At 44.3% G+C, this 280,243-nt stretch overlaps 2 protein-coding genes, 2 long non-coding RNA genes and 2 pseudogenes across 19 annotated transcripts; 1 reads left to right on the forward strand and 5 right to left on the reverse strand.

Annotated features, from left to right (window-relative positions):
* Positions 1–8,944: 8,944 nt before the first annotated feature.
* LOC309618722 (ubiquitin-conjugating enzyme E2 B pseudogene) lies at positions 8,945–12,395 on the reverse strand (annotated as a pseudogene). The gene has a single exon. The product of its transcript is annotated as a ubiquitin-conjugating enzyme E2 B pseudogene (transcript).
* A 4,005-nt stretch (positions 12,396–16,400) lies between these two features.
* On the reverse strand, positions 16,401–17,154 carry LOC309618721 (large ribosomal subunit protein uL23 pseudogene; annotated as a pseudogene). The gene has a single exon. The product of its transcript is annotated as a large ribosomal subunit protein uL23 pseudogene (transcript).
* A 6,802-nt stretch (positions 17,155–23,956) lies between these two features.
* LOC309618724 lies at positions 23,957–28,075 on the reverse strand. The gene is made up of 2 exons (XR_014238597.1): positions 27,710–28,075; positions 23,957–24,252 (listed from the first exon to the last, which is right to left on the reverse strand). It is a non-coding gene; the product is annotated as an uncharacterized lncRNA (long non-coding RNA).
* A 127-nt stretch (positions 28,076–28,202) lies between these two features.
* NDEL1 (nudE neurodevelopment protein 1 like 1) lies at positions 28,203–67,972 on the forward strand. 7 transcript variants are annotated; one of them, XM_082372908.1, is made up of 10 exons: positions 28,203–28,354; positions 36,684–36,781; positions 38,189–38,342; positions 39,255–39,403; positions 41,347–41,483; positions 44,361–44,534; positions 48,612–48,703; positions 53,448–53,599; positions 57,012–57,046; positions 60,469–61,712. In XM_082372908.1, the coding sequence occupies exons 2-10, from the start codon at positions 36,696–36,698 to the stop codon at positions 60,474–60,476; spliced, it is 987 nt and encodes a 328-aa protein (XP_082229034.1). In that variant the 5' UTR covers positions 28,203–28,354; positions 36,684–36,695; the 3' UTR covers positions 60,477–61,712. The 7 variants fall into 7 exon arrangements, with proteins under 7 accessions (XP_082229034.1, XP_082229031.1, XP_082229035.1 ...); XM_082372909.1 differs by having other exon boundaries at positions 28,204–28,354; positions 57,012–57,088; XM_082372910.1 differs by lacking the exon at positions 60,469–61,712 and adding an exon at positions 60,159–60,415 and having other exon boundaries at positions 28,204–28,354; positions 57,012–57,092.
* An 832-nt stretch (positions 67,973–68,804) lies between these two features.
* MYH10 (myosin heavy chain 10) lies at positions 68,805–206,798 on the reverse strand. 8 transcript variants are annotated; one of them, XR_014238589.1, is made up of 43 exons: positions 206,423–206,798; positions 199,403–199,778; positions 185,975–186,131; positions 172,621–172,648; positions 157,179–157,281; positions 156,543–156,572; positions 150,459–150,551; positions 134,110–134,173; positions 132,282–132,380; positions 130,343–130,486; positions 129,992–130,087; positions 125,668–125,786; positions 124,888–125,040; positions 120,049–120,222; positions 117,433–117,606; positions 116,819–116,933; positions 103,144–103,337; positions 102,928–103,049; positions 100,967–101,036; positions 100,718–100,878; positions 99,598–99,706; positions 99,386–99,517; positions 98,294–98,500; positions 93,762–93,899; positions 92,850–92,973; positions 91,377–91,548; positions 90,053–90,265; positions 87,480–87,624; positions 86,710–86,916; positions 85,493–85,597; positions 84,205–84,357; positions 83,614–83,862; positions 83,119–83,331; positions 81,327–81,539; positions 80,111–80,272; positions 75,931–76,059; positions 75,482–75,570; positions 74,459–74,582; positions 74,180–74,388; positions 72,810–72,918; positions 71,247–71,419; positions 69,589–70,443; positions 68,805–69,543 (listed from the first exon to the last, which is right to left on the reverse strand). XR_014238589.1 is itself a non-coding variant. In XM_082372885.1 (42 exons), exons 1-42 carry the CDS (start codon positions 206,479–206,481, stop codon positions 70,299–70,301), a joined length of 6,051 nt encoding a protein of 2,016 aa, XP_082229011.1. In that variant the 5' UTR covers positions 206,482–206,798; the 3' UTR covers positions 68,805–70,298. The 8 variants fall into 8 exon arrangements, 6 of the variants coding, with proteins under 6 accessions (XP_082229011.1, XP_082229014.1, XP_082229013.1 ...); XR_014238590.1 differs by lacking the exons at positions 156,543–156,572; positions 206,423–206,798 and adding an exon at positions 206,156–206,366; XM_082372885.1 differs by having other exon boundaries at positions 68,805–70,443.
* Positions 206,799–207,968: 1,170 nt separating this feature from the next.
* Positions 207,969–216,113, reverse strand: LOC309618726. The gene is made up of 3 exons (XR_014238599.1): positions 215,442–216,113; positions 209,183–209,222; positions 207,969–207,985 (listed from the first exon to the last, which is right to left on the reverse strand). It is a non-coding gene; the product is annotated as an uncharacterized lncRNA (long non-coding RNA).
* Between the last annotated feature and the right edge of the window lie 64,130 nt (positions 216,114–280,243).

Below are 280,243 nucleotides of genomic sequence, written 5' to 3' on the forward strand. Positions count from 1 at the left end.
GAAATAAAATGTTGTATGCATGAAACTTACATTATAAATCAAAATAAATTAATACTTAGGCTCTATTTATACTAATAAATTATCCATGGCTTATCTAAAACTCAAATTTCAGCAGGCATCCTATATTTCATTTTGCAACTCTAGTCCCAGAGGCCTGGCCAAATTTTTCTCCTTTTCTTAGCACCTCCAGGGGCACCTTCCACAGTGTGGCTTCTGACTCTGCCAGGGCTTCCTGGGGGTCCCTGAAAAGAAGCCCCAAATACCCAGCATCAAGGCTGTGTGTGTCCCCCAGGGAGGGGACTGAGCCAGGCCAGGCTGTCCTTCGACTCAGACTAATGCAGCGGTCCCCAACCTGTTTGGCACCAGGGACCGGTTTCGTGGAAGGCAGTTTTTCCATGGACCGGAGGGCGGGGGGGTGTTCAGGCGGTAATGCCAGCGATGGGGAGCTGCAGATGAAGCTTCCCTCGCTCACCGGCCGCTCACCTCCCGCTGTGCAGACCGGTTCCTAACAGGCTGGTACTGGTCCGCGGCCCGGGGGTTGGGGACCCCTGGTCTAATGTGATGTGGTTATAGTGGAAAATCTTTTCCACTGGTCCTGCCCTGCCATGAAGCTTGACTTTGAGGATTACTTGGAATATATAAGTATTTATTATCATAGTCTGTCATGGTTTTGTGTTCCAAAATAAGAATTCCACTTTAAAAATCGTATCTACATATGTATGTATATGTATGCGTACACACACACACACACACAAACCCCTTACCTGAGAGAGTAAGTATATCAGCTGGGGAAACCTTAGCTTGAATTTATTTATCAGGTTGCCTCTAGCCATCTAGCAAGGTCCTAACAGAGTAGGACATAGGACAGTTTTTAAAAATATTTATTTATTTATTTATTTATTATTTATTTTGTCTGTGCCAGGTCTTAGTTGTGGCATGCAGACTTCTTCGTTGTGGCATGCGGGCTTCTTAGTTGCGGCATGCATGCGGGATCTAGTTCCAGGACCAGGGATCAAACCTGGGGCCCCTGCATTGGGATCGTGGAGTCTTACCCACTGGACCACCAGGGAACTCCCGGCTGTTAAGTTTTGACAGGTAGAGGGGGATTAGTGATCAGGAAGGCTTGAGAGCAGAGGTATATTAGCCAAGAGGACCCACACTATAGGATTTGATAGTAGGGAGTGTGGGGGAATTGAGATCAGTGCATGAATGTTCACAAGGGTTCTTTGTGTGTTTATATAAAGAGAAAGTGCATGTACCTTGGGGTAAATTACTTAATCCCTTCGTCATTCAGTTACTTCATCTGAAAAATGGAGGTGGTATTACCTCCTCTATAGGATTGTGATGATTAAATGAATGGATACAAATAAGGTGCCTGAACCTACTGAATGGGAGAAAATATTTGCAAATGATATGACTGATAAGGGATTAACATATACAAACAGGTCATACAACTCAACATCAAATAAAACAAACAACCTGATTAAAAAATGGGCAGAAAAACTGAATAGACATTTTTCCAAAGAGGAAATGCAGCTAGCCAATAGGCACATGAAAAGATGCTCAACGCTGCTAATCATCATGATCTCAGAGAGGCAGCAGTGAGTGGTGGTGTGAAGCTAGATCTTAATTCCCTGCCCAGGAACTGAACCTGGGTAGCCTGGATGAAAACCAGAAATCCTAGCCACCACACCCCCTGGCCGTTGCCCCCAATGAAAAATGCATTTCTCACGGAGGTAAAACTGTAAAAACAGGTACAAAGTTTATTATTAGAGACATAGCACAACAACAAGTGGGAGAGCACACAGAGAAGCGATTTGTTAAGATAGAAGCAAGACAGAGATGCACACCGGGAGAGAAAGCGTGTGGGTGTCCTCCCTAATGAGTAAGAGTGCAGTAAATAGGCAGTGAAATCATTTATATAGGGCAGTTCTTCCAGATCTTTGTTTACCTTTGGCCAATTATCTGGTTTCTTTTTCCACACCTGACCTGCCTTAGGACCCTCCCCAACTTGCGTGGGCAACTTTTTTCTAAGATGGATTACAGCCCAGAGGCCTATGGGATAGCCTTAGCATCACATATTATGGGGTGGTGCCCCCTCATTTTTGACCCCCAAGGAGCCTTTCTGCACATGTGCAATGTTTCCCTTGCCCCAAGGATGGGAAGTGTATGACCTCTTGATCTTTTAACAGGGTTTAGTCCCGCTCTGTTCCTGCCATAAAAATGTCCAATGTCTGGTTATTTACCCTATTTCTGTTGCTGGTTTTTATATCGAGGTGCAGATCTCGAAATATAGAGAGGAGTCAGGTCATAAATATGTAGTCCTGGAGCTCGTTTGTCTCTTGCTTCAGGAAATGTAAACAGGGGGCTGGTAATGAATGTCCGGCCTGGAGCCCATCTTCTTCTCACCCCAGGAAGTGTAAACAGGAGGCTAGTTGTAAATGTCTAGCCTGGAGCCCATCTATCTCCTGCCTCAGTCAGGGAAATGCAAATCAAGTGTCCCCCCTCCCCAGCCTGCATCCAATTGCAGGGGGCCCTGCTTGGTTCCAGCCAGCTCAGAGGCTGTTTTGGGATTTCAGTTCATTCACATCCCTGAAAAATCTCACTCTGTCTTACCTGTTCCCTTTGTCCCCTGGTCTCTCCCTCCATTATTACATAGCCTGGGGCTGCTGGTAGCACAGGGGAAACCTGGGGTCTTTGAACAGAACACAGGCCCTGCCAGGGCACCTGGCTTGGTAGGCGGACAAGGGCTGCTCTCATTCCCAGCTCGCCCCCCTTGGCCCTCAGCCCCCTCAGTCCAACCTGCAGCCCAGCACACAGCAGCTAAAGAGCAGCTTCACAGATGTTACCCTGCACCCTCTCCTCCCTCTGAAGACTTCCATGGCTCCCCACTGCCCTCAGTACAAAGCCCACCCTCCTCAGCCGGCACATGAGGCCCTCACTGCCTTTCCCAGACTGTCTCTGGACATCCCCTTGCCCTTGGCCGTCTCATGCCACACAGCGTGGCCAAAGTGCTGGCTTTTAGTTTAGATACCTGAAGGCCTCGCGCTTCTGGGGCTCTGATTTTTTTTTTTAAATGCCTTTAAAAAAATTTTTTTTTTTCCTGGCTGGAATGCCTTTCTACCTCATCACCTCCCCTCTGGCATCTTTAACTTTTAAGACCTTGTAGGAGGGGATCCTAACTCATCTGTGTCCACTTTTGTGGGCCTGGTGTCTATCAATAGTGCTCAATAAATCAATGTGGTTTGTTTTGTTTTGTTTTGTTTTTTTCTTTTGGGCCGCATCAGGCAGCATGCGGGATCTTAGTTCCCCAACCAGGGATTGAACCCAGGCCCTCCTCAGTGAAAGCTCGGGGTCCTAACCACTGGACCGCCAGGGAAGTCCCTATCAATGTTTGTTAAATGAATAAAGGTAACTTCTGAAGCCTAGCTCACGTGTGTGGGGTGTGTGTGTGTGTGGAGGGGTGGCGCACAAGGGAAGTTTGGACAATGCAGTCATTCTCCTTTCTATTCTAGACGCCTTTGGAATCCATACCAACATTCCCCCCTCAAAGTCATAGTGGACTGAGAACCTCAGGTCAGGCTGGAGACAGCAGGATGAGCCCACCACCAGGGTAAAGCCTACTCAGTCACTGTACACCAATGTTGTCTTTGAAAAAGCATGATCTTGGACAGGTTCTCCAGGAGGTGAGTCTGGGGAGAGGAGGGAAGAGGGAGTGACTTGTGACGGAATCTGGGGCTTTTTAAAAAAATTTTTATTTATTTATTTATTATTTTTGGCTGTGTTGGGTCTTCGTTTCTGTGTGAGGGCTTTCTCTAGTTGCGGCAAGCGGGGGCCACTCTTCATCGCGGTGCGCGGGCCTCTCATTGTCGCGGCCTCTCTTGTTGCGGAGCACAGGCTCCAGACGCGCAGGCTCAGTAGTTGTGGCTCACGGGTCTAGTTGCTCCGTGGCATGTGGGATCTTCCCAAACCAGGGCTCAAACCCGTGTCCCTGCATTGGCAGGCAGATTCTCAATCACTGCGCCACCAGGGAAGCCCGAATCTGGGGCTTTTAAAGGAGGAATCCCCCCGGGGAAAACTTAATCTAGTGGTTTGTCTTGGTAATTTTTGCCACATCTAAGTACGATTGTTTACTTGATTTTTCTTTAAACAACAGCAAGAAAAACCTACTCTCTCTCGTTCTGAGCATCCATTCTGTGAAATCACAGGTCTGATGCTCTAATTATATTTTTAATAAACAGCAAAATGAATACATACTGTTAAGTAAAAAAAAAGAAAAAAAGTTTCTCTTGTGTACCACCGGAAGTCGTGGCGCGCACGGGCCTTGGCGCACGCTGATCTGAGACGTACGACTGGGGGATGACGACCCCCAAGGTCCGGAGCCACAGCGGCTCGGGATCTCAGAGCCGAAAGAGGCCACTTCAGGATTTTTCAAGGCTGGGCCCGAGGCTGGCTTTCAATGCTTGAGAGCCCATTGGACGGGAAGCCACAGAGTGGGATCAACCGAAGGAATCCTGAGAAAAGGAGAAAAATAGCTTGGACTTGAGAATGAAACTGGCAAGGACGGACGGTCACCCGAGGGTGCGGGCTGCGGGAGGAGACAGAGGACAGCAGGGGTGGGGCAGTGGGAGAGCAGGAAGGCTGAGTCACGTCGCAGCCGCGCACGAGCCGCCGTGGGCTGCGTCCTGCAACTCACCTGGTCTGCGTGCGCCCCCGCCCCACGCCCTCCCACCGCCGTAAAACACACAGGCCCCAAATCGCCAACTGCAGGAGCCAAGATGCTCTGAGACGGGTGGGGGAAGGGAAGCTAAAGAGCGGGGAAGCCCAGAGATTTGCTCGCTGGGCGGTATGTGGAAGGGAAACCTCTCCCCACTTCCTGGGGGTGGTGGCAGCTGCAGGAGAAAGACTGCTTGAAATCAGTCTTTGTTGGAGGATTTTCTGAGTCTTCACTCTTCATCCCAGAACTGAAATCCTCCCTGACAGCTGAGAGGCCTCAACGCTTGAGACAGGTAAGACCAGGGTCAGGGACAGAGTCAGGAGTGAAAAAAATTTTTTGTATTTTTTCTGATTATAAAAATAGCACTAGTGTTGAAAAAAAGTGGAAATTTCATACAAGCACACGCGAAAAGGAAAAATACAAGCTCTATACCACCTCTACACATAACTATTATAACTATTTTGGTGTTTATTCTTCCAGCCCCTATATATATTATTATATATGTATATATATGATTATGCTAAAGATAATTGTGTATTATATAATATATAATTATAATATGTGATGATTTAAAAATAAGTGGGATCACACTGAATAAATACTTTCAGGATCTGATTTTTTTCAATTGTTATCTTGTGATCCCCAATAAATTTTCTTTTACACCCTCATTTTGATTTTTATTTATTTTATTATTATTATTTCTTGGCCACGCCCTGAAGCTTGCGGATAGCAGCTCCCCCACCAGGGATTGAACCTGTGCCCCCTGCAGTGGAAGGGAAGCTCAGAGTCCTAACCACTGGACTACCAGGGTACTCCCATACACTCTCATGTTTTAAAAAAATTTATTCATTTTATTTATTTATTTTTGGCTGCGTTGGGCCTTCATTGCTGCGCACGGGCTTTCTCTAGCTGCGGCGAGTGGTGGCTGCTCTCCGTTGTGTTGTGGTGGCTTCTCTTGCTGTGGAGCATGAGCTCTAGGCGCGTGACTTCAGTAGTTGTGGTGCGTGGGCTCAGTAGTTGTGGCTTGTGGGTTCTAGAGCGCAAGCTCAGCAGTTGTGGCACATGGGCCTAGCTACTCCGCGGCACGTGGGATCTTCCTGGACCAGGGAGGATCAAACCTGTGTCCCCTGGGTTAGCAGGCAGATTCTTAATCACTGTGCCACCAGGGAAGTCCCCAGAATTATCTTTTTTAAAAATGTACATTAGTTGATTTTTGCTTCTGGTCGTGACAGAGTGGCTTGTATCAGGCTAGGATTCCTTTAGAGAACAATGTAAAAACTAGATTTCCCCCCACCCCACACACACACTCACAGCTGTTTTAAGGCTTTAGAGAGTAGCCAAAGTGGACAGAACTTAAGTAACCAGGATCCTGTACAGAAGGAAAACCCTTTGAAGTGAGGGGGATCATCTCCACTGCTTTCCTGAAGGAAATTCCTTACAGTAATTTGCTGATTTGCTTGGGAGGCATTGAGGCTGAGCAGAAAATGGTGGCCTAAAGTTTTGGCATTATCACAAGGCTCAGGAGTTCAGGATCTGACAAGAAAGAGGGACCTGAGAAACACTTTAGGGTTTCAGCTGAGACCCCTGAAGGGCTATGATCTAGGAGCAAGGGCAATCCAGAAACATACCAGCCCATACAAAGCCAGAAACATCGCAGTTCCTGATTGTATTAAGTGATTTAACCCTACTCTAACTGCCTGGAAAAAAAAACAGCAACAACAACAAAACCCACAAACAACAACAACAACAAAACCACCCCCCCCAAAACAAAAAAAAAAACACCCAGAAATTTCCATCTCTTCTGGAGAAATAACATAATCCAGAACCTCTACGGTTTTTCATTCTACACAGCATCCAACATTTAACAAAAGTTAACAGATATACTAAGAGACAAGACCAAGTGAACAAAAACCAAGAGAAAAAAATAAATAGCAGACCTGAAGGAGAAAAAGATATTGGTATTATTGTACATGGACTCTAATACTTTCAATACTTAAAAACAGAAAAGAAAAAAACCCAAACCAAAAACCCAACCAAAACAAAAAAACTCTATAGATGGGTTTAACAGCAGTTTTTTGTTTGTTTGTTTGTTTGTTTGTTTTTGGGCCACACTGGGAGGCTTGTGGGATCTTAGTTCCCTGACCAGGGACTGAACCCAGGCCACAGCAGTGAAAGTGCCAAGTCCTAACCACTGGACTGACTTCCAGGGAATTCCCAACAGCCGGTTAGATATAAAGAAGACAGGATTAGTAAACTGAAAGATAGGTGGGTAGAAAATATTCAGTCTGAAGCATAGGAGTGGGAAAAAAAAAAGATGGAAAATACAGAAAAGAGCATAAGAGAGTATGGAATGTGATGTAAAGGTCTAAATACATTTAATTGGACTCAAGGAGCGTGAGTGAGTTGTTCTGAAGCAATAGGTGAAGAGTTACTGATTACAAATTTTACAGTATTAGTGAAAGACATTAAAACACAGATTCAAGAAACTCTACAGATCTGAAGCAAAATAAATACAAAAAATCCCTACCTGGGCAAACTGTAGTAAAACTTCTGAAAACCAAAGTCAAAGATTATTTTAAAAAATTGACTGAGGGCTTCCCTGGTGGCACAGTGGTTAAGAATCCACCTGCCGATGCAGGGGACACGGGTTTGAGCCCTGGCCCGGGAAGATCCCACATGCTGCTGAGCAACTAAGACCATGCGCCACAACTACTGAGCCTGCACTCTAGAGCTGGTGAGCCACAACTCCTGAAGCCCGTGTGCCTAGAGCCTGTGCTCCACAACAGGAGAAGCCACGGCAATGAGAAGCCCATGAACCACATTCATGAGTGGCCCCTGCTCGCCGCAACTAGAGAAAGCCCGTGCGCAGCAACGAAGACCCAACGCAGCCAAAAAAAAAAAAAATTAAAAAAAGACCTTAATTAATTAAAAAAAAAATGAAGGTGGAGCAAAGAGGTTTACAAATGAAAACAGAGACTTCATTGCCAAGAGAGCTGAACTAAAAGTACTACTAAAGAACATTCTTTAGGCAGAATGAAAGTGACCCCAATGGAAGCAAAGACATGCAGGAATGAATGAATGACAAGAGGTAAATGTGTGGGAAAAATACACGAATATTGACTGTATAGAATAATAATATTGATAATATCTTGTTTAAAAATGCATGAAAAATTAAAATACTTGACAATAATAGCCAAAAAGCAGGAGGAGGATATATGGAGTTAAATCAATCCTAAGATTCTTGCATTAGCCGGGGAGTGGGATTGCTTGATAACCATTAGAATAATAGTCAAAGAGTGTATAATTTGAATAATGGGAGAGGCATTAATTTCAAAAATCTGATTCAAAAGAAGGTAAGAAAGGTTTAAAATAGGGACATTTCTTGAAAATGTCTTTGACTAATTATATTTCTTCTGCTTTGAGCTTACCTGTATCTTTTGCCCTGTATACTATTTGGATGCTTTCCTTCTGCTATTGATTTTAGATGGATTTAAATATAGGTAAGTAGAAATATGTCCATGTGAATGTTGCAAATAGTTTCTTATAGGGATCAGTTTTAAATCTTTATGCCTTGGTTTTAACACTAAGGGCTTGGTTTCACCACTTGCTTTGATGTTAGTGAAAAGAGAAATGGTCACGTCTTAGGCTTTACACCCCTAATCAATTGAACTGAACTGAGGTCAAGGGAGCAAGCAAACATGAGGTGCTGCATTCTTGTCATTTAGAGAGTATGGAGTTATCTGAACCAGTGATAGGAATAACGAATGGTGAATGTTGAAGTCTAAAGAAGGAAGAGAAATAAACCGGGCTGGGAAAAACTACAAAAATCCCCAAGAGAAGGCTCAGCCGCTGCACACAAGTAGCTGCCGCTCCGGGAGGGGATGCCTGGAGCAGAGACGTGTGATGCATAGCTAATCAAGACCAGCAGGTGGCGCTCTAAAGCCGTCCGATTGCTCTCCAGACTTCCAGAGTTGAGATTTTGCTTGAGCACCTAGGAAGTGGAAACTGAGGCCCCGGGAGCTTCGGACCCCTAATTTTTGGCTCTGTGATTCCTGTAGAGCAGCGGTCCCCAACCTTTTTGGCACCAGGGATGGGTTTCTGTGGAAGACAATTTTTCCACGGACGGGGGTGGGGGTGGGGGTGGGGGGGTGGTTCAGGCGGTGATGCGAGCCACGGGGAGCGATGAGGAGCCGCAGATGAAGCTTCGCGGGCTCGCCCGCCGCTCACTGCTCACTTCCTGCTGTGCGGCCCGGTTCCTAACAGGCTGCGGACCGGTACCGTCCGCGGCCTGGGGGTTTTGGAGCCCTGCACTAGAGGCAAAATCCCCAAGATCTAGAGCCCTGTGGGGTTCTTTTACTATGCTTGCTTTGCCTGTGCGCGCCTGTATTGCATCATCTCTTCAATTCAGTGGCTCAAACCTTGATGAGCAAACCGATCACCTGGTTCTCTTGTGAAAATGCAAATTCTAATTCAGTCGGACTGGGGTGGGGCCTGAGGTTCTGCGTTTCTAACTAGCTCCCTGGTGATGACTCACACTCAGTAGTTCCGAAACTTAGAACATGCTGACTCTAAGGTCCTTTCTCTGTGCGATGTGGGAGGTGGGAGAGTTTGCAGCTTCCTGGAGTAAAATCCCACTGAAATGTCTGCAAGTTAAAGTTGGGCCAGTTGCGTGACCTCTTGGGGGTCTCAGTTTCCTCATCTGTAAAATGGAAATGGTGACGGCCTTTACTTAGAGAGTTATTTGAAGGTTAAAGCAGGATATTGTATGTAAAACACCACAGTGCCTGGCGCCTAGGAAGCCTCAACAAGGCTTGGGGTTACACTATGAGAGGTATGGAGACAGGCAGCCCTGGTGGGGTGGTACCTTGGAGGGAGCAAGAGGTGAGGGGCAATCCTTAAGAAGATGCCGTCTTAGCTATCAAGATATCTGTCATCTGAAAAAAAGGGGACCTTTTTGTCATCTGGCTGAGGACAGAGAGCCAGGAGGAGAGCAGGTCTCCTGATCAGGTTGTAAACGTAAGGCTGCTTTTGAGGGCGATTTAAGTAGGCTGCAGGCTACGCAGGCTTCCTTCGGGAGATGGGGGCGGGATGGGAAGCAGTTTTTCCAGGCAGCTTGAGCTGCAGCTTTCATCACACTCCCCCATTTCACATCTTTAGGGGCTTTAGGGGTTGTGAGAAGAGCTTAGAGGAGCCAGGGATCGCCCTGGTCCTGCCCTCCTGCAAGGCTCTGCCACAGCCTGCAAAACCATTGCTATGGCGACCTCAGCCCAGATGCCTGAGTTTACCGAAACGCTTTAAATAGGGCGGTGTTTCCATAGCATCTTTTTTTTGGCCCTGAAGTTATGTATTTTAACAGCTTTACATGTAATATTCATATATAAAAAACTTTAAGTGCTTTCCTCCAATTAAAAAATCTAAAGAATACAAAAATAAGGCATTCAATATTTGAAAAAAGTACAGATTTACAAAATGTGCATATTCTGTCATGAAAACTCCACACTAGCATTATACACTTGGAAAAAGTACAAGCAGGATATATTACACATTTATGTAAGCAATAACTTAGTTATTGCTTACATAAATGCAAGCAGTGCAATAAAAAGTACATTAATCAAGATACATTAGCTTTTGTAGGTTCTAAACTGAAGGACTTCTTTTTCCTGCAGAATCCTTAAAACCTGTGGCACTTAAAATTTGTTAGCCTTTCTACTGCGAGGTAAATTATACACAACAGTGATGAAAAAGATTAACAGACCAGTTGTGTATTATGAATCATTCCAGCTTTGTTCAATAATGGCCGAAACTCTTTTCTCATATCCTCGTTTGTTTTCCTGATAAAGCTGTGCTGCCTGGCTATTGGCTGGACTATTTGGATTCGGTTCATCCAGCAGGAACTGAATTGATGTTAAGAGAGAAGCTACCTCATATATTGGACTCCACTGATCCTGAAGGATATCTAAACATATGCTACCATCAGCATACACATTCGGATGAAACATTTTGGATAAAAACCTAACAGCTGGCAGTATATTTGGATACTCCTCAGAAAATTCTATTACTGGTTTAAAAGTACCATCTTCAAAGGATGTCCCTTCTGGTCCAAATATAACTGCATTCCAGTGCATGATGTTGTTTTCAGATGGTGCGCCACTGACACGCACAGGTGGGTCCTCTTGCAATCACTTGAAATCCCGCATAAGCCTCCTCCAGGGCGGGTCGGCGTGCTCCCCAGCTGCCCCGCCGTCAGCCTGAAAGCTCCGTAGCATCTTAAAGGTCCATGAACATTTACGGACGAACTTCCAGTGCTCTGCTGGATGCTCCTGGGGATACAGAGACAAATCCACGCAGCCCTTTCCCTCTCTGGGTGACCTTGGGGAGATAAACGTCACCGTGGGAAGGAATTATCAGTGAAGGGCCTCAGTAGCAGTTCTTAGCAATGGTGCTTGTCCTACGTGGTGGGACTTAATGACACACGGGACCTGCAGCCGCTTTGGAGGTGAGAGGTGTTTGGGGTGACTCTTCAGACCAGGGTGGTCTGACCTGACAAAGACTAAAGGAGTGGGTCAGATTTGGAGAGGGAGAAAGGAGGGGGGACGCCACAACCCACTAAAGGGACTAATTGGATGTATATGAAGCCAATTACACACGTTATCTCATTTAAGCCCAAACAATACTGTGAGGTCAGTGCGGCATTTCATTTTGGGAAAATGCAGAGACGCACGGCAACCCGTTCAAGGTCTCGCCGCTAAAAGTGGTAGGTGGAGGCTATCTGACTTCAAGTTCTTTCTTTTAAGTACCACATGTGTGCTCTGCCGGGCTCTGTGCATCTCTTCTTCACCTCGCCTTTCCCCTCAAATACAGGGCTGGAGACATACATGCATATAGTGGACATGGGGAAGCTTGAGGTTCTGGCTAAAGAGTTAGGGCTTGAATTTCTTTTTTTCCCTTCCCCAGCCCTGAAGTCTTGTTCAACAACAGCTGAGCGATGAGGCTGGCAGGGTTGCCTCACTTCTAGAAGGCCGGCCCCAGCCTTCCTGGCCTGAACCCACTTCCTGTCCTTGTACCTCTTTTGTCAGAAGGTGATTCTCACGCTTCCTGTTGATTTCTACTTTGTTTCAGCGGCTTCAGCTCCGGCTGCTTTGTGCTGCTGTTGATCTGATCAGCGAGGCCTGGGATACGGGACCAGGTACGTTGGGATGGTGGGGAGTGGGGGGTCAGCTTGGACAAGGTCTGGGCCAGGTGAGGGCCAGCTGGCAACACGCCAGAGTTGGGGTGGGGGGCTCCTGGTGGACCCTCTCTGTCCATGTGGTCGGGGGACTGTCAGAGGCTGAGGTCAGTTTGTGAAGTTGGCGGTGTCCCTGTCGGGGTGATACCAGGGGTTGGCTTTGGTGGTTTGGTGGTTTCCTGAAATCCCATCACCTTGATTTGGTTGTGTATTACCTGAGCTGCCCAGGTAGCATTTTTCTGGGTTGCAGAGAGAGCCCCTTGGGTTCAGACAGGTTTATCTGAGGTTGACTGGGACACAGCTGGTGTGTTGCTTGCAATTTTGCCGAGCTGACCAAGTTGGGGCTTGTGATTAAGTCTTGGCTTCTTGCCTTACTTATGGGCAAGTCACTTTCCTCTGAACCTGTTTTCTGGTCTACACAGTTGTAAAATGTCTCTGCTTTGTGGGATGTTTGTGATGCTTGAGCAGGACAATGATTGTGAAAGTGTTTTGTAAACTATAAGATGGCATTCTCAGGGTTTGAGGTTACTTTTATTTCATTTTCTTTTTAAAAAAAAAATAAATTTATTTATGTGTTTATTTTTGGCTGCGTTGGGTCTTCGTTGCTGCACGGGCTTTCTCTAGTTGAGGGGAGCGGGAGCTACTCTTCGTTGCGGTGCGCGGGCTTCTCATTGCAGTGGCTTCTCGTTGCGGAGCACGGGCTCCAGGTGCGTGGGCTCAGTAGTTGTGGCACGCGGGCTCTAGAGCGCAGGCTCAGTAGTTGTGGCGCACGGGCTTAGTTGCTCTGTGGCATGTGGGATCTTCCCGGACCACGGGTTGAACCCATGTCCCCTGCGTTAGCAGGCAGATTCTTAACCACTGCGCCACCAGGGAAGTCCCAAGCCATCTGGTTCTGTTGAGAAAGACTCTCTGATCTCCTGCCTGGAGGGTAGAATCCAGGCTGCCAGCATTCTTGGAGGGTCAGTAGGGGAGGGAAGTTGGGGTCTCATCGTTTGATATGAAGCCTCTGAAGAATCCTCCCTCCCTTTATCCCACTTCCCTTTCCAGTGTAGTGACAGCCTTGCCCTCTGGTGTGCCCAGTGTCCCTAGGTCTGGAGCTTCTCTGGTTTAGCTTCTCCAGAGGAGAAGCCTCCTCCTGCTGGGCAGGGGGAGAGCTAAATGCCTTGGCTGGTCAGTTACCTGGGCTGTGAAGTCTGAGTGCTTTGTAAACACACTGTGCTTTCAACAGCCCTTCCTGTTTTTGGCTCCACCCCACCCCGCCTTCTGACATAGCTGGTACCTCCAATTCCTGGGCATTTCTGCGGTTCAGAGGCACACCCGGCTTGCTTCTGGTTGGCATTCAGTTTCCAGCCTTCTCTGATGCAATCCATCAGCTGCCATTCACCGTTCTGCTTTCTGTCTTCCAAGTCTGTTGACATCTTGTCTGCTCTCCTGTACTCTGTCCTGATGGGTTTCTACCTTTTAAAATTTGTCCTGTCTTTTTTGTGATGTTTCAGGAGGAAGTGGAGATACTTGTATTCAATCCATTGTGGTAACTGCTATAGTTGTAGCATTTTCACTTGGACCAGTGTTGTCTGAGAGTGTTGGCTTCCTCACGCTATTACCAGCACTGGGTATTATCATTTGTTTTATTTTTTAAAGATGTTTTTTGATGGACTATTTTTTTAAAGTCCTTATTGAATTTGTTACAACATTGCTTCTGCTCTATATTTTTTGTTTTTTGTTTTTTTTTCTTTTTTTTTTGGCCACAAGGCATGTGGGATCTTAGCTCCCGTCCAGGGATCGAACCTGCACCACCTGCATTGGAAGGCGAAGTCTTAACCACTGGACCGCCAGGGAAGTCCCTATCATTTGTTTTAAACTCTGCTAATTTGATAAGTAAAAAATGTCTCATTGTCATTTTAATTTACATTTTAAAAGTTATTAATGAAACGATTGAGGATCTTCTCACGTGTTTATTGGCCGTTCGTATTTCTTCAGTGAACCACTTATTTATGTTCATTGCTCATCTTTCTACTGGAGTAGAATAATTGTTAAATTGTTAACATATGGCCAGCTCAGGAAAGAGGTTTGTGGTCGATCCCTTATTTTCCTGGATATGCAATCTCAGAGCATAGGCTTCAGAAAACAGCAGTTCTTAATGACTATGTCAAGAATTTGATGACTTTTTTTCTCCCTTGGATTATAAAAGTAATCTGTGTTCACTGTAGGAAATTTGGAAAATACAGATAAACACAAAAAAGAAAATATAAATCACCTAGAGATAGCCACCAGTTATAAATATATCCTTCCAGTCTTTTTTTTTTCTGTGGGTATATACTTATAAAAATCGGAGTCATTTTATTTTGTATTCATGCTTTCGACTTACTAATCATAATTTGTTCTCATATTATTACACAGTGTTCTATGACATTATCATTCGTGGCTACCTGGTATTCCATTGTGTGGATATATGATCATTGATTCAGTCAGTTCCCTTTGATGGACATTTAGGGTCTTACTAGGTTAAAATTTGCATTAACAATTTCCTCTTTTGATCATATCCCCATCTAACCTTGTTTTCCACTGTGTATCTGCTTAGCAATTTCTTTTTGGGGGGGAAAGGATGAAGGTAAACGTTAATCCTTTTCTGGTTAAATTATTACTCATTCCAAATTAATGTATACAGACTCATGGAGATTTTCTAGCACTTTCTTTTTTTTTCTGTGGGTCAGAGGGAGAGATGGGGAAGGGTCGCTCTGGGATTCTCATTAGATTCCTCCACAGCTTTCAATTAGAGAGAAAATGATGAGGGGCAAAAGCACCAGGGAGGAGAGATGTATGCAATAATGAGAAAAGAGAAGCTGATCAGGTAGGCATCTGAAAAAATCATCTTAAGAGAGAGAAAACCTGAAAGAACAAAATGGTCTGAGAGTTGAAGACCTGAATTTTGTCCCTGAGTCTGCCACTAAACTGTGTGTCCTTGAGCAGGTTGCTCAACCTCTCTGGTTTCCTCATTGGCATTCCTCATCTCAGGTAGATTTCTAAGTTTTCTTTTATCTTCTGAGGTTCTATGAATATAGACTTTGTCACATTAGCTGTGTGATTCTGGACAAGTTGCTTAACCTCTCTGAGACATGGTGTTCTCAACTGTAAAGCGGGAACACTAACAGCTACTTCATAGGGTTGTTGTGAATGGATGTGTGTAAAGCACTTATCACAGGACCTGTCCCAGATGAAGTATCCAATAAATGAAAGCTTTTTTTTTAATTTTTAATTTTTTTAATAGATATTTATAGGAGTATAATTGCTTCACAATACTGTGTTAGTTTCTGTTGCACAAAGCGAATCAGCCATATGCATACACATGTCCCCATATCCCCTCCCTCTTGAGCCTCCCTCCCATCCTCCCTATCCCACCCCTCTAGGTCCTTGCAAATCACTGAGCCAATCTCCCCGTGCTATGCTGCTGCTTCCCACCAACCAACTATTTTACATTCGGTAATGTATATACGTCGATGCTACTCTCACTTCGCCCCAGCTTCCCCCTCCCACCCCATGTCCTCAAGTCCAGTCTCTATGTCTACCTCTTTATTCCTGCCCTGAAACTAGGTACTAGGTTTATCAGTACCTTTTTTTTTTTTTTTAGATTCCATATATATGCGTTAGCATACGGTATTTGTTTTTCTCTTTCTGACTTACTTCACTCTGTATGACAGACTCTAGGTCCATCCACCTCACTACAAATAACTGAGTTTCATTTCTGAAAGCTATTTTTATTGCATGCCAGTTGTTATGTAAAAGGAGGGCAATTATATCATCCCACACCCTGTGTATTGGAAAGGAACTCTGTCTTCTTAAAAGCTGTTTCCAGGTTCAGTCAGCAGCTGGGACACATGCCAAGGGGCACAGTACAAAGTCACCACTGGTTACGGACCTCCCTTTGCAGTGCATTCTTCCCTGGGACCTGGACGCTGTCCAGATGTGGGTCAAGTAAACACCCTCTGCTCAACACAGATAAGTAGGATGCATGGATGTTGGTCCATAGGGGAAGCACTAGGAAACCCCACTTTCCAAATATAAAATATCCGGGAGTGTAGCCGAAGGGGAACTGAGCCCTAAATGATATGAATCACCAACGTGAGATGCTATTAAGAAAAAGCTGACATCCTTTCAAGCTGTGATTAATGAGCACCGAGACGGGAGGAAGAAGTCGTGGGTGTAGCCGCAGTTTTGCTCTTTGCTGCTGTGCCTTCGTGGATAAATTACCCTATTCTGTAAAATCAGGAGGCTGGACTCTCTTTTTTTTCTCCAAAGGACAGTCTGTGTACTACTGGTGGCACGCACAGTGATGTTATGTGGTGCAGAGATGAACATTTGACATTTTTTTTAAACTTTTTATTTTGTATTGGAGTATAGTTGATTAACAATGTTGTGGTATTTTCAGGTGTACAGACATCTTTTTTAATGTATATATATATATATATATATATATATATATTTTAAAATTGGAGTATAGTTGATTTACAATGTTGTGTTAGTTTCAGGTGTACAGCAAAGTGAATCTGTCATACATATACACATATCCACTCGTTTTTAGATTCTTTTCCCATATAGGCCATTACAGAATATTGAGTAGAGTTCCCTGTGCTGTGCAGTAGTAGGTCCTTGAACATTTGACATCTTTTTTTTTTTTTTTAATAGTGAACACTTTTATATTTAGAATTAGTCAGCTGGACTCAGTTTAGATGATCCCAATTTTGTTGGCAACATCCAAAGTGTCATAGTCAGGAGCCGGTCGAACATATGCCTTCTTCTCTCCATCAGGCCTGATCAGGGTGTTGACCTTAGCCACATCAATGTCATAGAGCTTCTTCACAGCCTGTTTAATTTGGTGCTTGTTGGCCTTGACATCCACAATGAACACCAGTGTGTTGTTGTCTTCTATTTTCTTCATGGCTGACTCAGTGGTGAGGGGGAACTTGATGATGGCATAGTGGTCAAGCTTGTTTCTCCTAGGGGCGCTCTTCTGAGGATATTTGGGCTGCCTCCTGAGCTGCAGTGTTTTGGGCCGTCGGAAGGTGGGTGACATCCGGATCTTCTTTTTTTTGTGGCTGTGTACGCCTTTCAACACTGCTTTTTTGGCCTTCAAAGCCTTTGCTTTGGCTTCGGCTTTGGGAGGGGCAGGGACTTCCTTCTTCGCCTTCGGCGCCATCTTCGTGACATCTTAATAGTCATGTATTTAACTTATGAAATAGTAGGGAAAATACGACTAGCAATCAATTCTATAATTTCATAGATATGATTGTTTTTAAAAAATATTTATTTATTTATTTTGGCTGCACCAGGTCTTAGTTCTGGCATATGGGATCTTTTTTTAGTTGTGGCATGTGGGATCTTTTAGTTGTAGCACGTGGACTCTTAGTTCTGGCATGTGGAATCTTGTTCTCTGACCAGGGATCGAACCCGGGCCCCCTACATTGGGAGCTTGGAGTCTTACCCACTGGACCACCAGGGAAGTCCCTGATATGATTATTTTTTAAGTTCATTTTCTTAGAAAGTGATCTGATTCAAAGAAAAATTCAAAGATGAAAAGCAGAAATGGCAAATATTGTGAAGGTGGTAAAATTGGAGCATCAGATGTGGTAGGCAGAATAATAGCCCCCAAAGACGTCCAGGTCCTAATCCCCAGAACCTGTATGTTACCTTTTATGGCAAAAAAGGACTTTGCGGTTGTAAGTTAAGGATTTTGCGATGGGGAGATTATCCTGTCGAGAAGAGCTCTCCGATCTCCTGCTTGGAGGGTACAGGCTGTTGGCATTCTGGGAGACCATCGGGGAAGGCAGCTGGGGTCTTATCATTGATATTCAGCCTTTGAAGTATTCCCCCTTCCTCTCCGGCTTCCCCCCCTATTTTTGTTAAACATTTATTTATTTACTTATTTATAATATTTGGCTTTGCCAAGTCTTAGTTGAGCATGGCATGAGAGATCTTCGTGCGGGATCTTCGTTGCTGTGTGCGGGATCTTTAGTTCCCTGACCAGGGATCAAACCCAGGCCCCCTGCATTAGGAGCACGGAGTCTTAACCACTGGACCACCAGGGAAGTCCCCCGCTTCCCTTTATACTGTACTGATTCAGCCTTGCTCTCCAGTATGCCCAGTGTCCCAGGTCTGGAGCTTCTCTGGTTTAGTTTCCCCAGAGAATAAACTTCCTCCTCTTCCTCCTGCTGGGCTGGATTATCTGGGTGGGCCCAACGTAATCAGAAAGGTCCTTATAAGAGGGAGGCAGGAGGAGTCAGAGAAGGCAATGTGATAACAGAAACAGCCACTGGAGTGATGCGGTCATAAGCTCAGGAACGCTGTGGCCCCTAGAAGCTGCAAGTGGCAAGGAACTGGTTCTCCCTGGAAACTCCAGAAGGAACCAGGCCTGCCAATACCTTGATTTTAGTCCCATAAGTCTCATTTTGGACATCGGACCTCCAGAACCGTAAGAGAATCAATGTGGGTTGTTTTAAGCGCTAAGCTTGTGGTAATTTGTTACAGCAGCTTCAGGAAATGAATACACCAGATGTTAGATGCACTTGAAGGCAGTTTATTCTGCAGGTTCAGCGATCCCGGGGCATAGCAAAGGAACGCTGGCAGGAATGAGACTGTTCTCGGTCACCTACCCCCAACCATCTAGGACGGGGCTGACCCTGCCATCACACTGGGCAAACTGGCCAAAGAGAGGCAGGGTCTAAGCGCCCCCAGGAGGGTGCGGGAACTGTTATCATCTGGTCCAACCTGCACGTTTTACAGATAAAGAAACTGAGGTTCAGAGAAGGGAAGCAAAATCACCTATGATGGGGCTGATTCTCCAGAGAGGAGCAAACACCTGAATTCCTAAGGTGGAGGTTAGGGAAGAGGAGCAGGCGGGACTGGGTTCTCACACCAGGTGGGGAGCCCTGAGAAGGGCTGGTGCCTGCACCTTTGGCTCGGGGTGGAGGGTGGAGCTTGCCACCCTTTGATCACCTCCTCTGTGTGTCTGGGCCTCTTGCTTTATACCTTTTTTTTTTTTTTTTAATTTACTTTATTTTTGGCTGTGTTGGGTCTTCGTTGCTGTGCACGGGCTTTCTCTAGTTGCGGCGAGCAGGGGCTACTTTGTTGCCGTGCGCGGGCTTCTCATTGCGGTGGCTTCTTTTGTTGGGGGGCATGGGCTCTAGGCGCGTGGGCTTCAGTAGTTGTGGCACGTGGGCTCAGTAGTTGTGGCCCACGGACTCTAGAGCGCAGGCTCAGTAGTTGTGGCGCATGGGCTTAGTTGCTCCGAGGCACGTGGGATCTTCCCGGACCAGAGCTCAAACCTGTGTCCCCTGCATTGGCAGGCGGATTCCTAACCACTGCGCCACCAGGGAAGTCCTGTACTTCCTCTAATATCTTTTTATCAGGGTTTTAACAACCATCCTGTCAACAGAAGACTTTCGAAAATTGTTGAAACAGCAACGTGCTTGAAGAAAGGGCTCCTCTGCTCCCCGCTTATCCTGCCCCCAGCACTTTAATTAATGTCTTCTCTTCTGCCTGGGCTGCATCCCTCTAAAGGGATGCTTCTTTTCTTTTCATAGAAGGGACATTTCTACTGTGATTAACAGCAAACCTAGGATGTTTTATTTCTGCATTTCAGCATTTATGAATCAAAATTGGCTTCTGTGGCCAGGACTCTCCTGAGTAAAGCCCTTTCTCCTAATTTTGAGCAGAAGATATTTTCCATGTAGAGGCCCCCAAAACCCACTTGTTGTAATTTTCAAAGTGGACACCAAGGCCTGTGTTGTTATTGTACAGGAATAGATGAAAACTAGTGTGAAATTGCCTCTGAGGTCCCATGGACTGTCATTTTACCAATTAGGTTATAATTATAAATGGTCAGGGTATTGTTCCCCTTATTTAGATAATGGTCACCAGACAAGTGACCCCTGGAGAAACAATCCTTACATTCCAGATTACCTATAGTTGACATCCCAGATGGTTCTATCAAAGTCCCAAATATCATTATGTCATCAGTTAATGGATGTGTAGAAGATATGACATTTAAAAGATTGTGGGGTGGAAACTTTACACCTGTGGAACCAGCACATATATGTTTACAGGAGAGAATAACATCAGGTTGGGCTAACTAGGGAGTCACAGCAGGAGGAATTAATTCTTTGGTTTTTTTGGCCATGCCACATGGCTTGCCGGATCTTAGTTCCCTGACCAGGGATTGAACCTGCGCCCCTGGCAGTGGAAGTGCAGAGTCCTAACCACTGGACCGCCAGGGAAGGGAATTAATTCTTATGATCTGTGCTATAGAATTAGGAACCCTCCTACTGAAGCTTACCGACACCTGAGTGCCATGTCACTCTTATATCTGCTAGAGTGACTTGGCTGAAAGGCTGGATTTTAAAATGGTCCTAAAGCCACAAACTTAGGAAAATCATTTGGAAAGAATTTTGAGGAAATGATCTAGCTTTAAGTTTGGATGCATTCTTACTTTTTTAAAACTTAAAAAATTATACAGTTAATTATTTTTGGTTAAAAATACAGAAAAGAAACAAAAAAGGAAGGACAGATGAGAGAAAATTACCTGTGATCTCACCTCCCATAGATGACCACTGTTAACATCATTTTGGTGTCTATCTTTCCAGACATTTTCCATGTAGAACATATGTATGTATTTCTGTTTTACAAAAGTGGGACCCTATTATACATATTGAGTTAACTGCTTTATTCATCTGTTTCATTGTTAATATTCTTTCATACCATCATTGTTACCAACTATCTACTATTATATTGTGTGGCTATCACATAATTCCACTTAACTGATCTTTTCGTCTAGGTTATTTCTAATTTTTTTGCCAAACAGTGCTTTGATGAACATCTTCATGGATAAATCTTTACACACATCCTTGATAATTTCTCTTCAGGTAAATTCCTAGGAGAGGCTAGATCGCAAGGGCTGCATATTTGTAAGTTTCTGGCTCAAGCCACTAAACTGTCTGCCAGGAAAACTCACACATGGGGCACCCCCTTCGCACCGTACACAAGAGTGCTGGTTTCTCTGTGTTCTTGTCTCCACTTTGTAGTCTGATATTTTAAAAATCTCATATGTTTGTTGGATGAAATATAGGATCCCTTCTTTGCTGTGCTACTTTGAATGGTTTTGATTTGGAGCACGGTGGAATGTGATATGTTTGTTAGCCCCCTGTGTTTTTCAATTTTGTCAATTGCTCATTTTTTAATAGGGGAGTTTTTTAGTAGAGTTCTAAAGGATAAAAGTGCTTTGATGAAAGAAAGAAAAAGGAGAAAGAGGGAGCAGCAGAAGAGAGCGACAAAAATAACTCAGAACTTAACATTCTCTGCAAGTTTTTTATTCACTCAGCAAATGTTAAGGGCTTACCACACGCCAGGTGCTGCCTTAAATGCCACCCTAAGTATAAAATATTGAAAAGTCCTGGCTCCTTTTTTCCTCCTCAGTACTTATAACTGTCTGACATGCTAATGTTTCTTTATCTTTTTTCGGTTTCTATTCTTTCCCTTTTCTGTAAGCTTGTTTTGTTGCCTGCCCTATCTCTGGGGCCTAGAACAGTGCCAGGCACTCAATTATATTTGTTTAATGGTTGAATTCATGATCTTTCATTCCTGGTAACTTTGACTCATTGGTTTACTGGTAATGGGAATTTGGCTGAAATTGCCTGATGACAGTCAGCTCAGGTTGGTTAGAAACATCCCATTTCTACTAAGCCCTGTCATTTCATAAGAATGGTTTGGGAGTAGGCAAAACTGGTGCCACCTTGTCTGTGCAAAGGTGTATGAGCAGATATCGCTTTTGTCTGGGGACAGTCACACTGTTTATGTAGGTGTGATGTCAACAGCCCTTGGGGTTGCCAGGTGCTAACCAAATTAGCAATTAACAGTGTTGTGCCATCCTATTCTGTGGACGCGGCTGTCACTCTGGGGTGTGGGTAGTGACCATGAGGGGGCTGGGGTGGGGGCCAGGGCTGACAGTGAAGACCGAAGCTTGGGGGAGTGGAGGCTCTGAGGCCAGGAAGCCCACGAGGCTGCGGACAGCTCCAGAACAGGAGGAAGTCCACAGTTCCGGGAGGCTTCTGGGGAAGAAACGGGGCAGCTCCAAGAGATTCATGGGGGGCACGGCAGGATATCCGGGTCCATCGATAGGGGAAAGAGACTCTGGCAACCTCAGTTTGCCCCCCAGATGAGGACGAGGGCCCTTTCTGCAGGACCCTGCAGGGTTCCTGCAGGGTTTCTGCAGGGTTTCTGCAGGACCCTGGCAGGAAGGCCTGTTGTTGCAGGCTTTACCTAAATTGTCCTCATTTTTCTCACCTGCAAGAGCCACTGGTCAGCGAGCTACACCTGGAGGCCCTCAGAGGGCGAAGCACCCTGCGAGGGCCAGAAGCAGGCTGCATTTTTCAGACACCACAGAAAGGGAAGGAAGAGCAAGGTTTGGAACCTAAAACCCCGCATAACAAAGTCATCGTACCCACTTCCTGCCTTTCTGTTGACTTACAGCCAACTGGAGTTTGAAATTTAGGGGACAGATTCTATGGAAGAGCTGAGGTTTGGGAGGCTGAGTTGCTTTGGGTAGTTGGTGAGCACTGTTTGCTCCAGAAGCTACCGAAGATGCAATAAAGGCAACAAATGGAACTTCCTTTTCCCTTCTTCGGTACAGGGATACCCTAGGCTGAGCTCTTGATGGCTGGCTGGGTCAAGGGTTAGGGACCCACCAGAAGTGGGCATTTAAAAAAAAATTTATTTTATTGAAGTACAGTTGATTTACAGTGTTGTGTTAATTTCTGCTGTACAGAAAAGTGATTCAGTTGTGTGTATATACAAACACACATTCTTTTTCATATTCTTCATGAAACCATTACGGTTTATCACAGGATACTAAATACAGTTCCCTGTGCTATACAATAGGACCTTGTTGTTAATCCATTCTATGTGTAATAGTTTGCATCTGCTAATCACAAACACGCAATCCTCCCTCCCCCACCTCCCCTCCCCCTTGGCAACCACAAGTGTCTTCTCTATGTCTGTGAGTCTGTTTCTGTTTCGTAGATAAGTTCATTTGTGTCATATTTTAGATTCCCCATATAAGTGATATCATATGGTATTTGTCTTTCTGACTTACTTCACTTAGTATGACAACCTCTAGGTCCATCCATGTTGCTGCAAATGGAATTATTTCATTGTTTTTATGGCTGAGTAATATTCCATTGTATATGTATAGATATATATATACTTCACCTTCTTTATCCTTTCATCTGTTGATGGACATTTAAGTTTCCATGTCTTGGCTATTGTGAGTAGTGCTGCTATGAACATAGGGGTGCACAGAGGTGGGCATTTTTGAATCAGCCATGAACTGGTTATCATTCCTTATCTTGGAAGGGGAAATTTACCAGCTGGTTGAAGGCTCTGGCGTTCTGTAGACCACCTAGCAAGTCATTCATTCAACCAATATTTACTGAGTGGCCACTCTCTGCCAGGCACTATGATGGAAAGTAAGATAAACTTCTCTATTTAAGGCATCTGCACATATTTTTACGTTCTTAATTTCACATCTCTGTTGCATTGTATATAGCAGCCCTTTATTTTAAGGGCCTTGACAGTTTTACGGAGAAGAATCCCCTGAGCATTAAGCCCTATTTTCCCTCAGCAGCAGCCCCTGCCACACGTTATCCTCTTATCCTGGTGTGTTTCTTTATAGTACTTGTCATGACCTGACAGAAATAAATTTGTCTATTTGCTTACTGTCTTCTTCATTAGAATATGAGCTCCATGTGGGTGGGGTGTGCTTTTTATAGTTATATGGTTGAAGCCCCAGGGCCTAGAACAGAACAAGCACTATAAACCCATAGCTGATGAGTGAAAGACTTTATCAAATCACTTCTCACCTCAAGGTCCAAGTGTATAGTTTTTTTAAATTAAAAAAAAACAACTAGTAGTTATTGTAAATTACAAAAGCAAAAGATGTTGCTTTGGAGATTGTGGATGCTATAGACTGAGTTTTTTTAGTATTTATTTATTTATTTATTTTTGCCCGCATTGGGTCTTTGTTGCTGTGCACAGGCTTTCTCTAGTTGCGGCAAGTGGGGGCTACTCTTCGTTGCAGTGCGTGGGCTTCTCATTGCAGTGGCTTCTCTTGTTGCGGAGCATGGGCTCTAAGCGCACGGGCTTCAGTAGTTGTGGCATGCGAGCTCAGTAGTTGTGGCACATGGGCTTAGTAGTTGTGGCGCATGGGCTGAGTTGCTCCGCAGCCTGTGGGATCTTCCCGGACCCAGGCTCGAACCCATGTCCCCTGCAATGACAGGCAGATTCTTAACCACTTCGCCACCAGGGAAGTCCCTATAGACTGAGTTTTAAGTTTGGGGCTAGAGAAAAGTCATAATTGCTCATGGTCCAAATCCCAGTTCCTTTGTAACCTAGCATCACCTAAGTTCAGCCTTTCAGACCAGTGAAAATCTTCTCTCTCTATGGTAATTTTTCTCAGAATGTGGGGCATTTTCCAGAAAGTGCTGTCAGTCTTGCATTTGGAGTTATTGCCACCAAACCATTGATTCATTCTCTCAGCTGCTGCACCGCGTGGCTTGCAGGATCTTAGTTCCCCCATCAGGGATCGAGCCCAGGCTCTGGCAGTGAAAGTGCCGAGTCCTAACCATTGGACCGCCAGGGAATTCCCTCTCTCACTTTCATTGAAGCATGTTAAATGAGTGTTTGCTAAGTGCCTGTTGCTGGCAGATATTAGGACAATCAACATTATTCCTGTGCTCAGTGAGCTTTGGTTCCTTGGGGGAGGTCAGACACCTCCATGACCAAAAGGCCGTGTTCAGTAAGTCTCCTGTGAACTATGCAGGGCTCTACATAGTTCCTTCCTCCCAAGAGGAAGGAGCACTCACTTTGGGGCTTTAGGTATCAGGGAAGGCTTCCTGGAAGAGGTAGCAATGAGCGAGACTTCAAAAGGCAGAGAGGAATGCAGGCTGGCCCTAGGGAGCAGCTGTAGCGCATCGGGCAGTGGAAGTCAATAAAAGGCCCAGAGAGGAAGGGAATTGTCCATTTGGGGTACACAGTGGAGGGTCTGATTAGACCCAGCTAGGTAAACTGCGGGACGGAGACAGGAGAAGTGGGTTGGAGTTGCTTTGGGAGGACCTTGAATGCCAGACTTCGTAGTTCGTGTTTTATCACAAAGGCAGTAGGACGCCAAAACAAGTTTTGTTGCCTGTGATGCTCTGTACACAGTGGGATTTTAGAAAGGTTATTCTGATGGCGGTGTGCACTGCAGGGCTGGAACAAGCAATTCGAGGGAGAGAAGTTCGGGAAGGGATACTTTGGACTCGGGAGATTCAGGGGCAGAAGACTGGAAATGTATTTATTTGAGAGTTTATGAAGGGAAAGTCTTTCAGATTTCATTTCACGTGAGTGAAGTGAAAGCTGGGGAAGGGGATAATGAAGGGTGAGTTGACGAGGCTTTAGTGCCTTCGTGACTAGGGGAGTAATGACGCCATTGGCAGAAACGTGAAACCCTTTCTGGAAATTTCAGCTGTGGCAAATGGAGAACCTGTTTGAGGTTTAGACATGAAGAGCTGGAGGTGGTGATGGGAATCTCGTGGACGTATCTAGCAGGCCATTAGTAACTAGCCGGCCCTTGGGAGTCCCTTGCCCAGCCGGATTGATGCGCCTATAGCTTAGCAGAAAACAGCTGGCCAAAGAGATATGGAGATCAGACTGAATCAAACCTTTGAGTTGGAGGTGTCTGCTCCCCTGATTCACTAGTTTCACATGCCCCATCTCCTCAGAGTTTTCATGGCGGGCCTGTGTGCACCGCATCACCTTTTGTGAGTGTGTGAAGTGGCTGGAGTCCACATTCTCATTGGCTGGAGTCTGTGTTAGTCTCCAGACCTCTCCTAAGGCAGCTGGTCAACCCCTCCTCTTCCAGCGTTGGAAGCTGGCCTCTGTTTCCCGGGTCTCGGAGTTTGTGGTAGGGAAGGTGGGATGCTCTCGGGGGCTGTGACGTTGACCACCTTGGCTTGGTCCAAGAAACACCTTGGATTGGGACCCATGCCTCAGCAAACCCCTGCCTAATGGTTTATGAAGGCAGAGGGTGGGGCAACCCTCACTCACCTTTCTGCCTTCACAAAGCTGATTGTAACTTCTTTTCCCCTTTGAGGCTGCCTTCCGTCTTTACCTCCACTTTATTTTCCCGGGATGGACAAATTGGAAGCAGGGAGTGGGGCAAAGGTTGCTGTTACTTTGGAGAAAACTCAACCAACACAGAGGAGGGAGTTCAGTACAGGGCTTTGATACCTCTGAGAGCCCTGCCAAGCAAAGGCCATTCATTCAGATGGGGCCAACACACCAGTCCTGACAAATACCAGTTCTGGTCCAGGCTGGGTGGGAGGGGTGGTGGCCTGGAAGATGACGCCCACATTTTCTGCAGGCCCTGGCCTGCCATTAGGTGACTCAGTGTGTTTCCCAGGACTTGGCAGGGACCAGAGCTGCAGCCTTTATTTGCTCTTGGGGTGGGACTGTTCTTTCTTGGCATCAGATGCACAGGAAGTCCTCCCTGCTCATCACCTCTGGGGCTCTGCTTTCCTGGCTGAAGCTGTGCCCTGGTGGATGAGGTCACAGGCTTCCATGATGTCCCAGGTCACTGGGCTTGCACTAAGACCTGCTTGGGTTTAAACCTCAGCTCCCCGGGCCTCAGTTTTCCAATATATAAAATGCATATAATAATTTTAGCCTCACAAGCTGCTTATGAGGAAATGTACGTAAAGCTCTTAGCACAGGGCTCTAGCCCAATAAGTGGTCGTTATTAATAGTCCCCTTTCTTGAGTGGCAGTAGAGTAGTGGTTAATAGTGTGGTTTCTCGAGTTAGATAATCCAGACTAGGTGGGTTTGAACCTCGAGTCCTCTTTTTTCTAGTTAAGTGACCTTGGGCAACCTCATCTTACTGGGTCTTGGTCTCCTCTTTGGTAGGCTGGGAATAATAACAGCACCTATCTCATGGGGTCATTGTGAGAATTAAATTATGCAAACCAAGCATTTAGCACAATTGCCAGTACATACAAATGGCACAACAAAAGTGAACTACTCATTATTATTATTATTATCATGATCTTTTCAGAGTCTAGTTCGAGGTGCCATCCTTCCCACAATCCCATTAATAACATCTTTGATTTTCATTGATTTGGACACCTCTTAGAATCTATCTTGCACTGCTCCTGTTTATGTCCATGCCCTCAAAAATATAACTGGACCTCCCAGGCTCACCTTGTTCTCACCTTGAGACCTTACACATCACTGTGTCCAGAAACCTCACAAACCCAATCCCAAGAGCACTGACATCAGAGAGAATTGTTATACATTACACAGCAAAAGTTCCTAAAATTGTTTTAAAAACATCTCTGTTTCTTCAAGTTTTCACTCCCTAAGCAGTTGCCCATCCTCCTCTATCTGAGCCAGTTCACCCCGCCCCCCCTTATCCAAGTCTCCTGGGGGGGGAATATGTATGTATAAATAAAATGGATTCCATTAGTTGGGGGCCCAAGGGAGTGAAAACACATACACACGCATATTTACATGAATAAATATACGCTTAGATATATAAAATATACAAGTGGAAATATTTATATTCCCTCGGTGCCCCCAACGAGTCCAGTCATTCATTCAGCAAATATTTGAGCTCCCACTTTGTGCCTGGGACCAAGCTATCTGCTGGGATAAAAAAGGAATGAGGCTCCGGTTCTCGTGTAACTTACATTTTACTGGAGGAAGACAAGAAGTAGTATAAAATTTCAGCTAGTGGGACTGCCGTAGAAACAACAGAGGTCTTCGTGAGAGGGAGTGATGAGGGGGCTAGAATACGCCTGAATTGGGTGGTCGAGGTGGACTCGGAGGTGAAATCTGAGCCGAGGTTCTTCTTATAAACGGGAACACTGAAACAGATACTTGCAGGACTTGGTGGCTGAAAACCGGGAGGCAGGTTGTCATCCACGGTGATGCCACTTTCCCGAACGTAGAGCCCTTTTAGGGAACCACGAAGGTCGCAAACGACACGCAGTGGGGCCCAGAACACCGGCGCAGAAGGCCGCCGCTAGCTTGACGTCAGCGCGCCGGGCCCGGCGCGGCCCCGCCCCCCGTGACACCATTCGCGCCACAGCCCCGCCCAGGCCGCCCCGCGCTCGCGCGCATGCTCAGAGCCCCGCCCCCGTGCGTCACAGAATGGCCTCGGACACCCAGGCAGGCTCTGACGTGTCGGGGAGGAGCCGGGCGCGGAGGTGTGCGGAGTGGAGCTCAAGGCTGCGGAGGGGAGCGGAGCTGAGCGGCTGGGCGGGCCTGGCCAGGCCAGCGGAGAGGAGACGTCGGTCGAGCGGCGGCGAACATGCGCTTTTGACACATTGGAGGTGAGCCTGTGGTGCGGGGCTGCTCCCGAGGGCGCCGGGCCGAGCCGGCGGCGCCGAGGCCTGTCCCCGGGGAGCCTGCCAGCCCGGGGGCTGTGTCCGAGGCCCCGCCGGGCCGGGCCCGGGTTCCGGGGCGACCAGTCCGGCGGCAACTGTTCCAACCGCTCTAACTGCTCCCTCCCGCCCTGGTCCGAGGTGTGGCCCACCGGGGCGCCTGGAAGGGAGCGAGCCGGGCGGTCTCCCTAGGATGTGCCCGCGGGTGGGGTGAGGGATGGCGGGGACGAAGGCCGGGACGTGGCACCGTGGGCCCGGGCGCTGGTGGCGCAAGGAGCGGCTCCGTTGGAGGTGGCGGCGGCAGCTCAGCCCTCCTCCTCCGCCGCCCCTCCCCCATCCCGTCAGCTGGGAGGGTGGTTCGGAGCCGGGTTGGATTTTGAACTCCCCTCGCTTCTCTCCCGCGGGGGGCCAGAGCGGAAGCAGCCCACCTTGGGCTCCGGTGGCATTCCCGTGACTGCCTGTCCCGAGCTGCTCAGCACCCCTCTTGGAGTTCAGAAAAGTGTCCCCAAACGGGTTCGGGTTGCTTGTGCTCGCCTTTCTTTTTTGTTGTTGGTAAGCAACGAAGTAACTCTTTACGTTTTGCCAAGGAATTGAGGGTTCTTTCACTCCTGATAATTTCGTTACATTTCTGTAGCGCCTTCACTCGTTTCAGAACACTCTCGCTATCTCCTTTGAACCTCATCACCTGCTTAGTGGCTGCGCCTGAGTCTCTTCTCGCCATTTGACGGATGGGGAAATTGAGACCAGATGGGGTGGGGGCTTAAGTGATTTCTACTGTGGGTTCTACCAGCCGGTGAGTGGCTTCGCTTGGTCCAGGACTTACGTCTCCCGGCTTGGAGTTCTGGTTTCTTTTTGTGGGATTTTTATACCCTTCTCAGCTAGAAAGCAAAGTAGAAAATTTGACTTGCCAAAAATATACCAGAAGCTAGTAGGAGATGTGTTCAAATATTTTTGAGCAGACCTACCTAGGGTAAGAACTGCTACTCAGTTGTAAGAGAAATCCTACGCTGGTACTTGGTCATGGTTGCTGGCTAATTATTTTGTCTGATAAATTGTGTTGCTTTTAATCCATTTATGAAACAGGATAATGGCTTTGCTAAGTCATGAAGTTGGTGCGGGTAAAGTGCAGCATTAAGTCATGTGTTGAAGAGAATAAAGGGGAGCTAAGGTATCTTCTCTGAATCTTTATTAAAGTTATTATTTAAAATCAGAGATCAGAAGGAACAACAACAAAAAACCTTTGGCTAACCCTGGTTGCAAGTTGACTGGGTCTAGATAGAAATCTTATGAAACAGTTGTTTTTTGTTCTGTTTTGGCTTTTTAAATTAAATAAATTGAAATTGGATGAGGAACACTTAAGTAGAAACCTCAGTAAAAACTTAGATTGCTTTTGTGACATCTCCAAAACTTATTTTTATTCTCATTTTAAGTCATACTGGGATAAATTTGGTTACTAAAGTTTAAAATTACTTCTGACGTAAGTTTCTGAGCACTTCATAAAGTAGAAAAAGAAGTTTGATAGGACCAAAAGGGAGACCATATTTATGATTGACTTTGAAAAGTTTAAAATTCTGTACATGTCACCTTTGGGAGTAGAAGAATTTTGGTAAAAAGGTATCTATTATCTATTGTGAATTCCAGAAGAACTCTTCCAGTCTCACTAGTCCATTCTACAACTATTAACAAGGAGACAATATCATATAAAATGGATTTTCTTAGCATTGCACAAAGAATAGTTTCTTTGTAAATATAGCATTTGGGACAGGCAGTTTTATACCCAAATGAGTTGATTTGTCAGTTGCTAGATATCTGAAGGTCACACACAGTATGATAATGCCCCATGTAGAAGTTGTCATACTTCTGGGGTTCACACTCCATCTGTATGGGACACGGTATTGAGGGAAGATTTGGGTAGTGGGGAAGAGTATATAATTGTCTACTTTCATTTCAGCTTCAGAAGATTGTAGATGTGTCATTAAAGCTTTTTCTATTTTTTGGTAGCAGTATAGTTTTCTGTATTGACTAACTTTCTCTAGTCTAATATCTCCAGTTACATAGTTTCAAATAACACAGTGAACACATCCTCCTGCTGTAACTTGAAGCAAAATGAACAGATTGTCTTTATGACAATAAAGGTCTGCCCCTGAGAAGGGTCTTTTGAATATCTGCAGTGGTAGCAAATTTTTGTTATTTGTAAAAAATCCAATTTCTGGAAAGGCTAAGTCTTGTGAATAAAATTAGAGTGATAAAGCTGGATAATACCAATTAGGCAGTAGAAATGAGGTATGACCACAAAGAAAGAGCTTTTTGTTTATTTTTTAATCTGGTTCTTCAAGGCTATTCCAGAAGAGGTTTTAGAAATGTTTTCAGTAATGGTGGTATCACTGAAATATATGCACATAGCTTCCAGAAGTGATTGATTTTAAGGAATCATTTGTATGTTTTAAATTCTGAAGCACATTTATTTTGTGGTTATACTTCAGAGGTCTGCAACTGAATGACCAGTTTTTAAAAATAATTGAATGACGCAACTAAGACCCGGTGCAACCAAATAAAAAAATGAAATTTATGCTGCGTTTACTGTGCCAGACTCCGTACTAAGTACTTTCAAATGTTAACACACTTAATCTTCATAACAACCCTATTTTAATTATTATCCCCATTTTACAGGTGAGGAAGTGGGTCACTGAGTGGTTAAGTAACTTGCCCAAGGTCAACTAGTGAGTAGAGGACTCTGATTCCAACCTGGGCAGTTTGGCTCCAGGGTCTGGGCTCTTAACTGCTATGCTGTGCTGCTCCTACCACTTGTTACCCTCTTAAGTGTTTTTAATTGGTTTGTTTGGAAAAGCTGATGGTCATTTTAGTAAAAGGCTTCTGGCGTAGCTTACCGTTTGAGGGAACAATAAGTGACTTGTAAAAGCCTGTTAATTAGAAATATTGTAGTCTACGTTCAATTCACATAAGATTCAGCAAGAAAACAGAAGTGAGTGTGAAATAAAAACACATATTAAAATAATTTGGCTTGGGCTTCCCTGGTGGTGCAGTGGTTGAGAATCTGCCTGCCAATGCAGGGACACGGGTTCGAGCCCTGGTCTGGGAAGATCCCACATGCCGCGGAGCAACTGGGCCCGTGAGCCACAACTACTGAGCCTGCACGTCTGGAGCCTGTGCTCCGCAACAAGAGAGGCCACGATAGTGAGAGGCCCACGCACTGCAGTGAAGAGTGGCCCCCGCTTGCCACAACTGGAGAAAGCCCTCGCACAGAAACGGAGGCCCAACACAGCCCCCCCAAAAAAAAAAAAATAATAATAATAATAATTTGGCTAGAATTATTTGACACTGAGCTAAGTAGTTGGACAAGGAAAATACAAGAAATAGAACTAGATTCTGAAGAAGTTTCACACGAAAGGCTATTTAAAACCTGAGTCGCCAGGGGACACTGATGGAAAAATTGGTAGTTGTATTAAGAGTACGGCCCTATTCAAGAACCAAAAAACAGGGACAAATGGACTCTTTATAGTATACCCAGAGGTGTAAACAGTGAGATTCCTCAGGCAACACTACTTAGCTAAGCACGCTTCAAAGTAATAACAGCTGTAGGTCCTCTGATACTGTATAAATGGGTAAACAACAACAATGAAAAAGAGCCTCACACAGAAAAGTTTCAAACTGGGCATGTGAACGATAACATTTGTAGATAAAAACAACCCTAACCCTATTTGTAGAAGGGTTGGCTCCACATTCAAATACATTCAAGTAAATGTTAGGTGCCAAGGGAGGCATCTAGTAGTCATTATGAACTTCCATAAGGACATTGGCCCATGGACCAATCGCCAGAATCATCAAATACTGCATATTAACAGAAGGAGTACTGTAAAAGTATCCTACTTGTGAATAAAATGTTGACATGCTGAAGTAGCATCAGTCACTCAACTCCAGAAAGGCATGTATGTAATCTAGAGAAGTTCCAAAGCAAGACAACAAAAATATTTAAGGGATCCAGATGGCTGCCAAGTGAATATAAAGCTAAAAGGACAAGAAATATTCACTTTGAGAAGACCAAGGCTGAGAGATATTATCATCAAAGTCTACAGAATTAGGGCCTAAAAAAGAATACAGACTTGTTTACCAAATCCTAGAATCTTTAAAGGGAGCAACACACTAAATGTATGGTAAATTTAAGACCAAATATACTGTGTTTTTTTTGTTTTTTTTTAAATTTATTTATTTATTTTTGGCTGTGTTGGGTCTTTGTTTCTGTGCGAGGGCTTTCTCTAGTTGCGGCAAGCGGGGGCCACTCTTCATCTCGGTGCGCGGGCCTCTCACTATCGCGACCTCTCTTGTTGCGGAGCACAGGCTCCAGACGCGCAGGCTCAGTAGTTGTGGCTCACGGGCCCAGTTGCTCCGCGGCATGTGGGATCTTCCCAAACCAGGGCTCGAACCCGTGTCCCCTGCATTGGCAGGCAGATTCTCAACCACTGCGCCACCAGGGAAGCCCCTATACAGTGTTGTGATTTCTCTGGAGTTTCCAACTTGCTTTTTTTTTCTTGTTGACACAAGAGTGATGTCCTTTTATCATAACCTCAGATTTATCCAGCTTCCCAGTCATGGTGTCTGTTATGGGATTCCTCCTTTGTCCTGGAGCGTCCATCTGGACTGAGCGACTCTCGGGGCGTGGTGGACTAGGCTTCATCTTGGGATGTGCCTTCTTTGCAGTCCTGGGTTGGAGCCACTATTTCCTATAGCCTCTGCCATCCAGGTCTTGTTGTTCTCTTTTGTAGCTGTCTCAGGAGATGTGTGGGAGGTAACCCTCCTGAGTTCTTGTATGAGAAGGGTTCTCTCATTTCCTGAATTACCTGTTTCCTCTAGGTTCAGTAGGTCCTAGGATTTTCTTACTCATGCTGCTGGCTTTTCTCATTTCTCTGGTGGTTTTTGGTTGTCCATTTATATTTAAGAATAAAGGGCTGGACAGTGATTATTTTAGGTAGCTAGTGTGCAGCGGTTATCGCCAAGGCTCTCCCCGGTAAGTCCCAGCAGCTCCCTATTCTGTGATGTGGGGCCTCTGCTGAGCTTTATAAGTGACTGTGAATGTGGCTTGGCCTGCCTCAGACTGATAATTTTGTCTAGCTGAGAATGATAGGTTTTATAATCCTGATTTAATACATGGTGGTGTGTTGTGAGGTAGAAATAAACTGCCCACACATCTTTTGGCTTACACCATTTCTGAAACAGGAATTTCACTATTAATAAAGGAAAGCAGTACTTTGAAAGCAAAGAGGGAATAATAGGAAAAAAAAAGATTATAAGTCAGATTCAGATATCAGATTTCTACGGTGTTCCATGTTCCTGGTGAGGCAGAAGGCATTTATAAGTAAGACACAGGTGCTGCCCTTGGAAACTACCTGGAGAGCCACAACCTTTCATCGCTCTTCAAATATTTCTTGTTTAAAATAGAGTAAGTAGCAGCAGAACTTTGCTTCTTGTATCCCTTAGATCTTCATAACATTTCGCAAAACCATAATTTATTGATTGTGTATGAGAAGCTGAATATTTGCGCTGCACATTGATACATGGTTGCCAGTGTTCCAGTGGCAAATGTGTCTCTGCAGATTTGAGGACCAGCACCCAGGAGCTTCTTTAGGGCTGGATTCATAGATTTCAAATGTAATTAACTTTTTTTTTTTTTTTGCATTTTGGGAAAAGACCTATGTAGAGGATTCAAGGGACACAGTGATTGTTGCCTCACCCTGAGGCGCTTCTCTCGTGTGTCCTGTAATTATATCTTCATCTGGGTTGTCAAGGAGACTTAGGCAATGAGTCTGAGGGGTTTTTGATACCACGTGGTGATGCCCTTAACTGCTCTGGATACTCTTCTGAGATACAAATAAACCTCTTGCTACTGGATTAGCCTCATCTTCATTCACACCTTACTACTAATTAAATTACAGTTACAAATAAGATTATCCGTACATCTGGGGAAATTGAGTAGGAATTGGGAACTTTGATGAAGGGATAGGATTATAAAATTAATCAGTATTATTTACTAAACAGTATACATATTTGAAGAAACAAGTCAGCTAGTATAGTCCAAACCCTTATTAAATGAAAAAACTGAGACTTTAAGAGATTAAGCAGATTGCTTAATTGCCATTAAGGAATTTAATGGCAGAGTGGGAACCCTAGAACCCAGTCTCAGCAGGACTCCTAACTCTGTGGGTTTTACATTTTAGTATGCTGTCATGCTATAATGGTTTCTTCAAGAGTAGAAAAACAGGCAAAAGTGTGCCAGTGTAGGGGTAATAAGATTAGAGGAGGGTGCATTTGGTCCACTAAATGTTTATCCAGCACTTAACAGTGTCTGACACATTGTAGGTGCTCAGTAAACGTCTGTAAGCACTATGTATTTTCTCTGAGCAAAGTGCTGTGCTTACTGCCAGGAGGAGACGCCAAGTATGTCAAGGACCCATCTCTTTTCAGAGAACTCTTAGGCTGATCGGTAATTTAAGTTAATTAGAAGATTGACTAATATGCCAAAAGTAATAATAGACGATGTGGTCAGGAAAGACTTGACTAAAACCAGAAGTCACAGGCCGCAAAAGCATTACACTAAATGTGTATATTGATAGTTACATTTTAATTTTATTCAACTGGAAGCTATTCTCGTGTCTCTTTGGTATACCTACCCTCAAGCTGAAGTTCTGTATTTGTTCTTGTCCATGTCTTTTCTAAACATTCGTGAGTCCTGCTGGATGAATTCCGTATTCTCTGCAACTTCAAGTTTTAATTTAATTTTTAAATTTATTTTTGGCTGCTTTGGGTCTTCATTGCTGTGTGCGGGCTTTCTCTAGTTGCGGCGAAAGGGGGCTACTCTTCGATGCGGTGAGATGGCTTCTCTTGTTGCGGAGCACGGGCTCTAGGTGCACAGGCTTCAGTAGTTGCGGCGTGCGCGGGCTCAGTAGTTGTGGTTCACGGGCTTCGTTGCTCCGCAGCATGTGGGATCTTCCCGGACCAGGGCTCGAACCCGTGTCCCCTGCATTGGCAGGCGGATTCTTAACCACTGCGCCACCAGAGAAGTCCCTATTAATTTACTTTTAAAGCTGGCCTTGAATTCTTGCTACCCAGTATGGATTAGGTTGAATCAATTTTGGTTTAATTTAATAAATATTATTAAATATCTGCTATTGTGCAGGCAATGTGCTGGGGTTGAAATCAGTAAGAATGATACACAGCCTAATAGGGGGAGGTGTAAGCAAATGCATTATTATGTGGTAAATATATGCATGAAAGCATATTCATGGGGGCCAAGAGTTTGGGAGATTTTAGTGCTGTCTGGGTGAGGACAGGAAATGATTTCTGGAAAAGATGACAGCTAGGTTTTAAAGGATAAATAGGAGCTTTCTAAATGCACAAGGAAGGAGAGCCATTCCAGATAGGGAAAAGATCCAGACCTGAAGCAGAATGGTGCGTTAGGACAATTTTGAACAGTATTGCTGGAATATAAAGTCGGATGCTTGGGGAGAGGGTTGTAGAAGGTAAGACTGAAACACTTAGGTGTGAATCTAGGACAAGCCCAGCATCTTTGGTATTCCATTGGGCCTAACAGTCAACTGGAAATTTTAGGGAGTCAGTCTAAATGCAAGGTTAACTAAATAGATATTTTTTAACCCACTCTGAAAGCCTTGGGAGAAGAACCGAGGTGAAAGAACATTGAAGTTGGAGAATTAGTGGACTTATGGAGGAAGCTTGGGACTTAAAAGGTAGTTAACAGGAAATGTTTAGAAATGTAATGATAGTAAACTATTGGGAATGTGGTCCCTGATCTCCTCGAAAGGCTACCTAGCATAAAATGTTTCAAGCGGGTGTTTTGAAGCAATTGTACAACAGAGAAGGGCACGCAGCAGTAGCAACTCTGACAGTAAGCTTGTTTTCTGTCACCTGATTCCCAGAAGATCAGTTCGCTGTGAACCAGCTGCAGGATGATTCTGTGGGGTCAACTCCCCAGAACCTAGTGCCGCCACCAGAAGCACTTCACGTGGCTTCTGTGACTTTGTTCGTCTCCTCTGCTGACCCCGTCCACAGTGCTGGTGGTCCCTGTGAGTGGGGCAGTGAAATGATTTATGAGCCTGAGTTTATTGTAATAAAGAGTTAACTGCCCTTAGAATCTTTCATGTTTGACTCCCTCCAAAATGCTGCAGATTTAGTATTGTCCCAGGCTTTATACTTTTACTAAGATTCCTGTGTTCTCTATTAATTTATTTTCATCTTTAATATTTCACAGGCTTTCTTGATCATGGATGGTGAAGATATACCAGATTTTTCAAGTTTAAAGGAGGAAACTGCTTACTGGAAGGAACTTTCCTTGAAGTATAAACAAAGGTAATGTTGAAAAGCATCCTAAAAAGGAGAGGGCTTTGGAATACATGATCTCTAGTTTGTGCCTTTTTTTTAACAAAGCTAAATTTAGAGTTTCTGATATAGGATTGGGATTCTAGAAATAGTCATAGCATTGCTTGTATTTAAACAATATAAAAATGACATAAATCCTTATATTACTCGAATTATTAAAATAGTAAGAAAACTGTCATTTGTGATTTCTCCTGGTAGTTTACCTCCTTTTATAAAGCTTATTACTGCTCTTGGCCATCTTTGGCCTGCTCGGTGTACAGATTCTGCCTCCTCATTTTGGTCTTTTGGAGATTCTGATAAGCTTTCTAGGGCTTCATAGGGTAGACTTTCTTCAGGCAGGTGTTATGTGTTATCAGTGTCTGGAGCCAGCAAAGCTTTGAGGGAGGGACAAGAGCTTCAGGGGTATATGGAGCATTTTATAAAATCTCAGTCATTTCAATTAGTTGGGAAAACTTGTAGATAACCTTTTAAGTACCAAAACTTATCTTAAGTTTCTTTTTAAAATGAAACCTTTCTAAAATATGTATACATCTTCCAACTTTGGTTAACAGTTTAGTAAGACTTACCAAACCTTTTTTTTGGGGGGGCTGCATTGGGTCTTCATTGCTGTGCGCGGGCTTCTCATTGTGGTGGCTTGTCTTGTTGCGGAGCACAGGCTCTAGGCTCACGGTCTTCCATAGTTGTGGCTCGTGGGCTTCGGTAGTTGTGGCTCGTGGGCTCTAGAGTGCAGGCTCAGTAGTTGTGGCACATGGGCTTCGTTGCTCCGCGGCATGTGGGATCTTCCTGGACCAGGGCTTGAACCCTTGTTCCCTGCATTTGGCAGGCGGATTCTTAACCACTGAGCCACCAGGGAAGTCCTGTCAAACCTTTTATTGCTATTTCACTGTTATTGCTGAAGCCAGTTACTGTACTGTGCTAGTGGGTATGGAAAGTGTGCGTCTATGGCAGGGGTTCTTAGTCTTTTTGTGCCATAGGTGCCTTCATAGGCTGGGGAAAGCCTATGGACCCCTTCTCAGAATAATGTTTTTAAACGCATAAAATTAAATAATAGAATTACAGAGGAAACCAATTATATTGAAAAAACAAATCTAAATGTTAAACTAATTTGTGGATAGTAATATGTGCTTCTTTATCAATATGTTAAATAAGAAAGAGGGGTGAGTGTATAAAAAATGAATCCTTTTGAGGCTTATAACTTATTTTCATTGAACCCTGAATATAGAGTAAGAGATGCAAAATAGATGGCCTTTATTGTTTAGTATATTTTATGGTAGCATAACGTTGAGGCAAAAATTATTGAATTGATATATAATCATCTACAGGATGATCCTTATGCTTCCTACTATAACTGATCTTTCCCGCTTTGTTTCTGATTAGCTTCCAGGAAGCTCGGGATGAGCTAGTTGAATTCCAGGAAGGAAGCAGAGAATTAGAAGCAGAGTTGGAGGCACAGTTAGTACAGGCTGAACAAAGAAATAGAGACTTGCAAGCTGATAACCAAAGACTGAAGTATGAAGTGGAAGCATTAAAGGTAATTGTGGCACTAAAAGCTGGTGTCTCATTTGCTGGGTTTTATTAAAATGAGAAATACATTCTTTTAGGTGGAGCTTAAGAGCAGCAGGCAACATAAAAATGTAAAAAGGCCTAAAGTGAATTTTTGACAAAAACTCTTTGCTTTCGTGGAACCAAGGGAAAGGTGGTTTAGAGTTCAGGAGTTCACTTGGAAACTGTAGCTGTCAGTTTTTTAGCTATAATGTTCCTAGCTATAATATTATGTTGTAGTTCCTATAATTTTCAAAAGCTGCCTGATTATTTGTTTTGACAGAGTGCCTCATTCTGTGGCACTTTAAAATTATATTTGTATGAAATACACAATTATTTCATTATGGTTCGTAGTCCCTTTAGTTTTGGAGTTTAGTTTTTAAAAATTCCCTTCTAACAAGGAATATTCAGGAGTGAAAGATTAACCCCTTTTTGCTGCTCTTCCTCACATTCCTAAGCCAGATGCTTGGGGTGTTCCTGTGTCTGGGCAGTGGGGTAGATTTGGGGAAGGTGAGGTATAGGGAATTTGAACTCTTGTCAGTCAACTTCTTTGTGCTTACCCTGGGCTGCATTCAGCCTAAGAACCCGGAGTTTCCCCCACCAAGATTGAGGCTTTTAAGGCAACAGTTTCACTATTTTACCTCTTTTCAGAGAGATCATTATTAGATTTCTTTGAGAGGAGAATGATTGACTAATTTTATATGAGTTAAGGCACTTGGAATGAATGTGTCATTGTTTTTAAATAGTGTAAAAAGGAGAGAGGGGTACCATCAACTCAGATTGTGGGTGAATTTCTTGGATCCCACCCACCCTGTCCCACCCCTTACTTGGGTTACATCCTTTATTAAAGAAAACTATATGTTAATGACACATGCTTTCCTTCCTATACCTACACCTTCAGGAGAAACTGGAGCATCAATATGCACAGAGCTACAAGCAGGTCTCAGTATTAGAAGATGATTTAAGTCAGACTCGGGCCATTAAGGAGCAGTTACATAAGTATGTGAGAGAGCTGGAGCAGGCCAATGATGACCTGGAGCGAGCAAAAAGGTAAGTGAATGATGTGCATTTTGTTAGAATAACCAAAGTTGGCAATCAGTGATTAAAATTTGTTTTTAGGCTCAACCTGTCACCTAGATCTTAGTTCCAGAACATTTCCTTTTGGTATTTCATGTCACCTGTAACTTGTCACATTGAAACTTACCAAAAATCCTTATCTCCCCAGATAATGCCCTTCCAGGCTTTTCTTTCTGTTTTTCCTTTTTTCTTCTTCTTTCAGGTACCATTGTTGATCCTGTTGGTTTTTCTTTAAAACATTCATTCCTCCACTTTCCCTGTATGTTCTCAGTACTACCACACTTCTTGAAGGTCCTCACATCTTATACCTGAATCCTGCAGTTAATTCCTAGCTGATCTGTCTTTAAATTTTCACTGCTTTTTATTCTCTTCTGTTTTAATACTAATCATGAATTGTCTCAAAATAATGCTTTTATTATGATTTTGCTGAACAGCCTATAGTGGCTTGCCATTATTTTGCCAAGATTGCATATATCTATAATTAGTTGTTTCTTAACCATTCCAGACTTAATTCCTATTACTTTACAATTATTGTCTGATATTCCTTTCCTTAGTATCTGAGTGACACTTAAATGCTTGGCATGATGCTAGAGTTGAGGATACAAAGATAAGCTAGCCACTGCCCTTGGGCGTGACAGGGACAATCCACGTGACAAACACTGGTACAGGAATGTACAGACTGCTCCAGGGCATAGAGAAGGGCACAGCTAAAGTACTCTGGTAACTGGGGAAGCTGAGTCTGCAAGGAGGAGTAGATGTTAACCGGTGAAGAGAGAGGTGCGAAGGCAGAGAGGCAGGAAAGTGCATGAGGTATTAATATTTCACTTTGACTGAAGTGTGTAAAGACAGTATGGCTGAACAAGATGAGACTGGAAGATGTTTGGGGCCAGGTTGTGGAGAACCTTGTGCTCGACTATGTTTGAAAGTCATTCTGTAGGCAAAGAGGTGCTCCTTAAGAATTTTTAAACAAAGGAGTATTATCAGATTGTGATTTGGGAAGATAATACTGAGGAATTGAAAGTAGGGAGGAGGAGATGTGAAGGCCATTGAGGAGTAATCTGGGTGATGGATGAAGAATTAAGCCAAGGGCAGAAGATTGGAGGAGAGCAAATGGAATTGAGAGGCATTTTGACAGTTGACAGGAGGTGGTAAAATTGGACATGGCCTTGAGCAGCGGTCCCCAACCTTTTTGGCACCAGGGACCGGTTTCGTGGAAGATGGTTTTTCCATGGACAGAGACGGGGTCGGGGGTGGGGTGGGGTTGGAGTGGAGGGGGCGTCAGGTGGTAACGCGAGCGATGGGGAGCGGCAGATGGAGCTTCGCTCGCTCTCCTGCCGCTCACCTCCTGCTGGGGACCCTGGCATTGAGAGTTCTAACTTGAGGTTAGGAAATTTTATTTCTGTAGCACATAGTGGGTAGAGGGCACATAGCAGGTACCTGTCAATGTTTGCTGAATAAATAAGATGAGAAATGCAGGAAGAAGAAAAGCTTGGTAGGAAGAAAGTAAATAGAGTGGGACCTGGGACCGCGTTTTAAACTAATTCTTAGTTAATTCTTAACGTACTCTAAAACTATTGAAAAGTTTTCTTCCTGAAAATATGTAAACTTCATTGACTCATGTTTAAAATCCAATGGGGAGATATAAATTGTATGATAAGTAGGCTTCCTTTAAGAAACTTGAAGGAATTTAGATGGGAATTTAAGAGAAAAGAATACATCGAATGGCCCCAAATGATAGTAGAGACACTAAATGCACCAGAGGTCAGAAGGGGGCGAGATCATTCTCTTTTAACTGGGCCAGGCTTTCTAGGTCATGAAATGGCATGAGATAAACTGACAGTTTCCTTTTGTAGTAGCTATTTGCACGTTATTTAATTCATGGACTCTAATTTTTTTTTTTTTTTTTTTTTTTTTAGGGCAACAATAGTTTCGCTGGAAGACTTTGAACAAAGGCTAAATCAAGCCATTGAACGAAATGCATTTTTAGAAAGTGAACTTGATGAAAAGGAATCTTTGTTGGTCTCTGTACAGAGGTTAAAGGATGAAGCAAGAGGTAAAATTTATACTTAAAGAATATTTATTACCTTACTGTCCCTGAGCCAGAGTGCTAAGCTAGCTTCAGGATCAACTTTTTAAAGCTACACATTTATATGCTTTTGTCAAACACTATGCTAAGTACTCTTAATCTGTTTATTCAATATCTACATAATCAACTCTAGGAGGTAGGTATTATTATCCCCATTTTATAGGTCAGAAAACTGAGGCACAGAGAGTTTGAGTTGTCAGTAGGGATTCAAACCCTGGTCTGTTTCCCAAAGCCTTAACAGCTACCACTGTGCATATATACTGCTTGGTTTATTTGGATTTTTTTCCTTTTTGCTTGTCCTAAATAATTTTGTCATGCACATATTAGCATTACATATGTGTACATATTGCTGTATACATATTTATACATGTAGAGAATATATACTTTCTTTTAAAATTCTCCTTCCCTCCCTCTTTTTTTCTTTCATGCATGTTAGAATGCAGAATATTGTAAAGAAGAAACTAAAAGTCTCTGTCAATCCCTTTATCTTGAGAGAACCCACTAAGAGTTTGGTGTGTTTCTTTCCACTCTTCCCTGTGACTATACATAAACATACCTGTATATTTTTTTCCTTTATATAATTGGAACCACGTTATATATACGTATATATTTTTTTCTATACTCCTTTAATATAGTGAATGTAATCCATGCCATTAAAAAAATCTTTTGAAATAGGTTTTTAAAAATGTATAATATTCTGTTATATATGATTTTTTTTGATGGGTCCTTTATTATTGGTCGTTAATTTTTTGCTGTAAATAGTTCTGTAAATAGTGTCCTTGTACATAATATTGGGGAGTATCTTTGATTTTCTTAGATTCTTAGAAGTGGCAAAGGATATAAGTATCTTTAATGGTTGTAACGGATGCTGCTAAATTACTTTTTAGAAAGTTGGTAACTTTACACTCTGGCAGTGACTGAGTGTCCTTCTCACAATGTTTGCTAGTATTGTGAATAATAAAAACAGATTTTAAAATTATTTAAAAATCTATTTGAAAGTTGAAAATTGATATCACATTGTTTTTAATTTGTAGTTCTTTGATTACTACTTATGAAAACTTTTTGCTAATGTTTACTGGCTCTTTTAAAAATTGTTTTTTCATGATTTTTCCTTTTTTGGGGGAGGGTTTATTCATCTGAAGAACTCCTCATAATTTATATAATGTATAAAATATTAACTCTATCCTATTTATTTTTAAGTTTACAATTCTGGTTAAAAAAAAAAAACACGTAACATAAAATTTACCATCTTACCCATTTCTAAGGGTATGGTTCAGTAATGTTAAACTACGTTCACATTGTTTTGTAGATCTCTAGAACTTTTTCATATTGCAGAATTGAAGCTCTTTGCCTATTGAACAGCAAATTCCCATTTCTCCCTTCCCCAGCCCCTGGCAACCGCAGTTTTACTTTCTCTCTTTTTTTTAAAATAAATTTATTTATTTATTTTTATTTTTGGCTGCCTTGGATCTTCGTTGCTGCGCGCGGGCTTTCTCTAGTTGCGGCGAGCGGGGGCTACTCTTCCATGCGGTGTGCGGGCTTCTCGTTGCGGTGGCTTCTCGTTGCGGAGCACGGGCTCTAGGTGCGCGGGCTTCAGTAGTTGTGGCATGCAGGCTCAGTAGTTGTGGCATGCAGGCTCAGTAGTTGTGGCTCACGGGCTCTAGAGTGCAGGCTCAGTAGTTGTGGCACACAGGTTTTGTTGCTTCGAGGCATGTGGGATCTTCCTGGGCCAGGGCTTGAACCTGTGTCCCCTGCATTGGCAGGCAGATTCTTAACCACTGTGCCACCAGGGAAGCCCTGCAGTTCTACTTACTGTTGTTAGGTATGACTACAGTAGTCCCCCCTTATCCGAGGTTTAGCTTTCCATGGTTTCAGTAACCCATGGTCAGCTACAGTCTGAAAATATTAAGTGGAGAGTTCCAGAAATCAACAATTCATAAATTTTAAATTGTTGTTCTGAGTAGCTGTTCTGAGTTGCTGTTCTAATTGCTGTTCTGAGTAGCAGGATGAAATTTTGCACCATCACGCTCAGTGGGCGTAAATCATCCTCTGAGGGTCTTGGAACATATGTTCCTCAGATAAGAGAGGGACTACTGCACTCTAGATACCTCATATAAGTGAAATCATACAGTATTTATCTTTTTTGTGACTGGCTTATTTTACTTATCATGTGTCCATAATGAACATGGATGTGCAAATATCTCGGTGTCCTACTTTGAATTCTTTTTGATATATACCCAGGAGTATGGTAACTTTGTATTTTTTTTTTAATATAAGCAAGTATTCTGTAGGTCAGTTGCATAACTGGAAAAGAAAACATTAATTTTGGGTTAAAAATTCAATATTTCAAAACAAAACAATTTGCAACTATTTTGACTACTTTCTAAGACAAAGTATTTCATAGGCTAGTTAGTAAAAAAAAAAAAAAAAAAAAAAAAAGCCAACCTATTTAAAATGACAAAAATGCACTTCATTGATTTTGTAATAATCCCCAGACTACATCATCATTTCAAAATAAATGCAAATGAGTTGGTAAAGAATATTTATTTTTGTGTCATATATGTTCACTGTGAGTTCTACTTTGGACTCTGCCCTATTTCTTTTTTCATATAGGCATAAATAATTGTTCTGTTAAGTTTATAGCATTTTTAAAGTCTAAATGATCATGTAGACAGTAGGGTTGTTGTCATTTTTATTCCCCTGGAAATAAAAATTGTTAAATAGGAAATTCATTTTTGAGAAGTAGTAATTTAGGAAGAGTGTCTTTATGCCATTTCAGATGTGACTTTGCTTGATGTATTTTCTTCCTCTAGTGAATATTACTACTTTTGCAACATTTTACAGATTTAAGACAAGAACTAGCTGTTCGGGAGAGACAGCAGGAAGTAACTAGAAAGTCAGCTCCCAGTTCTCCAACTCTAGACTGTGAAAAGATGGATTCTGCTGTCCAAGCATCACTTTCTTTGCCAGCTACTCCTGTTGGCAAAGGAGCAGAGAACAGTTTTCCTTCACCAAAAGGTTTGTAGTGTCTTTTCTTTTTGAACCTGTGGTTGATTATCCACTTAAGAGGCTTTGCTGGTGAAGCAGGGGTTGCTAAGGTTTAAGCAATCATTTTAATTTTTTTTTTTTTTGGCCATGCTGTGTGGCATGTGGGATCTTAGTTCCCCAACCAGGGATCGAACCCATGCCCCCCTGCATTGGAAGCACGGAGTCTTAACCACTGGACCACCAGGCAAGTCCCTAAGCAATCATTTTAGTTTAAAAGTTGGTTAAATCTAGCACTGTGTGAAGCAGAAGGCATTGGTCTCCTAGGCCAACTCCTACGTAGGAAACAGTGCGATGAGGGCTACATTTGAGACAAGAGCAGCTTAATAAATTGAAATTTTAATAAAGGTTTTTAAGGGAAGTTTATTTTTTGACTATAGCAGTAATACATGTTCATGTAGAAAAATTTAAAAACGAGAAAAAATAAAATCCATCTGCAATCTTAGGGCTCAAAGTCAACTCTTATTAACACTTTGAATTTTTTTTCTATTGTGTGTGCTTTTTTGTGTTTGTGCCACCTTGTTACACACAAGTTTTGGGATAGTATTTTTTTTTTTAATTAATTTTTATTTGAGTATAGTTGCTTTACGGTGTTGTGTTTGGGATTGTATTTAAATGCAGTTTTATTTCTTTTGCCACTTGACATATCATGGGAGACTAGAATGCTTTATACACAGAAAGTACAGAGACTCACTGAGTTACCATTCAGACTTGTCTAAGATTGGCTTGGGTGGACATGTCCATTCTATAACATGCCTCAGTAGCTGCCATTTTCATAGGTGATGTTCAGAGTAACTGATGAATAGTACAGAAAGAATATGCCTTTTGCCATCAGTCAGGGTGTTTTTTTAAATCCAGGTAACCAGAAAAACGATTTAGTAGCCACTAGATAGAACGTTAAGAATGGAACCCTGAAGCTCTCAGTTGAGATTTATTTAGTTTTTGCAGCTTGGAGATCATATTTCAGCTACTTCCACTCCCCTATACTTTCTTCTCCCCCAGTGGAAGCTGTCCTTCACACTTTTTTTTAAAATATAGGACTTTATCTTTCGGAGTGATACGAGAAGGTTTCTGTCTGGGCAGTTAGTGCAGTTAGCACTCCATATTTGTGCTGCCCAATACAGTAGCTGCTCCAATGTGACTATTTAAATTTTAAAATTTTATTGATTTAAATGAATTAAAATTTAAAATTGAGTTTCTAATTGCGTTGGCCACACGTTTCAAGTGCTCAGTAGCCCTTGAATAGATAATTCACCCGATTTTCGTCTTTTTATGAGGTGAGGGTAAGGTATGTGAAAATTCTATGTAGTTACGTTATCGATTGTACTGGTAAGTGCTGACTCTGCTGCTGAGGATACAGAGCAGGCAGTATGTAGATCACAGCAATCGTAAGACGCCCTCGTTTTTCAGAATGGCTGCTTGTGCATTTGAGGACCTTAGAATTACTAGCATTTGAGAATTAACAAAGCTTTGCTTTTATGTTACTAATTAGAATTATGCAGATAAATTCTGAAAATTCTTTAGTTGAGCACTAATCAGAATAGTCTGGAGCCTCAAGGGGGTGTCAGTAGGACATAGAGCTTGCTCTGGCACAGTTAAGATAATGTCAACCCTAAGGCAGTAATATTTGTCCAGACAGACAGGTTTTTCGATTGGAACTGATAGCATGAGCTTTCACTGACCTAAAAGCTGCCGTTTCATGACAAGGAAGTCTGCACAGACACAGTGAGAAGCCAGAGGTTAGAGAAATCAGTGGCAAGATTGAAGAGCTGATCTCTATGAAGTGGTCTAGCTCTAATTGTGTTTTATTGATAAAATGCCTGTTTCCAAAAAGCATTCAAGACAACTTACCATAAAAGTACAGATTTAATAATACCTAAAATATAAAATTCGAGGGGAATAGGGAAAAACAAGATCCAGAAATTCCTGCCAAGAGAAGTATAGCAGTTTATTTGTATCGCATTGAGCACCTGTTATATGTCATGTATTACTCAGGATGCGGATATCCTCAGGGGAGCATAGTGGTCTAGTAAGACTAAGTTGCTACCTTCAATGTGATTATATTCTAGAGGACAAGGATAGTAACAGCAGCAGCAACAAAAGCATTTTACATGCTGATTACAACTCTGTAGAAAGCAGATAAAAATAATAGTAACATTTATTGAGCACTTACTATGTGCTCTGCATTTAAAAAATTTATTAATGAATTTTGGGACTTCCCTGGCAGTCCAGTGGTTCGGACTCTGCACTTCCACTGCAGGGGCCGTGGGTTCAATCCCTGGTCAGGGAACTAAGACCCTGCCTGCTGCGAGGCACGGCCAAAAAACAAAATTTATTAATGAATTTAAACTTAACAACTTTATGATTTAAGTGCTATTATTAGCCCCCTTTCACATTTGGTTACTTAAGGTCACACAGTTAACGGCAGAGATGGATGTGTATCTAGCAGTTTAGCTCCAGAGCTCTTAACCACCATGCTTTAATATCTCAAAAATAAATTGAAGAAATGTGCACGACTGAAAACCTTTGCTGAGGGGCATGAAAGAAGATGTGAATAAATATCATGTTAAATACCATGATTCAGAATAGGAAGACTTAATTTAGTTGCAATATCCGTTTTCCCCAAATCAATCAATAGTTTAAATTTCTAATAAAAATCCTAATAGGATTTTTAAAGTTGTGAAGTTGATTTTAAAGTTACTCTGGGGCTTCCCTGGTGGTGCAGTGGTTAAGAATCCGCCTGCCAGTGCAGGGGACACGGGTTTGAGCCCTGGTCCGGGAAGAGCCCACATGCCGCGGAGCAACTAAGCCCGTGCGCCACAATGACTGAGCCTGCGCTCTAGAGCCCGCGAGCCACAACTACTGAGCCCGTGTGCCTAGAGCCCGTGCTCCACAACAAGAGAAGCCACCTCAATGAGAAGCCCGCGCTCCCCGCAACCAGAGAAAAGCCCACGCGCAGCAACGAAGATCCGATGCAGCCAAATATAAAATAAAAATTAAAAAGAAAACTTTTTTTTTTTTTATTTTTTATTTTTTTTAGAAAACTTTATTTTTAATAAAGTTACTCTGGAAGAGTAAATGTGCAAGAATAGTCAATAAAAGTTTGAAATAGGTTAGTAACAAGAAGAGGCTCTGCCCTTTAGGAAATATATTTTAACACTATAATAACTAAAGCAGCATATTTCTAGTAGAATAGACAAATAATTTAATGGAACTTGAAATGTATAGAGAATTCAGTGTGTGGTTTTAGTGCCATTTCAGATGAGATAAGTCTTTTTCACTAAGTGGTATTACAACAATTAGATACCCATTTGGAGGGGAAAAATTTAGATATTTGATGAGTTTACTAATCTAAGTGGTAAAAAGTTTTTTAGAAAAACATTAGGAGAAAATGTGGGGAACAGTTTTATTATGTTGCAGTGAGGAAGCTCAAGGCTTCCCCCCAAACCACAAACTTTAAGAGATAAATGTCACACTGGGAAGTACAACATATATAAGAGAAAAGGTGAATATCTATAGTGTATAGTGCCCTTGCAAATTGATTAAAGACAACCCAGTAGAAAAAAGTGCAGAGATTAAACAGATGACTTCCAGAAAAAAAGATTCAAATGACTCTTGATTAGGGAAACAAAAATTAAAACAAAGTGACTATCAAATTGGCAGGAAAAAAAGATGTCTAATACTATTGAGGGCATTACCATTCAGACTGCTGATATTGGCACAACCTAGAGAACATTTTGGCAGGATATTAAGGTGAAAATATGGGCATATCCTCTGACTCAGCAGTTCTATTTTTAGGAAGCTCCTCTCCAGAAATACTTGTCTAGCTGTTTTAAGGGTATATGTCCTTTCAGCATTGTTTATAATGATGAAAAATTGGATATAATCTGAACATCCAATGGAGATATTTGTGGTATCTCCACTTTATACTTTATCCACAGTTTGGAATACTATATTGATTTTTCATTGAGCGTATACTGCTTTGTAATATGAAAACCCAAATGTAAAGGGAACTGCAAGAGTAATCACTCACCTTTTATCTTTCTCTAGCTATACCAAACGGTTTTGGTACCAGCCCACTGACTCCTTCAGCTAGGATATCAGCACTAAACATCGTGGGGGACCTCTTACGGAAAGTAGGGGTAAGCCTTTAATTATTTATCACTAGGTGTTTCAGCTGCCAAGGTGATGAATTATTTCTTAATTTGCAGTGAGGGAAGAAAAAAGGATACCTTCCTGTGGTAAAGTCTGTAATTAAGCTGAGAAGCAGGAGCATCCAGTGATCAGCTGAGACTGTGAACACCTCCAGGGCTCAGCCTTGCCAGTGCCTCTGCAGAAGGTCCCTGCGCTTAGCTCCCAAGTTCCCCCTGGGCCTTCTTCAAGTTCCCCCTGGCTGTTTCTAAAGCATCGTGATTCCTCCTACTTCCTCTAAGGCTGTGTGTCTTATACCGCCCTCTGATCGTTTTCTTTGCTCTGCCTGCTGTCCTCCTGGTCATCCCCGGGCTTTTTCTTCATAGGACTTCCGCATTGGCTCGTGACATGAATTTCTGCTCTTAGTCATACATGTCTTTGCTGCTTGGCCCCCTCAACTCCAGTGCTGTCTCCTTGGCTCTAACCTTGCATTCCAGAACATTTTGGCTTTTGGAATATTAAACTTGGTTTTGTGCTTATTCAGTTTTTTACTCTGTGTAATACCTACTCTTTGACCTTATCGAGAGCAGTACTCTTGTTTTGATTTTTCGGTTATCTCTTGCTTTCACTTTGTTCCTACTCATCTGTGATCCACGCATCGCTTACTCTGCCACTGTTGACTCATGGGCTCTTTGGCCATGGAGGAGACCTGCAGCCTGGATCAGTCAAGGAACTGGATTTCTTTCCTGCATCCAGATCACAGGAAACAGTTATATGACCTTGTGGATTTTTAAGCCACTATAAAGTTAGCATTTTCTAGCATTAGTCAGTTTTCTTTCCTGTTTCCCTCAGTGACTTTTATTTCTCTTTTCAATAATCTACCCCTGAAACTTCCCACTATCCACCGCCCCTTCACTTATTTTTTTTGTGTGTGTGACTCTTTCTGAAAAAAGCAGAAATTGCATTATACTTTACATAAAGAAGAAATGGGAGGCCAAGATAGAAGGTCCTATTGTTACCTTTTCTGGCTCATAAAATTATTGTCTGACCATCAGATTAACTCTAAATCTGCATTTTAAAGTTACTATAAAAAGTAATGTGCACAAATCATTCATACAGTACATAGAGTAATCTTCCCTTACTCCTAACATAATCTTCCTTTAACCTAGCTGTCGTAAGAGTTGCATTGTAATAGTTTAACTTATATGTTGTAACCTATAACTTGAAGTAATGTGCTTGCTTTTCTGTATCTTAACAAATTTAAGCAAAAAGATGAGGCATTTAACTTACATCCTCCTAATTTTTTATTTTTTGTTCTTCTGTTGGTTATTTTTATAACTTTAAATAACATGCTTAAACCTATGTTTCTGAATTTATTAGACTGTATCTCAGCTCCCTGTTGTGTGTGTGTGTCTCTGTCCCTTCTTGAGCTCTCCATTGGTTGGTTCTGAAAATTAGTCAACAGCACCTAAAATATTATGCCTACATGTATATTATTTACTGAATAATCATAGAGGAGGAGCTGGGCTCTAGGGCTCTTTTACTTGTGCTGCTCAACAGGTGTTTCAAGCATTTTGTTCTTTACCTATTATTTACTCAAAACCATATTAGGTTTTTTCATATTTGTATCACAGTTGACATGTATGTCTTTTTTTTAACATTTTTTTTAATTGGCCATCTTTTTTATTATTTTCACCGCAAAACAATTTTTACAAGATCACAATAAAATAAATAAAAAGAAAAAAGCTTCTAAAATCCTGTCATTTCAACAAATTCAACCATTTCTATTTTTTAAAATTACATTCAGCCTTTGTATGCATATATAATTTGTGTGTCATTGGATATTTTTGTTATCATGGGTCTTAGCATTTCTGATTACCTTTGTTTTCTTGTGGAGCAAAGAAACACGTGCTTTGCTATATCGTGGGTCTTCTGGCTTCTTATTTACTGAGTGCTCTGATATGCTTCTAGGGCTGCTGCACTGCTGTCAGCCTTGAATTTCTCTTCATTGTACTCTCGGGTTAGTTCTGCCTGTTCCTGGACCCCGCGTTGTCATCTTTGTTCCCTGTTTTGCTTTAGTACCTTAAGTAATTTATTTAGAAACGGTGCACGAAAGTTGAACTTAAGAGTCCTTGCATTGTTTACACATTCAGCTGACAGTTTGTCTTTTAAGGTGTTGTTAGAGTTTTTGGTCTGCTGTTATCCTCCAGCCCCTGCATACTTTTATGAATATTTCATTTTCTACTTCTTCATACTACCTTGTCCACTGACTTCACCTGGAAGCCCCATTCCCACTCTTGCATCCTCTTCCACTAGAAATCAAGGCCATCTAAACTTTGTTTTCCTCTCTTAACCTTCTTTTAGTACTCTCCTATTATTACCTCTGTGGCTGTTCTTCCTTTTTATCTCAGTGGTAAAAGTATCACATTCCTCCCATGGCTAATTTTGTCCCTCTGTGCTTTGGATCTCATTCCTTTCAGCCTTCTCATCTTTATGTCTCCTGTATCTTCAGACTTTTACTATATGTTTTAATATTTATATGCAATATTTATGTATAATGTATTACATATATATACTTTATATCTACTATTTATACTTTATATCTAATATTTATATATTACATATTATACAATTTTTAAACCTTAAAAGCAAAAATAAAAGCAGCTATTCTTTCCTTTTACCCTACGTCTCTCTTTAGCTGTCATTCTGTTTCTCTTTTCCCTTCCCAGCCAAGTTTTTGAAAGCATGTCTCCATTTATTGTTAGCATTTTTGATGGCATACTCACTCCCCAGATAGCCTAGTCTGGGCTCTGTTTCCTGCTCACGCCACTCAAATTGCTCACTGATGATCTCAGTGCTTTCAAATCCAAGGGATGCTGTTCTGTCCTAATTTTACTTGAAACATTCAGCACTGACTTATTTTTTTGAAATGGCCTTCTTTCCTCTGCTTTTCTGATGCTGTGTCGCTGTGTCACGCCTGCTCGCCTTCCTGCCCATTCCTGTTTGTCATCTTGTTGGGTCTTCGTCTGCCCACCATTTCAGTGTTGATTTTGCTCAGAGTTCTGGCCTTACCTTTCTGATCTTCACAACCACAGTTTCATCTCCTACTTGGTGTGGATATGGTCTAAATCTTGATTTCTAGGCCACTGTTTTTGAGTGCCAGACCCAGTGCTTGCATTAGGCTGTCTCACTGACACCTCAAACACAAGTTGTACCTGTTATATGATAGATTCTCAGCAAATATCAGAACAAATAAATGAGTGTCTTGAATATAGGAAATTAATGGCTCTCAATTTTTATTGTGTATGTGTCTATTTAATAAGATGCTGAAAAAATGCTTATTCAGAGCTTGTCCTACAAGGTCACTACCTCTCTTCCTTCTTTTGTTGTTGTTTTACTAGGTCATGGTACTTTTGTTTTAAGAAAGGAGAAGAGAAAGAAGTTTCAGTCTGTTTTTGTTGCTGTGTCTTAATAGCTGTTGTTGAAATTATGGGGGGAGGGTTCTCAGAGTGGAATATGTTATCTGTGGATTTAATTTTTTTTTAATAAATTCATTTATTTTATGTATTTATTTTTGGCTGCATTGGGTCTTCGTTGCTGCGTGAGGGCTTTCTCTAGTTGTGGTGATGGGGGCTACTCTTCATTGTGGTGCGTGGGCTTCTCATTGTGGTGTGCGGGCTTCTCATTGCGGTGGCTTCTTTTGTTGCGGAGCATGGGCTCTAGGCGCGTGGGCTTCAGTAGTTGTGGCACGCGGGCTCAGTAGTTGTGGCGCACGGGCTTAGTTGCTCCTCGGCATGTGGGATCTTCCCTGACTAGGGCTCAAACCCACGTCTCCTGCATTGGCAGGCGGATTCTTAACCACTGTGCCACCAGGGAAGTCCCTCTGGGTTTAATTTATCTATGTATTCCACATTTCTTAGTGTCATGGATAATAGGATTAGACTATTTTTTTTTTTTTTTTTTTTTTCGGGGAGAGTGGTTTGATTTGGTAAAGTGTTTGCGGGAAAGGGGGAGTTGGTGATATTTGTGAGCGATGGAAATTGATGAGAAACTTCTGTTCTCTTCATGTCATCTGTTGGTTTGTAGAGCCTGGCATTGACCAGGTGTTGTGGTGACAGGTGCTAAGCAGGCACTCAGTTTAGAGGTAAATGCTAACGGGCTGGTGTCATTTTCAGGTGAATTATTTAACTATAGATGAAGGGTATTAGATGTTTTACAGTGTGCTCTCAGAAGTAGAAAAGCATTTAACTTCATGTGAGGTGTTGTAAATGAACTTATCCATTCTGATACAGTAGAAACGACTAACCTGAAGCCCTAAAGAAAGAATTGGCTGCTTTAAAAAATTTTCAAGTGATGTTTTTGCATTCTTTAAAATGCTTGCTCCCAAAACACACACACGCACACACCCAACTAGCCAACTGACAGTCCACAACTTAGAAAGAAACAGTGGATAGGGCCAAGAGACCTGGGATCCATCTCTGTAAACTGTGCCATACTTTTCTTAGTTGTAAGGTGACGATTCTATCTGTATCCCTCAGTAACACTGAGAGAAGTATATATTCTGAGTTCATTAGAAAGGGAGTCAGCATAAATATTCCCTCTTTCTATTAGAAAGGTGATTGATATGGCTTAAACAGCCACCATTATCAACTGAGAGAATAAGATTTGAGTCTTGAAATAGAAATGGTTTGAAATGCAAATTTTTATGTGCAGCTACTGTTTTGACAACCAAATCATTCCTTCTTCCTTTTGTAGGCTTTAGAATCCAAATTAGCAGCTTGCAGGAATTTTGCAAAGGACCAAGCATCACGAAAATCCTATATTTCAGGGAATGTTAACTGTGGGGTGATGAATAGCAACGGCACAAAGTTCTCTCGATCAGGGCACACGTCTTTCTTCGACAAAGGGTAAGTCTTGGAAATTCTAAACGTTAATTTTTTGGGTAGTGAAGTTGCCCATTATTAAGTGAGCTTGCTGAACTTTGAAAAGATAAACTCAGTTTGATAAACCTACCTGAAGCGTTATCATTGAGATCTTAGGGGACATGAAGTCTATCGCCTTCTAGTCCCCATGGAGTCTGTTGCCCTGGGAACCCTGACTCTGAAGCTTCTGTCCTGGGAAGCAGACTCTTGAAAGGCAGCTGTGTTAGGCTCTGGGGATTAAAGATGACTATGATACGGTCCTTGTGCTCAAGGTGCTTGCAGGCTAGTAGACTTTCTTGGCAAATATTTGTTAAGAGTAGAAGAGAACATGATGATCATGTATGTGTGAACTCTTCAACAAACGTTCTGTCTGAAGATTAGAAAAATATAAAACCACTGGATCAAGTACAGTTTAGGAGATACAAGTTTTGTATGATGTGAAGATGTTTTTTGGGGAATTGAGAATTAAAAAAAAATTGTTGTAAGATTAAAGCAGTGGTACATCCTTAATACAAAAAATATGTCAGTTGGTACAGAGTATATAAAGTAAAAAGTGTTTTCCGTTTTCACACTGTTTTTGCATCCTTATAGTTATTCCTAGGCATGTAAATTCATATTTTTATGCATCTGCTATACACTTTAAAAAACTTACGGGATACTTTATTTATTTAATTGATTAATTTATTTATTTTTGGCTGTGTTGGGTCTTCGTTGCTGCGCGTGGGCTTTCTCTAGTTGCGGCGAGCGGGGGCTACTCTTCGTTGCGGTGCGCGGGCTTCTCACTGCGGTGGCTTCTCTTGTTGCGGAGCATGGGCTCTAGGTGCGTGGGCTTCAGTAGTTGTGGCACGCGGGCTCAGTAGTTGTGGCTCGCGGGCTCTAGAGCGCAGGCTCAGTAGTTGTGGCGCATGGGCTTAGTTGCTCCGCGGCACGTGGGATCTTCCCGGACCAGGGCTCGAACCCATATTCCCTGCATTGGCAGGCGGATTCTTAACCACTGTGCCACCAGGGAAGCCCAGCAGATGGATTTTTAACCACTGTGCCACCAGGGAAGTCCCTGGGATACTTTAAATACTGCTCTGCAATATGCCTGTGGTGACTTATATTGCCAGTTATCTTTCCGTGTCAGTACATATTGTTCTACTCAATTAAAAAAAAAAAAAACCAACAAAATGCTGCATGGGTATACTCTTGTACGGGTGTGCCTTAGTCTAGGTAACTGGTTAGGACCTGTGGTCTGAGATGCTGACCGTGTGACTTAAGGTAGCTGGTAGTGGAGCAGCAACTGAGGCACCAGGAGTCCCTTGCCACCATCTCTGCTTTGAGTCATAGAGGCAGCTTGTCCTTGTTCTGTGAAAGCAATATAGAAATTTTCACAACTTCTTAAAGGAACTTGTATTTTCTGCTTTCCTCAGTGACGGTGGCACATTTGTGGAGGCCCTGATTTGATGCATAGTCCACTGTAAAAAGCTTTTTGTTGTTCATCCTTGTGGAGTGGAGTGTTCTGGTTTTTCTCTCTCCCTTAAGAGAATTCTACCTTGAAGTATATGTATTTCATTAAGGAGCATGTTCTAAAATAATGTATAAATCAGGGCTTTCTTTATACACATTTCATTAAAAGCACATTCTAAAATATCAACATATAAATCAGAACTTTATTCTAACCATTGGGGCTCCTCAGTGGTGGTAAGAATAAAATTAATATTTCCTATGTTTAGGAGCTCCAGGCAACTTTGAGGAGTGTCATTTTTATACTATAATGATAAGTGGAATAAGTAGGTAGATATTTTTTACATTAGAGATGGCATTTCCCCAAAACAGTGTAGGGAAGGTTATAGGGGAGGTCTTCATGAGTGTTGGAAGTAGTGCCTAATTATTTTTCCTGCAACTTATAATTCCCTCCAAAAGAGTAGTTATTCGTCTATCTGGAATCGTATTTCTTCATGGGCCTTGGGAATCTTATGACGTGAGAACAGGCAAACCATAAATGGATTGGTCGGGCAGATGCCTTTGCAATAAAAAGTCCTTAGAACAGTCACGATGAAGGAGGGATAACATTATCAGTTCTGGCTCACTGCTCTGTCTTCCTGAGAGCCTGGCTTCTACTTGACCCCTGATGCAGAGCACCAGGGCAGTGATTTCCCAGCGAGGAACCCAGTCTTAGGTAGATGGCGGAGGATTCAGTGTAACCTGGAACGAGGAGGGCGCCCTGGACACGGTGACGGAGATCCTGTCCCTTGAGGAGCATCCTAGGTGTAGGTATAGGCTTTATGTCCTGAACTGAATCTGGAAATATGCTTCTCCGTGGAACTAGTTACAGATAATGTTTAGTTTTGGTTTAGATAGTACAAATTTTTAATTGTATTCTTTCTGTTAAGAATGAAATATGGTTTTGTGGGTTGGCTTTTTCTCAAGTGTTTAGTTTATATGGTAAATGGATTGTATATGCACACTCAAATATTAACCTATTATTGCTCGAGTTACATTTGTAATTGCCATCTTCCTGAGGATAACTCTTGTGTGGGTTTTGCTATGTTCTTACCTTCTTGCTGCTTTGCTTTGATTCTGGCTTCCTTTTGGCCTGCCTGGCTTTTTACCTCTGGCCTTCCTTCCTGCTCACCTGGTGACTAGATAAAAACCATGATGGCATATACCTGCTGCAAAAGGAAGGGGTAAATATCCCCACTCCCAGCTCCATTATTAGACCTGGCTGGTTAAAAGCATAAATGATAGTTCTTGTAGAAGTGTAGCTTGTAGTTTCAGCATGAGAAGAAGCTTTCCATTTAAAAAAAGCCTTTGGCTCTAGAACTTGCCTGCTGCCTCTCACTCCTAAGGAGTCTGTCTGTAGCACTGTCACTGTTCGGGAGAGTTTGCCAAAGTTGGTTTGCGTACGCGTGCACGTATTGAATGTACGTGTATACACTGTGTGCTCCTGCTTCCCTCAGAATCTTGAGATGAAGCAACGCCTTACCACGTAAACATAAAGCCTTATTGTTATGTATTGTTTTATGGGATTTGAAAATATTTTGTAAGCTCTGGTTAGTTGAGGGCTTCTTGGAGTCAGGATTTTATCTAGTCTGTGATCACTTCAGTCCCTAAAGTGTGGGTTGCTGGGCCTACTTCCCTGTTGTTGCTGTTTCCTCCAACCACTGCCAGCCGTTCATATCACTCATGCGAAAGGACACCAGTTCACGTGCAGTGCAGTCACTTGAGTTCTCTCAAAAATGTCCTTTTTTTCTCCATAGCTTTTATTTAGCTTCTTATGTATCACTTGTCCTAATTTTGTAAGCCAGTCTGATTTCTTTTGGGTTGGGTGTAGGTGAACGTAGACTAATTTTAGGGCATGGTGTGAAAATAGTATTTGTATTACTGTTTAATATTTTTTCCTTTCTTTTACTAGGCAAGAAAAAGTCATATTTCCCACGTTGTTCATGGGTAACTGAACTTGTTTGCTGTGCTCTTTCATTCTTAATCATGGTGTGTGGTGGAAGACAAGTTAACATTAACAAACTGGTTTTACTAACTGCATGGGGCTGACTGCTTTAACCAACTTCCAGCCCATGAGTGAGCTTTCAGGTTCCTGTTTGATTTGACTGTGCACCATTATTATTGGTTCAGCTGTGCAAAACAAAAACAAGTCAGCTGTAGTGGTCCTGGGGCGGTTGTGAAGTGCTCTGATGGTACTCCTGTTACAGGTGGGAGTGTGGTGGAGATGATGCCAGCAGTCTGGGGGCGGGTTGGGGGTCACTGCCAGGCCCTGGGACCCACATTTGACTGCCTCCACGGGCCTGGGGTGCTTCCTGTTACCCAGTGTCTTCTGTTTTCTCAAAGCAGCACTAATGATATTGGATTCTTGCCGTGTGGGGACTCTCCTCTGTGCTCACGCTTGTGTTCCCTCAGGACGCTGGAATGGTAGATGGGGACATGTGTATAAGGGCTGCCTTCCTTTTGAGGAATGTACATTTCAGTTTGCAGAGCCTGGGCCGAGGACTGGCGCTGCGCTGAGCGTCCATTTATCCATAGAACTGGGAGACGGGGGTCTGGAGTGTGTCTGCCTGCTCTCCTGAATTAGCTCTAGCCCAGTCTCTTCCTCTTCTTTCCTGCCCTCTCAGGTGTACCTGTCCTTGCTTTGACAGATTTAGTCCCCATGCTTTATCTATATTGTGTTAAATTTATTATCCTCCTGACCAGCTTCTAAACATGCATTGGTTCTTTTCCCTCTTTCCCTTCTTCTGTTGCCATTTACAGCTGACCTTAGTTCCTTGTCTTAGCTGGATTCTCTATTTTTCAGACTCTTAAACTAGATTTTTGTGGTATGATCAGGAAATTTTATAGCTTCTGGAACCTTTTTTACATAGATGATTCCCAGATCTGTATCTCCATCCCTGCCCATTCTTTCTCCATTCAGTCCTGTGTTGTCCACTGGGACATTTCCCTTCGGCTCTTTTGCTGCTCCCTAAAACCAAATGTGGTGAGTATGGAGGTGTTTCTTTTCTTGGAAACCTTTCCTCATTGCACAGCTTTGCTGTTCCCTCAAGGGACCTCACCAGACTGATAATTCTGCCTCTAGGTTCAGCTTTCTCCTTCCTCCTGGTCTTTTACTTACTCTAGTTCTTGACTCAGAGAGAGGTGCTAGGTAAGACCCTGGTGGATTGTTATTCTCTCTCTCTTCCATCGAACTTTCAAATCCAGAATTCCCATTTCTGTCCACACAGAGAAGCTACTTTATCTAGTTTCTTGTTTTCCCTTTATATTTTGGATTGCACTGCTTGTTTTTTCCATAAGAGCAACCTGCAGTGGGAGAACCAACGTGCTTGCTCACTGGAGCCTGTCAGGTGTCCCTGGGACGGGAGGAAACTGGGAAAGGATAATGGCCTTGGCATCTGGAGGCAGGTTGTGGGCCCAGCTCCCCATTGACAGGCTCACAGGGTGCACTCAGGTGAATGGCTGGACCTTCTCCTGCTTTTGTTTCCTTGGCTGTATAACAATGGGGATGAACTTAACATTCCTTAAAGGTCCATTCCTGAAAATGCAGGCATCTCAGTCCTAAACCTGCCTGTGGAGCCATCCTCACGTTTGCTGCTTTTGCACGCCCTGTGGAACAGGTGCCAGGTTCTTCTTGGCACCCAGCAGTGCTCCCTTTCTGCCCGGGGACTGTCTGTAGCCCTGCCTGCTGCCATGCTCTGTGCAGCTGGGAATCTGATGCTCACGCGTGTAAAGCTGAAGCTGTTTGTGAGGCCTGCCTAGTTAGTTCTCCCTGAGGTTCTAGGAGAGGCAGGCATCAGGGCTCTGGGACCAGGCAGACAAATGACAGACCAATGGCTTATTATGTGAGGGCTACAATGGCATATAGGATGTGGGCTCTGTCCCCAGAAGAGGCAAAGGCATACAGCCTTGGAGGATGGAGAGGGATGATTCAAAGTTTTCAAATGTGATGAAGCTCAAATATCAGACCTCCCCAGCCCAGAGGGAAGGGAGAAAATCTTGAGCGTGCATCACTGAGGTGGGAAAATGGACAACAGGGAGAGATTGCACTGGTCAGAGCCCCTTCTGTTGCTCTTGGCCTGTGTGGGTAGCATGATTTCCAACTCAAAATCTATACGCAGGTTAGTTTCTTCAGATGTTAACTGTTCTTCAAAGTAGTCAAGGGTCATTAGTCAAGTCTCTTTGCATGCCTGTTTCTCCAGGAGGTTGCCCTCACCTCTTCAGTGTATGAAACCGTCATCTTGATCTTGGTGGGGAATGTGTGTCTGTGTTTTGTTTTTTTAAGAGAACCTCTGTCCATGAGTCTATATTCAACTCCCTGGGCCCCTCTGATGAGTAGGCCTGTGGGGACAGTGGTGGGCACGTGTGGGGCAGTCCGGCCCCTTGCACTTGGCGGCATCTCCCAAGCTGTGAGTGGGACACATTTTCCTAGGACGTCTGTCCGCATGGAAGGGCTGCAGTGGTGTCCTGAGAGGGGCTGCAGGCCTTGCGCTCGCTCCCTCATTGCTTCCTGAGGCTGTGCTGCCGGGCGCTGGGGCCGGGGCGGGGCTGGGTCCTGGCTGCAGGCGCTTGTGCTGGGCGGGGCTGGTGTCTCACAAGGTGGCAGAGAAGCCTACCCATCTGGCTTTGCTGCTGAACAATTTAAAAAAGTTATTTTTCTCCCCCTTATTTAAGATGTTCCTGTACATTGTAGGAGATTTGGAAAACAACAGAAAAGTATAAAGTAGTAAATAAAATTTACCCAAAACTCAGAGGGAAGAAGAGTATTGTTACGTTTTCCTTCTGTAGTATATGTGGGAGTGTGTGTGTGTGTCCACACATTCTAGATTTAGCTCCGTGGATGGGAATGTCTAGCTGTATAAGGGGCTGTAGTCCAGAATATATACTACTCACTTTTTTGCCTTCATATTATGGAGCATATCCAGTTTGGTAACCTGCTGCTTTTTCCACCTAGCATTAATTACATTCGGAATATTTTCCATGCTGTTAAGAACTCTGGAATGTGTTTTTAATGGCTGTATGGTATTTCGTTGTTTGTTTGTACCCTTATTTATTTGGGTAGTTCCCTACTGGTAGACGTTTAACCTGCTCTGTTGGGAAATCAATCAGGGCTGTGGCTGCCGCGGCCAGTGAGATAAAGTTGCCGAGGAGGGAGCAGGAGTGTCATCACCCGCAGGACCACGGGCTTCGCAAGTCTCTCACCAGCTCATGCTCTCTAGGCAGCTCGCTCCCTTGGGCCATCAGGATTCTGCTCTAGGCCAGGAAGAGGAATAGTTGTAGAGAGCAAATGAATTTCGCTGTGTGTCGAGTGATTTTAAATGACAGTCTCTCTTTCTCTTCCCTTCTCTTCTCTGCTCTGGTCACCCCCACAGGGCAGTAAACGGCTTTGACCCGGCTTCTCCTCCGCCCGGTCTGGGCTCCTCGCGCCCGTCGTCGGCACCGGGTATGCTGCCTCTCAGCGTGTGAGTGCCCGGCCTCCAGGTCGGGGCTCCCGCCCTCCTGCAACAACCCAGGACACCCACGCCTCACCCCTCGGTGCCCGGGCCCAGCTCGTGCCCCTCCGTCTGCCTCCCCACGGCTGGCAGAGGGCAGGCTGCATGCAGTGGCGGCTGCTGGGCCCTGCCCAGCCCCAGGACTCTGCGCGACATCAATACTGGCTATTTTCTCTTCTCGCCGTAGTGCCGTTGGTTTCACATGATTGCACTTTTGTGGGTCACAAGGTGATACATACACGTATTACTTGGTCACTGGATGCAGAAGTACCCATTCATCACACCTGCCTCATAGCCCCCTCCCTGCTGTACTGATAGGATTTAGTTATGTTTAGGACATTGCAGATCTTCTAGAGGTTCTCCCCCAAATCAGGTCGACGTGTGCTCTCCTCCTGAGCTCCCACCCAAGCATCTCCAGTGCTCATGGATCATGTGTCCCCACCTCCACCCCCCACGGTTTGGGCCTGTTGCTGGCAAAGAGTCAGGAAGGTCACTGAATTAGGGAACATTTTCTGCACCTTCTGGTTTTACTTTAGCAGTTGTCATTCCATAGGCTAGCCTCCCAGAGCAGCGAAACGCCTGTCTGAGCCCAGGTGGCAGGAGCTTCTGGGACCTGGGCACGTGCAGGGCTGTGCCCCTGCCATCTCCTCCTCCTCCGTGTGCCTGAGACTCGGGGTGGGGGTGGTGGCGTCCTCCTCGCCAGCTCTCTGGTCCTTCAGTTAAATGACACCTTCAGAGTGTGTTTTGTTTTCAGAGGGCCTGTCCAGTTGTGTTCGGAAGGGTTGAGCGGCCTGATTCCAGGGGCCGGCTGGTGCCAGCTCCTGGGGGCAGACTGACCATAAGTGGTTGTCCCTGTGCATCCTTTGATTACTCTCATGCTGCATTTACTGTTTACATTTGTTTTATTGTACATAGGTTTGTAAACATTATTGCCTAAGATATTTGTATATAACTTGGGCTTTGTAGCTTTTATTTATTCAGAACTCATATGGCATGTTAAAGACTTACGATGGTGTCCTACTCTGGGCAGCTGTGTAGGATCATCATGTGGTTAGAAAAAATACTCCCCCTCAAAAAAATCTTTTAATGTGGAAACAATAAATTTCACAGAAAAAAAAGAAAAAGGATTGAGGTTGCTTTATTGGGTTTCTGCCATCCTGGGAGAGAGGAGCTGGAGTTGCAAAGCCAGGTTCAAATGTCACTTCTGCTGGGACATGGGACATGGGGATGGACAGCAGCTGTGGAATAGGGCAAAGAAAATTCAGGCGGCCTCAGGATGTGTGAACAGGCATTCTCATGCTGATTGTCTTTTATTTATTTATTTGTATAAAATTGAAGTATAGTTGATGTCCAATTTTACACAAGTTACAGGTATACAATATAACGATTCACAGTTTTTAAAGGTTATATCCCATTAATAGTTACTACAGAGTACCGGCTGTGTTCCCTGTGTTGTACGATACATCCTTGTGGCTTATGTATTCCTCATGCTGATTCTTGGTGCTGGTTTCTGCTCTTAGCTGTGATTTCCAGGAGCAGCCTGAGAATAGCCCTGGCCCCGTGTGGAAATCTGGGCGGAAGGGCCTGCACTTTGAGGGAGGCAGCTTGCTAAGTCTTGGAGTAACCGCGATGGATCCAGGAGCTGGTCCTCCTGCTGGGCTGCTGTTCATGACACGTGCTGGTGTTCTGGGATTAGAGGTTACTTGGATCCGGGCTTCTCTCCTCATCCCTTGAGAGAAGGTGCCAGATGTTTAGTAGCAAGAGACAGGGTGCCTGGACTTGAGGAACAAGTAAACTGGGGCATTTGTACGAATGTGTCAGATTCTGAGCACTGCTTATAACAAAGAGCATAAACAGAGTAGTTTGTAGTTTTAAGACTATATGTCAATGAAAGTAAATGAATCCAGTTCCTAAGTGAATAAGAAACATTAAGGTAGGATACATTAAAATTTTTTTCTTCTCTCTGTCAGTATGCAGGCAGGAATAGCTTCTATTAGTTGTTCCTGGAGATTTCGTCATAAGTTGACTCACGAGAGACGCTTGTCCTGGTGTGTGTGTGCTGTGCCCAGCTCTGCTGGCTGAACAGTTGAAAAGAAAACTCCAGGTCTCTTACTGATGGGCAGACTCCTAGCTTCTTTCGTAGCCATCATTGGAAGGGTTGGATTAGATCAGAGGTTTCAGCGTTTAGCAGACCTCTTTGTTTATGCAGGAACCCCAAATCTAAAACATAACAAACAGAGCTACTCTGGTTAAAGTAAGGATGAGTTCTGGAGCTTCAATCCTTTTCCTTGGCTCCCCAGCGATTTCTCACTTCCTCTCCAGCTGCACACCCCTGGGATCATCTCACCAATTGTTATTCAGGCAGTGGCTGGGAGTAGGGCCCTGGCTTGCAGGTGCCAGCGTGTTATTCACTGATGTCACCACTGCTTTGGGTCCAGGAGAGCACAGGCCAGGCCCGTGAAAGTACAGAGTATGCTGCTGGGCTTATTTCCGGCCCCTTCAGGAGGGGAACTCCCACATAGTTTTGGTTTTTGATACCTGCAGTAGCCCTTGGCATATGACCCCCTGAGGAAGCTGGTTGATTCCCCAGGCCTCTTTCAGCTTTTTCTGTGGATTCCAGATCTTCCTCCACTTACAGTGGGATTACGTCCCAGTAAACCCCTTCATTGTAAATTGAAAATGCGTTTAATACACTTAACCTACTGAACGTCGTAGCTTAGCCTCGCCTACCTTAAACATGCTCAGACGCTTAGACATTAGCCAACAGCTGGGCAAAATCATCTAACACAAAGCCTATTTGATAATTAACTGTTGACTATCTCATCTAATTGATTGAATAGTGTACTGAAAGTGAAAAACCAAACGGTCGTCTGGGTGCAGAATGGTTGTAATTGTATCAGTTGTTGACTCTCGTGATTGTGTGGCTGACCGGGAACTGCCCTGGCCAGCATCGTGAGAGAGGATCGGGCTGCGTATTGTTAGCCTGGGAGAAGATTAAAATCTAAAATTCAAAGCATGGTTTCTATTGAGTGTATCACTTTTGCATCATGGTAGAATCAAAAAAAATCTTAAACCATTGTAAGTCAGTGACCCTCTGTATCTGGTTCAAGATGCTGCTTTGTACTTGCTCAAATAGAGCATTTGCTTCCTGGTATGAAAGTTCTACTAACTGCTTGCCTGTGTAGTTAAAGATCCTCTGAGTGGGTTCTCTTCCTAGGGCTGCTCGATTGTCAGGTTTGCGTGGCTCACACTGAAACCTTCAGGAATGAGCTGCCCCTGAGCTGGGTCCACATGGTCTCCCCTGCATGGAGGGGGCTGATTTTCCAGGTGGCAAAGGACAGCTTCTTGTCTCCAGATATTTTCATCTCACCACCCATTCCCATCCCTTGCTCCTGAAACGTCTTCCTGCATAAAATAGGAGCCAGCTGAGTGGCCAGAAGCGATACCCCACCAACTCAGTGAGGAGCCAGAAGCCGCAGCTGGGGTGTTGAGTCACAAGTAGGCAAGTGGCAACTAGATACAGTGACCTGGGCGAAGGATGAGCTGGTTTTGCCTCGGTTTACAGATGGGAAAGTGGGCCCAGGGTGTAGGTGACTGGCCTAAGCTCACGCAGCTGCTTCACGGAAGAGCCAGGTTTGGGAAGGAGCCCAGTGTTTTTCTGCTGTATTCACCACCTTGTCGAACTCGAGGCCTCGCTGGCCTTGACTCTCTGTCTCACGCCTCTGGAGGTGAGCTGGTTCGGAATGCTTGGAAGTGATGCGCATGGAGGCTGCCCAGCCTTTGCAGCAGGAGGAATGCGGCTCATCCTCCACCCTCCTCTCCCAATCCTGTGTCTGTCGTGTGTTGACTCTGTTTCTCTCAGAAGCTGTCTTGGAGACGCCATTAGCATCTCCGGAGAGCCAAGGTGGAAGCTGGCACCTCTGGGGAAGGGGACATGACCTGGGGTGCGGCAGTGGCTTTAGGGGGCAGCCTGTAGCCAGGTCTCTCCTGCCTGGCTGACACCGAGAATAGCCAGCCTGGCCGCTGGTGGGAACAGGGCCTGAGGGGGGTTGGGTCCAGGCTGTCAGTTGTCCACAGTGTTTGCCTAGAGGGATGCTAAGATAAGCCTTTTCTACATTCTGACTTTTACTTCATGGGTTGTTTTTCTCTCTCTATTTGCCTCAAAGTTTGAAACAAATTGAGAGCACTAGCTTGGCCTTTAAAATTTGAATGTGTTACTGAATTCTTTTCTAAAAATGGGAGCGGGGGCAGGAGGCATCTTTGCAAATCATCTTCCTAGGACTTAGAGCATCTTATCTAACAACTGGTCCCATGACTTAAAAATACGATATATGGGAATACAGTAGCGCTTTTTTAATTTTAAGGAAAAACAATCTCTAGTAAATATTAATGTAACAGACTTCTTTTATAAGATAGTGCATGTGAAGAGGCAAATTTGAAAACAGAGCAAAGCTTATGGTGCTGGTGTTTGTGCCACACGGGGTTATGATTTGGAGTCATGCTTTATCCTGCTGCCCGCCTGCACCCACAGGAGTTAATGTTAGTGTTTCGAAACTGAACAGATGTTTCACTTGTTTACCTGTGGGGTGTTTTCTAATCCGGTATCAAGTTTGCTGCCCCCATTGAAATATGGACACTCTGCCTGGGTCATGATATGCAGGTGGAGGCCTGGGAATGAGGGTGCTGGGCTGGCAGGACTGGGCAAGTTTTCTGTGCGTGGATCAACAGTTTGTGTGAGGCTCAGGGCCTTGTCAGTAGGTGGAGCTATGAAGCACTGTTTTTTGGTTCCAAAAAAAGTGAGTGCTTTAACTGCCCACCCTCCCCAGCAAATCCTGCTGTCACCTAGAATTTAGGGGACTAGGTACACCTTTACATATTGGTGTCACTGAATTATCCTCTGTACGTCTTGACTCAGTCTAACACTGTGATAAGCTGTAACAGCTCTTCATCTATGGTAGTAAGAACAAACAAAATCAGTCTCAGTAGTACTAATATAAATGTCTGATGGCAGGGGAATGGAGTGGTTGGGATGACTTATCAGCTGAACAAAAGACCACGGAGCCACTGAAACATAAGTGTGCAGTCGTGCTAATCCGTGGGAATGGAAATGATCAATGAGAAGAGGATACAAAATAGATGAACATGCAATTGCAGCTTTATAAAAAAAAATCAAGTGAAATGAAAAGATGGAAATAGTTTACTATTTGTGGGTTCTAAATTTTCCTGTAAAGTTGCTCAAATTTTTTAAAAATTGAAGTAACATGACTGATTTTCTTTCACTGCCCCAGTTGGCCTGAAGACTTGTGCTGAGTAGTTCTGAGAGTTGACCAAGTAGCACAAAGCAGGGGGCTCCCTGACCTGCCAGATGACCGGGCTGAGTCATACTTGGGGAAATTTTAAAATGCAGATTCCCCCAGGTTCCACCCCAGCACCGGCCTAGTGAGGAGAGTTCTGTATTTCATGGACTCTCAAACGCCAGCAATTGTAAGACACACCTTTATTTTGTAAACCAGTAAGAAAAATGTGCCAATTGGAACTATGAAAACGCCTATCGTTTAGACTTTGTATTTATTGAAAGTCTAAAAGACTTCTTTATGCAGATTTTCATCATATCACACTTAATTCATACACAAAAAGGAAAATGTGAGAGACACTCCTAAAACTTCATTGTGATTCCGACGTTCTGCACTACATTTTGACCCAGAGTTGTCCTTGTCCGTGTTTTCCCAAGCAATGTCATCCTCTGCGCTGCGGTGAGCACTGGTGATGCAGTACTTCTGAAAAGCATATTCTTCTGCCGGCCCCAGAATCTTACTCTAAGCTGCTGATACTCATTCTACAAGATCTGACGCTGGGCTTTATTGACCTTACCAGGAGTCAGGCAATGACACCCACATGACAACTGCCACCTCCTGAAGGTGATTATGAGATGCATGAGCTTACACGTGTGAGAACAGGAGCATCTTAGCTTCTGTGCAGTATGGTCCTTTGAAGGAGCCAGCGCTCTGCTTGGATGTCTCAGTCAGACCCAGTGCTTAGTAGTCTGATTACGTCACGTTACATCTTGAATAAGGCTTCGTGACATCCAGTTAGCGGGGATGGATTCCGTTATTGGGCTACTTTGAAAAAAATAAACAGACCTCACTGCTGTAATGCATCAAACACGAATTTGTAGTCTTGGTGTTAGGGGTGAAGGACGTGTTCATACTTTGTGCATATGGTACATAGGCACTGTAATTACAGTTAATGTTGTCTTTGGAAACTGGTGTCATGTCAGTATACCTTTATAGTGTTTCATATTCGATTTCTGAAAAGAATTGTATGATTTGCTAGATTCCCAAATGACAGGTGGCTACACAAGGAAGCAGACTGCCTGGTTGGTCCTGACCGTGCACAGGACGTAGCATTCTTGCAAATGCTCAGCATTTGGGAAAGCTCCTAGTGAAGATCTTGTCCCTCCCAGAGCGACTGGGAAGCTTTTGTGGATGGGGACTCGCCTCGGGTCTCAGCCACGGGCTTCACCCAGGCCGGCCTGAACTAGGGGGAGAGAGGAGCCATTGTCTCCACTTTCTAAAGATTCCAGCCTATGGCCTGTTGTGACTTGATTTTTTTTTTTTTAGGGGTGGGGCAGGAAGTGGTGGTTCCTAGCATCTGACAACTGTGAGCTCTTTTCTTCCACAGTCTTGACAGACATGTCTACTGTCATAGCAACGTTGGCGTCAGGAGGAAGGGGCCATGGGTCAGTGATACCCAGAGCCATAGGGAGGGCTGGTTGTAAGAAATCGGTCTTCCAGCTCATTTCATCTTCATTGAGGTTTCCAGGGATGGGGAAGATTGGTGACAGAAGGAAATGTGATAGGGCACTAGTCTTTCTGATGTCAGAATACCCAGGATGGTCAGGCTAGGAACAGATGTGTTATCCGTACCAAAGTAATTTAAAAGAATTTCCTAGAATGTCTGCATTAAAAAGAGCAGCAACTATGGTGTGGCGAGGGCAGACAGCATTTAAAGTGTACGTGACAGAGTTAAAACCCCAGCAGAGCTCATCTAAACTTCATTTCCACAAAAGGCTAAGGCTTTCCCACGTCTTGCCTGAGCCCTTCCTCACGATGGACCATACACCTGTGGGGTGGGAGCTGGCCTGTTGCTTTGTCTTTGACACTCAGAGCCTGGCTCCCATCAGCTGTCTTCCTTGTGCTTTACATGCCCCGCGAATGTTTCACGAACTGCCTTAGGCTATGATGGTGGCGGTCTGTTTAGTGAAGAAAGGTCCTTTCTAGTTAGCATCTTTTTGGAATCAGGGATTGGAATCTGTTCATGTAGATTATATGTTTCTCCTGATAGGCTGAGTAGTTGGGAAACAGTGTGACATTAACACCAGTTAAACCAGCCAGCAGGGAAGGATTCTTTTTGAGAAAAACAAGCCTCTGAATTCCACAAACTCCTGGACTGAGATATTGAATGCAGGGGTGAGAACACACCTGAGACACGGTAAGTGCAAATCACCTTTTTTTCCTATGGTAGTGACACAGGAGAAAGGGAGCACTTTTGCCCGTTTTTCACATCCCCACAACTGCCGAGCAGCCTTAGGTATATAGTTCAGACCACCAGCCTAACCTGAGCATATCATGGAAAACCCCCCAGCATTCTCTACATGATTGTGTTCCCCTAGTATTTCTCTCCAGCCTGTCCTAACTGGCTCACAGCTGCCCTTGGATCTCATCGCTGAATCCTCCCAAAAGCATTTTTAATGTGCATCCTGCCTGAAAATATAGTCTGAAACGTCTTGGACCTCTTTAATCCAGTAATGAGCTTCATTGGTTGGTGACTGGAAAACCTCCTCAAGGCTTCATCCTGCAGCCCTGGATTGCTCCCTTCTCCATTAACAGTTGGGGCTCCAGCTCCAGCAGCCCTTTCCTTCCTGATGCGGCTACACACGGAGGCCATCGGTGAGAACAGGATCTGTCGCCAAGACTGCCCAGAGAATTAGCCTGTCATTCGACAGTTTCTGCGAGCGCAGTGCCCTCAGAAAAAGCAGCCTGGCTGTCAGTATTTAAAGTCTCTGTAGCTTCCAACCTCCGATCAGACCACAGGTGGGAAATCGAGAACAGAAGGTGAGAAAACAGATTTCACTTTCACATGATTATTCTTGTTTATTGAGGTCTGTTTATTCTCAACGGGTGCTTTTTCCTCCAAGTAAATAGAGCAGGCGTAAATATCTATAATGAATAAATTTATTGTCTTACAAAAATCATTGTCTAGAAATATGGGAATACAAGAAAAGATATTTGCAGTCAGGTGTCTGGTGGTCAACAGCCAGTACAATTCATAAAGGGGGAAAATCAAAGATTCCAAACCCACATGACAAATTCTTCCTAACAGATGTTAAAGCTTTTAACCCAAAAGGTTTGTGTTTTCAAGCATGTTGCAGAGGATCAAGGATTTATAATTAACACTGATTCATTGTCACTGAATGTTTATAATACCACTTTGACTAGAGAGGTACATGATATATGAAGCAGTCAAAACTTAATACATTAGATTGTTACAGAGGCAAATAATATATTTAACATTGTCTTAGTACTGTAGTGTCTAAGGCACTTTCTGTAATGTCAGTTTGATTAACTATCAACCGAAAACAGAATGCTAAGTGTTCACTGTAACACTGTCCCAAGGGGGAGGGGAAAGGAGAAATGAAAAAGGAGTCACATCCACTGGCATGTCAACATTCAGGCAGGTGGCATCTGTTCTCGAGGTTCTGTCAACCTCACCAACAAACTTGGAACAAGTCTCAGACACAAAACCAATATTCCCATTTTGGGCTCAAAGCAGCGGCTGAATTTGCAAGGTCAGCATGAGAGCCTGGCTGGCGAGGGAGGGTATTCCCCGAGCTTCTGCTCAGGGGCCTGCAGCTGCTCGCTCCAGAAGCGAGGAGCACACTGGGGAAGCCGGGGCCTCAGGAGGCCATCCTGAAGTCACTGTGATGGCTGCCCCCGGGGCCTCAGCTGGGTGGTGGCCACCGTTCTTCCTATGCACAGACTGGGCCGAGGACAGTTCACGTGAAGAGATACGGGCACACCACGACTCGAGGGAGGTGGGCATGGCCACCCCACACGGATGCCGCTTCCCCCCATCCAACCCACCCCTCCTAATCTCTCCAAAGCCCCTTTCACAGTTTGCTCACTGAAATAGTGTTGATCATTATTTGAAGGAAATGAGAGCTACAAGTGCAGTTTAGGTTCCACGACGTTCTAAGAGACTTGACGTGGCTGAGGAGGCAGGGGCCACATGAACACAGAACTAAGGTAGCTGTCCGTACGACAGAGCATGCAGAGTGACTGGGCAGCAACCCCGGGGCTGCCCCAGCGACCGGCAACGGGGTCTAGAGTTTGTCTGAAAAAGGGTTCTCTTCTTAACATGTATTATAAAATGGTCTCTTGATGGATATATGGAAAATAGACGCAATGATGAGACGATCTGTTTAATATGTGTAGGTTTTGTGTATATATATATAAAAAGGGGAGCAATTGTACCTAAATCTGAAGCAGGAGACAGTCGTGTAGGCTGCAAGTCCTTAAGACACAGTTGATCTCTCAGGAAGGAGTCGTGCAGTTCGCCAGTCCCCCAGATCTGCAGGGGGCCCCCGAGGCCGGGGCGCTGGGTGACTTCCTGCATGTCCCTCGGTATCGCCTCCCCCGGCTTCCTTGGATCTACTCAGACTGGGGTGGCTGCGTCTCATTGACGTCACTGGTCTTACTTTCTGTGTCGTCATCCGACAGCTCCAGGGAAGTGCCCTCAATGTGCAGCTGGCGCCGGCCAGATCGGCTGGCGGAGAAGCTGATGGGGCCTCCTCGCCTGGAGAGCACAGAAAACGTGTGGGCACGACCGCAACAGCACGTGGCTGGCAAGTTGTTCAACCACCTGACGACTCAACTTCCAGCCCTCCCTCAAGACGCACCAGCTGGGGGGGTGGGCAGCTCAGGAACGGCTCCGCGCTTTCCCACCTCGCCCACAGCCGCCTGCGGAACATCATCCGGGTAGGGCCCCGGAGCGCTGGCGGGGGGGTGGGGTGGGGGCTGGACTCAGCTCCCCGTTCTGTGATGGACACAGTGAGGAACGTGCCACCTGCTCACCACGGGCCAGCCTCTCCCCAAAGGGTGGAGAGTAAATGCTCTATCTAGGCTTTGTGGGCCACCTAAGGTCGCTGTGGCATATTCTTATCTGTTTTGTCTTTTTACAGCCTTCATAAATGTGAACACCATTCTTAGCTCCCTGGCTGTACAGGAGAGCAGGGCACAGACAGGATCTGGCCCATAGGCCACAGTTTGCCAACACCTGTGCTAAGCTGTCCTTCTGGGGGAGAAGGTGTAGCCTTGGCTCCCCGTGTTCTGCCCTCACCCGGGACATGGACAGACACCTGGGCTGGCTCTCAAGCCTCGAGCCGTGTATTCGCACAGCCCGCTAGTAAACGCGGAGCAAATGAGTGGGCCTGTTGCTCCTCCATCCTCGAGGACTACTGACTGTCAGGGATCCTGAACGGGTAAACAGGCAAGAACGAAGAGCTGGACGGGAGCCCGAGAAACCACTGCACCCGGAGCCCGCGGACGCAGCTGTCTGCAGGCTCTGCGTGTGACCTCGCGGAGGCCCGGGGCGCTCACCTCAGCCGGTTCTTCAGCGTGCTGACCTCGCGGCTCAGGCCCTCGTTGGCCTCGGTGGCGTCATCCAGTTCCCGCTGGAGTTTGCGCCGAGACGCGTTGGCACGTGTAGCTTCTTCCTCTGCTTCCTCCAGCTGCCGTTTGAGCTGCTTCATCCTGGCGTTGGCTTTCTCCATCTCGGGGAAGTCACACGAACCAAGTCACACCAAACCGGTGAATCCAAATCCGGCATCGCTGCATCCTGAGTGTGTCACCATGGGCCCCTGCCCTGCCAGCCACGCGAGTGCACACACGAGTGTACCCACACATGGCGGGCATATACACGTGCGAGTGCGCTGACACGCGAGACTGGGGCCTGGCCCAAGGCCTGTTGACCAGCCTGCCGTTCTCAGCGAAACCATGTCTATGCAGCAAATTATGCTAAAGGAAACTTAAAAAAAAACTTAAAACCCGCTTTTCATCCCTGAGTTTTCTGCAGAAAAATGACAGTTTAGTAGTATCTTCACACGAGTGCCCTATGGGATTGTGAAAGGGAAGGGCTAGTCCCGCAAGACACAGAACAGCCAACAGTGTGGACAGTCTCCAACCCCAGGAAATGCTCCATTCATTTTACACCTCTTTGCAACACGGGTGTGTCGACATTCTGTTTGATTCAAGTACAAAGCCACTCTGGAAGACCTGACACGAGAACTCAGCCTGCCCACTGGATCCCTCATTCCTGAGCCACAGAGACTGGCCAGTGCCCTGCGGGTCCAGCTCACACCCACCCAGAACTGCCCTCGGTGTTGCCAGGCCCTGAGCGTGGGGGTGAGAAGGGAAGGCCAGGCTGGGTGCCCGACTGGAGCAGGGGAGGAGGATCTGGGCCAAAGGCAGTGGATCCTCAGCTCCACCCACGGCAGCAAGTCTCAGAGAGGACTGAGCACCAGAGGAGGACACAGCCCCCACCCAGGTTTTAGCCAGTGCAGACCTGACCACAGTCCGAAGCCCTATCAGCACGTGCCCTTGGCACTGAGAAAACAGATGCCTGGACGCAGACAAGGAGGACCACTCGGGTCCCACGTGCAGTACATTTGCTTTCTCTTCGCTTTCCATTCAACATCTCCTGTATCCACCCCTCCATCCGGCCAATATTCAGTGACTGCCAGCTGTGCCCAGAACTATTCTAGGCATTCAAGAGATGACAGTGGGTGGAACGGGCAGAAATCTCTGTACTCCTGTAGCGTCCATTCTAGTGGAGGAAACATGGTAACTTTAAGGTCAGTCCAGGCCTCACACTTCAAAGCTTCCTGACGTACTCTCGCCCACCCCTTCCTTGTATCTGGGGCACTTGGGGGGACTCATGGGGCAGGGCCAGGTCCTAATCACCTCTGTATCCCCCAGCACCTGGGAGTGAGTGGCAGGAACAAGGAACAGCACATGTTTGTTGAAACGTTAGAATTAAGAGTTTCAAATAGCTCTTCCTCATTCAGCTAGTCAAATGGTAACACGGCTGGTTTTGCATCCGTCTCCTTGCTACAGCATTTAGAGTGGAAGATGTGTTCCCCCTACCCCGCCTTCTCCCCTTACCTGTTCTTTATACTGATCGGCATGGCGGCGTTCATCCTCAACCTGCATGAAGATTTCCTTCAGCTTCTTCTCGGTACGACGGACTAGTTTGTTGGCGGCTGCTCTTTCCCTATGAAAATGAAAATGATCAACACGTTAGTTTTCCCAATTCTTGAATATTTTTTTTAAGTCCTTTTCTCTGGAAGATGGCATATGTTAGAGTGCTTTCTGGGACCTCTGTATCATCGTGATCAATATGGCCCAGAAACTTTTCCCTTCTGGTCAAACTATGGATTACCTTTAATGTATTCTAATGCTGACAGGTAGAAAAACTGCATTATTCCTTCACACACAGATGTTAATCACTTTATTTAGTGATCTACCAAAGATCAAATGTTACATACAAGCTACCTGTCACTTATTTGAGTGTAGAGTTTTTGAAGACAAAAACCTTAGTTGGTTCCTCTAATCCCCTAACTTTTCAGCCTGGAAAACAAAACAAAGACTCAATTTATTAGGCGATTGTCTCAATTTAAAACTTACTGGCTACGTACGAAGATGCTAGAGCAGCTGACACTGAAACAACGCCCCCAACCCTCCACGCTTCATGTAGGAGTCAAAGCACCATGTTTCTAGACAGGCCTCCACTGTCCCACATGAAGCAGAGGTAGCTTATTTGGAGGACTCCACTGAAAACAAAAAGTTCTTTTGTTCCTCCACAAATGTTATGCAAAAAGGATAGTGATGGAGTCAGCTGAAAGGGCGAGTCATGTTAATTACAACCAACGGCAAACAAACCCTTAACTGTTAGAGTTGAGTGCAGGGGCAAGTCTGGGATGCTGGTTGGAGAGGATGTCAGGCTCTGAGCACAGACCCTGCATTTCTGGGCCCCAAGCTCCCCGACAGGAGGGTGAGCGGAAGGGCTGCTCTAGTTCTGGTAGTCTGTGATTGTATTCTAATAGATTTGTAAATGCCTGTAAATGCCTGCCAAAAGCTGTATTGTGCAACTCCTCATAAATTTCAGAACGGTTTACGACAACCGTCTTTTTGTCATATTACATTTCTTCTCTGCCAACAAATTGTAGCATTTCACGTGATGCCACCAACTCGGGCAACCGACTTTGGGTAGGGATGTAAACTATGGCAGCAGGAAGTCACGGGGCACAGTGTGATGGGAAGAGCTGACAGGTGAGCCCAGCGTGCCCCGAGGGCTCACACCACCTTCTCTCTGGTTACATGTGTTCTTGTCATTCTTCCCCTGCCAAGGGAGCTCCCATGGGACAAGGGGCATGTCTGTGTCATCTCCGACTCACAGGCTAAACCTGGACCTGGTCTGTAGCAGAGACGCTGTGAAAACCTTTCTTTGGTTTACGGCAGCAAAAACCTCTTACTTGGCCTCCTGCTCAAGCTGCTCCTCCAACTGCCCAATCTTGGCTTCCAGGGCCGAGATGGTGGCCTTGAACTTGGACTTGACAGCGCCCTCCAGCTCCTGCAGCTTGGCCTTCAGCTCCTTGTTCTGCCGCTCCAGCTGCTGGCGCGCATTGTCGCTCTTCTGGGCGGCGCTGCGCTCGGCCGCCAGCTCTGCGTTCAGCGTGTCCACCTGGAGAGGAGATGGGTCAGTCATGCGGGGGACGGCGCAGCCCTTCCTGGGGCGGCCGCCGCGTGCCCACCTGCAGCGTGGTCTTGCGGAAGCGGTCGTTGAGCAACTCCATGTTGCTCTGCTCCTCTTCAAGCTCCTCCTCCAGCTGCGCTATCCGTGCCTCCAGACGCCGCTTCTCATCCAGCAGCGCAGACCTGCCAGGCGAGGAGGCGACAGCTCAGACCCGTCTCCACGACACGGGAAACTCCCAGAGGGCGCCTCCACCCACCCTGCTGCTAGAAGCCGAGCGGCATTCTTGACGTTTCCCTTTCCTCTGTTCCCACCCCGATCCGCCATGCCTAGCTGGTTACGCTTCCAAACACACCACCCACTGCTCTCCATCCCCAGGCCTACCACCCGGGCCAGGCCCACCATCTCTCGTCTGGGCCGCTGTGTAGCCTTCCCGCTGACCGCCCTGCTGCCCTCCCTGCTCCAGCTCTTCTCAGCAGCCAGCGTCAGCTTTAAAAGTGCAAAACGTCCTGGCATTCCCTAGCTTTTCTAGTGCACTGAGATCAAATGCCAGGTCCAAATGATGGCGTGCTAGAAAATGACCATGATGAATACTCAGTACAGTAATTAAATGGAGAAAGCAACCTCTTAATTGGAAAAAAAAAGAAAAAAAAAAAAAAAGGACTTTTAATGAAAAATGCATCCAGGGTAAGGTAAGTCTAAGGAATGTGCTTGTCAAACCTAATGAATCTGAAAGTGAGGACTTGCATTGCAAGGCTGGGCACCCTATGGAAACCAGCTTGGTTCTGAATGTCTTTCCTGCACACCTGTGTGGGCATGACTGGCACAGGGAGGTGTGACCTGCCAGGGTCATGCAGCCGGCCAGGGGCCGTGGCAGCCCAGAGGCTCAGCATCTCGTGCTCATCTTTCCAGACTTGGAACAGATGAGCAAACCAACTACTGACTCCTAGATGCCAGACGACCCCCATGGCTGTCTCAGTGCCATGGGCATGCCCCAGGGGAATGGGCCAGCGCCCACGAGGATGGGGGGCCACCACCGATTGTGAGATGCCCGCCCCTTCCCACCTGCTGCCAGGAGACTCACTTGCCAGAGGCGCTGTTGGCGATCTCATCCGCCAGCTCATCTCTCTCCTGCTCGGCGTGTCGGCGGGCTCGCTCAGATGAGGCAAGTTCCTGAATAAGTTGAGACCGTGATTGAAGCTCTGGCTGTTAACAGTTTCCTCAAGTGTGAAATCCGACACTGCCTGTAGCTGCTGCCACCTTGCTCAAGGCGCTAAGTGCGCCTCCAATTGCAGTCAGATTTGAGAAATCACCCATCAACTTCTCTGACATTAGCCAGGTAGAACGGTGTCAAAGTATGACCACTTTGTCTGCCCAACTGAAGCAGTAAGATGGCCCAGTACCATATTAAACATGGATAGTGAAATTACACTAGGCTACAAAGATACTAAAATATATTTATCTGGTCTTAGAGAAATTTCAAGGGCAGATATATTTTTTTAAACAAATGGATGAATAAGTAAACAAACAAACCTCCTGCAGTTGAAGGATTTCTGCTTCCAGACTCTTCAGTTTCTTTTCACTCTCTTTGGACTGAGCAAAAATCTCATCCCGGGATGCACGAGCTTCTTCTAATTCACGTTGGTAGTCCTTCATCTGAGCCTAAGATTAAATAGGAAGAAAGTTTTAGGGTAATGTCCATTCTTAGTTTTTAAACATATATTTTTCTCCAGATTATAATATATGCATTTATTGTAAATATAAAAGTATGTGGAAGTGACAGAAATAAGACAAGAAAACATTCAGGCCAATATCCCTTATGAATACAGATGTAAAAATCCTCAACAAAATAGTAACCAACTGAATCCATCAACATATTAAAAGAATTATACATTGTGTATATTTATACACCATTATACCCCACCATCCAAGTGGGATTTATCTGAGGAATGCAATGTTGATTTGATATCCCAAAATGAATTAACATAACTGTATGATCATCTCAATAAATGCAGAAGCAGCATTTGACAAAATCTAATACCTTTTCAATATAAAAACACTCAATAAACTGAAGGAAACTCTGATAAAGGGCATCAGTGAAAAACTAACAGCTAATATCATACTTAATGGTCAAAGACTGAATGCCTTTCTCTAAGATAAGCAATGAGACAGGGATGCCTGACCTCGCCCCTTCTGTGTAGCATTGTAATGGAGATCCTAGGCAAAGCAGTTAGGCCAAGACAAAGAAAGAAGAGACATTCAGATTGGAAAAGAAGAAATAAAACTAGCTCAATTTGCAGACGATATAACCTTATATATTGAAAATCTTAAGGAATCCACTAAAAAACGATTAGAACTAATAAACGAGTTCAGTGAGGCTGCAGCATACAGGATCGATATATAGTCAGCTCTCCGTATCTGTGAGTTCCACATCTGTGGATTCAACCAGCAGTGGATCAAAAATATTCAGGGGAAAAAAATTCTCAGAAAGTTCCTAAAAGCAAAACTTGAATTTGCCACATGGGCAGCTATTTATATATCGTTCACCTTGTATTAGGTAGTATTATAAGTAATCTAGAGACGATTTAAAGTATACAAGAGGATATGAATAGGTTATATGCAAATAATACACCATTTTAGCAGGGTACTTAGGATGGGAAGGAGAGACCTTTTTTTCTTTTCCCCCCCTTATTTTGGCTGTGCTGCACGGCATGTGGGATCTTAGTTCCCTGACCAGGGATCGAACCTGTGCCCCCTGCAGTGGAAGCACGGATGCCAGGGAAGTCCCAATACACCACTTTACATCAGGGACTTGAGCATCTGAGGATTTTGGTATCCATGGAGTAGGGGGGCCCTGGAACCAATCCCCCTCGGATACCAAAGGACAACTGTACAAAAATCAATTATATTTCTATATACTAACTATAAACATTCTAAATATTAACAAAGCAATTACACTTAGTGTCAAAAAGGATAAAATTTAGCTAAAGTATAAGACTTGTACACCAGAAACTATAAAATAAAGCATTGTTAAAAAAAAGAATAGCGATTAAAAAAAAAAAAAAAAAAAGAATAGCGAAATAAATGGAATGATAGCCATGTACTGTTAAGATGGCAATACTCTCCAAGTTGATCTTCCAAGTCAACACAATATAAGAATCCAAGTGGGGGGCTTTGGGGGTTGGGGGGGGAGGCAGAAATTGACAAGTTGATCCTAAATGGAATTGCAAGGAACCCAGAATACAGTCATGAAAAAGAAGAACAATGTTGGAGAAGTCAACAGAGCTACAGAGCTACAGTAATCAAGACTGTGTGGTACTGGTGGAAGGACAGACATAGAGATCAATGGAATAGAACTGAGAGTCCAGAAATAAACACAAGTCTCTGGTCAGCTGATTTTTGACAAGACTGCCAAGACAATTCAAGGGGGGAAAGACTAGTCTTTTTAACAAATGGTGCTGGGACAACTGGATATCCATCTCCGAAAGAATGAAATTGGGTTCATGTATCAAACCATATAACAAAAATTAACCCAAAATGGATTTAGAAAAAGAGCTAAAAATATAAAACTCTTAGGAGAAAACATAGGACTGAATCTTCAGGACCTTGGATTAGGCAGTGGTTTCACAGACGTAACAAAAAAAGAAAAGAAAAGATAAATTGGACTCCATCAAAATTAAAAACTTTTGTGCTGTAAACAATACCATTGAGGGAGTGAATAGATAATCTAGACAATGAAAGAAAATATTTGGAAACTGTGTATCTCCTAGGAAACATCCAGAATATATACAGAAATGTTACAACTCAATTACTGAAGACAACTCAAAAGCTTAGCAGAGGACTGAAAGACATTTTTTTCCCACATATGATATTGGCTAATAAGCACATGTAAAGCTTTTCAACATTTGTCATTAGGGAAATGCAAATCAAAACCACAATGAGGGACTTTACTGGTGGTGCAGTGGTTAAGAATCCACCTGCTAGGGCAGGGGACACGGGTTCGAGCCCTGGTCCGGGAAGACCCCACATGCTGTGGAGCAACTAAGTCCATGTGCCCCAACTACTGAGCTTGCACTCTAGAGCCCGTGAGCCACAACTACTGAGCCCTTGTGCCACAACTACTGAAGCCCGCGCACCTAGAGCCTGTGCTCCACAACAGAGAAGGCACCGCAATGAGAAGCCCGCGCACTGCAATGAAGAGTAGCCCCCGCTCGCCGCAACTAGAGAAAGCCCGTGCGCAGCAACGAGGACCCAACACAGCCAAAGATAAATAAATAAATTTATAAAAAAAAAAAAAACCACAATGAGATACCACTTCATACCCACTGGGATGGCTATAATTAAAAGATAGACAATAGCAACTGTTGGTGAGGATGTAGAGAAACTGGAATCCTCATACATAGCTGGTAGGAATGTAAAATGTTGCTGTGGAAAGAATGGGCAGTTCTCAAAGTTAAACAGAATTACCGTATAACCTAGCAAAACACACATCCACACAAATATATGTGAATGTTCATAGCAGCAGTATTCATAGTAGCTAAAAAGTCAAAGTAACTCAAACGCCAACTGATGAATGGATTAATAAAAAAATATGGTATGTCCAAACGATGGAATATTATTTGGTAATAAAAAGAATGAAGTACTTATTTATGCTACAACATGGTGAACCTTGAAAACATGCTAAGTGAAAGAAGCTGGTCACAAAAAGCCACATATTGTAGGATTCCATTTATATGACATGTCCAGCATAGGCAAATCTATAGAGACAGAAAGTAGATTAGTGGTTGATCAATGCTGGATGTGGCAGAGATAGTGTGGAGTCACAGCTAATGGGCACAGGGTCTCTTTTAGAGGGAACCAAACTGTCCAAAATGAGATAGTGGGTGATGCTCGCACAGCCCCTATGAATATTCTAAAAAACAGCAAAACACTTTAAATGGGTAAATTGAATGGTGTGTGAATTGTATCTCCATAAAGCTGTTAAAGTCATAGTAATATAATTTATATTCTTTGTAATTAGCTGGTCAAAGTAAAAACCTTTGTATTTAGCGTTTTAAAAAAGTGTAAGGAAGCAAATAAGTTACTCATGAAACTATTATCCAGAGATGACTTTTCCTTCTAAACGTTTTTTCTAAATGTGTATATCTACATGTCTATGTATCTTCCTCTGTCACTGCATACATATCCCCATCATTTGAATGGCTGGCTGTCCACCTACATTTAGGTTATTTCCATTTTTGCCATCATAAATAACACTTCAGCTACATACATACAAAAGTGATGATTCAATCAGGCGGAAAGGCTCACTAAAGCTCACGGCGCCAGCGGAGGGAAGTCGACACTACTCTCCTCTCGGTGGCTTAGTGGCTGCATGTTTAGTTGAGCATCAGAGGCTGTTCAGAGCCCCAAAAGCTCACCCTGCTGGTGACTCCACCCCGATCAGTCCAAGTTGGGCAAGCACTGGCCCACTGTAGACACTAGAGCTGCACACGTGCCATCTTTATGGCCTGTGGCCCCAACCCACAGCCGAGGCTGACGGCTGCACTGTGCTCTCTGCAGGGGTGACCTGGCAACCCTGAGCCTGTGGGCAAGATGGCAGGCTGGGTGCTGCCCAGAGCCCTTCTCCCCAGCTTCACGGGCCATGTCGCGCTCGATCTAAGTAGGGCCAGATGACACCTACCACCACCAAAGACTGACGGCTGGCCGCACTTACCTGAAGTTTGCGGAGCTGCTTGATCACTTCATCCCTAGCTTTGTTTGCAGCCTCGATCTGCGCTTCCAGGTCCTTCAGGTCTATTTCCATTTTCTTCTTTGAAGCCACAGCAAGGGCCCGCTGTTTCCGCTCATCCTCCAGCTCAGCCTCCAGCTCCCGCACCTGATGGACAGCATCGGGTTACGCTGGTCAGACCCGGTGCCCCACCCAGAGAACCAGCACATGAGGGCTCGGGTTACTCTGGAGAGGTGCCGTCTGCCACTGGGCAGTTATGACTGTTATTAGCAGTTAATTTGTACAGAGAGATCTTTAACCACCACCACTGGTACAAACCATTTCCACTGACCACAGCAAAGGCACGTAAGGAGGCAGAGCTCATGGTCTCAGTGATGCAACGAGACTGGCCCATGTGCCCGGAGCAGAGGTCTCGGGCCAGCACCTTGCGGGTGGGGCCAGCACCCCGTGGGCAAGCCAGCCAGGATGCAGACCCTCCAGCCCCAGTCAGGCCTTCAGGTGACACACCCTGCTAAGTCCATTCTGAATTCCCGACCCACAGAAACTCAGTTAATGTGTGTTGTTTTAAGTCACTAAGTTTGAGGTAATTTGTTATCTAGCAATAAATGACTAATAAAATATTAGTGGACTGCAAATAACAAAGCAAAATTAAATATATCTCAGATCCAAGACTTGATACCATGAACTCCAAGGGACTGAGAAAATATCCAAAATTAATTTTTAAAGTAAACTTTTAAATTAGAAGTTTAACATGCACTCAGGAAAGTATATAAATCATAAGTGCCCAAGCAACTTCTTAAAATAAAAAAAATGTAAATACCTAGAGTTTTCCCTTTAAAGAGTGGCTTAATGAGGACGTGTGATCTGACCTTCGGAATACTCTGAATCACCTTGTCAGGTACATACTGATTCTTCCCTTTATCGATACTCATAAGACTCACAGAACTTGAACCTGACTACATATCCCTGGAGATTCCACTAAGGGCTTTTCAGTGGATATCCTGGCTTGTAAGTAGCAGTGATATTATCTGAGAAACAGGAAATCAAAACCAGTTGTATTACACTTTAAAGAATTATCAAATGACCAAATAAATTTCCTCCAGCTAATATGTTCCAATGTGAATGAATAAAATATTGACCCAAAACTGGGCTTTGAGAACAAACCGGTCCCTGTCCCGGGGGCCGCTCTTCCGTGACCCACCTGTTTAACGAGGAGCCGCTTCTTCTCCTCGTTCTGCTCATCTCTGGCCTGCAAGTCCCTCTCGAACTGGGCCTTCATGGCCTGCATGTTGACCTCCAGGCGAAGCTTGGCGTCTTCTGTAGCCTGAAGCTCATCTTCCAGCTCTTCCAGCTGGGTCCTCATTTCCTCCACCTGCTGCTCTAGGGCCCGTTTGGATTTTTCAAGTTCATGAACCTAGACCACAGGAAGCACAGGGAGGGGATGACCCTTGGTGGAGGGACAAGCGAGGACAGCAGTTCCTGTTTTATAGGCACCCCTCCCCCACATGCATCCTTCCCTCCCACTGCAGCTGCGCTAGTCCTCATTTCAGAGCGCGCCACCTGAATGACAGGCCTGATTTCTTCATTCACATGTGCTCTAGAGTCGATCAGTTACTCTCCCATGACCTTGAAGCCAGAGAGATCTTTAAAAGCAGTGAACAATAAAAAAGAGCATGGTGTCAGGGGAATCGCCTGTTGATTGGCCATTGGCCTGAGGTCTGTGTCTAACATAGTACATCCCTCTTGCTGTGGAAAAGGTCATTTGTACTGAAAATGCACATGTGGAGACTTACATACTAGGTGTGTGAGGCCCGCAAAGCAGGGTACAGTGAAAAAGAGGTTTGACCTTTCTCTGCGCAAAGATCCCCACCACACGTGTTTACTGAGTTCTCGGTGCCAAGCGCCGTGCTGGGTGCTCCCCCTTCGCGTCCCCTCTGACCCTGGAGACAATCCTGGGGCAGGTGCGCAGGTGCTATTATGATGTGCCCCTCTGGGGTTCACTGCCACGGCAGTGCTCACGCGGGCAGGAGAAGCCTTACAGCGTGAGGAGGGCCTGTGTCTCTTAGTGTCCGGCACTTCACAGGCACAAAGGAAATGCTTGTGGAATGAATGTGGGACTGTCGTTTGTTCTAAAGAAAACTAATATGGAACAAGAAAATGGAATCAGTGGTGGAATTCTCTCTCTACATTTTACTATGTAATCCTGGCCATTTCTACTCTAGGAGGCCTCTTCTTGTCCACGGGGCCGGTCCCCAGGCTGTAGGAGACTCAGCAGGAAGGTAGGACAGTCCTTCCTCCCTTATGATGTGGCCAGAGAGGCCGTGTCCCAGGAAAAGGAGCTTTTATCTTTAGAGAGGACTTTATGCTTTTCAGGGCACAGCTGCAGCAGCTTCATGAAACAGGCAAGTATCACGTCCATTTGACAGAAGAGGAAACTTAGGCTTAGACAGGTTAAATGGGAGCTTGGGGGAGAGTCAAGCCCTGAACCTGTTCTGACCCCCAGGCCTGGGTCCCGTCACTATCCTCAACACCTCGTACACTAGGGGAGGGAGGGAGGGTAAATAAAAATCACAGCAGCTCTTGGGGAAGGCGTGTGCAGTGGGAGGACAAGGGGGTCCCACCTGGCTCCTCCTCTCCAGCTTCCCCACTCGGTGCAGGAGACAGATCCCACTACCCTCAATCTGAGGGGACTTCAGGTACTTGCGTTTGATAACCACCTGAGACTCAGGAACAGAGAAACCCTTCATTAAAAGGACCCCTGCCAGGATGCAGCTTAGGGCGGGGAGGGCCCGTGAAAGCGACAAGAACTCCCCGCCTGGCTTTGGCACAGGTAACCGAGAACAGACTGCAGAAAACCTGATGGCTTATCCTGGGAGTCTTTAACCCCCTATTTATATACCGGCCAAGACACTCCCAGTCCGCTTCGCTGTAGGGCTGGGCCTTCCCAGAGCCGCCTGCCTGCCCTGAGGGCACCGGTTCCCCGGGACACTCACGTTCTTGCCCACGTCGTCCTTGGAGCTCATCAGGTCCTCCATGTCGGCCCGCAGCTGCTTGTTCTGCCGCTCAGACTCTTCCTTGGCCTCCAGGGCCTCCTCAAGGGCGCGGGCCAGGGACAGGGCTTTGGTTTCCTTCTCTCTGGCCTCTGCTTCGGCCCGGTCTCGCTCTTCCGCGTAGCGGGCAGAGACGTTCTTCTCTTCTGCTAACAGCTACACGGGATGGCGTTGGGAAACAGCAAAAATCGATTTCAGAAGCAACACAGACTCCTCTCATTTGCTACGTGCCTGAATTACTGCTAAGAATATCAGGGGTGTTCTCCCGTCTCCTTCTTTATGCTGGTCTGCTTTTTCCAATTTTGCTATAAATATATATTGCTCTTAAATAAGAAAGGATTTTTTTAAGCCGAAATGACAAAGGCGAGGGCTTTGCCAGGAGGAAACACGTGTGGCGCTGGCCCTGGAGCCCAGGGGTGGGGAGCGCTGGGCACCCACCTGATCGAACTTCTTCTGCTTCTTCTCCAAGTTGGAGACGATCTGGCGCTGGTGGTCCAGGTCCACCAGCAGGTCATCGAGCTCCTGCTGCAGGCGGTTCTTGGTCTTCTCCAGTTTGTCGTAGGCCAGGGCCTTCTCCTCCAGGCGCTGGCTCAATGCTTCCACGTCTTTAAGGAGCTTCTTCTTGGCTTCTTCCAAACTTTCAATTGTCCCCAGGTCATCATCTACTTTCTTCTTGGTATCTGTCAACTGAGGGAAAAAAGATCACTATTAAAGAACTCAACTGGATTTCACACTTGAGGAATAAAGATAAAACTTGTTTTCAATATTCTGTCAGAAGAAATAATATGAAGCAATACTATGTGTTTCTGAGCAAATGAATCTTAGACCATAAATTTCTTCACTGATCATCTATAAAAGGATGACTGGATTGGAATTTACATAGTTGACACAGTCCGAGGGTCTTTACTTTGCTCCCAACAAGACCCAATTAACTGTCCCAAATGGAGTTGAAACCACCCAGCAGGGCAGGGACGTTAGCTGCTAAACACACACGTTGAGGCCACACAGCGTCCCAAGTGGATCACGCACCTGGGCCTGCAGGGCCAGCACCTGCTTTTCCAGGTTCTTCCTGGCCTCCTCCTCCTCCTCCTGCTGCTCCTGAAGGCTGTTCTTCTCCTCCTCCAGCTGCCGGATCCGACTGCTCAGGTTCAGTTTCTGGCGTGTCTCTTCCTGAAGAAGCTCCTGTTTATTTTTATAAACGGTCAGTACTTAGGTTATAGTAATCACCCAAACCACAATGCCTCTGCTAAAAAAAACAGAGTCTCAGTGTGTGAGAAATACCCAGTGATGTTAACAAACAAGTGATTTTAAAACACACCTGATCATTTAACAAGTGCCCTTAATACAATATTGCTTTAAAGTTGTTCACGAGGGAATTCCCTGGCAGTCCAATGGTTAGGACTCCACGCTTTCACTGCTGAGGGCGCAGGTTCAATCCCTGGTCAGGGAACCAAGATCCCGCAAGCCATGCAGTGTGGCCAAAAAAACCAAAAACAAACTTGTTCACGAGCAATGGCAGCGTCACCCCCCAGGGGCCCAGGCCAGGGACCTGCGAGCTTCCCTTTCCCACATCTTTTATCACTCCTGGAATCCTTTCCTGTTTCTCTCAGGTCAGCGTTAATGAACAAAAACCATGAGAAAATGTCTAAAATGGCCAGCAACGCACGAATGTATAACAGGACCGCTGCCTGGTGAACCACACCCCAGGCAGCGCCCGGCCAGACAGCAAGAGCTGCCTCCCAGGCACCCACATGCCTGCCAGACACAGGAACCGCAGGCTCTAGATATGAGCTCAAAGGTGAGTTCCTGAGCATCAGGGCTGGTTTTGGTGCAAGATGGTTGAAAATAAACGTAGAGCAGAATGGCTTCCCTGGTGGCGCAGTGGTTAAGAATCCGCCTGCCCATGCAGGGGACACGGGTTCGAGCCCTGCTCCGGGAAGATCCCACATGCCACGGAGCAACTAAGCCCGTGCGCCACAACTACTGAGCCTGCGCTCTAGAGCCCGCGAGACACAACTACTGAAGCCCGCGCGCCTAGAGCCCATGCTCTGCAGCAAGAGAAGCCACCGCAATGAGAAGCCCGCGCACCGCAACGAAGAGTAGCCCCCGCTCGCCGCAACTAGAGAAAGCCCGCGCGCAGCAACAAAGACCCAACACGGCCAAAAATAAATAAATAAATAAATTTATATAAAGAAAAAAAAGTAGAGCAGAAGATCAGAGGTGATAAGAGGGCAGTTCTGGGAATAGCATGTTTCACCAACTTACAGATCACAGAAACAGCAAAGTTACTATTAACGCCCCACCCCTGGGGGAATACCTGTGTGTCCTGGAGTTGAGACTCAAGACCAGCTGCGTCCTTGGCAAACTTAATACCCTTTTTCTCTGCTTCTTCTAGAAGAGTTGAGACATTATCCAATTCATTCTGCAAGGAGGAGTGAAAGGTTATGACTCACTTCAGCAGTAGGCAGAGAGAAACGAGTGGTGGCTCTGGACCCTAAATGCACACGAAGCGAACATGTCGCGGGGAGGAGGGGCCGGCCTCAGCTACGGAGGGCTCACCGCCGAGAGTCTACCGCCAACACGAGCAGGCCCGGAGCCGGCCACCGCAGACAGCCTCCCCTACCACCCGGCCAGGGACGCTTCGGACGGCACAGCCCGCGCGTGGAGGGCGTTCTCCTAACTGGCTTGCTCTCTTGTGATTCAGCGTCAAGAGACAAAAATTATACCAAAGCCTCTGAAAGAGTGGCTGCTTTCCTATGTGAGGAGGCTCAAGACTAGCAGGTGGTTTATTTTAACCCTTTTTCACACGAAGATGCACCGTCCATATGCTGGGGGGAGGTGGGTAGGGGGCGCAAGTATTCATTTTCTTAGAGAACTTGAAAACTTTATCACACAGATTCAAAGAAGTTTAAATTCTAAGAGTCACAGCCCACAGTTCTTTTTAAGCTGAAAGAAAATCTGGTATGATATATTTATCATGAATATGTAGCCATTTCTTATGGTCGGATTTTATGAATAACGTGGTAAAACATTTTTTTCTTTTTCGTGTTTAATTAACGATAGCTCTAAAATACCTCCCCCCCCAGAAACCCCCGTGGCGTAAGACCTTCTGTGTTTTTTGTGGGGCCAGTGGGTCTTCGACAAGAGGGACAGGAGTCGCTCTTCGTCCTAGTCTGTCCTCTAGTCACGTGAGCAAAGGCAAGGCACACGGAGGACGTTTCTATACTTGAAACTCAAGCTGATGGCGTTTCTGTTTATCCTCATTTTAGCAACGCCGTTCAGAGATCCCCCGCTTCATCAGTCTTGGCAGCAGTGGGGCGGGGAGGGCTGTGGACTCAGCAGAGCCCAGAGGCAGGCGAGCTTCTCACGTCCTCGTCCACCAGACTCACCCGGGGGGCGCTGTGAGCTTCAAGTGGGAGGACAACACAAGGAGCCTCATGTGGACCTGGGGCAGCCCGGGCGCCCCCAGTGTCAGTCCCCTCCCCCCCAACCCCGCCAGACACTGGGGGCGACGTCAAGGCTGTCCAGGCCTACCTGTAACTTGTTCGCTTTCTCGGCCAGTTCCACCCTGAGTCTGTCTCCTTCCGAGACCTTGGCGTGGAGCTCCTGGACCTGGGCGTCCAGCTTCTTCCTCTTGTGCTCAGACTCGGCCTTGACCTGCTGCAGCACCTTCACCTCGCATGCCAGCTCCTTGTTGTCTGTCTCCAGGCCCTGCTTGTTCTTCTCCAGATTTGCTTTGAACTAGGAGAGAGGAGGGAAAAAGAGTTCACTAGCAGTTTTACAACAGAGGACACAAAGGGCATGGCTTTGGGATCCAGAGAACTGTGCTGACACGGAGTGAGGCTGCAGTCGACATCTGTTGCATAAATGAAGGAAGACACCTGCTGTTCGCGGAGCGTGAAGACTTCTGTGGGTGGAGCACCCCTGTACACACCGCTCAGGGCAGCAGATACAGTCTGGGCGGGGGGGGGGAGCTGACAGCAGTGCGGGGAGCCAGCATGTGAGATACGGAAGCGGGAACGACGTGTGCGGTGCCTGAGGCAGACGGGGGGCAGGAGGGACGGGGCACCTGGAACACTTGAAGGGCCGGGCGACTTCCGGGCAGCAGGTGAGCGAGAGCAGACTTCCAGCTGCTGAAGGTTTAGAGCTAAGTCATCAGGAGGAAGAGGGTTATCGGTGAGAGGAATATGGGATTCTAAAATAACATCAAGGGCGCCTGGCTCTCCCAGGCCAGCAGTGTGCTTTCAGAGAGCAGCCGCCGCGGGGGCATCTGGCCGCCCGCGCTGCCCACCGACGCGTCCTACCCGCTTCGCCTGCTCCAGCTGCTCCGAGAGCTCCTCCAGGGCGGTCGCGTGCCTCTGCCTCATGTCCTGGATCTGAGCCTCGTGGTTCTTCGTTTCCTCCTCAAGAGCCTTCTTCAGCTCTGCCACTTCTTGTTCACGTTTGGTGCTAGAGAAACAATTTTAGAGGAAGAAGCTCAGAATTAGTTGAATGACTAAATTAAATGCACATTTTTAAAGTTCTGCTTATGTTTGAAACATGACATGGATTCCAGGAGGCTGGCGTGTCTGTCATTGTGGTAGCGGGAAACCTTCCAGAACCAGCACGACCCCCATTCCACACGCGACTTACAGTCGAGACACGGTGTAATGTCCCTGAGGGTCTTCGGACGTTCGGGGCAGCCTGGGTGCATCACAGGCCAGGCGCTGCTTAACACAAGATGCCAAAATGCCTGCCACAGCACCAGCTGGCATTTCAATAAAACCGGAAGAGGGTAAATCCCCAAAAGCGCTGGTAAAGGCTCATCAGGCAGGACACTGCACCCCGACAAAAGTGGGGCAGAGCATCAGGTTTAAGCGCACAGCTTAATGCTGAAACCAGTTAAGTAAATACCACTCCTGCTGAGAGCTGCCGTAACACGGAGAGCTTAGAGAGCAGTAACTTTCCAATCATCCTGAAGCACAACTCTGGCAAACTTGCTCTAAAACCCGTAGCCAGTTAGAACAGTGACATATATGCTGATTGCTGTGTGGGCGCACTTTCCTCTCTTTACAAGGAAGCGAAATCTAGGGGCTGCGACCAGCTGCGGCAAAGAGAAAAGGGGCCCAGGTGGCTGCTAGGTCCGGGGTGGCAGGTCACCAGACGAAGGGAGCCACTGGCGTCGCGGTGGCGCAGCCGGGCTCGGCCACACGTTCGCTGGAGGCGAAAGGCGTGCGGGGGTCTGGCCTTGGCCTCTGCCAGCTTCCGTGCAGAGGCGGGGTGGGTGCTGGCGGTGGAGGAGCGGCACCAGCATCCAAGCATCAGCCCAGCGAGACAGGCTCCATCGAGGTTACTTCAGTCCACCCCCCACCGACCAGATGGCAACACCATTTCCCCTGACGCATCGGAACTGCAGGCCGTCCGACCCCTTCACCAGCAGAAGCAGGGAGTGCTGTGTTGGAGCACATCCACGGTTTTAACAAATATGCACATACTGGACTTCCCTGGCGGTACGCTGGGTAAGACTCCGTGCTTCCAATGCAAGGAGTGTGGGTTTGATCCCTGGTCGAGGAACTAAGATCCTGCAAGCCGTGCAGTGTGGCATAAAAAATTAAAAAAAAAAAAAAGCGCATATCATTGGTACTTTTGTTTTTTAAAACAAGAGTTGAAGGGAAGAAGTGAGCAGAACCTTTTTTTCTACCATGGTTGAAAGCCCAGCTGAGAACGGCTATTTCAACCAAGTCTAATCATTAGACTGTGGGTTCCAGCCCACAGTTCAGTGGTTTCCAGATATTTAAAAAGCAGGTATTTTAAAGACAAGGCCAGGACTTAAAACTGCTAAAAGCAGAGCTGCTCTGTGGAGGCGGGTAGGAGCCTCTAGCCCCACCGGCTCAGGTGGCTCTGCGGAGAAACACCCTTCCGTTGCCGGGAGGCCCTGCGTGCTCGCGGGCAAAGTCCCTGGCACGTTACGGGGCTCACCTCCTCCGTTTCTTCAGCACTGAGCGCTCCGGACACCCACCGGCTGACCTCACCTGGCGGCTCGGCACGGCTTCTCTCCAGGCCCAGCACCCGACGGGCACACGCCCCTACCCACCTGCCTCTGTAAATGACCCCTACTGCGCTCGCCTTACTGCAGGCTCTCCCTGAGCCCCCTTCTCGGGGGCAGGCTCCCCTTCCCACCACTCACAGCCTGGGACAGGCGGCAGGGGTGTGGGTGTGTGCGCGCGTGCGAGCATGTGCACGGCCAGGTCTACCCGCCGAGGCAGCCTGGGGATTCCTGGGCTGGCCTCACGCGGCCGGCAGCTTGGTCTTGAGGGGGGAGGAGCCGGTCAGGAGGAGGCCAGCAGGGGCCTCAGGCAGCCCACCTGCCCACCGCTAGCTGCGCACGCTCTCCCGGGGCTTCCCGTGAGTCGTGTCTGGCTGCGCGCGTCACTTTCCTCTTGCCTGCGCTCGGCGGCTGGCCCATCTGTTACGTGGGTACCTGCACTCACCCGTCCTTTTGTCTCTGTGGACACGGGCCTCCTTCTCGTCTGTTTCCGCACCACTGTTCATCAGACCAATTGCCGCAGCCAGCAGATGCCCAAACACCCCCATCTCCTCCTGTTTCTGTGTCTGTCCCCTCTAGCCCTCTGGCCCCTGAGCCCCCCCCCCTTACTTGGTTCAGGTGTAACTCTCCCTCCAGCCCCGTGTGCGTACCTGGGGCTTTTCTGATCACACCTCCCTCATCCACCTACCCTGTGCTTTCTACCTACAGGCAGGTTGGTTTCTAACCACCAAGATTTTGTTACCGTTCCACCTGCCACTGTTTCCAGGAGGGAGAGAGGATGCTTGAAGTGACAGCATACAGGAAAACACCGCCCTCCCCGAGGACGAGCATCTCTGCCCTGCCCCCGCTTACCGCAGCTCCTGCTGAGCTGCCGTGGTGTCCAGCGTGTCCTCAAGCTCTGTCTTCAGAGCTTCCAGCTCCTCACTCAAGTCCCTCTTCTGCTTTTCCGCCTTGTTCCGCGAAGCCTTCTCGGATTCAAAGTCTTCCTGCAGCTCAGCAAGCTGGGCTTGCAGCTCTCGCACGACTTTAAGCGCGTTGTTCTTGTGCAGTGTCTCGTCGTCACCCCTGCGGAGACACCCGGGCACGGGAAGCGCTCAGAGCCGGCGCCCGGGGGCTCTTCCCACAAGGAGACCCTGAGACACCACCCCCAGCCCACAGCCCACGGCTTGGAGGCCCAGAGCTGGTATCAGGATGGAGTCTGGGTCCTGTCCAAAAGGCTAATAAAGTTCTCCGTGAAAAGGGAGGACCATCTCACTTTAAGGATTATAATATTTAAAAATTCCCTCTCAAGCAAATGTTCTTCTAGTTAAAACACTGCTCAAGGTAGCGGTCTTGTCCGTCAGATTGGTTCCAGCCCACAGCGAATCTGCAAATTCAGAGAAGTTCTTGGAACAAAGTGGAAGCAGACCCGCCACCTTCACACCCTCCACTCTACGCTTTCTCTATCCTCTGGTGCATCTTTTTGCTCATGTGTGGTTTAATGTGGGTGGATGTTCTGACCGGGGATAGGTGGGAAGTGTGAGGTGAGGGAGGGGAAGCTGACACATGGGAGCAAATGGAGAATTTTAGTTCTGGGTTGCAGCCCTCACGTCTGTAAGTGGCCAAAGAAAGACTAACAGTGACAGAGGCGGAGAAGAATTTCTGTTATAAGATTTTCGTCATAGGACTCAGTTTAATTTATAATTTATTACAATCAAGAAGATTGTAATAAATTATAAATTAAACTGAGTCCTATGACCATGTAGCCAAATAGTTATTCTTTATAAAGAAATGAAATATTAGGTATAAATGTATTTACTATATATGACTTGCATTCTGTAACTGAATGGTTTAGGACTGAATAGCAAATCATGCTAGAAGAGGGGGGAATATTTCTGAAAAGTGATTTCCTCTAAACTTCTAAATCATATTGAAATTAATCTGTAACATACAGAAACCAGAACATTTGATATGGTTAAAACTGTTCAGGTGTGAATTTCCAAGGATTTCATGATATGACTCGTGATTTTTAAGTATAAATACCAAGAAGGATTGATGAGATTTTCTGGCTGCCCCGACACAAATGCTCCGGGGTCTCCCAGGCCCGTGTCACACCCAGTGACAAGGAGGCCATAAGTCAGTGTCCCAGGGTCTCATCTGTCGGGAATCCCCCTCCAGCCACATGCCTAGTGCAGACCTGGCCAGGGCGCCCTGCAGCTCCTCCTCCTTCTTGGCCACCTGGATCTTGAGCTCGTCAATCTGTGCCTGGAGCTCAGCGATCTGGTCCTGCAGGTCCGTGGTCTCGCCGTCCAGTTTCCTTTTGGCCTTTTCCAGTTCCTGGCGGGTCTTCTCCTCCTTCTTTAAGCGCTCTTTAGGGCAAGATACAAGAAGCCCCTCAACACACTGAATGTCACTCCATATGGACAAATTCAAAATATAAACTGATTAAAGTTGAAAATTAGCCATTGTATTCTAAAGCATGTCGCTGCCTTAATATCATCCTGCCAACCGCTCCATCACCTGAAACCCATTAAGATCAAACCAAAGGCAAGATACATTAGTAGGAGGGTGGAATTTTCAGGAAGAAACTGGGAGGATTCTAAGGATGTCCTTCCACAGGGAGCGGGCCCCCGCTATCAGAGCCAAAGTGACCTGGACCCTGTGCTGTGCCCGGGATTGCAGAGGGCTTGGCACAGGCCGGGCGGCGTGTGACTCCTGTCACCCAACTCCCCTTTCACCGGGAATCCCTGGTTTGAACCCAAGACTGCAGTTCCTGAGCCCTGAGGGCGAGAGGGCAGAGTGTGGGCATCTCTCCCACCCGCCCTCTGAATCCTGCAGTGATTCCTTAATTAGGGCCGGGGATGCTTCCATTCACACTCTGTCCTCACCTGCCCATCAATCAGGTGAGAAAAGGACAGGCCTACCTACCCTTCCCAGAAGAATCGCCTACGGGTAAGAACGGTTTATGGAAAGAATTTCAGGCTGACAACAACGAGGACAACAAAATCCTAAATACTGTTTTAGAAACCACTCATTTTCTCCCCGTTATAAACGACCACGCGACAGCACGGTGTTAAGAGCCACGCTCTTCCTCCTCTGTCGATGCCAGTCTCCAGCTGCGGGTCAAAGGGAAGGTTTTCTGGGCTCTTTCCAACTTCCACCCTCTTTTCTTATTTCTTTTGCAGAAGGCTGTGATCCATTTTGCAAAAATCCTAGCATTTGCTGGCATGACTTGGGCCACCAGAGTGAGACACTGCTACCCTGCAGAGTCTCCTGTCCCTGCCAGGTTTTGTGTCAGCAGCTGTCCCTTTGTGAAGGGAAACCTAGGCACCTCGACGCAGCATTTAGATTAAACACAAACAAATTTAACGGCCCGTACAGCTCAAACTTAATTTAGGTCCCAACTGTGTCCACCAAAGGGCAATCTATTTTACTACAGGACCTAACTTTAAAAAGTAAAAGTTTAAAGATAATTTAGTGCCGTTTGATGGCACTAAATACTTGGTGACTAGGCAAATGACAACACCATATAAGAGGCCTATTTTAATAGTTGAACCCAAACTGATGAGCAATCCCCATGTACATATTCTATTACAGCATGTTCTGATTTAAGTAAAATCTAAAGGCTCACATGTCCTAGCCCTAAATTTCTCTAACCTCCAACACTCACCTTCTAAATCTGAGATCATCACTTCTTGCTTATTCCTGATCTTGGCCAGGTTTTTTGCCTTTTCTTCCTCTTCAGCCAGCTGAGAGGAACACTCAGCAATGCGATCTTCCATGAGTTTCTTTTCCTGAATAGGAAAAACGGCTTCAGAAAAGGCATTCAAAGTGACAACTGGGTTTGGTTATTACTTAGAAAACAAGTAACGTTGGCCCGCCCGCCTGGCCTGCAGTCCCACAGCGGGTGCTGAATGTATTACCGCCCAGACGGGAACAAGTCGTCGGTCAGTGTCCAAAGGGCACAAAATGTGCACGTTCAATCATCTCAGGGATTAAAAGGATATTTGGTGGATTAAAAAAATTAAATAATTTCTGTCTTTAGAAATCTATACCGACTATATATCTGTAGAGACTTAAGAGAGAAAACTGAATAAATGAACTTGAAATCTTGAGAATTTCCTGTTTGAAGCCACTTTCAGTGAGAGCATTGACACAAGTATTTTCCATATTCTAAAATCAGCTCTTGGACTCCCCTGGTGGCGCAGTGGTTAAGAATCCGCCTGCCAATGCAGGGGACATGGGTTCGAGCCCTGGTCCGGGAGGATCCCACATGCCGCGGAGCAACTAAGCCCGTGCACCACAACTACTGAGCCTGCACTCTAGAGCCCGCGAACCACAACTACTGAGCCTGCGTGCCACAACTACTGAAGCCTGTGCACCTAGAGCCCGTGCTCTGCAACAAGAGGAGCCACCGCAATGAGTAGCCCACACACCACAACGAAGAGTAGCCCCCGCTCGCCGCAACTAGAGAAAGCCCACACACAGCAACGAAGACCCAACGCAGCCAAAAATAAAATAAACCTATTAAAAAAATAAAAATAAAAATAAAATCAGCTCTTAAATGGAAATAGTCTCTTACTTTGATAAATTTGGAATTTTGGTCCTCGAGAAGCAGGATCTCCTCTTCCATCTTCTTGATCTTGGCCTCCGCCGTCACCTTCTCCAGCTGCAGTTTCTGGCGAGCCCCCTCCTCCTCGTCCAGCTGCTCCTCCAGGTCCTTGGGGAGAAGTACACGCGGTCAGTCTCCACACTTTCTCTACGAGATTCTACACATGCTAACAAGCAAGGTCAAAATGAAATGCCAATTCTTGATTTTCAAAATGGCAGGGTTATTTTTAAAAATATAAAATGTAATTATGTGAAACAGACACTTGTGTCCACTATAGGTTAAGTACAAAGTGCGTCAGTCCTTCTAGAAGCCAACATGGGAAAATGCAGCAGCTTTGAAAAAGAGCATTTCTTTTAAACCAGCAATTTCAGGAAAAGGCACAGATGTGATTTATATTTAAGAGACCTGTAGCAAAGTGTTATTTATCATACTGAGGAACTATGAACATACTTCAGAAAAGTCTTGGTGATTAAAAGTGGGTATATTTGTAAAATGGGATAACGTGTAGTTATTAAAATCCGTACTTTAGAACAGTAGTAACACAGGGAAATTGAATAATACAGTCCAACTACATCAAACACATACTTCATTCATTCTACTATGTCTGCTTAGCCAAAAGAGAAGAGAAAGACGACTAAGAAACAACCATGGAAATAGTACAGGTCGGTGAGAAAGGGCTGTCTCAGGTCAGGTGTGCCGTGCCGTTCACAACATGAGCGCATCACCAAACTGGGTGGGATTCCAGAGTTTACACATGGGTTTCCTATAACACGCTTCTCTTTATTTCATGCCCTACGTTATTGTAGCTAATAAACATATGCGTTACAGAACAGAGTTGTATGTACAAATCAATATATGGCCAGTTTAAAAAACTTTCAAGGGACTTCCGTGGTGGCACAGTGGTTAAGAATCCGCCTGCCAATGCAAGGGGCACGGGTTCAAGCCCTGGTCCGGGAAGATCCCACATGCCGCGGAGCAACCAAGTCCGCGCGCCGCAACTACTGAGCCTATGCTCTAGAGCCCAAGAGCCACAACTACTGAAGCCTGCGTGCCACAACTACTGAAGCCCGCGAGCCTAGAGCCCGTGCTCCGCAACCAGAGAAGCCACTGCAATGAGAAGCCCGCACACTGCAACGAAGAGTAGCCCCTGCTCGCTGCAACTAGAGAAAGCCCATGTGCAGCAACGAAGACCCAACGCAGCCAAAAATAAAGAAATAAATTTATATATAAAAATAATAATAAATAAAAGCTCATAAACACAGAGGTTAAAAAAAAGAAACTTTCAAGGGTAACTTTGGCTCAATAATTTACCACAGTTGATTCTGTAATGAAACCTCTGCACAAGATTAACTTCTTTTGTGAAAAACTTCAAACACACATATAAGTACAGAGTAGCACGGTGACCCTGACACAAATGCATCAGCCCAAGCTTAACAAGCATCAGCTAATGGTCAGTGGTCACTTCTAAACCTCCAGCTTCTCCCTCCTCCCCATGCATTATTTTGAAGGAAATCCCAGACATCATATTTCACCTGTAAACCTTCAGGCTCTATCTCTAAAAGATGAAGACCATTTAAAAATACACTTGTTCGAACTGGAATCCAAATAAGGTTCACACATTGTGATTGACTGATAAGACCCTTAAGACTGCTTTAATCTCTAGGTTCCCTTAAATTTCTTTCTCCTCCCTTTTTCTCACTATTTGTTAAAAAAAAAACCCAAAAACACCCCACAGGTCATTTGTCCTACAGTTTCCCAGAGTCTGGATTTTGTCCACTGCCTCCCTGCACTGCACACTCCTAAGGTGACAAAAGCAGTAAACAGAACAGTGGGTCCAGTGTCATTCAACTAATAAATGAATCCACATATATCTGTTCAGAAATATATGCAAAAAAATAATAGGGATAATGGGATGATGGGTGGGAGGAGACTTATAAGTGCTATTTTGTATTCTCTGGGTATTCTACAATATAGTGTTATAATCAGGAAATTAATATTGAAAACAAAACAAAAACCAAAAACAGCTCTAGTAGTTTTTGTTTGAAAAGGAGACAGATCAGAAATCCCTGAAAGCCTCACAGGTGGGGAAAAAAAAAAAAAGGACAAGAGACCAACAAGGTTGGGTTTTCCCAAGGGCCACACAGTTAATATAGAATCTCAGATATTCCATAAAAGGGGGAAAAAACTAATATTTAATAATAACATTACCATAAATATTTTATAATGTGTTTGAATTTACAATGGAGATATTAAGATAACAGTGCGAAAACCCAGTGAAAGAGTCTAGAGTAAAGGTTATGAAGATGAAAAGTATTGAAAAACAAAACAAGCAAAAAACAACAACAAAAACCCTGTTCTTACAAGGAAATGCTTGTTTTCTAAAGAGAGAAATGCAAGCATTTCATGTGAAGTTGTTAAAACATGGAGCATAAAACAGTAGGTTGGGGAGACGAGATGACTTTGGGTGACCTTACCCTGTATGAGTAAAATATTATCACTGAAATGAGCACATGCCGTGAAACAAAGAGAAAATCAAAATGGAAAAAGAATTTGAAAAAGGATACATGTATATGTATAACTGAATTACTTTGCTGTATACCTGAAACTATCACAACATTGTTAATCAACTATACTCCAATATAAAATAAAAAGTTAAAAAAAAAAGAGAAAATCAAAACTGTTGATAATACCACCAGAGCTCACTATTATTGATGACTATTATTCTAGATCTTCTGTACGTTCCCTTATAAAAATCATACATAGTTTGTAAGTTATATACTTTCAGTTAGAGCTTATTGTGTATACTCTTTTGCAACTCTCTTAATATAAATACCCATAAAAATAAACACTTTTTAAATTTATAACTGTATATTATAACCGTAGTTTAAGAATCCCCTATTGGGGCTTCCCTGGTGGCGCAGTGGTTAAGAATCCGCCTGCCAATGCAGGGGACACGGGTTCAAGCCCTGGTCTGGGAAGATCCCACATGCCACGGAGCAACTAAGCCCGTGCGCCACAACTACTGAGCCTGCGCTCTACAGCCCGCGAGCCACAACTACTGAGCCCGCATGCTACAACTACTGAAGCCCGCGCTCTGCAACAAGAGAAGCCACCGCAATGAGAAGCCCGCGCACCGCAACAGAGTAGCCCCCGCTCGCTGCAACTAGAGAAAGCCTGTGAGCAGCAACGAAGACCCAACACAGCCAAAAATAAATAAATTTATTAAAAAAAAAAAAAAAAAGAATCCCCTATTGTTAGATAATTAGTAGGCTTCCACTGATTTATGCTTAAAGTCCTAGAACTAGGATTGCTGGATTAATGTGTACTTTTTACAGCTTTTGTGATATTTTGCCAACCTATTATGGGATACTGGAAAGCTGTTTGTGTTGAAGAGTGGAGAGGGCCTGGACAATTTATTGTATGGGGTATTTGCCAAGGAAATAATATGATATCTTTTGCGGTTTTGAGAAATGTCTGAAATGTCTGTGCTTTGCAAAGATAAGCTAAGTGGTGGGGGAGAGATCTGGAAGAAAGAAAGTTTGGTGCTGGACCCGTGAAGCAGTGGTGGCAGATGCAGACACCGTGACTCTCAAGGCCATGCTGGATAGGCTGGGGTGGGGTTCCAGGAGGACGTGTCTCAGGGTACAGGCACACTGTTGTCTGGGTCACTCATCTGGGTATTCAATCACAGAGACAGCTGTGCTTCATGTGAGGACAGCTGGATCTCCTAAGAAAGCAGCTACCAGCAGGAAGGGCTAAGTGTTGTATTCTGATTCCTGGCCACCTCCTGCGTCAGTGCTGAGCATTTCTTATGAACCAAACCACCTCGTAGGTGTCTCTCTAATGAATGGAGTGAGCAGTGGAATTATTAATGATAACACAAAGAACAAACTCCGTCCCCACAGACCCTGGGATGTTTCTACTCTGAATCACTTTGCATCCTCTAAGATGCCACATCAGAACATAAAAAAGATTCCTGTTCAAAATAACAAATCTGGGGCTTCCCTGGTGGCGCAGTGGTTAAGAATCCGCCTGCCAATGCAGGGGACACGGGTTCGAGCCCTGGTCCCGGAAGATCCCACGTGCCGCGGAGCGACTAGGCCCGTGAGCCACAACTACTGAGCCTGCGCGTCTGGAGCCTGTGCTCCTCAACAAGAGGGGCCGCGACAGTGAGAGGCCCGCGCACTGCGATGAAGAGTGGCCCCCACTTGCCACACCTGGAGAAAGCCCTCGCACAGAAACGAAGACCCAACACAGCCATAAATAAATAAATAAAAATAAAAAAAAAAAAATAACAAATCTACTTTTGAAGGAATCTATTATATGTGTGCTTCAAATGATCTTTTAAAGGGGTGGGGGGGTGGGGGGGAGAAACGACTTATTACTTAGGCTCCTTCTGCTCCTCAATGGACACAAGAATCCAAACCCATAGCATCTATTCACTCAGCAGATCCATCTGGAAAACCCAAACTATAACCCGAAGTGAAACTTCTCACAGATACCTGAATATGTGCTTGCATTTTCTTCTTTTCATTTTGGAGGATTTGGTTTCTTTCTTCTTCTTCTTCAACCCTAGACTCCAAGTCATGGAGAATCTCTTCTAATTCCTGCTTTTTAGCAGCAAGTCTTGCCCTCATCTCTTCTGCTTCAGCAAAGAGCTCAGTCTCTGCCTGTAGCTGCTCTGCCAGGATATTCTTCTCTTCTAGCAGCTGCAATCACAATAAAGCATCCGGTGCTATGACTGGCCAGTTATGCACAAGAGACGGTCACTGGGACTCCAGTGGTCAGTGCAGGCCACCCAAGAAACCCAGAGTTAAAAATATATAACATCACTCGCAAAACTTTCAAATATGTCTTCGGCTCTAGCAAAATAAGCTGGGTGAAAACTTGAGACAATAGAAACAACGAAAAATGTTATCCTGAATAATACATATTAAATTCATGCTATTTTAAAGAATTCCCTTTCTTACTATTAAGGTAATTCACAAAGGGACCAAAGAATAGGAGGGGAAATATTATACAAATGCTATGAAGTTCATGGTGACTGAAGTCGTCTGGTATCAAATGATATTCTGGCCTCTACTGTTAAAACGTTTTGGCCCTGAACACATCAGTCCTATCACTGTCAGCTACAAACATTTCCTGAGTCTCTGCTTTGTCCATGAAGCACAGCTTCCTGAGAACGGGGTGTGGACTCAAGACCACTGCGGCTGGAGAGCAGGCAAGGGGGTTGCCTTGTACTGTCTCATCCTTTTACTTTTTTCTAGGTCCCTTGTGAGCAGTCACAGGAAGGTGCTAATACCAGGAGAAGCCTCACTGGTGTCAAACGCACACCTGATAGCAAACGTGATCATCTGGGTGTCCAACGGGTGACAAAGGCAAAAATGCAAGAGGTCAAGCTGATTTCAGTTTATATACACCCCGATGCTTGGCCTAATACATGTGCTACCTCTATGCTCAAACGTCTATGCTTTGGAAAGGAGTGAAGAACACACACAACACAAGATGCTGTTTCTTCGGAATTCACTGGGTGGGTCCCTATCCGCGGGTCGTGCATCTTCACTCAGGGCTGAGCGGGAACCGGGGAGCTGTACCTGCTGGTGCTTCCTCTCCATCTCCTCCAGCTCCCCTTCCACCTTCGTCTGCTTCTCTTTCACCTTCAGCAGCTCTTCGTCTTTGGCCTGGAGCTCCTCCTCTTGGCGAGTGACTTGTAGGAGCGGCTTCACCTACATTCACGACATTGAACACTGACTGTCGCACCCTGCACCTCCCCGCCCCTGGGCTCCTCTTGGTCCCGGGCGCCCACCTTGGTGAAGACGCGCCACCACTGCCAGTGCCGCAGCTTCAGGTACGCGGCGCAGTTGCGCTGCAGCACCTTCAGGGCGCTCAGCTGCTGCTGCTTCTTGGCGAAGGCCCTGAAGAAGAGGAAGGAAAACTAGTTAAAGAAAACTGTGGTTTTGTTTTTGTTTTGTTTTGCTTGTAAACAACAAACATTTATCTCTCACAGTTCTGGGGGCTGGGAAGTCCAGGATCACGGCCCCGGCAGATTCCGTGCCTGCCGAGGACCCACTTCCTCACTGACAGCTTCTTCTTGCTGTCGCCTCACATGGGGGAAGGGCAAGGAAGCTCTGTGGGGTCTCGCTCATGAGGACACTAATCCCATTCATGAGGGCTCCACCTTCATGCACTAATCACCCCAAAGGCCCCACCTCCAAACACCATCCCACTGGGGATTAGATTCTGGCACACGAATCTGGGGGACACATTCAGTCTACAGCAAATAAGAACGAACTGTGCTTTGACAGCTGCTGTCATAGGAGACTGCCTAGAGGTAAATGTTCTTTGTGGGCTGGGCTGCGGAGCGGGGACATGACCACGTCCCCGCCAGATGGTGGGCCTGCTCCGCCGACCTCAACTCGTATCACGGGACCTGGCACTTTGCTCACAGACGCTGCCGGAAACGGCCCCTGCCACCTACCCCCAGACACACACGTGTGCGCGTGCACGCGGGTGTGAACAAGGCCCTGCCCTCCCCTTCCCTTTGCTGTGCTCTTCATCAATCCTCTATTAGCCACTCTTTTCTTTTTGGATCTGTCACAGGAGAAACCTCCCTCTTTCTCGCTAAGGTACTCTTTCTCCTCCTTCCCTCCTGGACTGGACCTGCAGATCATCTTGCTGACACCTCTCATTTACAGACGGGCTCAGAGAAGCCCTCCCCGAGGACCCACGCTGAAGCAGGACCCCTTTATCGTCTGTCTTGGCCCCTTGTTTGTGTCCTTATTTAGAACGTGTGTCTGCTTACCTGGCTCTCGGTCCCACAGGACAGGGACCTCAAGTCTCACACGCGCTTGTATTTCTAGCACAAAACACATGCTTATTAGCACAAGCACACACTCTAAGCATTTAATACATGATTTCCCACTTACTTTCTGGCTAAATAACCTCTGCAAACAGCCTGAAAGAAGATAATGATATCGGTAATTTTTAAATCTCTTTCTTCCTCTAAGTGTGCCAAAACTCCAGCTCTGAAAAATATCTTGCTCTGTCCAATCCTGTACAAGTTTGGGTCCAATTCTAAAGCCCGGATCTGAGAGAGAAAGAGTCTGTTTATTATTTTTGCTACAGGAAAGATTGTGTCAATAGCCCACGAACCAGAAAAATCCAGAAGAGCTTACCATGCGCTCACAAGCCTGTTTGCCATCCATAAAACCCTTAGGAATAGCATTTGGAGTTAGGATCTCATATCTGTAAGAAAAGCAGCCAAAAAGCCTTTTGTAAAAATTTGTGGAAATGTTTACCTACTAACTATGAGTTTTGTTTTCTCTAAGAGGCAAGAATATAATGGGCAATCATGTTGAATTAAGAGTAAAGAAATGACCAGCTGATAATCTGAGGTTTTCTGCAGATCTAGTTTCTATTTCTTAAAAGAAGCAGCAAAATGAAAATGCAGTCAATTCTCCCAAGTCAGAGACCATGTTTAAGAAGTTGTGGTGGAGAGGAATCAAAAGCACGGTGATTTTAGAAACTTTTTGTTTTTATTTCCCACAAAATGTCCACATCCTTAAGATGCAAGGAGAATCTGGCTCTTTGCGTGTTGAGTCACCGTCAACTTGTAGGCATTTATTAGATAACAGAAAAGGCTGTAAGAGCAATGCCTGGAGGCCTCTGTTTAGAACAGGAGGAAGGGGGCTTCCCTGGTGGCGCAGTGGTTGAGAATCTGCCTGCCAGTGCAGGGGACACGGGTTTCAGCCCTGGCCTGGGAAGATCCCACGTGCCACGGAGTAACTAAGCCCGTGAGCCACAACTACTGAGCCTGTGTGGCGCAACTACTGAAGCCTGCGCGCCTAGAGCCTGTGCTCTGCAACAAGAGAAGCCACCGGGATGAGAAGCCCACGCACCGCAACAAAGAGTAGTCCCTGCTCACTGCAACTAGAGAAAGCCTGTGCACAGCAACGAAGACCCAACACAGCCAAAAATAAATTAAAAAAAAAAAAAAAAAAAGAACAGGAGGAAGTATCAGGGTGACTCAAAACAGCGCTGGGCTGGGTGCACATATGTTCACCGACCTGCACACCTGAGGTCTGTGCATTTACTATATGCGGGTTATACCCCAAGAAAATAAATTTTAGCACAAAGACAGTGGCTGTATTAAAAGATGAATCCTGGCTACTTCAACCAACTTTGTATTTTGGATGCCAGCTATGTTCCATTTTCTCCTATCAAATAAAAAGTGAAAATCTACCAGCTCCTTTATCATATAGTGGGGCCATAATAAGGGTTCCCCTGAAAACCTGTAGGGATTGGAACAGTTTTTCAACTGGATTCCCTCTGGGAGAAAGGGCTACTCTTCGACCTGCAGCACTGTTTATTTTATGGAAAAACAAATGCTTCATATTTGGAAACTTGATTTCCAGGAGCAAAGAGGAAAAAGGCAAACTAGACTAACTGTTACAGAAAATTACATAATACACTTTTAAAAAACCTGTTGCCCATCATATGTTTTCATCCATTTCTTTTGCACACTGATCTTCTCCCTCGTTTTTTTCCTAATTCTTTTCTAATCTTTTGTATTTCCCACCCTACTTTAGTAAAAGGATTGTAAGAACACACACACGGGCACACACAGTGGGAAAAATATGTACATACACACATACACAGATATATTTATTGAAAAAAAGATGGAAAGAAATGTCCCAAAGTGCTTTTAGGAGTCACACCTGAATAATTTTTATTTACTTTTAATGTATTTAAAATTTTTCCTAAAAGGAACATATGTTATTCCTATATTTAAAAAAATCAGTTTAAAAAAGAGTTATGTTTAAATCCCAGGTAGAACTGTCTGAATGAGTGAACTGTAAGTTCTCAGCTCTCCGTGTTTCCTCACAACAGCCTCAGGGCCCCAAGGCCAGGAAGCAGTCTTTGCTGCACCCAGAAGTTATGAGCGCCCTGCCTCTAAAGTAGGCACTCAATATTCCCGACCAACGATAACGGTAATAATGATGACCGCCCTCCTACATGAAAAGAGAACAGAAACCCTCCAGGGAACAAGGAAGAGTCCTTTCTCATCATCTCACTGTTTGATTCATATTCAGATAAGCTTTGATACACACAGAACCCAGGTAAAGGTGAGCAATACCTCTGTCTGAATTCCTGGAAAACAATCCGGTTGGGGAATCCCTGGCGACAGATTCTGATCCCTTCCAGGACACCATTGCAGCGAAGCTGATCCAGCACTAGGTGCGGGTCCAGTTTTCCAGCCTAATCAAGCAGAGGACAGTTTTAGAGCTTCATCTTTGTGACTGGACCTCGATCAGTCTTCAACACCCGCATCCGTTTTGCTAAAAGCACATACCCGCTTCTCGTGATTTGGAATGATGCAGCGCACAAAGTTAGGGTTGGTGTTGCGGAGCGTCGCCATCAACTTGGTGAGAGATTCTTTGTAGAGCTGCCCGACTGTACGAAACATGCCCTTCTTGGTTTTATAGGCAGAGCCAAAAGCTGTCTCCGTCATCCCCGTGACTTGATCCAGACCCACGATCCGGTCCACTGGTGGAAATAAAAAAGACAAGGGAAAATAAGCCAACTCTAACTCTTTAGCAGGGAAAGAAAAGACAGAGTGAGAGTGCAGCAGCACAAGCTTTGTGGGACAAATGATAAGAGATGCCATAGAGGTAAGGCAGTCAGCATATTTAGACACTGCACAAGCCGTGGAACTAAAAGCCACACACTTCTAGGGCAGGATACTGTAGTGCTTTGACAACTTCGTACCACACACCAGCAGGTGCCTTCTGCTGCACTAGTTTCAGGAACTCACTGCCTGATAACACTTGCCTGTTACATATACAGTTATTTGGTAAGTGAAAGATTATTGGCTGGCATTGATACACAAACCGACACTGTGACAAGTCTCAAAATAGGAAATGGCTTCTAAAAATGTACATTAAGATATACATTTGTACAAAGCAAATCCACTTAAGTGAATATGCTCAGCAATTAGGGATCAGAGTCATCTCTTATTGGTCATTAGATTTCCAAAGAGAAAGGCCAACAAATGCAGGAAGATTAGATCACATCAGCTCAGGTTTTCAGGAAGGAGTGAACTTCAACTCTCTCCTCAAAGCATGGATGAGACTCATGAAAGGGCAAGAACACTCCATCGGAAGGAGTCTTCTGAAAAGTAATCAGTGCCTGAGCTGAGTTCAACGATGGTTAAACCTCTCAGACGCTACGCTCTTATTAAAGCAGCTGACAGTTTCCCCTGCCCACACACCTAACGCTTCCAGTGATGGGGTCACACGCAGAAGCCTGGCAAGCGCACCAGCCGCCAGCCAAACATTCGGTGCCTAATATGCTCTCATTTAAAAAAACCTGATGAATGAATGAAACACACAACTGAAATATTTTTAAAAAGAATCAAAATGTCAACTGAACTACCCCATCAACGCTCTCTTCGACCCTAGCAGTCCCCTCCGTTTCTTCCATTTGCTCCCCAGGGCAGAAAGCACGTGGGGACCTGGCACCACGTGAAGTGCTCTCTCAGCAAAAGCTCAGTCTTGATTCCAATCCTTGATTTCCAGTGAGGTTTTTAGGGAAGAGGCAACCATGGCCCAGGAGGTAAGCGAACTGTCCAAGTCATGCAGGCCTTCCGTGGAAGCTGCGAGAAGGGTGGATGAGGCCTGCACACTAGCTACACTTTCTCCTCGGGAAGCCGCCAGACTCGAGGGTTTAGGTCAAAGCTACTCCTGCTTGTGCCCCTTGGAGACCACCACTCTCTCCTGTGCCTTCCGCCCGGCTCTCCTCACCAAGCCTGCCCCTGCACGCGCCATGACAATGAACTTCCGTAAGCCAGCCCACTTCTGTCTCCTCAGAGCCGGGCCTCTTTCTAGGGCGGTTCCCACACGTGCCATTCCTCATCCTTCCCGCCAATTTCTCCTTGTGCAGCCAACTGGCTTCCAGGGCACCCTCCCCCCACACCCCATTCCACTCAGGCCATGACAGGCCCAGGCCTTATTTAGCTTGACCCTGGTCCGTTTACCTGTTGACCATCATAGCAGCATTCTAGAAACTCTCCACGCCTGGCTTCTCTCGTGGACCATGAACCCCACCTTCTCCTGGCCCTCGACCCACCTCTCTAACCACCACGCTCTCCTTGATGACTTCTCTTTTGCTTTTTCTGTACATCACGATGCTCACGAAGGGCCCAAACTCAGCTCACCTAAAATCCTTTCTAGAATAAGACAGGACACAAGTGCGGGCAGACAGCACTTGACCAGAATCCTGCCTTCCTCAAGCCCGTCTCATCCTGGGCGATCACGTTATACCTGACCTCCCAGCACCAGTCACCAAACACCTATATTCTCCTGCCCACCCAGAAGTCACAAAGCTGCCTCTGCCTTCCACAAAGTGCCTCTCACATCTGCTTTTCTCAATATCACCTCCCTCTAACCTAGTGCGACGTCTGGCATATAACGTGCTTGATACATATATATTAGCAAATAAATGAAGTAAACATTAAATGCTTTCACAATTACAAACAGTGAGAAATGCACTGAAAGAAAAGAACAGGATGCTATGAGAAGGATGGGCGGTTAGAGACCTCTCTGGAGAAATTACGTTTAATGCCTTAAGGGTAAGGATGAGCCAGTGGAGAGATCCCTGCGGGCAGTGGGAACAGCAGGTGTGAAGGACCAGAGGCAGGAAGAAGTGCAAGAAGCTGGTACCAGTGGGGCCTCAGGAGCGAGGAGGTGAGGACGCGCACGCCATAGAGAATGCACTGGGGGAGGGGTCAGGGAGCAAGGGGTGACCCATGTTGTAGTCCAGGCTCTAAGACAGATGATGGTAGGCTGAACCTGTAAGATCACAGAGGAGATGGTGGAGAAGGAAGATTCCAGATGTGTTTTGGTGGCAGGACTGACTTGCTCTTAGGATGAACTTGGTATGGAGAATAAGGCAGAGGGCGAGAGCAAGAAGTCCTGGGATTTGGGCTTGGGCAGGCAAGTGGCTGGTGGCACCACTGGGAAGATGGGGAGAGAAGGGGGTTCTGTGGGTAGAAAGATGGATCCAAACTATGTAAGTTTGGGGCGCCCGCGAGACACTGAGGCGGAGATGTCAAGCGGACAGCGGACGGTCTGCTGCTAAGAAAAGAGGTCTGAAGGAGAAAAGGTAGATTTGGGAGTTGCTGACTTGCAGATAGGATTTAAAGTTACGGGACTGGATGAGTCCCCTAAAGGGCGAATGACCAGAGATGGGGGCGTGGGGCAAGCCCCAAGGAGCTGGGGCAGGAGGAGGAGCTGGATAAGAAGGGGCTGGAAGCAGGGGGGCCCAAGGTCAACGTCCTAAGCTGAAGCACATTCTCCCTGTCCCTCCTCCTGTACATCTAGTGCAGACGTGGCCACGGGTTACTCAAGCCAGAAACCGTGAGTCGGCCTCCATGCCCCTCCCACATGCAGCTGCTGATCTACCAGAACTAGTCAGGACAAACTTCCGGAGTCCTCAGTCCATCCCTCCTCTCCGCTGCCCTGGTCTGTGCGACATCGCCCTACCTGGTTCCCTCCTCCAGCCTCACTCTCCCGTTTCATCCTCCACCCCTGCAGCCACAACGTGCTTTCCAGCTACACCTCTGGTCCCAGTGTCACGATTAACAGCTGTGTCTAAAACTAAGCAAGTTCCTTGCTCCTAGACTTAAAATCCTTCCATTTCTCCTACAGCTTGTAGGAAACGGTCCAAATAACAGCCCAGCAGCAGAGCACAGGGATGAAGAACTCTACCCAGAGAGTCAGAAACACCTGCCACCTACAAGCTGCGTGAACTTGGGTCTAGTCACCCATCTTCTCCCAGCCTCAGTTTTTTCCTCTGTGAAATGGAGCCAAGGTGACCCACCTTACAGAACCGAGGTGCCTAGAAAGCATGAAGTGCTCGGTGAAGGGACCTCCTGTCACCTTCCCTAGACGCCAGCTCTACAAACCAGCTGCATTTTCTCAAAGACCCAAAGCTCTCAAGTCTCCATCCTTTTTTCTCTGCCAGGAGCCCCGCCTCCTTGCAAACTCATAACGGCTTTTAAATCTCCATCCCTTTCCCTACCACCTTTTCCTGTTCACCTGCCTCCAGGCTAAACAGGCCACTCCCTCCTCGAAGCTTCAAATCACATACGTCAGACCCTGGGATGACACTTCCACTCTGTTCCCTGTATATTCCTGCTGGACTCAGCTTCCGGGGACGTCTCTCTCCAGCATCGAACACACACGGGGTCCTGAGAGCAGATCCCTGGTGTCCCTGGACCCCTCTGATCACCAGCTCAAATGGCTTCTTCTGCCTTCCCCACGTCCTGATGCTGGCCTGAGCATGGTCCCTGGCACACAGTAATTTTTTTTTTTTTTTAACAAATATCCACTGAATGAACACAAAATTACCCACAAGAACAAGTCACGCCCATGACAAAAGAGAAGGAGGCACCACGCTGACTTTGGGGGGATTCAGCCGCACCGGTCTGCAGCTCTTTCCCTGAAGGGGCAGGTCCTCTTCCACAGTGCAGGATGGCGGGGACCCACGATGCAGCCCTGGGCAAGGACCACTTTTTTTTTTTTTTTAAGTAATAAACAAAAAATATAATCATAATGAGCCTGATTTTCAAATTTAACTTTAATAAGGGTGATCCAAAGCTAAATATTCAGATTTTTAAAAAACGAATGCTTCAGACTTTCAGTTTTTGTTTTTCTTTTAATTCAAAAACTTAAACTCAGGGTTAGTTTCTACCAATGAATAAAATTATTGGGTAGAAGAGAAACACTTTGGGAACTTCATTAAATGATTTGGGCCACACTAATCATATACAATTTCACTCAAAAATCAAGACCTAGAAAAACCTCTATTTTAAAAGAATATTTTCTTGTTGAAGACTGTTGTAGCAGGAACCAGACAAAGGTGAAAAATGCAGGCAAGATGCTAGCAGCCCCCTGAAATGAGCAGCACTGCCTCTTCTAAGCCTTAATATCACTACTAAAACCTCAAAGTGTCTACTGGCCAGGGTTTCAAGGCAGAAGAATGGCTTTGTTTATCCTTCTCCTCCTCCTCCATCCAGGAAAGGCTGGTTAGGCTGCTGGTGGGCACTGCAATTCATTACTTGGTTGCCCAGTGGCCTGAAAAGAGTTCCAAGTATTTTATACTAACAACTTATTAATCAATAAACCCTACGTGGACAGTCAGAAATGAGATGAGCTCCACAGACCTGCGATCTCTAAGGCCATGTTCATAGTTTAAGAGGCAAAAAAAAAAAAAAAGCAACTGTAATCCTCTATCTCATAAAACTGCCATCAACCGTTTTACGTAAGGAATGGTATCATCTACAGCCGGAATGCTTAACTGGCCCTTCTTCTAGCGGACAGTCTCAGGAGACAAGAGGAATACATGAGATTTTTGTGTTCTTTAAATCTGTGCATGGGCCAAAATACTAGTGCTATTATTTCATTTGAAGTATTTAAGCCAGTTCTTCAGAAACTCTCTCTAGATAATAGAGCTGGAAACCAAAAAGGGGGGGAGAAAACTGTCTTAATGTTAACTTTAATACCCAGACACAACGATTAGGAACCACATCACACACTCCTATCCTAGAGAAGCCTCTAGCGCCCAGCGCTGTGCCAGGCTCATGGTGGATTCTCAGTGCTCATTTACATAGACTAAGACTGTTCTACTCCTAAGGTACACTAGAATGTTACTAACAGTTGAAAATGATTCCCAAACAAATATTTAACTGCTATGAATTCCCAGAAACAATCTTAACATCGAATAGTCTATCTCCAGGGTACGGCTATTACACAGTAATAACAAATTTACAGTGGTTACATAACTGGGTTGTAGAACCAATCTGTTAAATGTTCTAGAGTGTCTGGGAAGTTTTAGAAAACTTCCAGGAAGTTCAGCAGTTGACGGGGAGCGTGTGATTCAGGGAGAAAGCAATCTGCCTTCCCCCAAGCACCAGCGTTAAGGTGACCTGAAATTTGTCTCCCTTACCCACCCTCCCCATCTGTACTTTCTGCCCCTACAGAAGCCAAAGTTTGGGCACACAGGGAGCCCCACCCCTCCCGCCAGTGCCTCCGGCACGGCTACTCCTGCTTTCTCCCGCGGGCAGGTCCCATGAATATGATTCATGCCCACCCCGGGCAGCACAGAATGACTGCCTGTCCGCGGGGCCTTGGGGCACTGTGAAGAAAAGAGGACCTGCGTGAGACGGTGGCCAAGGAAATAAGCATTTACTGACTTTCTCTGTTTTTTATAATTAGCACAGCAGCAGCAACGAGGGTACAAGAGCAATTACGGCAGCTGCAGAGGCAGCCTCGGCAAGTGCAAGGCCAGGCAGGCGGCGTGCACTCGGGCACTTCCTGGGCCGGGTCAGGCTCGCGCCGCCTCGTCTGATACTCGCGATAACCCTGAGAACCAAGTGTCACTGTCCCCACTGGACCTCGGGAGCTGGAGGTGCTGCTTCTCCTCGAGCTCCCAACTCTGGCTAGAACTCAAGATAAAGAAATAGGAAAGAGTAGAATATGCAACGACATATAAAACCTCCATCCACTGAACACGAAGACAATGAATCTGCGTACAGAAACCGGATCAGACCTAAACCAGAGTCTAAAAGGCACTAAAAATAGGGGTTAGGACCAGTGGATATAATCTACACAGAGATCCAATGATGACCGTTTTTATCAGTCGTGCTACTGGATTCTAACTACTCAGTGAAGGAAAAAAAAAGGCTGGTTCAAAGTCTTAGAAGTCAGAACATCGTCATTTCTGTTATGCCAAGAAGGAAGGGAAGAATTCCGGGGCCACTAGGAGATGAAGGCAGACCCCAGTGGGGCAGCCCTCCCGCAGGCCGGGACCGAGCTCTCCCTGCTGATTCCCAGCCCCAAGTGAACTGCTGCCACCACGTTTCAAGTGCTGCTTCTACGAGAGATTGAAAAGGGTGGAGGGAGTTCTCTATCGACGACTAAAACTTGCTTCCTGTACTTCTCACCATGTTTCCGGTGGTCACCCTTCCAGACCCGTCAGCTGCTGTCCAGCACTCGTGGGGGGTCAGAGAACCTAAGGGTCCTTACTACCCTGGGAAGGACACGGCAGGTGTCCGCTAGCGTTAGGGCAGATCACACACAACCGTCCCTCCAACACAGTTCGCGTCAGGACCAAAGCCACAAACTGCCACCCCCGTCATCACAGGCCCTTTTAGTCTAAAAACCCTGCCTACCACTTTGAGGTTAGGAACCCGCTTTGCTAATTCATTGCATCCTCCATTACTAGTTTATCCCAGGAGTCTAGATTTTCAAAATATATTTGGAAGAAAACAGTCCTTTGGTTTCTAGCAGAAACTTGTATGACCTCCTTATTCTGCCTCTAGGAATTGTTCCTTTCTCTCCTGCACTTGTTCTTCGATGGTTTTGGAAACCTCTCTTTACCCCCATCTCTCATCTTTCTCCTCCAAAGCCCACGCATTCTTCTAATGCTGTTTTCCTAACGTTATGACTGTACTTAGAAGCACAGGGCCCGCGGCAGCTCTTTGTCCATCTCATTGAGAGGCACCGCCCACCTCAGTGTTCCAAAGGCCATCACGATTTGATCCTGAGGATCCCCTTCATCCACCGTCTTCCGAGAAATCACTGAAAATACTAAAGCCCGTGTTTTCATTTAAAACCCGTTACCCCTCCTTGAGGTTTGAATCCATGAGCACATGTTGAGGAGAACATTTCTGCTGTAGAAATATCAATACTACCTACAAGTTCAAAGACCACCTGTGGCCATAGTGGATGGAAGGCCCTCCGGGGTGGGGAGAGACTGAGACCCCGATACTCGGGTCAGCTGGCTGACTCAACCAGAGGCCACCTCATGAGAGAGATGGACCAGGCACGTTTCCAGTGCCCAGGGAAACAGACGGGGAGGAGCGAGCCGGCTCCCTGAGGGAATGGTTTTGTCTAGGGTGGTCCTGTACCTGATCCCGCAGGTACAGAAAAGCACCTGGTCCACAGACCCCGAAGATCATGGTCCCGCAGGAAAGAGCATCTGTGCTGCAGGAGAGGGAAGGCCATGGTGGGAGGGCTGGGCGAGGCTGCTGCCCCTCGCTGCTGGGTGTGGGAAACCCACCCACGGACTTCACGGTGCGCCCGTTTGGTGCCAGCAGCGGGGGCGTGATGGGGGCTCACGGGCTGGAAGTCTCTTAAATGGTTAGAAATCCAAGAGTTAGAGGAATGAATTTAAAGAGGGAGCTCTACTGGGGGAGAAAGTCCGAAAGATCGAGCGCTGACCTTTCAACAAAGCACAAGTCCCAGGCAGACCATAAGCTTCAAACTACCATCTAGCTCTTTCTCTCCCCACTTCCTCAACTCTCTCAGAACCCCCAAGGCCAAAGATGACCGACCTTGAAGATTTCTCCTGTGGACAAGTCATCCCAGCTCACGGAGCAACCTTCGGCATAATCTCTCCCTCCCTCCGCCCCCTTGCTTGCAACCTACTTCTTTCACAGTATGTGAGCCAGAATTGACCCCAGAAATCTGGGATTAAAACGGGCATGTTTCTTTAACATATTTTAAAAACACTTTTGAGATGGGTTTGGGTCTCAGCATTATGTTCCAAAAATCATGAAGGAAATTTTATAAGATGAATTTGACTTTACCTTTTGAGTTTTTACTACTTGACAATTTCACTAAACAACTGGAAGGTTAGGTGATCTGCATTTATATCAGGCTTTGGGAGGGCCTCTTCGCCGTGGTTCGGCTGTGTTCCTTCCTTCCTTCCATCTATCTATCTATCTATTTTTAAAGTACAGTCGATTTACAGGTTAGGCTGTATTCTAAAGAGGGCTAAGGATTCAAACCATAAGGCCCAAACTTGTGAAGCTCAATTTCAGGTTCAAGGTTCAGGTTCTAACACTCCACTTTTCGTATCAACGTGCACATTTCAAGCCTCGTAGACAGTTTCATGGTTTTCAGTTCAAAAGAAAAGGGCAAGTAGCCAGATAGGCATATAAATTCCAAATAAAAGGCATAAGTAGCCAGATATGCACATAAATTCCAAATAAAAGGCATAATGATGAGACCAACATACGTGAGATAATTACGTAATTATTTGTTCACAAAATGTTAATGACTTGAAAAAAGAAAAAAACCCCAACTCCTCCTTGGAGTTCCTTAGAGTTGAAAATTTAAAGGTAACTCAAAGACAAAGGAGGTATTACTGGGGACATCGATTCCTAACAATCCCCTTAGAGGACTGTGTATCAAACGGCACTACTGGAAAAGGTAGTGACAGACCTTTTGCTCTGCGGTGCTTACAGGCTACGCATAAAAGAAGCAATGTGTAGGCAGTAGCGACTGAATTGTTTATGCGCTCAAACAGTTGCCTTGAAGGATAATAAAACTGAGCATGAAATGAAGGTTCATGCAGGTCTATGAGCAAAACAAAAACAGAAACCCAGAAACCAAGCCCCCGTCCTCCCCGGCCACCCTGCCAGGCCCCCCACCCCGCAAGTTCTTCCTCTGGGCTGAAACCCCTTGTGTTTGGAAGACCTACAGGCTTTATCCATTCACCTGGTGGCTCATGAAGACCAGAAACACTGTCATAGAAAGAAGCTCTCTGAATATTCTGAATCTCTAAAGCAGAGAAACAGCAAAAACAGGAGGACAGAAGGGCAAATACACAAACACTTCAGTTAGTGTGAAAGACATTCGACATCACAAGTCAACTTTGCAATTGGGCTACAAAAGCAGCTAGTCCAGGGCAGACCCCATGCAAACATTACTGTTTAGAGAATTTGCACATCTGGACAAAGTTCTGTATAAAATAAATGTATATAGCCGAATCATTCCCAACTCCAGGTGTGAGCATTATATCATATTAATGTCAAATGGTTACCCCCATGTAAACGCAGGATGAAATTTAAGAGTAATAAGGTACTATTTGCATTGTCTTTCATAAAATTATCTTCCAATTAGCAAATTGGGACAAGACTGCAGTAAGTTAGATTACTCTGGAAAAGGTAAATATTAGTGGCATTTACTGTCAAAAATTCACACTGCTGTGTAATTTTATCTCCAATCCAGATTTTGGAAATATAATTTACTTCAAATACAAACTACGAATAGGTAATTACCACTAAGGAAAACAAAATTCTATTGTAGCAAGTTCTATTGTACAAAATGTTAAAGCAACTTCAAATCATAACTAAGATGATACCTATTGATCATACCGTTACCATTATGAAAATATCATAGGAGGTACATTTACATGAAAATGTAATTTTTAGGTCTTTTCTTCCTTGTATGTTAGCCCCGAGAAGTGGCAAGAAATCGTGTGCAGCTGGTAGAGAGATCGCAAAACATCTTTCAGCAAAAAGTAGGGCACTATAAATCTCTAGGGCAGGGCTGCCACCAATAAATCTTATTTCTCCTGGTTTGGCCTGGAGAAAACTCTAATACAAAGTTTATTTTAACATGAAATGTTTTATACTCAAGGCACTGCACCTTCACGGGCAAACTATATTCATACATCATATACTCATACATTCAGTCAACTTGTCATTTTCTGCCTTTGCATTGATGTGGCTGTAAAAAGAGAAAAATAATCACATGTTTTCCCAGGGCTATTTTCTTTTCCTAGAGAAGAAGCTCCCCTTTTCCCAAGACATCTCTACGTCCAGAGTGAGCATGATGAGTTCTCCACCCTACGACCGTCTTCAAACTCCTGTGCCTGCCGCTGACCTCATGCGTGAAACACACGGTCCTCGAAATCGGAGGAGCCTGGCATCAGGCTCCGCCTGCCCCTCCCCCTGATGCTGGGTCACCTCTGAGAGCCTGTCACTCAGATTAAACTGAGTGACCGTCCACCTGAGCTGACGGATGGCAGGACTTCCCACTAAGAGAAGCGATATCAGGAGAGCAAACACACAGGATGAGTGCGGAGTGGATGCTGGCAGAGCCAGGTCACAATGGGGAGAGGATTCCGCTCAGCCCATTTGGACAAAAGTGGCCACACGTGCTCCCAAACCGTCCACGTGGAGAAAGGTGAGGGCCCCGGCAGGGCCTGAGCTGTGGGCCAAGGACAGGTGTTCAGGGCTTGAGCCAGGACGGGAGGGCCCCGCAGGCCACACGCCTCTCCTCTCAGAGCTTCTGCCATCAAGTGAGTAACCTGTCTGTAGCTAGTCCATGAAAAGCACAGAAAGGCAGGTCAGGGCTCTGCAGACGGGGTCCTACCTGTGAGACACGTCACCCGCACCTGTGACACGGAATGCGCATCTTATCATCACTGCGGCTGCAGCCCCCATCTCCACCCTCACCTGCCGGATCTCACGTTCCTGACACTTGTGACCCGCTGCCGCCAGAGGCCCTCCCGTACCTGGACGGCGAGGCGGGGAGTTAAAGGAGGAGCCTGGAAGGAGGAAGCCGAGGCAGAGGCTCCTCGGTCCCGTTCCCGCCTGTGTGCGTGTCCTGAGTTTCCATCCAGAGGAAGGCCCTGGGCGGCAGGGAACACGCCGGTCACGGTTCCCAAATTCACCTCACTGCTGACAAGCGTGGGCGGTGAGCTTGTCCAGCGTGGCTGGACGTGCAGGGTCACAGGAACAGGTCAGGGGGTCCAAAGGTGTTCCCCACAATATTGTTTTCGGTTAAGAAGTGAAAAGACAAGAGTCAAAAGTGGTTCACAATGTCAGAACCAGTGTGTACGCCCGGGACCTGCTATCATGATTCCCCAAACACCTGCTTCTCTTTTCATTCAAAATGAAGAGAGAAAATCTGTTTTTGAGACTTCAACGGTAAAATGCTGGTTTCCTCTGTTCCTCTTCTCCTTGGCTTTCCTTCCACGGTCACCTCGCGCTGAACTGCCCGCTTCCGGGGTCTTTCACCCCGATCCATCCAACAAACCACTGCCTGCTTTGCTTCTTCAAGTTCACACTGTGTCCCTACCCTGGCCCGCAAATCTACTGATGCCATTTAGTCAGTGAAGTCAAATTCACCTGAGACTGGCCACCGCGTTCCTCCGTGCTCCGGCCTCATCCATCACCGGCCTCCTTTCCTGCTCGCTCTGCCTCCTGGCCCCAACCCTGCCCTAACGCCCCAACGGGACACTCACCCCAGGCTGGGATTGTCCACTTCCGCCCTGTGATCGCTCCTTCTACCGGCTTCACCCCTGCTTCTTCCACACCAACATCACTCCTAAAAATGCCACCCACCCCTAGACGAGTGGGCTCGCAGAAGCCTACTCACCCTCCACGGTTAAGGCCCCAACAGGATGTGAATGTTCGTCGGTGGGTGCTGGGAGACTGCCCGGCCCTCAGCACGTGCTCAGGAAATGCTGGCTTTCTTTGTTTCTTCAACAAAGTATTACTTTTCGAGGACAAGGAAAACTGCCTCATCCTTCATGACATTTGACCTTAGCACCCCAGGAACAAGGCAGTCCCTGCTCAGCTGTCCCCGCGGCATTCATCTCAGGGGTCTGCGACACTCAGCAGTCTGTCCACACGTCTCACTTCTTTTGCTCTGAGATCTGAGCGGAGCCAGGAGGCGGGGTGGGCATGGTGGGTTCCGTGGGCCACACTGCCCGGGGCAGCACAATGGAATCGACTCCGGATTGAACACAGCATTTCTGACGGGCGGCATTACTCCTTCCTCCTCTTTTTGTGACGTTTCCTGTGCACCTTTCCCACTGACCTGTGCTGGTCTTCCCAGCCCTGTGGACCCGGTGGCCATCAGAGCTGAGGGTCCCTTTTTCCACACTAGATCCATTTCTCAGACCCACTCTCACACTTCCCAGAACAGGGCCAAGAGTCCCTTGGCCGCGTGGGCACCGCAGACACCACCTTAGGGTCCTGCTCTCGCCTCAGTCCTCACGGGCCCCCCTAGGCTGACCAGGTCACCGCAAGTGACAGCGAGCACGCAGCAGCCAGGTGAAGACCTCCATCCAATGGGACAGCGATTAAAAGCTTCTGTTTTACTTGCTGGAAACCTAACCCTTCTCCCAATCCCTCCCTGTACACAGTCTCATGCACATGATCTCTCCCCAGGACACGTGCGTGCATGTGTGCGGTGTGCCCAGCCCTGCAGGCTCCCTCGCACTTGTTGGAGCCGATGTACGTGACCTTGACTAGGCTGTCTTTGGTAGGGTCATCACCCCCCTGCTCACTTTCTCTTTGGTCCTTCTTCTCTTTCTGTCTCTTTCCTTTTGTCCTGATTGCCCTAAGCCCTCTGATCTGCCTTCTGGGTTTCTTTCTCTCTACCTGAGAAGACAGCTAGATGGCAAGGTCTTGAGATGCTATAGAAAAAGCAGAAGTGAGCCAGGTAACTGACAGGCCTGGCCTCAGGGTCAAAGCCTAGGCAGGGGCAGATCCAGAGCTAAGGTCCTGCATGACCTGAGGCCAAGCGAAGCGGTGGGGACAACCAGGATGAAAGTGTAGAGAGAGCTAAACGCCAGAAGATGCTGGTCCCACTATACATACAGACACAGAGCTGCTTTGTTCCTCTGGTACCAGCAAAATCTCTAGTCTATGATAAAATCACCAAAACCTTCACCTGAGGTTCATGTAAACCAAAGAACTATGAGGACTGACGGAAATACAAACAACTGATCTATATGCAGATGGTCTAAGCTTATTCACCAGCCACTTTGCGTGCGTGTGGAGGGTAGGGCACTGGGGGAGGACGCAGCTCGGCTGACCTGGACACAACACAGCGAAGATGCATAAGGCTTCTCAGGTTTTGTATCCCGACACCCTTGGATTACAACTGCACTGGGACCAGGGTGGCCTGAGGCAAATGTGTAGTTCTTTATGGCTCTGCTACTAGACTGTTCCTACAGCACCTGACCAAGAAGGCAGATGTCTTATTACCCAAGTTTCCTTAAAGTGGGTAAATTCCGATACAATGGCAGCCCTGCTCTAGGGAAAATAAAGAGCTTTAAAGTAAAAAAAAGTCTACACACATCTATAAGTAAAAGAACCATATATAAGCCTTAACTGTAAAAGATTCGGCCAAGTTTGATTACAAACGCAAGCACGTTCTCACCATCCTTCCAGAGCTCCGCCACAAATCTGTCAGAGGACTGATGCAGGAGGGTGGCCACGTTGTCGTTCAGGGGGTCCATATTCTTCATCAGCCACTCGTCCGCCTTATAGTCCACCTGCCGGGCCAGAGCCGGGTGCGCAAGAGGGAAAAAAAAAACCAAGAAACATTTCCAGCCTTAACCGAAAATGTTCACAGGACCCCCCACCCAGGTGGAGGATGGCAACTGCAGGCTGAACCCAAGACTCCCGGAGCCCCGCCCTGTTCCCTCCCCAACAGCCAATCAGAAGAAAGTCACACACCCTGCAGCCCTCACCCCAAATTTTACCTGTAAAAACCTTTCCCCCAAACTATCGGGGGCTCAGGGGTTTTGTGCATGAGCCACCCGTGCTCCTCACTTGGCCCTGCAACAAACCTTTCTCTATACTTCCCCCGTTCCACCCCCCAAATAAGTTCATAGAGCAACCCAAAAAATGGGTTGTCCCGAAGGAAGTGCATTTGTAGTATGTACTATATTTAAGGGTTTATAAGTGTATATCAGCACATTTGTTACAACCTTCATCAAATGCAGCAAAATCTCAAACACAGCACTTTTAATGGAGTTCTTTCACTCTTACCTTCCCTGCATAATGTATAATGCAAAAGTCAGCTTTGTCTTTCAGTTGACGAGGTTTCTGAAACTTGGAGTGGGACCCTTGCTCTTGAACTAGTTTTTCAACAAAGGTCTTATCTGTGGCTTTAGGGAACCAGCACTCTTCATCCAAAAGGGCCAGCACGCCAGGAGGGTTAGCCTGATAACAGAGGCAAGAAGAACTGACACGTTTTGCACGTCACTGTACATACAAGGATGTTTTCCACTGGGTTTGGCAGTTTAACTTCCAAAACAGTTAGAGCTTCGTGAAGATCTATGCAAATCAAACTGCTAGGGTAGCAGGTAATGCCAAATCGTAACTATCATGCAAACGCTGAGATCTCAAACTGCTCAAGAAGTACTGGTAAGAAAATGGATGAGTACTGTATCTCACAAACTTATAAAAAACTAATTCCAAGTAGATAACTCCCCCAAAAGTAGCAAATAAAAGACACCAGAAAGGAACTGAAAGGTGTAGAGACAAAACTGAATCTTTATATTCAATGACTGGCTGGATAAATTGTTATAAACCCTCAACTAGCTGGAATGCTTCAGACATTTTATACCCTGGTCAATTTAAGTTTCTATTTAAGTGATGATTAAATAAAACGAGCACTTCACACTTGGTGAAATATTTAAAACTACTGTTAAGTAGACTATATGGAAGGTGATGAAGTAATTTATCAATTACTTCATTGGTTTGTTTTATCAACAAATAAAATAGAGCCTTTATTTCACTCAACTAGTTCACTGAAAAAAGCCGTAGAGACTTAAAAGACACGGAGACACAAGATAGATTAGTGGCCCAGGGGCTGGGGGAGGGGAACAGGAGTGACTGCCAAGGGCAGGAAGTTTCCCTCTGGGATGATGAAAATGCTGTGGAATTAGACAGTGGCAATGGTTGTAAAGCTCTGTGAATATGCTGAAATTCACGGAATTACATACTTTAAGAGGGTGAATATTAGGATAGTGAATTATGTCTCAAATTAAAAAAAAATGCCCAGAGCTTGACATTCTCTGGGAGCTCGGAAATCAATGGAACGACTTCTTTTTTGGAGGAAAGTGGGGTACACATGAAAGCTAAATGAAATATTTAAACAATGATGGCCTATTTTATAGTGCTTTGGGGGTCATCGTTTACTGCCATACTGCAAATATGGCAAGTTTCTAACACAAGACTGAGCGTACCAATTCTAGGGCACAACGATGAAATCAGCTTTTGGAATAAATCTCTTAAGACCAGTTTTCCTCAACGCACAAGGCCTTTACCTTTACTGCAGAAGAGCTGGCTCTGTGCAAATATTGCTTAAAAAGTAACTGGAGGTTCTAGTTAAACATGAATGAAACAGTGTAATAATATGGTCACAGGAAGGCAGAGGTTAACAGAACAGAGCAGGTAGAAGCAGCTGAGGGAATCCTCCCCTCCAGGAGCCCAGGACGTCTCTGAGACCCTTACTCCCTGGCTGTCTAGTTTGTGGCCCCTCTACCTGAAAGGATTTGCAGGGTTCAGAGCTGCTAAAAGAACACTATAATCAAAGGCTACTAGGCTTAGGTGATCCTAGGGTCCAGGATGGCATTTAACCCAATTTACCCCACTCATCTGACAACTTTGAGAAATGAAGTTCTAGATTAAGATAAGTGAAACACCCATCTTTCTGCCATAATTTTTACATTTTTAATCTGTTTCAATGAAAATATTTCTAAATTCTGAAAGAGGAGCCCAAATATAATTTAATCTTTTCTAAAGGACTAAGTGACAGCATGATTCAGAAGATCTGTAATTTTGTCTCCTTTTTATTTTTCCTACTTCATCTTTCAATGTCAGGATCTCTCATCCCTTTTCCTTTTCACTGGGGATTTCTAAAGAGCTTTAAGTTTGGGAGACCATGTTTTGTCTCGTGGTCAGAGTACCGTAAGAAGGCAGGCGGGGCCTGGGTTTGTGAGAGATGAGGACAGACGCCCGGGACAGGCAGGTGCCCCGACAGAGTTGATTTAGGTATTTTCCTTCTGGAAAAAGTTGTCCTCCCTCTCCACTTCGAAAGGACCCACAATGGAATCATGAGGCCGTATCATTCTACATGCTATAGTTAAATTCCCTATGATTATAAACTCTTACAAGGTTTTGAAAAACCTTATAAAAAAGCATCTTTGTACTTATGAGGATAAGCTTTAGTTACCCCCCAAAATGGATTTGCACGACCTGTCTTATTCCCAGCTAGACACGACGCCCCTTTATCACCTCGGACGTGTGCTCAGGAGAGCCCCACACCCTTGACACGTGCCGAGGGCTGGAGTGAGGGCAGCTGCCGCCACCACCGTGGCACCTGCGGGCAGCCAAGGACCACGTCGGCCAGCACACGGACCCACGCGAGGACAGGACACGGCCGTGAGAAAGGACAGCTCAAGAAGGGTCTTACTGGCACGCTACTCACTTTTCAAATGGATATTTCAAATGGGCATCACTTTCCTAGGAAATTTAGACTAGAAAATTATCTTAGCACTCATGAGACAGGATAATTCCTGTCTCAGCTGATGGCAAGAAAAAACTCAAGGCCCCGCCTGAGCAGGGGCTGAGAGCCAGATGGCGGGGAGAGGATCTTACGGGTCTCTCGATGAGGTCGATGCACGGCTGCAGGTCCAGCCCGAAGTCGATGAAGTTCCACTCGATGCCCTCGCGCTGGTATTCCTCCTGCTCCAGGATGAACATGGTGTGGTTGAAGAGCTGCTGCAGCTTCTCGTTGGTGTAGTTGATGCACAGCTGCTCGAAGGAGTTCAGCTGCGGGTGCCAGGAGAGCCATGTTCCAAACGTGGGGTGGGGATGGGGGAGGGATAATGAGTCAGCTAGTTCCCAGAAAGTTCTCGAAGAGTTATTCATCAGGTCTTGACTACCCTACTGAGTCCATCAGATGACAGTGACTAAAGCGAGGGGGGTCTCTCTTAATCTCTGTCTCACACACACACACACATACACACACACACACACCCAGATCACATTACTGCGAAGCTAAAATGAGAAAATGATAAACTTAGTGTGCTGAGTTTCTACAAATAAAACCATTTTGATTAGCGAATGGTTAATGAAGAGAAATGAATAAATGAGAAAGAAAGTGAGAAAAAGAAGAGAAACAAAGAGACTTGGGAAGGCCAGAGGCCAAGGAGGCAAGCGCGTCTCCGTGAGCTTTGAGGGTCCAGAGGACAGATGGGCTGCTGTCTCCTCTGCTCCTTACTTAGGCCACTGGCTCCAGAGTGAGTTAAGGAAAACAATAATAGAAAATAATAATAACCTTTTCATCTGTTACAGACATTTCTTTTTCCCTCTCTGTGAAATCTGCCCATTTCTCTATTGTGCTGCTGATGGGATGAAACATGGATGGATGAAGTAACAGGGATAGTTTTTTTTTTTTTTTTTTTTAAAGAAATCTTTTTAAAAATTTTTTATTTATTTATTTATGGCTGTGTTGGGTCTTCGTTTCTGTGTGAGGGCTTTCTCTAGTTGCGGCAAGCGGGGGCCACTCTTCATCGCGGTGCACGGGCCTCTCACTATCGCGGCCTCTGTTGTTGCAGAGCACAGGCTCCAGACGCGCAGGCTCAGCAATTGTGGCTCACGGGCCCAGTAGCTCAGCGGCATGTGGGATCTTCCCAGACCAGGGCCCGAACCCGTGTCCCCTGCATTGGCAGGTAGACTCTCAACCACTGCGCCACCAGGGAAGCCCGAGGGATAGTTTTCTTAAAGCAGTCGCCTTATATGAGAAGTACTCAGCTTTTCCTTCTGCTTCCATGATGTCCACACAAGTACCATGGGCCCATGAACAACCTCTTTCATTATAAAGTGATCTGTAATTAGGGAAGGTTTAATCAAGCCCCAAGGAATAGATTTAGAGTCTGAAAAAGCCATTCCAATCTTCCCTGGGAGGTGTCACACTCAGCGTCTTAGAACGAGGTCACGCTAGGAGGGCCAGGGCAGAGTCTGCCTTGTTCAACGCCGTATTTCTAGTGACCCACATCAACACCTGCAGACCGCCCGATGGTGCTTGGTTATGTTTATGTGAATGGATTTTGCTCTGCCTTAAGATCATGAGATCTTAGCGCTCTATTTAGCCTGAGCTACTACATGTGATGGTATTTTTCTTTAATGGATTTCTACTTGTCTTCGTATTTAAGCTACCAACTGTATTTTAAAATAATCGATTTTTAAATTGGTAACACATGGTATAAAATTTAAAATGTACAGAGAGATGCACTGAGAAGTCTCACTCCAATCACCCACTTGCTCTCCTATAAGCAACCACTGTCACCTATTTCTTGTGACCCTTCCAGAAACAGTCTGTGCACTCATAAATGTGTGTTACTCTGATTTTTAAAAAAACTTAACAACGCATCTTGGAGTCTGTAATATAAAGCCACCTCATTCTTTATAATGGGTGCACAGTTCTCTATTACATGAATATATATCATAATTAATCAAACCAATCTCCTACAGTGAGCATAAATCTCCTAACAGTGGGCATTTTCCATTCTTTTCCGTGACAAATAACACTCACTAAACAATCCTGCATTTTTAGCATCTAAAACATTTTTTTTTTTTTACTGTCTGTGTATATTCGTATGTCAAAACCATACTTCTGAAGTTCTACAGCTTTATAATGTTTTATCTCTTAATATCCTCTTTTCATTTATTTTTCAGAATTTTACTATCTATACTTTAACTTATTTTTCAAATTAGTTTTAGAAGCAGGTTGCCTAGTCCTCTTCTACCCCTTGAAATAGGTTTTAAACAAGTTTGTTCACTTTAAAGATAAATTTGGGGGACTTCCATGGTAGCACAGTGGTTAAGAATCGGCCTGCCAATTCAGGGGACACAGGTTCAAGCCCTGGTCCGGGAAGATCCCACATGCCGCAGAGCAACTAAGCCCGTGCGCCACAACTACCGAGCCCATGCACCACAACTACTGAGCCTGTGCTCTAGAGCCCGTGTGCCACAACTACTGAAGACCGTGCACCTAGAGTCCGTGGTCCACAACAAGAGAAGCCACCGCAATGGGAAGCCCATGAACCACAACGAAGAGTAGCAACCGCTCGCTGCAACTAGAGAAAGCCCAAGCACAGCAACAAAGACCCAACGCAGCCAAAAATAAAGATAAGTAAATAAAATAAAATCTATGCTCTTTTTTCTTGATGTTAAAAACATATTTTTTAAAAAAAAGATAAATTTGGGGAAGATTTACACCTTTACAATGCTGAATTTTCTCATCCAAGAACAAGCTATATTTTTAAATTTCTTTAAGTCTTTCATTTTTTCACAGTTGCACTGTAAAGTTGTCTTCAACTAAATCTTGCCCATTTCTTCTTAGGTATTTCATCTGTTCTTGTTGGCAGCTGGAAGTGGGGGTCTTTTCTTTCACTGTATCTTCTGATTGTTTACATACAGGAAGGCAACAGACATGCAATTTGCACGCAGCCACCTTTCATGGTTTTTCAGTTATTCACAAATCAGTACATATTAAAGCAATCTTGGGGCTTCCCTGGTGGTGCAGTGCTTAAGAATCTGCCTGCCAATGCAGGGGACACGGGTTCGAGTCCTGGTCCAGGAAGATCCCACATGCCGCAAAGCAACTAAGCCCGTGTGCCACAACTACTGAGCCTGAGCTCTAGAGCCCTCGAGCCACAACTACTGAAGCCCGCTCACCTAGAGCCTGTGCTCCACAACAAGAGAAGCCACCGCAATGAGAAGCCTGTGCACCACAACAAAGAGGGGCCCCTGCTCGCCGCAACTAGAGAAAGCCGGCGTGCAGCAACGAAGAACCGACGCAGCCAAAAATAAATTAAAAAACAAAAAACATATTAAAGCAATCTTTTATAGTGGCAGTGGCACTTTGGGGGATAAAACTGCTTATACCAGTAACAGTTCAGATTTTATGAGGACAGACTTATAGTCCAAAGGGGTTCATTTTAAAACAGGACAATTTGGGCTTCCCTGGTGGCGCAGTGGTTGAGAGTCTGCCTGCCAATGCAGGGGACGCGGGTTCGAGCCCTGGTCTGGGAAGATCCCACATGCCACGGAGCAACTAGGCCCGTGAGCCACAATTACTGAGCCTGTGCGTCTGGAGCCTGTGCCCTGCAACAAGAGAGGCCGCGACAGTGAGAGGCCCGCGCACCGTGATGAAGAGTGGACCCCGCTTGCCGCAACTAGAGAAAGCCCTCGCACAGAAATGAAGACCCAACACAGCCATAAATAAATAAATTAATTAAAAAAAACAAAAACAAAAACATATTAAAGCAATCTTTTATAGTGGCAGTGGCAGTTTGGGGGATAAAACTGCTTATACCAGTAACAGTATAACAGATAACAGATTTTATGAGGACAGACTTATAGTCCAAAGGGGTTCATTTTAAAACAGGACAATTTGGGCTTCCCTGGTGGCGCAGTGGTTGAGAATCTGCCTGCCAATGCAGGGGACACAGGTTGATGACACCGTGATGAAGAGTGGACCCCGCTTGCCGCAACTAGAGAGGGCCCTCGCACAGAAACGAAGACCCAACACAGCCAAAAATAAATAAATTAAAAAATAAATAAATAAATAAATAAATAAAAACAGGACAATTCAGTATCCAACTGGTCAAAGCAGCACACTGATCCCAAGAAGTATTTAATTTAGTATTTGTGCCTTGCTATGTAGTGTCTATCAAAGGAGAAAGATACACATTTTTAGGAGACCAAAATTTTATCAACGGTTAGCAAAACCACAGCAGGTATGTGACTACAAAGCTTTGACGGATTGATGGTGAGTGTTTGGAGAAATCTAGTCAGATTAGTAATGAAATATATTGAGGTGCATCACCAAGTCCTGTGGGTGTATCTTCAGAACGGAGTCCACTATGTTTCCTCATCTCTTGATCTCACACAGCTGCTCCTGACTCCCGCCCAAGCCAGTGTCATCTGGCCGCCAGGCTACGGCAACGCCATCCTCCATGGTCTCCCTGCTTCTGCTTTTCCATCTCACACTCCATGTCTCCAGCTCCTCTGCCCCTCTGGTCAGCTACATCTAGTTCCACTGGCTTTCTAGCAGTTTCTCACATCTGACAAATTCTCTCCCATACAGGACCACTGGACCTACTCTCATTATGCTGGGGCGTCTTCCTGAGGGCGGGGGCTTCTCATGCTCCACTCTTACTGCTGCAGACACATCTTCCACAGTGGGCCCCCCCAATTCCTTCTATCACAGCCCCCCCCTCACTTCATTATCCAAAATTCTGAGAATTCTGGGTTTCTGTCACTTAATGTTTGACTCTCTACTATCAACAGAATGGCAGGGACTGTACCTACTTATCTACCATCATATCCCTGGTGGCTGGCACTGAAGCTGGTACCGAGGGAGCCTTAAGTGTTATTTGTTAAAAGAATAAACAGAAGGAAGGAAGAGCAGGAGGGAGAAAGATATACCTCAAAAATCTCAAATCCAGCGATATCCAGGATTCCAATGAAAGATGCCCCTTGCCGTTTGGTCCTATCCAGAGCTTTGTTGATGCGGTGAACGAGCCAGCGGAAGAGCCGCTCATAGGTAGCTTTTGCCAAAGCTTCTACTGCAAAATCTGCCTGTAATTAGACAACATCAACCTTTTATTCCGGAAATAATCTCAACAAAACACTAACAGCTGCTTGATGGAGGGAGTTTAATGATCTACAGTACCCCCAGAACCCTAACAGAGCACTTACTGCTTAATCCTCTCTGAAGTTTATACATCAACAGAGGGTATTAGTACAATTACATGTAAACTGGAGATAATCAATGTAGGAAATGGGTGAAGATGCCCAGTAAAAATAAACTCTTCCCTCTGCCCCTGGGGTTCTAGGCAGCGAATCTGCCCAGAGTCCACCAGGAAACGGGTGAATCCGACTCCTGCATTCTTGGCGCTGTCTCCCCTCCCCCCAACAGGGACAAGGGAGCAAGCAGGGCACCCCTGTTGGGCGGGATCCCGAGGCACATGTCCTGGGGAACATGGACGATCCATCTACCTGGGGAAAACTCAAGGTGATATTTCAGATTTCCTTTTTTACAAGTCACCTCTAAAAACGTTCTGAGAGAAAGTACTCAATTAGTACCAAGAAACATCCACATAATAGGGCTTCTATTGATTCGGTTTGTTACATGCCCATCAGAAGGTCTAACGGCCACGGTTATCATTCAAACAAATGTGTGATAGCAACTGATGTTAAACTTACTTGTTCTTTGGTCTGTGCTTTCTGCACGTAGTCTCGGCCGACCTTGATCCGGGGGGTGAGAATAGCCCGAGTGAACTCCATCACATTCATGCCAAGAAGATGGCAGAGTTTCTGGGCAACTAGAGGGTAAAAGGTCTCCTCAATACTAGGTTTCTACTTACGATCTAGTCACAATATATTTAGTAAACACTTGAAACACCTTAGTAGTTATCAGATTGTATTAAGAAATTAAATATAAGGCATAAGGTTGGGCAAGTTTTAGGTCTGATGAAAACTACCTTCATCCTTTCAAATTAATAATACTCATCCTTAGGCTATATAAGAGAAGATTAGTCAGCAATTACTTATTCTGGGTAATTTAATACAAGTTACTAAGTCTTAGAACCCATGGATAATGCACAGAATGAGAAAAATGGCGTTTAAAATAGTTTAAATCATCATGTTACCAAGACAACTGATCATGCCCATATAGCGATCCTAATAATATTTTAGTAGGCAAGAAACCTAAAGGTTATTAAAATTATTTGATTTCTCGGCTCACATAAAAAGCTGCTAATTTTGTTCCTGTTGATTCTCACCAGCATTAGGGCACCTACCCTCAGCAGAAGTTCACTGTCTAATGTCACTAAGGTCCAACAAGTGCCCCAATTATTACAATACACGTTTGCTTAAGTGTTAAAACAACAGTAAGATTCTATAAGGGTCAGTGCATTTCGAATCACGTGAGAAGCAAAACCAAGTTCTTCCTCAAAGATGCTCTGCATCCTACCCCGCTCTGATCCAGGTGAACTGTCGGCAACCTAGCAGCACCCTGGGTGGGCAGGGCAGGCCGTGCCTCAGGGAGCACTTCCTTTGGTTTGTGACTCTTCTCACCAGCTTTTACCAGCTGCCCTCCTCAACCCCTACGTCCTGGCTCCTTTTAGTTAACCTACATAGGTATGCTTGTGTGTACGTATTGAATGGGAAGTTGAAAAATACAAAGAAGCAAAAGCAAATTGCCTACACTCTCTTGCTTTATCACGATAAACATCATTTTAGCAGCGAAAAAATAGACTTTATAGTGTGGTTATATCTTGGCTTACTTTCCTCTACCAGGAAAACACAAGTTCCCTTATAACTGCATCACATTTTCTACTTCTAAGCCTTATTGTCCTCTTATTTGCCATTTATGCTTTTTTTAAAAGAGTCATATTCAATCTAAAAGCTAATAATTTGCCAATATCCCTCTGAAGGCAACTCCAGGGAGGCGCGTGTAAATGTTTCAGTATCACTGGAAACGGAACCATTCATCCTGATTGTAGCCCGTGGTCATTTAACGCGTGCCTCCAGCCTCTGTTCTCCTGCAGATAGGTGGTTAGATCTGGCAGTCTTTTATTGGTTTTCGTTTTTGTTTTTGAAGCAGCAATAATGACCCTAATTTCCCAGCTCTCGCTTGGTCTGTTTGTGATTGTTTTTTCAGATTTTATCTAGTTTCAAACTGCCTTATATCCAAAGCCCAATAATCAAAACGTGCTCTTCCTTTTGGTTCATTATTATGTTTGTGATAAATTTCTGTGACTAAATGTATTTTTTTCTTTCGAATTTGTGGTGCTCTGGTACTACTGGTTAACAGCTATTTGCTGTATTTACCTTATTCATGGGGCGGGGAGTGGATAAGGAGGAATGGGCTGTAGAGATTGGTATGTTAATAAAGATAATTTTACTTTTAGTACTATAGACAACAGTAGAGAATAAGTCTTTTTAGAGAAATGCCACTTTGGTACCAACACATAAAAATGCCATGGGAAATTAATGTATAATAACATATTAATAACCTGATGAAATAAGCCAGTCACAAAAGACAAATACTGAATGATTCCACTTCCACGAGGTACCTAGACTAGTCAAATTCATAGAAACAAACTGGAATGGTGGTTGCCAGGGGCTGGGGGAGGGGGAAATGGGGAGTTGTTTTAGAGTTTAAGTTTGCAAGATGAATTCTGGAGACTGATCGCATAATGATGTGAATATACATTACTGAACTGTACACTTTAAAAATGGTCAAAATAAATTTTGTTATGTGCAATTTTATCACAATTAAAAATTTTAAAAATATTGATAACCTGAAAAACTCTGGTAAGAGAAAGTAGAAATATCACCAATACTAAAAGAAGTCCAAGTGTATATGCTCACTTCAGGCCCTTATTTTTTGATCCTGAGTCAAGCATCAGACTGAAATATTTACAAATGAAATATCTGGGACTTGCTTTGAAATAATCCAGAAAAGGGGAAGTGAGAGGTGGTATGAGTGAAACACGACAGGCCATGAGTTGGTGACTGTCTACGCCAGGTGACGAGAATGTGGGGAGTTCCTTACACTCTTCTCTCTCCTCTTACATATTTACATTTTACTGTAATTAAAAAGTACAAACTCTTACTCACTGCAACAGAGCAAGTGTTAATTAACCACCACTACCTAATATAGGTAATAATTTGAGAAAAATTATTTATAGAGTTGTAATTTTTTAAAGCTTCTCATACAATTAGAAAGAGATTTATTTTACTTTCATTACTGGTGATGTAGAGAACAGCAATGAAGCAATGACACTGGAGCCATTTTAGTTGTTTTTTTTTTTTAAAAAAAACAGTTGTTCTGTAAATGAAGCAGGAAAAAAGGAAAAAGTAGGGAAGGATGGAAAGAAAGAAAAATAAAGTTAGAAAGAGATAAAGGAAAGAAGAAAGGAAGAAAAGAAAGAAGGAAAAGAATAGAGAAAAAACAAAAAGAGGGGGAAAGCCTTGCCATTATGAGACATTTCCAGATTTTCAGGGAAATTTTCAAATGCCAGTCTATAAAATCGTATGAAAAAGTAACAAATCAAGGACGTTAAAAAAAGGAAAACAAAACCAACCATTATAAGCCAGAAGTTATCTTAAAATAACAAGTAGAGGACTTCCCTGGTGGCGCATTGGTTAAGAATCTGCCTGCCAATGCGGGGGACACGGGTTCGAGCCCTAGTCCGGGAAGATCCCACACGCTGTGGAGCAACTAAGCCCGTGTGCCACAACTACGGAGCCTGCGCTCTAGAGCCCGCGAGCCACAACTACTGAGCCCACGTGCCACAACTACTGAAGCCTGCACGCCTAGAGCCCGTGCTCCACAACAAGAGAAGCCACTGCAAGGAGAAGCCCACGCACCACAACGAAGAGTAGCCCCTGCTCGCTGCAACTAGAGAAAGCCTGTGTGCAGCAACGAAGACCCAACGCAGCCAAATAAACAAATAAATAAATAAATATTTTTTTAAAGGTAAAAAAAAATAACAAGTAGAAAACCTATCACATTATATTTTAAAAAGTAGAAACACACTTGGCTGCCTTGTCTTTCAGAAGGGTGACTTGATTCTCTTCTATCTCTAGGTCAAGATTTCCAAGCAAAGTTACACTAATACATTTCTTGTTCTAAATCTTAAATTGCTCGATTTTAAGTCTTACTTAACCACGTGAAAGCTATATGGAAGAAGCTGGCCCAAAGGTCAATCAAAATACTTTGAATGAATGATACATTTCATGATCCTGGAACTCTAAAGATTTAAGATGAGGTGCAAAGGCTTTGTCAGGAAATGGTGGTGATGAGGTATCAGGAGACGGACAGGTCCCTTAAAAGGGTTACACAGAATTAAATTAATATTGGTTACAACAAAGAAGGCCAATTTCCAGGGCAGAGACTGTGATGTATGTCAGCCTTCACTGGCCACGGTGGATCCTGTGAGGCAGGATAACGGCCTCGGGTGATCAAGCATTGGAGTCAATACACTGATTCCTCAGTTTTCTTTTTGTCTCCAGACCTTCGGAAGCAGACCTCACAAGGCTTGCAAACACACTTCATGGTTCACAAACTTCTGTCCTCGACCGGTGTGAATTTCAATCCATTTTCGATATTTAAAAGCTTGAAGATTTCATATTAAAATCTAGGTTTCCACCTTTCTCTGAAAAATCAATTCTAGCTGGCAGCCCTGGGCCTATATGCCTGGCAAGGAGAAAACTGGCTATAGAACGCGGCAGCTGCAGCTCCCTTTCAGATGAGCGCTGTGGTCTCTGCAGCCTGTGCCCCCTCCCACCCCCCAGTCCTAACGCCCCATGGCTAAGGCAGAGTCTCCACTGCCGCGTCTCACCCTGCACCCCATTCTCTTGCCTCTTTTATGGAATCAGAGTGACCCTTACTCCTAGGCACGTGGCGTCTCGTAGGAAACACTTCAGGAGGGCTTTTATGCTTGCGTTGTAACATGTTTTTGGAGAACACAACAACAGACCATGGAAATAGAAATAAAATCAGTATTCATCAATTTACCTGTATTCTCCGGCATGGAAGCTTGATCAGTGTTTCGCTCCTTTTTGAAAGAAATATTTCCGAACTGTAGCACTGAAGATACCACTTTAAGCATTGCTTTATGTTGATATAAAAAGAAAAAAATTAAGATACTGCATCAAAATGTAGCAGAGACATATTCTAACTTAGTTTGTGCTAAAAATTAGCTACACAAAATTTTTCAGTAAGACAAATTTCGTAAAAAAAATTTCGTAAAATTACAGGCGGTTCCCATTAGTTTCTCAATCATTTTCTAGTTTAGGTTATTTACCCCCAATTTATAAGTCTTATGAAAATTGAGCATCAGAATCTTATTAGAGAAATCACACATACACAGAATCTCTTCGTGGGAGAAGCCCATTATATGCATTGCTTCCATTGTCTCCTGAAAGTTATCTTTGTCTTGCTGTCCCGGAATAGGAATATAGCCATTGGAGAGAAATCTGTAGTTATTAAATCCTTCAAGGAGCAAGTCAGCTGAAAGAAAACATAATAGAATACAACGTAGTAAACAGTCAACAACAGACTAAAGCACATCTCCACCTTCAAACTGCACCCACATGGCAGAAGAACATCTAACCCATCACCACCACGTACTTCTTCTTTCTTTATATGCTCATGTTAAATACACAAACATAAGACAGTTTTCCATTATCTGTACAATGAAGGAAAACGATGATGTAAACAACAAACATCTAAACAGGGGCTTTTGGGAACATCGGTTTGTATAATATTATATTTGAAATCAGAAAGCTGGGGTATGATAATCTTCCAGATAACTAAACTTTATTTTCAGATTTAAATATTTTAGGCATCTTTTGAGGGAAAGCTTTCAAACCCATATTCTATGTTCCTATATTAGCAAGGAGTTTATAGCAAACACTATGAGGTCAATGTGAAGACTGCATGGGCTTAGATAAAGACTTGGATATGGAAGGTGTAGAATATGGACCAGGTAAATCCTGAGCCCAGACAATGCCTTGAAACTCTTTCTCCAAGTCAGTCTGTTTAGTGGTACATTGCCTCTGAGAGTGATGTCTGACATAGTAATAGTCCGACGGGGTGTTATAACGGACACCCCCGCTGACTCTATACTTCAGGGGCCAGGAGTCAGAGAGAACTTAACTGACTCCTTCAAGAAATGTGTTCTTAAGAGCAGAAGAACGTTCTCAGGAGCACTCAAAATAGTAAAACAGACAGTTATCCCTTTAGTAGATGTTATCGTGTGCTCCTAGCTTTCTGTGTAACTGGCTCTGCTGCAGAGAATTTCTCCCGATCACCCCCATCCCTTAATTCTTATTTACGTCACATTTAGCTTCTACTGGGTATTGCTTGCTCTTTTTTCTTTTTTTTTTTTAAATCTCCTTCTTTTAACAGTTTTGTCTTTTTTTTTTTTTTGATTCATTACTACTTCAGAATGGCTGCCAGTCTGAAAGCCTGAGGGTTTTCTTCCCTTCAGCGTTACCTAATGTGTAATCTTGAATTTTTAGTCTCTCACTGGCAATTACTCTATTTACTTGCTGCTTATTATTATTTTTTTTTTCCTTGCAGGTCTTTCTTTAACTGATTTCTGGGTTTAATGCTTCCACAGATGACCTATGGTTAACAAAAGCCTAGACCCCAGATGAGAAAAGTATTACTGGGTTTTATATGTCTGTTTTGATATCTAAATAATATACATACTAATCCTAGAGAAGCAGCATGGACTTTGAAACTCAGAAGAAACTGGAAAGTTGTGTACCTTCTCCTCCCCCTCCTGACCCAGCAAAACTCTGACCAAGAACAGAATTTACTTTTTACCCTGTCCAACCCTAAACTTGTGATTCACAAAATAAATAAATAAAAATCCACACAGGCTCTTTCTAGTACTACTGGAAGCATAACACATATTCAAGTTGTAAATCTAGGAATACACATATTTATTCAAGTTAATTTTATTAAGTAAATTTATTTTTTCTTACTTTTGTACTTATAAACTTTGAAATGGAATGTGTATAAAAACACATCATTTGTCTTCTAATTTAAAATTATTTTAAAAGAAAAGAAACAAAAGTACAAAAGATAACATAACACCACCCATATGCTTGCCACTTAAAGTAACTGATCCCATGGCTTGGAAGTTCAATATCATTTTCGTAATTTAACCAGCTAGAATTCTGGCGTATGTGTATAAATCTGTTTCCCAAAACTGTTCTCTTTCTCAAAAAAATTTTTTTAATATTAAAAAAGATACTCAACTGAATATAAAATAGTAAAAAACTTTGTAACTTACACTTCAGATGTTCTCCTGCTCCAGATAACAACTGGTAAAAGATATGAAAAGTACGTTCATCTTTTGCTTGACGAACAGCACGAGATTTTTCCAGAAGGTCTGAGCAAAGGAGGTTAAGGGTGACACTGAAGGCAGGAAAAGCCTTTTGACATCAGAATTACTATCGCAACTTCACAAATAAGGAAACCAAGGCACAAAGAAATTACTCAAAATAACACAGCTGGGACTTCCCTGGTGGCGCAGTGGTTAAGAGTCTGCCTGCCAATGCAGGGGACACAGGTTCAAGCCCTGGCCCGGGAAGATTCCACATGCTGCGGAGCAGCTAAGCCCATGTGCCACAACTACTGAGCCTGCGCTCTAGAGCCCGCGAGCCACAACTACTGAAGCCCGCGCGCCTAGAGCCCGTGCTCCGCAGCAAGAGAAGCCACGGCAGTGAGAAGCCCGTGCACCGCAACAAAGAGCAGCCCCCGCTCGCCGCAACTAGAGAAAGCCGGTGCGCAGCAACAGCAACGAAGACCCAACGCAGCCAAAAATAAATAAATAAATAAACAAATAAATAATAAAAATGCGAGGCACTGTATGTAGAAAAGATTTTTTAAAAAAAACAAAACAGCTAATAAGTGGTAGAGGTACAAATCAAAACTTTGTTGAACTCCAGAATACATGTGCGTAACTCCTGTCCTACCCCTGCGAGTCCGCACTCAGCGCCTGCACGTCATTAACACCGCGCCTCCGCCTGGGCATCAGGACACACATCTGGGGCCTGTTTGGGTTCTCGGTCCACGGGGCCTTGATGCTCCCGGCGTGTCTCTGGGTCGACAGCCACACTGGGCTCTGAGAGTCTCAGTTTCACTGCTTTGGGAGAGGATTGCCTCCTCTGAAGTAAGCCTTCCCAGGGGCCACCAAAGTGAATCTTATGTGTGTGCCACACAGCCTGATTTTAAATCAGACTCCCAAACACATCCTCCACATTCGGCGGAAAGTACACTCACACGAACGATGCTCCCCAGTATGAAGAAACCCTAGCTCCATTCGCCTGTCATTTTCAAGTGCTTCTTGTGTTTTCTGGCTCTGAGCATATTTAGAGACATAAAACACAGCTCTGAATTAACAGGAAAAGTTTGATTTATCCCTCACCTGAGGGATAGAAGCAGTGTATTTCTATCACTGAAGAGTATTTAACAAGTATCAGAGGATTGTCACCTGTATCTTTCCTAACTGGCACATTATCATTCAGAATCATTTCTAATTTATTATCTCTTAAATCAAATTAATTCTTTATATACCTATCATTCTTTAAGGCCATTCTATGCATGTGACATTTCTTAAGACTAGTCTATGTATTTGACTTTTTTTGCCTCTACTTTTATTCTGCTTAACACTAACTGAAACTACTTCAGCTCTGTACATTAATAAGGTTTGTTTCGATGGGACATGTTCACCCCACTAGTATCAGAAGTAGATGGTAAAAAAATGGGCTAACACAGCAGTAACTGAAGATGTCTGCCACATATTGGTATTCACCTAAACGTCCTTACAGCACACAGACACTTCCTGGGTCGATGTACAGGTACCCTCACCTCAGTGGGACCCTCCACTTCCCCAGCCATGTGACCAGATCATGACCTGGTGTTAAAAACGAACAACAACAAGATACCACTTTGGAGTTCATATTCCGAAGTTGAAGGTATCTGAACAAGTCACAATCTCTCTGGGCTAAAGTTTTATCATCTGGATAACGGAAGAGGTACCACAGAGGGTTGCCATGAGGCCACAGGAAGATTAAATCATTCTCTATTTTGAATAATGCGATTATGAAAAAGGATACATGTTTCAATGTTGGCCCCAACGATATACCCAGTTACGTCAAAGTTGATCCGAATAAACTTGCCCTGAAAATAAATCACAAAGAGAAAATTGAAAATAAATTAAGGACATAGGAGATCTGAACACTATAATAAAACAATAAGCCAAAGTACCCTATCATGTATCCATGAATTGCTTACAAAAGTGGATCTTATATATTGCCCCAAATAAAAAGAAAAAGCCTCAATAAATTTTTTTTTAAATGTAGGGCTAGGATAGGTTACTTTCCTTGACATAATAAAAATGAAATCCTAACCATTTAGAACTTTTTAAAAGCTCTTCTAAATAATCTGAAAGATTTTAATAGCTTTAAAGGAACACTACGCCCAGCCCCATAATGCTAGACTTGAAAAAAGTAAATAATATAGATGACTTCCTAAGAAAACAGAAATCCATTCAGGAAAACAACAAGAGAAAACTTGAACAGACCATAATCATAGAAAATAATAAAATATAATTACTCCTTTAAAAATGATGGATTGGTCTTAAATAGTTTTGCAAATTCCTAGGGAATATTTGATTGCTTCACTACATAACTGTTTCAGTGAAACAGAAAATAGTGATTCTTTCATAATTCATTTTATAAAGTTATCATAACACTGAATACCCAAACCGGTAAAGATATCATAAAAAAGGGAAAGCAAAATAAAAGCAAATATCTTACTTATAAATACTGATATAAAAGGCCAAATTAAATACTTTGCAAAATAAAGGAACATAATAATGATCAAGAATTCCAGGACTGCTAAGGACTGAGACTGGTAAACATACTACTATTATTCAGCAAATGAAAAGGCAAGGGATTGGAAGGCTTTCTTTATAGAAGTGGACAGGCAGATTCTAAAATTTAAGGGAAATGAAAAAGATCCAGAAAAGTCACAACAATTCTGAGAAAGAGGACCAGAGCTTGAGGACTTGCACTACCGGATTTCAAGAAGCTATAAAATGATGAAGACAGCGTGGTATTGATTAAAGAACAGAGATACAGATCAACGGAGCAGAGTAGAGTCCAGAAATAGAGCACGCACATTCGGTCAGTTCATCTTTGACAAAGGTGCCGAGGTAATTTAACAGGGAAAGGACCAGTCTTTTCAACAAGGGGTGCTTGAAAAATATGCAAAGTGAAACAAAAAGAACCTAGACCCTTACCCCACACCATATACAAAAATTAACTCAAAATAGACCATAGACCTAAACGCATGGGCTAAAACTATAAAAGAAAACTTTCTAAAAGAACTTGCTAAAGAAAACAGGAGAAAATCTTTATGACAAAGATTTCTTAGATAGAATGCAAAAAGCATAAACCATACAATAAAAAACTGATAAATTGGATTTCATCAAAATTTAAAACTTCTGTTCTTTAAAAGACACTGCAGTACTCGTTTCGGAAGCACATATACTGAAAAGACGCTGTACAGAAGATTTAAAAAAAAATAAAAGAGAGGGAGAAACCAGACTGGCAGAAAAAATTTGCAAAACATGTATCTGATAAAGGATTTTGTTCCCAGAATATATACAGAACTCTTACAACCAGTAACAAGACAAAAAATCCAATAAAAAAAAATTGGACACAACATTTAAACAGATACTTCATCAAAGAAGATATATAAATGGTCAGTAAGTATATGAAAAGATGCTCAATATCATTAGTTATTAGGGAAACGCAAACTAAAACTGGCACAATGAGATAGCACTACATATCCACTCTGTAAAATTTTTAAGAAAGACCAGCAAGGCTATAGAGCAATTAGGGCTCTCATGTAACCCTGGAACGAATGCAAACTGGTACAGCCACTTTGGAAAACAGTTTGCCAGTTTCTTATAAAGTTAAACATAAGTTACCACATGACACGAAGTGTTGCACGTGAAGAACGTCCACAGCCGCTTTCTCCTTAATAGTCCCCCAAAAGAAACAATCCAAATGTCCGTCAAGAGTGAATGGATAAAGAAATAGTGGTATATTCACACAATGGAACACTGCAGAGCAATAAAAATGAACAAGCCAGTGATACACCCAACAACACGGATGGATCTAAAAAAGCTTTATGTTGTGTGAAAGAAGCTGGCCGGTAAACACTACACTTACGCCATGATTCCATTTACTTGACATTCTAAAGAAAACAAAACTATAGAGAAGAAATAGACCAGTGGTTATCAGAGCTACAGTTAGGAGGAGGGGACTGACGATGTCAAGGCAGGAGGGGAACTTTTTGGAGGATGGGAATATTCTATCTCTGGATCACGGTGCCAGTTACACTACTATTTACATTCGTCTAAATCCATCGAACTGTACACTTGAAAGGGGTGAATTTTACTGTATGCAAAATGTAACTCAATAAACTAATTTTAAAAAATAATCAAGGGAGATATCTTAGGCCTCCTTAGATAAACATCATTTAAAAAAATATAATTAAACATCTATTCCTTAGATTTACAATAAACATGTTAAATTAAAGGTTACTTCCTCATGAAATGCTGATTTACACTCTTCACTTGTGTCTCCACTCCACTTGCCCATTCTTTTACCTATGACTTCAGGACTCTTCTCACCTTTCCAATGTTATTTTTTCAGTGTATAAATATTTACTTTAAGTAGAAAAAAATGAGTAAGTATTCGGATGCTACCACAGAATTTTTGAGCTGTGATTTATTGCAGGTAAATTATATCTCAATAATGTTGATTTTCAAAACTGAAAAAAGGGATAACTTACTAAAATCAAGAACTCATATTTTGGGGCTTCCCTGGTGGCGCAGTGGTTGAGAATCTGCCTGCCAGTGCAGTGCACAGGGGTTTGAGCCCTGGTCCGGGAAGATCCCACATGCCACGGAGCAACTAAGCCCGTGTGCCACAACTACTGAACCTGCAAGCCACAATCACTGAAGCCTGTGCGCCCAGAGCCTGTGCTCCACAACAAGCCACCACAATGAGAAGCCCGCGCACCACAATGAAGAGTAGCCCCCGCTCGCCACAACTTAGAGAAAGCCCGTGCACAGCAACAAAGACCCAACACAGCCAAAAATAAATTAAATTTTAAAAAAGAACTCGTATTTTTTGCTCAATATTATGAGCACTCAGTAAGAACTCACCCAGTTTTCCAATTTTAATAAACTCGAACTAAATTAGGAAAACAAGGTGAAAAGAGGTCGTACGTGGGGAAGCTGGGGAGAAAGTTCCTAATGCTGATTTCCGGCAGTGAAGTCTCCCTCATGTACACACCGAGGAGCTGCCTCCCCACCCCAGTTCTCCCCTTCACCATTTCCAAAGTGTCCTTCAAACCACCCCCTGCCCGGCCACCAAAATGTAAATATGCTATCTCATATTTTCTAAAAGCCTTGCTCTGCACAGGAAATGCATGGCTAGTTTGGTATGGCTAAGGTATCATGGCGTCATAACAACAGACATGCACTCCATTAAGGGTCTGCCTCAGATGCCACTAAATCCCAAAGGGTTCAAGAGGGAGGTGAAAAACATGAGTCCTGGAAGAAGCAAAGGCATTCTGTGAAAAACAGCCTCTTAGCACCCCTCACACAGTCATGTATAAAGTCACTCACCACATTTACAAATTATCAAAACATTGGCTAAACCAAAACAACTCTGGGCACGGGTCTAACATTTGTAACTGAGTATATGCAGACAACAGAATAGAACATGAAATTGGAAATGAGGATGGTGACACAAATACCAGCAACGCCCTCTAGCTTAAAAGCTGATCTTGTATCACCGAACTTAATGAGGTAACAATTTAAATTCCATCAGACTACCATGCAAATCTTTAAGAGGCTGCTGGTGAGCATTGAACAATTTCTTCCATAGAGAACTTGTTAATTACTTAAGCGTCACAAAATAAAAATCACAATTTGCTTGTTTGGTTAGTTTTATTTTATGGCGGGAGAGAAAGTTTTGTTTTGTTTTTTAACGTGAGAAAAAACTTCTCCTCCTTTTCAGACGGGCTCTTGTGATATAAGTATTACTTTTATACAAACAACCAGTTTACACAAATAATATGGTTGTGGCATTGAGAGATGTTGACCAGTGGCCCCCAACTTCAGGAGAACCAAGGCGGTGTTTTTTCAGAACTTGAAGAACGTGGTCCGGGCACGTCCAAAGGACTGAGAGTCGGTGCTATGGGAACAGAAGGATTCCCAGAAACAGCCCAGTGGAGCTGAGTAGTCTTACAGTTTATCAAGTAGATCCGTTAGCTTCAAGCTAAACGGTAATTTAAAGGGAGGATCTGTGTTTACGTTCTCGTAAAATAAAACTACTACAGAGAGTAGTAGGCCATGATACACTGCAGTCTGATTTCAACCTCTAAGTTGTAAGCAAAACTACTCCCTTATCTTCAAGAGATACAACATCCTGGGCTAACAGCTGTTCAGAGTGGCAACTATCAACACCTTTATTCCCTTCCACCAACAGGTTCTCACTTATTATTGCCCTTGCATTGTCAGAATGCAATACTGGAAGAATACCTAAAACCTCTGACAGCCCATAATTTTGTTTATGAGAGGAAATCCTTTTTGGCTCTGTAATTGTAAACCGTTTTCATTTTTAGATTTACAAGCACCGATTAGAATGGTCAATCCAATGAATCTCTTCATTTCTACACCGTCTACTTCCTTCCAATCACTTTCATATACAATTCTGCCTTCAGCACTTGTCTCCTTACAAACCATACTGCATAAATGCTGGTCCACAAACATTACACAAGATGAAAGAACATTGTCACACGGCCGTTTAGTAAAACCAGCGGTCCAGATTCTTATTACAAAATTCTGAGTTAGGAAATCCTTCCTGTTGAATGATTAACTGGATGCCAATGACGTACTTCCTTTTTGTCTTTAGAAATAGATTGTTCTTGAGTTTGAGAAAATTCTAGGCTACCGCATTTGAAGACTCAACCTGAGACTTACAGAACCAATTTCACTGTCATCAGAGTCTACAACGCTGCCTGTCTCTTTGCATTCATCTTCTGATTCATCTAATATTTGTGAAATGTGTTCCTCTGTCACTTTACTTCTCTTTGTCATTAAGGTGAAAACTTCTGATTTTTTCAACCATGTTCACTGAAATCTAAAAGCAGACTACAAAAATGCTGTCTGTAGCATTCTTTCATACCTTCTTGAAAGATAATGCAATTCTTTGGGCAATACAATAAGCAAACGAAAGGATGATGCAACAGTCACTGTTACAGCATCCTTCTAGGCAATTCCATTAGTCTTATTATTTTAGTCTTTTTTTAAAAAAAATAAATAAATAAATTTATTTATTTATTGGCTGCGTTGGGTCTTCATTGCTGCGCACGGGCTTTCTCTAGTTGTGGCGAGTAGGGGTTACTCTTCGTTGCGGTGCACGGGCTTCTCATCGCGGTGGCTTCTCTTATTGTGGAGCACGGGCTCTAGGTGCGCCCGTGGGCTCAGTAGTTGTGGCACGTGGGCTCAGTAGTTGTGGTGTGCGGGCTCTACAGCGCAGGCTCAGTAGCTGTGGCTCACGGGCTTAGCTGCTCCGCGGCATGTGGGATCTTCCCGGACCAGGGCTCGAACCCGTGTCCCCTGCGTTGGTAGGCGGATTCTTAACCACTGTGCCACCAGGGAAGCCCCTATTTTAGTCTTTTTAAACGTTGTTGGGAATAACTGATGAGTAATGATGAATCAGTTCCAAGGATGATGAAAGAGCAAAATGTTACAAAATACAGAAAAAAATAAGATCACTAAAACCCTTAATTTTTCTTAGATTTATAAAATGGCCCAAAGGACTCATATGGTAATTATGAGAGAAAATGAGTTTTATGCTATTTTTAAAATAAATCATTTCTGTTCTTGTTTTGTGGAAGACCCTTAAGAAACAATAAAGTTCAAAAACTATCAGTCCTTACAAATCGTTAGAACTGCTCAAAAAAGAAACTCAAAAACTAAAATCAGGTCCTGATGTTATAATGAGGAGTAAAATTCTTTACAAATTTTAAACAGCTGTATCATCTATACCCTACTTCATTGAGTTAATAAAAAAATTACTATTTTAAGAGACAGTAGTCAAGACAATGTTACTACTTCAAAGCTGCAAAGATTACACTGCCATCACAACTGCTCAAACAGATACTTTTTCAAACTTCTCATTTTAACCCTGCAGAAATGTTAATCAAAATCATATCTTATCACCCAATTCTTACTGAGTATTTCACTTAAAAATTCATTATACAGTAATACAAACGTTCAGCTTTCAATAACTTGTCTAATTTATTATGTATTTATCTACATGCTGTTTAAGCTTTCAACTTCTTATACTATTTCCTATCCCCTTTTCTTTACCACTGTACATTAGAAGTTCAAAATTCATTAAACAAAAGAAATTCTTTATTTGGGCAAAAGGACAAAGTTATCACACTGGTAATGTTGAACTGTAATAACTTTAAAATTTTAAATTGAACACTATCAATTTTATATTTGGTGAACTTATTTTTCCTTTACTTCATGAGAAAATATAAACTAAAAAGAAGTTAGATTCAAAGGAGAAAAAAAACAAAACAAAGTTTTTTAGTTCTTCTGAACTAAAAACACGGGCTTCTGAACAGGTAACCTAAAAAGAAATGTCCCCAAATAATTTAGACATGTGACCACTACCTGGATAAACAAAGTCACCAACATACAACGTCTAATTTGCTCATCAGTTCCCTAGCCAAATCGGTTCCCTTTCCTTTTTATAACTGGCATCCGTAGTTGCTCTAACCATTACAGCTAGTGCCAGAGAAATATCTTTTGGCTAAAGGAAAAGGGCCAGGCAAAAAACTAATGAAAAAAGAGGATGGAATGAGAAAGCCTACATGTGGGAGAAGGCAGAGTGGACTGGGGGTGTCCCTCTGGCCCTGTCCTGACCCCAAAAGAAACCAGTAACTCTGAAAACAACCTACTTAGTAACTAATAAATCTTGGTTCTATTTTTAAAACACTTTAACAAAAAAACCTTATAAAGTTGAAAATTATCAACTCTCTATGCTAAGTGATACTCATGTTCAGCTATTTTTACGAAATCTACCCAAGTATAGATACTTTGACAACAGAAAAAAGCAAAATTTCTGAACCAAAAAGAAATACTTTACTGAATATCCTCCAAATGGTCTAGGATTTAAATATTCCCCTTAATGTTGAACATCCTGGCAAATTAGGTAAGAGGCAGGCCAGGGGATGTGAAATCACTTCAGTGTTAGTCTTGGGGTGGGGTCAGGGGAGAAAATAAAATATATAGGTTGAAAAGCTTTTCCATCACATACATAATAAATACTCTTTCAGAATTAACATTTTTATTAACATACAAATCTAAAGTGGAAAACAAGCAGAGTTTTCCTTTTAAATGGGTTGGGTCCTCTCATCTTTTAGACATGATGTGAAGAAACTTGTGGTGAAGATGCCCACACTGTATTTGATTCCCATATAGGTCAGATTATGGTACTCAGAATATTCAACCAGGATTTCGCCAATAAAAACAAAAACAAAGGAAAAGCAAATAACAGGACAAGTACATTATGTGTTAATGATAGAGGATGCATTTTGATGCCATGCACATTGCTTCCCAATCCAAGGACAACTAAGACAGCACGTTACTGCAAGAGTCTGAACAGCAAAGATGGCTAGAATCCTCTCTCTTATGTAAAACAGAAACTGTAAAGAATTTCACTCAAAAGGTGCAATAGGACAACTTGGATATTTTGATACTATCAAGAAAATAAGAAGAAAATTATCTTACTTAAAGAATTTTATTCTTTCTGAATCAACATTGACTTTCTGGAACTTTTTCGGTGGGTGGTTATGACATATCCATAGTTATTAAACCTAGATTGTTAGCAACTTACTACAGGGACAATGCAGGTTTGTTTCATGCTCTGAAAATACTTTCCCCCTTCCTAATTTGGTATTTAAAGTTGTTATAAGATCTGTAATTTACCTGAACACATGTTAGTACAGATAGCATGCTATGGATGTGTATTAGTTTGCTCCAGGAAAAATCTCCACTCTGGAGGCAGCTATTTGCCCTAAATGGGAAAACCCATTCGTGAAGTAATTAGTTAGGATTTAATCCCAAGGCCAGATGGCTATTTTAAATGCTTCAGCTATCTTAATCTCCAGATTACACCAGAAGCTTTGTTAATTAGTAAAATGAGTTTTCTTGTGAACTAAGTGGCCCTGTTACTTAGTGTAACGGATGTTAGAAATTCCTGGGGAAAAATGAGTGACATTAATAGCCTGGACTGATTGGAAATACACAGACGTCCGCCAGCCAGTCTGGTGTGGGCCAGGTGTCAAGGCTGCAGCAAGCCCCAGGGGCTGCAGGGTTGGGAGGGCAGCCACGGGTTTGGAGGATGGGGGTTGCGTGGTGCAGACCACGTTCTGTCTCTAATACTGTCACATTTGCCTCGGTAAATCTTTACAGAAAGGCTCGGTGAGACGACACGAGACAGAGCAGCAACTGTGTTCAATTTACCCACAAAATTGATTTTGGTGCCTGCTCGATAATACACGTGAGGGTGCAGAATTCTGACTCACTTTCATTGTAACCTGGTAGCCGAGGGGTAAGGAGGCACCTGGAGGCTTTATCTAGCTTCAATGATTAGAGGCTAATTAGTTACCACAAGGTACATAAAACGGAATTGCCAAATTGGCTTAAATCTTTGCAAAGGAAAAAAAAAAAGAAGAAAAAAAGGAAAAGATTTGTGCAGATATGGAAAGTGATCCCTACTAAAACTTTCTAAGACGAGACGTATCTGCTGATACAATCATTTTGAAATTGAACTCCCTGTTTCTACAGTTTCATTACAAGACATTCATTTTACATAAATCTCCTCCATCTGGAACGCATTTCACTTGTCCATAAACAGAGAGCTGGACTAACTGTGAACGATTATTTTCATAAGGGCAATGCTCGCCTAAAGAATCCCCTTCAATACAAACCATGCGCTACTCACCTTTGAAAGAAAAGATATTCTTCAGGAAATTACTTGTCTGTATCAGATCAAAGAAATGGAAACAAGTGGATTCTAAAATTTACGGAGTTTATAGTTTCTAATATTTTCACTGCAGGCATGTGGCTTGTAAATAATGACTACACGGAATTCCACTGTACGCACAACTCATCTTTTAACGTCATGTCACTCTTTCCATCTGACGTCCAACCCCAATCCCAGCCCCAACCCCAGGCTGGCCTGGCTGTGGGGCCAGCAGCTCCCACGTACCTTCTGCCCACACTTCTAAAACTGGGGCATACACACTATGGAAAACAGGGTGGATATTCCTCAACAAGGTAAAAATAGTTACCATATGATCCAGCAATCCCACTCCTGGGCATACATCCGGGAAAGACGAAAACTCTAGTTTGAAAAGATACGTGCACCCCAATGTTCATAGCAACACTATTTACTATAGCCAAGACATGGAAGCAACCTAAGTGTCCAGCAACAGATGAATGGATAAAAAGATGTGGTACATATTTATACAATGATTTATACAACATCTGTCCAGCAACAGATGAATGGATAAAAAGATGTGGTACATATTTATACAACAGAATACTACTCATCCATAAAAAAGAATGAAACATTGCCATTTGCAGCAACATGGATGGACCTAGAGATTATCATACTGAGTGAAGTAAGTCAGACAGAGAAAGACACATTACACGATGTTGCTTATATGCAGAATGTAAAAAATAATACAAATGAATTTATTTACAAAACAGAAACAGACTCACAGACATAGAAAACAAACTTACGGTTACCAAAGGGGAAGGGTGGGGAGGGATAAGTTAGGAGTATGGGGCTAACAGATACACACTACTACATATAAAACAGATAAGCAACAAGGATTTACTGTATAGCACAGGGAATGATATTCAGTATCTTGTAATAACCTATAATGGAAAAGAATATGAAAAAAAAAATGTATAACTGAATCACTTTGCTGTACACCTGAAACTAACATGATATTGTAAATCAACTATGCTTCAATTAAAAAAAAAAACCCAAAAAACTGGGGCATGAATATTCTCAGAGAGCCTGGCACGTGCAACACTCCCTGAGCTCAACTGTACACGATGGCAAGTCATCAAAAACACGTTAAAGGTAAAACCCAACTGAAGGCGAGCTCTGTGAGGCTGCAGACCTTTGTTTTGTGCACTGATACATTCCCAGGGCATAGAAGAGTGTCAAGCGCTTAGTAGGCAACCACACTGTAACAATGGATTCCATAAATACATACACCTACTATGTACTTACACGTGGGAGGCAGAGGCAACTAAGGATCCAGAGAGCAAGGTGGATGGGGTCCCTACCGCCAGAGATCTTACGTGCTAGCAGGGGAGAGATCACAGATAAGCAGAGCGCCGACTACAGACTGTGGTAAGTGCTACAAGGGAAATCAGCAGGACACTGGGGGAGAGGATATAGAGGAAACCTCCTCAGACCAGGTTTGAGACGAACAAGGAGTTTAGGGAAGGGAGAAGGAGAAACGTGGACAGATGTGAAACACGTTCTGGAGGCAGAACCACAAAATTCACTCCTGGCTTGGACATGGGCCATGAGAAAAAGGCTCAAGCAAGGATGATTCCTAGGCATTTTGTTTTTCTAGGTTTTGTTGTTTTTATTTTAAGTTTAAGCAACCGGGTGACTTGATGGTACCATTTATTGACATCAGACTTAAAAAAAGAAATTTTGAACGAAAAAAAAAAAAGTTCCATTTGTTAATTCAAGAAATCCATTAGACATCCAATGGAGATAACACGTAAGCAGCACAGTGCCTGGCAAAGAATAGGTGCTTAACAGTTAACTGAAATGCACAAAAAAAATCTAAATTAATAAAATTTAATTTAAAAATGAGTCTACACTGGCTACTCTCTAACCCCCTGAGAACCAGTGTCGGCAACACCCACAGGAAACTGCTAAAGGGTGTTTTAACTGAACACGAGTCAGTCAATGGAACTAATTACTTCGCTATTTTTTATGGACCCGCTAAAATCAACTTCTTGTTGTATTGTGCAGTTAATGCCTTATGATAATAGTAGCTAGCTACTAAACTCTTTAAAAAAATACTGTACGTATCAATATAAAGTTGACTTTTTCTAAGAATTAAAGCCCAAAGTCAATATTAAAGATACTTGTTTCTTGGTTGAATGAATAGCTAAGAACACTGCCTTAATCAAAAATCTTTTCTAAAAAGATTAGCTTTTATACTACAAAGCTACAGTAATCAAGACAGTATGGTACTGGCACAAAAACAGAAATATAGATCAATGGTACCGGATAGAAAGGCCAGAGATAAACCCATGCACCTATGGTCACCTAATCTATGACAAAGGAGGCAAGAATATACAATGGAGAAAAGACAGTCTCTTCAATAAGCGGTGCAGTGGAAAACTGAACAGCTACATGTTAAAGAATGAAATTAGAACACTCCCTAACACCATACACAAAAATAAACTCAAAATGGATTTAAGACTTAAATGTAACACCGGATACTATAAAACTCTTAGAGGAAAACATAGGAAAAATACTCTTTGACATAAATCACAGCAAGATCTTTTTTGACCCACTTCCTAGAGTAATGAAAATTAAAAAAAAAATAAACAAGTGGGACCTAATTAAACTTAAAAGCTTTTGCACGGCAAAGGAAAACATAAACAAGACAAAAAGACAACATTCAGAATGGGAGAAAATTTCACAAACGAAGCAACTGACAAAGGATTGATCCCCAAAATATACAAACAGCTCATGCAGCTCAATATCAAAAAAAACAAAAAACCCAATCCAAAAATGGGCAGAAGACCTAAACAGACATTTCTCCAAAGAAGACATACACATGGCCAAGAGGCACATGAAAAGATGCTCAACATCACCAATTACTAGAGAAATGCAAATCAAAACTACAGTGAGGTATCACCTCACACCTGTCAAAATGGCCATCATCAAAAAATCTACAAACGATAAATGCTGGAGAGGGTGTGGAGAAAAGGGAACCCTCTTGCACTGTTGGTGGGAATGTAAATTGATACAGCCACTGTGGAGAACAGTATGGAGGTTCCTTAAAAAACTAAAAATAGAACTACCATATGAATGAAATTAGAACACTCCCTAACACCATACACAAAAATAAACTCAAAATGGATTAAAGACCTAAATGTAAGGCCAGACACAATAAAACTCTTAGAGGAAAACATAGGCAGAACATTCTATGACATAAATCACAGTAAGATCCTATTTGACCCACCTCCTAGAGTAATGGAAATAAAAACAAAAATAAACAAATGGGACCTAATGAAACTTAAAAGCTTTTGCACAGCAAAGGAAAACATAAACAAGACGAAAAGACAACCCTCAGAATGGGAGAAAATATTTGCAAACGAAGCAACTGACAAAGGATTAATTTCCAAAATTTACAAGCAGCTCAATATCAAAAAAACAAACAACCCAATCCAAAAATGGGCAGAAGACCTAAACAGACATTTCTCCAAAGAAGATATACAGATTGCCAACAAACACATGAAAGGATGCTCAACATCACTAACCATTAGAGAAATGCAAATCAAAACTACAATGAGGTATCACCTCACACCAGTCAGAATGGCCATCATCAAAAAATCCACAAACAATAAATGCTGGAGAGGGTGTGGAGAAAAGGAAACCCTCTTGCACTGTTGGTGGGAATGTAAATTGATACAGCCACTATGGAGAACAGTATGGCGGTTCCTTAAAAAACTAAAAACAGAACTACCATATGACCCAGCAATCCCACTACTGGGCATATACCCTGAGAAAACCATAATTCAAAAAGACACATGCACCCCAATGTTCACTGCAGCAGTATTTACAATAGCCAGGACGTGGAAACAACCAAAATGTCCATCGACAGAGGAATGGATAAAGAAGATGTGGTACATATATACAATGGAATATTACTCAGCCATAAAAAGGAACGAAATTGGGTCATTTGTAGAGATGTGGATGGTCCTAGAGTCTGTCATACAGAGTGAAGTTAAGTCAGAAAGAGAAAAGCAAATATCGTATATTAACGCATATATGTGGAATCTAGAAAAATGGTACAGATGAACCTATTTGCAGGGCAGGAATAGAGACACAGACGTAGAGAACAGACATGTGGACACTGGGGCGTAAGGGGAGGGTGGGACGAATTGGGAGATTAGGATCGACATATATACACTACCCATGTGTAAAATAGATAGCTAGTGGGAACCTGCTGTATAGCACAGGGAGCTCAGCTCAGTGCTCTGTGATGACCTAGATGGGTGGGATGGGGGTGGAGGTGGGAGGGAGGTCCCAGAGGGATGGGATATATGTATGCCTATGGCTGATTCACTTCGTCGTGCAGCAGGAACTAACACAGCATTGTGAAGCAATTATACTCCAAAAAAAAAAAAAAAAAAAAAGACTAGCTTTTACTATATTAGATTGAGCATACTTAATGATGATTATTCAGTAGTACAAGCACTTTGGAAGGTGGAACCTCAGCTGAATCAGGGTTTGTTGAGAATTCACACTGAATGGGTGGTTCTTGCTAGAATCAATCTTGCTAGGAAACAATCTAAGAAATTCTTCCCACCAGTAGAATGTAAAAGAAGTTCCCACCAGAATTATTTTATCAACCTTTGGAACAGGAGGCATCAATAACAAGCATTAAGGAGACTTAAGTATAGTAATTGCTCTGCAAATGAATTTCAAAAAGTGATCGGCTTAATTTAGACTACAATTTAAAGGAACAAACTAGAGCAGAGCTTCTCAACCTCCATATAACTGACATTTGGGGATAATTCTGTTGTGGGGCCTGTCCTGTACATTGTAGGATGTTTAGCAACACCCTGGCCTCCACCCACGAGACGTCACATGTGGGATCCCCAGGGGACCCCAAATTGAGAACCACTGATCTAGAGTAATGCAAATTATGGATTATAACCTATATATGTCAATACGGAAATCTAATGATCTCTGGTAGCCAACTTCCAAGATGGCCTCAATAACCCCCCCCGCCCCCACCTTCTGGTACTCAGGTCACCTGCTCTGGGGGATGCCGGCTGCCATGCCGTGAGCAAGCGTCCCTGCAGAGAGGCCACTGAGGTGCGCAACTGAGGCTTCTTGCCAAAAGCTACCCAAGTAAGCTGGCAAGCTCCTCCAGCCTCAGCAGGCCTTCAGATGCCTCGGCACTAGCCAATCACACAGTAATGACAACCTCGTGGGAGACCACAGGCCAGAACCAGCACTCAGAAACGCTGAGACGATAAACGTTTTATGTCACTAGGTCTTAGGGGAATTTGTTACATAGCAACACGTCTATCTGTCCCAAACACTAAAACCTCAGTAGATGACTCTTTACCACTTAGTAACGGAATCACTACATTCTTTACCAAAGGACATACATGACTGGTTAGTAGCAATTTATCTTTTCTAGGCAAAAATGAGACAAATGGGTACAAAAGTGTTTTTCTTGAATTTAGAGTGTGGTTTGGGGGGAGGGTAGAAATCAGAATAGACTGGTAACTCGATTTATGTGGTAAAATAAAACATTTTCCACTAAGAAGTCCTTGAAAATCTTCACGGAGATTCACATACCAAAGCTGGTAGCTCACTGTGTCTCCCACCCCATGACACAGCCACTAAACACAGGGCTTTCAGGAGGAAGAATTTCAGATTTAATTGTGGCTCCAGCTCAGTGCTGATGACCCACAGAATGGTAGAAACTCAAAAAGCAGCTCAGTTTCCCCAGATCCAAAAGTCACAGCCATGCTTCCTACTGACACGGGCACATTTGTTATCCCACTTTGTACAGAAAAAGCTAAAATACTTACTATATGAACTTGGATTAAGCAAATCTTCAGATTTTAACTTACTGGGAATAAACAATATTCCAAGCAAATAGTCCCATACTTCTTACATAACTTGGAAAGTCTCTTGCACTTAAACTACCTCTGAGGGTGTTATGGGCTGAATCGTCCCCCACCCCCAAATTCATACGTTGAAGTCCTAACCTCTAGTAGCTCAGAGCATGACTATGTTTAAAGAAGGGGTCTTCACAGACGTAATTAAGCTAAAATGAGGTCACTAGGGTGGGCCGGATCCAATATGACTGGGGTCTTATGAGAGAAGAACAGACACAGACATGCAGAGAGGACCACGTGAATTCACAGCAGACGGCCATCCACAAGCCAAGGAGAGAGGCCTCGGAAGAAACCAACCCTGCCAACACCTTGATCCCAGACTTCCTCCAAATGTGAGAAAATACATGCCTATTGCTTAAGCCACCCAGTCTGTGGTGCTCTGTTTTGGCAGCCCGGGCAAAGGCATAGAGAGGGTTATCTAGCTACCTTTGTATTTCCTGGGGCCTCTGTGATCTGGTGGCTTCTCCTGATCACAGAGACAACGTCATCAGGAGATTAACGTGCGGACCCAGAGTAAAGAATGTCACAGTGAACCCGATTTCCAGAAACTGCCCATCAAGGGATTGTTAGAATTGAAGTCTCTGATTCTGGCCTTCTTAACTTTAACTGAGATGTCTACTATCAGAGGAGGGAGGAAAAACATAGAATTAACTCGAATGACTTAAGTAGAGATAACAGAAGTTGAATGATTCGCTATGAAAGTGTCGACTCTGAGCAGCTGGAAAGAGGAGGGCCGTGTCCTGTAAGTCACACTGATCCGGCTGTCACTCAGGATAACGTCCCCAGACTAGGTGTGCAAGCCGGTCGGGCTGAGGAAGAAAGTAAAGCTTTCAGCGAATTCAGAGAGTCGAACAGCTGAGGAGGAAATTTTTGAGGAGACAAAATGTGAGGGACAAATTCTTCTGAGGTCCACATCCCATAGAAATGGTAATGTATGAAAAGAACAATTTACCACATCAAATTCCAACTTTGCTTGTTGAGTGTTTACTGTGCCTGGTTCTGTGTTAAGTACTCAGCACGCATCTCATTTTATCTCCACGCCAACCTCATAATTATATATCATCCCCAATCAAAAACGAAGAAATAAGTTCACAGAGGTTATATAATTATACACCCATAGAATACATAACTATCTATATACATAACTATATATAATAAACATATGATTAAAATTACTTTCCCATTTGTTTTTTTCCATTTGTTTTGCTTTTTAAAACGTGACTACTAGGAAAATTTTAATTACACGTGACTTGCATTGTATGTCTATTGGACAGCCCTGTTCCGTACTACATCTGTTAGGAAGGAAGGTACTTGATTTGCTTAATCATAGTAGACATTCAACTAGAAGTCTGAGGAATGAAAAGTTTCTGGTGCTTTTAAACTTACAAAACGAGATGAGTTATCATTTTTCACAGTCTTTGCGTTTCCAAATGATTCCAGGATTGGATTTGCTTGCAAAAGCTGCCGTTCAAGTTCCCCCTAAAAGACATTACACACACACACACACACACACACACACACACACACACACACACAAATAAAAGCAAATATATGTTAATCTAACATGTCTACTCCAGTCCTCAGGGAAAAAAAACAAAGCAAAACCAAACACTGCGTCTTTTGCTCAGTGTTTTCATTTTATTTGCCATCCAGCAAACTTTGCTGTTGGCTTCTTATCTTGGTCTTATGGGCTCTGCTAAAGGAAAAAATTAGCACCTACCATGTGCTCACAAGGAGAAGAAAACGTCACATTGAACAGTGATGGTAAATTTAAGGACGGGCACATAAATTAAGTGGAGAATTTTTAAAATAAAGCAAACTGGTTTTCATGAAACGAAATTTAGCATGATACTTCAATTAAGAACATATTAATACTTCTGCTTATTTCTACTTTGCCTTGTTCCAAAGATTTAAGGCAGCAAATTCTAATAACTTCCACTGTACTGGTAATAAGACTTGCCATTTTTCCAAGGGTTTCACATAATATCTTAACGATGTAGACAGGGCAATGTCCTCGTCTCCAGTTTCAGAGATGACAAAGATGGCGATGCTACTGAATTCTTGCACATATTTAAAAAGCTAAGTACACTGTACTTGGTATAATGGTCATTACTTATATGCAAATTAAGCTTTAAAACAGATTTTACAAACAAAATACGTAAGTATATTAATATATGCTTTAATCATGAAACACAACAGAAGGCTGTATGGGGAAGCATGAGGCATTTCTGTATCCCTGGAATGTAATTTCAGAATTATACTGTAGGACTTAAATAAATCTGCTCTTTCCAAATACAAATCTTACCCCTATATTTTAAAATACCCACAGTATACTAGACCTCAAGAAAGAATAAAAACTGCTAGCTACTGTGATTCTCTAAGCAAAAAAAGAGTACAAGGAAGCTCACATAAGATTTTAAAATTAATGGCCACTTGCTCTGTGATGTATTACACTATCATCGACTCCAAAATCAGGAACAAATCTATGCCATACACGCAGTCTCGGCATCTAACCCACGTGTGGTTGGATGTTTAGGTGGTGTGGTTCCCTCCAATGAAAGGGTAGGAAATGTTCCTGAAGCACGTGACACAGTGAGGTGCTGCAGTGTTACACGTCTACTCCAGAGCACTTATCTGGATTGTCTGATTGTCGGGATTATTTTCCCAGGTTTCATCTATAGTCTACTATTGTGTTCAACTGAAACCAGTCAGGAACCAGTCCTGCCATGTGAATGTCGTGACACGGCATCAACTCACATTCCTGGCTTTAGATAATATGCTCCCTGTACAGGGGATCTTCCCGTTTCTGGACTTCAAGACACCAGGCTACTTCTGATGTAAATCTTTCTAAACACTACATGCTATCAAAGTTTCTTAAACATGGTGTCCTGAACCAATGTTAATGGCTGAGAGTCATCACTAAGAATAGCAGCCATCGCGCTGTGACGCAGAAGTGCCTTTCCCCTGGAGGTTAGCGGCCACAGCCATCACTGAGTCTGTGCCAACATCTCGCAAAGCTCTCGGTACGCTGGCACCGCAATAATGATTTGGGCTCTAGAATCCCTTAACCTCACTCAATCTGTGTGATCAGGGCGTAGAAACTGTCAGAAAAACCCGGACTTGATAAGTGGGGCACTGCCTTTACCTGACACTCCTACGGTTAGATCAAGGAGTTAGAATACAGATTCCTTAAAATTACACACTATCCTACCAAATCATAATAAAAATACTTTCAATAATAATCTATCTTTAAAATATTTTCCTAACTTGGAGGTAAAACAAATATTGTATACCTCATTTTAATATTCCCTAGACATGGCTTCAAGAATTCTTTGGGCCAAGTTTATAGATTCTTTTCTCCTTCGCGTGTGTATGCGTGTGTGTGTGTGTACACGCACATGTGTGCATGTGATCCACTGATCCTGATTCCATTCTTTTTTCTCTTCGCTTAAAGGCACCGGCTGTATCCCCTGCATGAGGTTAGTGAGTATCACGCCAAAACGATGCTCCGTGAATGTTTGCTGAATGGATGGGTAATCAGCGGTCCGAAGACACTCTAGTAGTATTTGGGGAGGGGATGGTGGTGAGCCAGAGGTGGCAGTAAGTTTTGGGTTAAGGGTCCTCATAATCACTGTGGTAACCGCAGGCTTGGGTCCCTGCTTTGGAGGCCACTACATTAACAGGAATGTGGTGGTACTTCTCTTCCAATGGATTTTTGACATCACTGAGACCAAGTAAAGATCTCAAAAACTCGTAAATGAATCACAAAGAGCTTGACACAGGGCTAATATTATAAAACACACAAAAATGATATTTAAGAAATTACCACTAAAATTTGACCATTTCTGCACTGAATAATTTCACATTTAGATAAACAGGGCTAACAGCTCTCAACCAAATTATGAAGCCATTTTTTACAGATCATCAGGGGACAGTGGCTAAGTGCTAACCTTTCTGCTGGAACTTGGATGGGCAATGTCCCTTTTCTATTCTATATAGTAACGAGAAATGTCACTTGGGAACGTGGGGAAAAGAAATCAGCATTAGCTATTTAAATTATTTTTAAAGTTCTAAGTATTTAGAATTATATGATGCTTTAAAGGTTTACCAATCGTGATGAAAACTATACCCTTGTGTTTATTACATAATGTATTATATATACTTGCTATATGATAGATATAGGATGAGTTTTAAAGTGGTTAAAAAAAAATTATATATATATGTATACATACACCTCTTTCAAAACTCCAGTTCAGCCAGCAAGGGGACTCGGGCTGGACTCTTGCTGCCCCTTGTAGGCCTGAGGGGCAAAGCTGCAGGTGTCCCACTGACCACAGAGTAGGGTTGGAAGCTGGCAGCAGCAATCAATCGCCATGCTTAGAACCAGACTCTAATCTCGAGCGGCAGGCTCTAATTTCTGTGCTTGTTACTTGCTATCTATCACCTTTTTGTCTTAGTTCAAGGCAGTTTAGACCAGTAGATACAGAGTCATCCGGAAGCTGCCATCTAGAGGTGGACGACTCAGGAGTCAGTGGGGAGGTGGGCTGGCTTGAAGGGGTCATTCCCAGGGGATGGTCCAGTTTAAGAAATTAGTCGTCCTCAAATCTGCTCTGAAATCGTACCATGTCCAGGCTTTGGAGCGGCCCTGAACACTGTGCCAGACATCGAGGGTCTGTAACAGTGACCTGCGATGAGGGAATATGGGCACTGGAGCTGTACTTGCTGTTGGCCGGGGCATTAAGCCAAATGAGGACTCATTTTGTTATAGTAAGTAAAAGTTGATAGGTAAATGTTTTACTTCTTAAATATTGTGACCTTAATTTTGAAAATTTATTTCTTACATTTGTTCATATTTCTATAATGAAGATGAAGTTATAAGGTAAACATAAAAATATTGATCACTTCACACCGCTAGGATGGCCTTAATAAAAAGACAAGTGTTGCCCAGGATATGGAGAAACTAGCACCCTCAAACATTGCGGGGAATGTAAAGTGGTGCAGCCTCTATGGAAAAGTGTGGCAGTTCCTCAAAATGTTAAACAGAAAATTACCACAATCCAGCAATTCCACTCCTAGGTATACACCCAAGAGAACTGAAAATGTGTGCCTACGTGAAAACTTATATATTGCAGCATTATTCATATTGGTGCCAAAGTGGAAACAATCCAAATGGCCATCAACTGGTGAAGGGATAAACAGAACGTGACAAATTTAATATAATAGGTTATTATTTGGCCATAAAAAGGAATGGAGCACTTACACATGCTCCAGCATGGATGAACCTTGAAAACACTATGCACAGTGAGAACCACATATGATATGATTCCGTTCATATAAAATACCCAGAATAGGCAGAGTCAGAGAGACAGGAAGTAGATGAGTGATTTCCAGGGGCTGGGAGAACATGGAAGGTGATTCCTAATAGGTATAAGCTTTCTTTTTGGGGTGATGAAAATATTCTAAAATTGATTGTAGTAATAATTGCATAACTCTGGGAATACACTGAAAAAAAACAAAAACAAAAACACTGACCTGTACACTTTAAAGGAATGAATTTTATGGGACATGAATTTAAACCTTAATAAAGTTATTTAAAAAAAAGAATGAGCAAAGAGATGAAGACTCACAAAATCAGGAGCCTACAAATGCCTTCCACTTTGTTTTTACAATTTATACTGCTGTTTAGTGATAAAATGCTAGCAATTGACACAAATGGTTCCTGGGAATCTAAGTTTTGCCAATAAAGTGCAACATAAATTTGGAAACCAGTGATATTAAACCAAGAGAAACACTGCCTTTGCAAAGTATAACCATTACTTTACGGTGGTCATCCTCAAAATGGGGTGAGGAAGTCATGCCTAGGGGTGCCCGGGAAGGGGAGAGGGGGTGGTGGGGAGAGAAGTAAGTTCTTGATTCAACCCTCCCCAGGGTGTGACCAGTCCCTATGCTCAGGAGTATCTCATATTCCTCAGGTGTGCTGGGGAAGAAAAATTAATTGAGAACCAGGAGTCTTCTCATGTTTCTAAAAACACGGCATAGCTACTACTTGACTAGTATTAACATAACCTTGGGGAAAGCAGCACGGAAGATTCTGTGCGGAGTGCGAACATGCAACAAGACATGCAAATCAGTAATGACAGTGCAGCACGGCCCAGAGAAGCTGTCGCCTCGCCTTCCTGGAGGATACCTGCTTACAGGGCTTGATTTGACCCAAAGTAAAATCTAGGGGTAGGCATGCTACTCACACACAACAGGGATCCACTCTGTAGTTTAAGATGACATCGAAACAAAATGTTAACACTAATGATTTATGTAATCCACAGAGGATTTGGAAAACCCAAATCTGTATGTTAACTATTTAACACTATTTTGCTAAGTGATCTAAGTACATATTAAAAGGTCATTTAGCATGTACTCTAAAACACAAAGAAAAGCTGGTTGCTGGTCTAGAGATTCCTTCTTTAACTGGCAAAGAAGCCTTTAAATATCATATAGGATAATGATTATTTCATTCATCCTCGCAATGCGTATCACTGGTCTGGTCTACAGCTAAAAGCAAAAGGACATCCTGGGCCTTCATAGGTATAGTACAGCTTTAGTGTCTGAGAATTTCTTAAGAATTCTAAAAAAGATATCTGAAAATCTCAGTATCTGGGACTATTCCTTTAGATGTTTCTGATCGTTTCTTTATATTAAGAGATTGTTTTCATTAACACTATCATTTCTAGCTTTATGCTAGCTTTGCACCACTATGCTTGTGGAAGACAGACAAACCAAAACGGTTCCAGTGCGAGGGAATGGGATGTCCAAGTACAGACGTCCCATTCTATCCAAGGCATCTGGCTCAGCTCTGCCCTCCCTCTCTTGCCAAGTAGCAGGAAATGCTCCGGTCCATGGTTTGTTCATTGCTATGCTCTGCAGAGTTAAAGGCGGGCATCTGATAATTAGGGAGAATAACATTCCTCTGCTACTTGCCCTGGATAAAGGAAATTCTAAATTTATGTATTAAATACAATGAGGCTTTTGGGTTAAAACACTTACCAGGCCCTACAATGTTAACAGATTAGAAATTTTTTAAGTTGCAACTTTTAAAGCTGCAGCCCCAAATTCAAAATTTAATGTATGGCATAAAGTCAGGTTTCCACCTATTTAAGAAGTATTAAAGTAACTCCACCTGGTAATTGACACGTGAAACCCTAAGTTTACAGGCTTCATAAACATATGATTCAATGTCATGATGAATGGGTAAATAAATATTAAAATTCCTCTACAAAACAAAGGTAAAGCAAAATGGCATGCTGCTTCTCCGGAAAGAATAAGCCTCAAAGCAACACAATTTCAAAACTAAATATTTTGTTCATAGGAGATTTTGCTCAGAACTAATGGTATTTGTCTCTAGTAGAGATTCAATCCAAAGACAGAAATTAGTGCAAACACTCAAGACTAAGAAGCATAAAGAAAAGCACTTGCCTGGTGTTTCACTGGTTTAGGTGATTCCTGCTGCTCGTTACAAACAGATAAATGCAAACGTTAGCAAGTCTGTGTCTTTTCCTAGCGGTAAGCCACATCCAAAGCACCAAGTCAGTGTGCGGTTTAGAACCGCGAAAGCTGGTTTGCCTGGCATCTCTCAGGGAGTATTAACTACTACTTCTCGTATCTACAGATTAAGGATAACTGATGTTTATATTCTCACCCCTTTCCTATCACCAATTCTCCCCAAATTTCTATCCTCCCCTCAGGCTGCTGTGGGTGGTAGCTCTGTAAGTTCAGGAAGAAGCGCTGAAAATATCTGAGGATCTTCTCTTGGTGGAAACGAAGAAGTCTTCCTAAGCACTGCTCATGGATGTTTAACAATCCCCACCACAGCTTTGTAAGAAATTAGGCTTCGAGTTACAACCGTAATTCCAGTTTGCCCTGGTGGAATCGCTAGTTACTAACATTTTCCTGATGCCCTAGCTCCCTCCTTGCTGGGTGGGGAGTGGCGGAGACAGGGAGCTGTCAATTACAGCAGCACACTGAGTCCGCTTGCTTCCTTATTCTTGTTTCTGAAATTACAAAAGAATAAATCTAAGGGTTTTAAAAAACAACAGCAGAACAAACACTTACAGGAATATTATGGTCCTTTCGTCCTTTGTGTGAAGAAGCGACATGAGCAAGGTACTGAATGACTTTCTTAGTATTTTCTGTCTTCCCGGCACCCGATTCACCCCTGGAAGAAATATTAACATAGGCTGCGTCACAAAAAGCACAGCATACACATTCCCAAACTATAATTGACAAAATTAAACTGAGTTGGAACAAGAATTAGTAGGAAGTAAAAAGAGAATAAGTAGGGAAGAAAAAGAAAAAAAAAACTATCACCAGCAGTTGGAAAATTATTATTTTTAAATGGCATAAATTAACCCAAATATTTTTTTGGTAGATGCCGCTAAGAGGACAGAGGAAAATGTTCACAACGATTTTTTTCCCCCTTGGAACTGGGGGCTCTGCCAGAGAAGCGGAGTTTATTAGAATGTTTGTAAAGCAATGCCTCAGCACCAGAAACATATCCAGCACTGGAAAGAGAATTCCTAAAACAGTTAAATTAAGGTAATTTAATCTGAAGGAGCTGAATGAACTCTGGGATGTCCGCTGATTACTGACAGCATCTTCAAGGACACTAGACGCCTTCTCGGCTCATCCCTCAGACCAGGCTGACGGTGGTTCTCTCCCCTAGACCCACGTGGCACCTTGTACACGCCTCGTACACAAATCTTCACACTGATCACCAGCCTCACCCGAGGAAGGATAAGGCCCCATGCGTTTGCTGATTTGTATGTTTGTGTAGTTTCTTTTTAATCCACGTAACCTTGTGCAGTGTCGACACACAGCCAGGACGTAATTTGTAGAGAGAATGAAGGGATACTACGAATTTTGTTATGAACTGGGACAAAGGCTATCACTTCCTATGATTTCTATTTTCAAACGAGGCTGGCACATTTCAAAGGTTGCTTTTTATTTCTACTCAGTACTAAGCTTGAAATTCAGGCAAGCTGCTAGCATACAGTGTGATACTTGAATTATGGCCTCTCTGATCAAATACTTGAGGTTCCCCAAGACCCAGGCAAAGCAAAATGAATAAAATCTCAATTTGGATTAAAATAAAAAACTGTAATATATAATTAATTTTCTAAAAACAACAACAAAAACACCCCAGGAACTCAAAAATGTTATTATACACACGGCCAACTAGTGATCCTCTATGCCTCTTCTATTTAAGGCTTGAAAATCTATTTTTTCGAACTCTGACCCTTTCTTGAAATTGTACTTGGAATTGTACTATCTGAACTGTCCCCAACAAGAGTTCTTTAGGTTTCCTGGTTGCATTACCTCCCTAACTCTCTGCACCCGAACACCACCGAGGGGTTGGGCAAAAGGGTCCTATTGATCACCTAGTGGTATGGCTTTGAGTAAGGAAATTAACTTCTCTGGAAATGGACATCATCATTGGTAAAATGTAGGAATAGGATTAGACCCTTTCCAGCTCCAAGATTTCATGATTCTAGATACAACCCACTTACTGGTGTCTAAGAATATTTTACATATTAAGCTTATTAACCACCATCTACTGTTGTATTAAAAACTGCCCCCTTCTTTGTTTTGCCATCTAAGTCTAGTCTTACGTACTCCAATCTACCAAACCTTCTATTAAGGTTTCTGCCTGCTATTCAGGCTTAAAAAGGCCTTTCCTGGCTTCCCTGGTGGCGCAGTGGTTGAGAATCTGCCTGCCAATGCAGGGGACACGGGTTCGAGTCCTGGTCTGGGAAGATCCCACATGCCGCGGAGCAACTAGGCCCGTGAGCCACAATTACTGAGCCTGCGCATCTGGAGCCTGTGCTCCGCAACAAGAGAGGCCGCGATAGTGAGAGGCCCGCGCACCGCAATGAAGAGTGGCCCCCGCTCACCGCAACTAGAGAAAGCCCTCGCACGGAGACGAAGACCCAACACAGCCATAAATAAGTAAATAAAAAATTTTTTAAAAAAAAGGTCTTTCCTGCACTAACATTATATCCATCTATATTTTCACTTCTATATCATCTGTATTATTAAAATCATCTATGTTTTCTTCCAAGACTTTGATGGTTTCACTTTTTACAACTAAGTTTTTAAGTAATTTGGAAAAAAAAAAAAAAAAAAAAGTATGGTCTGAGGTCAAGATTGAATCTCATTTTCCCCTCAAATGATTCAGTCCACATCCCAACATCAACGGCTGACCAAGACATTGATTACCCAGCAATCTGAAATGTTATCTTTACCTTACACTTATGACTTATTCCAAAGCCAGTACCACACTGCAGTAGTTCGGAAGTATGACTAACCAGAGCACCCATCACTGTCTTTAAAAAATAAATCAAGTAGTCTCTGAGGTTAATTTTTTTCAGATAAACTTCAAATAATTTTGTTCTGCTATATCCCTCTCCCATCTCCTCCCGCTAGCCACCCCCATAAAAATAGTCAGACAGAATTTTGAGTTAAATAATACACCTGCTATTTTTAAGAGAAATGATGGCTTCATCTCTGTCTCAGTTAAATTCTGTATTTCTCTAAGTTCAAAACAGGCAAGGACCATGTTTGTCTTATTCATCTTTTAAGTCACAGTGCCTAGCATAGCAGGAACTTGCTGAATTCTGTTGAATAAATGAATATACGTCCTACACAGATTTATTTCTAGGCTCTATTTGATAATTTTTTGTTCCTGTTATTAATTTCGCCACCATTATATTTTCTACCTGGCTACCATTGGTACACAGGTAATGATTTTCGTTCATTCATTTATTCAACACATATTTGCAAATCATCTTCTATGTGTCGGGCATCCTTTTAAGTGCTAGAGATAGAGCTGTGGGCAGGGTCCTTGTGCAGCTCAAGATCAGCAGAGACTTAAAGTAAACAAGAAAAACAAATGGGATAATTACATGTGAGGGAGGCGACGAAGGAAACAAGGAGGCGGCTGAAAGGGAAAAGGCAGAAAAGCAAAGGACAACTCCCTGGAGATGCCATGGCGGGGAGAAGCCTCCTGAAAGGTGAGCAGGACCAGGCAAGAGAGGGCCTGGGGCAGAGCATCCAGGGGGATGGAAAGACAAATGCAAAGCCCTCAAAGCAGAAAAAAGCTCGGTATATCCCAGGAACTGGCGGCCGGAGTGCAGGATTTGATATAAATAACTAGCAAGGCAGACAGCAGCAGGAGGTACTGCCGAGGTGGGAAGGGGTGGATGTGATGTACCCTGGAGCCACAGGAAAGAATCTGGATTTTATTTATGTGTAATTTCGTTAAGAGCTATGATGTCGGTTTTCTTCGTTTTGTTCTTAACTTTATTCAAAACACCTAGAGTTTCAAGCTAAGCATGATGTTGGTTGTTGGTTTCAAACAGATAATTTTTCATTACGTTAAGAAATGAGCCTCATATAGCCTGGTGATGACTTGTCTTGAAAACAGCTGTGATTGGTACTCGTCAGCTTGGTTTGCCTCTGAGGTTTCTCAGCTAACCCCTCTCAACTGGACATGTTTCAGTGTGTCCTGAAAGCATTTTTTGCCCCCATCTGTCACACTTACTTGGCTGTACTTGACAACCACCTATGAACTCTGCTACATTTTCCATATTTCAGGTCTAAGGTACTTCTGCTAATAGAAAATATTGCTTCAAAGACAGATGTATTCCAGTACCTTACGGTTGAGGTCCCAAGAGGGGAGACAGCTTTATACTCTCACCTCAAAATGGGGATAATAGCTTCTGACACGTAAGGTTATTGTGAAGGAAAAAAATATAGTCCGTCTAAAGCTTATAATTAGTAGTCAGTAAACATTACCCATTATTGCCCACTCAGCTGGTGTCAGCTGGATGACACCATATAGGAGGGAATTTGAATTACTAAACTCTCTATAGTGTTAGTAAAGTGATTAAGAAGTGGGCCATGGTGTCCTGGTGACCTACTTAGATTCAAGTCCCATCTACCACTTCCTAGCTTATGGGGCTTTGGGCAAGTTACTGGGCTCTCTGAGCCTCGGTTTATACTCCTTTAAAATGAGATCCGGTTACTTCAAAGGACTGAGATAATGCATGTGAACAGCATAGCATGGCACGCAGCCAGAAGTTTCTCCATAAATGTCAGTAGTGGTAACAACTATGACAATGGTCAACAGTGATGATAAAGAAATTGACAGAAGTAAAAAGGTGATAACCTCTTATTTGACTATGAAAGACGTGGCAGGATCAAAGGAATATAATTCTTAGAAAAAAGTTTTTTTAAGGGGAAATGGCACACCTGTCCCAGATGGAAAAGGGGGAAATAAAGCAGCTTGAACAAAAGTAAATGGGCAGAGCTTCCCTGGTGGCGCAGTGGTTAAGAATCCGCCTGCCAATGCAGGGGACACGGGTTCGATCCCTGGTCCAGGAAGATCCCACGTGCCACGGAGCAACTAAGCCCGTGCGCCACAACTACCGAAGCCCACGCACCTAGAGCCCATGCTCCGCAACAAGAGAAGCCACTGCAATGAGAAGCCCGCACACTGCAATGAAGAGTAGCCCCCGCTCACCGCAACTAGAGAAAGCCCGCGCGTGGCAACGAAGACCCAACGCAGCCATAAATAAATAAATTAATTAATTAATTAATAATAAAAAAAAAAAGTAAATGGGCAAGGGAACCACAAAGAAAGCTCAGCAGACTCCTCTCGAAGAAAATTAGGAGAATCCTCAAAGGTAACAACAGGCCAAGCCCTCAAAGAGTGAAGAAGACAAAGGGAATCTGACCTCATTTCCACCAACGAGACAAGATCTACCAATGCAGTAGTTCTATACTGTAAAGGACTGCTTGTTTCATTGCTGGTCTCTGGGGCACAAGTGCAAGGTTAACGGGAGAACAGAGCAAGCAGCCTGCTGGGTGGGGTGCCCTGTGTCTGTCGCAGCGCATATGGATGTAAAAGATCAGGAGTTTCTAACCTGAAGGTATCTGTGTTTTCTAGAGAGATCTGTGGCTTTCACTGGCTTCTCAAAGCAATGTGCAATCCAAACAATAACATAAAAAACAACAGTGGTGAGAAGCAGTGATGCAGATAATTAACGCATGATCAGTTCCGAGATCTTTCTCCGAATCCCTTCTGGACTGTGGGTATTTCCCCAAAGAGAACCCTCCTTTCCCAGATCTTAATTGGTTTTGCTTTTATTCTCTCTGGATATCTGTAACATCAAATTCAGTCTAGCTTCAAAACCACCCTTTGCCTGAAGTTCTTGCTTTCGATAACCTCAATTTGAAAAACAACATAAATTTTTCATAAAACATACAAATATACGTATATATATAAATAGCATTACTCAATGACTTCCTACAGTTTCAAAACTCTGTTCTATTAGAAAGCAGCTTACTAGGAAGGTCAGGATAGACTTGGGTTCAAGTCTTCTATTAAACACTAATACCAGCTAGTGTCAGCTGTGGTATATAAATGGAGATAACAGGGGTATTGCAAAGATTCATGCAAAGATGTTAGTTCCTTTTTCTGGAAGATTTGCCTGGAACATTTTAAACTCCTATTTACAAGTTGATTTGCATACTTGTTCGCCATAAGATAGCTACCACTGAGATGCAGACACAATAATCTAAAAATCCCCATGTTTTAAGACTTGAGGACACATAAAGCAAAGAGTCATTAGAAAAGCAAACTGAGGTCTAGAGAAGCTCACTGTCTGACCTAGGGTCATGGTAGAGCTGGGACAAAAACAAAAAACAAAACAAAAAAACCTATCCAACAACACAATGGTTTTTTAACTACAACACACTTTTTGTTGCCTTCACTATTTTTTTTTAAGACTATTTTTTTAGAGCAATTTTAGGTTTACAGCACAATTGAGAGGAAGGTACAGAGATTTCCCTTGTAACCCCTGCACTGACACACACAGCCTCCTCTGTGATCAACATCAGTCACCAGAATGGTACATTTTTTACACAGGATGAGCCCTGAGTTCATAGTTTACATTAGGGTTCACTCTGGGTGTTCTATGGGGTCTGGACAAATGTATAATGCCTTGTATCCACTATTATAGTATCACACAGAATATTTTCACTTCCCTAAAAATCCTCTGTGCTCTGCCTATTCAACTCCCCTCCGCCCCCCACTCCCCTGGCAACCACCGATCTATTGATACTTACTATCTTCACAGTTCTGCCTTTTCCAGAAGAATGTCATCTAGCTGGAATCATACAGTATGTAGCCTTCTCAGATTGGCTTCTTTCACTTAGTAATGTGCACTTAAGCCTCCTCCATGTCTTTTCATAGCTTGATAGCTCATTTCTTTTTAGCACTGAATAATACTCCATTGTCTGGATGTACCACAATTTATCCATTCACCTACTGAAGGACATCCTGGTTGCTTCTGAGTTTTGACAATTATGAACGAAGCTGCTATAAACTTTCAAGTGCAGGGCTTCCCTGGTGGTGCAGTGGTTAAGAATCTGCCTGCCAATGCAGGGGACACGGGTTCGAGCCCTGGTCTGGGAAGATCCCACATGCCGCAGAGCAACTAAGTCCGTGTGCCACAACTGCTGAGCCTGCGCTCTAGAGTCCACGAGCCACAACTACTGAAGCCCACGCGCCTAGAGCCCGCGCTCGGCAACAAGAGAGGCCACCACAATGAGAAGCCCGCGCACCACAATGAAGAGTAGCCCCCGCTCGCCGCAACTAGAGAAAGCCCATGCACAGCAATGAAGACCCAATGCAGCCAAAAATAAATAAATAAAATAAATTAAAAAAAAAAAACTTTCAAGTGCAGGTTTTGGTGTAGATACAAGTTTTTAATCCTTTGGGAAAATACCAAGGAGTCTGATTGCTGGATCATATTGTAAGAGTATGTTTAGTTTTGTAAGAAACCGCCAAACTGTCTTCAAAAGTGGCTGCACCATTCTGCATTCCCACCAGCAGCTAGTGAGAGTTCCTGTTGCTTCACGTGTTCAGCAGCATTTGATGTTGACAGTGTTCCAGATTTTGGCCAGTCTAGCAGGTGTGTAGTGGTGACATGATGTGGAACATCTTTTCAGGTGCTCCTTTGCCATCTGTGTATCTTCTTTGGTGTCTTTGTTGTCTGCTAATATGGTCTTTGGACCATTTTTTAATTGGGTTGTTTTCCTACAGTTGAGTCTTTTAAGAGTTCTCTGCAGATTTTGGATAACAGTCCTTTATCAGTCGTGTCTGTCGCAAATATTTTCTCCCAGTCTGTGGCTTATCTTCTTGATCTCTTGACGTTGTCTTTTGCAGGGCAGAAGTTTTTAATTTTAATGAAGTTTAGCTTATCAATTATTTCTTTCATGGATGTCTTTGGTTTTGTATCACAAAAGGCATTACCATACCCAAGGTCATCTAGGTTTTCTCTTATGTTATCTTCTAGAAGTTTTATGGTTTTTCATTTTACACTTAGGCCTCTGATCCATTTTGAGTTCATTTTTGTGAAGGGTGTAAGATCTGTGTCTAGGTTCTTTTTTTTCTTTTTGCATGTGGATGTCCAGTTGTTCCAGCACCATTTGTTAAAGAGACAATCTTTGCTCCTTTGTCAAGATTGTATTGCCTTTGATCCTTTGTCAAGATCAGATGACTACATTTATGGGGTCTATTTCAAGGTTGCCTTAGCTATTTAATCAATTCTATCGATTTGGTTAACTTAAAACTTTTAAGGTATGTTACTTATAGCAAGAATCAACTAACTGTTTGAAATCCAGGATGGCTTATCATTATCACTTAATGCAATATTTGTATAGGACATAAAATTCCTTAACAACAACAAAAATCTATTGTCACATCCTGATAGAAGACTGATATGAAGCAACCATTGTTTTATAATACAATTGTTACATTATATACAAACACACTTAAAAGGAGAAAAACTAGAGTTAACCAGCAGTTAGAGTCATAAAATGTAAGCAGAGTATTCTTTAAAAGGGGGCTTAGAGAACAGAGTAACTTCTTCACCAAGGGTGACCGTGAATTTTAATTATAATGAGAAGGAAAGTCAACGTGAGGATTACACTCTTAACAGGATTTCACTTCCAATTACATTGGGTGCTCTCCCATGATCAAGGAAGTCCTTGCCGGGATACTAGAATAAAGGATCCAAGCCACCTGCTTGGTCATAAGTGGGAGAGCTCACACTGCCTGGCCTGAGTCTGCAGAAATAAAGGCTAGTTGGGGAGCTGTACGCAGATGAGGCCAGAGGGTAATTTACAAGTTCATCCTTTTGGGGGAAAAGTAAATTAGAGAGTAAATGACTAAAAAAGTAGAGCTTAAACAGGAGCTGTCAAACTACTTAAGTATTGATTTTTTTAAAAACTGGTGCTTCCAACTGTATTTTCTCTTTGTGATACCTTTGCAAACATAGGTACTTAATATAAAATAACTACTAAATAAAACTGACTAGTTATTCTCATACAGAAATCTTAATTAGATCAGCTGTGTACTAAACTTAAGAAGACCCCGGTTACATACTCCTAGAGTTCTTTATTTGGTGGATCCTCAAAGGCACCAGGGAACATATCATATTTTCTTAAGTCTGGGATACCTTGTTTAACATTTTCATATTTCTCAAGTCACAATGTAGCTTGTAATAGATATAAGCATGAAAAGCTATTTGTTATTAAATATCATAACCGGTAGATTATTATAGAATTACTAAGAATTAAAATATGGTGAGGCTAAAAGAAGGGTAGGAATTGGCTGGATACAGGAGGGAACTTTTTGCGGTTTACGTTACACAAATAACTCAGCACATATATACTTAAGATCTGTGCATTTCATTATATGTAAAATTTATCTCAAAAGATAAAGATGTAAATATTGGACTTTAGTTAACGTTATGTATGAAGTATTTAGGGGGAAGTGTGCTGACGTTTACAAATGCATCAGATGAAGGGATTAATAGTCCATCAAAGTGGTTTTCAGTTTAAACTGAAAACAATCTAAACAATCAGCGGCCACAGAAAGGAATGCCATCTAACCTTAAGCAGAGCCTCCTGAAAATACAGCTGCCACGGACCTCCATCCCAGGGAGTTTCTGGATTGGGAGAAGTCTGACCCTTAGTACCAGGAAGTGCAAATTCAGCTGTCCACTGGCATCATAAAGCCCGACAGAACCCTCCATGCTTTCCCCCAGAAGTCCTAATTCTCCTACAGCACTCCTCCTTTTGTTAAATTTAGTATTTAAGCCTTTTATTTCTGGTTTTCAGCAAGTTACTCATGAGCACTCCCACACGCATGCGTGAATACACCTTGTCTTTTCTCCTGTTAGTCTGTCTGTTGTCAATTTGCAGACACCCAACCACAGGACCCAAGCTGGAAAAGTTCTCCTCCCAACACAAACAATAAAATGCATTGATAGATGGATAGAGCGATGAACAGATCAATATATAATAAAGCAAGTATAGTAAAATACTAATGGTAGAATCTAGGTGGTAGATATATGGGTCCTGATGGCAAAATTCTTTCAACTTTGCTTTATGTTTGAAAATATTTATAATAAAATGTTCAGAAAATTCAATTTTAAAAAAAAGAAAGAAAAGAAAACAAACATGGTACTTGATGACTGCTACTTTGTGTCCACGAAGAGATAACCAGCTGCTAGGAGACCTACCTCATAAATCCAAGCCTATCCATGGATGCAAATATCAGTCTAAAATGACAATGACCATCAATTGCATGCCTGTAATGGGCACTTTTGGTGACAAGAGTAAATCAGTGCTCACTAACCTTTGGTTCTGTCAAACAGCAGTCATCCCCTCCCCCAAGTGTTTCCTGCTTCCAGACATTGCAAACAGTCCTTATCCAAAATGGTCACCCAAGCTCCCAAACCACCCAAAGAGGAGAGCTCCATGTCCTGCACCTGGTCCCCTGCGTATTGTGTGCAGGGTCCGTGTTACCGTGACACTGCAGACAGGTGACACACAAGTTCTAGTCCTCTCTCGCTCCTGAGCAGAAGAAGGTAGCTCACTTATTACGCTCATTTCATGACGCTTCAGTGACTAGATTCTTGTGGCGACTTTATATTAACCAGTGCTGTATAATAAAGAATTGCTGGTCTTTGTTTCTGATTCCTGGGAGGGAGCCTCTAAGTACCTGGAATGTCTTTGTTATTCATGGTGGGCACTTCAAAAGCTCCAGGATGGGGACTGGCCAAGCTGAGAGCCCAAACGGGTGATTAGAGGTTTGGGCTTTAAACCATGTGACATGAGCCTCACCTCTTGGGAGGGGAGAGGGAGTGGACATTGATTCAATCAATCACGCCTACATAACAAAGCCCAGTAAAAACTCTGGACTTTGAAGCTTAGATAAGCTTCTTGGTTGGTAACATACACTGATGCACTGGGAAGGGAAGTGACCAGAGGCTATGGCAGCTGTGCCTTTGGGAATCCCCAGACCTCACCCTCTGTGTCTCTTCTTTTGCCTGGCTCTGACTTGTCATTCTAGCAAAGTATCGAATCTGAGCGGGTAGTGGCAACCCCCAAACGTGTAGCTATTTATTTAGTCAGAAGCACAGGTGGCCTGGGAACCCCAGAGCTTGTGGCTGGTGTCTGCCAAGCAGGCCCACGTAGAGGAGCGTGCGCGGGAAGTCAGGGTCAGAAGTGCTTTGAAACAGATACTTTTAAAAAGACATCTGCAGATCACGTTCTAAATAACTGACTTTTTGGAAGAATACAGCCAATGGAATTAAATAAGTAAGTAAGTAAAGCAAAAAAGTGAACAGACTATTCTAGAATATAGAATTAAAATGAAGAGATGTAAGGAATACAAGGAGTGAGAGCCTGACAGGATTTAAAAGTTATTAGAAACATGGTGAGGACTGTTACAGAATATGGGTTGTACATGAGATGACATTACTGAATCACTGTCAATCTTCTCAAGTGTGACAATGGTCTGTGGTTATGTGGGAATGCCTTGCTCTTAGAAAACGCCTGCTGTGTATCTAGGGGTAAAGTGTCAGGATGCCTGCAAACTTGCAAATGGTTTAAAAAAAAAAAAAGTGCTGTGTGTGTACAAAGAGAACTGACATTTAAGTGAAGGGTATACGGGCACTTAAAGTACCATTCTTTCAACTTTTCAGTAAAATTCAGGTTTGAATTTTTTAAAATAAAAACTTGGGGAAATGCACGAGCAAAGGTTAAAAAAAGGAAAAAAATGAAGTAAAGAAAACGTAAAAATTTAAAAATCACTGAAGTAGGGGATGGGTATATGGGGGTCACCAACTATTCTATTTTTGTGTAGGTTTGAAGTTTCAAAATAAAATGCCTTTATAAAATGCTATCAGAAAGGTTTTACCCTTTGAAGACACATACAGTATTCACTAGTTTCTAAACTTCCTAATCTGTACTTAAGCCTGTTTCCTTGGTTCCTACTTAATTAAGAGATGCATTCTTTTGTTTGCATTTTTATCCATTTCCTAAGTATGTTCAGAACAGTGTGCTAGGTTCTCAGGGGATAATTAAAAAGCAATGAAGGGAAGTCACAGTTCCTACCTTACTGTCTAGTTATAAGACAAGACCCACACGACCTAAATAGGTAATGAACTGCTGTCTATTAAAAAAAAGGGCCTGATAAGGGGAAATCAGTGTGGGCTGGAACTGGCTGTATCGATGGGCATATTTCCTCCCTGCGGGGAGAGAGAGGCTAAAAGGCAAGGAAGTCAGCCAGGATCCACCAAGATGGGCCAGATAGTAGGTGCTGGGCAGGGCTAGGAAAGACAGGAGAAATATGAAACGAGGTGACAACCAGAAAGAGGGATATGAAAGAGAGCGGGGAGTCCAAAAACACAGGGCAAGATTTAAACCTTGAGTCTGGAAACACACAGTGTTGATGTCGGAAAGAAGGATAATGGGAGACACATCTTGTCTGTGTAGGAATAAAGGTTAATTTTTAGGCATGTTGAGTTTAAACTGGCATTTATTCCCTACTTCACACCCTGGGCTCCACGCAAGACCAAATTACCTGGAATTGCCTGACATCATTTCTCACCCGCTGTCCCCTGTGCCCGGAAGGTTCACTGATTCTTTAAGAAGTCCCGAGGGATTGTGACAAGGATGAGGGTCTAGAAACTCACCTGGCTGCACGGCTGCCCATCTGAGCTAGAAACCCCCTAGAAGCCAGTAAGGACCAGCCAAGGCTGCTGCCTCCCAAAGGCCCAAGTCCCCCCCCACCCCCTTCCCCAATGCACCAGGGCGCAGAGATGAACTCTGTAGGGGAGCCTTCAGACTCACACCCCTGCCAGCCTTGTTCACTGCCTCCAATGTCGCTCCTCTGCTCTCATATTGTGTTTTCTTTCTCCTGATCCCAAACCCCACTATTTCCTGCTCCCGCCCCCCTCTTTTCCTCCGTACTCTCTGGGCCCCCCATTCCACAGTGTGCAAAGGCACCCACGTTCTCAGTGTCCTCCCTGAACACTCCCTCCTCCGCTGGCCCCGCTCCACGTCACACACCGGCACACACACATGATCAGGAAGAAAGGGGCATCTTTCTCCCTCTCCCTCACGTCGCTTCCAGACCCTCGTGTTACAAAGCCTCGACCCCTCACCCCCGCCTCTCTGAGGTCACATACAGCCATAACGGTTGTTCTGACACTTGGATTTATTTTGTCTAGTAAGATCATTAAACACAAACAAAAACCTCCATTCCCGTTTCAAAAAAGAAAGCACTTTTTATCCCCCCCAAAAAAGGGAAGTGTCTTACCTTGGAATAAAGGACATTCCTCTAAGTGAAATAGTTTAGCTTTTTGAAGGGCTCACTAGAGGCCACCATCCTCACACTATCACTCGTGTGTGTGTGTGTGTGTGTGTGTGTGTGTGTGTGTGTGTGGTCAAGCCTCTCCTCTCCTCATGTGAGTGACACACCCCCAACCCAGGCCCCTTGGCTCCTTGATACCTTCAACCCCGATGACCCCCTGCTCTCTCTCTGCTTCGGCTGCCCACTCCTGTGGCCACACCGAGGTGTTCCCATCTCATCACCTGCGGCCACAGTGCCTACTCTTCCTGCTCCTTCTGTGCCGGTGTCCCCAGGAGGACCTGTCCTCTAGTTCTCTGACCCAACTCCTTCCTCCCTATCAATCCCCCCTCGTTTGCCCATATCCCAGGCAGGGTCCATCATGACAGTTTCTCTGGCCAATGTCCTCAGTTCTCTCATTTCAGTGACCGCCCATCTGCACCCACTTACAAAAACTGTCCCAGCTTCTGTTGGATTGAATCTGGTTCCATTCCAACACCCTCGTGGGGCAAGGTCCACAGCAACGGCCCCAACTGTTTCACATCCTGCTGTACCTACCCCCTTGGCTAGTGTTTCACACACTGACCTTGGCCTTGGCCACACATCTGGCTTGGGAATGGGGCGGCAGCAAGTGCAGCAAGTGTGCACAACCCTTATGCACTGGAGCTCGCTCTCCTGCTGCTCTTGGCACCTGTCACCATGTTAAAACCAGGGCTGGCCTGCTAGAGAATTAAAGGGCCTACAGGCAAGGCACCTCGGCCAACAGCCAGCCAGCCAGCCAGCCAGCAACTCCCCCCTTCCCCACCCCCCGTCCCAGGTGAGACAGGTCAGCCTGGCCCCGCTAAGCAGAAAGGCCCAGCTGAGCCCAACCCAATTGCTGGGAAAACTGCTTTAAGTCATTAAGTGTCAGGGTGGTTTGTTTTTTAAGAAAAGCTAATTCAGGGGCTTCCCCGGTGGCGCAGTGGTTGAGAATCCGCCTGCCAATGCAGGGGACACGGGTTCGAGCCCTGGTCCAGGAAGATCCCACATGCCGCGGAGCAACTAAGCCCATGTGCCACAACTACTGAGCCTGCGCGCCTAGAGCCTGTGCTCCTCAACAAGAGAAGCCACCGCAATGAGAAGCCCACGCACCTCAACGAAGAGTAGCCCCCACTCGCCACAACTAGAGAAAGCCCATGTGCAGCAACGAAGACCCAACGCAGCCAAAAATAAATAAAATAAATTTATTAAAAAAATAAATAAATTTATATTGATTCGTATAACTCAGAGGCTAAACAATGCTGGAAGAAAATTTACACAACAGAGAGACCAGTGTCAGCTATTTCTGCTTCTCCCCTCCTCCTTATTAACACCAAAGTCTCTCTTCATGGGAAGGAGAAGCCACGAGATGGGAACTTTCTCAATTCCCAGCCTCCCTGTCACTCTAGAGGCCTCACGTCCCCCCAGGTCCCGGCCCGACGCCCACCCCGTGCCCTCCGCGCCCCTCAGTTCTCTCTGCCCTGCCCCCATCTCCCTCTACAGCATTTAACCTCTCCCACATTAAACTCACCATCAAAAACAACAAAAGTCGATTTCTCACCACTAATCCACTGCTGCAATTTTCACTTTCTCAAGCCCTGGGGAAGTAGCAGGCCTACACTTGGCTTTTTGATTCTTTTTTAAACTTTTTCACACACACACACACACACACACACACCCCGCCCCCGTCATTCCTCAGCTGCCATCTGGCTTCGACCTCCCTCCCCACCCCCAGTGCACCTCAGTCGACCACCGCCAGCCTCCTGCTCTAGCGCTAAATCCCACGCCCGTGGTTCTGTATATTTCACTCACTCTCAAGGGCGTCGGACGCATTCTGTGGCCCACGGTTTGGGCGTCTCTGCGGCGTCTCACCCTCTTCCCCCACCCTCGAAGGTCGCCCCTCCCGGGGATCCCACACTCAGAGGCGACCTCACTCACCGCGTGGCTGCCGTCACCCAGGCCGCCGGCTCTGCATTCCGGGCACAGCTCCGACTCCACGTTCACGGGGCCAGCGGCCTAGTGACAGCTCCACTCCGGAGAGCCACAGGCACCTCAAAGTCAGTGTCCTCCCAAACTCCTTGCCTTCCACCCCGAGCCTGTTCCTCCACCGAACTCCTTACATCCTGAAACTAGCACAACTCCAGCCTCTCCGAGCTCCCCTTTCTCGGGCGTGTAAATCACCGAGTCCCGCTGGGCCTGTCTCCTAAACTAAACTCCACCCGAGATCCACCCACTTTCCTCTGGCTCCACCACCACCTCTCCACCTGAAGTCACTTCCCTCCCTCGCGGAGCTAACTCAACAGCCTCCCACCTGGTCTTCGCGTGTTCACGCTTCCCCGTGCACCCTCCCCACCGTAGCCAGCGTGACCTTCCTAACGTGCAAATCTGACCGCTTCCTGCCACGGGTTCTGTTCTATCCTGACTCTCCAGCACTTCACACACAGCACACAGGCGCATGATAATAATGCTTCCTGGGTGGTACGGGTAAATTCCCAAAATGTCCAAGAGGTCAACACTTGGACAAACAAACTAAAGATGTAAGTTTCACAGATTAACGTTATGAAATCTGTGAAAAGCCCAGTTTGACAACCAAAGAGTAACACCAAATTTAAGCAACTTATATACTGTAGTCTTAAAACAACAACTGCAAGGTTTACATCAAACTCTTAAGTGACTGCTCTCCCTTCCCCCTCCCCCCACACAAAAAAATAATGGCTTTTACTTTCCAACAGAATCGAAAAGAAGTCTGAATGTTCAACATTTACTTACGTGCAAAGAATTGACTGGTCCTCACGATCTACAAAACAAAACAAAACAAACAAAAAAAAAAGAAAGTGACCATTTGCCTGGTTTTTAAAAAATTTGATATAATAATAAAGTTGCAGTGATAGCCTGTAAAATACTAGTAACTCTGCTGCTCTCAGGTCAAGTTAACTCTTCCCAACCCTATTATATATTATACAGTCCTAAATCCCGTCAAGTTCATCATTCTACTGCCAGATTCTCTGGGGTAGATAACAACCCAGGCTCAGATGACTGTACATGTCTAATCAACCTGGACTCTCCAACCCGGCTGCCCCTCAGAGTCGACTGGGAAGTTTTATAAAATTGAACTCCGCAGAACTCCACCTTCAGAGGGAGGGATTGAAAACCCCTTTTTAAGTAGGTTCCCCAGGTGATTCTGATGCAGGGCCAGGTTTGGAAACCACTGCCTTTCAAGAAAACCCACCACCAGAGAGGAATCATTATTAATTTGACCTTAAAGGAGAAAAAACCCCAAAAAGTATCAAACACTGAGTGGAAGAGAAGATTGAAGGAGGATAAACAGCTATATGAGGTTTAACCACTGTCTCAAGTCAGAATGTTAGATACACCAAAAATAACGAAAGGACGTATGATGAAAAATATCTAACATGATTTTAAAGTGATGAATGATTTAAGTATTCATATTCAGCTCAATTTTTCAACTGAAAAGGTGAAATGCAAACCCACGTGTAGTCCAAGGACAAAACCACCTGTGTAGGATGTATGACTTCCAATCACTTATGAGCATCATTATCTCTATTTTACAGACGAGAATGTTCTTTGAGGAAGTTAATCCTCCAGTCACATCGCTACTGGGGGACAAGGATGCAGGTGAGAACCCAGGCCTGTCTGCCTCCAGTGCCTGTGTCCTCAACACTCCCGACCAAGACTGTCACTGCCTCAAAAGCAACTGCGGTCACGAGGGCCCGGCCCAGGTAGCATTTCCGTCGCTCCCTACTCTGTGCTTGCTTTCCCATCAGAAGAGCCATCACGTGCCCAATGAAGGTCTCACAGTAGTTCAGGCATAGATAACCTCCATCAAAGAGAAATGAAGAGTTCCTTCACTACGTCATGCTCTTTTCATATAATATTATTAAAAGAAACAAATCCATTCATATACTCTGTGTATAAACTGATTTATAGCAAGAGCATATTACTGCCCGGCCCCTTGAGTCTAATTTTAATTCCTAATAATAGCTCCTAACCACTGTTTTCTCCTTCTTTCTGGCCGCCATGGGCAACATAGTTGATGTCTGCCCCTTTATTGGTTCACTTTCCCAGGAGTGATGTGCCATCTCCTTTCTGTGGCATGTCCTTCCCGGATCCATGACCACTTGGATTACCTCCACCTGCCCTTCGTGCTCAGCTCAGCTGTATCTCCTCTGAGGAGCCTCCCCAGACCCTCTTCCTCAGGCTCCTCCCTGTTTCCTTCTTTTGACCACAGTATTCTGGAGTTAGACAAACAATACCGCCAACTGCCTGCCCCACCAGCATGTGCTGCCTGAGATCACAGACTGTCTTGCTCCTTTATTCCCAGAATTAACAGTCAGCCTTCCGTCCACTGAGAGAACCCAGTACAAGGAGCCAGGCCGGGCACTGGCAAGACACCGGGAACTGGAATCTTCTGTCCTAGTTCCAGCCCCGCCACAAACTGCCCACAGATCTATAAATGAGGCATTGATTCCTTGCTGGTCTCGGGTTCTTCACCTATAAAACTAGTATTTTACCAAGTTTTTGCGTATTATTCACTCTAAACATGAACCCTCACACCCCAAATTCTCCTGGTCTGAGCAACGTCTATAGAACTCCACTTCATAGTTTACAATGAACTTTATATGCTAAAAACCTATAAATATAACCAGACACAGCCTTATAGTGACATTTAAGGGAAATAACTTCATGTTCAAAAATGCAACTAGCCTTCTAAAGAGTAGAGACTCATTTGATAGCTCAGTTATTTTCCAAAGCACCTTTCAAAAAACACATAAGGAGGTACTCAATAAATCCATGTTGAATTAAATCATATTTTCAACAGTGAAAAAGGTTTCAAATCAGTCACCTCAGCTCCTACCTTAAAAAACTAGAAAAGCACAAATTAAACACAAAATAAGTAGAAGAAAAAATGATAAGGAACAGAAATCAATGAAATGGGAAACAGGAAAAAAAAACAAAAACAAGTGACCAAATGCTGGTTCTTTGAGATCGATGAAATTGATAAATCTCTAGACAAAATGATCAGGTATAAGACACAAATTACCAGTATCTGGAATAAGAAAGGGAAAACCACTATAGATCCCAGAAATACTGAAAGGATAATAAGGAAATATTAGGAACCACTTTCTGCCAAAAAATTTGACAACTAGGATGAATAGGATAATTTCTTTAAAAGACATAAACTACTAAAGTTCACTCAAAAAGAAACAATAACTTAAATAGATGTAGAAAAGACATACAATAAAACAACATCCATTCATGAGTAAAAACAAAAACAAAAAACTCAGCAAACTAGGAATACAAGGGAACTTCAACAACTTGATAAAGGGCATCTACAAAACACCTACAGTTTACATCATCCTTAATGGTGAAAAACTGAATGCTGTCCCCCTGAGACCAGGAATAAGACAAGGATGTCTGTTCTCACACCTATTCAACATCACAAAGAAGAAAAATAATTAAAAGCAGAGACTTAAAAAGGAGGAAATAGGGCTTCCCTGGTGGCGCAGTGGTTGAGAGTCTGCCTGCCAATGCAGGGGACACGGGTTCGAGCCCTGGTCTGGGAAGATCCCACATGCCGTGGAGCGACTGGGCCCATGAGCCACAATTGCTGAGCCTGCGCGTCTGGAGCCTGTGCTCCGCAACAAGAGAGGCCGCGATAGTAAGAGGCCCGCGCACCGCGATGAAGAGTGGCCCCCACTTGCCGCAACTAGAGAAAGCCCTCGCGCAGAAACGAAGACCCAACACAGCCATAAATAAATAAATAAATAAAATTAAAAAAAAAAAAAAAAAAAGGAGGAAATAACAATGTCTCTATTTGTAGAGGACATAATTGTCTATAGAGATAATCCCAAAGAATCTACCAAAAAACCTTTCAGAATAAGTGACTTTTGCAAGGTTGCAAAATATGTCAATATATATTTTAAAAATAATATTTCTATATATTAATAGTGAACAATTGGAAATTAAAAATTTTAAAGTTCCATTTAACACTACTAAAAACAGGAAATGCTTAGTTATACTAAGGGATATGTTATACTTAGATATAAATCTAACAAAGTATGTGCAAGATCTATATACTAAAGACTATAAAATACTGATGAAATAAATTAAAGACCTACATAAATAGAGAGATAAACCATGTTCATGGATTGGAAGACTCAAAACTATTGTCAATTCTGCTCTAATTGTTCTATAGAGTCAATGCAATCCAATCAAAATGTGAAGAGTGGGACTTTAGAAAATGACAAGCTAATTTCTATAATTTATATTGAAAGACAAAGCAACTAGAATAGAGAAAATAACTTTTAAAGAATGATGGTGGAAAATACACTATTTGATTTCAAGATTTACTGTATGGCTATTGTAACCAAGACGTATGATATCTGCCAAAGGACAGACATACAGATCAAAGGAATTGAGAATCCTGACAAAGGCAATTCACTGGAGAAAAAAATTGTCTTCTCAACAAATGGTGCCAAGATCAACTGGATATCCACATGCAAAACGATGATCTTCAATCCATACCTTGCACCATACATGAAAATTAACTCAAGATGGATCACAGACTGAGTGGGAAAAAATTGCAAATCACTTACCCAATAAAGGACTTGTAACTAAAAAGGACAAAGAATTCTCAAAAATGAGTAATAAGAAAACAAACCACCCAATTTTTTTAAATGGTTAAAAGATTTGGACACTTCACCAAGGAAGACATACAGGTGGCATAAGCACATCAAAAGATGCTTAATATCATTAGTCACTAGGGAAATGCAATTTAAGACCACAATGAAATATCACTACACACTTATCAGAGAGACTACAATTTAATAAAAAACTGACAATACCAAGTGCTGACAGGATGCAGAACTGGAACTCTCATCCATTGCTAGTAAGGTTGAAAAATGGCACAGCCACTTGGAAAAAGTTTGGTAATTTCTTATAAAGTTAAACATACACCTACCATGTGACCGAGCAATCCTACTCCTAGGTATTGAGCCAAATGAAATTAAAACTTACACTAAAAAAACCTGTATACAAATGTTTCTAGTGTCTTTACTGCCAAGAACTGGAAACTATCTAAATGCCCTTCGAATGGTAAGTGAATAAATAAACTGTGGAACATGCATCCAATGGAATACTACTCAGAACTAAAAAGGAGTGAAGTATTGGTGGATGACGCTCAAATGTACTATGTTAGTGAAAGAAGCCACCCTCAAAAGGCTAACTTGTGTATGATTACATGATGTTCTGGAAAAGGCGAAACTATAGTGACAAAGGAAAAAAAAATCAGTGGTTGCCATGGTCTAGAGGGGAGGGAATGACTATAAGGAGAGTGTAGAAATTTGGGGGAAGATAGAGCTGTTCTATATCTTGATTGTAGTTACACAACTATAAGCATTTGTCAAAGGTCAAAAAACTATGCACTAAAAAGGCTGAATATTACTGTATGCAAATGATACCTTACTAAAATTGTATATATTTAGTTTTCCCATCCAGCAACATGCTGTGCCTCTACATTTAAGACTTTAAAAAAGTTCTGCAATTTCTTATTCAAGTTCTGCCTATTTTTGTTCACTGCTACCATATACATTTTTGGCTAAAGAATAAGTACATCTTTAAACTTATCACCCAGTGAAATCACTGTTTCATCCCCTCACTAACCCTTTCACTCTGATGCCTGTACCCTCTTAGTTTTCTTCATAGCGCTTATCACTATGATATTGTCTTTATTTATTTTCCTGTATCTTCAATGAGATAACAGTTCTCTAACACAATCACTAGAAGGGTTTTCCTACATTTGACAGCTTCTCAGGGTAAGGAGTGTTACTGTCTCCCACTGTCTGTATTCCCACATTATAAGATTCAATACATAGATTCAAGGCAACTGTAATTCATTATAAAACATTCCTTTTCCTGGCATAAAATAATGCCCTTTGTCCCTGTTTCTGCTGTGACGTCTACTTTAGACTTGAGATGACTTTAATTGGTGCTCCCTTTTTGTACCCATTTGGCCGAGGAAATGCCCATCACTGCACTGCTATTAGTTTTCTACTTTGAGATGTCTCTCTTGTAAGGGGCATATGATTATATTAGGCTCTGTTATTTATAGGGGGTTAAAAGTATTTCTATTTACTGCTGTATTTGGTGTTACCTGTTTTCTGACCTTTTGAAGCCTTCCTTGATGTTCCTTTTAAAAGATGGTCTGTTTTCCTTGCTTTTCTTTCTCCTAATGTAAGAAACTTGTATCCAGTTTCAACATTTTTCAAAAAGATTCCTTTAACCTATATTTTAAAGGTTCACACTCTGATGTATATCAATCCTAGTCTTAAAAGACTTATTCTTAAAACAAGAGAGGGGTAGTATATGTGCTTATTATACTAGGACATCCCTTGGTGTGTCAGATGTCATTTCAAGACTGCTGCTCAGGATTCCACTATATAAGTGAGCCATCTTTTTAGGTAATTACTTACTCGTAGAACAATTGGTTATTTCCAGTGTTTCTCAGGAAGCTACTGGAGGTTATTCTCCATCCAAAATAACAGCATATGGGATCCATAAATTAAGAAGTACAACCACGGAAAGAAGCAAGGAGGAATTCCCTGGTGGCCCAGTGGTTAGGACTCTGTGCTTCCACTGCAGGGGGCACGGGTTCGATCCCTGGTCGGGGAACTAAGCTCCCACGTGCCGCAAGGCGAGGCCAAAAATAAAACCCACACACACACAAAACACACATAACCTTAAAACACACATACCCTTTGATCCAGCAGTCCACAGAAAGAAGCAAGGAATTTCCAGAGTGCAGGCGAAGGCAAGTCTGAAGACCACTAAGTACAGACTGGAGGATAAAGGGTCCCCGGAGGTATGTCTCCAAGGGAGGAAAGACACTGATAAATTACGTGATATATGTCTACGTATTGAAAGAAGATTTGTAGTTCTGTCAAATCAATGTAGTAATTGCAGAACTACTCTGTTCCCCCAAAAGAGGAAAATTACTAACCCCAGGGAAAACAGCAAATTGTGTAAGAAAGGAAATGTGATCATAGGAGAAATAGTTTAAATGTTGAATACTAAAATGCCAAAAAATGTTGATTTGACTTCTATCAGGAAGATGGGGGCAGGCAGTTAAAAACTCTTCTTTCATAATAGGAAGTCTATAGAAAACACCAGAAGTTAAAAAAAAAAAAAAAAAGAATATCACAAGCCTGTTACTTAGAAATATATACACACACAAGAAGAAACAGATTAAAACATGATTTCCTCTAAAGAGGAAATCCAGAATGGGCAGGGGTAGGACAGGTATCTCTTGTTTCTTTTTCAATAATGTAAGCCTTGCTGTACGGTGTTTTTGCTTGTTTCAACTATCTTCACGTATTACTTTTTAACAAAAAGTAAAAAGTAATTTAAGCATTCAAAGTTCTTTGACAATTTCTGATCTTGATGTTATCCAGACTATTCTGCATTGTTTAATGGTCTAAAACCATTTAGATAACACAGGAATTATCTAGTCCTTGAGATTTGATAGACTTCCCCACTAAAATTGTCTGGGCCTTGTGTCTTTGAGACATAAAGGTAAAATCTCTGACAATCTTTACCATTTCTCCCACTGACATTTTTCTAAGTTTTCCACCTTATTTTGAGTCAATTTTGTCTCTGTTTATAGTGTTATAAAACCTTTATTCTTTCTGGTGGTTCTCTCTTAGTCACACTTGCCAAATGTTTGTCTATTTTATGGTCTTTTCGTGGAACTAGTTCAAGTTTTACTTAACAATTTTATGTTTTTCCTCTAGTTTAGGTTCATTTCATGTTGTACTTTTTAAAAAATTGAGGTATACCTGACATGTAACGTTATATTAGTTTCAGGTGTACAACACAATGATTCAATATTTGTATATACTGCGAAATGACCACCACAAGAAGTCTTAAGTTACCATCCAGGCTGTACTTTTAAAGAACTTCTTTTGTGTGTGTGAAATGACACACAGAAAAGCTCATGAGACAATACAGTTTAACAAATTATCATAAAGTCTTTTATCTACCTTGTGAGTAAAAGGCTTGTATGTAAATCTTTATTTACTAATAAAAATATTTATAGCTATGAATTCTTTCTTAAAGCAGTTTTTGCCTTAAGCCATAAATTTTTTACATGTGATATTTTGTTGTGGTTAACTTCTAAAGAATCTGTAATAGCAGTTTTGATTTCTTCTTTTACCAAAAAAGCCATATAGATGAATGGCTAACAGCAAAAACAGTAAGAAGAACTCATTAAACAACACTCCCACAAAACAAACCCAGGTGGAAATCTGTTAATACCTTGTCTTACTGCACTGTGGTCAGAGAATGTGGCCTGATCTGAGATTTTTATTGGTGACTTAGCATCAAAATTACAAGCCAAGGTTGTAAATGTTCTTTCTGCTTGATGGGCAGTAGTATTGTATATACGGGCAGTAGTATTGTATATACACTTTCCAATTCAAGCTTGCTAAATTGTGATCACATTCTTTATGTTCTTTCTTTTCCCTACTTATCTCAAATTCTGAGAGAAACACATTAAAGCTCCCTCTATAATTGTGGGTCACATTTCCCCTGTATTTCCAATAGCTGTTGTTTTAAATATGTGATGCAACGTGAATGGTATAAATGTATTATCTGAGTCTTCTAGAGAATTATGTCACACTGTTCCTCTCTTAAATCTCCCATCTCTGCTCCCTCCTCCTCACTCTCAGCTGAGACCCTGCTTCACCTTTCCCTGAGAAAACAGGAGTGTTTTCACAAGTTCCTACCACCAACCGGCAGATGCTTTCAAGAAACCTGGCCGTGAAGGGAAGGAGAGGATGGAAGAGAGAATTTTCTTTTTTAAAGTAACGGGGAAAACTTCAGCACATTTAATGCTAACATTGGGAGCCTCTAAAAAGGAAAGCAGAAGACAGTCAACACCGTGAGCTTCCTGAGACGGATTCCTAGGAGAGATGGGACGGGCACCAGAGGTGAAGGAGCTGGGAAGACTGCCTTCACGGGAGCGGGCGCAGGACGGGACGGTTTGTAAATCTGGCTCAGGAAGCTGCGGCAGCTCCTCTCTGGTGGCTTCTAATTTCTCCATGGATCAGGGGAAGAAGCCACCAGCTGGGGAGGAGAAGGGGACGCAGGGACCTAGGGAGCTGAAGTGGGCAGGGGCTTGAGACAATCATTAGGGAGAGTGAGGTTATAATCTTAATAGACAATCAAGGAAGGATTAGCAAGCAGTGTTCTGCGTGGAATCTGGGCTCGTGGTCACGAAATTAACAGGAGTATTGATCTGTTCAGCTGTATGAAGAGAAGATGCCAGAGGCATCAGCAACCCAAGTAAGAGCCTTAAAAAAAGACAAATATCTTGACTGACCCAGGGTAAGAATTTTGCCAAATAAGTATAACAAAAGAACAAAGGGACAAGGGGCATAGGATACTGACAGAAGACGCTGAAATGACAGACTATAAAATCTAAACTACACAAGGAAGAAAGTCAAGGCAGTACTGATAATACACAGGGAAAAAGGAGAACAGCGTCTGGACCCGAGATCTAAATGGAGTCAAAGAACACGGTCAGGAGACTTGCTGACTGAACTGCCAGGACGGAAGGATTTTGCAATAGAATTTCTGAAATATTTGAAAAATAAGATCATTTCAGAAGGTGGCACAGTCTAGGGTGTCAGCAGCATAAGTCAGAAGAGAAGAAGATTAAGAGATGATTAAGAGACCGGGGGCTGGCTGTTGACGAAAAACTAGGAAGTAACACAGGGTTATGGCAGGGCTTGAGGCAGGGAGGAAACGACGCCGTGTTGGGGGCCAGACCCACTAAGGAGGGAGGGGAGGAGGAGGGAGGAGGGGAACCCAGAAGAAAGCTGCTACAAGCGATGAGGGGCAGGCAGAGGAGGGGCAGTGTTTTCAAGGGGTAAAGAGTATTAATAGCCCAGCAGATGCACTGAGAGTAAGGACACTGACCCCATCTCCTAGAGCACAGGATCGGAGTGGAGGGCCCACACTCAGGGGAAAGCCAAGTTTCAGTTAAAGCCCGGAGGAAAAGAAAACACTTGACGAAGACATTGAATACATAGGGAAGTTTGCACATCACAGAGTGGGAGTTACCTAAGGCAGAAATGAAAAGAGAGCATTACGGAAATGAAGATGTGACCGGGAAACAAAAGAACAAGGAGATGTGGATTTCATTCTAAGACTCCAGGAAGAAGGTAGAATCTCAGGTCTTAGATATGCACGGGGGCCCCTGCAACTACTGTTAACAGCAAAATTTGCCTTTACATCTGTCTAGGTCAACAGAAGGTGGGTGGCAGTGTCGGCTGCTACTGAGTGGAAGCTGGCTGGGGTGGACGGCCACGGGGAGGGGCAGAGGAGGAGGAGCACACGGGGTGCTGGGGGAGCCTGGAATATTAATAGTCTTAGGTCCCCTCGCATGATTACCTACCGGGCACAGGTCTCAGTGTGCTGCGTTCAGTTTCTAACACGCAGGACTGCAAATGAGAAGTCTGAGCCCACTGACGCCCTCTCCACCGAGATCACCTGATCTTGCCCTATCCACACCACGCTGTGTTAGACCAGGCATGTGTCTCCTTTCAAGATTCCTGCCTGGCACTTAGTGAACCCTCTCAGTTTCAAGACTCAAGTCCTTCTTCAGCTCTGGTGAACTTTTTCAAAAATATCACTTCTCTCATGGCTCCTGAGAGTCTATACCATGTCTACAGATATGCAGAGTGTACACCATGTTTCCTACTCTTTCTGTCATAATTTCCATCAATTTCTTTTTCTTGTGTATTCTGGAAGAACTCCTTGAGTCGGTCTTCTAATTCATTGCTTTAGTCCAATTATGTCAATTCTGCTATCCCACGCTTTCAGAGTTTGTGATTTTTGCGAGCAAGTTTATGTCCAAGAACTCTACTTTCATTCATGCAGTCAAAGAATATTTCTTGAACAACTACTATGTGCCAGGCACACTCTGCATTTTTTTTTTTAAGTCCCACTGGTTGTTTTTTTTGGGGGGGCTGCGCCATGCGGCATGTTGTGATCTTCATTCCCTAACCAGGGATCGAACGTATGCTCCCTGCATTGGGAACACGGAGTCTTAACCACTGGACCACCAGGGAAGTCCCTCTGCATTTTATTGACGCAATATCCCCTAGAATCTAAAGTTAAGAAAAAAAAATTAAGCTCTCTTCTGTTTTTTGTGTTAAAAAAACAAACTCTGTTCAGTAGGACCATCTGCTCTGAATCCTCCACATGGTCCCCTGTCAAGCTACAGGTCCTCTTCGTAGGCCCACTGATGTTTAGCTATTTATTTGCTCACGTTTGTAACTGAACACCCAGATGGATGAGCATTGGTAGCTGGTCTGAGCTTCATGAGCAGTTGCAAGTTGTTGACTGTTGTCTGACTGCTCTAGCAGACGTCCCACCCGACTGTGTTGTATCCTATATCCACAGGTAGCCCCCTACTTATAGAAAAAAATACAGTGGAATTGGTTAGAGTGGGTTTTTTTTGTTTTTTATTGTCTGTTTTAAATTATTACGTAATCAAAACTATCAACTAATTCTTTTAGCTTCCACGTGGCAGTTTATGATTGTGGATAAGAATGTGTCACGTTGCCTTGGTTTTGAATCCTCGTTCATACCTCTTCTATTTACATTTTCTTGGTCAAGTTATTTAACTTTTTGTGCCTCAGCAAAATAGGGACAGTAATTCTATTTACTTTATAGGATTGTTGTGGATTAAATAATACACATAAAGCATTTAGCCCAGTGCCTGGCACATAATAATATTCAATACAGGTTCATTCTAGCATTAGTGATGATATTAATAATACCATTTACTGGTAAGCCACATCTTCCTCACTCTGTATTCATATAGCTGGTTTGGAAACCCAGTAGTGGGGCATTAACATTTATCCCTCTTAACTAGAGTCAAGTCACCATTCAACCTGTCAAGAGCTTTTGAAAACTGTTTCTTTTCATCAAATGTATTTCTTTTTCCTCCCAGTTTCATGTCATCTATAAATTTTACAGGCATGCATCCTATGTCTTCAAGTATATTGATTAGAATGTTGGAAAGGGCACAAACCCCTTGGTGCACATCCTGACGCCTGGCCAACCTCTATCATTAATCAGCATCTCAGGCACAACTTTGCAGCATCCAACCACGAGGAGATCACAGGGATCATGGAACGCCATGGAGAAGTCCTAATTCTCTGATAACACTGTCTACTATATTTCCCTTCCTACTCAGTGTAACGTAATGTGAGGAATATTTTCATGCTGTTTCTAGACTATTAACAGTAGATTCTAGAATCTTTCCTGGCAGGTATAGTAAGCTCAAGAGTGGGAGCTACTGAGCTTAATATAAAGGGGAGCTTCTTCCTCTTTTTAAAAATTAGAATTATATAATGTGAGACCATCTCAGCCTTCTGGAAACTCCTGTTCTATATAATACTTCAAAGAACAGGGGTTCGGTAACCTCAGTTGTGAGAATGTATTTGTTTAGAAGAGAAAATATGGATTCAATCAGAGGCGGAGTGTACTTTGGCCAATTTCTTCTCCCATATGAGGCAGTTTGCTCATTCATACAAATACTTTCCTGCATGTAAAGATCATTCTTCTTAATGGAGACACAGAATGAGACACAAAACAAAACGCTGAAGATTTTCCTTCTCCATCACCTGACTGCAGTTTATCACAGTCATGGCCATTTCTTAACATTCTGGGCTCTGAACCTAAGAAAGGGTTATTAAATTGAATCTTTTTTAAGCCTAAGCTCATCTTGGATTCCGAACCTCTTCTTACCCATCTGTGCCACTATTCTAGTCCTAAAGCACTTCCTGTTTGCCTCCGAGGACCTGGTATGGAAGAAGCATCCAAATGATACCTGAGTAGGAGATGGGTATTAACCCCCTCACACTGCCCTTTAGACCCAGGACCCAGGCAGCCTTTCCAGGACCTGGAATTTGATGACAGGTGGATGCAGCATACTCTGCTTCCTGAAGACCTCCTAGATTTTATTTTACTTTACAGAATTCATTTTTAAAAAAATAAAAGGAGAGAGAGGGAGAGTTTTACTATAGAAGATTTCACATAGTGCTAGGAAGTCCCACGTTTAAATGCAGTCTTGTTGACAGGTCCTACTGTATAACACAGAGAACTATATTCAATATCCTGTGATAAACCATAAGGGAAAAGAATAGGAAAAATAATATATAAGGGAGTTCCCTGGTGGTCTAGTAGCTAGGGGCCACCGGGGTCACTGCCGGGGCCCAGGTTCAACCCCTGGTCAGGGAACTGAGATTCCACAAGCCACGTGGCGTGACCAAAAGAAAAAAAAAAAAGAAAAAGAACACGTATATGTAAAACTGAATCACTTTGTTGTACACCAGAAATTAACACAACGTTGTAAATCAAACTATACTTCAAGAAAATCAAAATTTTAAAAAATTTAAAAGGAAAAAAAAATAAATGTAGTCTTGTTACACAATAATGTTAAATGCATTCAAAACTGCTCCATTCTAGTTTTCAAAAAAAATTCCTCCATAAATCATTGCGTCTGAAGCCATAATTCCAATTAAGGACTCTTCAAATTTATATTTCACTCAAGATCCAAAAAGAAAACAATCGAAATCCACCAACTCCACACATGCTGTTTAACTTTTGGTGTGTCCTTTTTCATGCATTTAAATAAAAAATATTTTATAATCTTTCTTTCCCCAATGATGCATCCACCTTTTCTTTTATTCTTCCTGTTGGTTTTAAAAACTAATGCAGTACAGCTTTGATTATACTGGCTTGTGGTGGAGAGATCAAATATATATAAAAACTAGATGCTTCTTAACAGAAAAATTAACATGAAGTATTTATGAAGCACCAAGCATACTTACCGGATGCCTATAGAAAATGGCCATATTGCCTAGTCTAATCTTAAGAATTCATAATTTTTCTACAATAAACATCTATCACTTTTCTTTTTAATCTTAAAAAAAAAAAAGTAAAGCCCTCTGTAGAAAAGATTGAAGACATTCTAAAAAAAACCGAATTACATTTAAGAAATTCTGAGTAGTATTCTAACATTTCCAGTTACCTTGAAGCATGCATCTGTAAGCAGATTCAGATATGGCATAGATGTGTGGAGGCATCTCGTGACGTTTCTTCCCTCTGTACATTTCAATAATATTCTCAGAGTAAATGGGAAGGTTCTTGTAAGGATTTATGACTACACAGAAGAGTCCAGAATAGGTCTAGAATAGATAAAAATAAAATACAGTGTTAAAAACAACAAACAAACTGCAATATATCCACAGGATCCAATCAGGAGACAAACCACACAGTAATTTGAACAGAGGACCTTTATCATTTGCACAATTAATCTATCCCTAAAATTAAATCTCGCCTATAATGGGCAATTCTAAACCACAAGTAGTTCTCCCACAGAGAGCCTATTAAGTGGTACTTCCTAGATTCAATTCCCTCATCTGTCAAATGGAAATAATAATATATGCTTCATGGCTTCACAGGGTCATTATTCAAACATGTCATTTGCTTTTTCACACTCATTCTCTCATGAGTGTACGAGGTATGAAAAGTTCATTAAGGTAGTTTCAGATTCCACGTTGCAACTCATCTTTAAGGAGATACCGGTGGCCAAGTTTGGGTACAGTATCAAAGGAGAATATCCACAATTATCTGGAAAGGTTATTATTAAAGAGTTTTTTTTTTTTTAAGTGTAAAACATTTTTACTCTTCTAATTTTTTTTGCTTTGGAAAATATAGGGGTTTTTTTCATAAAAATAATTTATGTCAACTTGTTATAGGTTTATTTTTAAATGAGTTGATAAATATTTAAAATTTTTGTTTTACTTTCTAAACACAGTAAATATCATGAAATATAAACAAAAGCTCTTTGGGGGCCCTCAAAAATTTTTAAGAGCCACTAGTCTAGAAGATAAAAACCTTCCTCATCAGTAGGGTAATCATTACTCAGAATTAATACTAGGAGCACTTTTGCCTTTGGGGTTTTTTTAATTCACATGGAATGATTTCTGAGAACTGACTCTGGGAATTATGGAAAATCAAGAGCGGTTAGGATTGCTGCCAGATGCTCTGGTCCTGGCGGGGCTGAAGGCACCTCAGCTGCACCGGGAGGCAGACCCTTTACTTCGGGTGATTCTAAATCTAAAGGCAAGAGGATCCTAGAAAAGGCCGAGGACCAGTGGTGCTCAGCTCCCCCCAGGAAGTACCGAGGGGCTTCTAACCAACAAGCTGTGTTCAGAAAGGCTGAAACCCCTGGCAGTGGCCACCAGGAGGCACTGTCCAGCCCACTCTGTTCTGCGCGCTGCAGTTAATGATGCTGGAAGAAGAAAGGTGGCCAAAAAAAGTTTAAGTGATCAGAACCACCTCAGTAGCTGTTCTCCTTTATCTTTGCTTCCCTCCCAACGGAGGCTCGGATGTGGAATGCACTTCCTACCTAGATCAGCGCTTGGGAATAAGACAAAGGCAAGCAAGGGCCCTGCCCTGAGCTCACTGATTTGGGCTGTTTGCCTGATTTCTGAACTGAGCGTCCCTGTTTGCCTGAGGCCACAGTAATTACTTGCCCCTCCCTGGGTGACTGCTGGGCCTGAAGCCGTTGGCTTTCTCATGTCCGGCATCACACCTCCAAGAACCCGGGCTGGCTCTCAGGCCACCCACCCAGCAGCCTGGCACCTTCTACCGAGTCTCTAGTCTAAGTAGGCCAGCCTCTCTCTGCCACCCACAGGAGAGAAAGGCAACGAGAGACAATAAAAACAGAGATTTTATTAAGGGTGAGAAAACTAAGGAGAGGCAATCTCAACATTTTAATTTTTTATTGAGTTTAATTTATACACAGGAAATTTGACAAATCATAACTACACATCTCAATGAATTGTTATATATGCAACCTCCACTTTTTCTTCAAAAATGAGATAATAAGTCTATCATGAAGCTACAAATTCTGCATTTCACTTTCTTTTGTAAGAGAAAAATAATTACAGACTGCCAAAACAAAACAAAACAAAAAACCCCAAAACCTCCAAGGAAGTTAAAATACGCCAATTCAGTTTAACATCCCATAGCATGTACGGCATGGTAACAGATCCTAATGATGACATTTGTAATCAGAAATCCTTCCAACATGTGTGTCTATCATGTGTTGGGGACTTTTCTGAGGACTAAGATTAGAGAGATGAGTAAATCTCACAAATATGAGTAAGTCATCAAAAAACAAGGGTGAATAATCATCAGTGTCCTATACTTGCCAAAGAGGAGCAGTAATAGAGGTTTAAGTGGAAATACTAAATTGAAGTGCTTAAAAAGCTAAGCTTCTATCTTGAAAATTAGCTCAAATGTTGGGCTCCTGCACTGAACCAGTACTGTACCACTTTTGTCCTCCCCAAGTCACATGGAAGGAGGGCGATGTATTGTTAGTTTCTCTGGAGGCCTTAAGTTCAAAGTAAATGTCATTATTAAGCATTTGAATACATGCAGAAGATACTAAGCAACTTCTTATACGCTCTAGGGGATGAAGACAATAAAGATACACTAAGCAAACAAGACATAATATAAGGCACTAAAAAGAGAGTGGTACAAAAAAAGAAAGATGAACAAGCCTTTTCAACAGAGAAACTCTGCAGTGGAACACACGACAAACCCCACTGAAGGTCACGGCCATCTTGTCAGAAACCGTACAACTAGGTACTAAGTCCAGACCTAGAGGGTCTTTGATGTTCTTTTTGAAGACTATTAGGTCAAAAGGAGGGATAAAGGAATTCCTATTAAAATAGTAAGAATGTGGGGCTTCCCTGGTGCTCCAGTGGTTAAGTTGCTCCAAATGGAGGGGGCCCAGGTTCGATCCCTGGTCAGGGAACTAGAGCCCGCGTGCCGCAACGAAGGTCCTGCATGCCGCAACTAAGACCTGGAGCAGCCAAATCAATAAATACTTTAAAATTTAAAAAAATAAAATAAAATAGTAAGAATGTAAAACTTGGTGGCAGGGTATATCCACGGCAGAGTGAAGCGCAGTCTAGCTGACAATAGTTTGCTCTGTGGAAGGTGAGAGAAAAGAGCCCAGACTGGCAGATTTTGTCCACTCTAGGTGATCAGGTATCAGAGGTTCAGGAGAGAAGAGTGATGGAAGGAAAGAGGCATTCCTGAAACAGCATAAACCTGGCAGCCATATGGAAAAGAGACTGAAGGGGCAAGAGGTGGGAAGCAGGAGGTGGAGATCTCTCCAGGCACAGTAACAGGCCTGCAGGGGAGAAAAACAAGACAAAAACGGAGCAGGGATGAGCCATGAAGAAAGCGGGCTGGAGATTCAACAGCAGTCAGGACTCTGAATAGAGAAAACCATTCAAGACTCAAGGTAAAGATGACTCCAAGGTTGTCAAGCTTTAGAGGTGGAAAAGTAACGAGTGGACGGGAAAAATCATTGGAATTGTTTGTGGGGACAGATACTGAATCCCCTTTTAACATATTGAGATTGTGGCACGTTAAAAGGAGATTCATTACAATAAGGGAGCCCAGGAGAATGAATGCCTACTGAACAGTTGGAAACACTGGAATCCTAAAGCCATGAGAACATTCTGAAGAACTGCAAAGCCTTGAAGAAGTCTGCAAAGGCTTTAAGACACCAAGTAACAGTTATTATACAAAAATACTAGCACCAAAACCACCTTGACATTTTCCCAACAGTCTGTGCTGCTTTATGCCTCCAGGCTTCTACATACGCTGATCACTCTGCCCGAATGCCCATCTCCTATCCAGTATTGGGAAATGTTACTCATCCTTTAGGCTCAGGCCTCAGTCTAAGAAAACAGGGATATGCATATACATTATTACTTCATAGCTTTGAAGGATTAGGGAACCAGGAAACAGAGGCAGGTACAGATATCAGTGCAATAGGGCAGCTACAACAGTCTCTTATTAGGAACAGGGGATTGAACTGGGAGCATCACCCCAATCTACACCCCGACCGCAGCTCTCACAAGAAATCAGACCTCCGCCCAAAAAGGAAAGGAAGAGAAGAAAGAATAGGTCGCTCACACCATTTGCAAACACCACACCTAGATAAAATTCACGTGTGTATTTAAAAAAAAAAAAAACAACCCTATGTAATAAGGAAAAGATCATCTTCCAGAATATTCAGAGAGAGAAATGACCTCTGGACATTCTCTACAAAATAAGCTAAAAGAAAACTTTAGGGAACAGATTTATGGCTGCAACAGAATGTAACACAACATGGACTCTTAAAGAAAGATAAAACAAAGGTAAATAATAAAAGAAAAAGAAGGTACAAAGATAAAACCAATTTAAAAAATACATAGAGGAAAGATGAACATGGAGAGCAAAGAAAGGATAACTAAAATATTAATCATTGCTCCTTAGGGAGGAAAAAAGGTCAAAATTCTGTAAAAAGAACAGTAATCAAAAATAAACTCGAAGAAAACTGTCTGTGCCTGGTTGGGGCGGGGAGGTGCTGTAATACACATTGAGTTAAAAAAAAATTCATCAAGCTAATAATAACAGAAGGAATGATGACATTAGACTATCACCATTTTGCTTCCTAACGAAATGATGTATCAGGACAGTGCCCACCACCGGCACTAAATCCCTTAGGTGAGCAGAGGTTGAGACACAGATGTAGAGAACAAACGTATGGACACCAAGGGGGGAAAACCGCGGTGGGGTGGGGATGGTGGTGTGCTGAATTGGGCAATTGGGATTGACATGTATACACTGATGTGTATAAAATTGATGACTGATTAAAAAAAAAAAAAAAAACCCTTAGGTGAAGGCAGGCACTCCTAAAGCACAAATCAGGCTGACGAAGCCCAACTGAGTCACTGATCCATCTCAACATTGTAAACTGAGAGACAGCTGGCATCCTGTGCGTCCTGAATCTGAATCAGATCAAGCCGCTGCATCCAACTACCAGTTTACAGAAGGCACCACAGGTACGCAATCAACAAAATCCAGACTATGGGAAATTCAACAGCACAAAAGACCTTGGTATTTAAAAAAAAAAAAAAAAAAAAAGCCACTCCGGAGGAGGGTAAATTACCCCAGGCGTTCAGCTAGGACCCTAACTGCTACACCCTGAGAGTTTAGAGTATACCAGAAATAGACCAGCCCAAAGCCCAGTTGGGAAGGATGTAAATCCCTGACTGATCTACACGTGCTCGATCCCCTTCATCTAACTGCCTGCTCAGAGCAAAACTCTAGAACTAGCTTGATGTCATGCAGAGCCTCAAATTAACTTCACAATTTCTTATATACAGTAAGTGGCACGTAAGGCAACAGTTGTGACTAAAATCCAAGATAATATGTGGGTTCCCTGTGAGTCTACTTTTATTGCCTTGTATTATTATCTTGGACAATAATATGCTCAAGTAATTAAAAGATATGATTGAGATTAGTAAAATTGATAAACCTCTGGTAAGGCTCATTTTAAAAAGGGTAGAGCAGATTATCAGTATCAGGGGTGAGAGAGAACATCACTACAAATCCTACAGGAAAAAAGAGGGTATTATGAACAACACTATGCCAATAAATTTGAAAATTTACATGAAATAGACCAATTTCCAGAAAAACTCAACATCAAAACTGATACCAAAAATTTTTAATCTGAAAAACTCTATATCTATGAAAGAAAAACTTCCCCACAAAGGAAACTATATCATTATTGTAAAATGAAATAACATCAATCTTATCCAAACTCTTCCAGAGAAAATACAAAGATAAAATATTCCATGATTCATTTTATAAAGCCAGCATAATCTTGATACCAAAATATGACAAGGACATCATAAGAAAGGAAATTTTTAAGTCAATCTCATTTATGAATATAGATGCAAAAACTCTAAACAAAATATCAGCAAACAAAATCTAGGAATCCAGTAATACATAAAAAGAATACTTGGTCCTTGCCAGTTTAGTCTTAACACTAAAAAATATAGTATATAATTCACCACAATAACAAAATAACCAGAAAATCACACTATCATCTGATCAGAAACTGGAAAAACATGTGATAAATTAACAACCAATCAGTATTTTTTAAAATTCATCCATGCAGGATAAAAACTAGGAACAGAAGGAAACTTCCCTGAATCTAATAAAAAAATATTCAAAACAAAACAAGTCATTCTTAATAGTGAAATATTGAAAACTTTCCCTCTGACATCAGGAATGATACAAAGATGCCTCCAATAACCACTACTATTCAACAAACATTTATCAAACTTCTTAGACAATGCAATAAAGCAATGTACAAGAATTAGAAAGGAAACAATAAAACTGTCATTATCTGCAGACAACATGAGTGTGTTCAACACAACATCTGAAAGAATCTTCAGCTAAACTATTATAATCAATAAATAAACTTAGTAAGGTTGGTGAATATAAAGTCAATATACAAAAGTTAACTGTAAAAAAACATGGCAACTGTATTTCTACCTAATGGTAACAATTTAAAAACAACACTTAGGGCTCCCCTGGTGGCACAGTGGTAGAGAATCCGCCTGCCAATGCAGGGGACACAGGTTCCAGCCCTGGTCTGGGAAGATCCCACATGCTGCGGAGCAACTAAGCTTGTGCGCCACAACTACTGAGCCTGCGCTCTAGAGCCCACGAGCCACAACTACTGAGCCTTCGAGCCTAGAGCCCCTGCTCCGCAACAAGAGAAGCCACCGCAATGAGAAGCCCGCACACCGCAGTGAAGAGTAGCCCCTGCTCGACACAACTAGAGAAAGCCCAAGCGCAGCAATGAAGACCCAACACAGCCGAAAATAAATAAATAAAATAGATTTATTAAAAAAATAAAAATTAAAACACCACTTAAAACACCACTTACATAGCATTAAAAAAATCAAACACCTAAAAATAAATCCAACAAAGGATATACACGGCCTCTACAAAAAAAAACCCTAAAACATATTGAGAAAAATTAAGAACTAAATAAATGAACTAGATGTTATAAAGATCTCATTTCTCCTCCAAAATGATCTATAGAATCAGCAAAAACCCAATAAAAATTCCAATAAGGTTGTGTGTGTGTGAGTGTGTGTGTGTGTGTGTGTGTGTATGAAAAACTGACAAGTGGGTTCTAAAGTTATACTGAAATGCAAAGGACCTAACAACCAGAACAATCCTAAAGAACGCAAATGAGAGAACACATACTGGATACCAAGCCATAGTATAAAGCTGTAATAATCAAGACAATGTGGTATCAGCCAAAGGATAGGCACAAAGACCCATGAAACAGAACAGGTAGTCAAGCACACATTTATGAGCATCTGATTTACAACAAAGGTGGCACTTCAGAGCAGTGGAGAGAGGGCTATGTTTCAGTAAATGGCACTGGGTCAACTGAAGAGCCATTTGGGGAAAAGAAAAATTAACCTTGCCCCTACCTTATACCATACACAAAATTAAATTCTAAATGGAACTGAGGCTGACCCTAATCAATGTATCACCAAATTCCCTTCTCCTCTGGCTTCAAACTGAGTTAGGCAGCAGGAGATTGAGGGTGGGGGGAGAATGAAGTCAGGATGTTTATCCCCCAGGCCCCTCCCTGCTAGTTGTCCGCTTCCCTCTAAAGGCGGCCACAATTCCTACCAGGAAGCCCTCTCCACACAGCATGCTCTCCCAGCTGAGGTAACAGCTCTTTGGTCCTTTAAAGATGAAGATGGGTCCAGGGCTCTCGGCCATCACTAGTGCTGGGATACTGCAACATTTCTGCATCTGTTTTCTAAACTCTATTCACATGTTTGTAAATCGTCCCCTTATTAAATTCACAGAATACCTAGTTAGAGGGCCTTCTGTTTCCTGCTGGAATCTGACTAACTTAGGCATTATCTAGAAAAGCTGAAGATATGAGTTAAAGATATGCATGTCCTATATCACCCAGAAACCACTCCTAGTTATATACCTTATAGAAAGCCATGCTTATGTGCCCCAGGACATGTCCGAAACTGTTCACTGAAGCACTGTTTGTACAATAATAGCCACAAACTGGAAAAAAAAAATGTCCAAAGACAGTTGAGAGGATAAATAAATTGGGTCAAAAATCTTACAATGGAACATTACATTCCACAAAAAGGAACAAAATACTCAAACTTTTACAGTTCAGGGCCCTTTACCACTCTTAGAAATTGTTAAAGATCCTAAAGATCTTTCGTTTTATATATTTTTATACAAATATACGTACATACATAGTTTTTAAATGTGTATTTATTCATTTAAAAATAACAATAAATAACATTTCTTATGAAAAATAACCTTCTGTTTTCCAAAATAAAAGTGAGAAGAGTGGTACAGTTTTATATTCGCAAATCTTTTATTGTCTGGCTTAACAGAAAACACTCAACACTCTGTTTCAGCATTCAGTCTATTGTTGTTTTGACTGAAACACATGAAATTAGCCTTACACTGATATTTAACTGGAAAAGGGAGGAGTAGTTTAACAGCATTTTCATGTAATTATAGATATTCCTCTTTGATACTACACCAAAACTCGACAAGTAAGAATTTCTTAAAGATTAGATGCAATGTAGCATCTGACACCCTGTCAATGAACTTTTCATACTCTGTTACATACATCAAATCCATTAGCTAAGCTTGCACAGATGAATGAATCTTTTACCCAGGCATGATTTTGTAACATCATGTACACATCATTTGGAAAACTCTGGTTCAATGAATTGTGCAAGTCTTCCAAATGATGACATTTCACACTATATGACATTAAAAAAAAAATCACATTCATTAATATCGCCATCTATCTCATCAGGAAGGTTTTAAGTGTTGACAAGCTGTCAAGTTCACAGCGGCAGATACAAATTCTAATTTTCATGTGAAAACTCAAATTTTATCATTGTCAACAAATACATTCAATTGTTTCCTTTAAAATGACAGGCTCACTTTGTTCATTTTCAAGAAAATGTCTGCCAAATACCCCAGTGTGAATTAATCATAGCTTATCTATCAGCCATTCTATCAAATAAACATGGTATTCTATAAAAAAAAAAGTAGCAAGTTTAGTTTGCAACTCAAATAGCTACACACGTGCTTTTTTTCAAAGCAACCATCCTAGTTCAATATGCAGCAGAAGCGCTTTATGCATACTTATCATTTCATCACACAGAATATTAAAAGATGTGTTCTCAAGAGCTGAAATAAATTCAATCATTCCTCCTGCTTTACCAAGGACATTCTGGAGTGAAACTGGATTAGTATGACCACCAGTACAGTTTGGGGTCACTGCTTTTACCCACGATAAGGTGTCAGCAGTTCTCCTCACCATTGCTTTTACACCATCAGTACCAACGTCAACAATAAAAGGGCAAATAAAGTCTTCGATAATCATGAAAATAGTTTTGACCTCAAGGATCCCATCAAAGGGTCTTAAAGAAACCCTAGGAGTCTGTAGAGCACCCTCTGAGAACAACTGAATTACATCAGCACAAAGTAATATGGGTGAATCTTAAAATTGTAATGCTGAGCAAAAATACTGACACAAAAAGGTATGTATTAAGAGATGCATTCATATAAAAATTCATCAACAGGCAAAACTAAACTATATTTTTAAGGAATGCATACTTAGTTTGAGAAAACACACTCGGAGATTTTAAGACACTTCTCAATAATCAACAGACCAAGAAGACAAAAATTAGTAAAGTTTAAACACAATTAAAAAACTTAGTCTAATGGCCACATATAGAACTCCACACCCAACAATAACAGAAAACACATTCTTAACAAACATACAGAACACTCATAAAAACTGACGATATGCTACACGAAGCAAGTCTCACAAAAACAAGGAGTGTTATTATATGGACTATATTAATGCAATTAATTTAAAAATCAATAACACAAAGATAACTTAAAAAACAACATTTAGGAATTTTAAAAGTATATTTTTAAACGGTTCATAGGTTAAATAAGAAATAATAGAAGTTAGAAAATATTTAGAACTGAACACTAAAAATACTACATGTCAAAATGTGTGAAGTAAGCTAAAACGTAGTAGAGAAGACATCTGCAGTTTTTAAGTAGTTTTATTAAGAAAGAAGATGAAAATTAATGACCTGAGAAGATGGAAGTTGGGGAGAATAAATCCAAAGAAAATATAAGGAAATAACATAACCAAACCTGTTAGTAACTTACCTAAATTAACATATGTTATGTCTTATCTATAGAAATATGTCCCAATGGACTTCCCTGGTGGCACAGTGGTTAAGAATCCGCCTGCCAATGCAAGGGACACAGGTTCGAGCCCTGGTCCAGGAAGATCCCACATGCCGTGGAGCAACTGGGCCCGTGAGCCACAACTACCGAGCCTGCGCTCTGAAGCCTGTGAGCCACAACTACTGAGCCTGCGCTGTAGAGCCCGCGAGCCACAACAAGACAAGCCACCACAATGAGAAGCCGGTGCACCGCGACGAAGAGTAGCCCCTGGTTGCCGCAACTAGAGAAAGCCCATGTGCAGCAACAAAGACCCAACACAGCCAAAAATAAATAAATAAAAATAAATAGATTTATTTAAATAAAAAAAAAAAAGAAATATGTCCCAAAGGTCCTATCCAAGTTATTATAGTGTCTATACCATGGTACCTCAATTGATCAATTTCAAGTGCTGGGTAAATTCCAAAGCCCAATACTACACCCTTCACTCAATGTTCAGCAGCCACAGCCGCCCACAGCCCCATTCTCTTAGTAGGTTTCTTTAGAGTCAAGCGCTCCAACGTGAATCTTCCATAGGAACCCTTTCTCCACCCCACTAACTGAAGGCATGATCCTCCCAAACCCTCACCTCTGCTGTGACCTTAGTACTTCAAGACAAAACTCAGGGACTTCCCTGGTGGTGCAGTGGTTAAGAATCCGCCTGCCAATGCAGGGGACACAGGTTCGAGCCCTGGTCCAGAAAGATCCTTCATGCCGCGGAGCAACTAAGCCCATGCATCACAACTACTGAGCCTGTGCTCTAGAGCCCGCGAGCCACAACTACTGAGCCCGCGTGCTGCAGCTACTGAAGGCCACGCGCCTAGAGCCCGTGCTCTGCAATGAGAGAAGCCACTGCAATGAGAGGCCTGTGCACCTCAATGAAGAGTAGCCCCCCCCAACCCCGCTCACTGCAACTAGAGAAAGCCCGCGCGCAGCAACAAAGACCCAACGCAGCCTAAAATAAATAAATTTTTAAAAAAAGAATAAACTCAGATTCTCCTTCTGTAAAGCCCAGGGGGCCATGCTTTGAAAAGAAACCCAGAAATTCACTCCTGTTGGCCCTGAATTAAGCCTGAAAAAAATCAAACAAACTCAATAAAAGATACTTGCAAAGTCTTAGAATTATCATGAGGATTGGCTACAAATAAACTAAATTGTCTTTTGCCCTCCTCCTTCCCTTTTACCCACAACTTCCTTCCCCTTTCTCTTTCCCTCCTCTCTCCTCCCTGCAGCAGCCCTCGAGGGCAGGGTGGGGTCGGGGGCAGACAGGCTCTTTTCCACAGCGCAGCACTCCACAGCTTTTTGGTTACGTCCCTGCATTTCCAGCCCTTCACAATTCACCGCACCAGGTATCATCCAAAATTGATCCACCTCTCAAATCTCAGATGTCAACATAATGATCTGACCACAATCTCTTAATTTCCCAGTTTTCTCACTCCCTCTCTCCACTCCTTTCTCTCCAGACAAAAATGTGGCCACCTTACACATTCTGTTATTCAGTCTCAGCTGGATTCCCAATGCTGCTCTCCAATTGTTTTCTTATCCTTGGCTTCCTCCCCTTTCCAAACCTTACTCATTCTCCTCAAGCCACCTTCCCGACCCTGGTGCCTCTTACCCTTCCTTTGCATCCTAACTCATAGAGAAAACATAAAATAAAAGAGACCACCAGGCTTGATTCAGACTACTCTGGCAAAGGTCATGAATGAACTACTCATTCTCAGATGTTCCCATGGCTAGCTCCCTGCTATCAGGCAGATTCCAGCTCAGATGCTACCTTCTCAAAGAGCCCTTCCCTGACCCGCTGGGGAAAGCCATCCCATAGTCCTGTTTTATTTCCGTACAGGATGTACCACAAAGGCAGGGATTTGGCCTGGCCTATTCACCACACTCTCTCCAGCACCTAGAACATAGCAGGTGCTCAGTAAACATCCACTAAATAAACTAATTCTATGGGAAGACGACTTCTGCTTTGCTGAAGTTCTGAATTATACATGGACGTTAGTACCACACTCTTTGCATAAAATTCAACTTCTCTTTTCCAAATTCAGACCATTACAGTGTCAACCTTTCCCTCTACTTCTCTTCATTCTAAATCTACGTTCTATCTACCCTGCCTTCTTTATTTTTTAAAATTTATTTTATTGAAGTATAGTTGATTTACAATGTTGTGTTAATTTCTACTGTATAGCAAAGTGATTCAGTTATACACACACACACACACACACACACACATTCTTTTTCATATTCTTTTTCATTACGGTTTATCACAGGACATTGACTATAGTTCCCCGTGCTATACAGTAGCACCCTGTTGTTTATCCATTTTATATATAATAGTTTGCATCTACTAATCCCATACTACCAATCCATCCCTCCCCCCCACTTCCCTTGGCAACCACAAGTCTGTTCTCTATGTATGGGAGTCTGTTTCTGTTTTGTAGATAAATTCATTTGTGTCATATTTAGGATTCCACATATAAGTGATATCATATGGTATTTGTCTTTCTCTTTCTGACCTGCTTCACTCAGTATGATAATCTCTAGGTCCATCCATGTTGCTGCTAATTACCCTGCCTTCTTTAAATCATTGCCACCCGTGTCTACCATCCCTTCAAGCCTCTTTTGGCATTCGAGATTCTTTCAGTATCTGGCTTGCATTTTCCTCTCAACCCGATCCCTTATTACTTTCGGGAACTTCTATATGGTCACAACACCATCAGTGACTGTGACATATGTGTCAACTGCTAACCACAGGACAACCCCAGCCTCAATCTCACCCTGAACGGTTTCCTCTTAAAAACCTCAGCATTCAGCTTTCCCACTTCCCTGTACCCAATGACCTTGGTCTTGCTTCTCACTGAAACCTCTAAGCTTGCAGCCCCGCCACTTTATACCCCCTGGATACACACTGGATTTCCTACCAATCTGCCGTCTGTATCCTACCACTAATGCAACTCTTATTACCATATTAAGTTCCCTTATCTTTCTGCCACACGCTCTCCCCCATCTTATTAGGCTCCAGAGCACCACTACACAAGTCTCAAATACCATTTTAGTATATTTAATTGCAGATTGGATTATTTAAAATTATGTGTTAAGATTTAAAGCAAAGCAAGACTTGGGTAAGCAAGGGACAATCTTTCTACCTTTAATAGAAATAGACATGTGAAACAGAGATTATGTGAGTATTCCACATTGATTAGGACAGTATGTATAATTTCCATTAATTCCCAGTCACCACTTCACATGATTATTTAGAGGGCATACTTACGTAGATGAGTCCTGAATAGTAACGATCCTTCAGATTATGCAAAACAGAAGCTTCATTTAAGCACGTCAATTCTGCCATATCCTCCACCTTGGAAAACTTAGGTGGGTTCATCTTCTGAATATCATCTTTGTTGACCATTGCTTTCTTTCCATTCTCCGCCAACTCCACCATAACTTCATCTCCCCGCTCTTCTTTGATACTAGCTGCCTCGAAACCATGGCGTTCTGATGGAATCCACACTAGCTTTTTAGCCGTCCAATCAGCCTGAGTGGCAGGGTTGTAGATGACTGCCCTGTCCACAAAGAGATACCTCTCTGGATCTTCAAGTCCAGTTCTCTGTGCCATTGTGAACAGGAGGATCCAAGAGCGATTGCCTCTGCGAGAAGAGGAGGAGGACAAAGTCAGATATTTCAACATATACTATGGTTCACAAATTTTACTCTTCTAAGAAACTTAAAACAAACGCTTTGGTTAACAGAAAGCGTGAACTCTGAGTGAAGGAGCTGGGGTAGCCCTCTCCATGGCCGTACTAACTGGGTTTCCAAGGTAAATTTCAGGGGTGACCACAAATGATGACTCTGGTTGTCTGAGGACCACTCAAGATGTAGCCTGTCACTGACAGCTGGAAAACAAGCAGGAGGGAAAAGCAAAGTTCCAGTTTCACCCCTTTTTCCCTCTCCATCTCCTATTTCACCCTCATCACAAACTAAACAGGGACTTAAGAAGGGAAAGGAAAAGGAAGAAAAAGAAAACAAAGTTTCATGACAAAAGGCCCATGGAGTGCTGCTGGACCACCAGGATGTATGGATGGCTGCAGAAACGCACGGTAGCTGCCAGCAGACCAACCCTCAGGTCTAGAATGTGCCTCCCATCCTACCTTCAGACAACAGACTCAACGTTCTTCCTTACAATTACCCCAAGCCAGCCCCCTGCAGCTTCGCTATGGCCCATGTGGCCTCAGGGTGATCACGAGACCACAGGGGATGAGCGTAAGTTGGCATCACACCCAGCCTTTCAGGTATGTGATGGGGGCTGTTCAGGTCTCCACTCCCAGGCCCGCAGCTGCTCCCCGCCGGTTCCTCTCCTGCATCCCGTCCTTCATCAGGACTCACTCCTCCACTCTGGTCTCTCGCCTCTACCCAGACTCCATGCCCCTTTCAAGTGTGGAGACTGGAAGCAAACAGAATATTCCAGACACAGTCTGACCAGTGCAGAAGAAAAGGAACTGTTCACAGCCTCAGGCCACACTGGGGAAAGCACTGCTTCTGTGACTTTTACAACGAACAGTACCTCAAGACCTAAGTGGTTTATTGAGCACTCATTTACGGTTGATTCACAAGGAGCTGTCAGCGAAAGCTCCACTCATGGTCCTTGAAGCTACTTCTCCTCTTTCACTTGTGGGATTGACTTTTTGGATCAAAGGACAGGATTTTACATTCGTCACTCACCTTTCTGATGTGACTCATCATTCCTGCCTGACAGTATCTTTCTGGAATCCAACACCATCATTAAATACTAATGTTATTACTCCAAATTCCAGGTTATTACAAATCTCAACCAAATCAATGCAAGAAGGCAAGTGAGTAACCATCAAACCCTCCCAACTTTTCCCTCTCCCCAAAATGATGGGGATTCTTGGTAGGCAAGAGAATGGAAGGCTGCAAGGGAAATCATAAAGTCATCCAAAGTTGTTAAGAGGTTCTTAACCTCGAGTCTGTAGACAAAGTTCAAGCTCCATGAAATCACTGAAATGGTCTAAAAACGTTGTACCACGTTTTTGTATATCTGTGCTTTTCTGAGGAGAACACGTATAACTTTCTTCAGATTCTTAAAGGGATCTATTTATCTTTGTCCTAAAAGATTAAACACTGATAGTGGGTACAAGATACTAGCCCTTTCAGTCCCAGTAAGAAGGTACTAGAATCAAATAGCTAAGATTCTTCAGAAACTGGTTGTTACAATGTAAAGGATTACAAACACTCATGCCCTGGAGCATGGTTCTCAAACTTTGGCAAGGGCATCAGCAGCAACTAAAGGGCTTATTAAAATACAGATCGTTGGGCCCTATTCCCAGAATTTCTGATTCAGTAGGTCTGGGGTGGAGGGCCTGATAATTTGCATTTCTAACAAAAACTCCCAGATGCTGCTGATAATGCTGGACCACACTTTAAGAACCATTCCTCCACAGTTCTCTGGTTGCCATGGTGAACCACTGTTACTACCAGGTATGTTGGAGTAGAAAAAAAGGTTGAAAACCAATGTTTTAGACTAATTCATAACCTGATTTAAAGGATATGCTAACGTTTTAAGGAGTATACACTTGGATAAAACAAAAATCACAAAACAGAATAAAACAACCAAACAAAAAATCACAAAACATGTAACATTAAGACTTCTACCGATAGAATTGCTAATATGCTCTCTAACTATACTTGCAGTTGCCTTCTTAGGCATCCATGTGGGAGAGGGCAATAGAGAAAATATTCATGCACACATGTACATTCTGAAGAACGGTTTCAAAAACCCATCACCTCTCCGGACTGCACTAATAAGATTATTAACAAGTTTTCTGTCTTCCCAACCTGTACACTCACTACCCACTGCTAGGAAGAGGATGGCTCTGAAATGGGAATCATCCTGGATGACTGTGGATACAGACAATAGGACACACACTCTGCCTTAGGAAGGACAGTCTCTTAAAAGAGAAAATATCCAACTAGAACAAAATACGATAACAAGTTACTCTTATTCTTATTAGGTATAAACTGTATACCCCATACAACACTTCAGAAACTGCCTTGCTGCCTGTATGTATGCACACATTTCTTTACTTTTACACTGGACATGTAATTATATGTTTAGATTTAGCAAATGACTATAAATCACAGTAACTTAACAGATCATTTCTAGGGCAGGTCTTTTTTCTTTTTTTTAAAGTAAATCATGGATTTAAAAATTATTCGATCAAATCAACACATTTTAAATTTATCAGTATGTACTTTTTCTAGGTGGGGAACCACCTATAATTTCATATAAGGGAAAAAAACCACAATAGATCACAATAGTGTGATTACAATATGCTTCCGATTTTGTGTGTGTGGGGGGGGAAATTACATAAACACTTTTTTTTCTTTTTGTTTTAAAAGAAACAAATAGTCATTGGGTCTTCACTGGGTAGTGGAATCACAAACTACTTTTAATTTGTACTTTTCCAGAGTTTTCTACAACTAACTAAACACTATGAGGATGGTTTCCTGTCTTTGCCGTACGGTGAGCTTACCCCCTGGTCCACGGGAGGGCCTCTATATACCTATTGATCAATACTACATGAATGGTCCCAACCCTCACTGTAAGTTTCAGCTTCTCCTCCACCACCAAAGGCTAACCATTCCTTCAGATCCTAACCCAACGCCACCCTTTCAGAAGTTCTCTTCAGGTCAACCTGGCAATTTAATCCTTCTCCTTCTCCTAACATTTTGTACTGCTCTCCTGGCATTCTTCTTCCCTCCCTCGCCTTTGTACCAGAGGACTCAGGTAGTAGGTGCTCAAATCCTTGTTCAGTTGACAGAGTCCCTGAGGCCAGTGAAGATGTTTTGTTCATCTTAACTCTTCACTTGTGGTTGCCAAATATGTTGTATTTTTTTCATTCCATCGTACATTTGGTAACTAATCTTGATAATGCTGGTATTTAATAGGGAAACCTCTCCCAAATGCTTTGCCTTTTGGAAAGGATAATACTAGAATTTGGAAAACAGCAGATACTGTTGTTATATACCACTAATCACGGCCAGGCACTATTCTGAGCAGTTTATGTATGTATTAACTCTTAATCCTCACAACAGCCCTACGTGGTAGGTCCTATTAATATCTCCATTTTACAGATGAGGAACCCAAGGTTCAGAGAAAGCCAATAACTGGCTGGAGGTCACAGAGCTAACGAGGAGCAGAGCTGGGAATAAACTCAGTTCAGCTCCAGAGCACATGCTACAAGGATGGAAGGGGAGAAGGAGAAAACTTTGAAGGGCATGTAGTACACTACATACTGCCTCTCGATCAATTATCGATCATGGCTTCAAGAGTACAGGCTCAGGGAATTCCCTGGCGGTCCAGTGGTCAGGACTCTGCGCTTCCACTGCCGGGGGCCGGGGTTCGATCCCTGGTCTGGGAACTAAGATCCCACAAGCCGCCAGAAAAAAAAAAAAAAAGAATACAGGCTCAGCCAATGAACGCACTAGCACAATCTAGCAAAGGCTTTGTATTTTATATTAAAAAAATACCTATATTGGGGAAAAAAAGGAATAAACAGGAACATCTTTGCAACAGACAGAATCTGAAGGTTCTTGGTGTCAACCGAAATAACTACCTAATTACAGTTGAATCATTTATCTGTGCACAAATTAGCTCCCTACAGAGCCAAAGTCCCATCCCCTTCATTTGCTTTTAGACACACACACCCCTGCGCTCCATCTCCAAGACCATTTTAGACTCTCAATGAAATATCACCCAGGAAACTTCTCGACTGCCTCCCAGCACCTACTATAGGTACAGGCACAGGAAAACAGTTCTATGAATATCTTGCATATAAAAAGCCAAACAAAAATGATGGCTAAGGGATCCATATGATAGCGCATCTCTCTAAGATGGATAAGCTAAAACAGAATTGTCGCAATTTGTGTAACGCTACCACAGAGGTCACTTACATTACAGAAGCCCTGCAAGTCTGTTCCTTTATCAGAATTCTGTTTAACCAAATGAGCAGAAATACAAACTAAGTGCAAAAGGACACTATCGCTATTCATGGCCCAAGCCACCTCTGTGAATATCTTTACACCGTGTTAAATGTTTCCGAAACGTGGAGACGACACCAGGAATTTTTATTCTTCCTATATGACAAGTAAGTACATCATCTGCTGAAGCCTATAGTCTTTCACCATACAACGTGCCCTTAAAAATTTCCTCCATCTCACCTTCCATCCAGCCTGTCTTCATTGAAATGATTACCCTAAGGAGCCCAAATAAAAAGCCAACCTCTCGGGTCACATCCCTTTGCAGCAAAAGCTAATGCTATATCACACAATTACACCATATGCTTTCTCCAGATAAGGACGAGGAAGAACTGAATTTAAGATGCAGAAGTAAGGAGCTGCATAAAATGGCCACTTTTCCAGAGTCCGTGACAGACAGGGCATACTTAAACATCAAAAGCATGGAACTGAAAGAGTAATTAATAAAGATGGATTGATGAAGGAAATGAAACAATAAATACATTAAAGTTTTCCAGAGTGAGATACTATCAAGAATAATTAAACCTGACTCAAAGAATCCTCAGCTTCAACGTTAAAAAACAAAAATCTCAGCAAAGCCGAAGTATTATATTTGGTATTATATTATTCAGCGAAAACAGCAGTCTTTGTTTCATTTGCAGTCGGGATCTACCCTGCCTGCTTTCCCCTACCCCACCCCACCCCACCCCCTTCCATCCACCGCACTGATCTCGAAGAGAACTGCAGAGGCCCCAAGGAACAGAGATAACGGTCATAGGCAGAGGCCACGTTACCCAAAACTCACCAGCCGAGCTCAGACCAGAGTCGCCAACCTCCTTCCCAAGGCCCTAGTTCCCAGGCAGGCCAGGCTGGGGGCCTCACCGGTCCCCGGGCCGCATCCGCCCACCGCAGGCCCACAAAGCCCCCGCGGACGCCGGGACTCCGCGCCTTCAACTTCCCTCCGACCCCATTCCAGACCGATTTTATAGGATCAGGGTGTGACCCCCACTGCAGAAGGCCAGGAAGAGACTCAGCGCCGAGCCATGCCCAGATCACTTACACAATAAAGGGATCCCGAGGCGAGGGCTGACCCTCCCCCCCACGACCGCCCTGCTGCAGCGCGCCCCCGCCACATTTCCCGCCTCGCCCCCCCAAACCTCCCGGGCCTGGCCGGGCGTCCACCCCCAGCCCCCGCCGTCCCCAGAGCGCCTGGGAAGACGCCCCCCCGCTCTCCCGCCCAGCTCCCCCGGGACCAGCGGAGCCCGACCCTCCCCAAGCCGGCGGCCGGCTGCTGAGACCCTCACCCGCCGCCGCGCGCCTCCCGGGCCATGCGCAGCCCTGCCCTCCGGTTCCTTCACCCCGCAGGTCCCGGCGCGCCGCCCGCCTTCCGAGCCCTCGGCGAACCCCTCACCGCACTCGGGATGCCGGACCCGGCCTAACCCACCCAGTGGCCCTTCCCGTCCAGCGCTCCCCCACCCCCAACCCGGATGGCACTTTCCAGCCCGCCCCAGGACTCCCTCCCCTCCCGGGAGGCAAGCACAGGCTCGCGGGACCCCCGGGGACACCCACCAGGGCACGAGGCCCCCCCAACCCCGCGCCTCACAGACCCCGCACGCCTAGTACCAGGTCAGCACATGCCCACCCGCAGATCTCCATCCCCAGCCCCCCAGGGGTCGTCCTCCCGCACACCCAGGCCCTAATCCCTGCAGGGGTCTCACTCTCAAGGACCTCATTCCCCGCCCCTCCAGGGGTCTCTCCACCCACCAGGGTCCCGTTACCCACCCCTAAGGTCCTTCCTTGCACGAATCTACGGCCCCTGCAGCACAAACCCTCCGCCCGGAACCCCTTCTGTCTTCCCCAGCTCCCGCTTCGGCTCCGTTCCTGCCCTACAGAGCCGCCCGGGCCCCCAGCCGGGGATCCTCTCCTCCCCCACAAACCGTCCCCCGGTCCCCGGCCGCCGCACTCGGACCCTGGAAGCCGCACCTCTCACCTTCAGCCGAAGATGGTGGCGCCGGCGCACGTCCCCAGCCGCGACCACAGATCCGGCGCCTCAGTCCAAAACCCACCGCTGCCTCCGCCGGGCTCCTTTAGCACTGCTACTCCGGGCTGCCCCACCCCCTCCCACCCTCATTGGGCCAGCTCCACGCCCGTCACCACCGCCCCCAGACCCACTGGTCCGTTTGCGCGCCCATCTCCAAGGGAAAACGTTAGCAACCCGAAAGAAGCTACCTTCCCGAGGTCCGCTCCCTCCACCCACCTGAAATGATGCTCATTGGCTCCCGCTCCCAGCCCAGGCCACCGAGGCCCCCATCTCATAGGCTGAGCCGCACGCCCGTCAGAGATTCCGGGAGGTGCGGCCGGGGCAGTCGCGGGCGATTGGCTGGCTCGGGCGGAGATGGACAGCTGCGGCTGGCTGGGCGACCCGCGATTCCGCGGGGCAGAGGGTACGGACCCCGCAGCGGCCTCGGCCGTGCGGACCGCGGGCCAGGTGTGCCACGGCCGGAACCCCGAGCTCCGCCTGGACGCGCCTGGCCCTGGTGTCGGGCTGCAGGGGCAGTCCAGTCAAGTGCCTCGCCGCCTCCTCTGCCTGTCGCACACGGCGTGTCCCGCAGCGGGACCGGCTTCCACCGCGGAGTCGCGGGCCTCGGGCCGCGGGCGCTGCCTGCAGGGGCGGGGCCGGAGCGCGGTCCAGAGGCCTTACGTCACTCCCGGGGCAGCTGGGGGGGGTGGGGGCCGCGGCTCGGCGGCTCACCTGCAGTGGGGGAGGGGAGGCAAGTCTCGGGCTGCTGCTCTGCCCATGCGCTCCGGCCCTGCAGCTGGGGCCCCGGCTTCAGTCGGCGGTCCGCGCTCCCGCCACTGTCGCGACCCCCGGCTCCGGGCTGACCCTGCCCGGGCCCGGGCTGACGCTGCCCAGGCCGGCTGAGCGGCGGCCGCCGGACAGCTTCCTCCGCTGCTGCGGTTTTGATGTTTGAAAGGGGAGACGCCTCCCTACCCAGACTCCTGGCTGGGCTGAGATTCCAGAAGATTGAGAAGCGAACCCCCCTTGGAGAGAAGACTTGGGAAAAGGACTTAACCTCCTTCATTCGTTCGTTCATTCATTAATTCATTCAATAGAGCTCCCTACTTGAGAGGGGCTCTGAGGAGTTTGTGTAGAGCTGTCTTATCCCCCAGGGCCTATTAACTTTTCAAAGGCCTTAGAAAACGTTTGAGACCTGAAGAAGAAGAAGAAGAAAAAAAAAGCTCCAAAGTAAGGAAAGGGAACCAAAAAATCAAAGTTAATCAATATTTAATGAAACGTCTGCAATATCTAGTCAACTGCAACATGACCCTTAATTAATTATATATAAATATAATAAAGTTTAAGTCACAAGAATAAAATGATTTATTCTTACAAAAACTGAAGTTTATCCAAATCTTTTCAAAAAAATTTTACAGCAAGATGTAGTTATTTCATGTTGAATATGGGTGCATTTTATTATTTATGATGTAAGTGGCTAGGCCTAGGAAACTTCCGGTCTGGTAAAATGTGAATAAAGCAGAAAACAAAACAAGGCAGGAAACGATAAGGAGGGGGTGGTGCAATTCAGAGAAGATTTCAAGGCAGCTGAGTGCAGAGTCCCTCCTGGGGAAGTCCGAATCAGGTCCTGTACTGTCCTTTGTCCTAGTGCATCTTGCCCCCCACCCCCACCAGCCTCCTGGAGTAAGCTGCCCCTTGTCCAGGTGTCTCGTGACTCGGCTCCATGAAGTCTGTCCTTCTTAATGCAGCCTGCACATGGAGTACAAGTTAAACTGTACATAGCATGTGAACAGTATTCCTCTTCTGAATTAAAAAAAAACAAAAACAAAAACAAAACTTTTTAGAGAACACCAAACACTCCATCTCTAACGCCTGAGTCTCAGCTTTGCCAGCCACTGAAGTCATTTCTGAATGCTTAGAGCATTCACGCACTAACAGCCCCATCAGCCACCAAGTCTGTGGTTTCCCATAATTTTAAAACGAACTCAGTGGACCATCAGAAGAGGAGGGCAGGAAGCTCACCAGAATTCAACATCACAAAGATGTCAGTCCTGAAGAGAAATCAATAATAAAGAGACTGTCCCCAGGAATTCCCTGGCAGTCCAGTGGTTAGGGCTCTGGCGCTTTCACTGCGGAGGCCCAGGTTCGATCCCTGGTCCGGGTAACTTAGATCCCGCAAGCTGTGTGGCGTGGCCCCAGAAATAGAGAAACTGTCCCCAAATGCATCTCTAGCCATGGCATCTCTGCAGCCCTTGGGCCCTACATTTTCAACTGTCTGCTAGACGTTCCAACCTGGATGGGAGGACAACTGCAAAAGCAGGAAGCCCCAAACCTATTTTCTTCCCACTTCCACTTCATCCCTCCACCCAAACTCTTTCTTCCCAACTTCCCTTTGTCTGTTAATGAAACCAGCCTTGAAACCTCTTTGATTCCTTCCTCTCCCTTGCTCCCACATCATGTCCCCCTCCACCTCAGTCATCTAGCCAGCCAGGCTCAGAATTCTGACTCCAGTCTCACCCCATGTAGCTCCATTCCTGAACCTCTTGCCATTTTGATCAGGAAAACGCAGGATTTAGGACCACATAGACCTGGCTTTGAATCCATCTCTGCCACTTACTAGAGCTTTAATCTTTGACAGATTCCTTAACCTCATCTCTAAAAAGAGGATACAGGACTTCCCTGGTGGCTCAGTGGTTAAGAATCCACCTGCCAATGCAGGGGACACAGGTTCAATCCCTGCTCCGGGAAGATCCCACATGCCGCAGAGCAACTAAGCCCGTGTGCCACAACTACTGAGCCCGCATGCCACAACTACTGAAACCCGCGCACCTAGAGTCCATGCTCCGCAACAAGAGAAGCCACTGCAGTGAGAAGCCTGCGCACCGCAACAAAGAGTAGCCCCCCTCGCCGCAACTAGAGAAAGCCTGCCCACAGCAAGGAAGACCAAAGGCAGCCAAAATTAAATAAATTTAAAAAAAAAAAGAGGATACAAATATACACCTGAAGGACTCATTCAACAAATATGTAACAGGATGATTTACTGGGGGAAAAAATGGCATTATGAATATACAGATTGAAAATTGTCCTTTTTTTCCTAATCTACAATTTCATTACAAAAGAGTGAGAAATCTTTGTCCTCTCTCCATAGTAATTTTTGCTGGCAGTCTAGGCTGCTTTTACCCCCAGAAGAAAAAGGTCACAGACCACTGTTTTGCAGAGTCTAGTTCACAAGTCCAAACTCATTCCCTCAGGGCAGTTCCAGCCCATGAACCTGTTTTGTTCTAAGCTGTTTTGTTCCGTCTGTACAGAGCTGATATGAAGCATTTTTTTTTAATAAATTTGAGTGAATTCCAACATTTAAGTCAAGAGCTATCCAACATCATTAGCCATTAGGGAAATGCAAATCGAAACCATAATGAGATACCACTTCACACCCACTAAGATGACTATAATCAAAAAGGCAGACAATAACAAATGTTGGCGAGGATGTAGAGAAACAGGAACCCTCAGTCATTTCTGGCAGGAAAATGGTGTAGTCACTCTGGAAAATAGTTTGCCAGTTTCTTAAAAGTTAAACATGAATGTACCATGTAACTCACAATTCTATCCTTCAGTATCTACCAAAAAACAACAAAAAGAGTAAGATATATATGGATACAAAAACTTGCAAATGTTCATAGCAGCATTATTCATAATAGCAGAAAAAAAAGGAATGTCCATCAACTGGTGAATGGGTAGACAAAATGTGGTATATCCGTACAATGGAATACTATTCAGCAATAAAAAGGAACAAACTACAGATTCATGCAGCAACACAGATGAACCTTGAAAACATTATGTTCAGTGAAAGAAGTCAGACAGAGAGACCACATATTGTATGATTCCACTTACATGAAATATCCCCAAAAGGCAAAGCTATAGAGACAGAAAGTACAATAATAGTTGCCTGAAGTAAGGGCTGCGGTGAGGAGGAGGAGGACAGCACAGGGATTAACAGTAAATATACATGTGGGATCTTATTGTGATGATGAAAATGTTCTAAAATTGATTTATGGTGATGGTTACACAACTGGATAAAGTTACTAAAAAGTCACTGAATATTATACTGTGAATTACATGATTTTAAAAATATACTTTAATAAGTAATGTTTTAAAAATATAGAAAAAAGAGTTCTCTCATGAAAATCCAGATTTCTGGCTTCCCTTGAAAACACAGAAGATCTGGAAATTCAGCGCCAATTCGCTGATGCCTTAGCTGCTGCTCATTTTTAGACAAAGCTTGTGTTCTAGAGCATGCCTCAGTCACCACTACTCCCTGTTGTCTCTTGAAGCCAGCCTGCTTTATTCATTGACATTCTTTTCCTGGTCTTTTTAGGCATCTATCTGCGTTTTCACTCTCTGTCATGCCTGTCAAGGGATTTCATGTCAGATCATTCCAGAGAGATAAGAGAAAGGGTGGTATTTTTGAGTTAAAGAGCTATTTCCCTGACAGTGGTGAAGGAGTAGGAGATTTGGGGTGTCCATGAGAAGGGGCCCCCTTTCAACAAGATTCCTGGAAGTGGCAGGACTTTGGGGCAGAGGCTACTGTACTGACCACCTCACAGCCCACCCCGGGGAAATAATTCCTGACTGACAGATGCTTAATAAATGCTTGCTGAATAGAAAGATGGAAAGATGGAAGGATGGATGGATGGGTGGATGGATGCATGAGGAGATCCCTTCCCGCTTTCCACAGCTCAACTGTGGCATTTTGAAACAGAAGGAAGAACAGTTAAAAACAAACAGAAAACTTCTAATGAGCTGAGAAAGAAGGAACCTTCCAGAATTTTCTTGGGCCCCTTAAGCTCTGGAGTTTTGGGGGGAAAAGAAAAAAACAGAAGAGTTTCCTGAAAATGACTAATTTAAGACTTCTCACCAGCCACGCAGGATGAGGCTAACTCAGATTTAATTTGATTTAGAAAAACAAAAGCATGATAGTCCTTGCATCCTAATGTCTTAGAGCAACTTGTACCTGTGAAAAATGCTTACTGTCTTCTGCGTCTAGGAAGAGAGCAGGGGTTTTTAATCTGGAGTCTGTGGAAACCTAAAGAGTTTTAGGGGTTTTATAAAACCTCTGAAATTGTATGCAAAATGTATTGTTCTTTTTTCTTCCCCCTCTGGGGAGAAGCTGTACAGTTTTTAGTAGATTCTCATAGAGGACTCTGATCCAAAAAGATTGCAAGAATGCGATATGGGGCTTCCCTGGTGGCGCAGTGGTTAAGAATCCGCCTGCCAGTGCAGGGGACACGGGTTCGAGCCCTAGTCTGGGAAGATCCCACATGCTGCGGAGCAACTAAGCCCGTGTGCCACAACTACTGAGCCCGTGTGCCACAACTACTGAAGCCCACGTGCCTACAGCCCATGCTCTGCAACAAGAGGAGCCACCGCAATGAGAAGCCCGTGCACCGCAACGAAGAGTAGCCCTCACTCGCTGCAACTAGAGAAAGCCCGCGTGGCAACAAAGACCCAATGCAGCCAAAAAAAAAAAAAAAGAATGCAATATGGCATGATAAGTACCACATTATGGGAAGTACAGCAAGATCCAGGGACACATAAGGGACACCTAACCCAGAATGGTGGCAGGAGTGGGGGTGGGGGAAGTTCCAGAAAGTCTTCTTAGAGAAAGTCATTTTGAAAATATAATCTGAAAAATAAGGCATTAACCAGACAAACTGAGGAAGAAAATACTTTCAGAGAAAAATAATACATAGAAGAGAGAGTACAGGGCTTTCCAAGCTCAGAAAGAAGTTCAGAGCAAAGCTACCGCAAAGTGAACAAACGTGGAGGAGTGTGAAATAAGGGACTGAGGAGGTAGGCAGGGGCTGGATCGTACGTGTAAACCATGAGGCGGAATTTAGATTTTATCTGGAGGCCAGCGGGGGAACTATGGGAGAGTTTTCAACTGAAGAGTAAAATGACCAGGTTTGTGTTTTGGAAGCATCCCTCTGGTCATAATATAGAGAATGGATGAAAGTGGGGGTCAGGGTAGGCCAGTTAAGAGGCTGCTGCCACAAACAGTCCAACTGAGAGATGATGGTGACTTGGTCTAAGCAGCCTGGAAAAGATGTGGTCAGGTTGTGGTGATGGCAATTGCAAAGATTAACTGAGATATTTAAAGTGCCAAGCCAACGTATGAAGATGTTAAAGTGCCTCGAACGTGCATGAGGATATCTGCAAGTGCCTAGCAGAGTATAAGCTGATTCCCTTCCTCCACTTTCTCATGGCCTCTTGAATAAATATAATTCCTCACTGTACCCTGTACACACATTTATCAAAGCACCTATAAAAACTCCTTGTATGTTTTTTTATCTCCATCCCTGTATCCTCCTTCGAACTGAGTGCTGTCCAAGAGAAACAGAATGGGAGCCACCAATGCAAGCCACGTATCTAAGTTTAAACTTTCTAGGGGCTACATTTTAAAAGTAAATCAAAATAACTGAAATTAATTTTAATAACATATTAACCCAATATAAAAAGAATATTACATTTCAACATGTAAAAAAAAATCACTAATAGGCTATTTCGCATTCTTTTTCTTGTGCTAAGTGTTCAAAATCTGATGTGTGTTTTGGACCTACAGCACATCTCATTTCAGACTGGCCACATTTTAAGTGCTCAAGAGCTACACGTGGCTGGTGGCTACCACAGTGGACCCCACAGTGCCAGACTGTAAACTCCTTGCAGGCAAAGTCAATGTTTTCAGCTGTATCCCCAGGAACTAGCTCAGTGCTTGATACAGAACAGATGCTTAATAAATGCTTGTTGAATAGAAAGATGGAAAGATGGAAGGATGGATGGATGGGTGGATGGATGCGTGAGGAGATCCCTTCCCGCTTTCCAGGTGTCATTTCAGCTGAGCCTGAATCCCCATCAGGACTGCAACGGTGGAGGATAATACGCTGCAAGGGCAAGGAGGCAAGGAACCGAAGCAGGAGCAGGGAAAAGTGATACCAGGAAACGGTGGGAAGTAACAGCATTTGACTAAAGAACGGAATACTTGCTGCAGAAAAGAAGGTGAGAAGTAATACTGGAGGTTCCTGGAAGCTGACACTGAACCCTGTACACATCTGGGGATTCCCAAGCTTCCAGTGTAATTTCCATCAGTAAATATTTAAGGAACAAATGAAAAGAGAGGTGAGAGGACGAGGCAGCAGGAAAGAGACAAGGAAGCAAAAAGAGAGGAAATGTTAGCAAAGTGATAACAACTGCTGGTGTGAATGTTGGCAAATAACACACAATAAGCAAATTTCTTAGAGGGTCCAGGTTGTCTTGATGGAAAGAGGAACAGGTCACTGGAGAAGTCTGAAGTCTGGCCAATGGTTAGAGATGAAAACAGGGTCATTGGTCTCAGAGTATCTGTGGTCCCTGCTGGATCAGACCTGGTGGGAAGAGGGGGGAGTCCCATTTTGGTGCAGAAAACCCCAGTTTGAAATCAAGCCTGATTGCTATTATATGACGCAGCATTATTGCCACCTCGGCCTTAAGGAGCCAGGCCTGGTTTGCATTGGTCCTACTCACTAGGTGAAGAGAAAATCAAGAAATTGCCCTGGATTTGCTAAAAATGGATATGACTCTTCGGGAAAAAAAAAAAAATAGTGTGCGGGCATCTCATTGGAGGTTGTTTTAAAAATCCAGATCAGTCTATTCTTGAAAGATATATTTTATCAAAGGCTTTTTTTGTTGTTGTTTAAAATAGTGGTCCCCAACCTTTTCGACACCAGGGACTGGTTTTGTGGAAAACAATTTTTCCATGGGGGAGCGGGGTGGGGGATAGTTCAGGTGGTAATGCAAGCGATGGGGAGCGACAGATGAAGCTGCGCTCGCCTCCTGCTGTGCGGCTGGGTTCCTAACACGTTCCTAACAGGACTGGTACCTGTCCGCGGCCTGGGGGTTGGGGATCCCTGGTTTAAAACATCCTGCCTGGGGGACTTCCCTGTTGGCACAGTGGTTAAGACTCCGTGCTCCCACTGCAGGGGCCCCAGGTTCGATCCCTGGCCAGGGAACTAGATCCCACATGCATGTCGCAACTAAGAGTTCGCATGCCACAACTAAGGAGCCCACCTGCCACAACTAAGACCCGGTGCAACCAAATAATTAATTAATTAATTTTTTTAAAAAAAGTAAAACATCCTTCCTGGGAATTCCCTGGTGGTCCAGTGGTTAGGACTCCACACTTTCACTGCCGAGGGCCTGGGTTCGATGCCTGGTCAGGGAACTAAGATCCCACAAGTCTCACGGTGCAGCCAAAAAAAAAATCCTGCCTGATAGTGGGTATGTCCTTAACCTCTCTGTGCCTTGATTTACTCTTGTGCAAAACAGGGATAACAATACCTACTTAGTAGGGTGGCTACGAGGCTTAGATACAGTGAGGTAACACTTGTAAAGGTCTTGGCACAAATTAGCAGTCAGTAGCGTTCCTCTTTATCATTACTATGATATTCATCAGCAGTATCATTACCCTTTTGAAAGGACTTATACACAGCCTTTCAGAGGAAGCGTATAGTATTCTTCCATTATTTTCTCTAGATGTATATTAAGAGTATTGTCCCTGGCTTGGAGGTTTAAATGAAGAATGCACAACCTGTAGAAAAAAATCATTTACGGCTATCAAAGTTCTTATAAAAACTAAATTGAAAATATGAGGTGGGGGGCTTCCCTGGTGGCACAGTGGTTGAGAGTCCGCCTGCCAATGCAGGGGACACGCGTTCGAGCCCGGGAAGATCCCACATGCTGTGGAGCGACTAGGCCCAGTGCGCCACAACTACTGAGCCTGCGCTCTGGAGCCCGCGAGCCACAACTGCTGAGCCTGCATGCCGCAGCTACTGAGGCCCACGCGCCTAGAGCCCGTGCTCCGCAACAAGGGAAGCCACCGCAATGAGAAGCCTGTGCACCGCAAGGAAGAGTGGTCCCCGCTCGTGGCAACTAGAGAAAGCTGGCGCACAGCAATGAAGACCCAATGCAGCCAAAAATAAAAATATAAATTTCTAAAAAATAAACAAATAAATAAATCCCTCTCAAAATGTTAAAAAAAAAACGAGGTGGGGACTTCCCCAGCGGTCCAGTGATTAAGACTCTGCGCTGCCAATGCAGGGGGTGTGGTCAGGAAACTAAGATCCCACATGCCATGCAGTGTGGCCGAAAGATTAAAGAAAAGAAAAAGGTAGACAAACAACGCTAATGGAAGTTATATATACACACATAGACCTCACAAATAGCTTACCCATTAAGGTCCTCTCTGATAGACATACAGGTACCTCTACACTTAGGAGCATTTGCTCTGTACATCTAAGCAAGAGAAATGTGAAGGGATAATCTCAGTATTCGAAGTGCATCTCAATGTCACACAGGGCCTCTCACAGTAGGTAGTATGGCACCGCAGATAAACGTCTGGACTCAGCAATCAATTAAATTGGCTCTACCGCTTACAACTATGTGACCTTGCGCAAGTGATACAATCTCTCAAAGCCTCAGTGTTTTCATCTGTATAATGGTGATGATGACGATGGTAGGAAACACCACAGGACAAACAACCTGGTTTCTTCAACAAATAAACTGCAAGGAAAAAATAAACAACAACAAAAAGATGAGGCCCTGCTGTAGGTTAAAAGAGATTTAAAAAACACATCAACCGGGCTTTCCTGGTGGCGCAGTGGTTGAGAGTCTGCCTGCCAATGCAGGGGACACAGGTTCGAGCCCTGGTCTGGGAAGATCCCACATGCCGCGGAACAACTAGGCCCGTCAGCCACAATTACTGAGCCTGCGCGTCTGGAACCTGTGCTCCACAACAAGAGAGGCCGCGATAGTGAGAGGCCCGCGCACCGCGATGAAGGGCGGCCCCCGCTTGCCGCAACTAGAGAAAAGCCCTCGCACAGAAATGAAGACCCAACACAGCCAAAAATAAATAAATAAATAAATAAAATTAAAAAAAAAAAAACAAAAACCCCACATCAACCAATTGCAATGAAACCTTTTTTGGATCCTAATGCAATGAAACCTTTTTTGGATCCTCATTCAAGCAATAAAACAAATTATAATAACGTGTGTGTGTATATAAAATAAAATTTATGAAACAAATAGAAATTTGCATGTTGACTGAATATTGGACAATTATGAATTATTGCTAATTTTTTTATGTGTGGTTATGGTATTGTGGTTATGTGACACTAAAGAGTCCTTTTATTTTTGAAATTTGCACTGAAATATTTACAGATGAAAGAATACAGTGTCTGGGATTTAATATACATATATATATATATATATATATGTCCCCCACCCCACCCCACACCGCATGGCATACGAGATCTTAGTTCCCAGACCACGGATCGAACCCCTGCCCCCTGTAGTGGAAGCATGGACTCTTAACCACTGGACTTCCAGGGAAGTCCATGGGATTTATTTTAAAATGGCATAAAAGAGGGGAAGTGGAGAGGGTACAGATGAAAGGAGTTTGGCCATGAATTGTTGAAGTTGGGTGATGGGTATAGGGGAGTTTATTATCACTTGTCTTAGTCAGTCAGGCTGCTATAAAAGAAGTCCATATAATCGATAGCTTATAAACAACAGAAATTCATTTCCCACAGTTCTGGAGGCTGGGAAGTCCAAGATCAAGGTGCTGGCACATTCAGTGTCTGGTGAGGGCCCGATTCCTGGTTTATAGATGGCTGTCTTCTGACTGTGTCCTTATGTGGCAGAAGAGGGAAGGAGCTCTCCAGGGTCTCTTTTACAAGGGCACTAATCCCATTCATGAGGACTCCACCCTCATGACCTACTCATCTCCCAAAGGCCCCACCTCCTAACACCATCACATTAGGGGTTTGGATTTCAACATATGGATTTTGGTCCCCCCAAAATAACATTCATTCCATTGCATTACTGGTCTCTCTACTTTTGCATACCTTTGAAATTCTCCTATAACATAAAATTCAAAAATTATTTTTGTTGATATGATTTCTACTGGAAGGGCTAGATTCTTAGGGAAAGGAAATGAAATCCTAGAAAAAATAAGAAATTCCTCAGGGAATTCCCTGTCTGTCCAGTGGTTATGACTCTGTGCTTTCACTGCCGAGGGCCAGGGTTCAATCACTGGTTGGGAAACTAAGATCCCACAAGCTGTGCAGCACAGCCAAAAAAGAAAAAAAAAAAAATTCCTCAGCTTGATTTTCACAATCTTGCATATTATGACCTCAACCTATCTTCTCAAATTCCTGTCTCCTGCTCCTTCATTACAGCTGTTTCTCCTAATAATCACCTCTCCTTGGCCTTCTCCATCTGTCTTGCTTTTTTTTTCTGGCCATCTTCTCCCTTTTGCTTATGCTATTATATGTTCCATTGGAGGGCCCTTTCTCCACAAATCCACCTGGAAAGTCCTCCCAGGAGGACTCGTGTCAGGGAGCCTTGTTGAAGCTCCTCAGTGTGAGAAACACCACTGGGGAGCTCAAGCAAAGTCCCCTGTTCTCCTCAATTTTAGACTCAAGTTTCATAGTTGTGCAGCGTTTTTGGCATATTCGGAAAGGGTGGTTCCTGCTCTGCCCGTGAATGTTCTCATGAAAGGAGATTTCCCAATTTCCTTCTATTGAAAACACTGATGGGTGTGAGCCCACTGGTAATAACACTATTTTCCATACCAGGTATTTGAGAGTTGGCTGGCGGGAAGCAGAGGAGCTGCCCAGGAACCCAGCTTTCTCAAAGGAGCTCCAGACCTGCATCTGCCCTTCAGATAGACATGTGGGAATCACAGAATCTAGACCTTTATGGATGGAAGAGCCTGTAGAAGCTGCCTAGTCATCATTTCACAGATGAGATACCGAGTCAGGGACTTGCCCAATAGCACAGAGCAAATCAGTGCAGAGCTAGGACTCAGCCCTAAGTCACCTGCCCACTCTCCATACAGGATTTTCTGTGTGTCATCATTTTCAGCCGTGGCAATTTTGTGGTGCACCTACTGTGTGCAGCACTCCTACTGTGTGCAGAGAAAAATAATACAGAGCATCTCAGAAAGGGTTGTAGAATTCAGAAGATGCTCGTGTGTTTAGGCAGGGAGTGGGGGAGGAGTCGGGAAGAACTCATGGAAATAGGGCTGGTTCTCAGCTAGGACAGAAGAGGGGAGAGGATGGCACAGGGTATCAAGATAATGGGGAGATAGGTCTAGAAGCCTGAGGGAGATTTAAGTAAAGGGATGCCCAATCTTCCCCCAAAGCATCTATTCACAAATCATGGAGACATCCAGTTACCTTCTCTTCCGTGCAATGCCTGACAGCCTGTGAAAATGCCTAATACTTTTTCCAGGTCCCCAACTGACGGGCCAGAGGCTCTTGGCTCAAGGCCAAGCAGGTAATATCTAGATAACACCCAGCGTAATGATTAAACAGAGATGTTTTGGAGACACAGCCTGAGTTCAAATCCCAGCTCAGTAGTGACTTGACCTTGGACGAAGTCAAGTCCTTCCTACTTGTCAGGGTCATGGCATGAGTTCAGGAGCTGCTGTACATAAAGTGATAAGCACGGTGCCTGGCACACAGGTAACCGCTTAGTAAATGGCAGCTGCTATTCTGGTACTTTGCTCCTCTGTCTCCCTCATCCTGGCTGCTGAGTCAACAGGAAGTTGGCCTAGAGACAAATGAGCTCCCCGGAACATACCTGGAGTCGAGACCTATTAAAAGTTTCTCTCTCTTCATGGCCACATCTTTCATTTCGGGGAAAATCTGGAAGAGCTAAACTGGGAATGGAAAATTTGCATCTGACGAAAGGTATGTGCAAACACATGTTTGCAAATGAGGTCAAGGTTTCAAAATACCCCTTCTCTGACAGATGAGTCAAGCCCCACACAGTGGTCTTACTATTTACCGCACATGACGGCACATTCTCTCCATGACTGATAGGGTCGTTTGCCAGGAGTTATATTGGAAGGAGTTACTCATTGGAAAATGTGGCTGCATTGCCCAGACTGAGATCTGAACTTGGACTTCCAGGGATTTCACCCAAAATAAGCTGAATTCCTCAGTTATAATTGTCAAAGAAACACAGCCAAGGAATCTGTGTGCCAGACCAACGCCAGCTCCTGCTGGGAAAAGTGTGGGTCCAGGCAGGGGATGCTCACGGCTTGGATTAGGAAAGCACGAGGCACTGGGCTCTTCTGACCCTCACGGCATTTAGTCACTGCCCAGGACTGTGGCCAATTGGTTGTCACTCATCCTTTTCCTTTGCGATCTCTCTTTTCTTATTGTTTCATAAAATTACTTATATCCCTTGTTGTTATTTAATCTTGTAAGCTCCTGTGAGGGCATAGATGACGCCTTATATTTTGTTGAACCCCCCCCCCCCGCCAAATCTAATCCAGAGTCTACTACAGAGAAAGACTGTAGTTGTTCACAAACAAAAGATTCACATCCCTAGTATATTAGGAGCTTCTAAAAATGGAGAAGAAAATAACCAGTAACACCACAGAAAAATGAGCTAGAGATATGAATAGATAATTCACAGAAAAAAGAAATGAAAACAGTCCTTAATCATATGAAAAAATGCCCAAACTCACTCATAATAAGAACAACATAAATGAAAACTACACAGATATTATTTCCAACCTATCAGATTGGCCCAAACTCAAAAGTTTTACAACACACTCTTGGCAAGGTTGGTGGAGAAACAGGTACACTCCGCGCATTACCGGGGAACCATGTTTTATTATGTAAGAGTCTGTTGCATTTGTGCACTCTTTAACGAGTGTATTGTTTGTGTTTGTGATACGTGGAGCGCCCTAAAGCACGGATTCTGGAGCAGGGACCCGGGGTGGGAATCCCTTTACTGAGTTCTAAGGAAAGTTCTGCTTTGGAGTCATTGCCAAGGAAAAGAGCAAGGTGGAGAAAAGTATGTACAGAATGTAAGAAAGGATGTATCTTTTTTTTTTTAATCACAAAAGTTAAGCCATACTTTATTTTTTTTTTTAAAGTATCTATAGGGAGAGAAAGGAAATAGAGACCCAAGGATAGAAGCTGGACTTCTCTAAATATACCTTGTTTGGTAGATATGACTTTGGAACCATGTAAATATTTTATATTTTATTTTAATTTTTACTAACACAAAATTAAAGTTTAAAAAAAGGGTCTTGGGGGCTTCCCTGGTGGCGCAGTGGTTGAGAATCTGCCTGCCAATGCAGGGGACGCGGGTTCGAGCCCTGGTCTGGGAAGATCCCACATGCCGCGGAGCAACTAGGCCCGTGAGCCACAACTACTGAGCCTGCGCATCTGGAGCCTGTGCTCCCAACAAGAGAGGCTGCGATAGTGAGAGGCCCGCGCACCGCGATGAAGAGTGGCCCCCGCTTGCCGCAACTAGAGAAAGCCCTTGCACAGAAACGAAGACCCAACACAGCCAAAAAAAAAAAAAAAAAAAAAAAATCTGCCTGCCAGTGCAAGGGACACGGGTTCGAGCCCTGGTCCAGGAAGATCCCACATGCCGCAGAGCAACTAAGCCCGTGCGCCACAACTACTGAGCCCATGTACCACAACTACTGAAGCCTGCGTGCCTAGAGCCCGTGCTCCACAACAAGAGAAGCCACTGCAGTGAGAAGCCCGCGCACTGCAACAAAGAGTAGCCCCCGCTCATCGCAACTAGAGAAAGCCCGTGCAGCAACGAAGACCCAACGCAGCCAAAAAACAAACTAATTAATTTTTTTTAAAAAAAGGGTCTTCACTGAAAATCTGAAGTAAGTGAAAAAAAAAAAATGAACCCAACTCTTTATCCAATTTGAGGCATAACCACACAGAGAAAAAGTATTCCAAGGGACCTGAAAGCACAGGAACTTGAGTGCACATTCCTAGTGGGATAATCCTAAGGACAAAGAGAACTGTTAGAAGGAAGGAAGGAAGGAACAAAGGGGGGGGGACAGGGAAGAAATCTTGAACCATCTTCAGTAATCATATTGCTGGTGATAGGGTTGATATTGCTATTCTGACACTGTTACGTGTACTCTGTGGGTTAAACCTGATGAGTAATTCTGTTATACTGTCAGGAACCAGGCGTTTCAGTATAGGAGAAAGGAGGTAAGATAGATGAGGTTAAGTAAACACTTTGCAGCACTGCATTTGAACCAGAATTTAAGCAAGAATTGATAAAAATATTCTGTCATTAAAAAGAGTATTTCCTAGCTCTGCCCATGGAAGAAGCCTAGAAACAGTGGGCACCCCTAGAGCAATGAACATCCCTGGTGGCTCTATAGTGTGGTCTACAAATGCTATCAAAACTAGGCTCCTCAGGGAAATGGCTGAGTCCAGGTCTGAGACAGGAAATATACAAGATGAGCTTGGAATATCTTATCATAACAGAAAGCAAGGAAACAAAATATCAAAAGCTACTAAGTTATGACAAAAGGATGTAGGAGCTAATTTGAAGAGGCTCCCTCTGGCCAAATATGGGAGCCACAGCTTGAGTATCATAATGATAACAATGGCAATGAATTGAAACATGTTAAATATGTTTAAATACATGAGTTCACAGTGATTAAAACAAAAAAGCAAATTCATGGGCTACCTTTGAAGAGGGCAAGGGAACAATCTCATGACTTAGAAAACAAGTAAATAGATGTTCAAAAAAAACAAGCATTTATCTTGCCTTTCCTATATAAACTGTAACTGCAGGAGAGCCAAAGAATTGATGAGGGAAAAGTTTTTTCCTTTAATAAATGACAGTTAATAAATGACAAAGGAATGGTAGAATTGGAATGTTGTTGCTTTACAACCCTCTGCAAATATTGGATCTAGACAATAATCGTCAGTGGATACTAACATCATAAAAAGAAAACCAACCTGACGACATGGTTCTCCTGGTGGAAGTACAGAAGGCAACCTCTGAGTTGTCCAAAAAAAAAAAAAAAAAGAAATCAAACCTAAATCTGACTGAGCCTCTAGATCTCACTACTAATTTATCAGAGATACAGAGGACAGAGAAACATGTTAAACATAGCCATAGGAAAGCAATCTGAAAAACTCAGATTGCAGGAAATTTTAAAGGACAAACAACTTGATTTATTCAACAGTAAATTGCAAAGAAATTAAAAAGAAGGGAGAAAGAGAGTGGAAGAGAGAACTGTGGATCAAGATCAAGAGACAAAACATATATCAGCAAACAATATATGGACCTGATTTGGAATTTGATTCAAACAAACTGTTTAAAAAATTATATACAGGTAGAACAATTGGGGGATTTGAATACTCATTAGATGTTTGGTAATATTAAGGAATTATTGTTAATTTTTTTGTTGTGATAATGATATTGTGGTTTTTTGTTTTTTTTTTTTTTAAAGAATCCCTATCTAGAGATACATGCTGATATATTCAAAACAAAATAATATGATGTTGGGAGTCATTCAAAATAATCTGGGAGGAGTGAGTAGCATTACTGTTGAAACAAGACTGTCTATGTGTTAACTGTTGGAAGCTGGGTGACAGGTCATGGTCGGGGGTGTCCTCAAACTCTTCTCTCTTTTGCTTATGTTTGAATTTTCCATAATAAAAACTTAAAAATAAGTAAGATTAAAACGTGGTTTTAATTACAAAAATAGTGCATGCTTTTTGAAAAACATTAAAATAATACAGGAGTGTAGAAAGTGAAAGATAAAATCTCCTTAACCCCTGGCCCTTGACCTCAGCAGTAATCACTACCAATGGTTCAGTAGATTCTGTGGTAAGATTCTGTGTTACTAGGACTTCCCTGGTGGTCCAGTGGGTAAGACTCCACGCTCCCAAAGCAGGGGTCCCGGGTTCGATCCCTGGTCAGGGAACTAGATCCCACATGCATGCCACAACTAAGAAGTCTGCATGCCGCGACGAAGATCCCACGTGCCGCAGCTAAGACCCGACACAACCAAAATAAATAAATAGATAAATATTAAAAAAAGATTTTGTGTTACTGCTCAGACATTGTCACTATGCTACTCTGAGGCAGGAGTATGCTTCCTCACCCTGTTGTACTCAGGCTTAGCCATGGAACTTGCTGGACCAAAGAACAGAGATTCTTTAAGAGCCAGAACATGGTTTTCTCTTCTGCCACGATGTTCCAGAAAGTTCGATCCCAGAGTGAAGACAACAAAGCCACAACCAGCCCATGACACCCTGGTGTACATAAGCAAAACTTTATCGTGGCAGACACTGAGATTTTTACAGTGATTTAGCACTGGGACACAACCTCACCCATCCTGACTGATACAATATCCTTCCAAGCCTTTCGTTGTGCATGTATAAAATAGTTTTTTCCATGAATATTATACATATTACTCTTCAATTTGCTTTTTTAAAAAAACTCAATAATGTATCATGGGCATTTGAGTCTCTTTGAAATAAAACCAATCTGAGTTCCCAAAGGCCCCAGAACAGTTTCCTAAGGCCAGAGACTTCTGTTTCTTTAAAATGTGGGTCAATGGAGAAGTTCTCCGGAAAAAAAATTCATGCGGGAAGTAAGTTGAGTGGGTCAGAGTGTGAATTCCAACATTAGCGCCCTCCTTGTTACCGGAGTATAATTGGCAGAGGATCTGCATGATTCCAAGGCTCTTCCTGCCGGAGGAAGGCAGGACATCTACGAGGCTGTTAAAGTGCCGGTCTTTCTCTTTGTAATCTTATAGGCGCTGCCTGAGGTTGGAGGCAAAATCCTGGATTTCCTCAACAGCTTGGAGTCAGAGGGCTTTTACTGCTATTATGATTACAGCTGAAGTGCTGGGAGAATTGAGCATTTAGTTTTTCGGTTATACTATCAAACTCAATTCAAACTGGCCGCCTGGGTTTCCTCTGTCTGATAGTGGCACCTCCACGCAGCCAGGTCCACACTCTGGAAACCATCTTTCACTCTCCAGACCACTAGCATATGAGCTCCAAGGGGACAGAGATCTGTCTTGTCCACTGCCGTCTCCTCAGTGTCTGCAACGCTGCCTGACACATAGTAGATGCTCAATAAATATTTCATCAGTGAATGATTCTAAGCGCTTGCCAAGTCCTCTGACTTCTCCCTCTATAATTTAGCTTCGACCTGTCATCCTCTCATTCCCATTGTTACTACCCATGGTGGTTTAAAGAGAGCCACCATTCTTGGACAATGCTCCCACTGAGATGTGGGGTGTATGTCCTCAACTCCTGAACCTCGGTGGATTCTGTGACTACTTGAACCTATAGCATATGGTAGAAGTGATGGAGTGCCACTCTCCAGGCCCAGGAATTAAGAGGCTGGCAATTTCCACTTCCTGTCTCTTGAAACTCTCACGCTTACAGCCCTGGGCTGCTGGACAGGCCCTGAGAGACTACATGGAGAGGGAGAAAGGCCCAACTGAGACCAGCCTTCCAGCCATTTCTGCCAAGGAGCCAGACGTAAGAGCAATGCTCTCTTGGACCCTCTAGACCATCTCAGCCTAGCAGCTGAATACTGTTGAGTGAGTCTACTGGGTGTTCTGCCGAACAGAAGAATTATTCAGCTGAGCCCTGGGCTGGTCCACACAATTGTAGCTGAGTCCAAATTCCTGATCTCCATGATTGTAAGATGTGATACTACTGTTGTCACTTGAAGCCATTAAGTTTCAGGGTGATTTGTTAATGCAGCAATACATTACCACAACATTACCCTGCTTGGGACCTTACCTGGAAAACTGACTCCTACATTCAGTCTCCTGCCATTCCAACCATGCTCTACACCACTCAGTTTGTTTTCTTGAAGAAGCTGTAGGAGTCCTGTTTAAAAAAAAAAAGAAAGTTATTGTCAACAGAATATGGCCCAATCTCTTTAGCCTGCCTCCACTGGCCTTCTAAGATCGCTCTCTGAACTCAACTTTCCAAGTTCTCCTATTCCTCCTATTTCTTAAGTTCCAGCCAAATTCAAGCTTTGGTCCACCCCCTTGACACCCCATAATTTTTATTTTGTTCATACAGTTCCTCCTCCTGGAACGCCCTTCATCACATCCATGTATGTCCACATCCTCCTTGCCTTCCAAAGACATCCAAGAATGTCAATTTCCCCAGTGGAAATAACCTCTCTCCTGAATTTCCACATCATTTGACCTGGGGCTCTCATAAAATGTACCCTTCTCTGCCTTTTTAACATTATAATTTAAAACCATGTCTTTCACTTCCTCATAGACCAGGGACTCCTGGGAGGCAGAGTTCACGAAGTCTTATTTACTTATGACTAAAACTAGCGAAGAACTCAGCTCTTGGTAGATCCTTAATAAATATTTGTTGGACAAACAGGAGGATAAATGGGTGAATAGGTCAGATACATTTGCTAGAACCACGTCACCGGGCCTCAGGTCCTCTCTCCATTGCTCAGCTCTGTTTTCTTCTGTCTTGGTTTCTTTCGGAGGCAGCTTCGCCAGCTGGTGGCACAGATGGCCCCTAGCAGCTTCACACCTACACCCTACCAGTTTCGCACCCTCCACCAAAAAGGGTGCTTCTTTTTTCCCAATAGTTCCAGAAAAGAGTCTAGGGATGAGGACTCACTAGGCACAGAGGGGGCCTTTCCCTGAGCCAATCACTTTGGCTCTAGCCTAAGGGATGGACCATCCTGATTGTCCAGTCCTGGGTTTCCAAGAGACCCCAGGAGCTAGAGCTGGAGGCGGTGGTGGAGGGAATTATCCTAAAGGAAAATGACGGGGCTGTTAACCAAGGAATGCAGAATGGAAGTTGGAGAGGGAAGACAACAGATCCCACCCCACCCATCCTGGGAGGAGCGACCAACCTCCACAGAAAAGGAGTGCTTTTCCTCAAGCTTAGTGTTAGGTACCTGTTCTTTACTGGACCCTTTTAAAGAGAACTGTGCTGGGAATTCCCTGGTGGTCCAGGGATTAGGACTCCACGCCTCCACTGCCAGGGGCCTGTGTTTGATCCCTGGTCGGGGTACTAAGATCCTGCAAGCCGTGTGGTGCAGCCAAAAAACAAACAAACAAACAAACAGAGATCTGTGCCAACCAGGTAACAGGGCATCCAGGCCCATGATAGCTCCACTCCACTAGCTCTGTCCCCTCCCCCATCTCTGCTCCTTATCCAAACCACCTTCCATTTGTCTCTGATTTGCCCTTCCTCACCCATCACGCCTAACTGTCGTCTTTCCTGGTTCCCTATCCCTCCTAGCATCCATGAGCATGAAACACAAGAGCTGTTTAACGCCACTTCCCTGCCCAAGCCCACCCGTACCACCACCGCATATTTACATCCTTTGCCTGCTGTTGGCCATCAGGCAGAAAGCCCATCTGAACAGTAAAGAGACAGAGCCCTGATGATATTGCTTGAGCTCCTGAAGCCAGCCATACCTGAAGCCAGCTATATCTCTGTTGTGGGTTGAACGGTGTCCTCCAAAAAGAAATGTTGAAGTCCTGGGACTTCCCTGGTGGCGCAGTGGTTAAGACTCCAAGCTCCCAATGCAGGGGGCCTGGGTTCGATCCCTGGCCAGGGAACTAGATCCCACATGCATACTGCAACTAAGGAGACGGGAAGCCATAACTAAGGAGCTCGCCGGCCACAACTAAGCCCTGGTGCAACCAAATAAATAAATAAAAATTTAAAAAATGATAATAATTAAACAATTCCTTAAAAAAAGAAAAAAAGAAACGTTGAAGTCCTAACCCCTGGCACCTGTGAATGTGACTTTATTTGGACATAGGTTCTTTGCAGATATAATCAAGTTAAGATGAGGTTGTATGGGTGTCCTTGTAAGAAGATGGGAGTCCTTACAGGAAGAGGAGAAGAGATCTAGAGACAGACACATAGGGAGGATGCCATGTGATGATGGAGGCAGAGATTGGAGTGATGTGTCTACAAGCCAAGGATTGCTGGTGACACCAGAAGCTGAGAAAAGAATAGAAGAGAATTTCCCCTAGAGCCTCCAGAGAGGGAGAGAGCTTCCAGAAGGAAGTAACCTTGTTGATACCTTGACTTCAGACTTCTACCCTCCAGAACTGTGAGGGAATGTTTCTGTTGTTTTATGCCACCCAGACTGTGGTAATTTCTTAGGGCAGCTGAGAAGGAAACCTACACTATTCCTATGTTTCTCCTTTACTCTCACACTTCTGCCAAACTCACGATACTTCTGACTCCTGATGCATGAGGGCTTCCCCACACCAAGCAATTCTCTGACACCAGCGAAGTGTCCTACAATTCAACTCAATTCTGACACTGTCTACCTGGAGAAAGCATCAGATTCCACAGGTTAAGGGCTCAGTCCTACAAGACTGTCCCCACCCTGACTTTGGATACCAATTTCAAGTCCAGGCTGTCACCTGAGCTTCTAACCAACTGGCTATAGGCCAGAGGTTCCAATGACTCCCTCCTTGAGTTAGATTAATTTGCTAGAGTGGCTCACAGAACTTAAACATTTTACCTCCTAGATTACTGGTTTATTATAAAAGGACATAACTCAGGAACAGCCAGATGGAAGAGACGCACAAGGCAAGTGGGGAAAGGGCTCAGAGCTTCCATGCCTTCTCTAGGAAGCCACACTACCAGAAACTTCACGTGTTCACCAACCCAGCTTTCCAAACCCTGTCCTTCCGGGATTTTATGGAGGCTTCATTATGTAGGCATGAGTGATTAAATCATCAGCCATTGGTGACAGGACTCAATCTCTAGCTCCTCTCTCCTCCTTGGAGGTCAGGGGTGGGATGGAAAGTTCCAAACTTCTAGTCACACAGTTGGTTCCTCTGTCAACCAGCCCCCATCCTTAGGTGACTTAGGGGCTTTCCAAATGTCACCTCATTAACGCAACAAGACACCTTTTATAGCTCTCATCGCTTAGGAAATTCCAAGGGTTTTAGGAGCTCTGGGCCAGGAACTGGGATGGAGACCAAATATATACTTCTTATTATAAATCACAATATCACAGCAGCCCTGGGAAACTAATACACCTTCTCATTTTTTCCCCGTTTTGTGAGCCAATGAATTCCCTGGTTGCTTAAGCAAAATGTTTTCTATTACTTACAGCTAAAGTCCTGAATAACACGTATTACCTAGTCTATGCGCTAAGGATGCAAATGCAAATTAGACCCTGTTCTTATCTTTTTTTTTTTAAATAGGTTTTTCTTAGGTTATTTTTGCAGCATTCAATCCCACTCCCCATATTTAATATAAAGTATATAATAGAGGGTTTTTTTGTTTTTTTGGATTGTTGTTTCCTAAACCAAAAGTTGACTAGCCAATTCATTCACTTCATTCAGCAAATATTGTGCGCTCATCAACTACGGAAAGCACAGTTTAGTGATAAATCAGTCAAACTATCCCCAGCGTTGCTTTTTTTCTTTCTTCCCACCCCATCCTTCTGGGCATCTCTACCCCAAACCACCAATCTGTTCTCTGTAACTATGAGTTTGTGGGTTTTGTTTGTTTTTAGATTCTACATGTAAGAGCGATCACACCGTGTTTGCCTTTCTCTGTCTTATTTCACTTAGCACAATGCCCTCAACGTCCATCCATGTTGTGTCAGATGGCAAGATTTCATTCTTCTTTTTTACGGCTGAATAATATTTCATTATATATATATGCACCACAATTTTTTTCATCCATTCACCCATTGAGTTGTTTACTTAGGTTGTTTCCATATCTTGGCTATTGTAAACAATGCTGCAAGTATCTGGGGGTGCAGATATATTTTTGACTTAGTGTTTTCATTTCCTCTTGATAAATACCCAGAAGTGGAATTGCTGGATCATATAAGTAGTTCTATTTTTAATTTTTTGAGGAATCTCCATACTGTTTTCCACAGTGGCTGCACCAATTTACATTCCCACCAACAGTGCACAAGGGTTCCCTTTTTTCCACATCCTTGTCAATACTTATTATTTCTTGTCTTTTTGAAAATAGCCACTTTGACAGGTGTGAGGTGATATCTCATTGTGGTTTTGGTTTGTATTTCCTTGATGATTAATGATGTTGAGCATCTTTTCATGTACCTGTTGGCCATCTGCATGTCTTTTCTGGAAAAATGTCTATTCAGATCTTCTTCCCATTTTTAATTGTTTGCTTGTTTGTTTTCTGCTATTGAGTTGTATGAGTTATTTACATATTTTGGATATTAGTTCCTTATCAGTATATGATTTACAAATATTTTCTCCCATTCAGTAGGTTGCCTTTTCATTTTGTTGACTGTTTCCTTTGCTGTGCCGAAGCTTTTTAGTATGATGTGGTCCCACTTATTTATTTTTACTTTTGTTGCTTTTGCTTTTGGTATCAGATTAAAAAAATAATTGTCAAGATCTATGTGCAAGAGATTACCACCTATGTTTTCTTCTAGGCGTTTTATGGTTTCAGGTCTTACATTCAACTCTTTAATCCATTTTTGAGTTAATTTTTGTGTATGGTATAAGATAGTGGTGGAGTTTCATTCTTTTGCATGTGGCTGTCCCATTTTCCCAGCACCATTTATTGAAGACACTATTCTTTCTCCACTGTATATTTTTAGCTCCTGTGTCATAAATTAACTGACCATATATGTTTGGGTTTATTTCTGGGCTCCCTATTCTGTTCCATTGATCTATGTATCTGTTTGTATGCCAATGCCATACTGTTTTAATTACTATCACTTTAAATGTGGTTTGAAATCAGGGAGCATGATGCCTCCAACTTTGTTCTACTTTCTCAAGATTGCTTTGGCTGTTTGGGTTTGTTTGTGTGTGTGTGTGTGTGTGTGTGTGGTTCCATATAGGATTATTTGCTCTTTTCTTTGAAAAATACCATTGGAATTTTTCTAGGGATTGCACTGAATTATGTTGAGGTACTTTCTCTCTTTACCCACCTTGTTGAGAGTTTTCATCATAAATGGACATTGAATTTTGTCAAATGCCTTTTCTGCATGTCCCTACCTTTGAGTCATCCATTCTGTGGCACTAAACCCAGCATCACCTAACATCACTGTGGCCAAAACCAGTGAGAAGGACAAGAAGAAACCCAAAGCCATAATGGGAAGGCAATTTCTTACCCCTGATTAATGAAAGTAATTTATCTCAAGCACAGTTCAGACTCTGATCAAAAATGCTAATGGCAGCTTCCCTGGTGGTGCAGTGGTTAAGAATCCGCCTGCTAATGAAGGGGACACGGGTTCAAGCCCTGGTCCGGGAAGATCCCACATGCCACGGAGCAACTAAGCCCGTGCGCCACAACTACTGAGCCTGAGCTCTAGAGCCCGCGAGCCACAACTACTGAAGCCCGTGTGCCACAAGTACTGAAGCCCGCGCGCCTAGAGCCCGTGCTCCTCAACAAGAGAAGCCACTGCAATGAGAAGCCCATACACGGCAACGAAGGGTAGCCCCTGCTCGCCACAACTAGAGAAGGCCCACGCGTGGCAACGAAGACCCAACACAGCCAAAAATTAAAAAAAAAAAAAAAAGTGCTAATGGCTTCCCATCCCATACAAGATAAAGGCCAAACTCCTTAGCCAGGCATTCAGGGCGCCAGTCTGTATTTCCATTACCTCCCACTAAATTTGGCTCTTTCCTCTTCTCTACCTCCTTTGCCCCAGCCATATTGAATTACTGATTATTCCCCAAGGACATCATAGGCTTTCCAAAGTTGTTACGTTCACTCATAGTGGCTCTGTCTACACATAGCCCTTTCCTCCATTTCAAAGTCCTACCCATCTATATTGGTTTCCTGGGGCTGTCATAATAAATTACTACAAACTGGGTGGCTTAAACCGACAGAAATTTATTCTCTCATGCTTCTGGAGGCTGGCTATATGTCTGAAATCAGGGTGGCAGCGGGGCAACGCTCCCTCTGAAGGCTCTAGGGGAGGATGCTTCCTTGCCTCTTTCTAGCTTCCGGTAGCTGCAATAATCATCGGCATTCCTTGGCTTGTAGCCCATCACTCCAATCTCTGCCTCTGGTGTCGCAGAACATCCTCCCCGTCTGTGTCTGTGTCCAAATTTCCCAAGAGGACACCAGTGACTGGATGGGGACCCAACCTAATTCAATATGATCCCAAATCATAACTTGATCACACCTGCAAAGACCCAATTTCCAAATAAGGTCACATTCACAGGTATGGGGGTTAGGAACATAAATAAATCTTTTCGGGTAACATCACCCTTCAAAGCCCAGCTCAAGTGCCACTTCTTGCAGGAAGCCCTCATCGTCTGCCTACAGCATGAATGCGTAGTACTCCCGAGCTCTGTGAAGCCTTATCGCATTTGGCCCTGCAGCACAGACCCTTGTAAACTTACTGCCACTCGTGAACAACAGGATTAGGATTCTGTCTGTACCATCCAAAGACCTCGGGCAGTGCCTGTTTCACTCGTCAGAAAATAACCTATAAATGTCTGTCATTTTGAATTGAACTGATAAGGAGAAGAGCGATAAGGGAGAGAGTAGCTGTAGGGCGCATGCTGGAATGGCTTTTAAGCCATTAAAAGAAAGAGAATAAAGTTAAATCTGTCCTAATAAGAACTGAAAGGTGATCACAAGTCTTGCGATTCCTCTTCTGCAGCTCCTCTGCCTCAGTGCCCCACTTGCAACAATCAGAGTTTTGGTCTCTTGCATGCTCTAGATCAGAGGGCTTTGAAAGGCTCGGAGGGGCCGAGAAGAGTCTTTGAGACCCAAGAATGGCCCCTGTCCAGTGGCTGCAGTGGCCCCGAGGCTCCAGGACAGTGGAAAATCCCCCTCCCTATGATTCCATGACAGCCTCCAGCCACAGACTCTGACTGCCCAATCTAAAACCCCAAATCCAACACACACCAGGAAGACCTCCTGTCTCCCGCTGGGGCAGTCTGGGTCCCCAAGGTGCTGCACGGAAAACTGGTGGCCAGTGACCAGCCCAGATAATACTGATCCCAATACTAAGAGGAAACAGCCCGGCTGGCCCAGAGCCCGGCCTCGCTCCCTCCGTGGTCTCAGCACTTGACAGAAGCGGAGCTATTGCAGTCTGCTTGGAGACAAGAATAACATTGCAGTGTCCTAGTCATCCTGAAATAGCTGAGGAATGATCGCCCAATACCCTGACGCCTGTCTTTCGGGAGAGACTTTCAGAAATAGCCCAGTAAAACACAGCTTTACTTATTCCTCTTCATTAGAATGTTTCAGACACCCAATCAGGCTTTGGGGCCTGGGTTCCAGCAATCTCTTTGTTAGGGTTCCTCTCTGGTGTTTTGGTAGTTCTTGCTGAATTGGGCAGCTGATGTAGGGACTCTTCCTAAATCAGGGTCTGCGAGCAACTGGCCTCCTTAGCAAAAGTCCCCAAAAATTCAAGAGGAAAAGAAAGTACTAAGAACAGTCCTTATAGAGCACTTCCATGGCCTGGTCAAGCACTATTTTAAGCAGTTTATATAGGTAGGTAGGTACTGCAGTAGACAGTATTATTGTCCCAAATATTCTCTGCCCTTCCTTATGGGAGAATTATCTCTCCCCACCCTGTTGACATCATGCTCAGCCAAGGAAATGTAAACAGAGGCGACAGATGCCATTTTTAAGAACAAGCCTTGGGAATTCCCTGGTGGTCCAGTGGTTAGGACTCTGTGCTCTCACTGCCGAGGGCCTGCGTTCAATCCCTGGTCGGGGAACTAAGATCCCACAAGCCTCGCGGGTGCGGCCAAAAAAAAAAAAACAAGCCTTAAGAGCCATTGCATGGATCCACCATCAACCACTCTTTTCCTGCTGCCCTCACACCAGCCATGTCTCAGAAAAGGGCTGCTCCTTCAGTATGGTCCCAGGGGGAGGAGCCAAAGCCAACCTGTGACAGACATGTGATATGAGCAAGAAATAAACCTTTGTTAGCGTAGGCCACTTAGTCTTTGGAGCTGCGTGTCATTACAGCACAACTTAGCCTAAGCTATTAACCTCATCCCCCTTTCACAAATGAGGGAATCAAGGCACCCAGAGATTGTGCACTTTGCCCGAAAATGCCTTGTTGTTTCTTTCAACACTCCTTTAGCTGGCAAGATCCCCGTGTATGCTCTGTTGTTCTTCATTTCCCATGGAGGTAATTAAGAATAAACAGCAGGGCTTCCCTGGTGGCACAGTGGTTGAGAATCTGCCTGCTAATGCAGGGGACACGGGTTCGAGCCCTGGTCTGGGAAGATCCCACATGCCGCGGAGCAACTGGGCCCGTGAGCCACAACTGCTGAACCTGCGCGTCTAGAGCCTGTGCCCTGCAACGGGAAGGGCCGCGATAGTGAGAGGCCCGCGCACCGCGATGAAGGGTGGCCCCTGCACCACGATGAAGAGTGGCCCCCGCACCACGATGAAGAGTGGCCCCCGCTTGCCGCAACTAGAGAAAGCCCTCGCACGAAACGAAGACCCAACACAGCTAAAAATAAATAAATAAATAACGTAGCTATTAATTAAAAAAAAAAAAGTTATAAAAAAAAAAAAAAAAGAATAAACAGCAGATCACTTGATCCCCAGTAGGTAGAAGAGACTAGGTCGATAGACAAAAAAACATAACTGGTTATTGAGTGAGCTGGACTCATTGGTATGCAGAGCAGGAAACAGCTTTGTTCCACACCATCGTCTTTCAGGAATTAAATGATTTCGTCATTAGAGATTTTAAAACCGAGATCAAAACTCCAATCTCTCAACCACTGGAAAGCTTCTCTCCTGTCCCACATTTGGAGATTTGCAACAGGGAAGGGGGTCAGGGGTGGCTGCCTGATTTTCCTTCTTCACCCCTTCCACACTCAACTGACTGCCTCAAGCTCGCAGAATTAGGGTTGGGGAGGGATGGGATGGGAAGGATAAGAGACAGAAGAAGCCTTACTCGGCTTTAGTGCCCTCTGGGCGTGGCAGGTGGTCAAATGCTTATGAATTCCCCAGAGTCATATCTGAAAGTGGGCACCACTTTCCGGCCCAGGTAATATACTACCTGGCTAACCACTTAGGACCAGTTTCTGCATCCAACCTCTTCCTGCTGGGGGCGGAAGACCCACTCACACGGAATACGGCTTTACTGAGATATAGTTGGCCTACAATAAACTATACATACTTAAAGTGTACTACCGCTAAGTTTTGACTTTTGAAGAGGCCCACTGTACCAGAAATCAAGATAATGAACATTCCATGGTTCCCAGAAGTTTCCTTGAGGCCCTCAGGGATTCCTCGCTCCCGTCCCTCCCCCACCCCCAGGCAACACTCATCTGTTTCCGGCACTAGAGGTAAATTTGCATTCTCTAGAACTTTATATAAATGGCATCATACAGTATGAACTCTTTTTTGTTTGGTTGGGCTGCTTTCACGCAGCATGATTCTTTTGAGCTTCATCACGGAGTTCCTCTTGCAGAGAACTGAAGCCTGGCCACTGCCCACAGGTGCACAGGGCCCGTGGGAAAGTCCACTCCTCCGCGTCCTGACACACAACGCGAGTGCAGCCCGTTCCCAGGAAGCTGCCCTGAGCTGCTCCACCTTTATTTTCCAGGTGTGGCAGGTTCCAGTGTGAGGCCACTCCAGGGGGACACGGGCCAGGCACCTCGGCTTGGGAAAGGGAAGGGCACCCCCTCCTCACCTTTGTACCCCGTGATTTTGGGGAAACCTTCCCTTTCCAGTCTCCTTGTGGACACTTCGGCCCCCCCTTGCACAGCCTCCAGTGGCTGATGCTCTGGGGCCCTGATCAGTTTGGGGGAATCACTTTGCTGAGTTCTGCACAGATGATCTGGAGCCTTTCCTGAGAATACGTGGGCGCCTAACATCCTCTGTTCTCATCGCGGGGGCCTCAGCTGAAACATAGACAACAGGAGAAGTTGCACGTTAACACCAAGTGTATAATCACTTGGGATGTTAAAGGACACCCTTGCATAGAAATGTTCCTATAAGGGTTCTGTACCCAGTTCCAGCGTGGGTGTGTTTGCGGGGCGGGAGGGGTTCTCCGACACCAGCTGGGCGCCCTACAAATCTACTCAATTCTGACACCATCGACATGGAGACAGCGTCCAATTCCACAGGTTAAGGGCTCAGTCCCACAAGACCGCCCCCTCCCTCACAACTTCAGAGGCCAGTCGGAAGCCCAGGTTATCAGCTCTGTGCTTCTGATCGACCAGCTATAGATTGGAGGTTCCAATGACCTCCTCCTTGGGTTTGATTAACTTGCTGGAGCGGCTCACAGAACAGAAGCATTTTACTTACGAGATTACCAGTTTATTATAAAAGGTATGTGGATGAGAAATGTCACCTGCCATATCAGTAAACAAAGTATGTGGCAGGCGATCAAGCCACCAGCCCCTGCAGCCGCCCAACTCTGCACCCTGAGGGGACTCAGGAAGGAGAAAAGCAGGATACTGACCCTAGATAGTTAAGGTGCATATCAAAGGAATGATTTCAAGGAGCCCAGACTCCTGCATCTTCCCATACACAGAAAGGCACTAAATGCATTAACTTGATGTCTGCTTTTCTTTCGTTAACAGTAATCTTTTGATGTTCCAACTACTTGGGTTTTTGTTGCAAAAACTCCTACGTATCCTGGCTCCCCCCTTACCTCTTCGGAGCGGTCCCTCACAGCTAACTCAGAGGCTGCCTCCCAGACTTAAGTCCTCAGAAAGTCCGCCGAATAAAACATAATCCTCAGCTTTAGGTTGTACGGTTTGTTTTTTTCATTTGACAGCTATAACTCAGGAACAGCCAGATGGAAGGAAGAGATGTAGAGGGCGAGGTGTGTGGGAAGGTGTGTGGGGAGCTTCCGCGCCCTCTCCAGGCATAACTCTCCCAGACCCTCCACCTGTTCACCAAACCGAAAGCTCCCCAAAGCCTCTCCTTTTGGGTTTTTATGGAGGCTTCATTACAGAAACTTGATTGATTCAATCACCGGCCACTGGTGATGGCTTCACCAGCCCCGCCCTTCTCCGGAGGTCAGGGGGGTGGGACTGAAAGTTCCAACCCTCTAATCACGTGGCTGGTTCTCCCAGCAACCAGCTCTAGGTGTTTTCCAAGAGTCTCCCATTAAAACAAAAGACACCTGATCATGCTATTCACAGGCAATGCTAAGGGTTTTAGGAGCTCTGTGCCACAAATGGAATCAAAGACCAAATACACATTTCTATGAATCACAACATCACAGACTCCAACTCTGATGCCTCAAGTTGAATTTGTAACCCAAGTATCCCAGACGTCATCAGCTGATGTATTCATGCTGTCCCAATCACAGTAGCCAGGGCCCTAGCCTCCTTGACCACACACTTTTACCAGGATCCTCTGCAAGTTTTCTAGAACTCCAGACGAAATGCCCACAAGACCCACACATCTGTCCTGACTCCACTTTCACCTCCATCAGCCCTGAGATCCTGGAAACTCCCTCACTCCCCTCTCCCCAAGAACCCCCTCCCCGCCTCCCCCCTCTAGAGCCTGATTCTTCTGGCAATGACGAGCTCTCCTAGCCCGTCTGGCTCACCCCAGCAGGGCACAGACCTCTTCCTCAAGTGCGCCTAGCAAGGCTGAGCCAGACTTATTTCATATGTAATACCGGAAACTTGGAGGTAACAGGAAAGATAGCATGGAGGGTCTTCACAGAGGTTCCTTGCTTAGGGTTGCCAGATTTAGAAAAATATAGGCTGCCCCAGTTAACTTTCAATTTCAGAAAAACAACAAGTAATTTTTTAGTGTCAGTGTGTCTTGTGCAATATTAAGAATCATGCAATAGTCGAGACATACTTACGCTAAGATAGTATTTGTTGTTTATCTGAAATGCAAATTTAAGCGGGCGTCCAGCATTTTATCTGGCAACCCTGCCGCCTTCTGGTGTCCTTCAGTTGCCCTTGACGTGTTGTCCTTCGCAGAATTCGACTTCCCTCCCACCATGGGAGTATCCTGAATAAACCCTCCCTTTCCAGGGTCTAGGCTTTTCCTTCCTCAAACCTCAATGCACAAGCAGCAGTTTTCCCCTAGGAGAGTCTAAAGTTCCTCCCAAGTCCCTATTTTTTTTTTTAAATAAATTTATTTTCTTTCTTTATTTTTGGCTGCGTGGGGTCTTTATTGCTGCGTGCCGGCTTTCTCTAGTTGCGACGAGCGGGGGCTACTCTTTGTTGCGGGGCGCGGGCTTCTCATTGCGGTGGCTTCTCTTGTTGCGGAGCACAGACTCTAGGTGCACGGGCTTCAGTAGTTGTGGCGCATGGGCTCAGTAGTTGTGGCGCACGGGCTTAGTTGCTCCACGGCATGTGGGATCTTCCCGGACCGAGGATCAAACCCGTGTCCCCTGCATTGGCAGGCGGATTCTTAACCACTGCGCCACCAGGGAAGCCCCCAAGTCCCTATTTTGGATCCCAGGATGACTGATCAGGGGAACAACCATTCCTTGCAGGGGAAACCCCACCCACACCCAGAAGAATGTGGTCTTGCCCTTTGCCCCCAAAAGGGCATCAGAACAATACTCTGGAGTCAGCACATTTCCTAAGGTCTTAGGTTGCATGGTTGTTCTAGAATAACCTGGCCTGGGGGAACATCTGTGGGAGCGTCCAGGTGGCCTCAGGCAGTGCCCGTCTAGCTGCCTTTAGGGGACTCAGTCAGCCTGCAGTGAAGATAAGGCTCCAGGCAGCTTTCCTGGACCTTCTGATAACTGCTCCTAGTCTTGGACAAGACCCCATCACACATCTTTCCAGAAGAAACAATAATTTTAGAAACATCCGTGATGTAGCTCTGCCCATGGGAAGACACTCATTTACATTATCGTACAGAAAAGCAAACCTCCCCAGCCAGAACAGGGTAACACGGCTACTTTACCTTTACAGAATCAAAGGCCTATTAAAGGCTTTCCTCTAAATCAAGGCCAAAATCCCAGCCTCTACTTAAACAAGAGGACAGCTTGTGCATTTAAAGCATTGGGTTTTCCTACACAGAACCACCAAACTTTCAAAAAATCTAGGAGTTTGGTCTTAGCCGAGACTTCACCCAATCCTCCAGCCCTGTACACACCACTAGTGACTCATCCAATGGATAGATTTTAAATCTCTGAACATCTTGCTAGGTTTTTTTTTTGGTTCAAAACACAGTGATACTTCAATTATGCAGCTCTGCTGGCACCAAATTCTTCAAAAACAAATGAGTTTTCCAGATAACTGAAGCTTATCTTTACAAAAATCAATACTTTGTTGACTTTAGTCATTTTGATTGGAATCTGTCAAAAATGTCACAGCACAGTTCCATGTCTGCTTTTTTTAGGTTTCCGTCTCCTTTGTCCTCGAGCTACCAGATGGTTTAACACTGCTGCTAACACGTCTGTCTGTAGCGGTTCCCTCCCAGGTCTTGACTCGCTGTTGAGAAGGATCTGCTAAAAAAGAGTGAATAGAATTTCCAGGTCTAAAGGCTTTTCTCACAAATAAAGCTCTTGTCTTTAGTGTGGGACTTTGTGAAGGTTATTCCAGAGGCTTGGAGGGTTTTGTTTTGCTTTGTGGCTTAATTTTAGATTTTCATCATTCTGAAAGGTTAAGATTTCTTCCCTTCTGGATCAGTGAGATGGATGTTATTATCATGAAATCTGCAAGTTCCTTTAGAACGAGCTATAAAAGTTAGAGCCGTTGCTAAGCAAACCAGGCAAAGCTTGCTTAATGTATAAACCTGGCTATTATATTTAAAATTCAAGTAGCAGCCAGAGATTCCTAATGGGAGAGGGAAGACTGTTTTTGAAGAAGAAAGTGGAAAATTGCTCCTCTCTCGTGGGACAGGGGAGCTTCTGAGGTTCATCATTTGTAGCCTACAGACAAATTTCTGTGACTACTCTTTCTTTTGTGTTTCTAATGGTAGAAAAAAAGGAAAGCCACTCTTCCAATAGGAAAGTGAAGAGGAAATATGGGCAGCTCTCGCTTCCCTCCTAGCAGTTTGGTTGATTGAGTTGAAAGAGCAGAGGAAGGCCACAGCTGTGACACCAGCTCTAGAGACGGAAAGGACAACTCGGAGATAGAGACCCTGAAGCAAGAAGGTGAGGAAAGAGCTAAATATCCTTTTCCCCCCACCAAAGGAAACAGGTTTAAAAAAGATTAAAATGTTGAGATTGAAGGACAAAGACATTTAATTGTCCGTAGCTGCACACCATCTCTTTTCCGGACCGGGTCCTGCCCCCACCCACCCCACCCCCACCCCCCCATCCTGGTGCCAGATCACATGGGAGGGAGACCAAGTTAGGTCAGAGAATCTGAGACTTCAAGAGATCGTCCAGTTCATCATACTCAATTAACCGCTGCAGAATCTAAGGCCCACAGAGGTCCTCATTAGGGAGGAATGTGAGTTCGAACTCCTAACCCAGGATGTTTTCCCACTGCCATCAGCCACGGCAGGAACATCCCTGGAAACTTCGGGAATTTTCTCACTTAAACAGTGCTCCCTCAGAGCTATAAAGAGCAATGTTTCAAAAGTGTCTTCCACAGAACACCAGTCCAAGAGATGCTCCGGCAATTCCACATCTGGGTATCTACCCCACGGAACTGAAAGCAAGGACTCAAACGGATATCTGCACACCCCTGTTCACAACGGCCAAAAGGTGGAAATAACCCCAGTGTCCACAGATAGATGAATGGATAAACAAAATGCATATACATACAGTCTATACATACAACAGGGTAATATTCAACTTGAAAAGGACAGAGAGTCTGACACCTGCTACGACACGGATGAATGCTAAGCGAATATGTTAAGTGAAATAAGCCGGTCACAAAAGGACAAATACTGTGTGATTGCACTTATATGGTATATCTATCTATCTATCTATCTATTTATTTATTTATTTGGCTGCGTTGGTCTTCGTTGTGGTACACGGGCTTATCATTGCGGTGGCTTCTTTTGTTGCGGAGCACGGGGCTCTAGGCGCGTGGGCTTCAGTAGCTGTGGCTCGCGGGCTCAGTAGTTGTGGCTCACGGGCTTAGTGGCTCCTCGGCATGTGGGATCCTCCTGGTCCTGGGATCAAACCCTCGTCCCCTGCATTGGCAGGCAGATTCTTAACCACTGCACCACCATGGAAGTCCCTATATGGTGTATCTAGAGTAGTCATATTCATAGAGACAGAACGTAGAGTGGTGGTTGCCAGGGGCTAGGGGGAGAGGGAATGGGGAGTTACTGTTTAATAGGTACAGAGTTTCCATTTGAGAACAGATGGAAAGGTTCTAGAGATGGATGGTGGGGTAAGTCTGTGGTATGTATATTTCACCACACACACATACACACACACACACACAAAAGAGATACTCCACTAATCAGTGGTATCACCAAACAAACCAGTCCAAGATCTGAATTCTACCCCTTCCAGCCCCCCTCACACACAGCCTCAGCCCTGGCAAGTCAGTGCACATTCAATAAAAGACTCCGAGAAGTCCTAAATCAAAGACGGTTTGATTCGATTTAATCAAGCACTTCCTCCACTGAATACAGACCCTTTTTATTTTCACGGAGTGCTATTAATAGCCCACATCCTTAGTGCACACTCGGGAAATGCTGATAAAGAGCTTCGTTCTGCTCAAAGCACTTCTTCTATCGATACCTCACTGGATGCTGCCGGCAGTCTAAAGATAAACCCTGACAGTTAGACCTCAGTAATATTTATTGACTATTTGACAGTCAATGAGCTTATTAATTGTCCCCATTCTACTGATGAAGAAACTGGGGCTCTGAAAAGTCAAGCCCTGGCTCAAGGCCTCACAAAGCTACTCTGCCAATATCAGTGGCAGAGTGGGGCCAGACCCCCCGCCGCCCCAAGTCCCTAAACCCTGGTCTGGAATGTGTCCCCCAACCCCTGTGCTGATCTCCCCTGCTGCCTCTCCTGGGTGCCAGCGTGTGGGCAAGTTCATGGAAGAAATTCAGAGCTCCAGGGCTGCTGGATGGCAGGTGGGGACACCAAGGGGGGCAGAAGCACTCAGGAACTCAGTTCCTGACATCTCAGAGTCCTTAATGCCAGCGCTCCCAGCTTCCATCTCCTTTCTCTCTTCCTTTCTCCAAAACAGGGCTAGGGGTGGTTAGAGATATCCCATTCCCTACAGCAATTCCGGACTTTTCCTGGTGTAAGACTCATCTGGGGTACCATTAAAATACAGCTTCAAATGAAGTAAGTCAGAGAAAGACAAATGCTGTATGATCTCACTCATGTGTGGAATCAAACAAAACAAAACAAACATAAAGAAAGAGATCACATTTGAGGTTTGCCAGAGGAAGGGAGTGGGGGTGGGGGAATTGGGTAAAGGTACAAACTTCCAGTTATAAGACACATAAGTCCTGGGACTTCCCTGGCAGTCCAGTGGTTAAGAATCCACGATCCCAGTGCAGGGGGAGCGGGTTCGATCCCTGGTTGGGGAACTAAGATCCCGCATGCCACATGGCACAGACGAAGAAAAAAAAGAACCCCCTCCTCAAGAAAAAGACACATAAGTCCTGGGGATGTAATGTACAACATTATGACTATAGTAAAAAAAAAAAAAAGACTGTATTGGTATATTTGAAAGTTGCTAAAAGAGTAGATCCTAAAAGTTTTCAGCAAAAGGAAAAAAATTTTTTTTGTAATTATATAAGGTGATGGATGGTAACTGAACTTATTGTGGTAATCATTTCACAGTATATATGTATGTCAAGTCATTATGCTGTACACCTTGAACTTATACAGTGTTGTATGTTAATTACATCTCAGTAAGACTAAAGAAAACGTGTGCTTCAGTATCCTCATCTATTAAAAAAAACAAGTAAATATAAAATAAAATAAAATAAAATATAGGTTCTCAGGCCCCTTTCCCCGGAGATTCTAACTCAGTGGGTCTGGGGCAGAACTTGGGAATGTTTGAATATCTTTGACCTTTGCACTCAAAGGGACCTTAACAGAACATCCGCTGGTTTAGTTTCCTGTTCCAGATATTGCAGATGAGGCTCAACAGAGCTGAAGTGATCGTCCAGGTTCACACAGTTACGTTTTCTAACCATTTAAGAACAGACACAAAACCAAAATACTGCTTTCCTCCGGGAAAGATGCAGGTCGGCCAGTTTTTAAATAAAAATGGATCATCCCTGGGCTTCCCTGGTGGCGCAGTGGTTGAGAGTCTGCCTGCTAATGCAGGGGACACGGGTTCGAGCCCTGGTCTGGGAAGATCCCACATGCCACGGAGTGGCTGGGCCCGTGAGCCACAACTACTGAGCCTGCGCGTCTGGAGCCTGTGCCCCGCAACGGGAGGGGCCGCGATAGTGAGAGGCCCGCGCACCGCGATGAAGAGTGGCCCCCGCTCGCCGCAACTAGAGAAAGCCCTCGCGCAGAAACGAAGACCCAACACAGCCAAAAATAAATAAATAATAAATAAATAAATAAATAAATAAAGTAGCTATAAAACGCAGCTTTCTTAAAAAAAAAAAAAAAAAAAATGGATCATCCCTGCAAACCTTAAAGTCCATCCCTCCCTGCCCTGTGGAGACCACCCTTCTCCTGTTCTTTTGGGCAGGTCTAGCCGCCCGGAAAATTTCCCCGCCGCCAGCTCCCTGCTACAGACCCAGCTCTGACTGCAGCCTTGACCCAAGTTGCTTTCTGAGCAGTGATGGAGACCAAATGGAGTCTGGCTCTGCTTCCCCGCCCCACTTCCTTGTGAGCACACAACTATCTCAGGCTTTAACTATGCTGCAAGAGGGAGCTGGCAGCCTCCGGGCTCTCCCTCCCCGGGAACCGCCATCCGCCCCCCATCCCATGCCCCTCCCCCCCCCCCCCCCCCACCGCAGCTGCAGAACCTGCGGCCCCAGCCCGTCGCGGGAGATGGATGAGCCACGACGAGGCTGGGCACACACACAGCATTCTGGCATCACTGGCAGGGCCTTGTCAGAGCAGATGGAAAAATCTGAGGACACTCCATTCCCCAAATTCCTTTTCTGAGAGCTCTACCCCATCCCAGCCTCCGCAAGTTAGAGTCTTTTCAAAACGAGTTTAAACCCAGCAACTCCTCACCCACATATACACCAATTTTCTTACTTCAGGTCCCAGGAGCGTGGGGGAGCTAAGAGATGGATAGATCACCAGGGATGTTGTGTCTCCGGGGTAGTGGGGTAGAGATGTCTGCCTGGCTTCGCTGGTGAGGTCCCCGCTCCCCATCTGGAGGGCCCAGGGTTGTAGCTTCTCTGTGTGCGGGGGTGGGGGGGGGGGTCTTACCCGCCACGGCCTCGCCCCAAGAGGGCCTCAATGTCGCATGTGGTCCTGGAGTCCTTGCCAGCCACCGGAGTCACAGACCTGGCTCCAAACCCTGGCTTTCCGTCTGCGGGATGGGAACGCTGAACCCCTCTGGAGCTATTTCCCCATCTGTAAAATGGGAATGATAGTATCTACTTCACCAGGTTGTGGTGAGAGGCTGGGGGCCAAGTGGTTGGCACAGAGCTGAATGCTCAGTGAATGGCAGTGATGATCATTTCCTGAGCTCTCCTCTCCCCGGCTCCCCTTTGCCCCAAGGGATGCCACCAAGTACACCAGCATGGGACCTGGACTGCCGCCATCATAGAGCAAACAACGGCCATCCAGAAATAATTGATTCAATTAAATAAAAATGTACTCCACACACAAACAAAAGTAATAATAATAATGACTGCGAGGGGGAGGGGTCTTAATTGGTGGGTTTTCATGTAAAATAAACATGGGGATATAAGAATACCTGAAATTTGACTCAATAATGTGTAATCTGATATATTTTGCTAAATTGCTTTCCAAAAAGGTTGCATCAATTTACACCTCCTCACACGATGTAGGAAAATGCCTACTTCCCTGCCCCTTCCTGAACAATGTCTATAGCAACATTTTTTTTTAATAGATCTTTATTGGAGTATAATTGCTTCACAATACCATGTTCATTTCTGTTGCACAACAAAGCGAATCAGCCATATGCATACACGTGTCCCCGAATCCCCTCCCTCTTGAGCCTCCCTCCCACCCTCCCTATCCCACCCCTCTAGGTCATCGCAAATCACTGAGCCGATCTCCCTGTGTTATGCGGCTGCTTCCCACTAACTAGCTATTTCACATCTGGTAGTGTATATATGTCGGTGCTACTCTCTCACTTCGTCCCAGCTTCGCCCTCCCACCCCATGTCATCAAGTCCATTCTCTATGCCTACATCTTTATTCCTGCCCTGCAACTAGGTTCATCAGTACCATTTTTTTTTTTTTTTTAGATTCCATATATATGCGTTAGCATACGATATTTTTTTTGTCTTTCCGACTTACTTCACTCTGTATGACAGACTCTAGGTCCATCCGCCTCACTACAAATAACTCAATTTCGTTTCTTTTTATGGCTAATATTCCACTGTATATATGTGCCACATCTTTATCCATTCATCTGTTGATAGACATTTAGGTTGCTTCCATGTCCTGGCTATTGTAAATAGTGCTGCAGTGAACATTGTGGTGCATGTCTCTTTTTGAATTATGGTTTTCTCAGGGTATATGCCCGGTAGTGGGATTGCTGGGTCATATGGTAGTTCTATTTTTAGTTTTTTAAGGAACTTCCATACAGTTTTCCATAGTGGTTGTATCAATTTACATTCCCACCAACAGTGTAGGAGGGTTCCCTTTTCACCACACCCCTTCCAGCATTTACTGTTTCTAGCTTTTTTGATAATGGCCATTCTGACCAATGAGGTGATACCTCATTGTAGTTCTGATTTGCATTTCTCTAATAATTAGCGATGTTGAGCATCTTTACATGTGCCTCTTGGCCATCTGTATGTCTTCCTTGGTGAAATGTCTATTTAGGTCTTCCGCCCATTTTTTAACTGGACTGTTTGGTTTTTTTGATATTGAGCTCCATGAGCTGTTTGTATATTTTGGAGATTAATCCTTTGTCTGTTGTTTCATTTGCAAATATCTCCTCCCATTCTGAGGGTTGTCTTTTTGTCTTGTTTATGGTTTCCTTTGCTGTGCAGAAGCTTGTAAGTTTAATTAAGTCCCATTTGTTTATTTTTGTTTTTATTTCTGTTACTCTAGGAGATAGGTCAAAACAGATCTTGCTGTGGTTTATGTCGAAGAGTGTTTTTCCTAGGTTTTCCTCTAAAAGTTTTTATAAAGCAACATTTTTTAAGGCACTGTCAGATTGATGAATTTTCTCATAGTTGTCCTGATTGGTGAATAGGTGAGGTTGAAGTTTTTTTTCATATTTATTGGACATTTGTATTTCTTCTTTTGTGATTTTCCTATTGGTGTCCTTTGTTTCTTTTTCCTATATTTACACTTTTAGTCCCTCTAGAACAGTGCCGTTCAATTTGGTAGCCACCAGCCACAAATGGCTACTTACATTTCAATCAATTAAAATATAAAATTCAGTTTCTCAACGCACTAGCCCCGCTTCAAGTGCTCCATAACCACACGTGGCCAGTGGCTACCATCATGAATGGCACAGATCTAGACTATTTCCATCATCAAAGAAAATTCTATTGGACCGCACTGATCTAGAATTCATTCTGTGAATGATGCGGAAGGGTAGGGAACCCAACTTTTTTTTCAAAATACTTCAGGTAGTTGTTCCAAAAACATCTTTTGGATAATCCACCGTTTTGAGCCTGATTTGAGATGTCACGTTTAAAATATTTATAAGTCTAGGGACTTCCCTGGCAGCCCAGTGGTTAAGACTGTGCGCTTCCTGTGCAGGGGGTGCGGGTTGGATCCCTGGTCGGGGAACTAAGATCCCACGTGCCGCATGGCATGGCCAAAAAAATAAAACTAAGAAATAAAAAAAGGGAATAAAATATTTTATAAGACTTGTAATATACACCTGGATCCATTTCCGTATTTCCTATTGTATTCCTTATCTTTCTAATTCCCACCAGGACCACACAGTTCCGACCACTGTGATCTTATATTTTAATATTTAGTAGAGTAATATTTTTTTCTTTCCTCACTATTATTTCTTTAAAAAAAAAAATCCTGGCAATTCTCACACTTATTTTTTCCAGACAAACTTTAAGGTCATTTTGTAGTTTGGAGTTGGACTTACATCCGTACACTAACTCAACTCATGAAAGGCCTTTATCTGGCCCCTCGTTTTCTAAACTTCTTCGACTTCCCGTCAAACTCTGCATTACCACTGGACTCAGCTGCTTGTCCTTCCACGGTGTCCCTGTGCCCTGTGTCCTCCTCCTGGAACTCTCCCCTGTGGTCCACTTGGGCCTTTGGCTTTTTCTCTCAGTTCACAGATCCCTCCCTGTTGCCCCTGGGCAGATGTGGGTACTTCTTCTCCTGCTGTACTTTGTACACTCCTACCTTGGAACAATTAACTTATGATTTTGCATGTGTTTACAAGTCTGTCTTCTCACCACGAAAAACAATTTGAGGACAAGGGCTATGACGTTCCAACTTCCCATAACCTACACAGTACTTTGGCTCAAGGTTGCTACTTAGCAAAAACGTCTTGAGTCAAACGGCATAACTCCGGCAACGCTGGCAAAGCTGGCCATGGCATGCCGTGGACGGCTTTGAACACAGATATGGGTGGGCTTGGAGCTGGCTTGCGCTGAGACAGAGCTGTACTGTGTTCGTTTAATCTGGCAGTGATGCGATAACTGCATTGGAGCCGGGAAGCAACAGAAAGCCAGGAGACTAGTTAAGAGGCCATTATAAAGTTCAAGGCAGACAGAGTAAAGGCCTGAATAAGGGTGGTGACTGGGGCTTGGAAAGGAAGGGACATTGCTGCAGGATGACGCAGGGTTAGAATTATCAGGAGACTGCGGGCAGACAGAGCTAAAACTAAAAGGATCTTTCTGCAATTTAGTCTCATTGAATTTTCAATACGCTTAAGTGTTTTGTGTCATTCACAAATATTACAACGAGATTTTACTGTAAAATCTAAATGAATTATTATAATGTCACTGATGATTGTTCTAGAGCCAGCTGAGCTGCCTCAATCAAGGCCCTTAATCGCTCTGTAACTGTTTCCTTGCCTGTAAAATTGGTATTGTCACGGTACCTCCCTTAGAAGGTTGTGGTGAGGATGATGTGAGTTAATAGTTGGGATGTGCTTAGGGCAACACCTGGCACATAGTAGGTGCTTAATAACTGTTGGCTATTTTAAAAATTAGTATTCAGGGACTTCCCTGGTGCTCCAGTGGGTAAGACTGCGCGCTCCCAATGCAGGGGGCCCGGGTTCGATCCCTGGTCAGGGAATTAGATCCCACAAGCATGCTGCAACTAAGAGTTCGCATGTTGCAACTAAAGATCCCGTGTGCTGCAACTAAGACCCAGCGCAGCCAAAATAAATAAATTAAAAAAAATAATGTTTGATTTTTAAAAAATTAGTATTCATACATTTCCATGAAGAGAAGAACCCATTTATCCCTGCCCCTAAGGTAGCTCCCTACTTGTGACAAAAGCGACCAGTCATCCAGTGACTCGCGGAGCTGTATGTGGGGAACTCATCAAAGGCTTTTTGAAGGATAAAGTCTATTACAGGTGTGCACTCAGGAAAGAAACTGTCCTGCCCCTATGAAGTCAGGTTTGTTCAAGGCTATCATTTACTCTCTCTGTTCCTTGGTGTACCTGGGAACGACTGGTCTCTCTGTTTCCTTTGAGAGGCAATGCACATGCAGTTAGGTAAAGAGTTCTTGGGGTGTGTGGGGTGTGACTGGGGAGGAAGGGCCACGTAGATGGAGAGTAACGGGAGGCCACCCCAAGCGAGACCCACTCACGTCCCAGGAGCAGGGCAGGATGCTCTTTTTCCACATGGTTCCCATCGTCCACAGAGAGAATGTGAGTTAAGAGGCAGGAACTAGAGGTTGAAGCTATCTTGTTCTTCCCATCCACAGAGAAGGCTGCAGGAGGAGCTGTGACTCCCCCCATTAGCCAGAATCAGCTATTGCCAGCGGATTTTAAAATCATGAGAGTTCAGGGAGTTCCCTGGCGGTCCAGTGGTTAGGACTCTGCGCTTTCACTGCTGAGGGCACGCGTTTAATCCCTGGTCAGGAACTAAGATCCTGCAAGCCGCACGGCCAGGTCAAAAAAAAAAAAAAGAAAAAATCATGAGGCTTCAGGTCAAAGGCATTTCAGCCTGGACAATGCTTAGTGGACTCCTTGACTTCTATGGACCAAGTGCAGCTATTGGCTGTGTTGGCTTCATTTCACATTTTTACCATTCATCCTGCCATCTTGCCCATAAAGAAAGTGAGATGGGTGGTTTTTTGTTTCGTTTTGTTTTGTTTGTGGCTGTGTTGAGTCTTTGTTGCTGCGCACGGGCTTTCTCTAGTTGCGGCGAGAGGGGGGCCATTCTTTGTTGCGGTGCGCGGGCTTCTCATTGTGGTGGCTCCTCTTGTTGCAGAGCACGGGCTCTAGGCTTGCAGGCTTCAGTAGTTGCGGCACGTGGGCTCAGCAGTTGTGGCTCACGGGCTCTAGAGCACAGGCTCAGTAGTTGTGGCGCACGGGCTTAGTTGCTCCGTGGCACGTGGGATCTTCCCGGACCAAGGCTCGAACCCGTGTCCCCTGCACTGGCAGGCTGATTCTTAACCACTGCGCCACCAGGGAAGTCCGAGATGTGTGTTTATTATAGCTCTTATATCTTTTTTTTTTTTTTTTAGCTCTTATATCTTGAGAGAAGAAAGTGGGCTATCCCAGGATGTCTGTTACAGATTTTACCATCTTGCTCATCACAAAAGTGAATGTAGCATAGTGCTTATTATTTCTTCTTTCCTCTTTCCCAGAGAGAGGGTGAGGGTTGACAATGCCTTTCTCAAAGCTTCTACGGGTCCTCCTTGTGACTGGGGGTTAAAATGGCAACGCCTAAAGCCTAGTCTGTTGAGCTAGCCTGGAACTCTCTCTCTCCATCCATCCGCCCTTGCCTTCAGCCTTGTCTGTGTCAGACCTCCAGGAGGGATTCTGAGGTCTTTGATGAGCATCGCCATGTTTGCGAAGGGTCACGCTCACAGTTGATGCCTTTGTGCTGGAACAAGGTCTCCACTGTGTCTCTCTGGGTGAAAACAAAAATCCCTGAGACACAGAGCTGACTTCCAGAAAAGACTCCCGTGCTAAGTCAGCCAACAGACTCCAGAGTTAATCAGAACCAGATGTGAGTTCTTTCACTGAAATATATGGCAGGTCACAGATTTATTTTTTGAGAGCGCCTATAATAACAATTAAAATCATAAAATGTGTTTTCCCTAGATATTTTTTCCTAGCCAATCGAGCAATCTAGTCTGATAAGTTGGGGCTAACGTATGCCAAAATCAACATATTTGCTTTGTTAGAAATCTGCAGAATGAGTCTGTCTGCGGAGGTGTGCTCTGGTCAGGCCAGGGGCAACTGGCAGCGTACAAACCATTTCTTAAAATATCCTGTGAACGCAGGAATGATAAGCAGACTCCATGGGCTTGTGGCTGAGAAGTGGAGAGAGAAAAGCCTGGCTGAGAGGCATAGAGTGAATGGCATTAAGCATAATTCACGTAATGTGGCAGGTCCTTCCTGTGTTTGAAAAACAAGAGTCTACAAAGAGTTCAACGGCTGCCAACAACTTTCTCCATCCCAGCAACGCTGCCAAAGTTCAAATGCTGGGCTCAAGGCCACCTCTAGGAAGAACGACTAGCAAATTCCCAGGGCCGTTCTTTCATCTAAACTCTCCCACCAAGACACATTATGTTTTTGGAGACGCGGTCAGGCCTTCCTAGGAGCCAATCCTGTGCCTCTGAATAGCTCCCTCAGCCAGGTGCTGCCAACTCTCCCCACTTGGGTCCCAAGTCCACGGAAAGTGGCCTGGCTTCCAACTCGGAACGCCAGCGAGCAGGGCTCTCCTGCCCTGGGATCACCCTCTGGCCCTGGGGCTTGTTTTGTTACTTGCTGGTAGCCATTTCCACGCCAACACATCCCCTATTTCCCAGCACAAGACTCCCAAGGCCCTCTGGTCATAGTTTCTTTTTTGTGTTTTGTTGTTTTTGTATCCACTAGTGTCTTCGCCGCCTAGTTTCCATTCTCCCTGCTTTTGGTAACGGCCACCCATCTCCATGTGGAGAAATCTCTCTCCCCACTCAGTCCTGAGTTCCCCTGGGGTTGATAACACCCCCTCTGTCCCCACCATACACACCCCCAGGCACCTTGGGTGGTACATGCCCTAAGCTTGGCCAAAGGATAATGGTGAATCAGTGAAGGCTCGTGATCAGCGGAGGTTTTGGACTTCAGGTCCTTTCTTTTTAAAAATTAGTTTTTAAAATAAGTAATCCATTCACATGGTTCCAAAAAAAAGTAAAGAAGGGAAATAGTAATAAAATAGGAAATTATGAGTCTATAAATTAAAAAATGAGTAAATGCAAAATTTGAGACAGCACAGGGTATTTACATAGCCTCAAAGTACAAAATCCTCATTCATTACAAAGGGGAAAAGAGTAACTTTACAGTGGAGAATCCTGGCAGACACCACCTTAAAAAAGTGATCAAAGTTAATGTCATCAGTAAGGGGACAAATCGAAATCATGTGCCACCGGATAGACAGCAATGAGAAGATTATACATCACTTCTGTGATATTCCTGTCCAAGATTCATAACCTGAATTTAATCAAGGAAACGTCAGACGGAGGGAGGGAGGTCCAAGACGGAGGGGATGTGCGTATGCATATGGCTGATTCACTTCGCTGTGCAGCAGAAACTGACGCAGCATTGTAAAGCGATTATACTCCAGTAAAAAAAAGAAAAAAGGAAACATGAGACAAACCTAAATTGAAAGACAGTCTATAAGATTACAGGCCTGCATCATTGAAAAGTCTACACATAATAAATGCTGGAGAGGGTGTGGAGAAAAGGGAACCTTCCTCCACTGTTGGTGGGAATGTAAATTGGTACAGCCACTATGGAGAATATATGAAGGTTCCTTAAAAAACTGAAAATAGAGCTACCATATGATTCAGCAATCCCACTCCTGGGCATTTATCCGGAGAAAACTCTAATTCGAAAAGATACATGCACTCCAATGTTCATGGTAGCACTATTCACAATAAAGCCAAGACATGTAAGCAACCTAAATGTTCATCGACAAATGAATGGAAAAGAAGATGTGGCATATATGTGTATATATATATATGTATATATGTACACGCACACACACACAATGGAACTACTCAGCCATAAAAAAGAATGAAGGGACTTCCCTGGTGGCGCAGTGGGTAAGACTCCGTACTCCGAATGCAGGGGGCCCAGGTTCGACCCCTGGTCAGGGAACTAGATCCCATGTGCCACAACTAAGAGTTCACAAGCCACAACTAAGGAGCCCGCCTGCTGCAACTAACACCCAATGCAACCAAATAAACAACTAAATATTTTTTAAAAAAAGAATGAAATAATGCCATTTGCAGCAACATAGATCGACCCAGAGATTATCATACTAAGCGAAGTAAGTCAGAGAAAGACAAACATCATATGGTATCACTTACATGTGGAATCTAAAATATGATACAAATGACCCTATTTACAAAACAGAACCATATTCTCAGACATAGAAAACAAAATTATGGTTACCAAAGAGGAAGGAGGGGGTGGAGGGATAAATTAAGAGTTTGGGATTAGCAAATGCAAACTACTATATAAAAAATAAACAAGGTCCAAGTGTATATAGCACAGGGAACTATATTCAATATCTTGTAATAACCTACAATGGAAAAGAATATGAAAAAGGACACATATATATATATAACTGAATCACTTTTTTGTACACCAGAAACTAACACAACATTGTAAATCAACTAAAAGATTACTGGCCTATAATCTATATGATCATGAGGGCTGGGGAAATACTAAGAAACTATTCCAGAATGAAGGAGACTGAAAGAGACATGACAACTAAAGGCAACACATGATTATGAATTGGATCCTTTTGTTTCTATAAAGGACATTATTGGGACACCTGAATGGTGGAAATGTATCAATGTTAATTTCCTGATCTTGTTGATTATATTGTGGTTATGTCAGAGGAGGTCCTTCTTGCAGGAAATCCACACTAAAGTACTCAGGGGTGATCAGGCATCCTATCAGCAACTGACTCTCAAACGGTTCGGTGGGGGGGAAAAGGTATTTTTACCATACTTGCAGGTTTTGCATAAATTTGAGATTGTTTCAAAATTTAAAAATTGTTTTAAATTACCTAGTAAAAATTTTGCCTCGAATCCCTGACCCCCATCTGGCTACCCCTCCCCAATAATAGGTAACCATGTAGCCTGATGTATTCTTTAGAGATTTTCTTTCTAATGTATATATAAGAATGAATAATCCAATGGCCACAACTTAAGAGGAACTCTATAATACAGGGATCTCTGAATCACAGTTTGCTAGAGGGTCTTGAAACCTTGCCAGGGCTCCAGATCCTGCTCTGGGTACCTTGCCCCTCATCCCCATAGCTCTTGGGGATGCCCAGTCTGGGGGTGCGGAGCCCCTGTTCTCATGGCTCACCTTACCAGGATGGCAACTTGCATTCTTCGTCCTCTTTCTCTCTTCTCTCATCAAAAGTGATACGGCTTTAAGGGGGAGGGGGTTGGAGGAGGGGTGGAACAGGGTGGGGTTGGGGTTAGCAGATGTCAGCTTTTATATATAGAATGGATAAACAGCAAGGTCCTACTGTATAGCACAGGGAACCATATTCAATATCTTATGATAAACCATAATGGAAAAGAATATGTAAAAAAAGAACGCATATATATGTATAACTGAATCACTGTGCTGTACAGCAGTAATTAACACAACATTGTAAATCAAGTACACTTCAATTAAAAAACAAAAAAGCGGGACTTCCCCCGGTGGCACAGTGGTTAAGAATCCGCCTGCCAATGCAGGGGACACGGGTTCGAGCCCTGGTCCAGGAAGATCCCACATGCCGCGGAGCAATGAAGCCCGTGAGCCACAACTACTGAGCCTGCACTCTAGAGCCCATGAGCCACTACTGAAGCCCGCACGCCTAGAGCCTGTGCTCCTCAACAAGAGAAGCCACCGCAGTGAGAAGCCTGTGCAATGCAAAGAAGAGTAGCCCCCGTTTGCCGCAACTAGAGAAAGCCTGAGCGCAGCAACAAAGACCCAACGCAGCCTAAATAAATAAATAAATAAAATAAATTTATAAAAAGAAAAATAAATTTTAAAAAAACAAAAAAGGGAATTACAAAAGGTAAAAGTGAAAAACAGAAGTCACACAGCTTTGCAGAAATAAAATGATTCTTGCTCAAATAGCTCACCCATCCAAGCCACCCACCTGTGGGAAACATAATATGTCAGAACCTCATTTGGGGACATTTAGATTTTCTTTGAGGGTGATGCTTCAAAATGTTCAATGCATCCAAAGCTTGATTAACATTGGTTTACTTCAAACAAATACAATCACCAATGAATACATTTCCATTCTAAGTAAAGACAGAGAACCAAAGAGAGACACGAGGACTGTGAGGAAGAGAAAAAGGCTGAGACAAAATTTCAACCAGAGGCCAGGCACCATGGGGGTGGGGGAGGGGAACTGTTGTGTCTCCTGGAAATACTGGTCTCCAGTTAATGTTTTATACTCAAACCTGGGGGCTTCCCTGGTGGCGCAGTGGTTAAGAATCCGCCTGCCAGTGCAGGGGACACGGGTTTGAGCCCTGGTCCGGGAAGATCCCACATGCCGCGGAGCAACTAATAAGCCTGTGCGCCCCAACTACTGAGCCTGCACTCTAGAGCCCGCGAGCCACAACTACTGAGCCCTCATGCCACAACTACTGAAGCCCGCGTGCCTAGAGCCCATGCTCTGCAGCAAGAGAATCCACGGCAATGAGAAGCCCACACGACGCAATGAAGAGTAGCCCCCACTCGCCGCAACTAGAGAAACCCCGTGCGCAGCAACAAAGACCCAACGCAGCCCCAAAATAATAATAATAAATAAATAAATAGATAAATAAATAAAGTTCCCTTTTAAAAAAAAACAACCTGGGGCGGAAAGAGGGACTTTCTCCTTTCAACGTGGAGTCACAGAGGCCTTTCCCCATAGCTTCTTCTACAGCAGAGCTTTTTCCTTATCACATCCACTGTCATTCCTCATCTCTCAATTCAAGAGCTAAATTATTGTTCCCCAGGAAGGAATTCTGGGAGCACAAATTCTCTCCAGGTGGAGGCCCATCCGTAGGACAGGCTCTTTAAACTTGGCCTTTTACAAGTCCTCCTCAGACACAGCCTGTTACTTGTTTTTGGTGGGGGGCGGCGGCGGTGGTGGTATTCTTTTTCCGATTCTCTTCCATTATAGGTTATTACAAAACTTTGAGTATAGCTCCCTGTGCTATACAGTAGGTCCTTGTTGGTGATCTATTTTATGTATAGGAGTGTAAGTTAATCCCAAACTCCCCCGGCCCCCTGCCCCCCCAGCCTGTTACTTTTTCAGTGCACAGTTCCTGTCTGTGGCCCCGACCATACTGGGCTCCACTAAGGCCTCCTGAGTCCCCTGGGGGTTCACACTGCTGTCAGCCCCTGGCTTGGAATGAACCTGGCCTTTCAGAGACCTCGCCCCTTAAGGAAGCAGGACCTTTTTTGTTCACTTACTTATTTAACAAATGTGTCTGAGATGCCCACTGTGCGCCTGGCACTGGCTCAACACTGAGGATGCAGGGGGACAACAAGATGGTGCCCACGCCCTGTTGGAGGACACGGGAGACACAGATTTAAATTACACATTTAAGTATTTAATTACAGTGGTAGCAAGTGCTAGGAAGCAGACATCCAGGAGGCCATGACAAGGCATATCATACTGCACGTTCCTGACACTAGTTTAAAGAAGAGACATGTGAGCTGAGGGAGGACGATGAGTGGGAATTAACCTGGAGAAGAAGTGGTGGTGGTGGGGGAGGTAAATGTGTAATCACTGAAAAGCGTTCAGCAAAGAAGGTAATCTGAGTCACCTGACTTTTTAAAATAAATTTATTTAATTTATTTGTGGCTGCGTTGGGTCTTCGTTGCTGCACGCGGGCTTTTCTCTGGTTGCGGCGAGCGGGGGCTACTCTTTGTTGCGGTGCGTGGGCTTCTCATTGCGGTGGCTTCTCTTGCTGCAGAGCACGGGCTCTAGGCACATGGGCTTCAGTAGCTGTGGCATGTGGGCTTCAGCAGTTGTGGCTCGTGGACTCTACAGCGCAGGCTCAGTAGTTGTGGCGCACGGGCTTAGCTGCTCTGCGTCACGTGGGACCTTCCTGGACCAGGGCTCGAACCCCTGTCCCCTGCATTGGCAGGTGGATTCTTAACCACTGAGCCACCAGGGAAGTCCTTCAACTGACGTTTTTAACAGAGCATTCTTAATAAGAAGATAAATAACCCAGTTTTAAAAATGAGCAGAAGATTTAAATAGACACTTCCCCTAAGCAGATATTTGGCTGGCAAATAAGCACATGAAAGCATGCTCAATCAACATCATCAGACATTAGGAAAATACAAATTAAAACAGGAATGAAATATCCCACTAAAATGGCTATCATCAAATAGACTGACAGTACTAAGCGCTGGCAAGGATGTGAAGAAACTGGAACCCTCAGTCACTGTTGGTGGCAATTTACATAAAGCAGCCACCTTAGAAAACAGTTTGGCTGATCCTTAAAATTTTTAACATAAACTTACCATAGGACTCAGCAATTCTATCCTTAGGTATATACTCAAGAGAAATTAAAACATACAAAGTCTTTGTCCACACAAAGACTCGTACCAAATGTTCACAGCAACATTTTTCATAAGAGCCCCAAACTGGAAACAACCCAGGCGTCCATCAACTGATGGACGGATAAACAAAGGGTGATGTACCAAGGCAGTGGAATACTGTTCAGTAGTGGTAAGAACACAGTATCAGTGTGACTGACTGATATACTCGAAAACATTGGTGAATCTCAAAAATATTAGGCTAACTCAGAGAAGCCAGACTACAAAAGACTAAATTTTGTATAATTATATCTATACGAAATTTCCAGAAAAGACAAAACTATAGAGACAGAAAGCAGATCAGTGGTTACCTGGGGCTGAGGGGCGGAAGCAAGGATGGACTGCAAAGAGGCACAAAGGAAATCTTCGGGGTGATGGAAATATTCTAAAACTGGATTCTGGTGATGGTTGTACAACTGTATAAATTTACTAGAACTTGTCTAACTGCACCTTTAAAATAGCTGAATTTTATGACATGTAAATTATGCCTTAACAAAGCTATTTAAAAAGAAAAAAGTCATTCTGGGGTAGGGGGCAAAGTTAAAGATAGAAATTTAGAAAACCTGGAGTGCCTTCTCTTGTGCTTTTTTCCTTGGATTCTCGTCTCCAGAAGTCAAACCTCCCTTAAAAAAACCACAAAACCACCTCTCCACAGAAAAAGCTGGAATAGTGGCACATTCTTATACACTCTGATACAGCAGACACTGAGACCGGCATGAGGAAATCATTACAATTAACACAAGCATTCAGGTTGTGTTGACTTCACAGTTTGTTTAAAAATAATCAGGAGTTCCCTGGGGGATCCAATGGTTAGGACTCCTGCTTTCACTGCTGGGGTCTGGGACAAACAATGATAAAAACAGTTGGCCTTAAAGATGCATATAAAACTCCATCTTTAGTGACAGAAAATTATTCCCAACTTTTAAATTACAGCCACCACTCTCATCCCCTCCAAGTTTCAAAATCCACGCGATCTCTTCTCCACTCCTTATACCACCTAGCAGAGGAAGGCACATATTAAGGACCAAGTGACTGCCTTTCAGAACATCTCCATTTCCATCTTCCCACTACTCTGTCTCTTCTTCATCTCCATTCATCTTTCCAATGTCTTTTCTGTGTTTGGTATCATGCTTCTTTCTCCTGGGTTCTATTATTGCCGAGTTGCCCTTAACAACTGTGGGGCCTGTTATATTTGTAAATATTTAGAAACTGCAAACCCAAATGGCAAACTGTTAAGTAAAATACGTTCTTGTTTCCTACCTTGACATTTACCTTCATAACAACCTGGCAGGCCAGGTTTGAATTTAGAATACTCGCACTCCTTGGAATATCGTGCTAGAATAGGGAAGCTTAGAGACAGGCTGCCCATCCCCAACCCCGGGCTGCAGCCCACCATCCTTTTCTTCCCGCCCCCAGCTCCATCCCGTACCCGGAACCTCATATGCACACCTATGGACACCCCAGCCCAGGTATCTGAGCTCTACCCTACCACACAAACAGCCTCACCTTGGTCATCGTCCCTGAGGCCTTGGGGTGTGTCCTATTCTGGTGGCAAGATCCACCCTTGATGGGCTGGAACCAGGGGAGAGGTCAGTGTAGGCCCTGGAAGTGGACTTGGGGCCATTTGGGCAGGCAGTTTTGGAGTCCTGGTCCTGACAGTGTGGTCTATTAGGAAGGAGGAACACAGACCAAGTCTTCCTGGCCCAGAGGAATCCTTTACCCTTTGGGAGAAGCGGGGCTGGAGGGGGGCCAAGGTAGGTGGCCCTGCTGCCCAGGTCCAAGGGCAGTACTGATTGTCTTGATAAATTATATTATAGACTTCCTGATATTCATCCATCCTTGTGATTCTGGAATAAACCCTGCTGAGCCACGGTTTTTTATATACTGCTGGATTCTATTTGCTAATGTTCTACGTAGGAATTTTCCATCCATATTCATAAGTGACACTGATCTCCAGTCCTCTTTATTTGTGCTAACATTGTCAGGTTCTAATATCAGGGTTATGCTAGTTCTATAAATTGAATTGGGAAGCTTTCCATCTTCTATGTTCTGTAACAGTTATTTTGTTCCTTTGAATATGTGAGGCATTTATAAAAACATTCTCATCGTAAAAAAAATTCAAACCATACAGAAAAAGCAAAAATTCTGACTCTCCCTTCAAATCCTAATCCCCTGCCTAGAATTGACCACATTATCTTCTAAACCTTTTCATTTCCATATATACACGTACATCTATATAATTTGGCACTTTTCTTTTTTACAGAAATGGGATTAAATTCCACATACTGAATTGCAAGGTTTTGTGTTTTGTGGGTTTTTTGGTTCCGTTTTTACTTAGCAAATTTATGTCTTGGAGAACTTACCACGTCAGTACACACAGACCTATCTCATCCTATTTAAATGCTATATAATAGTCCATAGTACGGATATATATATATATATTTATATAATTTATATTTATATATTTAAAATTATTTCCTATTTAGGGGCATGTAAATGGGTTCCAAATTTTCTTCATTATTATGCTGCATTAAACACTTTTCATAGCATTTATTACTGCCTGACTTTATCCTATTTAGTCATTTGTTAGGTTGTTCATTTGTTTATTGTTCTGTCTGCTCCCACTAGAACTTCTTTAAAGAAAAACATTTCCTGCTCTGTTCTTGCCGTGCCTAAAACTGTGCCTGGTACACAGTAGGCACTCAATAAATATTCACTGAATAAATGGATGAATGAAAGAGCATCTTTGTAAATGGGTCTTTGGGTGTACAGGCTATTGGGAGAGGGAGTTAAAACATGAGCTAGGTCTCAGACTTGAAGTCTGTTGCATTTTTAGTCAGAGTTGGTTCCCTGGTCTAAACTTTTAAACCAGTAAGTTGAACCTCTTTTATTTCTCTCTCAACACCATCCCAATCTAAGTTAGTGCTTGGGGCTCAATAAGTATTTGTCAACAACTCCTCTTCCTCCTCTTTCTCCCACTCCCCCTTCTCCCCCTCCTCCTTCTCCTCCCCCTTCTCACCCTGTTTCCTCTCCTCCTTGTGGCTAATCAGTAGCCCTTTTGAGAAAAGCCCAACTATCGGGGTCAGTGGTTCTCAACTGGGGGATGCACAGCAGAATCGCTTTGGCAGCTTAAAAAAAACAGACTCCTGGGCTCTACCCTGGATTTGGCTGAATCAGAATCACCAGGGGCAAGGCCAGGAATTCTGAAATGTTTAAGATCTCCCCAGGTGATACTGATGTGCAGCCAGGGTTGAGAATACCCAGGTCTTGAATCTTAACATATGACTTTATCCTTGAACAACAGTTAAACCACCGAAGAGGATTCTGTCAGCCAATGTGACTAAATTCTAAAGGACAAATGACCCAGTTTCTTCAACAAATAAATGACATGAAAAACAGCAGGAGAGTGGAACGTGTTATAAACGAAAAGACTTGAAACATACACCCAAATGCAATGCGTGGACTTGTTTGGATCCCGATTTGAACAAACTAAAAATAGGCATTTCTGAGACCATGAGAGAAAACCAAACACAAACTATTTTATATTAAGGAATTATTAGTTTTTGTTGGAAGTGATATTGTTGTGTTAAAAACACAAAGTCCTTATCTGTTAGAGATAAATACTGATGTATTCGGGGTGACATAACGTATCTGAAACTTGCTTTTAAATATTCCAGAAAAAGAAATGTGGGAGGAAACGATGAAGCAAGAATGGCAGAGTGTTGCCTGCCAACTGTTGAAACTGGGAGATGGGTACGAGGGGGTTCTTTGTACTATTTTGTCCACTTTGGTATATGTTTGAGAATTTCAATAAGGAAAACACCTTAAAAGAATGATCCCATCGTAAGGGTTTGAAGACCCAGGCTCCTCTCAAGTCGGTTTTCCTGACCCAGCCTCACTTGGGCCTTATCAGCATCTCCCTTTGGTGGTTTATTTTCTCTGGATGTACCTGATTGTATCAAGAGGCTTTACACCAGCTTTCCCTGTACATCCCTTACCTGCTCCTTCTGCCTCACAGGGAAGTGGAAAACTAGATCCGGAGGGATGCTTTGCCACTGACACTCCACATTTTCTAAAATCAGCGCTGGAGCAGGAAGCCTCGTCATCAGAGCTTCAGGGGGCGTCTTCCCTCCCGACCTTCCAACCTTGCCTACGTGGCCCCGTGGGCACGAAGAGCCCTGGATGAGGCTGTAGAGCTTAGCCCCAAACACCTCTCAGGGGAGGGGGAGTGTGGCATCCAATCAAGCAGGTGAAACACAAAGGCAAGGTTTTCTCACCGAAACCATCTGAGAAGAAGAGCCAGAACCACCGGAGTCCAGCCTTAGTGGAAAGGAAAGCACCCGGAAACTGGTTTCTCTCTATTTTGTCTTATAAAGTTATCATTTTTCAAACTTGGTTTTCTTGATTTTTAACTTAGGAGTTGTACGTGTGCGTCTTTAATAAAAACGATGAGAAGAGAAGAATGCCGACTGTATAGCTATCCACGCTCTGACTGTAGTCAGGCTGTTCAAACACCCTGACAAACGTCCCACCAGTGGCAGCTTCCCCTAAATTCAGGCACAGTACCTCAGAGGCAATCGACCACCTCTTGAACTCGCATGTCTCAAGTCCAGCTTCCATTAAGTCGACAAAGATCACACGGGGACAAAGCCATTTCTCTGACCTCTCTCTCTCGGCCTCTTGACTTTTCCCGGACTTGCCAATTCCAGTCACCACAGCCCAGTTTCCTGATTCAGGCTGCTTCTATCTTCACTCCTTCACGGCACTAACATCATCTTCGACCTTCTTCTAAGCTCAAATTCCTCTTCCTTCTGATTTTGCTCAAAAGAAGGTGGAAGGTAGAGGTGAGATGGAGGGGACCAGAACCTGCACGCTACCGGCTTCCTGGAGACAGGTCCGCTGTTCACTCAGCCACCCTCCTCCTGTTTTCATTTTGTTTTTTTCTTTCCCTCCTGCTGGGCAGAGAGGGGTTGCCGTACTCTCTCAGCTGACTGATGTCCCTTCATATTTGGGCCAACCATTATTTTGTGCTCTTAGTCGATGAAGAGGCCGGCTTTGAAACCCATTCCTTGGCAGCCTACGATGGAGGGCAGAGGAAGCATCACACTGCTTGTGCCAGAATCAGGAGCCTGCCGAGGGCATTGCTCTTCATGACCTGAAGCATCCTCCCAGAGTCTGTCTTGCCAGGTTTAGCCTTGACATCCTGCGAAACACAGCCAGCGAAAAGTCCCTTCATATTCGTCTGGTGTGTAAACCAGTGGCGGTGCTGAGACCTGCAAGCTCTGGAATCGTGTTCCAGCTCCCCCTCGCCCACCCCGCCAGTTAGTGGTGGTGGGACCTTGGCCAGACAATTTAGCCTCAATTCTCTCATCTTTAAAGTGGGCAGAGTAGTAGAACCAAATGAAATAGCATGCCTTCAGCACCCAGCATGGTGGGGTACACAGTAATTATTTAGTAGCATTACTACTATGTAAACAATCTCACTGGTCCTTCTAGAACTTCTCTACCTCCTGATTTTGCGGTGGAAGAAACGGGGGTTTTAAGACATTCGGAGCGTTGAGGAGGGGGCTCTGGCAATTCAGGGCAGAGCCAGGTGGGAGTCAGCTTCTGACTTCCAGGCCACGGCTCATCCTTACCGGCCAGCTGGACCACGCAGCTCCCTGGGAAGGGGCTTTGCTTGGGGGACCTGAGGCTGACTCAGGTAGGGGGATCAGGAGCTGGTGGGCTCATGTCAGACACTCCAGGAAGAGCCACCCTGTTTGCAGCTGTGCACACATCAGATCACCAGGGAAGCTGGGAGGGACTGACATATAACACATCACACACCCGAGACCTACCCCAGGCCATTAGATGAGAATGTACCGGGCCCGGACACCAGTAGCTTGTAAAAGCTCCCTCGTGTTTCTCCGTGTAGCAGGGTCAAGCTCCCACTCTGTGCTAGAGGCACAGGGGGTACACTGCTGGAAGAATCAGTCCCTGTTATTTGAAGCGAATTAGAAGACAGGGATCACCAAAGCCGCGTTTCACCCAAGGTGTACTCCCTAAGGATGCTTCCGGACACCATGCGAGAGGCTGGCCGCCTGCGTTCCTCGCCCTTGACGTCAGAGGCTCAGCTGCTCCTATGAACATCCTTAAGCTTGCACCCACCACTCCAGACCGGGTCTAACCTTGCTCCATCTGTCTTTGCTTTAGGACTGAGCCACCCCCCTGACGTGTAACAGTGCCACCTCCGACCTGTGATTCTGAAGCTCTGAAGAAATTCTGGGCTGGAGGTGTAAACCTCAGAAATCTTGATTGCCTCAGGCTGGTGACGTAAAGTGAGGTCCTGACAATGGCCTTAAGGGATCGCCGATATTTATTTGGGCCTCAGAGAGTCTTAGCGGTTGGCTTCCTGTGTTGCCATTCTTGCCACCTCAGGCCCCTGGGAAGGCTCGGGCAGCATCTCCTGCTTGGCCAGGCCAGGATCTGGCCGGGACAGGTTCTGGGAGCTGGGGCATCTTGTCTGCTGTGACCCTACACTTCTTTGGATCCCGCCCGGCCTCAGGGGCTCATCTGCACCCGGCCAGCTTCACCTGGGCTGAAGGGCTGCAGGCGAGGAGGGGATTCTGGCGCAAGGCGAGAAATGAGGCGAGTCAGCAGAAAAGGCCCTCTGGGGGCGGCCGGAATGGGAAAGACTTCAGGGGGGCTGCGGGGTAAGGGGCAGCGGGAGGAGGGGAGGGGAGGGGAGGGTCAGAGGATGAAGGAAGGGAAATGGCCAGCACATCTCTTTCCCCACATTCCTCCTGGAATTCTTTTCGTTCCCTTGGTTATAGAAGAATAGCAATTAGCAAATTCAGTAAAAAGAGCCAGAAATGGAGATTGTTTGCGCCTTTGGGGGCCAACATGCATTAGTGAAGGAATGTGAACAGAACTATATATAATCCCCCTGCTGGCCCACCCACCTGTCCGGCGGGTGAGCGATGGTCTGCTTGTTCTGGGCTGGTATGTAGCTCACTTCACTCTGGGAGCCCACCATCTGGGCCCGAGCCTCGCTGCCAGTAGCTCTCGGTGACCATATATGGCAAAATGATATATGTGATAAAAAGAAGCCAAATTCTCCAGTTGCGTCAGCCCCTGGAGCACGCAGCCTGCTGGGCTCGAAATGCCCTTCCAGCCCGGCTCCCTGCCTCCCGCCCCCAACCCTTGCTCCGGAAACCGAACGGGCTCAGTGATTGGCTGGGGGGAGCAGGGGTGGGGGCTGAGGGGGCGGGGCCTCCCTCCCTTAGAAGGCTTCTGCCCCCTCTAAGGCCCAGACTGACTTCAAAGTTTGTTTCTGGTGGGCAGGATGATGGCTGAGGGTGTTTGACGCTGGCTTTAAACCAGCGAGATTAGAAGTTGAGTGATAGCACACATTCTTTTCGGAAAGCAGCCTGGTGTGGCACCAGCGTGTATGTGGGTAGCAGGGTGGAGGGGCACACACTACCCCCAGTTCCAAAGATAAAATGAACCCACATTCCCCAACATCCCTACAATACGCCTGAACCTTACTTAAGCCACCAGGAGAAAAGTTCAGTCTAGACTGCTTAGCTGGGGGAAGAAAGTTCTCTCTCTCTCTCTCTCTCTCTGGCTATGGTTATATACACATATACATAATTTTCTTTTCATTCACCCCTCTGCAGGGAGCTCCCACACGGGGCCTGGTATCAGGCGGGATGCTGAGGGAAGACGGCCAGCGCAGGCAAGGTCCTGGCCTCCAGCAGCGGCCCTGGGCAGAGGAGAGGCGGTGGCCACTGCTGCCGGGGCGTCCAGCCCAGACCCAGGGGCTCAAGGAGGCTCCTGCGAGGAGGGGACACTTGAGCAGAGCCTGAAGGGTCAAGCAGTAGTTTGCCTAGTAGTGGATGGGGATTGGGAACAGAAACCCTAGGCTGAGGGTAGAGAGAGGGCAGGAGCTGGGTGAGTTCTGTAGGGGGTGGTGAGTGCTAAGGCTGGGAGGAAGGCAGGGGCTAGAGCAGCTGGGGGTCTTTTCCAGGAAGTGCTAAAGAGTCTGGACCTCTGCCTGTCTCCCCGCCTCCTCTCATATCTGAGCCTGTGACCCCCCCAGCATATGTGCATACCCCTGTGCCAGGTCCAGCTTACACACCGATATCCAGTGGTGAACACGCACACACACACAGACACACACACACAGGAATGTTCACAGAGACCCACGCTAATGCCCACCCATTGCCACATCACATAAGCAAGGACCTTTAGCAAAAGGGGAGAGAAGAAGAACAATGAAGCACAAACGGGAAGCTGGGGGAGAAGGCAGGCCTGGTGAAGGCGCTCTGCCAGGAAGGGGTTCTGTGGGAGTGGGAAGTGCGCGGGCGGGAGAACAGGAGCTGCTGATGGAAGGGGAGGGGTGTCCCGGCTTGCTCCCCGCGCCCCTTGGGGAAGGCACAGGCGGGCCGTGGAGACAGCTGGTCCGCAGAGGGGCTGGGGGCCCAAGCACCAGCCAGTAGCCAGCCTCCCCCCACCGACAGCGCAGCTCAGGACGTGTGCCTGCATGTCTGCAGGGGGTCAACACCTCCTCTCCAACCCTCACCTCCACCACCCGCCCCGCCTTGCCTGTGGGGACTGCGGCTCCCGCCTTTATCTGCACTGACCGCACTGCAGAGGCTGGGGCACTGGAGGCGGGCGGCCCCTGAGAAAGTGCTCCTGTGAGGCCCAGCTGGGAAATAGGGTCTGGGGGCTTTGTCTGGCTTTCTCCCCTCTAGGATGCATACATCCAGACATGTCCCTTGATGTCCTGGGAGGCGTGAGAGCCTGTCCTAAAGGGGTGAGGTCATCCTTGGATGCGCCTTCAGAGGCCTGCGTCCACTGAGCAGTCAGAGGGGAGATGAGGTTTTAGGATGCAGTTCAGCGATCACTTCCACCAGGAAGCCCTCCCTGGCTCCCCAGGGTTAGGCCAGGGACCCTCCTGTGTGCCCCTCGGACACAACAATGCAGTGGGACATGCCTGGGGGAAGCAAGGTGCCAAGTTCAAGTCTCTTATGACCTGGAAGTCACATCACTTCCATTACATTCTGTTGGTCTCACAGAGTAACCTCAATAGGATATAGGAGGAGACTGCTCAGGGCACAAATACCAGGAGGCGAGAATCTTTAAGGGCTTTCTTAGAGGCTGGTTACCATACTCACTAAGTTTGGGGTCATTTGTTATGCAGCCATAGATAACTAACACAGCACTGGATGCCCTTGTAAGGGTACCTGGGCCCAGGGAGCTGGGCGAATAAGGTTGGGTCTCTAGAGTAGACAGGATTCTTTCCATCACAAGAGGAAAAAAAAAAAAAAAATCACTTCAAAATGAAGTCTAGAAAGATATGCATTGGCTCACATAACAGAAAAAGCCCAGAAACAGTGCCGGTTTCAGGAGGAGCCGAAACTCAGATTTCATGAGAAAGTACATTATTAACTGCCAAATGGGAGGCACGGACAAGTCAGAGGTGTCTGGAGGAGGAAGAGGTCAGTGGTGGTGAGAATGATGGTCCATGGAGGTTCACTGTACTATTCTCTCCATTTTTGCATCTGCTTTCAAATTTCTATAACAAAAAGTAAAAAACAACAAAGAACCAGAATGGGCAAGTTTCCTAGCAGGGTGCCACCTTGTTGGTCTGGCTCTTTCTCTTCCAAACACATACAGAGTCAACCACCAACACATCCCAACACACTCAAAGCACAGAGGGGTTCTCTGCATCAAGTTGCTCCAGAGATGTATCTGGACACACACACCTCCCTTCCCCAAAGTCCCTAAGACCTTCCAGAGGACAAGCCTTATCCAACAGCCCCTTCCTATTATGGGAAGTCTGTTTTCCTCTGACCCCCATATCTGTTGTGTCTATCTGCTGCTATTCAAGAAATCGGTCCAAATTGAGGGCACCTGCCTGGCCAAAGAGGTTGTTGCCACTTGGCTTCTTTGGATACAGGCATGGATTCTGAGGACAAGGATGGCATTGGTCCTGTTGAGTGCTCTACCCACGGTGCTCAGGACCTGGTTTGGCACACAGCAGGCGCTCCATAAATATTTGTTGAATGAATGAAATCTTTCCAAGATAAAGGACCAGCTCCATCGACAGATGAATGGATAAAGAAGATGTGGTATATAAATACAATGGAGTATTACCCAGGCATAAAAAGGAATGAAATCATGTCATTTGCAGCAGCATGGATGGACCTAGAGATGATCATACTAAGTGGAGTAAGTCAGACAGAGAAAGACAAATATCATATGATATCGCTTATATGTGGAATCTAAGACAAATGATGCAAATGAAGTTATTTACAAAACAGAAATAGACCCACAGACATAGAAAACAAACTTATGGTTACCAAAAGGGAAGGGGGGGGAGGGATAAATCAGGAGTTTGGGATTAATACATACACACTACTATATATATAAAACAGATAACCAACAAGGACCTACTGTATAGCGCAGGGAACTCTACTCCATATTTTATAATAACCTGTAGGGGTAAGAATCTCAAAAAGAATATATATATATATATGTATGTATAACTGAATCACTTTGCTGTACACCTGAAACTGACACAATATTGTAAGTCAATTATACCTCAATTTTAAAAAAAAGAAAAAAAAAAAAGTAAAAGGACCAGCAAGACTCCGCTGCAGGCTTTCTCCCTCTCGGTTCTCTGCCCCACCATGTGTTTGCTCTGCTCACTTTCCTCTCCCTCTGGCTCCCCTACTGCCTGCTTCCACTCACACCAGCTCAGCCACAGCCCCCCAGGTCCACCTCACGGCATCCTTCATTGCCGACTTTCAAGTCCCACCTTCCAGGAACCTTCTACTGTCCCTGATTCCCTTCTCTTATACATCTAATCCCTTCCTCCAAACTAGATGGTTCCCATCAACATTTAAACATCCTCTGGGCTCACCCACTGAAATCAACAAACCTTCTCTTAACACGTCCTCTTCCAGTGACTGCCTTCCTTCCCTTCACAACCAACTTCTTTAAAACGTGTCCATATTCTGCTCTCCTTCACCCCACACTCAGTTCTTACTCATTTCATTCTGGCTTCTACCACCATCACTCCACTGACATAATCTTGCCTGGGGTACCAGTGACATCCTGGTGGTCCGCATCCTCCTCTTACACGACCGCTCAATCACATGAGACACCGTTGGCCAGTCCCTTCATGGACTCAGCCGGTTTTTCCCCTCCCTCTGGTTGCTGCAGCTCAGCCTCCTTCCCAGGCTCTCCCCCTCTCTCGGGCTGGTGGGATTTCCGAAGCCCAGGCCCCCAGGGCCCCCTGGTCCACTCTGTATTCTCACTGGGCAGGTCATTCATGTTACTTATTTCGGCTCTTCTGTTACTATATATACATCTATGACTCCTGAGATGATCACTATCTATTCTCCTCTCCTTCCAAAAGCATATTAGGACACCCCCATCCCCCTGGGACATGGTCATGAACATGAGCAGAAGTGACACATGTCCCTTCAGGGCAGAAGCTTTAAGGGTCAGTATGCAATTCGCTACGTCTCCTTTCTCTGCCTTAATCACAGTGGAAGCTTCTGTTGAGACAGAAGCTTCATCAGCCTGGTCCCTGAGTGTCTGTGACAAGCAGTCTTCTGGATGACCCATTCTGGACACGCTACTAAGAAATAAGTCTTGTTAATTATGGTGCTGAGATCTGGGTTCAATCTGCTTATAATGCCTTTGTTGTTTTGGTATCAGGGTACTGCTGACCTCATAAAATGAAGTGGGAAAGGTTCCCCCCACCCCCCATCTATTTTCTGAAAATGTGTGTATTGGTGCTATTTCTTCCTTAAATGTTTGATAGAATTCACTGGTTAAAGTATCTGGGCTTGTAGTTTGTTTGGAGGGAAGGGTTTTGATAATGAATTCTAATTCTTTAACAGATAAAACTCCTTGGATTCTCAATTTCATCTTGTGTCAATTTTGGTAAGCTGCGATTTGTCAAGCAATTTGTCCATTTCATCTATGTTGTCAAACTGATTGGCATAAAGTTGTTTATAATATTTTCTTATTATTCTTTTAATTGTCTTATTATTTTTATTATTCTTTTTTAATGTCTGCAGGCTCTGTGGTGATATCTCCTTTTTTATTCCTTGTACTCAATTTATTCTCCTCCTTTCCCTGTCTCTTTGATCAGTCTAGCTACGAATTTACCAATTTTGTTTATATTTCCAATGGACCGACTTTTGGCTTTGTTAATTTTCTGTTTGTATGTTTTCTATGTCGCAGATATTTGCTCGTCTCACTATTATTTCCTTCCTTCTCCTTACTTTGGGTTTACTTGGCTCTTCTTGTTCTAGCTTATTGAAATGGAGTATTAGATCATTGATTTTATATCTTTCTTCTTTTCTAATAAGCTTAATATTTTCCTTTAAGCACTCCTTTAGCTGTATACTACAAGTTTTGATAGATTATATTTTCATTGATCATTCAGCTCAAAATATTTAATTTCTAATTTTCCTTGTGTTAAAAACAAGACCGCCGGGCAGCTCAGCTTGGGGGAAGCTCTGCCCGCCTGGGGGAGTGGCCCAGCTGTGGCGTCTCTGCTGTGCTGCTATTGGCTACAAGCTACTTGGGGAGGGAGCGGCCTTGGTGTGAACACCTGAAGGTGCCGCCGCTGGGAGCTGTCAGCCAACCAGCTTCCTCGGAAGAGGGTCTCTTGAAGGGACATGTGAGTGGTGCCCCTCACGGCCACACATGCCTTCCTAAACTAGGTCACGCTCCCGTGATTCCTGTTGTCACAGAACGATGTTCCTTTTGGAGAACTCACTTCGGTTGTAACTACACCCCTCGGGGCCTTTGTGTGTGTGTAAGGTCTGTCTCTCCTGGAGAACAGGGACGTTGAACTCGTTCACCACTGCGTCTCCCACGCACAGCAGCGGGCTCCGGAAGTGCTCGTTAGCGCTGCGGAAGAATGAACAGGTGACTAGTAACTCACTCAGGCTCTCAGGATCCCCTGGCAGCAGCCGGGCCACCTGGGAGCTGCTGCTGACCCCGTGAAATCAGGTATGTCGGCGAGGGGAGTTGTGTGGTACTAATCCGCATGGAACAATGGATACTTCTAGAACTGGCATCTCTGGATCAACACAAATCTCTGCGAAACTTTCTTGTAAAGGGGATGACACTCCTTCCCCTGACTTACGCCAGAGACAGTTACAGATATGAGGAGCAGCAGACAAGTCTGTGACTCCCCCCCCCCCACCCAGTGAATTGTCCCCAGGAAACAGCTAAGGGTCCCCATACCAGAGGCTTTAATACACCCGTAACATGCCCCCTCACTGTCTCGTCTCCTTCCCCAGAAAGCTGCCCTTTGCTCTGTTTTTTCTGAGGGGTTTCAGCTGGAACAAAGGCAGCCTCTCAGGGCCCATAACGTGGGATGAAAATATAGCCTCGTGTTAGGAACACGGCTGTAGGTTCAGATCCCAACCGTCCAGCTGCAGGACTCCGGGCAGATCATTTCACCTCTCTGAGCCTCATCTTCCCATCTGTGAAATGGAACTAGCAAAAGGGCAAAAACAGAGGCTCTTCTGAAGGATAAGCAGAATGTCTGTAGTGGTGGCTCTGAGTTCAAGGCTCTGAGAAACCCTGCGGTAAAGAAATCCAGCTTTCCCGAAACTTATTGGACAACAGGTTGGCAAAGCCCAAGCCCGCATGCGATTCCGGTGTTCCATGGAAAGCAATTCGAGAAACACTGCTCTGGAGAACTTAGCTTTTATCTTTAGAATGCTGTGGGCCTTCTGAACTATCACAGATGAGATCCAGCTAGCCATGGCCTCCTGCAGAATCGTTCTGAGTTGAGTTGTAGGGGCGGTTATGACTGCATTTCAGCGAGGGATGCTGGCACTCTCCAGTGCCCTTCTGGGGTGGTGCTCTGCGGAGATGTAGTGGGTGACACTGTATGACACTCCTCTCTTTAATGCTAAAAGGACGCTTTCTCCAGTAAGAACTGGTCATGGTCATAGAGGCATGGCATGTTTTAAAGCGGGATGCACCCTAAGGTTAGAGGCCCACTTATTCCACTCTTCGTTTTATAGATGGGAAAACAGGCTTGGCTAGAAAGTCAAGTGACTTGCCCAAGGACATACGAAGTGAGGGGCAGAGCCCAGAGCTCAGAACCAGCCATTAGGCTCCAAGGGAGATGACGTCTCCTTGGTTAGAACTGGGCATGTGAAGGACCACTCGGTGGGGACTGAGAGGTCCCTCAGCTCTTGGCTTCTTCTCCCAAAGTGAATTTATAAAGGAGCTGAGAGGAGGGATTATGGCTGAAGGTCAGGGGTTAATAGGCCTGAGTCCAGATGGCAAGCAGATGGGCCCAGGCACAAACGAAGGCCTGCTTCCTCCCCTTTCTGGTGGTTCCAGGGATGAGAAGTTAGGGAAGGAACTTGCAACAGATGGAAGGGAGACCAGAGGAATTTGGAATGGGCCCAAGGGGCCCGGCTCTCATAAACGAGGGGCAAATATTTTCTGCTCGGAGAGAACATTATTTACAAGGGAAGAGCAGAGACAGTGTCCTACCCGGATAGACTGGTGGGCTCTGGCTTCCCTTTCTTGGCCATGACCGATCATACCAACTCACGTTTCTAAGACAACTGGAGAACCAAATAGGAACAACATTCATGGTGATAAGAGACGGCTGTGGCGGGCTGGGCTGAGCCAGACAAGTTGAGCTCAAAGACCAGAAGTTTTGAGGCCAGTTCTAAATTTAGCGTCCAATTTTTGAGGAAGCCAAAATGAGCTCTCCCTGCATGAAGTATGTCAGAAGAAAAGAAACAAATCCCAGGGAGCAACGAGCACAGAGGGGGCGGGGAGGCCCCTTTCAGCCAGAGATGCTAAGAATGAGATCAACCAGGCTCTCTTTAAAAAAAAAACAAACCTCAGTGTCTTTGAAAACTAAGAGCTTTGAAAGAACTGCATATCGTGTCCCCTCTTCCTTCTTCCCTGCTGCTTTCTTAAAGATGTACTACTCAGAAAGACCCTCGAAGCAACTCAGGGTGTGGGTGGAGATGGCAATTCAAGCCTCTGTTTCCCCGTCCACACCAGCCCCCATCGGTCCCCCCAGTGGACCAGGCCTCGCTCCCCATGAGTGGGCTCCTGGCCCTGGGAAGAGGGCGGGTTCCCCACCAGGGCGGGCTCCTTCCGTTGGTTCAAGCCAAGTCATCTCCTCATTGGACAATTCAAGGCATTGACACCACGCGTCGCTGATGCCAACGTGCCCTCAGAGAAGTCACCGGAGCCCTTACTTTTCTGGCCCCCACCACGAACACTCCCATTGTGCTCTAATGGACGAGGGGTCCAAAGACCTAGACCCCATCCCAGGCCACACCCTCCTCTTATTCTTTTGCCCACAGACCTCTTACCTTCCGCCTCTGCCGTTTGCTTTGCTAGGAGATCCTGGAGCGTTAACCCCTCAGAGCCAGTCTCCCCATCTGTAAAATGTCAGGATGCCAAGCTGTGTCAGATGCACCCCTGTGGGGCTTCCTGCCTTCAGACCCAGCCCTCTTCTCCCACGTGTACTCTCCGGGTCAGGTCTTCATCACCGGCGGGAGACTCCTCCCTTATCCGGCTGCCTGCATTCATCCCGCACACGGCTATGCAGGGCCGGCTTAGTCTCCCTACTGATCAAGTCACTCTCCTGCTCCAGACCTTTCCATAGCTGCCCATTGCCTACAGAGTCAAGTCCAAACAGTTCAGCCTGGTGTTCAAGGTCAGCCACAGTCTGGCCCCAGCCTACGTTTTTTGGCTTCATTCTTTTATTTTATTTACTTATTTTTTAACATGTATCATCATAACCATTTTATTTTATTTTTTAATAAATTTATTTATTTATTTATTTTGGCTGCGTTGGGTTTTCGTTGCTGCGTGCAGGCTTTCTCTAGTTATGGAGAGCGGGGGCTACTCTTCGTTGTGGTGCACAGGCTTCTCATCGTGGTGGCTTCTCTTGTTGAGGAGCACGGGCTCCAGGCTCGCGGGCTTCAGTAGTTGCAGCACACGGGCTCAGTAGTTGTGGCTCACGGGCTTAGTTGCTCCGCGGCAAGTGGGATCTTCCAGGACCAGGGCTCGAACCTGTGTCCCCTGCGTTGGCAGGCGGATTCTTAACCACTGCGCCACCAGGGAAGTCCTTCATGCTTTTATTAAAAAAAAATTTTTTTTTATTGAAGCACAGTTGATTTACAATGTTGTGTTAGTTTCAGGTGTACAGCAAAGTGATTCAGAATATATATATTCTTTTTCAGATTCTTTTCCCTTATAGGTTATTACAAAATATTGAAAATAACTCCCCATGCTATATAGTAGGTCCTTGTTGGTTATCTATTTCATATACAGCAGTGTGTATATGTTAATCCCAACCTTGTAATTTATCCCTCCCCACTCCTTTCCCCTTTGGTAACCCTAAATTTGTTGTCTCTTTGTTTTTGGTTTCATTTTGTTTTGGCCGAGAGGCTTGCAGGAATCTTAGTCTTCCTGCAGGGCCACGGCAGTGAAAATGTGGAGTCCTAACCACTGGACTGCCAGGGAATTCCCCATAAGTTTGTCTTCTATGTCTGTGATCTATTTCTGCTTTGTATATAAGTTCATTTGTATCATTTTTTTAGTTCCACAGATAAGTGATATCATATGATATTTGTCTTTGACTTACTTCACTTAGTATGGTAATCTCTATCCATCCATGTTGCTGCAAATGGCATTATTTCATTCTTTTTTATGGCTGAGGAATATTCCACTTAGACACACACACACACACACACACACACACACACACACGCACACGGCTTCAGTTTTTTTTTTTTTTAATCGGCCGTGCCACGAGGCTTGCAGGATCGGTTCCCCAACCAAGGATTGAACTCGGGCCACGTAAGTGAAAGTGCCGAGTCCTAACCACTGGACCACCAGGGAATTCCCTATATGGCTTCATTCTTGTCTACCTACTTCTTCCAGCAAACAGAGCAATGACTCTCCAGGTTTTCATGACCCTGGGCCCTCACTCACAGCATCATTTTATCTGAGATGTCCTCCATATTTCTGCATGGCTGACCTTTACCCTACTGACCCCCACAGCCTAACTGTGAGCTGTATGACCACGCGCAAGTTATTTAAACCCCGTGTCTGCATGAGACTGTTTCCAAAGACAGCCACAGCGATCCCTTCCATCCTGCGTGCCCTTTGCATTGTGACTTCGCCACTCCCCCCATGTCAGTTTCCCTTCCACTTGAACCTGGGCTGGCTCTGTGACATTTGTGGACCAGCTGAATGCGGTGGCCACGGTGCAATGTCACTTGCAGCTTCTGTGTTTGCACTCTGGGAAGAAGAGCAAAGAAGCCCCGGCCACCCTGTTGGAGAGAGGGGTCACGTACAGGACAACTAGAGTGCCCCAGCTGACGGGCAGCCTGACACTCCAGCCAAGCGACAAGGCCACCTGGATCCTCCAGCCACAGCCGCAAGCCCAGCTAACACTGTGGAGCAGAGAGGAGTGAGCTGCCCCTGCTGAGCCCTGCCTGAATTCCTGCCCCACCGGCTCGTGGCGCAAGAAAACGACGGCTGTTTTAAACCACGACATTTGGGGTGGATTACTCTGCAGCCACAGGTAAGTGATAAGTCTCCTCACTGACAAAATGGGGATATTAATGTTTTCCTGCCTCACAGAAGGGCCAGGAGGATTAAACAAGTCCATCTACGTAAAGCACTTAGTGTCAGCACATTGTAAGCACTCAACAAACGACGGCTCCCCAGAACCTGAAATTACACTGTTTACTTTTGTCCTACTCATCCCCAAACCCTTCCCCCAATAGTGCCTGGCATACAGTGGGTACCCAGTAAACACAGATGAATGTCAAATGCCCCCTCCTTCATAAGCCTTCCCTGATGTTCTCCACCTGAAGGACATTACTCTCCCTCCCCTGGGCCCCCCTGCACTTCCCAAACTGTAAATTTCATTCAGCCCTGAGCTCTGGCTGGTGGTCTCCCTTGTAGACTGTGAGCACCTCAAAGGCAATGACCTTGCCCATAATACATGGGCAATAAATGTTTGTTGAATGAATGAATGAAGGAAGCCTGGGAACAATGCCACCTGCCTTATTAGCCTCACCAGGCTTATTGTGATTTATAAAGAGATGAGTAAAGAAGGACTCAGGCACCTCTGTGCTTCCTCCAGAGGAGTGAGTCTAGCTGCAATTCTGCTGCTTCTGTCTTCTAGTCTCATGTGTGAACTTTAACCTTTACGGCAGGAGAGAATCCAACATAGACCCCCTGGAGGAAGTCTCCCTATTTCCTGCCCTGAGAGCTGGCTGCCCTCGCAGGTGTGGAAGTACAGGGTGTGATGTCACAGACCTGGGAAGGAACTGATAACCTCCCGAGTCCATTCCCATTGTTGGCGGATGCCTGGGGTTCCACTTCTAGATGGAAAAGAGCTGATTCCTAGGCCATAATTCAATCAGATATCAGTTTAATATCTCTAACATTTGCATGGTCCAAAGAGACAACAGAATATGAAAGAATGCAGGATTCCATCTGGTTTGAAGCTCTTTAGCTTTAGATAAAAAATGGTTTGACTAATCTTAAAAGCCAAAGGTGCAAAATCAGGCAGTAGAGTTTCCTGGTAGGGGCATAACATGTCATTTAAATCTAGATGTCCTAGGCCATGTGGCACCTCCTTTGAATTATGGGGTCACTGACACAGCAATGACAGGGCAGAGAAGATGTTCTGTCATCTCAGAAGAGTCGAGAAGGCAACCCCCAAAACGATGAGAAATTATTATAGTTTCCTTGGTGAGTGGGCATCTTTATAGATTTAAAATTAAGTATAGAAAGTTTAAGGGAACCCAAATCATGATATTAATGTTTTTATGTAAAAGAATCTGTGCACATTTGATATTTACGTATTTATAGCTCAATAGGACTTGGCCTACTTAGAGTAAAAATCTTGAATTTCCAATGGAAAATCAGTAGGAATGGAATTGATTCAGATTTATAATTTTAAACTGAAAACTCCTTGAACTTAGAGTATGGGAACATTTAAGAGAACTCAAAGTTCAACATATTTATAAGTTTAATTTATTGGGAGAATAATTTAAATTTAAATACTTGGAAAGGTTCTGTTTGTTAAGTCAGATCACTAAAGTACATAAAAGGAAACCAAACACAATAAATGTTTAAATGCAATTTAAAATGTTTAAGGGAGTTTTAACTTTGTAACTGGAATCAAACATTCCACATCTTTATAAAAGTGACTGTGAAAATATGTTGGCCACAAATAAGAGTAAGATTTGTAAGCCGAAGCTTAAGGAAGAACTAGGGTTTGTGAATTGTAACTCCAACAAATCAAACATTAATTTTAAAAGTCAGTGAAACCTCTGAATCATCTTTGTCTAGAAAATGAGATTTATGGTAATACGTGCCTTGTAGGATTGTTGGGAGGCTTAAATGAGACACTGGGTTTGAAGTGTTTGACATCATGACTGGTACATGGTAAGCTTTCAATATGACAGGCCAGCACAATTATTAGTATTATTCACTCTTTCTTCAAGGAGAGTATAGCAATGTCCTGAGATAAGAGGGATGTTCTGAGATGCCGGATGTATCCCAGAACGCAGGTAATCCGCCACAGAGTCCCTCTCTGGCTAGCAAGGCTCGCCCTCATTTTGCTGACTCTGCCCCAAATGTGGCAGACTTCCCCAGCAGGTGTTCAGTTCCTTATCATGACACCACCCAATGTCCCCTTCGCCAGTGTCCACGGGAGGCATTTCTCTCAGTTCACTCCTCCGTTCATTCACTCATCCTACAAACATCCACTGATGGACGTACCAGCTCCACTGATGTTTGTGCCAGGTGTCATTCTAGGCAGTGGGGATACTGCTGTGACCACAGATGACAACCCCTGCCCCCCGTGGAGCTGACATTCTAATAGGGGAGATGGATGTTATACAAAGTCAACAAGTAAATTACGCAGTATGTCAGAAGATGGTATGTTTACAGAGAAAAATCTGCAGGGCAACGGAATGGGCGTGCCAGGGGTGGGGACTGCAATTTCAGAATGGGTACCCATGGTAGACCCCATGGAGGAAGAGACATCCGAGCCCTTTGAGCCAAGACTTGAAGGAGGTGAGAGCAAATTCTGCACCCAGGGAACAGCAAGTGCAAAAGGCCGTGATGTGGGAGGACCGTGGAGGAGGCTGGTGAGGCTGGAGAGGAGTGAGCAAGGGGGAGGGTAGGAGATGAGGTCAGAGAGATGACAGGGGTGGGCGGAGCTGATCACGGAGGGCCTCGTGGCCTTGGTAAGGATTTGGCTTTTACTCTGTATGAAGTGGGGGGGCCACTGGGATATACTGGACAATTGGAGAAATGTATGAACTGTATATTAGAAATCATTTAATCAATATTCAAATTTACAGATGTGATAATTCCTAATAAATCAAAATAAAATTCTTGGGTGTCACTGTTCTTCAAAGAAACTTGCTAAAATATTTAGAGCTGAAGGGTCATGATGTTTGCAACTTATTTTCAAACGATTAGGCAAAAAAGAAAAAACCCTAGCTATTTGTAATAGTTATCTATTACTGAGTGATGTTACCTCAAATTTAGGGGCATAAAACAATAATATCACACACATTCTATTCATTTTTCACTTCTTTACTGTCTTATAAAGTATATTAATTCAGTCACTAATGTTAGTTGGGCTCCAATCACGTTCAAGCTGCTATGCTCAGAACTATAGAGATCCAAAGATCAACATAGGTCCTTCCATTAAAGAATATATACTTCATTCACTTTATTCACCCAACAAACACTTAATGAGCACATCCTATGTAGCAGGCACTAACTAGGCAATGAAGACACATCTCTAAATAAGACAGAAACTATGCCAGCTCTCATGGAGCTTATAGTGAAGTTATTTAAACAATGAGCAAATAAGAAAATTAAGCAGTAATTATTTTTTTTTGGCCATGCCCTGCAGCTTGTGTGATCTTAGTTCCCTGACCAGGGATCAAACCTGTGCTCTTGGCAGTGAAAGCATGGAGTCCTAACCACTGGACTGCCAGGGAATTCCCAAGTAGTAATTAATTTAAAATTACATAAAAAATACAATGGGCTTATATATTTGAGAGTGAATGAGTGGCTACTTTAGATTAGGGTGTCAGCCAAGAAAGGGCTGAGAAAGTGAGGTGAAAAAACCCCAACCAAAAAAAACCCAATAATATCATTATCTCACATGATTTCTGAGGGTCAAAAATCTGGGAGCAGCTTCACTGGGTGATTCTGGCTCTGGGTCTATCATGTAGTACAGTCAAGCTACTGACCAGGGCTGCAGGCATCTGATGGCTTATCTGAGGTAGGAGGATCCACTTCCAAGATCCACCCTCATGGCTGTTGGTGGGAGGCCTCAGTTCTTCACCAGGTGGAGGGCTCCGTAGGGCTGCGTGAGTGTCCTCGTGGCATGGCGGTTGGCTTCCCCCAGACTGAATGCACCCAGAGGGAGAGAGAAAGGAGGAAGCCACAGTGCTTTGTCTGACCTGGTCTTACAGGTCATACACCTTCACTTCTGCCATGTTCTTTTCTTCAGAAGAGAGTTGCTCAGTCCAGCCCACGCTCAAAGGGAGGGGAAGTCGCTCCACCTCTCAGAAGAGCAGAGTATCAAAGAATACTCTTTGTAAATGTTATACTCGATCTGTTGTAATAGTTAGTCTTATCAATATATTTAACTCTGCTGGGAGCTCCCATAGACGAGAGGTAGTACATAGACCTTCCTCTAACTGGTCCTCAACTCTCTGTAATTAGGGGGCTGACAGGAGTCTGAGAAAGCATCCTCTGGGAGGAGAGAAGACGGGGCAAAAATTCAGCGTGAGAACAGCCCTTAACCTCTCCGTTCATCACATCTGCTGTGCCTCAGGAAGGAAAAGGCTACGAGGAGTTACCTCCAAGTTTCCTGTGATTCCTTCTCAAGGATGGCTTGGGTAGTGCAGTTAGGTGGGCATCCATGGTCTTCAGCATCCCTTCTCTGATGCCTTACATGTCACGCTGGGTTTTGCAGGCATTCAATAAATATTTGATGATGATGATGATGTCGAAGATTCTCACCCATTTGCTCTTCGTTTATACAGCTGAATCTTGCCACCTGTCTGTGTATTCACTTCTGATGCGTGTTGGTTAGTTAAGGATCACAATTCTGATGAGACACTTAGCATCGGTTCCCAACCACCGGGCTTCTCATGAGCAGAGTGAAGCAGAATGATGGCTTGTGGATTCATTCAACCACTAGAATTGATAATGACTACGGTTCTTGGCCTTCCCCAAGCAATAGCAATTGACTAGAGGCCAGACAAGAAATTCAGGCAAGGCTTTATGGGGGCCCCTGCTGCGGCCTGGGGAAGCTAGAACAAACAACAGGTTCCCTTGCTTGCTCCGCTCCCTGAGTGGAGGGGGGCGAGCTTGTTCCTTATATGGGGTGAGGGTAGGGGTGTGTCCAGGGGTCAGGCCAGAGGGGTGGCTTAGGTGTTTTGCCCACCCCTTAGGGGGTGGTGTGTGCAGGGGGCATGCGAAGTACCTTGATTTTGCTCCTGACCCCCTGCTTTTGCTCCAGGCTCTTCAAAAGTGGCAGCTGGGTTTTTTGGTCTCTTTGTATCTTTTGTCCATAATTTTTGCCCCAACTGTGCATGCATGCAGTTATTTTTAGTCCCATATAGTTTCTTTGTATTTGGTTGCTGGAGGAGAGGTCTGTCCAGGTGCAAGCACTGCAGCACTGCAGCAAAGCGTCCCAGGTCCCAGGACTGTCTCAGAATCACAATGATAGGAAATCCTTAATACTTCCCATGCCTCAGGTTCTGTACTAAATGACGTACATATATTAATTGATTTAATCCTCAAAGCAACCCTAGGAGCTGCTATGGTCTCCATTTTACAAGTGAAGAAACAGAGGCACAGAAAGATTAAGAAACATGCCTAAGGTGACAGAGTACAGAGTCTTGATTCCAAGAGTCTGCGTTTAAAAGCACTATGCTGGATTGCCTCATCAAAACTGCACAATTCATCTTTAATGTTTTAGGATCTCTAAATGCAAGCAGGAGGTGGTACTTAAATATACATAAAAAATTCAGAGTAAGACCTGGGGAACTAGAAAGCCCAAAGAATGCTCAGCAGGCAGGAACCTAGGAAATACCAAGGCCCAAGTTTTCAAACTGGATTCTGAAGAGTCCCAGGCTTCCTGGGGTGTCCCTGGTTCTGCTGGCAGGAGGGAGGGAGATCTGGGGACCCTCACCACCCCAATTCAACCACAGCACACCACTTGGATATGTTCCACACACACTGTTCCTCTGCCTAGGTCCAGGTTTGCATGGACCACTGCAGCAGCTCCAAACTGGCTGGGAAATTTGTGAAAGGCTTTGAAATAGGCAAAAATATTACTGTTTCCTTTCAGTGTTGTCTCTAGAGGACCCTTCCAGAGTTATCTGATTCTAGAGGGGTTTGACCTTTCTGTTCTTTTTTCTTTTCCAGTTTGCAACTCTATAGAGACAGGAAACTTACAGAGGTGATGGGAATGATTTCTGCTCATAGAAATTCAAATGAATTTTGTACAGGGAAGATGCAATTGACTTCTGCCCTGTGGCCGAGATCATTTTTACATCTATTAGCAACTTAACTTCAGCCTACCAGATTGTCTCTCTGGAACGTGTTCTTTGGCTTCTCCTTTGAACTGGGTTTTATGTCACACTGGTTCACTCCACTGATGAGCTCAGCAAAATCTTTAAGACGTGTCCATTTTCTATTTATATGGCAGTTATAATTCTACCTAAAAAAATATCCTTTAGCAAGGTGGTCTCCCTGCAGGCACTCTGGCCTCCCTCCTCTCTGGCACCCTGTTTAATCCATTCTCCAACACAGTAGCCAAAGCCATGTCTTCCAAGGGCAAATGTCACCATGTTCCTCCCTGGCTCAACCCTGACCTGCTGTGTAGCCTGCTGACAGTGGTGCAGGTCTGGCTTCTGCTAAGACAACCGCATGCCGTCACCCCGAGTCAGGCACCTTGCCTTGCATCAAACAGTGGGACAGCCCCCAAGGAAGGATCTCCCCTCAGGGGGCCTTGAGCCCACCTGATTAAGCCCAGGTTTCAGTGGCAGCACTCAGAGACTTACCTTCCTAGAGCAGGACAGAGAGGGTTTTGAGTTTTGTTTTGTTCTGTTTTTCAGATTTAAAGATCTACTCCCTTTCTCTCCCCCCAAACCTCATCCCCCAGCTCCTGGGGCGGGGATGGGCCACACTGGCTTTCTAAGCTTGTCACTGGAAAACAAAAACCAAATAAACTTCTACTCAGAGCCCAACCTTTGGCCTCTTATCCTTTGCTTTTTTTCTTTAGTAAAGTCCCCTAGGGCTCTTCAGTTCCCTTAGAATAAAACACGAGCTCCTTGGAAAGGCCCACCCAAGAGGCCCTGCGTGCTCTAGCCCATCTCCTCCCCTCATTCTCTCTGCTCCAGTGACGTTGGCCTTCTGCCCCATCTCTTCCAGACCCAGAGGCCTCCTGTTTTGT

Source organism: Balaenoptera borealis (genome assembly GCF_965194805.1).
Source record: "Balaenoptera borealis genome assembly, chromosome: 20".
In the NCBI taxonomy this organism is placed as follows: domain Eukaryota; kingdom Metazoa; phylum Chordata; class Mammalia; order Artiodactyla; family Balaenopteridae; genus Balaenoptera; species Balaenoptera borealis.

Coding starts and splice junctions, on each gene's coding strand:
- MYH10 (XM_082372885.1), bottom strand. CDS start 206,481: ATGAGATGGGGGCCTCGGTGGCCTGGGCTGGGAGCGGGAGCCAATGAG. Junction 100,879..100,966: donor AACAGGCTTGTGAGCGCATG/GTAAGCTCTTCT, acceptor TTTCTCTCTCAG/ATCCGGGCTTTAGAATTGGA. Junction 87,625..90,052: donor GCAGCTCAGCAGGAGCTGCG/GTAAGCGGGGGC, acceptor TTGTTTCTCTAG/CACCAAACGTGAACAAGAAG.
- NDEL1 (XM_082372905.1), top strand. CDS start 36,696: ATGGATGGTGAAGATATACCAGATTTTTCAAGTTTAAAGGAGGAAACT. Junction 38,343..39,254: donor ATGAAGTGGAAGCATTAAAG/GTAATTGTGGCA, acceptor CTACACCTTCAG/GAGAAACTGGAGCATCAATA. Junction 48,704..53,447: donor ACCTCTTACGGAAAGTAGGG/GTAAGCCTTTAA, acceptor TTCCTTTTGTAG/GCTTTAGAATCCAAATTAGC.